Here is a 269,913-nt window from a genome sequence, read left to right as displayed (position 1 = left end):
GTGAGCTGGACTTTTGAAACTGTTGATCTGGAATTGTAAGTGTGGTCAACTTTTGACAGTTCTTCCAGTCTTGCTTTTCTTCTGTAAGAATCCTCAACATCGACGACAATGTATGATTGAAACATTCAACCTGTCCATTACCCTCTGGATGATATGGAGTTGTATGAGAATTCTGCAGTATTTTCCAAGTCTTGCAAATAACTGATTCTCAAATTCTCTCCCCAGATAATGGTGTAATTTTGTTGGAAAGCCAAACTTTAGACTCATTAAATATTTTGTCTGCTGCCATCTTACCAGACTTGTTTGTGGTAGCATATGCCTGTGCAAATCTTGTAAAATGTTCCATTACAACAAGGATGTACTCATATATCATCCTCTGCACTTTTCCAGATGCAAAAAATCTATGGATACCAGTTCAAAAGGATAAGTGAAGACAATGTTGTTCAATGGTGCTCTAGTTGGTTTATTGGAATGTTTATCTTTTTAACACCTGCGTTCTCTAACATAGTGCTCAATATCCTGCAGGTATGGCCAGAAGAAGCATTCTCTGAATAAGGCAGTTAAAGGTGGTGCTTCTGTTTTTCTCTCCTTCTTAGATGGAAATTATTTTGATGTTTGTAGTGTAGCAGTCTCCCAATGATCTTGTCTTCTTGTGCTTTTTTGATTCTTTTGGGAGCTGGTTAACACTTGATATGGGGCTTTGTTTAGCTTCCCCAGCTGCACTTTTTTCTAGGGTTGTTTTAATACCAAAATTTTGATTCGGTTTCGATACCATAAAGTATTGCGATACTCAAGACCATTTGATACCACTTGAAAAAAAAAATATAAATGCCAAGGAAACCCTTGTGCATTCCGCATTTTATGGAACATCCGGCCCATAACCGAACAGTCCTATCCTATATTTTTTTTTTTTTTTTTTTTTTGGGGGGGGGGGGGGGGAGGTGACTAAGTCAAATGGCGAATTGCTCAGTTTTTCTTTTTCTATTGTTTCTTTTACAGATTTTACTGCATAGGAGATTTTTTTTCATATTTTAATAGTTTGGGCTTTTTGGATGTGGCGATTTTAGATGTTTTATACATAAAATTGGGAAAGGGGGTGATTTATATTTAATATACTTTTCCTGACGCCTCCACAACGGCACTACGTGGAGGATTACCCCGCCTTCTCCAGGGACAGGAAACAGCTTTTGAGCCCAGCCAATAAAGGGCCCCCTCCCTCTTACCTTGCCAGTTGTTTCCTGTCCCTCAGAAGGATCGGGATCTCGAGCACCAGCGTTACTCGCGCGGCCTTTGGTTTGTTGTCCCGGCGCTGCCGGAGGGCCGTCGCAGGGGAGAGGGTCGCGGGACCGGGTATCTTGGTCCTTCCTCCCCTTGGTGAAACGCCAGCTGCACTGGTCACCCCGGGCTGTTTGTCCACGTTCTGTGAGAACCGGCGTCTCTGTGCGGCTTGAGGGGGTGTGCCTGGGCAGGGGCACGCCCCCATTTTCCTCCCATAGCGCTGGACCCTATGAAGGGGCCGGCGTGACGCATGGGAGTGGGCGGAGCTCATGCATAAGGCGGAAGTAGAGGCAGTCGGCGGCGTTCTAACCAGAGGTCCTGCAGTTGGAGTGCTTCACTGTCTACCTGAAGACCGAACCGACGATGCATGCCGGAGAGAACTCCCCCAAAAGGCCCACAGATTCCTCCAGGCCTTCTAGCCCGGTAAGCCTCCTCCCTACTCAATGTATGAAGGTGTTCTTTTGTCCATGCACCCGTATTTACTTGCACTGGGTTTTTTCTTCTGGTGGTGGTTCCTAAAAAGCAAAGAAAGGGAGATAGATAAAACTATTCTTTCTGTTGTGTCTCCTAGGGAAGAGAATCTTCTAAAAAGAAGCCATCCATCAGAAGAAAATGTGCTATGTGCAAAAAAACGCTGTCTGGCTCTCATAAAAAATCTTTATGCCGAAAATGCTGTGACAAAGTGGTCTCAGAAGAAACCCCTTCCTTGGTGGAGACTCTGAGAAATATCATTAAAGAAGTTGGATCAGCAGTAGAAGCAAAGCTATCCACCATACAGCCCAGACCCTCTACCTCTAACGCCTCCGTTATGGAGCAAGTTTCCGACCTGGATGAAGGAGAAATTTCATCGGGTCCAGACTGACATTTCGGTAGAAACCTATGGTCGACCCATGTGTTCGGTAGAAGAGACAGAAGTCTTGCTAAAAAATATCAGAGCTACAATTAACCTGGAAGAAGCGAACGAGCCACTATCTGTACAAGATCAGATGTTCCCAGCTCTTGGGGACAAGAAAAAACGTGTTTTTCCTGTCCACGTTAATATTAAATCCTTAATCCAAAACGAATGGAAAGACCCTGAAAAGAGGCAGTCCGCCTCTAAAATTTTCAGAAGGAAATATCCATTTGGAGAAGAGGACTCGGCCACCTGGGATAAAACTCCTAAGGTGGATGCCCCCGTGGCAAGGATTTCTAAAAAAATCTGCCCTACCCTTTGAAGACCTGGGACTTCTCAAAGATCCCATGGATAAAAAATGTGAAAGTCTCCTAAAAAAGACCTGGGAATCCTCCACCGCGGTATTGAGACCAGGTATTGCTGCCACCTACACCGCCAGAACCCTGTCTCTGTGGTTGGGACAGTTAGAGCAGCATATTGGATCCGGCACGCCCAGGGAAGACTTCCTGGCTTCAATCCCAATACTGAAGCAAGCTGCAAATTTTATCGCCGATGCCTCAGCCGATATAGTAAAGTTGTCGGCCAGAACAGCCGCCCTGTCCAATGCTTCACGAAGAGCTATTTGGTTGCGTACGTTGTCAGGTGATACAGCGTCAAAGAATAAGCTTTGTTCTCTACCATGTGAAGGTGACAGAGTTTTTGGCACCGCTCTAGACGACATCCTGGAAAAAGCCTCCGATACAAAAAAGGGCTTTCCTACTGAATCAAATTTTTTTTTTTTTTTTACAAAAGACGTTTCTTTCGTCCCCAAAAGCGGGGGAGATTTGACCAAAAAAAGAAGGATTCAGGGCAGTCTTGGCAGTCTACCCGAGGGAAGGGAAGGGGGTTTTTGTTTAACCCCGACAAGTCCGCCCGCACATCCTCCCAATGACACCAGAGGGGCTGTAGGGGGAAGACTCAGGTTTTTCCACTCTGCCTGGGAGAACATTCGAGCTTGCCCCTGGGTACTAGAGGGGATAAAAAATGGATTCAGTCTGGAATTCAATCATTATCCCCCAAACCGATATATGGAGAACATAAAACTAAAAGTGGAAAATCAAGAGGCTATGGACCTACAGATATCACTCCTGCTGGAAAAAAGAGCCATCGTTCCTGTACCAGTGGAGAAACAAAAGGAAGGGTTTTATTCACCGATTTTCCTAATAAAGAAACCGAATGGCTCCTTCAGAGCAATTATAAACTTGAAAGCCCTGAACAAGTACATTGTGTACAAAAGGTTCAAGATGGAGTCAATAAAGTCCGTGACCAACCTCCTTCAGAAAGACTGTTTCATGGTAAAATTAGACCTGGCGGACGCCTATTACCATGTTCCAATCCGAAAGAAAGACCAAAAGTTTTTGAGGACGGCAGTATGGTTCAAAGGATCCCTATGTCACTACCAGTTCCAGGTTCTTCCATTTGGCCTCAGTTCAGCTCCAAGACTGTTCACGAAGGTCATGACGGAAGTAGCAAAACATTTTCATCTGGCAGGGATCCTATTGATCCCATACTTGGACTATTTTTTTATTGCAGCTCCATCGGAAGACCTCTTGTTTTGTCATCTGCATGTTATACAGAACACCCTGACCAATCTAGGATGGATGATCAACAGAGAAAAATCATGTCTACTACCCTCAAAAAGAATGACATTTTTGGGAGTTCTTCTGGACTCAATACTAATGTATTCCTTTCTTCCAGAGCAAAAACAAGACACCTTGATTTCCATCAAAAATTTCCGGAGACAGGAACGTCCCTCCCTCCGGAAGATAATGACAATCCTCGGTCTTATGACTTCAACGATTTCATCAGTACAGTGGGCCCAGCACCATACAAGAGAACTCCAGTCCTTTCTGTTGGAGAGCTGGGACAAAAAACAAACTTCCTTTAAACAAAAGAGTGAAAATTCCATCCCGTGTAAAGATATCCTTGTCTTGGTGGATGAATTGATCAAATCTTTCCCGAGGAGTGGCCTGGAAGCCGACAAAAATCAAGTAGTCATCACTACGGATGCCAGCCAACACGGGTGGGGAGCCCACATGGGAAAACAGTTGCAGCAGGGCCTATGGGATTCTCACCTTCGACAAGCCTGGTCAAATTTGAGAGAGTTGACCGCAGTATGGGAAGCCCTAAAAGCCTTTGCCCCTTTCGTCCTCCTGAAGAATGTAAAGATTCTATCCGACAATTCGACAACTGTAGCCTGCCTGAACAAGCAGGGGGGAACAAGGAGTCGCTCCCTTTCCTTAGTGACAGCGAAAATCCTAAGATGGGCAGAGAAAAACATACGGTCTCTATCCGCAACCCATGTGAGGGGAAAAGAAAATCGGGTGGCGGACTTCCTCAGCAGAGACCGGCTAAAGGCAGGAGAATGGACATTGAACAGACAAGTCTTCAAGCAAATCTGTTCCAGATGGGGCACTCCAAGTGTCGGCCTGTTTGCCACAAGAAAAAACACACAGGTCAGGGACTTTTTCTCCCTCTCAGTCCTAGATTGCCCCTTGAGTGTGGACGCCTTGTCAACTCCTGGGCCCCAACAACTTCTCTATGCCTTTCCCCCCTTTCCCCTGATACAAAGGGTACTGCGCAAGATCATGGAGGAAAATGCCCAGATCATTCTGATAACGCCGTTCTGGCCCAGAAGATCGTCGTTCCCAGTCCTAAGCAACCTGGCAGGGAAAGACTTTTGGATCCTCCCTCCTCAGCCGGATCTATTGTCTCAGGGCCCAGTTGTTCATCCCAAAGTCACCCAGCTTCGCTTAACAGCCTGGAGGCTGAAAGGAGTATACTGAGAGGAAAAGGATTTTCAGAGGCAGTAATATCCACCCTTTTGCAAAGTAGGAAAAATGTTACGTCAAGGATATATCTGAGAGCTTGGGAAGCCTTTCTGAGGTTTAGTGGCGATTTAAATATGACCCTTCCAGGGGAACTTCGGGTGGCGCTAATCTTGGACTTCCTTCAAGCGGGACTAGATAAGGGACTGTCTGTAAGTACCTTAAAAGTCCAGGTAGCAGCTTTAAGTGCGTTCTTAAATACCAAGCTATCAGACATAAATGTCATCAAAAGGTTCCTTTAGGGGGGCAATTAGAATCCGCCCAAGATTAAGATCTTCTGTTCCGCCCTGGGATTTGAATCTGGTACTATCCAGATTAATGTATCCACCCTTTCAGCCTATAGCGGAAATCCCCTTGAGAACATTGACCCTCAAGACAACCTTTTTGTTGGCCATCACCACAGCAAGAAGAGTAGGAGAGATTCAGGCCTTTTCCATCCTACCTCCTTATCTCAGGATTCTAGAGGATAGAATCATATTGAAACATGCTCCTGAATTTCTACCTAAAGTTGTAACAAAGTTCCACTGTCAACAGGAAGTTACTCTCCCCTCCTTCTGTTCCCAGGCGTCCTCGGAGATGGAAAGGCTATTTCATAACCTAGATGTTAGAAGATGCATCCTGCAATATATGGAGGCTACAAAAAAATCTAAGTAAGTCGAACCAGCTACTTGTGCAGTATCTGGGACTACATCGTGGACAGGCAGCCAGCAAGACTTCCGTCTCAAGATGGATTAAAGCCTGCATTGTCCTAGCCTATGAAACAGAGGGGCTAGCCCCTCTACCCTTGTTGAGAGCCCACTCCACCAGGGCATTGGCCACATCCTGGGCTGAAGGGGCCTCGGCCTCGATAGAAGAAATATGTCGGGCAGCCACATGGTCCAGTCCAGATACCTTTTTTAAACATTACAAATTGGACGTCTCTGCGAATAGAGATGTCTTTTGGACGCAAAGTCCTGTCGGCAGTTGTCCCACCCTAATCATGTTTTCTATATTATTCCTCCACGTAGTGCCGTTGTGGAGGCGTCAGGAAAAGAAATAATTACTCTTACAGGTAATTGGATTTTCCTTTAGCCTCCACAACAGCACGAGGAATTCTTCCCCCCCCCCCCCCAAAAAAAAAGGGGATAATTTTGAATGTTTATCGTTTTTCATTTCTATTACGCTCAGGAGAATTAATCCTGACCTTGTATGGTTAACGATATTGTTATTTGATATTATTTACTTCATTAAATTTGAATTGTTGCATCTATCTTTGAGTACTAGGTTACTAACTGGCAAGGTAAGAGGGAGGGGGCCCTTTATTGGCTGGGCTTGAAAGCTATTTCCTGTCCCTGGAGAAGGCGGGGTAATCCTCCACATAGTGCCGTTGTGGAGGCTAAAGGAAAATCCAATTACCGGTAAGAGTAATTATTTCTTTGTGCTCATGGCAGCAGGGAGATTACCATGGCAGCCAGGGCTTCAGTAGCGTCCTGGCTACCATGGTAACCGGACCACCAGGATTACACTGCTGGGGCTCCAATCAGAAGCTGCCACTGCTCCACCAATGAGAGAAAGTGAGGGGACTCTGTGGCCACCACCACCAATGTTTTTAATATTGTGTGGGAGGGTGCACTGCGCCACCAATGTTTTTAATATTGGGGAGAGGGGGCAGGGCGTACTGCACCACCAATGATAATTAACGTTTTAATATACAAATACACCCGGCGGCAGAAACACACTGCCGGCAGCGCCCTGTTAGAGGCAGGGTGCTGGCAATGTTTCTGCTGCCTGCATTTGCAATTTATTAAACATTAGTTATCATTGGTGGCACAGTGGCCACAGCCCCACCCCTCTGCGCTCTCATTGGAGACACCAGCACAGGGGGGGAGAGGGAGAGACTGCGTCCTTCTTCCCTGTGCTGCTGAGGGAACATGGCGCATGCTGAGAGCAGTGCGATCCATATTCTCTGATGCTGGGCTGTGCAGTAGCACAGCCTAGTATCGATAAAGGGCAAATGCCGGTATTGTATCGATACTGGGACAAAAGTATTGACTGGGTATCGAAAATTCGATATCCGAAGCAACCCTACGTTCTACAGTTACAGGACACCACCATGGCACATGTTCCTCCTCTTGTATTTGAACTGCGTGCACAGTGCTACCAATAGCTTTCATGCTGATTTATTCGGAACATTACTTCATGTACTGGTCAGGATCTAGTGGCATTCTAGACAATCCATCAGCATCTGCATTTGCTTTCCCTGGACGATATTTAATGCTTTAATGCAGGGATGTCAAACTCGTGGCTCTCCAGTTGTTGCAAAACTACAACTCCCATCATGCCTGGGCATACTACAGCTATCAGGGAATGATGGGTGTTGTAGTTTTGCAACATCTGGAGGGCCATGAGTTTGATATCCATGCTTTAATGCTTAAAGTCTGCAAGTTCGGACACCCACCTATGGCCAGTAATTTTGCTGTCGTCAGAACATAGGTAAGTGGATTGTTGACTGTATATACCATAAATGATGGACTATAGTACAAGTAGTCTCTAAAACAGTCACATATTGCCCATTTCATTGCCAAAAACAAGTTTCCCAGAGTGCAAATGGTAGATATTTTTTTTTCTCTGCTGAAGTAACAGTTCTTGAGCCATAACGATAACTCTCAACTTGCCATTTTGCCTTTGATATAAGACAGCACCAAGTCCTTCCTGAGATGCATCACTGTGCACTATAAATGGGTTGTTAAATTCTGGATACCCAATCACTGGTGGCTTAATTAACAAATTAGTCTCTAGTATTTATTGATGATGGGCTGATGTGCAGGAAGTTGACTTTTGCCCTTCTGTTTAGACCTATCTTTTTGCTTTCTTTTCTGTGGTTGATAATGAACTTGGCCCTGCAGACAGTAGATCAGACAGTGGAGTGGCAATCTGGGAGAAATTCTGAATATATGTCTGTTAGTAGGACAGAAAACCTACGGTAGTCTTTTTTTCTAAGCTCTCCCACTGTAGATGGTTTGTTTTTCAAAGTAATTACTGGAGCAATTTCTGCTGGATCCATACTATAGCTATCACCAGAAACAATTTTACCTAGGAAGCGGTCTTTTGAACAGCTCACATTTCTTTGGTTTTAGCTTGATTTCATGCTGTTGATAGCGCCAAAGCACAGTCCGTACATGTTCCACATGTTCAGTGAAAGACTTCCTTTGAACCAGGTTGTCATCAAGATAGGGTTGACAGATAATATCTCTCAGTCCTTCTAAGTATTCTTCCATGCTTCTCTGAAATTCTGCATAAACTGAGCTGAGCCTATTCATATAATCCCCAAGGTGTTATAAAGGTTGTCAAAGGCCTACTGGATTATTCCATAAATCCTTGGTGATAGGCTTTTCCCACTTCCCACTACATCATATGGAATAATAATAAAAAAAAAAATTTAACTCGCAGCATGCTCTAGGCTTTTTTTTTTCGTCCATATGTGGTCACCATAAACTTCTGTATAGGAGAACAAATATGAAAAAAAACAACAGAAATACACATGACAAAAAAAAACACCATGCCAACTAAAGATTGTAAGAATGTGTGAATTTTAAGGCATTTTAGTAAAAATATTTTTTTTTTTATAAAGAATCCCCCCCCAAGAAAAAATACAAAAATCTTATTTTAAAATAGTTTATAAAGTTCCATTTGGGGGGCTTGCTATTAAAGCTTGTAATCGTAATCTTTGAGGATATCCTAACTAAAATATCCCTGCCATGCTCAGGCCCCGTTGGCCAGAATGCAGCCACGCAGCAACATCCGTCTCGCGCCATGCATATGTATTTATGGAATGTGTTGACATTGACCTTTTTCCCCTCAGGTTTGGAAAGCAAATGAACCAGCAACTGATGGATATGAACACTGAACGTCAAACAAGTTTGTATTAAACAAGTTTTGCATACAATATACAAGTTTGTGTTTTTAATTTTGCCAAATTCTTTAGATCTTGTAGTTTTGTGCAGCTTGTAATATAGTGTTCTGTTATTGGAAACAGTCAACAAGTTTGTTGTCTAACCGATCCAGAATGGGTTAGCTGAGTGACTTTTATATACATATTATAGAGCTGTAGGCTGCGTGCCGCTGTACAGCACTGAACTCATTACTAAGGGCTGATACCTGTGGAGGGCGCTGGACTGTTAGGGTCCATTCACACGTCCGTTTTTTCTTTCCTGATCTGTTCCGTTTTTTCAGGAACAGATCAGGACCAGATCTGGACCCATTCATTTTCAATGGGTCCTGGAAAAAATCGGACAGCACAATGTGTGCTGTTCGTTTCCGTTGTTCCGTTCCGCATGTCCGTTTAAGGGTCCATTCACACGTCCTGTTTTTTTTTTCATCCTGAAAAACGGTCCGTTTTTTGCGGATCCGTTGTTCCTGAAAATGTTTCCGTATGTCATCCGTTTTTTGCGGATCCGCAAAAAACGGGAGCATGTATACATTTCAATAATCAAATAAAGTTGTTTGGATTTCTTTGAAAAAAAATTGAAAAAAAAAAAAATAATAATAATTGTTATGTGTTTCCAGGAACGGAATCCGCAAAAAACGGATGACATACGGAATGACATCCGAATGTCATCCGTTTTTTGCGGATCCATTGACTTTGTATTGTACCAGGATCCGATTTTTCAGGACAAGAATAGGACATGTTTTATATTTAAACATTCCGTATGTCATCCGTTTTTTGCGGATTCCGTTCCTGGAAACACATAACAATTATTATTATTTTTTTTTTTTTCAATTTTTTTTCAAAGAAATCCAAACAACTTTATTTGATTATTGAAATGTATACATGCTCCCGTTTTTTGCGGATCCGCAAAAAACGGATGACATACGGAAACATTTTCAGGAACAACGGATCCGCAAAAAACGGACCGTTTTTCAGGATGAAAAAAAAAACAGGACGTGTGAATGGACCCTTACAGCTTTGGTAAAACTTGAGAAAAGCCTCTGTATAGGTTATCCCATGAAAAGTATGACTATGCAGTGAACAGGTTGTTTAAAATGAAGTATTACAATATACGGGTAATACAATATTTCTTTAGTTTGGTTCTTTTATGTATACTACATTGTTCTCACTGGTAGTGCCCCCTGCTGTTTATCCTCCTGGTCCAACTTCACCTGTATTCAGTGGTGGACCAACATGCTCAGTAACATCCACTAAAGCACAGCATGGCGTGAAGCAGTTTGTACTGTAATGTGCATTCATGCCCTCAGCAGAAAACTTTTAAAGGGGTTTTCCAAGCCTTTTATACTGATGACCTATCCTCTGGATAGAAAAGTGCAGACGGTATCAGCAGCATCTCACATCGACTTTTGTATGGACTTCAAAGCAATAATACAAATGGCAACGTTTCGGCTGGTACACAGCCTTTGTCAGGCCTTGACAAAGGCTGTGTACCAGCCAAAATGTTGCCATTTGTATTATTGCTTTGAAGTCCAAACAAAAGTCGATGATGTGAGATGCTGCTGATACAGTCTGCACTTTTCTATATATTTCGGCCCTTGGATCCAAGGCCATTGGTGAGGCTGTTGCATCTATTTGGATACATCAATAAGGACAGAGTGGTGCTGCTTCTACATTTTGTTTATTGCGATCCTCTGGATAGGTCATCAGTATCTGATCAGTAGGAGTCAGACACCCGGGACTACCACTGATCAGCTGTGCTAATGTATCACCGCGGCCTTTTTTTCAGCTTGCCAAGCACAGCACCGTACATTGTATATCAGCTGTGATCGGAATCGTGCTCAACCCTGTAAACTTCAATAGGGTTGAGCGACTTCTAGGTCATGTCACTGATGAACATGACGTCCCATGGCTTAGGCAAAGTTGAGAGAAGGCTGGAGCTCTACTGCTGGCGCCGGTGCCTTCTTATACAGCTGATTGGCGGGGGTGCAATGTGTTGGACACCCACTGATCAAATACAGATGACCTATCCTGAGGATAGGTCATCAGTATAAAAGTCTCGGAAAACGCCTTTAATGAATACCTATTACAACTGTTTTTTATTTGTATGTGTAATGCAATAAAAGAATTCTGAGTAGTGTTGATCGAGCACCAAAGTGCTCAGGTGCTCTGGCTGAACACATCAGGATGCTCGGGTGCTCTACCGAGCACCCGAGTATAATGGAAGTCAATGGGAGAACCCGAACATTAAGAAGGGTACCACCTGCTCTGAAGAGGGGAGGGTGCCTGGTTCATAGGAAAAGGTCAGTATATGATGTAAACACCACCTAAATGGTTCGGGAACAGCATGGGTGGATGTCTGGATGCATCTTGGACTCACAGGTTGCTGCTGGAAACGATGCTGTCCTAGTAGTACGCCACTTTTACAGACTGACAATAATATGCACTAAATTGAAGATTAAATCGATTTTAGAGGAAAAATTGTTAGGAAACATTCTTTCCTGTATATATACGTGTGTGTGTGTGTGTGTATAGAAGTGCAAGTGCTGCCAAAAATTACAAGGAAGAGGCACTCCGATACAACCTGTATATCACATAAAGGAGGGCCTCATCCACATTGTGGTACAATAGTTCATGTAGTGGGACTCCTACACTTATAAAGCCTATGCACTAAGTAAAAGGGCTGCCAAAAATTACTTGGAATCGGCATTACAATACACCCTTTATTACACAGAGGGCATCATACGCAGCCTTGAAAAATTAGTATTGATGGCCTGCTGGTGACCCTCAAAAGCATTTGGAGCAAGGGCCTGCTGATTTGACCATCTAAAACATTATGGGCGAGGGCCTGCTGCCGCTTTGGTGACTCTAGATAACCTAGGGCTGATCGCACTTCCCCGTGACTGCGACAATCCATTCGGATGTCTGCCCGATCAACTTTTGATGGTATTTTCAGCCGAAACCATGTAGACCATGGGTAACGATGGAATCATGGTTTGATTCCGGAGATGGAGCCTGAGAAACGGCTACCACATCCAAGCAAGGCAGCATGCGCGCAAATTACCTATTGGGTATAATTAGGTGAAGGCCTGCAGATGAGCTGACCCTCTTAAACATTATATGCAACGGCCTTCAGGTGATCTGACCCTGTAAAAGATTATATGCGAGGGCCTGCTGGTTAGCTGACCCTCTAAAAAATTATATGCGGGGGCCTGCTGGTTAGCTGACCCTGTAAAACATTATATGCGAAGGGCATATATGCAAGAGCATTATATGCAACGAATAAGCATGTTGATATGATGGAAGAGGAGAAGGAAGATGAGCAAAGTAAGATTCAACCATATATCCTTGTTTGTGGTGGAAGAGGTTCATAGGAATACAGTGTATTTAGTACATTATAAACACATTTTAAAGTGCCTTTGTTTATCAGCTTTCCTCTGGAGTTGAGAAGTCATGGTCAATCCAGACCTTGTTCATTTTTATAATGGTGAAACTGTCAGCATTTTCAGTTGACAGGCAGATACGCTTATCTGTAGGGATGAGCGAACTCGAACTGTATAGTTCGGGTTCGTACCGAATTTTGGGGTGTCCGTGACACGGACCCGAACCCGGACATTTTCGTAAAAGTTCGGGTTCGGTGTTCGTCGCTTTCTTGGCGCTTTTTGACGCTTTCTTGGCGCTTTTTGAAAGGCTGCACTCACTCTGCTCTGATTAGCGTAGGGAGAGGTTGCGGCTGCGACAGTAGGGCGAGATTAGGCAGATTAACTCCTCCAAAGGACTTGATTATTGATCGATCTGCAGCTGTGGGTCATTGAGCTGCTGATACTCAATTGCTCACTGTTTTTAGGCTGCCCAGACCGTTTGTCAGTCACTTTTTTCTGGGGTGATCGGCGGCCATTTTGTGTCTTGTGGTGCACAAGCTGCGACCAAGTGCATTTAACCCTCAATGGTGTGGTTGTTTTTTGGCTAAAGCCGACATCAGGGTGAAGCTGTCACACCAAGTGCATTTAACCAGCAATAGTCTGTTTATTTTTTGGCCATATACTACATCAGGGGCAAGCTGCGCCCGTCACCAAGTGCATTTAACCCTCAGTAGTGTGGTTGGTCAAGCTGTCACACCAAGTGCATTTAACCAGCAATAGTCTGTTCATTTTTTGGCCATATACTACATCAGGGGCAAGCTGCGGCTGTCACCAAGTGCATTTAACCCTCAGTAGTGTGGTTGGTCAAGCTGTCACACCAAGTGCATTTAACCAGCAATAGTGTGGTTATTTTTTGGCCATATCCCAGTCTAATTCTGTCAGTAAATCTATACCTGTCACCCAGCGCCTAAATACTAGGCCTCAAATTTATATCCCGCTAAATCTGTCGTTACTCCTGTACTGTTGTGGCTGGGCAAGTCATTTAGTTTCCGTCAAAGCACATTTTTTGTTCTGGGTTGAAATACAATTCCCAATTTAGCAATTTCCTAATTTAGTGGTTTCTGCTGTATCAGAGCTATTTGAAATCTATCCCTAAAAGGGTATATAATATTCAAGGTGCACATAGGGTCATTCAGAATAACTTCACACACACGCTACTGTGCATTTCCAAGTCTAATTCTGTCAGTAAATCTATACCTGTCACCCAGCGCCAAAATACTAGGCCTCAAATTTATATTCAGCTGAATTTGAATACAATACATTGGGCCAAATAATATTTTTGTTGTTGTGGTGAACGATAACAATGAGGAAAACATCTAGTAAGGGACGCGGACGTGGACATGGTCGTGGTGGTGTTAGTGGACCCTCTGGTGCTGGGAGAGGACGTGGCCGTTCTGCCACATCCACACGTCCTAGTGTACCAACTACCTCAGGTCCCAGTAGCCGCCAGAATTTACAGCGATATATGGTGGGGCCCAATGCCGTTCTAAGGATGGTAAGGCCTGAGCAGGTACAGGCATTAGTCAATTGGGTGGCCGACAGTGGATCCAGCACGTTCACATTATCAGTGTTCTGCAGAAAGCGCCTGAAAACCAACCCCATCAGTCTGTCACATCACCCCCATGCATATCAGGGAAACTGTCTGAGCCTCAAGTTATGCAGCAGTCTCTTATGCTGTTTGAAGACTCTGCTGGCAGGGTTTCCCAAGGGCATCCACCTAGCCCTTCCCCAGCGGTGGAAGACATAGACTGCACTGACGCACAACCACTTATGTTTCCTGATGATGAGGACATGGGAATACCACCTCAGCATGTCTCTGATGACGAAACACAGGTGCCAACTGCTGCGTCTTTCTGCAGTGTGCAGACTGAACAGGAGGTCAGGGATCAAGACTGGGTGGAAGACGATGCAGGGGACGATGAGGTCCTAGACCCCACATGGAATGAAGGTCGTGCCACTGACTTTCACAGTTCGGAGGAAGAGGCAGTGGTGAGACCGAGCCAACAGCGTAGCAAAAGAGGGAGCAGTGGGCAAAAGCAGAACACCCGCCGCCAAGAGACTCCGCCTGCTACTGACCGCCGCCATCTTAGACCGAGCACCCCAAAGGCAGCTTCAAGGAGTTCCCTGGCATGGCACTTCTTCAAACAATGTGCTGACGACAAGACCCGAGTGGTTTGCACGCTGTGCCATCAGAGCCTGAAGCGAAGCATTAACGTTCTGAACCTTAGCACAACCTGCATGACCAGGAACCTGCATGCAAAGCATGAACTGCAGTGGAGTAAACACCTTAAAAACAAGGAAGTCACTCAGGCTCCCCCTGCTGCCTCTTCTGCTGCTGCCGCCTCGGCCTCTTCTGCTGCTGCCGCCTCGGCCTCTTCCTCTGGAGGAACGTTGGCACCTGCCGCCCAGCAAACAGGGGATGTACCACCAACACCACCACCACCTCCGTCACCAAGCGTCTCAACCATGTCACACGGCAGCGTTCAGCTCTCCATCTCACAAACATTTGAGAGAAAGCGTAAATTCCCACCTAGCCACCCTCGATCCCTGGCCCTGAATGCCAGCATTTCTAAACTACTGGCCTATGAAATGCTGTCATTTAGGCTGGTGGACATAGACAGCTTCAAACAGCTCATGTCGCTTGCTGTCCCACAGTATGTTGTTCCCAGCCGCCACTACTTCTCCAAGAGAGCCGTGCCTTCCCTGCACAACTAAGTATCCGATAAAATCAAGTGTGCACTGCGCAACGCCATCTGTAGCAAGGTCCACCTAACCACAGATACGTGGACCAGTAAGCACGGCCAGGGACGCTATATCTCCCTAACTGCACACTGGGTAAATGTAGTGGCAGCTGGGCCCCAGGCAGAGAGCTGTTTGGCGCACGTCCTTCCGCCGCCAAGGATCGCAGGGCAACATTCTTTGCCTCCTGTTGCCACCTCCTCCTCTTCTTCCACCTGCTCATCCAGTCAGCCACACACCTTCACCACCAACTTCAGCACAGCCCGGGGTAAACGTCAGCAGGCCATTCTGAAACTCATATGTTTGGGGGACAGGCCCCACACCGCACAGGAGTTGTGGCGGGGTATAGAACAACAGACCGACGAGTGGTTGCTGCCGGTGAGCCTCAAGCCCGGCCTGGTGGTGTGCGATAATGGGTGAAATCTCGTTGCAGCTCTGGGACTAGCCGGTTTGACGCACATCCCTTGCCTGGCGCATGTGCTGAATTTGGTGGTGCAGAAGTTCATTCACAACTACCCCGACATGTCAGAGCTGCTGCATAAAGTGCAGGCTGTCTGTTCACGCTTCCGGCGTTCACATCCTGCCGCTGCTCGCCTGTATGCGCTACAGCGTAACTTCGGCCTTCCCGCTCACCGCCTCATATGCGACGTGCCCACCAGGTGGAACTCCACCTTGCACATGCTGGACAGACTGTGCGAGCAGCAGCAGGCCATAGTGGAGTTTCAGCTGCAGCACGCACGGGTCAGTCGCACTGCAGAACAGCACCACTTCACCACCAATGACTGGGCCTCCATGCGAGACCTTTGTGCCCTGTTGCGCTGTTTCGAGTACTCCACCAACATGGCCAGTGGCGATGACGCCGTTATCAGCGTTACAATACCACTTCTATGTCTCCTTGAGAAAACACTTAGGGCGATGATGGAAGAGGAGGTGGCCCAGGAGGAGAGGGAGGAGGAAGAGGGGTCATTTTTAGCACTTTCACGCCAGTCTCTTCAAAGTGACTCAGAGGGAGGTTTTTTGCAACAACAGAGGCCAGGTACAAATGTGGCCAGCCAGGGCCCACTACTGGAGGACGAGGAGGATGAGGATGAGGAGGAAGTGGAGGAGGATGAGGATGAAGCATGGTCACAGCGGGGTGGCACCTAACGCAGCTCGGGCCCATCACTGGTGCGTGGCTGGGGGGGAAAGGCAGGACGATGACGATACGCCTCCCACAGAGGACAGCTTGTCCTTACCCCTGGGCAGCCTGGCACACATGAGCGACTACATGCTGCAGTGGCTGCGCAACGACAGCAGAGTTGCCCACATTTTAACGTGTGCGGACTACTGGGTTGCCACCCTGCTGGATCCACGCTACAAAGAACATTTGTGCCCACCTTACTTCCTGCACTGGAGCGTGATAGGAAGATGCGCGAGTACAAGCGCACGTTGGTAGACGCGCTACTTAGAGCATTCCCAAATGTCACAGGGGAACAAGTGGAAGGCCAAGGCAGAGGAGGAGCAAGAGGTCGCCAAGGCAGCTGTGTCACGGCCAGCTCCTCTGAGGGCAGAGTTAGCATGGCAGAGATGTGGAAAAGTTTTGTCAACACGCCACAGCTAACTGCACCACCACCTGATACGCAACGTGTTAGCAGGAGGCAACATTTCACTAACATGGTGGAACAGTATGTGTGCACACCCCTCCACGTACTGACTGATGGTTCGGCCCCATTCAACTTCTGGGTCTCTAAATTGTCCACGTGGCCAGAGCTAGCCTTTTATGCCTTGGAGGTGCTGGCCTGCCCGGCGGCCAGCGTTTTGTCTGAATGTGTATTCAGCACGGCAGGGGGCGTCATTACAGACAAACGCAGCCGCCTGTCTACAGCCAATGTGGACAAGCTGACGTTCATAAAAATGAACCAGGCATGGATCCCACAGGATCTGTCCGTCCCTTGTCCAGATTAGACATTAACTACCTCCCCTTAACCATATATTATTGGACTCCAGGGCACTTCCTCATTCAATCCTATTTTTATTTTCATTTTACCATTATATTGCGAGGCTACCCAAAGTTGAATGAACCTCTCCTCTGTCTGGGTGCTGGGCCTAAATTTATGAAAATGGACTGTTGCAGTGGTGGGTGACGTGAAGCCTGATTCTCTGCTATGATATGAAGACTGATTCTCTGCTGACATGAAGCCAGATTGTCTGTTACGGGACCTCTCTCCTCTGCTTGGGTGCCGGGGCCTAAATATCTGAGAATGGACTTTTCCAGTGGTGGGTGACGTGAAGCCAGATTCTCTGCTATGGGACCTCTCTCCAATTGATTTTGGTTCATTTTTATTTATTTAATTTTTATTTTAATTCATTTCCCTATCCACATTTGTTTGCAGGGGATTTACCTACATGTTGCTGCCTTTTGCAGCCCTCTAGCCCTTTCCTGGGCTGTTTTACAGCCTTTAGTGCCGAAAAGTTCGGGTCCCCATTGACTTCAATGGGGTTTGGGTTCGGGACGAAGTTCGGATTTAACTCTACTTATCTGTTATAATGCCGCCAGCAGCACTAAATACCCGCTCTGAAAAAACGCTGGCAGCAGGGCAGGCCAGCACCTCCAAGGTGTAGAGTGCCAGTTCGTGACACGTGTCCAGCTTGGACACCCAGTAGTTGTAAGGCACTGAGGGATCATTGAGGACGCTGACAGTCTATGTACTCCTTCACCATCTTCCAACATTTTTCCCTCCTTGTGACAGTAGGCCGCGCATCAGGGTGAGGGGGCTGGTGGGGTGTCATAAAACTGTCCCAGGCTTTGGAGAGTGTTGCCCTGCCTCTGTTGGAACTGCTGTGTGTCCCCCTTGTCTCCCCTCATCGTTTGGCCAAGGAATTACGGACTCTGCCGCCAGCGTTGTCAGATGGAAATTTTTGGAGCAATTTTTCAACAAGTTTCTTCTGGTATTGCACTGTTTTGCTCGTTCTCTCCACCAGAGGAATGAGAGATGAGAAGTTCTTTAGTTCTTTGTAACAGGGGTCGAGAAGGGTGAACAACCAGTAATCCGTGTTGTCTAAAATGCGTATAACGCGCAGGTCGCGGGAAAGGCAGCCTAACATGAAGTCAGCCTTGCGTGCCAGAGTACCAACAGGCAAGACTTCGCTGTTGTCATCAGGAGGATCACTCTCAAGCTCCTCATCCTCCTCTTCCTCTTCCTCCTCATTGTCTAATTCGTGCTAAGAAGATGAACTGAGGATGGTCTCGCTATCACCCTGTGTAATGTCTTCCCCCATTTCCACCTCTTCCACATGCAAAGCATCATCCTTAATTATGAGCAGCGAGTGTTTGAGTAGACACCGAAGTGGGATGGTTACGCTGATGATAGTGTTATCACCGCTCACCACCTGTGTTGATTCCTCAAAGTTTCTTAAAACCTCAGAGGTCAGACATCCATGCCCACTCCTCGCTTGCGAATAGCGGAAGCTGACTGGAAATGAGACCATGTTGCAGCTGGTATTCCACTACTGCCCTCTGCTGCTCACAAAGCCTAGCCAACATGAGGAACGTGGAGTTCCACCGCATGCTCATGTCGCACAACAGCTGGTGAGCTGGCAATTTCAAGCGCTGCTGCAGCGTTGACAGACCGGCTAAAGCTGTCAATTACTTTTGGAAATGTGCATACATGCGGCGCACCTTCACCAGTAGCTCAGGAAAATTGGGGTAGGTTTTGATAAACTGCAGAACCACAAGGTTGAACACATGGGCTAGGCATGGGATGTGTGTGAGCTTGCCGAGCTCCAAAGCTGCTACCAAGTTACGGCCATTATCGGACACAACCATGCCTGGTTGTAGGTTGAGTGGCGAGAGCCACAGCTCAGTCTGGTCTCTTATCCCCTGCCACAGCTCTGTGGTGGTGTGCTGTTTTTCCCCTAAGCATATCTGCTTCAGCGTGGCCTGTTTCCGCTTCCCCACTGCAGTGCTACCCTGCTTCCAGCTACTGACTGATGACTGACTGGTGCTGCATGCAGATAATTCAGAGGTGGAAGTGGAGGAGGAGAAGTGGGGTTTAAAGCCACTAATATAGGTGTTGGCAGAAACCCTGATCGACGTAGGGTCTGCAAACCTTGGCGTCGGTAGCACCTGTGCCATCCCAGGGTACAACTTGCTCCCGGCCTCCAACATTCACCCAGTGTGCCGTCAGGGAAATGTAGCATCCCTCGCCAAATGCACTTGTCCATGTGGACCTTCCCAGTAACTGCGTTGGTCAGGGCACGTGTGATGTTACGGGACACATGTTGGTATAAGGCGGGCACGGCACACTTAAAAAAATTGGGGCGGCTGGGACTGCATAACGCGGGACGGCCACCGACATCAGGGTCATTTCCAGGGCCAGTAATTTTGAAAGCTACGCTGGCCTGTGGGTGGGTGGCTGGGTATTTTCGCTTGCGTTCAAAGGCCTGGGGTAAGGACATTTGAAAGCTGCGCTGGGATACGGAAGTGGATGTGGTCGCTGATGGTGCTTGCGAAGGTCTAGGTGAAGGGCGGGAGGCATCCGGGCCTGCACCTTCAACAGGGGATTGGCCAGCACCCAACATAGGGGAAGAGGAGGCAGTGGTGTGACCCGCAGACAGATTGTGGACCCAGGCGTTCGTCCCACTTATTGCGGTGCTTGGATTCCATGTGGCGGATCATGCTGATGGTGAGGTTGCTAGTGTTCACGTCCCGGCTCATTTTCGTATGGCGCAGGTTGCAAACTACTATTTTGTCGTCTGCACTTTCCTCAAAAAAGTGCCATACTGCGGAACATCTACCCCTTGACAAAGGAGATTTCCGCAAGGGGGTGCTCCGTGGAACAGTTGCGGGCCTGTTTAGTGTGGTCCACCTTCTCCCTTTTTGCACCCCATTGCCTCTTCCAGCCTGGTGCGGTGCTGCAGATCCCTTCCCCTCTGTACTGCTATCCTCGCTCTGCTTTCCAACTTCCCATGTTGGGTCAGTGACCTAATCGTCGACCATCTTCTCTTCCACTTCCTCACTCTGATCATCCTCCTGATTTGTTGACCTAACCACAACCTCACTGACAACTGTCTCTCATCCTCTTCTTCAACCTGTTGAGACAGTAATTTCGGTTAACTCATTATCAACTGTGTCTCATAATCATCCAACTCATTAAACACTAATTGTCGTTCCCCACCGTCATGTTCTTATGACTGTGGATGCTCAAGAGGTTTGGAATCGGGGCACAAGATCTCATGTCCCTCTTTAAGCGTGCTTGGCGAGAGGGCCAAATCAAGTAATGACTATGAAAAGAGGTCCTTGCAATATCAGAGTGTGGGATCACTTGTTTGGCCAGACTGTACATGGTGGGAGGAAGAAGGATCAGGGTGAGGATTGTGTTGACCAGACTCCTGGCTACTGAGACTGGACTTGGTGGAAGACAGGGTGGTGCTAAACCGACTGGAAGCATTATCTGCTGCAATCCAACCAGCCACCTGCTCGCACTGGGCTGACTTCGAGTGCTGTCCTGCGCCGCCCTGCAAACTGGGACATTAAGCTAGGTATTGTGGATGATTGTTTGTTTGTTTGTTTTTCTTGGCAGCAGGCACAGTTTCTCCGCGCCCAGGGCCACAGCCTCTGCGTGCACCATCAGCATCACAGGCACTTCCCCATTCCTTACTGCTCGCCTTCTTAATTTTAAATGTGATATATGCTTGAAAGTATGTCACATGTACAGTGGCGTAGGATTTTGGAAGTGTATGCGCAAAAATTTTTACAAAGGTATTTGTGATAAGGAAACATTATACAGGACAGGTACCACAGGTAATGTCATTGTTCAGTGTCTACGGAAAAAGTACACTGGATGTCACTGATATATTAGGCATGTGCACACTTTACACAGGATATGTGGCGCCGACTATTTAACTGTCCGCAGAGGCCTATTACACGGTATTTAGCGCAGAATGCGCTAAAAATATATATTGCTGCTGTCGCACACAATAGTCCTTTAAAAGGACTTTTAGGTCTCTGAAAAAATGGGCGGCCCATTGTAGAAATGCCTATTCTTGTCCGCAAAACGGACAAGAATAGGACATGCTATATTTTTTTTGCAGCCCCATTGAAGTGAATGGGTCCACACCCGAGCCGCAAAAAATGCGGCTCGGATGCGGACCACAAAAACGGTTGTGTGCATGAGGCCTAACACTGAGCAATTTAGCGCAGGTTGCACTACAAACATATATATTGCTGCTGTCACCCACAATAGTCCTTACAAGGACTCTTGGGTCTCTGAAACATTTTTGTACAAAACAAATATTCCATTGCACTCCCTAGACTGTCGCTTCCTATGCTTAGCTCTCCCTGACTACGAATAAGCCAAACATGTGTCATCGGGTGCTATATAGCACCCGATGATGCATTCCGGCCAGCCAATCACTGTAATGCCAGTAGCCAACATGGCTACTGGCATTACAGTGAGGGCAGTACTTGCCTGCACGTTTATTGGCTGCTATGCAGCCAAGAAACGTTTGGGGAGGAGACTCTAGCATGGCGCTCGAGCACATGCGGTACTCGGATGAGTACCGCCATGTACCGAGCATCGAGATGATCGAGCCGAACAGGAGTTCGGCCGAGCATCGAGATCAACACTAACTGTTGTATTGTTTTGTCTTTTATGTATTCTTTCTAGGAAGCCTCTCCAAAGATGATGTTGATGCGTCTTTAAATGTGAGGTAGGTTTGTTTCCGTAGTCATAATGCATGCTGGGGCTACATGGTAATATGTATTGTGTGACCTGAAGATTGTGATGTTGCATTGCAACGTCACATCTAATAATTGTCAATAGGGTTTCATTGTGACACACGACATGTCGCTACAGCAACATGGCAGTCGCAGAAATCTAACACTGTTGGATTTTTTGTCACATATCACAGGAGACTTTGCCATCATGATCCACAAAGCAAGTTGCATGCAACTACGATTTGCCTGCAACCTTTCTGCAATTCGCCAAATCGCAGCTCCAATATGGTCGTGCGACAGCAAGTTACAAGACAAGTCGCACAGCTGCTTTTTGGTGGCATGACCCTTCCTGTGACGCGACCTCCATTGATGCCCCAGCCTCACTTGGTATATTAGGCCAGTACTATTACACATAAAAGGCCATCCATGTATTTGGAAAAGACATGCGACTTTCTTCAAAAACCCCGGCATGTGTTTTGTGTGTGGTGTGTTTTTTTTTTTTTTAATACTTTTTTACTGCATTGTGTGCATGGCATTTCAAGAAATATTATTCACCACAAAGTAATATGACAGTGGCAGTAAATTGCTACAGTGACCAGACCACAGCAAAAAGGCTGGATGTAAACTATATATTTCACGTTGCATGGAAAACCCTGTCCCCTCACCGAAACAGCCATGTCCCACATTTCTCTCTTCTCTCTTCTCTCTTTCTTTTTCTTTCTTTCTCTTTCTTTTTCTCTTTCTTTTTCTTTCTTTCTCTTTCTTTCTTTCTTTCTCTTTCTTTTTCTTTTTCTCTTTCTTTCTTTCTCTTTCTTTCTCTTTCTTTCTTTCTTTTTCTTTCTCTCTTTTTCTTTCTCTCTTTCTCTTTCTTTCTCTCTTTTTCTTTCTCTCTTTCTCTTTCTTTCTTTCTCTCTTTCTCTTTCTTTCTTTCTCTCTTTCTTTCTTCTTTCTTTCTTTCTTTCTCTTTCTTTCTCTCTTTCTCTCTATGCTTCATTGTGTGGTTGTTACTTTTAAAAGAATATAAATATATTTTTTTAGAGGTTGTCCCATTACAGCAAATTCTCTAGCTGCAGGACATAAATTAAGTGCAACCTCTTGAGACTCTAGCCGCAGGACATAAATTAAGTGCAATTGTAGGGGGTATGATTGGCAGAGAGCCCAACAATCGCTAGACCCGCATTCCCCTGTTTTAATGGAGTGGAGGACATGCATGCTCCATTCAACTATATGGAGCTGCCAGAGATAGCTGAGCACTTGTACTCTGCTCCATTCAAATGGGGGAACTCAGACCCCTGTTCTAGTGATTGGCAGGGGCTCCAGCAGCTGTAGTATTTTTATTTTTTCAATTCCAGCCGTGCAAACTATCTAAGGGCTCTTTCACACGAGCGGATGCCGTGCGTGGAATCCACTGTGTGAAAGAGAGCCAAGCCCCGTTCCGGACAGCAGAGACACGGAGAATTAACATGATGGATAATGCTCTTTGTCTCTCTGTGATCTTTTTACTACAAAATCACAGTGAGATAAAAAGAGCAGTGGGGCAAAGAGCATTATCCATCATGTTAATGCTCCGTGTCTCTGCTGTCCGGAACGGGGCTTGGCACTCTTTCACACAGTGGATTCCATGCAAGGGATCTGCTCGTGTGAAAGAGCCCTAACACTATGTATTGACTTTTTGTTTGTTCCTTAGCCTGAGCATTGCTCGTGTGCCCTTAGAAAATGAGATTTGGTCTGTGAGAAACAAGGAGCTTGCCCTTATGAGGTGAGTAGCTTTTACGCAGCTAAGAAAATGGCATGGAGTCACTACTTCTACCTGGCATGTTGTGAACTGTGCCATTGCTTTGTATGATGTGCTGAACGTTTTCTCTGTCGAACATCTTCCTTTAGCATTGTGCTTGCCCATCGTAATATTCCTATGGTAGAAAAGATTTGAGCCATTAGTCCAAATGTACATTAAATGCGGTGCAATCTGCAGGCAGCATGTTATAGAACAGGAGGAGCTGAGCAGATTGATATAGTTTTGTGGGAAAAGATTCAGTAAACAATGCAATTTATACATTTAAATAAACGCTCATTCTAACCTCTGTTGTGCACAGGGACAGGGTTTTCATTGATCGATAGCATTGTCTGTATAAGGGCTCATGCACACGAACATGTATTGCATTCTATAGATGATCACATGTTAAATTTCCCCTTGTGGGAGTTAAAATAAGTGTAAAAAAAAGCAAAAACAAACTTTAAATCTATTTAAAAAAATAAATAAAATTCAAATCACCTCCCTCCTTTTCTCCATATTAAAAATAAATCAAATTAATGACCATTTGCACGACCATGTTCCAAAACACTGTTAAACTCTAAAAATATTTATCCTGTATGGTGAACAGCGTAACAGGGTGGAAGTGGGGGGCATGGGAATCAAAATAGCGGATTCACCATTTTGTCATTTCACCTCCCCCCAAAAAATGTAATTGTCCTCCACACGCCAACATAGTATAAATAAAAACGAAAACCCCACACAGCATTGTAGACCTAAATATAAAAACGTTCTGGGGGGCAAAATATGGTGATAAAAAAAATAAACTTTAGAAAATCAATTTTTATTTGTAAATGGTAAAACACAAGAAAAATTTATATAAATGTGGTATCGCTCCAATCGTACTGACCCAAAGAAAGAAGTTTACTTGTCAGATTTACTGCATAGGGAACTCTGTAGAAATGAAATCCATAAAACTGTCAAATTATGTTGTTGTTTTTTTCCCAATTCCACCCCATTTGGAACTTTTTTTTTTTTCAGCTTCCCACTACGTCATGTGCACTACTAAATGGAAATGGTACCAATAGAAAAAAGTTAAACTTGTCCCACAAAAAAACAAGCCCTCGTACGACTATGTGAACAGAAAAGTTTAAAAGTTATAGCTCCAGGAAGGCAGGGAGTAAAAATGAAAATGAAAAAATTGAAAATCACTGCTGTAGTTAGAGGTTAAAGAGGTTGTCTCACCATGGACAATGGGGGCATATCGCTAGGATATGCCCAATTGTCTTATAGGTGCGGGTCCCACCGCTGGGACCCACACCTATTTCGAGAACTGAGCCCTGCAAGTGAAGGAGGGCGCACTGCGCATGCGCAGCCACCCTCCATTCATTTTCTATGGGGCTGGTGAAAATAGCCGAGCGCTGGCTTGGCTATTTCCGTTGGCCCTATAGAAATGAATAGGAGTGGGGGCTGCGCATGCGCGGTCCGCTACCATTCACTTCTATGGGGAGCCGGCTTGGTGGTGGCCGGACCGGAGTCCTCCAGCCACCACTTTGCAGGACTCCGTTCTCTATATAGCTTTGGGTCCCAGAGGTGGGACCCGCACCTATAAGACAATGGGGGCATATCATAGCGATATGCGCCCATTGTCTGATGAGACAACCCCTTTAAGTATATTTGTAGTAAAGTAAATGCATGGAGTACTTGACTTAATCTGTTTACCCCTTTTGGTACATACTCATCCATATGTAACCTTGTAAATAGTGTCGTAGTTTTAATGCAGCATGACTGGTCTAAGCAGGATCCAAGCATTTATATCATATATGATGTCTGTTTAGGATGCAGACTTTTGACGCCTTGCTGAATGTCTTGCAGAAAGATGCCACCCAATGTGGGTAAGTGAAATAATGTTATATAGTCTAGGAATATTAAATGGTTAATTTCTTACTATAGAGAATTGGTAAATGTAACTAGTGTCCTAATACCTGAAAACCCCAGAAAAGTTGCCAGAGACTTTGGTAAGATTTCCTAAAAAATAAATAAAATAAAAACACCAACTGGAAATGGTGATATTTTATTAGAGATGGTTGTCTTTACTCATTTTAATTTTCTGTTTCTTGATATCCATTTTTTTTTTTAAGCCCAATAATGGGAGTGATGAATCATTCTCGAGATCTTTGTAAGCAGATTATGGTGCTGAAGCAGGTAAGCAGTTACTTCATATAATATTAAAGGGACACTGACAGGCCCAATAAGCATATTTAGCTATATTTATGACTGCACAGGTCTTCTAAAGTGTATTAAAATCATAAGTATAATTTCTGTCCACCTTTATAAATAAAGTGATTTTTTTATAACCTGGTAGAATCGTCTTCATTCTGCCCAAGGGGCGGCGTTTCATCTCCACTTGGGCCCAGCCAGCCTCAGCCCAACCGCCGTTTTGAAGCGCCGCCCAGCTCATCAATATTCACTTTGCTGGGCGGCTTCTGCTGTCCCCGCTCTGAAGCGCTGCTCTGAAGAGTGCCCGGTGCAGGCGCAGAACGCAGAGGCTGAAGCGGCCTCTAAGAAGCAGAGGGGACGCAGGCGCGATGTGATCCTGGCCAGTGAGGGTGCCGGGCGCATGCGCTGAAGATGAAATGGATTCCGATGCCCATAGCTTTGTACTGGGCATGCGCTGGATCTTGTAAAGTCGGGGACAGCAGAAGCCGCCCAGCGAAGTGAATATTGAGCTGGGCGGTGCTTCAAAACGGCGTTGGGGGGCGGCTGGCTGGGCGCAAGTGAAGCTGAAACGCCGCCCCTTGGGCAGAAAGAAGACGATTCTACTAGGTTATAAAACATGAGTTTACTGTATTTATAAGGTGGACAGGGGGTATACTTATATGATTTTAATACACTTTAGAAGACCTGTACAGTCATATACGGTATATAGCTAAATATGCTTATTGGGCCTGTCAGTGTCCCTTTAAATATTTATTTTAGTCACTAGACATTAGGCCTCATGCACATGACTGTATTTTGGGTCTGCATCTTTTCACAGATTATAGAACATGGCCTATTATTGTACGTTTTGCAGACCTGAATAGGCATTTCTATGATGGGGGACAGAGGAAAATGTGGGATGCAAAAGGTCGGTATCTGTATTTTGCAGATTACAGAACGCAAAATGCGTACAGGCGTGTGCATGTAGCTACGGAATCCACCCGTGTTACCTTCCGCAATTTTCGGAAGGCAATATAAATGCCTATTCTTGTCCACAAAGCGCGGACAAGAATAGGACATGTTATATATATTTTTTTTTTTTTTGCGGGGCCGCGGAACGGAGCCATGGATGCGGACAGCACATTGAGTGCTGTCCGCATCTTTTGCGGCCCCATTGAAGTGAATGGGTCCGCATCAGAGCTGCCAAAACTCGCGGACCCAAACAGATGCTGTGGACCCAAACAACGGTCATGTGCATGAGGCCTTAGGATAATATTCACTTACTATAGGACCAGGAGTGTAGTTAAAGGCTCATGGGCCCTGGTGCAAGAGTTCAGCTTGGGGGAGGGGGGGGGCCCCCTTCACTTTGTGTTGGTGCACCTAGCTTTTCCGATGCCCGAGGCAAATATTGAAACGCTCTTTAAAGAGAGGGCAGCGCTCATATGAGAGCTGCTTTCGCTGTTCTGTTCACCTGCTCGCCGTAGCGCAGAAATAGTCCCCCTGAAAATACTGGTACCACACAGATGGTGCATCAGTACAAAAACACTCCTTTATATTGTGTGTTAGTACAAAAAATCCCCCCTTCCTTTCAGATCAGACCTCCATATAGAACCCTAAATGGGATTCCCCCACCCCCCCAATCTCAGACCAAGCCCCCTTTAGATTTCTATGTCAGACCCCATATAAGACCCCAGTTTTAAACCTCAGACCAGACCTCCATTAGACCTCTCCAGACCAGACCTCCATTAGACCTCTCCAGACCAGACCTCCATTAGACCTCTCCAGACCAGACCTCCATTAGACCTCTCCAGACCAGACCTCCATTAGACCTCTCCAGACCAGACCTCCATTAGACCTCTCCAGACCAGTCAGGACACAGCAGCGCGGGCCCTGAAAAGAGTGCGCTCACTAGTATTCCCATTATAAGATGCACTTCATCTTATAAAGGGAAAAGTACAGTACCACTGGCAAGGGGGCCCCCCTGGGACCGCTGCAACTCCTATAGTTACGCCAGTGTATAGGACCTTGCTCTTCTCTATGTAAGACACTGGTTCTTCATTAAAGTCTTTTTCACACGAGCAAATTTGCTGATCGATTTAAAGGAGTTGTGCCAAGTTTTAAAGTTAATCCCTATCCAGGGGCTAGGTGATAAGTGTCTAATCGGTTGGGGTCTGACTGCTGTGGCTCCCCCTCCCCCAATCCCCAAGGGTTGAGCATGCATGCTGCACTCTATTCGTTTCTGTGGAAATGCTGGAGGTTGCCGAGCACTGTACTTGGCTTTTCTTCGGCAGTCTCGTAGAGATGAATGGAGGAGCAGAATGCATCCTCAACTGCTGCTCCATTCATCCCCATTTTTGTGATTGGTGGGGGTCCCAGCGGTCAGACACCCCCCCCCCCCCCCCCCCCCCCCGCCTTCCCATCAGACTTACACCTATATTGTGATTATTGCATATAAACATGATTATTTTTTTCTGTTTTTTTTTTATTAAAAATATTGAGCCTCTTTTTCTTTACATAGCTGAGATGCTCTAGAAGATCCTCTGTATTTTCTTTCTTTTCCCATCAGTTGGGGAGCTGACTGGCTCCTTATCTCTGCTCTCTGACATAAACACTCATAGTTCTTATCTTACTGATAAGAATGTGGCTTAAATAAGTGTTTATGACCTCTCAGTAGTTTAGAGATGGTTTATTAGATGAGGCACAAAATGAAAGTACCAGTCACACAGTTAAATAAGTTAAACCTATGTGACAGAGCAGCTTAATATTTTTAATAAAGGCCAATAGAGAAAATATGATTTTTAGCTAAAAATTAGTCAAATACAATCGTAAACAAACAAATTACCGCCGAAGGTGTATATAGCCCTTAAATCTCGTCATAAACCCATGAACAGTAGTTGATTGGCAGGGGCGTTACTAGAGTCTGAAAACATCCGGGGCACAAGCTCACTGTGCACATTTAAAGGCATGCTTAAAGGGGTGTTCTGGTTTACGCAAATGAAGTGCAGTACTGCAGACTGCAGTCACTTATATAATACAACATTCGGTAACTTTGGGCCCTTTAATATTGATTGGAAGTGGACCCTGGGCAACCTCACAGATCTTTCCCCCACCCCCTTGTACTTGATCCGCTACTTGCGGGCTGCGCGGGCATGAGTTCAGTCCCTCCCGCGGCGGGTCTCGCGGGATCACTCGCCGCGGGATCACTGAACTCATGCCCGCAAGTAGCGGAACAAGTACAAGGGGGGTGGGGGTATGATCTGTGGTGGGTTGCCCAGGTCCAATCAATATTAAAGGGCCCTGGAATAGCCAAATAAAAAAAATAATTAAATTTTTTTAAAATACCAGGCCAGCATAACATTCGGGGCACTGGACAAACATTTGGGGCTCAAGCCCCAAATGTTTTGACCTAACGATGCCCCTGTTGATTGGCCTTTTTTCATGGTTTTAAAATTACTGTATGCGCAGAACTTTGCTATTCTGAGATGACTTTACCCCTCTTATAACCTAGAGCAACAGTCTTTTGGAAAAGCAGCTGGTTGCAATACGTAGGCACAGAATAGGTAAGTGTTCAGTTTGTCTGAGTAAATATAGACTGTGTACACAAATGGTTAAGTGCAGTAGTGTAACTATAAATAACTGGGCCCCACAGCAAATTTTAGAACAGGGCCCCCCAGGCAACTTCGCAGGCCCCTCCTCCCATGGAACCACCACTCCTGTGGCAAGTCGAGTTAGCTCTCTCAGGCCAGGCCAGGCTTGGCAGCCGCTCCATCCTTTTCCTACAGCGTCTCTGTATATCCCCCCTTCTGAGTTCAGGCCCCAAAGCAGTGTATTTTGTCCATATAATAATTTTTATGCATATTTTCCAACTCCAAGTTGTATAAACTTGAATTTTTACTGGATCGAAGTATATCAGATGATGTGCATTTGTGTAATGAGGGAGAGTGTGGCCTAAGAAGATCAAGGCCCTATATCATAATTATTAGGCAGCTGAAATGTCCGCCCTTTTGCTAAGCTATTGGGATATGATCACAGAACCATCAAACTTTTTGTTTCAAATGGTCAACAGGGTCGCAAGAAACGCGTTGAGAAAAAGATGCAAATTAACTGCCAATAATTTGATAAAAATCAAACATGAAGCAACCAGGAACCCATTATCCTCCAGTGCTGTCATATTCCAGGACAGCAACCTACCTGGAGTACCCAGAAGTACAAGGTGTTCAGTGCTCAGACATGGCCAAGGTATGGAAGCCTAAAACCCAACCACCACTGAACAAGACACATAAGTTGAAACGTCAAGATTGGGCCAAGAAATATCTGAAGACTTTTTTTTTTTTTTTTTTTTTTTTTTTTTTTAAGGTTTTATGGGCCAATGAGTGTCTCTTGACAGAGCAGATGAATGGGCTAATGGCTGGATCAGTAACTGGCACAGAGCTCCACTTCAACCCAATAAGGTAGAGGTGGGATACTGCTATTGGCTGGTATTAAAGATTAGCTAGTTTGTCCAGTTTCTAGAAGACTTTCTTCAAGCAGTGGTACAGGAAAAAGTCTGCATCTTTAAAGAAAAGCAGACAATCCTCAATCGCAAGCATAGAAGTACTCCACTGTATGGCTAGCCAGTAAAGACCTTAAAGAGGTTTTCTGAGCTTATATCAGGCAGTCGGGGAGACAGACGCAGTCTCGCCGGAAGAATGTCACCACGCGAAGACATGTCTCTCATTCTCCGAGGGGGTCTCTGGCCCTCCGGCGAGACATCCCTCAGCCCTCTCTGGCCATGAGGGGTGGGGTGTCTCCTCCGGAGGGCAGAGCTAGTAAAGGTTTGCGCTTTATGCGCGCACGTCACGTGCTGCTGGGAGACCGGACACCGCCATTCCCAGTGAGGATGCTGGTCAGGAGTCCCGGAACCCCTAGCGTCAGCTGTTGCCAGGGAACCTGGTGCCTCCTGAATTAGGGCTCCTTCACACAAGCGGATCCAATGCGTGGAATCCACTGCGTGAAAGAGCCAAGCCCCATTCTGGACAGCAGAGACATGGAGCATTAACATGATTGATGCTCGTTGCCTCTCTGTGACCTTTTTACTACAAAATCAGTGACCACTTTATCTCACTGTGATTTTGTAGTAAAAAGATCAGAGAGGCATCATGTTAATGCTCAGTGTCTCTGCTGTCCGGAATGGGGCTTGGCTCTCTTTCACGCAGCAGATTACCCGCACTGCATCCGCTCTTGTGAAAGAGCCCTTAGACATGTTGTGGGAGATTCCTTCCTCTGCGCGCACTCAGATCTCATCTGTGCTTCCCTGGTCTGAGGGCGGATATTGGGTGTGACCTCAGCCGTGTCAGGTGGTCTGTGAAGGGATATTTAAACCTAGTCTTTCCTCCCCACTCAGTGCAGATTTTTCAGTTGCTTTCCTGGCTCTAGATCTTAACCTATCTGGGTGGTTTCTCTGGTTATTGACTCTGGCTTTGGTTGTCTTCTGGTTCTTGTGCCCTGGCTTACATTTACTGACCAGTCTCGAGTTTCCCTATTCACCAGTGCATAGTGTCATGGTATTTACTTAGTTTTTTTTTGGCCCAACTGTGGCCGGTGTGCCAAGCCACCAGCCGCCCTGCTAGTTGACCCCTGGGAAGGGCTCTGCCAAAGTCCCCCTTCATGCTGGAGGTGGGTGAAGAGTACCCCAGCCCTCAAGTTTGTGTTCAGAGTGTGACTGCTTGTGCAAAGTGTCTGGTAAGCCACATTTAGTGGAGGTAAGATGCACCCAAGTGTCATGTCGGACAATTCAAAACTGCTTAAATCGGCATGGTCTGCGTGCTAGATGACCTGCAAGGGTACCTGACCACGCCACCAGACACAGACGTCATTGTCTTGCATAGGCCAGGGAGCCTCAGTGCTGTTCACTGATGGAGGTTAATTCACGCTGAGCAAAATGTGTCCAACATCGTTGATGGCCATTGTCTAGGAGAGCAATATGCTACAGCCACTGTTGTCACGAGACGAGCCTTTGGTGGTGGTGGTATTACAGTGTGGGCAGGTGTGTGTAGTCAATACAGAACTGTCCTACACTTTGTGAATGGTACAGTGACAAGCCCATACTACTTGAATAACATCATTAATCCAGTCATTGTGCCTCTGCATGAACAACACAGGCCTAATTTCATCTTCATGGATGACAATGCACCAGCTCATCAAGGTTGCATGATTACAGAACGGCGACTGGGCTACCTCAAATGGAGTGGCCTGCACTTTCTCTGGTCCTGAATCCCATCGAAAAACCTAAGGGATCAGCTGAGTTGCCGTGTAGAGGCCTGTAAATCTGTACCCCAGAACCTTAATGACCTGAGGACAGTCCTTCAAGAAGAGTAGGATGCCATGCCTCAGCAGACCATACGTCTTGTGAACAGCATGAGATGTCGTTGTCAAGCTGTAATTGGAGGGAAAGTCCAGCTCACCGACCCTGCTACTGGGATGCACTGACATGCACTTTGACGGTCAATAAACATGAAAGACCAAAGTCCAGCATCCACAGAATAAAATAAAGAACTTTATTACAGTATATCATCATAAAAACCAAAAGTTGTAGAACTACACCTCCTACAGTCCTCTTACTCATGGCATGTTGGTTTTATGACTAAGATACATATGTAAATAATATCCAGCATCCAATCACATTAACGAGCCCAGGTCATGTGGTGAAATCGGGGGACAATCCCTGAGACCTGGACCTGTTCACATCATACTTGTAGAATAGAAAAAAAAACACATGGTTAATAATTACAAAATGCCAAAATCACACTAGAACAATTTTTATAAATATCTAGTACTGCTGAATGAAATCATACTCGCGATTCATTCCATGGGGAACATGTGTCAAACTGAAACATCCCAAATCTTTCCCTGTTTAAGTTTTTTCTTTTTGGGCCGCCCGCTCTTAAAAAGACAGTAACCTACTAATACCTTGAACCACAAATTGAGAATTGTCTTTATTAAAAACAGATATAAAGTGGCTGCTGAAACGTACTATATCTAATCTTAACATGTGGAATGTCTAATACATGTTTTATGACCCTAGTTTTAATCTTAATTTTTAATGGCACTGATACTGGGTGCATGATATAACATACGTGACTGCTTGTGTGGTATTACAGTTTATACTGAACATTTTATCTACAGCATTGAAGTGATTAATGGTGAACACGTTTATATTTCTGTCTAGGGAAGTGAATTGAGTTTAGCATCCCTGGCAATGGTGGATGATAATGGGGTGACTTAGGGTGGCAGCCGCGGGCCTGAAACCCCTGGGCTTCCAATGGCCACCAAAACCACACAATAACAGTCGCTTGGGTTACTGGTTACTGTTACGGGCCCCCACCAATCAGTAGTAGCTCGTGAGTCCTGACGTAAGGCTGCCCACCCTCTGTCCTTCAGTGTATGAATCTTTGAGGCAAGATTTCCCCCATCTCAGGGTGTCTCCCTGGCACCCAGGTTGTGCCCTCACTCATTGGGCATTGCTGCATGGCATTGCTGGGAGGGATCCAGGGACAAATGCAGATTAGTGAGGCTGTCTGAGCTGAGCACCTCGTGTTATTACAGGATTGCCCTGCATTATTAATAGAGGCTCCCGGGTGATGGTCTTCAATAGCCAAGCATGTGTCCTGTGTGCACTTCTAGGCAGGAGGATATGCTCTGCTGCTACCATACAGTGTCATGGAGACTAGAGTTAAATGTGTGACATTCTTGGAGTAACAGATGTGTGGTCAGCATGAGGGGCTTGTCTGTGTTGCATTCCAGGAGATGTGGGAAACCCCAGATATTGAGGCCTGTCAATAAATAGTGATTGTCATAATGTTCTACAGTTATGGAGATGCTAATATGTGCTGTTTGCATCCAGATCGCTATGGACATGGTCACATGCACCGCTCCAGCCAATGACTGGTTTCAGCGGTGACGTGCTGCTTGTGGCCACATCACTACTAAAACCAGACATTGGCTGGAGCGGCAAATGTGACCATGTCCATAGCGATCTGGATGTAAACAGTGCTGGGACTGGTAGATGCAGCACAGACTACCGGAGCAGCTAGGAGCCGGTTAGTATGGGGCTGCAGGAACTTGTTAAAAAAAAAAAAATCAGTTTTACTGAAAAACCCTTTGACAACTATATGGAAAATATTGTTGTCAAAGGGGTTTTCCAGTAAAAAAATGTATTTATTGTTTTAACAAGTTCCTGCAGCCCCATACTAACCGGCTCCATGCTGCTCTGCGCTGCATCTACCAGTTCACTGTCGGGAGGGTCATTGCTGGAGGGCTCAATATCAAGGAGCTCCCTGGGTAACATAGTACGTTAAGAAATTGCCCAGTTTGCCAACTGGCAACTAAAAAACTGTGTTTTTCACGGGAGGCGCATGGATGTCTGCAAGCATCAGACGTCTGGAACAATATCAGAATTTTCTGCAACAAATCTGCCACGTGTGCATATATTAACCGTCTGCTTCATGCCATCCAAATCCCAGCTCCACGTCTATACATGTTGGAATTGTTTTATATGCTCGATAACCATGTTAAATAATGTTTTACCCCAGAAACGCGCATTAAACAGCAGGAACTCTTCCAGAAACTGAAATATTCTGAAAAAACAAACCGTAAACTTCAAGACCTGGAAACAAAGATCCAGGATAAAGGAAGAGAAACCCTGCAAAGTGTTACCCACAAAATCATCATAATTCAAGAGGTTTTTCAGGTACGCTAACTGTAAATCATGACATGTGATTCTGAATAGTATAACACCATTGCAGAGAAAATTGTCTGCAGCTGATATTAAAGGGGTTATCCAAACCCTCGCATGGCCGGGCCCCTCGCACAGGTTGAACTTACCTTGTATCCGCGTCGCTTCTGATGCTCACACGGCCGCTGCTGCATCTCCCTGTTGTGCAGATCAAAACATCCTCTCCTGACAGGTCTGTTTTAGTAAGTACTTGCATTCCCCATGTAATATTCCTGGTGTATCTATTCTTATGACTGTCTCACCATTCTTCTATTATTCCTGCTAGTTATGAATGGATTGCTAGTAGTTTGTAATGAAGGTCCAGATGGGTGTTACCAGTGTTGATTCCATCAGAGGATGAACAATGGGATTTCAGCAGGCCTGATCCTATTTATTTATTTTTTCTTGGAAAAACACCGCTTTCTTCCATTCTCCATGTAATAACCATTCTGGATAATCTGTTCTTATGACTCTGTAATGTGCCATTCCTTTATTTCTTCTAGAGTTATAAATGAATTAGTAGATGTTTGCAATGAATGGGTGTTACCAGTTGACAGTGTGATAGTGGCAGGCTGTGAAGCAACAACCCCTCCCTCCCCCCCCCTCCCTTCCCAACTGGTAACACCAATCTGGACCTTCATTGCCAACCTCTAGCAATTCATTACTTCTAGCAGGAATAATAAAGAAATGGCACAACATAGTCAGAGTAGATGCTCCAGAATTAATACATGGGGAAAGCAAGATGTTGCTCAAACAGACATGTTAGGCTAGTTTCACACTAACTGCAAGGAACGCCAACAGGCTGCATCGGCGGGTAAACAGCCTGTCTGATCCGTGCTGCAGTTAGTGCACGTGTGCCCCCGGACTACCGCTCCGGCCCCATTGACTGTAATGGGAGTGGACCGGAGTTCCGGCGGCTGCACGGCAGCGCATGCTGAGAGGTGGCTGGAATAAAACTGACATGTCGTAGGCCGCCTCTCTGCATGTGCTGCTGCCGGAACAGGTACTCTTTAAATACAGGGAACACACCTGTAAGAGAGGGTTTGTAATATACTGTACTAACCTTTCCAAAGTTGCATTGATGGGCCTGAACTGTCACGTCACTCTTCAGAAAATTCTGCTTTCTGTGACGCCACATCCTTTACCAGGTTTCCAGCCTGGGCTATGGATGGGATGTTCCTGCCATTGTGGATGCGCAGACGAGGTGGATCCAGGAGTTTGTGCATCTCACAGGGAGAGGAATGGTTCTGGACTGTCCATAGCCCAGGCTGGAAACCCGGTAATGGACGCGATGTCGGCAGAAACTAGATTTTTAGAAGAGGAACCTGATGTGACTGGGTTCCCCAGCAGTGGATCCACGTAACCTTGGAAGAGTAAGTCTATTACAAACTTTATGGAACTCACCGAGTCCTGGATAACTCCTTTCAGCAAAAAATTGCCAGAATAACCACAAGTTTTTTTGGCCACCTGCATTTAAAAAACAAAACAAAAAACAACAACTTTTTTTTAGGCATGCTTTGCAAACAGTGAGTGTAAAGGAAATTGGTTTAGTTATCAACCAATCGGATGTATCTTTTCATTCTCCCAAGGAGCTTTTGAAAAATAAAAGGTGGAATCTGATTGGTATGGGCAAGTAAGCCAGTTTTTCTTTACCACTCTTCAAAAATCTCCCCCGGTGTGTTTGACCATTAACGTTTTATAATGGCGTACTTCCCTGACAGATAATTCAAAAACCTGAGAAGAGCTACAGCATACTGCATTTTTAAAAAGCCGGAAAGACAAAAAAGCCACCCTAATTAAGGCTACTTTCACACTAGCGTTCGGGTGTCCGCTTGTGAGCTCCGTTTGAAGGGGCTCACAAGCGGCCCCGAACGCATCCGTCCAGCCCTGATGCATTCTGAGTGGACACGGATCCGCTCAGAATGCATCAGTTTGGCACCGTTTGGCCTCCGCTCCGCTCAGCAGGCGGACACCTGAACGCTGCTTGCAGCGTTCGGGTGTCCTCCTGGCCGTGCGGAGGCAAGCTGATCCGTCCAAACTTACAATGTAAGTCAATGGGGACGGATCCGTTTGAAGATGACACAGTATGGCTCAATCTTCAAACTGATCCGTCCCCCATTGACTTTCAATGTAAAGTCTGGACTGACCCGTCTGAGGCTACTTTCACACTTAGAAATTTCTTAAGAATATAATGCAGACGGATCCGTTCTGAACGGAACCACCGTCTGCATTATATGAGCGGATCCGTCTCAGACGGATCCGCTCTGAAAGCAAGTGTGAAAGTAGCCTAACAAAAAAAGCTTGTGCGTCCTGCGTTTGATATTTCCCATAGATCTTCAGTTAACATCTGGAGCTAGTGTTTTTACCACAAAAAATGGACCAGGAAATGCAGTTGCAAAAAAAAAAAACACTGTGTAAAATTCTGGAAAAACGGCCCAAAAAAAACGTATGTAGGTCAAGGAGGAAATGAACCAGGTCCACGGAGCGCTGAGGTCAGCAGAATTTATTAAAATAACAAAATTTAGAGCAATAAAAGAATGGGTAACAAACTGTGCGATGCAGGCCGACACCTTCGTCGCACACCAATAAAATTAAAGCAGTAACTAAAGTTTTATTTTCTTTTGAAGTATTGCCATTATTCAGTTCTCTTGGCCTAGTTGTTTTGGCAAGTGACACTAGGACGTGCAGAGACACCGGTTTTCACTTTTAATGGGAATCTGCCACCGCCCTAGACCATAACTATTTGTTTCTTTTATTTCCCCAAAAAACATGTTTATATAACTATGCTAATCAGGTTGAAAAGAGCAGGTGCATGTCCCTTTCTGTGTGCACCGGCGCGGTCTGTAATCTGCTGGCAGCGGCTTCATTAACTTAAAGGGGTATTCCTATCTCGGACAATGGGAGCATGTCGATGGGATATGCCCCCATTGTCTTATAGGTACGGGCCCCACCGCTGAAGATTGTGGAGGGCACACTGCGCATGTGCAGCCGCCCTCCATTTATTTCTATGGGGCCGCCCTAAATAGAGTGATTTCGTTTAAAATGGGTACAATGGAATAATGTGTCCTGGTTATTTTATTTTTCTGACCGTTTTCCCCTATATAAGACTTGTACGTAACTTTCAATTTAAAATGCATGTTTGATGAAGGTGAAATTTTGCACTAGCCATCATATCTCACGACATCAGGAAAATTGGAAATGTTGCATCTAACAAACTGCTTTTTTTTTTTTTTTTTTTTTTTTCTTTTGTGATGTCAGAGGCTCATCTTGAGTTCCCAAGTAAACTGGGCTGAAGACCCCCATTTAAAGAATCTGGTGTTAAAAATGAGAGATCCTTTATCCTAACAAGCTGTCATTGTTCTGAGCAGTCTGTTCACCAAGTAGGGAGACTGTGATTTTATCAGACATGTCATAATTTATTCTATTTTCTATATTTTATCACCTTTTTGTAATCTGTGTATAATAAATATCATTCATCTGTCATTATTCTAGTCTTTTGTTGATTGGACAGTATTGGTTGCACTTTTATTGTCGTTTTTTTCAGCCAAATATGTGCACGTTAAAAGAAATCTGTCACCCCGATGTTGGACTTTTTACATAAATACAGTACATAAGCAGTACTTCAGATTAGGAGTCCAGATCAATCCCCCAGTAGGAAAAAAAAAGTATAACCGGTAATCCATTCTCGCATGCGAGTAGTGTGTATAATCTGAATCTGTGGGCTGTAGTAGTCACCAAGGGTCTATCAGATCTAAGTGATCTATGAGCGTTTTGCATAGTGTTGGTAACAGTGGTGGGAGAAGATATATACGCTGGTGAGATCTAGCAACGTATCATGAACATCATTAAAGCCCCCTCCAACTATGACATTGTTTACATCCCAGGTGGCAATAGCTGTCAGCAGCGATGCAAAGAAGGCTCCACTGGAGGCATTAGGAGCATATATGTTTACCAGACAGATTGTACCTTCAATAATAACCTTTGCCAGGAGATACCTGCCCGCCGAGTCCTCAACAGTCTCCAATATTTCGTGTTGGATCAACGTACTAAAGCCTCATGCACACGTCTGTGGAACACGGACCGTGTGATACTGGCCTGGATTTCTTCTGAGTGCAGGAGCGCACGGAGTCATTGGTTGCTATGACGCCCTGCGCTTCCTGCTGCTGCCGCCGCAGTACAGTAATTCACTGGTATAGATCATACCAGTGTATTACTGTACTGCGCAAGCAGGAGGCGCTCTGCGTCAGAGCAACCACTGATGCCCCTGCACTCAGAAGAAATCTATGCCGGTATCGCACGGTCCGTGTTCCACAGACGTGTGCATGAGGCTTAAGCAAGATGGCTACTCCCCTCATTTTCCTAGAAAAAGAAGCTTCAATACAGGTTGGGAACCTTTTGTTATGTAAAGGAGGATGATTCCCCTTGACCCAGTGGGTTTCCTGTAGAAATACAATGTGTGATTTAATAGTGGTAGGTTGTGGTGGGTCACTAGCAAGTAGTTAAGGTATGGTGCTGCAAGCTCATATAGAGGGAATCGCCCCACACTCTGTTAAAAGGCAAATGTAGTAAGAGTAATGAGCGATATTAAATCCCCATAAAATACAAGTAATACAATTTATAAGAACAATGTAGCAATGATATACAACATTACAGTCACATATATTATGGTAGATATGATCGACACTATATTTATATGACTCAATAGTGTCGATAAATTCAATAATATATATCACACCAAAAAACTTCAAGTATATGCTGTTATTTGGGAAGAGGGGGTATTATCTTCTAGCACTCTATCCCAATTTGGAAAACTGAATGTCACTGAAAATGTTGTAGGTGTATTCACTGGGAGCGCAACATGTTCATAAAGTGTCCACAGGAATCCTGATAATGTGAAAAGTCTCTTATAGCATATCCTTTTAAAGTCTTTGAATTGAAGAAAACTTTGAATCGATATTTGACTTGCCGTCTAGTGTCTGCTGTCTCCCTATTGCTTCAATGGAGCTTTAAATATTTGCCGGCTTATTCAGTCGCTCCATACAGCAAGCTGGTTTAAATTTCACGGGAGTTCCAAAGATCGCAGGAGTTGCCACTCTGTTCCGCAATTTCCTTTGGTGCAGCTTTCGACGATAAGAATAGTTGATCCTTTACTGTAGAAATTTTCTTCTGTATGGCCATACAGTATTATCGGAGGCTTTTCAATGCAGGTACATCACTTGTTTCACCATACGCGTTACGGGTAGATTCACTCTCCCTTCCTCAGTGGTCCCCTCCATATGAACGTAATATGGAGAGGAGAAAACCCGTCCCAGCGAGCAGGTTTCCCCCTCCCCAGTCCCCCAAAGTAGTGCGCACAGGATTTCCCTTTATATGAACAATCAAAAAAATAACATTACCGCCATGCTGCCCCTCAACCCATGAGAGCAGCACCATGGAAACAATAAACTAAACATACAGTAATGCAAACATTATGACTTGAGTTCAGATTAGGCAAGCTAACCTAAACAAACAGAATATTAACTTAACACCAAAAGTCACATGCGACTCCGCATTCAAATAGGTGCAGTAGGAGATGTGGGCGAGGCTCGACCTGAGGAATGAAGGTGGGCTAGAGCCTGCTGGGGGTTTGTTAAAACACCCACATTCTGTCGCCCATGGAGAAACTGAGGATGGCAGGATATTGAAGATTAAATCGTATTGATTTGTCCAGTAGAAGCTTACAGACAGGGTTGAAGGCTCTGTGTTTTTCCGCCACTGATAACTCACAAGTCCGGCGATGCACAGGTAAGTCCTTGCCTGTGCGCGTGCGCGAGCCGGTCTGAAACAAATGCGGTCACTGGGAGCAGGCAGTTCCAAGAACAGCCATCGGGGGGCCTTCATCTGGCTGTTCTCGGAACTGCCTGCTCCCAGTGACCGCATTTGTTTCAGACCGGCTCCCGGCACAGGCACAGGTAAGCACTTAGTGTTCGCTGGCGAACACTGAGAACTGGCCATCACTGGAGAAGTCCTGGAATAGTAGGAGTTTGAAATTATCGTAGTTTACTGCTGAAGCTTGGCGAAAGGTTGTCACGGTTCAGATTTTATCTTGGTAGTTGAGGATCCGAAAAATAACCAGTCTCGGTTTGGAGGAGTTGTCTGCATGTGGGCTCGTTCCACCGGAATTTTATGAGGAGTCCCCCAACTTTAATTCCTGAGGTAGCCATTCAGATGTGAACCATATGAGTTCATTGGGATGGACAGATTCAGGAACTCCAATAATATTTAAGTTATTACGCTGAGATAGATTTTTCTAAGTTGTCTACTTTGTTTTGCAAAGTGACAAGCAATTACTCCTTTTCTTCCATTTGTTTGCGGCATGTGTTTACCATGTTCTCTAGATCAGAAACTCTCTGCTAGACTTCAGTCGTGTATTGTGAGACGTTACTTGAGAAACGATGAGATCCAATGAGGACTGAAAGGCTGCCAGCCAGGTATCAATTGTTGGCATTAACAAATCCGAGAGCCTGGGCTGTCGCTTTTGAGGTATAAATAACCGAATCTGGAGGCGTATGTATCAGAGAAGATGGAGTTTGACTGCAGGTTTGGGTCCGAGGACCCTTAGTAGTAGCTGTATTTTTCCCCACAAACTTGTCCATATTGTTACAAAATGGCGGGTATGCGCTGTATAGGTCGAACTTCAATGTAAGGATAGCAGCCGAGTCACTGTATCAGTTGTATTACATGAAGACTCGAACAAAAGTACCCAGGGTAAAAAACCAGGTTGTAGGATATATAACGCTTATAGCAGATGTGAAAGAAGTCCTTCATATGAAGATCCAGTAGTGGGCAATGTAATGTGACCAGAGGGATCTCTTGCAGCTTTACGCAGTCAAATGGGATACAATTCTAGTGCAGGCTTTGATAATTTAGTGTCCTTATAAAGAGGGCAACAGGCAACTTGTGGCTTCAGAGTAAAAACAAAGAATATATCAGACCAGTTCCGCAGCACGCTGCAACTACAGGTCCTTCTAAAAAAATTAGCATATTGTGATAAAGTTCATTATTTTCTGTAATGTACTGATAAACATTAGACTTTCATATATTTTAGATTCATTACACACCAACTGAAGTAGTTCAAGCCTTTTATTGTTTTAATGATGATTTTGGCATACAGCTCATGAAAACCCAAATTTCCTATCTAAAAAAATTTGCATATTTCATCCAACCAATAAAAGAAAAGTGTTTTTAATACAAAAAAGTCAACCTTCAAATAATTATGTTCAGTTATGCACTCAATACTTGGTCGGGAATCCTTTTGCAGAAATGACTGCTTCAATGCGGCGTGGCATGGAGGCAATCAGCCTGTGGCACTGCTGAGGTGTTATGGAGGCCCAGGATGCTTCGATAGCGGCCTTAAGCTCATCCAGAGTGTTGGGTCTTGCGTCTCTCAACTTTCTCTTCCCAATATCCCACAGATTCTCTATGGGGTTCAGGTCAGGAGAGTTGGCAGGCCAATTGAGCCCAGTAATACCATGGTCAGTAAACCATTTACCAGTGGTTTTGGCACTGTGAGCAGGTGCCAGGTCGTGCTGAAAAATGAAATCTTCATCTCCATAAAGCTTTTCAGCAGATGGAAGCATGAAGTGCTCCAAAATCTCCTGATGGCTAGCTGCATTGACCCTGCCCTTGATAAAACACAGTGGGCCAACACCAGCAGCTGACATGGCACCCCAGACCATCACTGACTGTGGGTACTTGACACTGGACTTCAGGCATTTTGGTATTTCCCTCTCCCCAGTCTTCCTCCAGACTCTGGCACCTTGATTTCCGAATGACATGCAAAATTTGCTTTCATCCGAAAAAAGTACTTTGGACCACTGAGCAACAGTCCAGTGCTGCTTCTCTGTAGCCCAGGTCAGGCGCTTCTGCCGCTGTTTCTGGTTCAAAAGTGGCTTGACCTGGGGAACACGGTACCTGTAGCCCATTTCCTGCACACGCCTGTACACGGTGGCTCTGGATGTTTCTACTCCAGACTCAGTCCACTGCTTCCGCAGGTCCCCCAAGGTCTGGAATCGGTCCTTCTCCACAATCTTCCTCAGGGTCCGGTCACCTCTTCTCGTTGTGCAGCGTTTTCTGCCACACTTTTTCCTTCCCACAGACTTCCCACTGAGGTGCCTTGATACCGCACTCTGGGAACAGCCTATTCGTTCAGAAATTTCTTTCTGTGTCTTACCCTCTTGCTTGAGGGTGCCAATGATGGCCTTCTGGACAGCAGTCAGGTCGGCAGTCTTACCCATGATTGCGGTTTTGAGTAATGAACCAGGCTGGGAGTTTTTAAAAGCCTCAGGAATCTTTTGCAGGTGTTTAGAGTTAATTAGTTGATTCAGATGATTAGGTTAATAGCTCGTTTAGAGAACCTTTTCATGATATGCTAATTTTTGGAGATAGGAATTTTGGGTTTTCATGAGCTGTATGCCAAAATCATCAATATTAAAACAATAAAAGGCTTGAACTACTTCAGTTGGTGTGTAATGAATCTAAAATATATGAAAGTCTAATGTTTATCAGTACATTACAGAAAATAATGAACTTTATCACAATATGCTAATTCTTTTTAGAAGGGCCTGTATATTCCTCCCAGACTGCACCTAGGTATGAATGGTGCAAAGGTGATGGTGCGCCTTCTAGTATGTCCTTTTAAGCAGTCAGGGGTTATGGGCCCCTGAAACACCCTTCAACCCTTCATCTTGTTATATAGCCTGAGGGAGGCTGCAACCTTATTGTGTGGAGCGCACTGCTGCGCTAGTTAACAAGGGCGGTGACCGATTTAAACTGCTGCTGCTGAGCGCTGCCGCCACGAGGTAATGGCGGGTGGATCAGTGCGAGCCACAGTTATAAAAATGGTCTCTGGGGCTTCCAGGGACTTAGGAGAGCTGGGCTGGGTGTAACTACCCTTGTCCTACCCCTATCCCGTCCTTGGCTGTCTTCAGTACTCTATCGGGAGTACTCGTCGGAGCCACCTCTGAGCGATGATACCGGGGCCCAGTTAAGATGCGGCCATTGCAGAGCGCCGCCTCGCAGCAGTCCTACACCCACTTCTTAACAGCTCTCAGCCAGAGGGGTCGGGCCTGCCCACACCTGGCAATCATCTAAGGCCATGTTATTAACTATCTCCTCCATATACACAACCTGTGGGATACAAAGTGCAACTTATTCTCTATAGCAGAGAAACGTGGGTCCTGTGAAGCACTGGAGCTGGAACCCAGCAGGGGTCAGGTAAGTAGGAGGCCCACTGCAGATCTGGCCTAGCTGGGGTGAACAACCCCTTTAAATGCTCATATGCATGTGGATTAAAAGTACTTTTTCACTTGGCTTAACAGTGAATTTCCTAGTGACTAAAAAGTAGTCAAATTTTATAAAACTATCAACTTAGAATTCCTGTAATCATACTGACCCACAGAATTAGGTTCTCATTTCATTTTTAGCACATAGTAATGCCATAAAAACACGCTCTAAAAACCAACACTGGTGGAATGGCAAGTTTTCAGTATAATAAATTGGTAAATAAGCCAATTAAAGGGCTTCTGTCAGCCCACTAAACCTTTTTTTTGTTTTGTTAATAATAATCCCTACACCGCGAGCTCCCTATACATACGCTAAATAATTATTTTGGTTCTGTAGATTTTGTTAAAAAGCTATTTTTATAATATGTAAATTACCTTGCTACCAGCAAGTAGGGCGGCTACTTGCTGGTAGCAGTCGCATCCTCCTCTCATAATGACGCCCCCTCCGCTGTGTGATTGACAGGGCCAGGGAACGGGATCATTCTCTGCTGGCCCTGTTTGAATTCAAAATATTGCGCCTGCGCCGTACCTGTCTTTAATCGGCGCAGGCGCACTGAGAGGCGGCCGCTCCATCCTCAATGCGCCTGCGCCGGGTGTAGATGTGACGTCATCGGCGCAGGCGCATTGAGGATGGAGCGGTCGAGAGAGCGGCCGCCTCTCAGTGCGCCTGCGCCGATTAAAGCCAGGTACGGCACAGGCGCGATATTCAGCAAGTAGCTGTCAATCACACAGCGGAGGGGGCGTCATTATGAGAGGAGGATGCGGCTGCTACCAGCAAGTAGCTGCCCTACTTGCTGGTAGCAAGGTAATTTACATATTATAAAAATAGCTTTTTAACAAAATCTACAGAACCAAAATAAATATTTAGCTTATGTATAGGGAGCTCGCAGTGTAGGGATTATTATTAACCAAAAAAAACAAAAACTGTTTAGTGGGCTGACAGAAGCCCTTTAAATGTCACCATTAAAATTACAACTTGGCCATAGAAAGACGTGTGTGTTTTTTTTTTTTTTTTTGCAGGATGTGAATGGACAAGTGAAGTTATGGCAATTAAAAGGCAGCGACGAAAAAATATATTTCTCGATCCATCCTCATAATCTAAATCGCTTGAATATTTTTCATTGGTAAGATGTCATTCCCAATTGTATTTTCTGTACTTCTATTTAATTCGTATTCAACATTGTAGTTAGTCCATGGCTGAAACTGCAATAAATTAAATTAGGAGTAAAAAGAAAAAATTGGCATGGTTAATCGCAGTCTATGGCAGACTTCTAATTGTAAGCATTCAGGTGCATGTATCTGGACATGTTTGGGGGGATAGTTTTAAACAGTCCTGTGGAACTTTAACACTGTTAAAGGGGTTTTCCGGGCATGACTTAAAATGCCCTGCTAAGGTGTCTGTTGGTTTGATGGACGAAGAATATCACTACTTGTAGCCCTCTGTTCAATCAAAAATCAGACTTGACTAATGTTCAGTGTTGGATTCATATTCTGATAAGCACATACACATTAAACCAAGGCCTGGTACAGAATTGAATCCTCACTAAAGATGCAGTTGCCACAAATGTTTACCATAGGATTTCATTCCTTTAAATGAGTGCAATATGCATGGGTAAAAATGGCTTGAACATTATCACTGTATACACCAATTAGCTGTTAGTACCTGTGCGTTTATAAAAAAAAAAAAGGGGGGGGGGGACCCTAAGCTGGGTAAAGGTATTTGTATACACATAGGTCTATGCCATTCTTGGCATTAATATACACTCGCCTAAAGAATTATTAGGAACACCTGTTCTATTTCTCATTAATGCGATTATCTAGTCAACACAATCACATGGCAGTTGCTTCAATGCATGTAGGGTTGTGGTCCTGGTCAAGACAATCTCCTGAACTCCAAACTGAATGTCAGAATGGGAAAGAAAGGTGAATTAAGCAATTTTGAGCGTGGCATGGTTGTTGGTGCCAGACGGGCCGCTCTGAGTATTTCACAATCTGCTCAGTTACTTGGATTTTCACGCACAACCATTTCTAGGGTTTACAAAGAATGGTGTGAAAAGGGAAAAACATCCAGTATGCGGCAGTCCTGTGGGCGAAAATGCCTTGTTGATGCTAGAGGTCAGAGGAGAATGGATGAGCCCCCCCAGAGCGTTTAGCTTGGGGGATACATGGGGGCACATACACATAAGGGGTTAATTGTAGCTATAGGGGTATTTGGCGCCTTTTCTCTCCCCCCCCCCCCCCCCCTTTCTTATTTCCTCAGGTGAATTTTACCTCAGGTTAAGCTTACCTGGAAACCGGTTTTGGCAGGTTGGACAAGTTGGCCAGATGTCTCCTGATTGGCTACGGCGGTTGCTGGGGGAGAAATCCATCACTCTGATTTGACAGAGAGAAAAACGGCGGGAAGCTGGCACCTTTATATTGCGGTGTTCTGCTGTATTGAGGTGCCAGTTTAAGAAGATTGTGACCTGCGCTGGACCTGCGGACTGAAGACGGCATGGAGGAGCTACTGCGGCAGCTGATCCTGAAAGCGGAGTCGGCCGGCGGTGAAGAATGGCTCAGGAGCTGTTTGAGCCAAGCGCCGCCTGAAGAGAAGGAGCCGGAAGAGGAGAGCCCAGCAGTGCCGGTGTCAGCAGCGGAGGAGGCGGCAGTCTGTCAGCTGATGGAGGGGGAGGCTTCAGCGCTTCCCTGCAAAAGAGCTAAGAAATCAGGGAGCGCTGTTTCTCCTCCTCCTGAGGCGGGACGCCGTAGCAGCAGAGCGCAGAGCACAGAGCACAGCCGGAAGCAAGAAGACGCGGCACCAGCCTTCCAGGAGGAGTTCGTCCGGAGCTGTGAGCGGTCTGCCTGCTGTGAGAAGAAGAGAGGACGTCGCAGAGGAGCGCAGGCCAGGGGGCGGAGCTACAAGATCATGTGACAGGTCGGCTCACATGAGCATCTATGAGAGGAACAGTGCGGGAAATTCAAATATGAGCAGCATTGTGGGGCAGCTTGTTGAGGAGCTCCCTCTTTCTGAGGTTGAGGTACCTCCAAGCCCCCATGGAAGAAAGAAGACAGCCTCTGGTGTGGTCCAGGAGGAGCAAGCGGATGGTGAGAAATTCAATGTGCAGTCTGTGTCTGAGTCCACGCTGTTGTCTGGGCTGGTTAAGCTGCTAGCAGAGTTTGCTAGCAGGCAGGTGCCCCACACAGCGTCTGACGTTTGGGTCAAGAACACAAAGCAGGTTGCTACTAGTAACGCTGCAGGCAGTTCTAGGCCAGTGCTGGAGAAAGGCTTTGGTGTTAATGAAATGTGTATGAAGGAAGCAATGGTTTGTGAGGTATCGCCTCTGGGTTATCATCTGGCAGCTGGTATTAAAGAGAAAATTTGGAGGTTAGAATTTGTGGAAATCATGTCCCTGTTGCCTTCTGCTAGGGAGCATGTGGTACGTGAGAAGAAGGATGATAGGAATGATGATGAGAGAAAGCGTACGATGCCAAGGTCTTTCAACAATTGGCTGCAGGCATTTTTTATATATGCTGCGGTCCTTGGTGAAAAGCATCCTGAGTTTTGTAGTGGCCTTTTCCAGCATTTGGACATTATTTTGGAAGCGTACAGAAATTTTAGTGGCATGGCATGGTACCAATATGATGAGGTGTTCCGCCAGAAGTTGGCGGTACACCCATCGCTTAAATGGGGAGTTAAGGACATAGGTCTTTGGGTTAATTTAATGTTACCTCAAAAATCTTTTACACCCAAAACATTGAATACGCCTCAGCCTAGTTTGAGGAAAGGGGTATGCTTCGCCTTCAATGAAGCAACTTGTAAGTGGGCGTCTAATTGCCGCTATAAACACGAGTGCTCTTTCTGCGGTGGTACTCATCCTATGCTGAGGTGTTTTAAAAGGGGTTCGCAATCCAGTCAGCAGCAGCCTTCCACAAGGGAGCAAGTTTCTAAAAGCACCGACCCCAGTGAAGCTTTTAGAAATGCTTCCATGGTTAAGGCAGTACCCTAATCAGACGGCAGCGAAGTTATTAATTGAAGGTTTTCAATACGGTTTTTTGGTTCCTGAGTTTACAGGAGAGGGCTGCTGCTGGGTAGACAATATGAAATCCGCCAGTTTATTAAGAGACGTAGTGAGAAGTAAGTTGTTTAAAGAATTAGATTTAGGTAGAATAGCGGGGCCTTTTGTTAACCCTCCTTTTGTAAATTTCCGTATTTCACCCTTAGGAGTTGTTCCCAAAAAGGCTGCAGGGGAGTTTAGACTTATACACCATTTGTCATTTCCTGATGAATTTTCACTTAATGATGAGGTGGATAAGTCTGAATCCTCTGTTTTTTATGCGTCATTTCATGACGCTTTGACTTTGGTAAGACATTTTGGGATGGGGGCCTTGCTGGCTAAGGCGGATGTGAAATCAGCCTTTCGCTTGTTGCCAGTTAGGCCTTCGGGTTTTAATTCGTTAGGATTTCAGTTTGATGGTAGTTACTATTTTGATAAATGCATGCCTATGGGGTTTTCGTTATCTTGTTTTTATTTTGAAGCATTTGCAACATTTATTAATTGGGTTTTACAGTCGTTAGTTCCAGAAGGGGGTTTATTACACTATTTAGATGATTTTTTTGTTTGTTGGTGATTGCAGTTCTAGTTTGTGTTCAGAATTGTTATTTAAATTTTTAAAGGTTTGCGAGGGTTTTGGGATCCCTGTAGCGGAAGAAAAGACGGTATTTCCTTGTACTTGTTTAGAATTCTTGGGCATAGTAATAGATACAGCTAATATGGAATTCCGTTTGTCATCTGAAAAGTTAGTTAAAATTAAATTGTTGTTGGTGTCATTATTGGGGAAGGAAAAATGCACTTTAAAAGAAATGCAGTCTTTGCTAGGGTCATTAAATTTTGCTTGCAGAATTATTCCTATGGGAAGGGTTTTTTCTAAACGTCTTTACTTTGCTACGCGGGGCCTTAAATCTCCTCGCTCTCATATCAGGCTAACTAGGAGTCTGAAAGAGGATATGTCAATGTGGTTAGAATTTCTAGAAAATTTTAATGGAGCAAACTGCTGGCAGGAGGAGTTCGTGGAATCAGATGCCTTGGGTTTATTCACAGATGCAGCGGGTAGCTGTGGTTATGGGGCTTATTGGGATGGCAAGTGGTCGGCGGAGGCCTGGCCATCTGTTTGGATAGGCAATGGAGTGACTCGTAATATCGTCTTATTAGAATTTTTTCCGGTGGTAGTGTCAATTGTTTTATGGGGTAGTCATTTTAAGAATAGAAGGATTTTGGTCAATACGGATAATAAAGGTGTAGTTTTTGCAATCAATACTCTTTCTTCTAAGTGTGTTTTAGTAGTTAAATTGCTACGGCATTTTGTGCTTTGTTGTTTGAAGCTTAATATTTGGGTTAAGGCGAAGTATGTTCAAGGTAAATGTAATAATTTGGCGGACTCTCTGTCTCGTTTTCAGTTTGCCAGATTTCGGGAGCTAGCGCCAGAAGCGGAGTTGGAGGGATTGCCATGCCCTCAACATCTTTGGGACCTGTTATGGGAGTGATTTCAGAATCAATCAGACAGTCAGTGGCTAATAAAACATGGGCCGCGTACGCAGCCGCATGGAGGGACTGGGTTTTATTCTCTAATGCGTTGCCCAATGATGTGGATGACCTTGCTTGTGGTATGTTATTTGTAGCAAGCTTATTTAATAGGAACTTGTCATTTTCGTCAGTCGCTAGAACAATAGCAGGGATTTCATTTTTTCTTAAGATGGCAGGCAAGAAGCCGTTAGCAGCTTATTTTCCAATTAAACAGATGATGAAAGGTTACCGTAAGAAATTCTCGGGTATTGATACTAGGAGGCCAATTTCAGTGGAGTTATTAGGGAGTTTATATGATATTTTGCCGGCAGTTTGTTTTGATGGTTTTGAAGTTTTACTTTTTAGGACAAGCTTTATTTTAGCATTTTTTGCAGCATTAAGGATAAGTGAATTGGTATCTGCTAGCCGCTTAGTATGTTCTGGTTTGAAAATGGAGGAGGTTGTGTTAAATACCGGTTTTGTTGAAATTTTGTTGAGACGGTCAAAGACGGATCAATATGGGAGGGGTAGAATTATAAGGTTGAATGAGTGGGCGGGTTCTTCATTGTGTCCAGTTGGTATAGTTCGTGCTTGGCTTGGAACTCGCCCGTCTGGTCACCCTTCCTTTTTAATTCATAAGGATGGTTCCCCCTTAACTAAATTTCAATTTAGTGCTGTACTTAAAAAATGCATGGCTGCACTTGGGCTGAGTTCTTTAAAAATTACTTCACATTCCTTTAGAATAGGGGCAGCAACTGAGGCGGCCAGATTTGGCTTAGATGAGGCCGTCATCAAAAGGATAGGTCGTTGGGATTCGGATAGAGCTAGATTGTATGTCAGGCCCGAGTTATTATGACCAGACTAAATTATTTTCTATTTTTTCAGGGAGTCAGATAATTGTTTGGATTTTGGGCCATTCGTATATATTCTGGGCCCAGAAGAGAGCAGAAAGGAGAACGTACACTGAGAACTTATTTTTTGATGGCTCATCCTTGCAGGTTTTGTGGCAGGGTATTAGAGGAATGGGATGGAGCAGTGTTTTACGGGAGATTCAAAAGCTACGCAATAATCTCCCTCATCCTAATATTTTAATCATTCATGCGGGTGGGAATGATTTGGGCAAAACGAAGACGTGTACGTTATTATGGGAAATGAAGAGGGATTTGTCACTGTTGAAATACATATTGCCAGACACTGTTTTTTGTTTTTTTCTGAAATAGTGCCTCGCTTAGTCTGGTCTTTTAAAGAACAGTCATTCTGCGAGAAGATTCGTAAAAGAGTCAATAGAGCCATGTGCAAATTCATGCCCCTGCTGGGTGGTTTCTCTTACAGGCATATTGATCTGGAAGGATGGGAGATAGGTCTGTTTAGGTCAGACAATGTGCACCTATCCGAAATTGGGATTGATATCTTTAATTTAGGTTTGCAGGGCGCTATTGAGAAAGGGCTGCAATGCTTGTGGGGGGCCTCGCCTTGTTGAGGCGTGGCATGTGGGATTTATCGCTCAGCTACAGCTGAGTGGATTGTGGTTTTAATGATTATTGGACGGAATTTTAATGGTTAAATTATTTATTTATTTATGCTAATTTATTGAGTAATAATTTATGGTAATTTTTGGTAACCCATAATAAAGCATTGCGGCCTTTTCATCCAACTTTTGTGTTTGTGTGTTTTATTTATGTTAGGTATTGTTAGTTTATATTGGGGACTATTGTGTGTAGTGTGCCTCCATGGATGAGCCCCCCCAGAGCGTTTAGCTTGGGGGATACATGGGGGCACATACACATAAGGGGTTAATTGTAGCTATAGGGGTATTTGGCGCCTTTTCTCTCCCCCCCCCCCCCCCCCTTTCTTATTTCCTCAGGTGAATTTTACCTCAGGTTAAGCTTACCTGGAAACCGGTTTTGGCAGGTTGGACAAGTTGGCCAGATGTCTCCTGATTGGCTACGGCGGTTGCTGGGGGAGAAATCCATCACTCTGATTTGACAGAGAGAAAAACGGCGGGAAGCTGGCACCTTTATATTGCGGTGTTCTGCTGTATTGAGGTGCCAGTTTAAGAAGATTGTGACCTGCGCCCGCCCTCCCTCCCTTTAAATTATTGTTCCCTGTTTATGTCGCGTGCTTTATTAGTGGGATTTATCGCTCAGCTACAGCTGAGTGGATTGTGGTTTTAATGATTATTGGACGGAATTTTAATGGTTAAATTATTTATTTATTTATTTATGCTAATTTATTGAGTAATAATTTATGGTAATTTTTGGTAACCCATAATAAAGCATTGCGGCCTTTTCATCCAACTTTTGTGTTTGTGTGTTTTATTTATGTTAGGTATTGTTAGTTTATATTGGGGACTATTGTGTGTAGTGTGCCTCCATGGGCCGACTGATTCAAGCTGATAGAAGAGCAACGTTGACTGAAATAACCACTCGTTACAACCGAGGTATGCAGCAAAGCATTTGTGAAGCCACAACACGCACAACCTTGAGGCGGATGGGCTACAACAGCAGAAGACCCCACTGGGTACCACTCATCTCCACTACAAATAGGAAAAAGAGGCTACAATTTGCACAAGCTCACCAAAATTGGACTGTGGAAGACTTGAAAAATGTTGCCTGGTCTGATGAGTCTCGATTTCTGTTGTGACATTCAAATCGTAGAGTCCGAATTTGGCGTAAACAGAATGAGAACATGTATCCATCATGCCTTGTTACCACTGTGCAGGCTGGTGGTGGTGTAATGGTGTGGGGGATGTTTACTGGGCACACCTTAGGCCCCTTAGTGCCAATTGGCCATCGTTTAAATGCCACGGGCTACCTGAGCATTGTTTCTGACCATGTCCATCCCTTCATGACCACCATGTACCTATCCTCTGGCTACTTCCAGCAGGATAATGCACCATGTCACAAAGCTTGAATCATTTCAAATTGGTTTCTTGAACATGACAACGAGTTCACCGTACTAAAATGGCCCCCACAGTCACCAGATCTCAACCCAATAAAGCATCTTTGGGATGTGGTGGAACGGGAGCTTCGTTCCCTGGATGTGCATCCCTCAAATCTCCATCAACTGCAAGATGCTATCCTATCAATATGGGCCAACATTTCTAAAGAATGCTATCAGCACCTTGTTGAATCAATGCCACATAGAATTAAGGCAGTTCTGAAGGCAAAAGGGGTCCAACACCGTATTAGTATGGTGTTCCTAATAATTCTTTAGGTGAGTGTATATCTTGACCCAGGTATAAAGTGTGTATTAAAACTTCACTTTTAATTCGACATAACAATAAAACTGCTGTGAACCATAACAAACAATTAAAACACTGTTTCCACCCCAAATGGTTGACGACTTAGTTGCTGCCAGGGTGAGGGAGATGTGCACTATCTCCTATTCACCACAACTATATCTGCATTGCTTGAACATGGTGGGGGGAATGTGTGGATAGACTAATGTAAGCAAACTACCTGTAGTTGCCTGCAAAAACTGATTAAATGGAATGGGTAACTGTGCTCCTATACACAACCGTTCATAGCAGCGTGTGTAAATGTGTCTTGACAGCTACTGACAGTGTCAGACAAGTGTGCTGTGCTAAGCGCTCCACCTAGCTCAAAAAACCTTGCTATATTGAATGAAATGTCCTACACAAGGACTTCGAAGCTAATCAGCAACATTGGAGTGGACAACAAGTGTTTAAAACCATCAACTGCCCAACCGGATCGCTGAGGCTTTCAAAACCTTTTTTAAATCACTCTATAACATTGAAGTGCAATTAGCAGATATGCCGGTGACTGTGCTCGAAAACCAGATTAATTAATATGTACAAGACAGAGCTCTCCCGACTATTTCCCAAATGGCTACTAAATTAGACGGAGTTCTCGGACACTAAAATTGGGGAAGCCCTAAGTTAAAAGGAGGGAAAAGCCCTGGGCCGGATGGCTTCACTGCACCCTTTTTTGAGGAAAGTGTTTAACAGTATGGCCCCTTTCACACGGGCATTGCGGATTGGGGCCGGATGCGTTCAGTGAAACTCACATTATTTTGCAAACAAGTTCAATCAGTTTTGTCTGCGATTGCGTGCATTTTGATGTGTTTTTCATGCGCGTGATAAAAAAACAAAAGGTTTACAAACAACATTTCTTAGCAACCATCAGTGAAAAACGCATCGCACCCGCACTTGCTTGCGCATGCAATGCTTTTTTCACGCAGCCCCATTCACTTCTAGCCAGGGCTGCGTGAAAAACGCTGAATATAGAACATGCTGCGATTTTCACGCAATGCAGAACTGATGCGTGAAAAACAACGCTTATGTACACAGCCCCATTGAAATAAATGGGTCAGGATTCAGTGCGGGTGCAATGCGTTCACGTCACGCATTGCACCCGCGCAGAAAACTCGCTTGTGTGAAAGGGACCTATCTCTCCCACATGCCCCTTCCCTAAACAGGCTTTAGAAGCCCATATTGTATTGATTCCAAAACCCAACAAGGATGCATCGGCTTGCAGTAACTATCGCCCTATTTCATTAATTAATTGTGACATTAAACTATACTCCAAATTAATAGCTACACGCCTAAACACAGTTATCCCGGAGATTATCCATAGAGACCGGGTGGGTTTTATACCAGGGAGGCTAGAGATAACACCATTAGGACTATCAATCTGATAGCAACAGCGAGACTCCGAAAGATCCCCCTATGTCTTTTATCGGTTGACGCAGAAAAAGCTTTCGAGGTTTTATAATCGCTTCCCTGCAACAAGTTGGTTTGGGCCCCATCCTAGTTAATTGGATCTGCGCTCTCTACTCACATCCCTTTGCCAGGGTCAGGACTAACGGCATTCTTGCTCCGGCCTTTGAGATTCCGAAACGGCACCCGACAGCGTTGCCCTCTATCGCCATTGCTTTATGTCCTGGTTAAGGAGCATCTGGCCAATGCTCTGAGAAATAACCAGGATATTTTAGGGATAGATACGAAAGGACACCAACACAAATTAGCGTTATACACAGATTATTTACTTTTGTACACTTCAAATCGCCATGTTTCTCTCCCATCCATATTAAAAGAATTTCAACTATTTGGGCGCCTTAGTAACTTTAAGATTAAGCTCAATAAAAGTGAAATGCTGAACATCTCGTTCCTAGAACGCGAGGCCTTATTTATACAGTTTAACTTCTCTTTCAAATGGCAGACCACGAGCATTACATACCTGGGTCTACACATCCCGGCACAACTTAATCTCCTTTACCCACTTAACTATCTGACTCTTCAAAGTAGAATGGTAGCAGATCTGGGGAGGTATTCTCTTAAAACTCTATAGTGGTTTGGTAGAGTAAACGTGATTAAAATGGATATACTCCCAAGATTCCTTGATCTTTTCCAAACCGTTCCCATTTGCGTTCCTGGTAAATTTTTCATCACCCTGACCAAAGCTATGACACGCTTCATGTGGGGTTCTAGCAAGTCTAGATTGAGCAATCAGACAAAGACTAAAACCAAACACAGAGGAGGCATGGGCATGCTGGACCTCAAACTTTATCATGCATCGGCATTGTTCATGCAGATTCTGAATTGGGCTGAAGGGCCAGGTGCGAAGCTCTGGGTTCAATTAGAATTTGAGCTCTCTCCAATGGATCTAAAAACGGCGTCCAGGATAAAGGTTGTAGATAGACCTCTGATGGCGGCTTTTGACTCCCTCTTTCTCAAACCTGACACACATGACAAACTGCTTTCACAGCTCTACACAATTTTATTAAAAACAATGAAATGATGATTTACCGCCCTATTTCCAAAAATGGGAAAGGGATCTCCGAGTGTCCTTCTTGCCCGAAGAGGTTGGCAAAATGTGTACGTTCTCTCAAGGATTGTCCATATCGACTTCAGCCCAGGAAAAAAAAAACCTTCAAGATTCTTTCTAGATGGTATTACTGTCCATCGACCCTTCATAAAATGTTTCCTTCTGCTTCCAATTTATGTTGGAGGGGCAAGGCAGATGACTACAAATTTGGTGGGCATGCCCAATGATCAAAAACTTTTGGGACAAGGTGCTACGGGTCTATAAGAAGTTCTCTGGGAAGGAAGTTGAACACTGCCAAAATTACCCTTCTCTTGCTGGTGCCTGGTTCTTTGGCGCAAGTGAAGAAAAACACGCTTAGATTCTTCCTCACAGCAGCTCGCATGACAAGTCTGAGACATTGCAAATCTGTCAGAATACCCACTCTGTGTGAATGGGCTAAGAAACTTAGGCATTTATTCAGAATGGAAGAATTGATCGCTCTTTTGCATGAACAGGGCGAGAGATTCGAACGCAGGTGGCATCGTCTCTCCGATTTTCTTGGCTCCTCTGTGGCAATTGACGTTGGGGTGGATGCTGTCACTTAGCTCACATAACCTTCTCTAATTCTAGATGAAGATTACTGCTTTAACATTTGAGATTACTCAATTGAGACTTTGACCGTTCTTACAGACTACCCCCCTTATTATCTTCCCCACCCCCCCTTTTTTGTCAGTCTATGTGTTAATGTTCAAACACTACGACAGACCAGGTTGATTTAAAAAGTGATTTTATTACTGCTCGAAGTTCACAGCAATTCCCCTAGTGGTTTCAACTGCAGAAGCCTAAATTGTGGGGATCCTGCGTGCTCCTATAGTCTTATTTATACATTTTCAAGAGGCTGTCATGCTATTTTTGTCATTTTATGAAAATAATAAAAATCTGAGTAGACATAAATCAACTGCACCCCCCCCCCCCCCCCCAAACATGTTTCACCAGATCACTGGCTTCTTCAGGGGTTTGGGGAGAATTGTCTTGTCAGAATTCTGCCCAAACCCTTGACGAAGCCAGTGATCTGGTGGGCAGTTGATTGTTTAAAGGGAACCTGTCACCGGGATTTTGTGTATAGAGCTGAGGACATGGGTTGCTAGATGGCCGCTAGCACATCCGCAATACCCAGTCCCCATAGCTCTGTGTGCTTTTATTGTGTAAAAAAAACGATTTGATACATATGCAAATTAACCTGAGATGAGTCCTGTAGGTGAGATGAGTCAGGGACAGGACTCATCTCAGGTTAATTTGCATATGTATCAAATCAATTTTTTTACACAATAAAAGCACACAGAGCTATGGGGACTGGGTATTGTGGATGTGCTAGCGGCCATCTAGCAGCCCATGTCCTCAGCTCTATACCCTAAATCCCGGTGACAGGTTCCCTTTAAAAACAATCGTTGTCCACTCCAATCTTGCTTATTAGCGTAGAAGTCCTTGTGTAGGACATTTCATTCAATATAGCAAGGTTTTTTGAGCTAGGTGGAGCGCTTAGTGGCGTGTGTAAATGCGTCTTGACAGCTACTGATGTAGTGTCAGACAAGTGTGCTGTGAATGGTTGTGTATAGGAGCACAGTTACCTATTCCATTTAATCAGTTTTTGCAGGCAACTACAGGTAGTTTGCTTACATTAGTCTATCCACATTCCCCCCACCATGTTCAAGCTCTGCAGATATAGTTGTGGTGAATAGGAGATAGTTGCTGCCAGGGTGAGGGAGATGTGCACTAAGGGCTCTTTCACACCTGCGTTATTGTCTTCCGGCATAGAGTTCCGTCGTCGGGGCTCTATGCCGGAAGAATCCTGATCAGTTTTATCCTAATGCATTCTGAATAGAGTGAAATCCGTTCAGGATGCATCAGGATGTCTTCAGTTCCGGAACGGAACGTTTTTTGGCCGGAGAAAATACCGCAGCATGCTGCGTTTTTTGCTCCGGCCCAAAAAACGGAAGACTTGCCGCAAGGCCGGATCCGGAATGAATGCCCATTGAAAGGCATTGATCTGGATCCGGCCTTAAGCTAAACATCGTTTCGGCGCATTGCTGGATACGACGTTTAGCTTTTTTAGAGTGGTTACCATGGCTGCCGGGACGCTAAAGTCCTGGCAGCCATGGTAAAGTGTAGCGGGGAGCGGGGGAGCAGCATACTTACCATCCGTGCGGCTCCCGGGGCGCTCCAGAGTGACGTCAGGGCGCCCCAGGCGCATGAATGATGTGATCGCATGGCACGTTATCCATGCGCATGGGGCGCTCTGACGTCATTCTGGAGCGCCCCGGGAGCCACACGGACTAAGTATGCCGCTCCCCCGCTCCTACTATGGCAACCAGGACTTTAATAGCGTCCTGGCTGCCATAGTAACACTGAAAGCATTTTGAAGACGGATCCGTCTTCAAATGCTTTCAGTACACTTGTGTTTTTCCGGATCCGGCGTGTAATTCCGGCAAGTGGAGTACACGCCGGATCCAGACAACGCAAGTGTGAAAGAGGCCTAAGTTGTCAACCCTTTGGGGTGGAAACAGTGTTTAGTTTGTTATGGTTCACAGCAGTTTTATTATTACCATATGTCGAATTAAAAATGAAGTTTTAATACACACTTTATACCTGGGTCAAGATAGGTCTAGGCCATTCTTGGCATTAATATATGTGTGTAGTACCTGTGCGCAGACTTGATGTGGATGGAGATATGGAATGAATGTTAGAGATTTCAGCCATATAGAAACTTAGCCTTAGGGCTCAAGCACACGACAGTGTGCCGGCTGGGCCCATATTGCGGGTCTGCAAAATACGCGCCCTGGCCGTTCTTGCACCGCATCACAGATGTGGACCCACTTGAATGGGTCCACAATCTGGAAGGTCTGTGAGGCACGGAAGCACTACAGGGTGCTTCCGTGGAGTTTCTGTCTGTGCCTCCGCACCTCTAAATGCACAACTTTTTTTGCGGTGTGGATTGTGGACCACATTCAAGTGAATGGGTCCACCCTCTGCATACCCTGGCCCCACGGTCGGCACACAGTCGTGTGCATGAGCCCTAAGGCCTTGTGCACAGGACTGCATTTTTTTTTCATCTGATTGCTATCGGCACTTTTGCAGATCGCACACCCATTTATTTCTATGGGACCATGCACACGTGGATTTTTTTGCAGAACCCACTGATTATAGAACAGTAATTTCTATTGAAGAGTGTGCTTAAAACAGGGGGTCAGCAAGTTGGCTGGCACTCCAGCCGTTGTGAAACTGCTTCTCCCAAAATGCATACTTGTTCTGCTCTTCTCCAAACTCCCATAGAAATGAATGGAGTATGCTGGGAATTGTAGTTTCACAACAGCTGGAGTGTCGAAGGTTGCTGGCCCCAGGCTTAGGGTCCATTCACACGTCCGTAGCGTGTTTTGCGGATCCGAAAAACACGGACACTGGCATTGTGCGTTCCATATTTTGCGGACCACACACCGCTGGCACTAATAGAATATGACTATTCTTGTCTGCAATTGCGGACAAGAATAGGACATGTTCTTATTTTTTCGGGAACGGAATTGCGGACCCAGAAGTGCGGGTCCGCAATTCCGTATCCTGGCAGCACATCGTGTGGCCCCATAGAAATAAAAAGGTCTGCAATTCCGTTCCGCAAAATGCGGAACGAAATTGCGGAAGTGTAAATTTGGCCTTAAAATGTGGAAGGCATCATATAATAAAAATGGTAGTACTTCCAAGACTTTTAGACCCGTTTATGACCCAGTCCCAGTCCCCTCGGCAGATTTAAAGTTCCTACAGAGGGATGTCTTGAAGTTCACATGGACTAATAAAAGACCACAAGTCTACTATGTGTAAGCACAAGACCCAGAGGGGATTATCAGTCCCAGACTTCTTGAAATATTACAGAGCAGCAAGATTGGCCCAACTATTAACACGTTTAGATAGGAAAAAACAACCACTATGGGTCTCACTAGAGATGTCTAACATGGCACCCTATACCTGGACAGCTTTGATATGGATAGTTCCCTCATTACCATCGACCATCCGCACCACATCCCTTCTTTTTTTAAACTCGTTTTATTGAAGTTTAACAAGAAAGGCATGTTACATTATGACAAGCAGAGAAGTAGCAGATCCAGGTTCAATCCCGCGCAGGGGATATAGTACAAGCACAGCAGTACAAGACAGTATTGCGTTAGATCCGGTACAACAAGGAGGTGTACAAGTCAGGTGACGTTTATAGACCATGAGCTAGAAGAGGCAAGCGCCTCAATAGATATAAACATTATACTACACACCAGCAACTGAATACATACAAGCGTTGTGCACAGTCAAAGGGGACGCACACCATTCACCCCACACTTTGTCAAACTTTTGTGGGCACTTCCTGTGAATATAGACAACCTTTTCCATGCTTACAGCCTGATTGACCAGCGCTTTCCATTGACCCAGTGTAGGTGCTCTGTCATCCATCCATCTCAGGGCAACGGCTTTTCTGGCAAAGAATAGGGTTTCGCTCAGAAGAATCCTATGATGATGACCCCAAACCTCCTCATCTAGGATGCCGAGTAAGCAACTCTTAGGGCACAGCGGAACTGCATTTGGAACTATTGCAGATAGCACCCCCACCACAGCTTCCCAGAAGCCCCTTAAGTACGAGCAGTCCCACATGAGATGCCAGAAGTCTGCCCCGTCCTGATGACACCTGTGACACCTATTATGTGACAATCTGCCCATTTTATGCAATCGGACAGGTGTAAGATAGCTTCTATGCAAAATAAACAGTTGAATCAACCTGTTAGTGACTGACGGGGAGACCCGTGTTGGAGACAGCAGTGCTTCATTCCAATCATCCGCTGATAGGGAGGGGATGGAGTTTTTCCATTTCCCTTCAACAGCAAGGGGGTTCATCAGTGTCCGATTGTTAAGCAGGTGCGTATAGAGAGCAGAGATGATACCTCTCGGTCCCTGCGACCTAAGGACACCTATCAGGGGATAATTAGAAATTTTGCGACCTCCCGACCCAAACTGTGCCGCCAGCGCATGCCTTAATTGTAAATATCTAAAAAGGAAGGAGCGAGGCAATTCAAACTTTTCTTGCAGTTGAGAGGAGGAGCACAGGCTGCCGTTAGTGTATAAATCGCTCAACTTGTTGACACCCTGTACCTTCCACCATCTGGCTCCCTCCAAGTCTTTCAAATGAGCAAACATGGGATTGTCTCACAGGGGGATGTCATCCGGAATGTCTCTGAACGACCTCAACTTCGCAGCTGTCCACACCTGATGGGCCATTCTATGGATGGGGAGCAAGCGCATGGATATGAAACGTGGCCCTTCCAAAACCGGCCACAGAGAGGAAAGGCCCAAGTGCTCCCTGAGATAGTGTTCTGCATTGGGCAAGTCCAGCTGCTGAACCCAAGGAGTTAGGAATTTCAGCTGCCCGGCCAGGTAATAAAGGAAGAAATCAGGTAGAGCAGCGCCACCTTCTAGCTTGGGCCTCTGAAGAACCTGAAGAGACAGCTTCCGTCTGGACTCCCCCCACACAAATTTAGCCACTGACGAATGGATGCGAGCAAAAAAGCCCTGCGGTACCGGGGTGCACGCATGCGCCAGCAGATACAACCCTTTGGGCAAAAGTATCATCTTAACTAGATTCAATCTACCCATAATGGAGAGCGGTAAGGTCTGCCATGTCCTAAATTTATCCATAAACAGGGTCTCCAGAGGAGCAATATTCAGGGAGTACGCCAACTGGGGATCCTTGGTGGTAACAATTCCTAAATATTTGAAGGAATCCACAACTGGCAGATTACAATACTGAGGGGGCCACGTGTGCGACCACAAGGGCATGAGTGCCGATTTCGTCCAATTTATGTGCAAGCCCGAGAACCTTCCAAATTCGCCAATTATATCAATCGCTCTAGGGAGTGTCGTCTCGGGCTCGTCCATAAAAAGGAGGAGATCATCCGCATAAAGTCCAACCTTGTCCGTTCTGTCGCCCATAGAGATCCCTTTAAAGACCTGATCCTGCCGAGTTCTCAAAGCAAGGTGCTCAAGGGCTATGGCAAACAAAAGTGGTGACAGGGGGCAGCCCTGTCTGGTTCCCCTGTGGAGGCTAAAGGATTCAGACATCGACCCATTTACAAGTATATTAGCTTTGGGGAGGTGATACAGAATTTCTACCCATTCGATAAACCTAGGGCCAAAACCAAAGCAGCGTAGCACCTCTAAAAGGAACACCCACTCCACAGAGTCAAAGGCCTTGGCAGTGTCTAGAGATGCCATGGCCCAGTGCTTATCCCTCGCCACTCCTACCTGCGCCCTTCTGATATTATCAGACGTTGATCGTCCCGGTATGAACCCCAACTGGTCTCTGTGTATAACTGTGGCTATCACCTTGTTCAGTCTGGAGGCGATCAGTCTTGTAAGAATTTTATAATCCAAATTTAGGAGTGATATCGGCCTGTACGACCCACACACCAAGGGGTCCTTGTCCGGCTTCAGAATCACCACTATGGTGGCATCATACATCGAATCCGGTAGTCTACGCTTCTGCTGAGCCGCCTGATAAAGTTTAAGGAGCTCAATATATTTCCTGTAAACCTCCACTGGGATCCCGTCAGGGCCAGGTGCTTTCCCAGTAGGTAGCTCCGACATGGCTATCTGAATTTCCTCCAGCGATATGTCAGCCTCCAATAAAGTCCTATCCTCCTCACTAAGTTGCGGCTGCGCGACCTGATCCAGATAGGCCCTCAATTCTCGAGCGGAGTATTGAGCCGCTGAACTATAAAGATCCTGGTAGAAGCCCTTAAATCTGTTTAGAATATCCCCCACTGATTCCACCACCACCCCAGCTGCGTCCTTTATCCTAATAATCGGGGGAGACATGCTGTTATTACGTACAACATGAGCCAGTAGTTTGCCAGCTTGGCTACCCAGTTCAAAGTTCTGTTGCTTCAAGAAGAATAGCTTGCGCTCGCTCTTTTCCCTGAGATGCGTCATATACAGCCTGCCTTTCAACATCCAGTCCTGCCTATTCGCATCCGTGGGATCAGACCTGAAGGAGTTCTCAGCCGCCTTACAATTAGAGTGTAGCTCTAATTCCTTACGCGCAGAGTCCTTTTTAATATAAGAAATAGATGACTTAAGGCACCCTCTCAGATAGGCCTTCAGTGTCTCCCAGAGCAACAGTCCATCCGTCATCTCGTCCTGCATTGCAAGGAACACCTGGAGCTGATCAGGGACTCTATCATTAGAAGACAACAAAGAGAACCAAAAGGGGTGAACACGCATCTTTACACTCTGCCTAATGCCGTTGTATAGAGTAAATTGAGCTAAAACCGGGGCATGGTCCGAGGGTCCCTGTGCACCATATTCAATACTACCAAGATCCGTGTATACAGCAGCGCTTCCAAAAATATAGTCTATTCTGGATAGTGCGCCCCTGGCGGGGGTGAAGCAAGAGTACTCCCTCTGAAGGGGATTGCGCAGTCTCCACATATCTAGCCACCCAAGCTCGGATGCAATTCTAGCGATAGTGGTTTCTCCCTGAGTGTAGCTACCCACTCTGTCCCCAGAACGGAACCTGTCCCGATCTTCATGCATTACTAGGTTAAAATCGCCCATGCAGATAAATTTGGCATTGGGATATTGTGCCACAAAGCCCATCACCACCTGGAATATGGTTGTAGTAGCTGGGGGGGGGGGTTTGTAGATGTTAATTACAATGTATGGGGCGCAGTTAATGAAGGCATACACCAGGATGTATTGGCCTTCAGGATCCGCAACCGAGCGCTGAACCTCCCACCTGATGTTCCTGTGGACCAGCAAAGCGACCCCTCTAGAATGTGTAGACCCATACGCATTCATTGACCATTGAACCCAAGGTTTTTTAATCCTGTTGCCTGTCTCTGGGGTTAAATGAGTTTCTTGCAAGCCCAGAATATGAGGGCTGAACTGCCTGATATGGGAGAATACAGAAATTCTCTTCTTCGGATTACCCAGCCCCCTCACATTCCACGACATAACTTTGAGATCAGCCATGAAGATATAGTGATCTAGTCTCCATGCAATACATCCATCTTCCTGCACGTGAACCGTGGCTGCCCACCTCTGACCATCTCATGCACACCCCACGTGGTGCCACCTCATGCCTCACATACCATGCCTTTAACAGTATAAACCATTTACAACTTAATAACAAGATAACGACTGAATAAGTGACTCTGTAGTCGGTGACATCTCTGTCATCCCGTTTCATGGCTGATGTATCGGGGACCTGCATAGTGCATTAAGATGAAAAACCTATGCAGGTATCCGCTCAACCCCATATCAATGAGACATCTCTGGTTATAACAAATAGCACAAATCAAGACTAGAAGGGGGGAAGGGGACACAGGGAGGAGGGGGGAAACAGACATCAGGAGCATAACCAAGGGGATAGGGCGGACAACCACAGTCCCAGTAGCGTATGCATAAGAATGCCCTGCAGGCAACGTGTCCGCAGCTGAACTCAACATGGGGCAATTCCATAAACCAAGTTATGGCACCAGAGTCTTAGATGCCCATAGAAACACAACGTTACCGCTCAGAAGGGCTGTAGTTGTCCCAAAATATAGAGTCCTCAGCGCGGATCTGGACGGCTTGGCCTCTTGGAGATCCATTCTTCCGCCTCCTTAGGGTCCACAAAAAAGACCATTTTCTCGCCATCTACCACTCTGAGGCGCGCCGGGTAGGCCATGGAGTACTGCAGATTCATATCACGGAGGCGCCGCTTGATAGAGATGAAGGTGGCCCTCTTCTTTTGCAGCTCCGCTGAGAAATCAGGAAATAGTGATATATTCGCGCCTTCATGTTTAATATCCCGCTTGTTTCTTGCTTGCCCTAAGATCAGATCTCTGTCCTTCCAATTAAGCAGCCGCGCCAGCAGGGGCCTAGGGGGAGCCCCGGGTGGGGTGGGGGGGGAGGTCTGGCGGGAACCCGGTGAGCTCGCTCAACTGCGTAGGCGCCGGAGAATGGCGCACCAGGGAACTGTGCCTTGAACCAGAGCTCCAGGAAAGTAGCCGGGTCTGAGCCTTCCGCTCTCTCAGGTAGCCCCAGGATCCTGACGTTATTGCGCCTGGCCCTGTTTTCGAGGTCATCGCATTTTTGCTGCCATGGGCCAACAGACCTCTCCACAGCCTGCAGTCTGCCTGCTAGCGGCCTGGTAAAGTCCTCCAGAGCAGAGACCCTGTCCTCCGTGTGGCGCACCCGTTCTCTGAGCTGCTGCACGTCCTGTCTGAGAAGGCCCAGATCCACCTTTACCTCCTCAATCTTACAGGTAAGGGACGTCTGGCAGGTAGAAATCGCGGTGAGGAGCTGATGAGAAACAGTCTTAAGCGTCACCTCCGGCTCCTCCACTCCCTCCGCTTCCGTCTGCAGCGCTGCCTGACCTCTCGTCACCGCCGCCCGCGGCGTAGCAGGACCAGCGGCGCCATTTTGGGCCTCTTGCCGGACATATTCTTTCAGCTTTTCAGCCGCAGATTGTGCCTTGCTGGGACCCATGTCAGTCCTCCCAGGTCTTTTCTTCCTCCTCTGCACCTGCCACTCGTCCTTCTGTGCAGCCAGAATGTCAGGATGCTGAAGGATTTAGATCGGGGTACGGAGCAGAGCTCAAGTGCGTGCGCTCATGTCGGCAGTTAGCCACGCCCCACCACATCCCTTCTATCACATTACTCATTGATACTCTGGAGGTCAGTGCGTTTTAAATATAAGTTACAGTCCACACCATCTCCACTGACCCCGATTTTTTAGTAATCCACTGTTTTGCCCAGGTTTACATTACCCGCCCCTTCCAATGGTGGATTAGCAAGAACCTATGCTTTCTACATAAATTCCTGCGAGGGGGAACACTGGAATCCAAGAGCGACTTTATAGGGAAACACTCCCCTCCTGCGGGAGAACATTTCAATGTTAATAGGCTTTTCTCCTTTCTAAGTTCATTGGTTGGACCAACCCAAAAACTGGATTTTGCCCCTTTTGATAGAACGATCGCTTACTCCATATATAAGCAGGGACTATTATCCAGAATATATGGATTTCTTGATGTTCATCCAGAAGGGGTAAAGCTTCCTTATATGTTAGCATGGGAAAATGACTTTGGTACAGAATCTATCTCCACATAGTTCCAGCGCTCCCAAACGCTTACGAAGGGCTCCTGGCAGGTCACGCTGGCTGAGACCTCCATAAAAATTCTGCATAGGACATACATGGTACCGTCCAAGCTACACCATATGTACCCAGAGGTCTCTCCGAAATGCTTCAGAGGGTGTGATGCGAATGGTACGATGCTACACATTTGGTGGAGCTGCACAGTGGTGAAGCGCTTTTGGGATCAGATTTGTTCCCTTATTGCCACTACCCTAGGCTGTAATTATTCTGCTACAATCCCACACTGCTTATTAGGTGACAGGCCTTCAGGGCTATCCAAACCCAAATTCACAATACATTTTGCTAGCTGCGAGAATTCACGTTGCCTTCAAATGGCGCACACCTTCACTTAGCCTTCAAGTGGTCATAGATAGGGTTAACAAGTTGCTTCTTTGTGAGCGACTGACAGCAATCAGGTCTGACACGATAGCTAATTTTGAGAAGGTCTGGGAACCTTGGCTGTCATCCACATTTTCTGTGGACCTTAGATACACCTTCACACTATAATATGATAATTGTATACTGTACAATCACTCTGTATACTTGTCTGTCTTTGATGATAGATTGATCCGAGTTGTATTTATTGTTCTGTTTTTTCTGACAAAACCTACTGCTCTTGCCTATTATTGCAGTTTTGATGCATACTGTAATAACCTACTAAAGTATCTTTGAATCATATAATTTCAAATAAATGATTTTTGAAACTAAAATGTGGAAGGCATCAGTATTTTGCGGACAAAAATACAGACACAACCATGTGCATAAAGGGAAGATTTCACGACCCCTTTCTTTTTGGTTTACAAATTCTGATGTAAAATTGTGCTGTGTGAATGAGGGCTACCAGAGTCCTCCACAGGTTCTATCAGCATCTCAACCACCCTCCTGGGAGATCCACTGGAGATCCAAGTCACCAAGGATATTTCATACTTCTTGAAAACACCACTTATTTTCATTAATGGAATCCAGAATCTATGCAATACTTCTTTATTTCATTACAGTTCTTTGAGCTTCTCAGAAAATAACATTGCAGTAAAACACAAACTATTATCCACAATTACACATAAAATACATTGCCGTTACTATCAGATGTTTAACAGTCAGTTTTTTTGCATTGTTGGCATTTCATTTAATTGTGAATTGGTTTACAGCAAAGACAAATAAAGCTTATGAAACTGACTACAGGATGCTGCTGAGGGCATTACTTGAGAATGGTCCTTCTAGGGAATGTATGTTAATATCCAGCCTGTCTAAAACAGACTGTAAACTTAGACAGGCAGTGGAAAACGGTGTACAAAATGGCGCATCTTAAGCCACACCCCCATTGCAGCAAAAGCACAATGGAATCTTCTTTTCGGCTTATGTGCTTCATAAGTAAGCCTATGTTGAGATCTGCCAAATTGCTCTAAAAATGCAACACAGTTTGGCACAAAATACACCACACTTCAGGCTCGGCCACTGTATGTAGGCAGTTGGACGTAGCCTAATAAATCAGTGCTGTAATCCCTGGCACTGAATGACTATAGAACTTAAGGTGACCATACACATTAGAAAGTAGGTTGACCAATCATCTGGTGAACCAGCTTTCACAGACATGACCATACACATTTTAGATCATACTGCCCATACAAGTTCATTAAAACAGAGTGATGGATGAAAGATCGGGGAGCATTCTTTCAATAAAAGATCTTCATTGAATGAAAGATCCTGTGTCTGATTACCGGATGAAAATTTGAAACACAACTGACTTCTATTCAAAGAATAATGGTCTATCATCGGTCGGCTAAAACGATTGTTGGTAAAATCCAACAATCAACAAACGTGTTAGCTGAAATGATCAATTTTGATCAACTTTAGATGGTGTATGGCCTCTTTTACGCCCTTTTTGCCCACTATATGGATTCAGCTCAACTTTACCCAACTCAGTTTTTTTTTTGTTTGTTTGTCCACTGGGCCAAAGCTGAAAATAGTACCTGGTACTTAATCTGCGGAGTTTGCCAGCAAGCCAAGCCAGTAACGGTACTGTGGTACCAAAACGGAGTCAGTAGTAGGAAAAGTAGTGATTACAAAAAGGTGAGCAGATCCAAAGTGGAGTCCAATTAGCTTGATTTGCATCATCTGAACAAGTAAAAGGATGACACTATTGATTCTACTATTAAGGCCTCTTGCACACGACCGTATGCCCTCCGAGACATACGGTCTCGTGAGCGAGCCATATGTCCCGGAGTGGCATTGATCGTGCGCGCGTACACAGCATCATAGATTACCATGATGCTGTGCACGTCGGGCCACCTGTGGGGCTATTGTCCCGCACTTATATGATCTTATGAGTGCAGGACGAAAGCCCCAGGGGTGGCCTGACGTGCACAGCACCATTGTAATCTATGATGCTGTGTACTCCCACGCGCACGATCAATGCTGCTCTGGGACATATGGCCCGCTCACAGACCATATGCCTCGGAGGGCATAGGGTCGTGTGCAAGAGGCCTAAAATGTAGCCTTTAAGGGGAAATACATTCCTTGCCCAATTTATCATGTACGTATAGGAATTAGAGCAATATAAAGCTGTAACGTAAGAACTAAATCAGGGAAATTGAGCAAAACTGGTGTAAAGGGAAACTGACTTAGTTACCTATAACAACCAATCAGGTTTTACCTTTCATTTTTCAAAGCCTCTTTGGAAAATGAAAGGATCAATCTGATCGGTTGCTATGGGTAACTAAGTCAGTTTTCCTTTACACCAGTTTGGATAAATCTCCCCCTATGTGCCCTGAACATTTTAAATGCCACAGCTTTCCCAACTGAAGTCCATGCAAACATGGCATGGGTTAAAAAAAATAAAATAAAATAAAACCACAGGGAACTTGCACTGCAAAGTCCTCAACATTTTAAAGTGTCCCTCTACTTAAAGGAAACATTACTTCAGGGTTAAAAACACTCACTGTTCAACTTTTTTCCTTAAAGGGGGTTTTCTAGGATTTTTAAACTGATTGCCCATTTTCAGGAGAGCCCATCACTATCTGATAGATGGGGTCCAACACCCTGCACCCCATCAGCGTTTTCTGAGCAGCTCCATCGCTGAAACTACACAGCGGTGTCCACTGTGCAGGGGACAGAGCTGGTTATTACAGTGCTGTTCCTGTTCACTTCAATGACAGCAGCTCTGTAGTAACCAGTTCTGGCCACTACACAGTCGACGGAGCTACTTCCCAATAGTCCTGACCCTCACTGATCTGACACTGATAGCAGATCAATATAAAAATCCTGGAAAACCCCTTTGAAAGACCAGAGTAGTCTGTCTACAACCCTAAATCTGCTGGCAAAGAATCATTTAGATTGAAGGTCCTCTTCCGGGAAACTTTAGGTAAAAAAAAATGGCAGTACTACCAGGGCGCTAAGATTTAACCACACTTTATTTTAGTATAAAACTAGACATAAACAAAGTGATCGTTTATCTAAAGTTTAGCTAGCATTTTACCGATGCTCCGTCGGCTTCTTCAGGCTGACCTAGTCAGTACTGCCATTTTTTTACCTAAATTTACCTCTTATCGGGACCTACTCTGGATGCCCGCTGCAAAAGGGAGCTGCTTCGATAACGCACAAGCTATTCCACATACGCTTTCCAGTGTTGTGCATGGCGTGCAAAACCTGATCTGGTGAGTTACGATCCCTGAAAATTAGGGGCACTCTCCGAAAAACTGTTTACACACAGGGGGTGCATTTCTTTTCTATTCTCTTCTAATTCCCGGGAAACTGGAACTGAAACATTAATAAATGCAAAATAAAACTATAATATTACACAACTCCATCGATAAGCGACTTTCACCTTGGGTCTGAATTAGCTTGTAAAGAGTGAGGCTAGTCAAAAGTAAGATCTTGGTCCTCACATGGGAAATGAGAGGAATAAAACAGTTGGTCCAGAATATAGTGGAAAGATAGCAAATGGAAAGAGCAAGGAGTGCAGAAACAGATAGCATATCAGAAGCATAAAAACAAACAACAAAAATTCAAGAAATAAAACAAAGACATACATGCATAAAACATGGAAGGTCTGTTCACATTGATTACTTCCTAAGGAACTCCAAATAATATTAAATCCCAGATCCCTGCATTTAGCATGGTCAAATGGTGACCTTTGATGTTCCTGCAGGCATGAGTTTATCCTGAAATGAGGATAGAGAAGGATACAGGGCAAGGACAGCGTCGAGGCAATTTGTTACTATCGCATTTTACTCATTTTGGACTGCAAATATTTTTTTCTTCTATTGGTCTTTATTAAAGTTTTTCAGCAGTTGTTCTACAGGTTAAGTTTCAGCCTATTTGCAGAGTATCTTGCGTTCAGTTTCACAATGAATTGTCAGGTTGCTGCTCTGATGGCTCAAAGTATAGTGCTCATCTCATTAGCTGTCAGGAATTTAGACTATAGATTGAGCCGTCAGAGTAGCAACCTGACAGTTCAGTGTAAAACTGAACACAAAATACTCTGCAGAAAGACTGAGACTTAACCTTAACCCTGTAGAACAAAAACTGCTGAGAATTTTTAATTGAAAAATGATTTGTAGCCCACATTGAGTAAACTGCAATAATAAAAAAACACTGCCCGTACTTCTCTTATTTGGGAGGTAACTACCAAGGAGTTCTTGAAGGACACAGATAAAACAACAATATGGCTCAGATCATGTCAGTTTCTGTCAATGTATCCTTTTCGCAGCATCGGAAATATAGCTATCCAGTTCTGGAATGTTGGTCAGTCATCGAGTACCCATAAAATACCTTTAAATTTGCAACACAAGTCCTGCAGCGGAGATATTATCTCCTCCACCTGCAGTTTGGAATACTTCAGTACAGACCAAAACAGGTGCCAGACAGATCTCATAAGTCTCTTCTTCCCAACAAGACACTGGGCGACTTTCTTTGAAGGGTATCCTCTGACTGCCCACTTCACGGCTGACAGAGAAAGAGTCATCCATGATAAGTTTGGCCTTGCGTGTGTCAATCCGGGCAGATCCACACACATGCCTGTTGGCTGTCAGAGATGCCTTTGCTGTAGCAGACATTGTGTTCTTCCACATGGATCCTTTGGTCACCATCATAGCTTGAAAAGCCAAAGTGTGGACATGTAGTCGGGTCAGTGGCCTCTGACCCTTTTTTGGTTCTTGGGATCTGAGTAGCTGATAAAGCTCCCGCATTTGGTCCAGGATGGAGGCCACGCGAGGGTAAGGGTCTGATAACACTGTAATGTTTCCTCCTTTAATAAGACTTAGCAAATTGGGAAGCTCCTGTTCATTCATACCCAAGGAATCAGAGTAAGGAATGATGTACTCTAGCAAATCCTTCATCAGACCGTGTTCCACAAAAGAAGCCATCTCGAAGTGGCAACCAATCTTCTGATCCATAGACAATAGCATATCTTGAAGGGCTTTAAGCCGGGCTTCACGCTGACCTGTGCGAGGAAAAACAGAAATACAGGGAGTGCAGAATTATTAGGCAAATTAGTATTTTGACCACATCATCCTCTTTATGCATGTTGTCTTACTCCAAGCTGTATAGGCTTGAAAGCCTACTACCAATTAAGCATATTAGGTGATGTGCATCTCTGTAATGAGAAGGGGTGTGGTCTAATGACATCAACACCCTATATCAGGTGTGCATAATTATTAGGCAACTTCCTTTTCTTTGGCAAAATGGGTCAAAAGAAGGACTTGACAGGCTCAGAAAAGTCAAAAATAGTGAGATATCTTGCAGAGGGATGCAGCACTCTTAAAATGGCAAAGCTTCTGAAGTGTGATCATCGAACAATCAAGCGTTTCATTCAAAATAGTCAACAGGGTCGCAAGAAGCATGTGGAAAAACCAAGGCGCAAAATAACTGCCCATGAACTGAGAAAAGTCAAGTGTGCAGCTGCCAAGATGCTACTTGCCACCAGTTTGGCCATATTTCAGAGCTGCAACATCACTGGAGTGCCCAAAAGCACAAGGTGTGCAATACTCAGAGACATGGCCAAGGTAAGAAAGGCTGAAAGACGACCACCACTGAACAAGACACACAAGCTGAAACGTCAAGACTGGGCCAAGAAATATCTCAAGACTGATTTTTCTAAGGTTTTATGGACTGATGAAAGGAGAGCGAGTCTTGATGGGCCAGATGGATGGGCCCGTGGCTGGATTGGTAAAGGGCAGAGAGCTCCAGTCCGACTCAGACGCCAGCAAGGTGGAGGTGGAGTACTGGTTTGGGCTGGTATCATCAAAGATGAGCTTGTGGGGCCTTTTCGGGTTGAGGATGGAGTCAAGCTCAACTCCCAGTCCTACTGCCAGTTTCTGGAAGACACCTTCTTCAAGCAGTGGTACAGGAAGAAGTCTGCATCCTTCAAGAAAAACATGATTTTCATGCAGGACAATGCTTCATCACACGCGTCCAAGTACTCCACATTGTGGCTGGCAAGAAAGGGTATAAAATAAGAAAATCTAATGACATGGCCTCCTTGTTCACCTGATCTGAACCCCATTGAGAACCTGTGGTCCATCATCAAATGTGAGATTTACAAGGAGGGAAAACAGTCCACCTCTCTGAACAGTGTCTGGGAGGCTGTGGTTGCTGCTGCACGCAATGTTGATGGTGAACAGATCAAAACACTGACAGAATCCATGGATGGCAGGCTTTTGAGTGTCCTTTCAAAGAAAGGTGGCTATATTGGTCACCGATTTGTTTTTGAATGTCAGAAATGGATATTTGTGAATGTTGAGATGTTATATTGGTTTCACTGGTAAAAATAAATAATTGAAATGGGTATATATTTGTTTTTTGTTAAGTTGCCTAATAATTATGCACAGTAATAGTCACCTGCACACACAGATATCCCCCTAAAATAGCTAAAACTAAAAACAAACTAAAAACTACTTCCAAAAATATTCAGCTTTGATATTAATGAGTTTTTTGGGTTCATTGAGAACATGGTTGTTGTTCAATAATAAAATTAATCCTCAAAAATACAACTTGCCTAATAATTCTGCACTCCCTGTAGGTTATCTATAGATTTATAAAACAGACATTAGATATAGATGGATATAGAGAGCGATCTATTTATATATGTATATCTATCTAGACAAAGAAATACAAACAAACCACCCAAAAAAAAAAAAAAAAAAAAAGATTGCTATTCTGGGAACGAACTGCATAAGAAAATATATCACAATGTTGGAAAAGCACACACAGTATGTTTGTACAGCTATTTAAAAATATTGGCCTTTCCCCTTACTGCATTAAATTACCTGCTTAGTGGCACTATTGTTTTTTCTCACACTGTTAGGCCTCTTTCACACGGGCGTCAGTTTTTTTGCCCGGAAAAGAGCCGGGTGCGTTGCGGGAAAATGCGCGATTTTCCCGCGCGAGTGCAAAACATTGTCATGCGTTGCACTCGCGTGAGAAAAATCGCGCATGTTTGGTACCCAAACCCGAACTTCTTCATAGAAGTTCGGGCTTGGGATTGATGTTCTGAAGATTGTATTATTTTCCCTTATAACATGGTTATAAGGGAAAATAATAGCATTTTGAATACAGAATGCATAGTAAACCAGCGCTAGAGGGGTTAAAAATAAATAAATAAATAATTTAACTCACCTTAGTCCACTTGCTCGCGAAGCCCGGCATCTCCTTCTGTATCCTCTGCTGATGAACAGGACCTGGGGTGAGCTGCTCCATTAAATACAGGTTAAGGACCTTCGATGACGTCACTCCGGTCATCACATGGTACGTCACATGATCTTTTACCATGGTGATTCACCATGGTAAAAGACCATGTGATGACCGGAGTGGCGTCATCGAAGGTCCTTAAGCTCTATTTAATGGAGCAGCTCACCCCAGGTCCTGTTCATCAGCAGAGGATACAGAAGGAGATGCCGGGCTTCGCGAGCAAGTGGACTAAGGTGAGTTAAATTATTTATTTAATTTTTTTAACCCCTCTAGCGCTGGTTTACTATGCATTCTGTATTCAGAATGCTATTATTTTCCCTTATAACCATGTTATAAGGGAAAATAATAATGATCGGGTCTCCATCCCGATGGTCTCCTAGCAACCGTGCGTGCAACTCGCACGGCATCCATACTTGCTTGCGGATGCCATCCGATTTTCACGCACCCCATTCACTTCTATAGGGCCTGCGTCACGTCAAAAATCGGACAATATAGAGCATGCTGCGATTTCAACTGAACGCACAAGTGATGCGTTAAAAACATCGCTCATGTGCACAGCCCCATAGAAATGAATGGGTCAGGATTTAGTGCGGGTGCCATACGTTCGCCGCACGGATCGCAACGCACTGAAAACTCGCCCGTGTGAAAGGGGCCTTAGGGTCCATTCACACGTCTGTTGTTTCTTTCTTGATCTGTTCCGTTTTTTGCTGAACAGATCTGGACCAGATCTGGACCCATTCATTTTCAATGGGTCCTGAAAAAAAAATCTGACATTGTGCTGTTAGGACCCATTGAAAATGAATGGGTCCAGATCTGGTCCAGATCTGTTCAGCAAAAAATGGAACAGATCAGGAAACAAACAACAGACGTGTGAATGGACCCTTACATGGTGGCTGCAAGGGGTTCCTTATGCAGTACAAATGTTTTTTTAAGCAGCATGAATGGCTTGGAAATCCCCCCCCCCCCCCCAAAAAAAAAAAAAAAAAAAAAAAATGATGCCTCCCTGATATACCACCACTACCATCCTGACACTTTCTGGGTCCCCTAGTGGTCTCTACTTTCTCATCTCCCTCAACATGAAAATGTGACCGCTCAGCCAATGACTTTGTAAAACGTGTGTGTCCAGTGACTGGCTGAGTGGTCACATTTCAGGTGTCGAGATCAGCCAGGGACCCAGGAACCATCGGAACAGAAGGAGGCGACTGAAGAGTTGATTATTTTTAACCCATTCGAATACTCCCCCCCCCCCCCCCCTTCAAAATTTATCGGCTAGACATCCCCTTTAAAAAGGGAGTATGTGAGCAGTTTAGACCATGCTAAACTGCTGATAGCACTAGATAGGGGCTGGGGAGAGCAGCACAAACATACCATTTGTGGTGCTTTTCTCATCAGGAGCAGTGTACATGAAGTTTTATTCAGCTCTGAGCTGATTCACAGTCCCGCCCCTCTGCTTTACAGATGTCGTTTTCTGGTATGATGCTACAGCTGTTACTCAGAGCAGAGGGGAGGGGCTGTAAAGTAGTTCAATGCAGTTAGAACGTCATACTGAAGCTCCGCCTCCTGGGTACTTGCAAGAGCAATAAATTAGTATTCAGGCCCGCAGGAGAATTCCCCCAGTGGGCCTCTAGCCCCACACCCCCAGCACAAATGATACAGTAGACTGACTGCACTAGATAGGCTGGTTGACATGCTGTGCGCTGGCTAAGTTCATATAAAAAAAAAAACTTGGTAGATTATTTAGTGGACTACCCACTAAATATTATAAATGCATCTAATGGCTGAGATTACTTCTAAGTACAGAGTCAAGCCAGCCATTATCCTCTTTCCCCATGGGACCTGCCCTCTTGAAGTCACTGCAAGGGTCCTTGTCATCAATCATCTTGTAACGTCTTGATGCCACTGTGTTGGCCAGCAACAGTTGCATTTAGCTGCACAGTGGGACCCCAGAATTAATATTACTGGTGATCCCTAGGCACCCTAGTCCAAAACAGTTCATATTCACACTACTCCTGATGAGAAAAGCTCCACAAAAGATATGTTTGTCTTGCTCTTTTCAGCTCCTGCCTCGTCCTGTCAGCAGTTTTGCATGGTCAAAAGTGCTGACAGAGTCCCTTTAAATAAAACGCACAACACATCATTTTAAAAGAATAAATAAACTTTTATTCAACTTTTTTTTTGTCCCAAATGATTTAAAAATGTTTTTCTAATATACTTTATTAATTGATTTTGACTATTTACTAAAGAAATTTCCACTGCACTTCAAAGTCACTACTCTCGCACATACAGTGCGGACCATATCAATAGCTATGCAGAACTTTTAGCTTAGTGAAGCCGCCACAGGCAGGAGCCCGCTCAGATACAGAGTTACAGAGTACCCATGTGCTATGCCAGCATTTAGTAAACCTCGGGGGGCACAGATAGGAGCAGCAATGTGTGCTCCTGCCCATACTCTGTAGTCCCATTGATACAATGCAGAGTCTGTACTCCATACACTGCTGACAAGTCAATGATATGCAAATATGGTGAATTTTAAGAGCGGTTGAAATCAGGGCTTCAGGTGGAAATTTCTTTAGTAAAAAGTCAAACATCGATAAAGTACAATATATAAGAAAAAAAGTTTAGGGCATTTGGGACATTTAAAAAAAGTTAAACAAAAGTTCACTAGAACCAAACCTACAGCTACATGACAGCAAAAAAAGGGACAAAACACTGTATTTTTATCATGTGTTTGATTATTTATTCAATATACTGAGGATATGTTTATGATATTTTTGGGCATGGCGTCTTTGTGCTCCTTTACACTTTAAATAAACAAACCAGATTATTGTACATTATTACGTAATCCATCAGTTTCACAACCTGAGTGACCTCACCTGGTTTAAAGGGAAAACTGTCCATCATCTGTAACCCTCCAATCACAAGGACATCTGGCTTAAAATCTTCCAGTTGGTACTTAAAATCTTCCAGAGAATCAAGCATTGGGTTGTGTGAATCACTGTGCACTATGTACCTATGAAAAACAAATTATGACAAGTCAAATACCTGGATGGATTCAAATGCCTTCAATTTAATTCTTTATAGAGAATGTCCCTTTAGTGACTGTATCTGAACATGCCGCACAGTGATGGCTAACTTCCGGCACTCCAGCTGTGGTGAAACTACGACTCCCAGCATGCTCCATTCATTTCTATGGAGTTCTGAGAACAGCCAAGCAAGTGTACATCTTGGAGTTGTAGTTTTACCACAGCTGGAGTGCCGGAGGTTAGCCATCACAGTATCCACTGGGGTTACATAAGAATATCTGGATTTTAATAGGTCTGCTATAGTGTAAAAGTAGCCCAAGGCAAAAATTGAAAGCCCCCCCATGCCTAATTCTTGACCCAACCCCTCCCCTCCAGTCAGAGGGGTAAATTGACCAGCATGCACTTTCTATTATACAGTGTCTCATGCGACACAAGGGTCTTTGGGCCCCCCTCAGGCTCCTGGGCCCGGTAGCGACTGCTACCTCTACACCCCCTATAACTATGCACTGTTACTTCTACACCAATAGCAATTTTGTAGTTCGCATAAATGTGGCATGTGGTCACCTGTTGGCACGACGCGAGACGTGTTTTCCCCATTTAGATCCAGTTGGATATTCCATTATGAGATGAATGTCAGCCTCTGTTATAGGCTCACCAGCCACTGCAAATAAGAGAAGCAATTAACACCCAAAAGATGCCAAGACAGTTCACACATGGTATTTTTGTTGCCGATCCTGCACTGAGAACCCAAACCAAAGTACAGCAATAAAAATATTTCGGCACATGAGGAGGAAAAATATTTTAAAAATTACAGGGCACTATATTTTGCAGTGGACGTGTTGTTTTGAAGTATGCCCAATGAAATATAATGGGTGACATATGGTCTATTGCAACAGTAGAAGTGACATCAGGTCCCAGTCACACTTTGATTGTTGTGAAAACAGCAACGAAAAAGAAAACAATTCTTGCAACCGGCAGCTTGGTCATGTGACCAGTCTCGCAGCAAGGGCCCGAAGGAGGCAGCAGCAGTTACCATTGTATGGCCAGCCAAAAATATGTATCACAAGGATGAAGGTTGAACCTGTATATTTTAGAAGTTCCAGACGTCCATCTAACCACCACAGGGGTGTAGCGAGCAGCGACTCTACCACAAAGGAAGACGGTAGGGGAAAGATGGTTTGGGCATGTTTGAGTTCAACATGTCTGATCACTTTGTTCTTATAGGAGATAAGCCGGCAACACTGGTGTTTGGCAGCGACTTACTCCCATCTCCCTGCCGAGAGCACATGCACGTATGGGTGGCTTGGGAGAAAACCTTTTCAGTAAAACTACAGCAATCTAACGTGTATGACCAACTTTAGCCAGTAGCTAGAAAAAAAAAAAAAAACTTTAGAGTAAGGCCTCAGTCACACGACCGTTGTTCGGTTCCGCATCCAAGCCGCATTTTTTGCGTCTCGAATGCGGACACATTCACTTCAATGGGGCCACAGAAGATTCAGACAGCTCTCCATGTGCTGTCCGCATCCGTTGCTCCGTTCTATGGCCCTGCGAAAAAACAAAACCAAAAAACGCATCCGTGTTTTGCCGATCCCCACCACATCCACGAACTCGGCGTGGTCGTGTAGCCCAAAAATAAACTTTCATTGTCACACACTGTACTGTACTGAAACGTGGCCGGACATAACATAAAAAGACCCTGGCGCTAATTCCCATAGCCTGCTACTTTCCAATCACATCCCCCAACTGGTAACATAATGATGGGCCTTCACTGCAAACTCCTATTAATTCATGGCTAACTACTAGCAGGAATAATAAAGGAAGAGCACATCATAGAGTCATAAGAAAAGATGCTCCAGAATTGTTATTACATGGAGAATGCAAGAAAGCGGTTTATTTCCAAGAGGAAAAAAAGGATCAGGCCTGCTGAAGTCCCATGGTTCATCTTTGTTTCCCCTAATAGAAGACACAGTGTATGTAAGGATCCAGGTGCCACAGAATTATATATTCTAAAATTAATCAGTACAGAATTTTGGACCTAAATTTAAAAAATTGTGATGAAAGGTGAGCATTCTGGCTCCAGTCACATATTTGTCATATTTATCCATTTTTTAATAGGCCCAATATTCTATTCTGGACAATTATCACTGTGGGCTTATAACGCAGTGAATTATTAATTACCGGATGATCTTACCTGTGATGCGGTCCGACAACACGCTAATTTCTTCTGTACTCAGACGGCCCCCAAGAAGGACGTCACATCCTTCAGCAGCTAAGCGATTAGCCATAACTGGGGCATTCCCACCAAGGGCCCAGCGCATTTCTGAAAGTCTTTTTGACGCATCTAAAAGTTTCCTAAACAGGGTGCTGTTGGACACGTATCGTCTGTTCATGACAAGATAGAAACATAAAAAAAAAAAATACAGTTAGGACCTCAAAAATAGATTGTCAATAGAGATGAGCGAATTTCAGGTTATGAAATTCGTTCACGCTTCGTTTGGTGGTAAAAGCAGAATTACATTATGGATTCCGTTAAAACGGACCATAACGTAATTCTATGACGGAATGCCTTTAGAGGCAATTCATTTCGTCAGAATAGAAGTCTATGGGCTGCAAAACAGATCCGTCCCGTTTCCGTTATGCAGGGGATGACGTCATAGAACTGCGTTATGGTCGGTGGTAATGGAATCCATAACGCAATTCTGCTTTTACCACCAAACAAAGCGTGAACGAATTTCATAATCTGAAATTCACTCATTTCTCATTGTCACATGAACACAACCCTTTAGTAGGACCTTTCCCAGTGTTCTAAAGAGGTTATCTTTCCTCAAACATTGGTGGATATCCTAGCGATATGCCCCCAATGTCAGATTGGTTGGGTCCCAGCTTTGGGACCCGCACCTATGTCTAGAACACAGGGCCCAAAGTGAAGGAGAGGGCACGGCACAAACGTGAAAGCCTTCCATTAATGTCTATGGGAGTGTTGCCGAGCGGCATGCTTGGCTATTTTCAGAAGTCCCATAGAAAGGAAAGGAGGGCACACCGCTCCTTTCACTTCTATGGAACTGCCGGAAATAGCTAAGCCAGCGCATGCACAGTGCGCTCTTGTTCACTTTGGGAGCTCTGATCTAGAGATAGGTGTGGGTCCCGTATCCTAGCTATATGCCACCAATGTTTGAGGTGAGAAAACCCCTTTAGGTCTGGTGGATACAGCACACATATTTCTCCGTTATCCGTCCTTAATATTTAAGAACAGCCTGGCACTGTTACCACTGGCTGGACAATGCACCCAGTTGTCAATGTATTCACATATTTCTAGGAGAATTAATAGAGGAACAACACAATATAGATTTCGAAGAGAAGATATTCCAGAATTGTTATTTAGTGAAGAACACAAGTGTTTGCTGAAGTAGATAAAGTCAGAAGGGTTGACAGTCACTCTTTCAAAGACCAAGCAGCTTGTCTCCAGCCATTCACATTCCATAACCTGCATCCTTAAAGAGGACCTGTTGCCACAAAACGCAGTACAGGAGAAGCTGAGCAGAAAAGATTCAGTAAAATTTGTATTTTATACATTTACATCTCTGCTCTTTCTGAGCTCAGTAGCCCCAGTGGGAGGTGTTATCAGTGACTGATAATATTTGCTATTCAAGAGCCCTATCAGATATGGACAAATTGATGGTCCATTCATAGGTCTGTCCTGCAGCCCCACAAAAAACAGAGTAGGTCCTATTCTTGACCGTTTTGTGGACAAGAATAGGCATTTTTAACATCAGGCAGAATGTGCGAGAGCGCAAAACATGAGATGCACACAGCAGGTATCTGTGTATTGTGGATATGCAATCTGCGGACCACAAAATGGATATGGTCATGTGAATGGACCCTTAGACTGAGGGCTATATCAATCTGCTTAGCTCCTTCTGCTCTATAAACATATTGCCTACAGACTGCACTGAATCTTATGGTGGCAGGTACTCTTTAAGGCCTCGTGCACATGGCAGTTGCTCGGCCGTTCCATAATGTACTGGGCACTACCCAAGCGGCTGCCGCAATGGATCCAGACCCATTCAACTTGAATGCATCCGTGATCTGTCCACACCACAAAAAAATAAATAAAAAAATAGAACAAGTTCTATTTTTTTGTGGTGCAGGGGCACGGAGAGAGAGAGAGAGAACAAGTTCTATTTTTTTGTGGTGCAGGGGCACGGAGAGAGAGAGAGAGAGAGAGAGAACAAGTTCTATTTTTTGTGCCTCCGTTCTGCACCCCACCTTCTGGATTGCAGACCCATTCAAGTGAACGGGTGCGCATCCGTAATGCGGTGAGCACAAGGCAGATGCCCCCATATTACGGACCCGACCAGGCAACGGCTGTGTGCATGAGATCTAAAGGGGAAGTTCAGTATTTTTTCATTGATGGCTTATCTCTAGGAACGTTCACTAATATCTGATCGGCAGGGGTCCGATACCCCGCACCTCTGTTGCTCCAGAGTAACTGGCGTTGGAAGTACACAGCTCCATCCTTGATGCAATTGACGAAGCTCATTACTGCAGAAACATTGAAGTCAATGGGAGCAGCGCTGCACTATTCAGCTCTGTCCACTACACAATGGATGGACCTGTGTAGTTCCACTGCAGGCGCTACTTAGGATCAGCAGAAGGGTCGGCAAGTTGGAAGGCCGCCAGTCTGATACTGATATTGGCTCTCCTATCTTGTACTTACTCTGAAGCAGCGCCTGGAGGAAAAAAGTAGGCAAAGCTCTCTGCCAGCTGCACCTCGGTCTCTATAAAGTTGTGGTGGACGGGGTTGTAGCTTGGCTCTATGGCCGCCTCCTGCATTAACGCCACTCCATCTACTATTATATCGAGGCAACCTCCAAAACCTGCGCAAGAAGAAAAGAAAAAGCCGTTCAAGAACAGAAAGTGATTTATTAGGAATAAGCGGAGAAAACAAGATGATAAAGCCGACTGGTAAGTCATTTGGATAAGGTCACCTGACAGGGTTATAAAAGGATATGGAACTGTAATCTCATTGTACTGAGATAGAATGACAGCATTGTGTAATCCAGATATTCTAGAGCTACCGCTTCTGGTACACCCTGACAAATTGGCTTGCGACTGCACATGTAGGATTTTTTCTACAATGTAACTTTTTTCGCATGTACGAGACAAACAACCCCATACGACTCACTAACAATTATCCGTACATTGTAGTAAAAGCAGCAAAACTAGTCGATGAGGTCTAGTACACCAGATTAGCTATCACCAACCACCGGGCTGTGGATCATTAACTTCTGTGCCCCACTGTTCAGCCTCATAGGCTGCTAGGGGCATTGTATGTGAAGAAGGCAATTCTGGGAGCAATATTAGGCTAGTTTCACACTAGCAGCAAGGAACTCCAGGAGGCTGTTCCGGCGGTGAACAGCCTGTTGGATCCATGCTGCCGCTAGTGCACGAGTGCCCCCGGACTACCGCTCCGACCCCATTGACTATAATAGGGGCAGGCCAGAGTTCCAGCGGCAGCGCATTTCGAGAGGTGGCCAGAATAAAAGTACGACATGACGTAGTTTTATTCCGGCCGCCTCTCGGCATGCGCTGCTGTGCTTCCGCCGGATCTCCAAGTCAATGGGGACACTCCTGCACTAGCTGCAGCACGGATCCTACAGGCTGTTCACCCGCCGGAACAGCCTGCCGGAGTTCCTTGCCGCTAGTGTGAAACTAGCCTAAGTAAAACAGGCCATGTGGGGATATAGATGGCAAACTAATTTGTAGATTTCAGAGGAGAACCCCCAACCCCCCCCCTACCATTCTTATGACTGGCTATTAAATCAGGGCTGCATGAACAACTTAACTCAGAATATATATTACCCCATCACAGCAAGTGAGATGTCCTCAAAGCCATAGTCCTAGAGGAGCCAGTCAAAAGGTCAGGTAGAGGATACCATGACTTGCAGTAGGGGTCATGTATCAAAAACCATACAGATAAAGATTAATCAAAGAAATACTGGACCTAATTTATAACTTGGCCATGTGCTGCTCAGGATAGGAACCAGGCCATCCACAGGCATCACCTGTGTGAACGTCACCTCAATGAGGGCTCTGCAAGAGGGGGTACTTAAAGAATGCACCCTGTACTTTCTCTAACCCCTCCATGCAGAACATTATAAGGGCTCTTTCACACCTGCATTCTTGTCTTCCGGCATAGAGTTCCGTCGTCGGGGCTCTATGCCGGAAGAATCCTGATCAGGATTATCCTAATGCATTCTGAATGGAGTGAAATCCGTTCAGGATGTATCAGGATGTCTTCAGTTCCGGAACGGAACGTTTTTTGGCCGGAGAAAATACCGCAGCATGCTGCGCTTTTTGCTCCGGCCAAAAAAACTGAAGACTTGCCGCAAGGCCGGATCCGGAATGAATGCCCATTGAAAGGCAATCCGGATCCGGCCTTAAGCTAAACGTCGTTTCGGCGCATTGCCGGATCCGACGTTTAGCTTTTTTAGAGTGGTTACCATGGCTGCCGGGACGCTAAAGTCCTGGCAGCTATGGTAAAGTGTAGCGGGGAGCGGGGGAGCAGCATACTTACCATCCGTGCAGCTCCCGGGGCGCTCCAGAGTGACATCAGGGCGCACCAGGCGCATGGATGACGTGATCGCATGGCACGTCATCCATGCGCATGGGGTGCTCTGACATCATTCTGGAGCGCCCCGGGAGCCGCACGGATGGTAAGTATACCGCTCCTCCGCTCCTACTATGGCAACCAGGACTTTAATAGCGTCCTGCTGCCATAGTAACACTGAAAGCATTTTGAAGACGGATCAGTCTTCAAATGCTTTCAGTACACTTGCGTTTTTCCGGATCCGGCGTGTAATTCCGGCAAGTGGAGTACCAGCTTGATGAACTGGCTGAATCTTCTGCTACCCCGGGCAACCGGACTTCTACCGCCTCATAGCGTATTAACTTTCATTTTTATCCCTTTTATTTTCCAAACTCTTCTTTTACATTACCGGTATATGTATTTGCCTGTATATTTTATGTTGTATTTTTTGTATGCACTGTCATTTTTTTATATTAAAACTTGACTTAAATAGGAGCCTTCTTGTGTTCTAACAAAGCCATGACCTTAGAACAGAGGTGGGGAACCTCCGGCCCGTGGGACCTTTTTTATGTGGCCCCCTGCCAGAAAATGCTAATGACCGCTTCTATTATGGAAGCTATCTTTAGCATGCGGGAGGCACAGGAAGGTTAGAACAGTGCTGCACTGGCTCTACTCTTCTTCCAGCCCCACGCTGTGTCCCGACCCGTACAGTGTCAGGACGTGGTACACGAAGATGCGCACTACGACTTGACGCTGTGCGCAGTCAGGTCACAGTACAGCGCGGCAGGAAGACGACCAAGAAGGGTAAGTGAATCTGCCAAGTGGCAGTGCCGTCCGGAGCTGGAGAGGCAAGTTTATTTATTTATTTTAAATGTCTGATCTGAGGTCTGATTGGGCTCCCATCTGAGGCTAGGGAAGGTCTGATTGGGCTCCCATCTGAGGCTAGGGAAGGTCTGATTGGGCTCCCATCTGAGGCTAGGGAAGGTCTGATTGGGCTCCCATCTGAGGCTAGGGAAGGTCTGATTGGGCTCCCATCTGAGGCTAGGGAAGGTCTGATTGGGCTCCCATCTGAGGCTAGGGAAGGTCTGATTGGGCTCCCATCTGAGGCTAGGGAAGGTCTGATTGGGCTCCCATCTGAGGCTAGGGAAGGTCTGATTGGGCTCCCATCTGAGGCTAGGGAAGGTCTGATTGGGCTCCCATCTGAGGCTAGGGAAGGTCTGATTGGGCTCCCATCTGAGGCTAGGGAAGGTCTGATTGGGCTCCCATCTGAGGCTAGGGAAGGTCTGATTGGGCTCCCATCTGAGGCTAGGGAAGGTCTGATTGGGCTCCCATCTGAGGCTAGGGAAGGTCTGATTGGGCTCCCATCTGAGGCTAGGGAAGGTCTGATTGGGCTCCCATCTGAGGCTAGGGAAGGTCTGATTGGGCTCCCATCTGAGGCTAGGGAAGGTCTGATTGGGCTCCCATCTGAGGCTAGGGAAGGTCTGATTGGGCTCCCATCTGAGGCTAGGGAAGGTCTGATTGGGCTCCCATCTGAGGCTAGGGAAGGTCTGATTGGGCTCCCATCTGAGGCTAGGGAAGGTCTGATTGGGCTCCCATCTGAGGCTAGGGAAGGTCTGATTGGGCTCCCATCTGAGGCTAGGGAAGGTCTGATTGGGCTCCCATCTGAGGCTAGGGAAGGTCTGATTGGGCTCCCATCTGAGGCTAGGGAAGGTCTGATTGGGCTCCCATCTGAGGCTAGGGAAGGTCTGATTGGGCTCCCATCTGAGGCTAGGGAAGGTCTGATTGGGCTCCCATCTGAGGCTAGGGAAGGTCTGATTGGGCTCCCATCTGAGGCTAGGGAAGGTCTGATTGGGCTCCCATCTGAGGCTAGGGAAGGTCTGATTGGGCTCCCATCTGAGGCTAGGGAAGGTCTGATTGGGCTCCCATCTGAGGCTAGGGAAGGTCTGATTGGGCTCCCATCTGAGGCTAGGGAAGGTCTGATTGGGCTCCCATCTGAGGCTAGGGAAGGTCTGATTGGGCTCCCATCTGAGGCTAGGGAAGGTCTGATTGGGCTCCCATCTGAGGCTAGGGAAGGTCTGATTGGGCTCCCATCTGAGGCTAGGGAAGGTCTGATTGGGCTCCCATCTGAGGCTAGGGAAGGTCTGATTGGGCTCCCATCTGAGGCTAGGGAAGGTCTGATTGGGCTCCCATCTGAGGCTAGGGAAGGTCTGATTGGGCTCCCATCTGAGGCTAGGGAAGGTCTGATTGGGCTCCCATCTGAGGCTAGGGAAGGTCTGATTGGGCTCCCATCTGAGGCTAGGGAAGGTCTGATTGGGCTCCCATCTGAGGCTAGGGAAGGTCTGATTGGGCTCCCATCTGAGGCTAGGGAAGGTCTGATTGGGCTCCCATCTGAGGCTAGGGAAGGTCTGATTGGGCTCCCATCTGAGGCTAGGGAAGGTCTGATTGGGCTCCCATCTGAGGCTAGGGAAGGTCTGATTGGGCTCCCATCTGAGGCTAGGGAAGGTCTGATTGGGCTCCCATCTGAGGCTAGGGAAGGTCTGATTGGGCTCCCATCTGAGGCTAGGGAAGGTCTGATTGGGCTCCCATCTGAGGCTAGGGAAGGTCTGATTGGGCTCCCATCTGAGGCTAGGGAAGGTCTGATTGGGCTCCCATCTGAGGCTAGGGAAGGTCTGATTGGGCTCCCATCTGAGGCTAGGGAAGGTCTGATTGGGCTCCCATCTGAGGCTAGGGAAGGTCTGATTGGGCTCCCATCTGAGGCTAGGGAAGGTCTGATTGGGCTCCCATCTGAGGCTAGGGAAGGTCTGGTGGGCTCCCATCTGAGGCTAGGGAAGGTCTGGTGGGCTCCCATCTGAGGCTAGGGAAGGTCTGGTGGGCTCCCATCTGAGGCTAGGGAAGGTCTGGTGGGCTCCCATCTGAGGCTAGGGAAGGTCTGGTGGGCTCCCATCTGAGGCTAGGGAAGGTCTGGTGGGCTCCCATCTGAGGCTAGGGAAGTCTGGTGGGCTCCCATCTGAGGCTAGGGAAGGTCTGGTGGGCTCCCATCTGAGGCTAGGGAAGGTCTGGTGGGCTCCCATCTGAGGCTAGGGAAGGTCTGGTGGGCTCCCATCTGCGGCTAGGGAAGGTCTGGTGGGCTCCCATCTGCGGCTAGGGAAGGTCTGGTGGGCTCCCATCTGAGGCTAGGGAAGGTCTGGTGGGCTCCCATCTGAGGCTAGGGAAGGTCTGGTGGGCTCCCATCTGAGGCTAGGGAAGGTCTGGTGGGCTCCCATCTGAGGCTAGGGAAGGTCTGGTGGGCTCCCATCTAAGGCTAGGGAAGGTCTGGTGGGCTCCCATCTGAGGCTAGGGAAGGTCTGGTGGGCTCCCATCTGAGGCTAGGGAAGGTCTGGTGGGCTCCCATCTGAGGCTAGGGAAGGTCTGGTGGGCTCCCATCTGAGGCTAGGGAAGGTCTGGTGGGCTCCCATCTGAGGCTAGGGAAGGTCTGGTGGGGGCTGCCATTAATGCCAAAGAACTGACTATATAGCATTCTCAACTTAAATATTAGACTGCCATGTGTGGTCAAAATGGTGCCTGTACCATTTGTAATATATAGTGCAAGTGCAATTTTGTGCTGCAAAAATACAGCGCTCTTTTTTTTTTTTTTTTTTTTTATTGAAGCACAATTTCTGTAACTTACCCCTAAATCAGTTATATGTTTGACCAATTTTGTATGGCCCCGGAACAATGTTACAAATATCTAAATGCCCCTCGGCAGCAAAAAGGTTCCCCACCCCTGCCTTAGAAGAGGCATCACCTATATTGGTGTATTAAACCCAGGGAACACTAGAGAGCACAGCGAGTCTTAGGGCTCATGCACATGGCCGTATGTATTTTGCGGTCTGCAAAAAACGGATCCACAAAAAATATAAATGATGTCCGTGTGCATTTCGTATTTTGCAGAACTGAACAGTTGGCCCCTTATAAAACAGTGCTATACTTATCCGTAATGGGGACAATAATAGGATAGGACATGTTCTATTTTTATTTTTTTTACGGAACGGACATACGGAAATGGAAAGCACACAGAGTAACTTTCGTATTTTTTTTTTTTGCGGACCCACTGAAATAAATGGTTCCGCATACGGCCTGCAAAAAAATAATAAAATAAATGGACCGGACATGGAAAGAAAATACTTTTGTGTGCATGAGCCCTTAGAGTGTACTTGTGTGGTGTCTAATGCAAGGTGTCTCGTCAGCCTGATAGGGCGAGTTGCGGCAGCTAAAATCGCTTAGATTTGGATAACGGAGAGCAGACAGAGGAAGGGGTGCAGGGGTGACCCTGCAAGCTCCCATCTCCCGACAGGCTAACCAGGGAATATTATATGTAAAGAAGATACTACTGGGGGACATTAGATTGTCCCCAGCAATGCCATATAAGTACAGATGGTGCAACTGGTGGACATTATATGTAGAGATGGCACTCCAGTGGGGGCATTGTATGTACACAGGGGTAATTATATCTAGCGAGGCGCAAGTGGAAATTACTACTGGGACTGGGGCCTAAATAGGGATTATTAGGGTATAAAAAGGAGGCATTAATACTAAATAGGCATGTTCAATTATGCAGAAACAAGTTATGGTCAGGAGACATAATCATAGTAATCTGTGCAGGAAGAGAATGACTGCAGTCGGGTCCCTTTCAGACGAGCGAGTTCCGCACATCAGATTCTTAGCGCGAGTATGCGGCAGCTCCCGCCCTGGCCTTCCCAGCACTGATGGACGCATAGCATTATACTGATTTATGATGCTATGTAACCCTTACATAATGCTGTCACTGTTATACAATACATCCCAGAACTTTGAGGGTTACATAGTATCATAAATCAATATAATGCTATGCAACCCCTAGGGTTAGGGAGGTTGCTTCCGCATACTCACACTAAGGCTAGGTCTACACAATGACATTTGTCACGCGACAATTTTTATAATGACAGTCTATGGTGTGGCACTGCGACGCGACAGTAGCAAAAAATCCATTTGAAATGGATTTTTCTGCAACTGTCGCATAGCAGCATGTCGCAGTACGACACCATAGACTATCATTCTAAAAATTGCAGCGCGACATTGGTGCGACACACATGCAGTGTAGTTGCGACACATGTCGCCGTGTAGACCTAGCCTAAGAGTCTGATGTGTGGAACTTGCTCGTCTGAAAGGGACCTCACAGGAAACCTCACCTGTAAGTCACTCAGTGGAGGCCTAAACAGGATTATTAATGACTGGGACCTACAAAAGCATGGTCATGGTGAAGCGGTATTATTTGGCCTTTATATAGTGTTATTATTGGTAATGTTGGCAACTGATTCTGTAATACGCACTTTATTGTATTTTGTTATGCGCTTGATTAAACCCCAACCTTTTTTGCACCATGGACCGTTGGAGACCACTGCCCTAGCTGACAGGACTGAGTAAACATATTCCAGCCAGCCAGTTTGGAAACAAATCCATAAAGCAACAAAGCACTGAATGAATGGATCTTCCAGCAACAGAAAAGTAGTCATGTAGACACTGTCTGTACAGATCCCACTGTCCTCGCCCAGCCTCAGCATTTGTAACATCTTGATGTCTAGCACTTCATTGTACACGGCCACGACCCCCGATACTTTCACACTTGTGTTATTCTTTTCTGGCATAGAGTTCCGTCAAAAGGGCTCTATGCAGCAAAAGAACTGATCAGGCATATCCCAATGCATTCTGAATGGATAGAAATCCGTTCAGTTTGCATCAGTATGCCTTCCGTTCAGTCACTGTCAGGCGCTTCGGCCGGACATAATACCGCAGCATATTATGTCTGTCCAAAATGCCTGATCAGTCGAGGGAATGCCGGATCCTGCATTAATTCCCATTGACTTGCATTAGTGCCAGATCCAGCATTGCAAAACAACTGAAGGATGGATCCGTCCTTTCGGTCTGCACATGCACAGACCGGGAAAACTGTGAAAAAGACTGCAAAAAACGTATCCGTCCATCCGCATGACAAGCGGAGAGGCGGATCCGTTCTTGTAATGCATTTGTAGACTGATCCGCTGTCAGTTGTCACACTGATCGGCGTATCCGGCAGGCAGCTCTGACAACAGAACTGCCTGCCGGATCACACTAACGCTAGTTAGTAGCGTAAGGAATAATATATCCCATAATGTCACTTATGTGTGAGCTAAATGTAAATGTGTCCACAACAGCTGTATAGGATGACGGTTAGGCTGGCACTATTTTGGGGGGGGGCATACGACTTTTTGACCGCTTGCTATACACTTTTTGTGAGGTAAGGTGACAAATGGCTTTTTTTACACCGTTTTTATTTTTTATGGTGTTCACCTCAGGGTTTAGATCATGTGTTTTTTTTATAGAGCAGGTTCTTAAAGACGCGGCAATATCTAATATGTCAAGAATTTTTGAAAGAAACAAAACAAAAAAAATAATAATCAATCATGTTTTAGTCTGAGAGCCATAGTTTATTTTTATTTTTTGGGCCATTGCCTCATGTAGGGGCAAATTTTTTGCGGGATGAGGTAACAGTTTGATTGGTACTATTTTGGCGTACATAGGATTTTTTTATGACTTATTACCTTTTTTGGGAAGTAAGGTGGGTTTTTATATGGCCTTCACCGTGCAGGGAAAGTAACATGACCGTTTTATAGATCAGGTCGTTACGGACACTGCGATATCAAACATGTGTAGGAATTTTTTTTTGTTTTTCTTTTTTTTTTACCCAGACCCATTTGGTTCTTGAAGATCCAGTGGGTCTGATGTCTGTATAATACAGTACACTATATAGTGTACTGTATTTTCACTTTACTTAGTCTGATCAGCACCATGGACAGCCGAAAACCTGTGAAGGCGTCCGGTTGCCATGGTAACCATCACTCGCTGCCACAACAGAGCAGCGGGTGATGGGGAGGGAGGGGGTCCCGTCAAGAATCGAGGGCTGAAAAGGCACAGCAGCCCCCGATGGGAGAGGGAGGGAACTCCCTCCCTGTTAACCTTTTCCATACAGCGGTCCCTACGGACCACGGCATGGAAGGGGTTAAAACAGCTGACATCTGTGTGATGATGTCAGACGTTTCAAGCAGAGTGTCAGCAATGTGCTGACACTGCTTTACAAGCTCGGCCATCCTGAGAAAGGGGGCGGGTGGATGGATGATCGCACGCCTGCCCCCCCGCACATCACAAAGGGGGTTGCAACATAAAAAATAAATAAATAAAAAAGCATTTTGAAGTTTCTGACCGCGGGGATCATAAACTTCTGAAAGCGCTGCAAACCGCATGTCTGACTTGACCTGCGGATTGCAGGGATCGCCGATATGGTGGGGGGGAGGGGTCACAGGACCCCCATCGGCATTGACCCAGGGTGCCTGCTGATTGATTTCAGCAAGCACCCAGTTCCTATCACCGCCCTCCCTCCCCAGTTTTTAATTCATTGGTGGCCAGTGTGGACCCCCCTCCCTCCCCTGTATTAAATTCATTGGTGGCCAGTGCGCCCCCCCCCCCCCCCCCCCCATCATTGGTGGCAGTGGAGAGTTCCAGTTTAATCGCTGGGGCTCCGATCGGTAACCATGGCAACCAGGACGCTACTGCAGTTCTGATTTTCATGGTTACTTAGCAATTTTAGAAGCATTTTATTTACCTGCGCTGTGACTGGCCGGGCGCTCCTCCTACTGGTAAGTGACAGGTCTGTGCTATAAGCAATGCGCCGCACAGACCTTTCACTTACCAGTAGGAGGAGCGCCCGGTCGATCACAAACAGCGCAGGTAAATATAATGCTTCTAAAATTGCTAAGTAACCATGGCAGCAAGAATTGCAGTAGCATCCTGGTTGCCATGGTTACCGATCAGAGCCCCAGCGATTAAACTGGGACTCCGATCGGAAGTCTCCGCTGCCACCAATGATTTAATACAGGGAAGGAAGGGAGGGAGGGAGGGAGGGGGGGGGGGCCCGCACTGGCCACCAAGGGGTTAATTGTGCGGATCACAGCCCCCTGTAAGAGATCGGATGCTGCCAGGCAGCAGTCATGTACACAGTTCTTAGTATATTCTAACTTGAAGCATCCCCATCACCATGGGAACGCCTCTGTGTTAGAATATACTGTCGGATCAGAGTTTTCACAATGTAACTCAAATCCGATGGTATATTCTAACAGAGGCGTTCCCATGGTGATAGGAACGCTTCAAGTTAAAATATACCATCGGATTGGAGAAAACTCTGATAGGGACTCCTGACTTTACATTTAAAGTCAATGGGGGACGGATCCGTTTGCAATTGCACCATATTGTGTCAACGGAAAATGGATCAGTCCCCATTGACTTGCATTGTAAGTCAGGATGGATCCGTTTGGCTCCGCACGGCCAGGCGGACACCAAAACGACTTTTTTTTTTTACTTTCCTTCATGTCTGGTGATCCTCCAAAAATGACGGAAGAAAAAACAGATACGGATCAATGGAACCCCGTTTTGCGGACTGCAAAAAGATACTGTCGTGTGCATGAGGCCTTACTGAGAGCTATGTACATATGTATACACACTTAGGCCTCATGCACAAACGTATTTTCGGTTTGTATTTTTTACAGATCAACTGCAAACCCATTCATTTCTATGGGGCTGCAAAAACAGACTGCACAGGGATGTTATGTGTGTGCTGTCCGCATCCATTTGTCATGTAGAGAAAGTTAATACAAGCCACTTACTAATGTATTGTCATTGTCCATATTACCTCCTTTGCTGGCTTGGTTCATTTTTCTATCACGTTATACATTGCTCGTTTCCATGGTTACAACTAGTGTTGAGCAAACTTGAGTTAAGTTTTGCATCCAAAATTGGACGCCGAACTTAAAAAAAAAAAAAAAAACAAGTCCGCTCAACACTAGTTACAAGCACCCTGTAATCCAGCAGTGGTGGCTGTGCTTGCACATTATAGGAAAAAGCACCGCACTCTCTGGTGACCAGGACCGTGGGAGCTCACGTAAGCTGGAACTCTTTTCTATAGTGTTCAAGCACAGCCACTGCTGCTGGCCTGCAGGGTGGTCGTAACCATGGAAACTGTCTCTGCATAATAAATGCTATTTGCTGAAGTGGCAAAACCCCTTTAATGACCAAAAGTCTCCTACAGATGAGAAGCATTCGGATCCATCCCAAACAGAGCAAATCTAGAACGCCCGATTTTAGTGTTTCTGGCAGCGGACACAATGTGAATAGCTGAGCACTGAGGGCCGGGTGTCGGATGTGAATAAAGGAGCACCACACTCAAGCAAGAACTGAGGAGGCTTACCGATACTGGCACAGTGGAAATGATGTCCACTATGAAATACTCCTTTTCCTTTTAAATTTTTCATTTATATATTTTTTAAAATATTTTAACCCATATATTTTCATACCACAATTGACATCATCTTATAGTTTTATTACCGGACTATAAGCCACATACAGTGACATAAATGGCTGCTCTGAGAAAAGCTGCAGGTGGCCGAGTTTCTGCCATGTTCCTGAGGCTCAGTTCACACCAGAATGTATGGATCCCGAAATTATATAGAGGGATCCGCATGGGATTATAATCATCCCATTAGCTTTTATTAGTTTGTGGCGGGAAAATTTCCCGCCTAAAAAGTGTGTTAGGTGAGCTAAAAATAGCTGGTTACTGGGGGTCTGGGGCAGATGTCAATCATTGGGTCAGTAAGTGACCTATGAAGTAGTGTTGCTGGGCAGAGTGGCCTGAGATGCCCAGCAACAGTGGGTCATTGGTGGGACAGTTTCAAGGCCCCCCATAGTTAGGGCTATATAGTTGCGGTAGCGGTCAGTGTTAGGCTGTCATTTCAACAGCATCTGGAGGAGGTGCTGCCCCCGCCCGCCCTTCCCTGTTGAAAGTTTGTTTTCATTGTCACGGCTGCTTTATTAGAAGGAGGGTGTAAAGTCGCTCACTGTAATGGTGAGCGGACGAGTTAAGTCTGAAGTTTAGGCCGAGCTTATGGCTGGTCTAATTATTGTTTATGAAGTTATTGGTATATATTGATACAGTTTAATTTTGGATTAAGCTAATCTTTAATAAAGCTGGCCGTGGCCTAATTTATTCCACCAAAAAACATTTGTGTCCACGTGTTTTATTACTTATTTATAGAGTTGAAGATGTGTAAGTAATGTTATGGTACATTCATATGATTTATAATCCCATGAAGTGCGAATATGAATAGGTCTCTGATCATTTGGAATCCATTGGGTCTGATAAACTTCTCCTGACCTTTGTATGAGGTGAATATTTGTCTTAACTGTTGGTGCGAGACCTTGTCCATTTCTATCAGATGGTGTGGAAATGTTTGTGGAAGGCTTTATTCATTCTACCTGACAGACAGAACAAAGAAGACAGGCCTGACATGTGCACCAGGTGTGGTCTCATTTATCAGGTGCCCTCTGAAGGAACAAGGCCTCAGTTGTAAATGTGTGTACAAGAGAGTTAGCATTGTCTGCAGTTTGTCTGGTTTATTGTGGATCTGAGAACTGTCCACTCCAAGGGCCGAAATAATAACAGAAAAACAAGATATGTGACCATCATGGATTGCATCATCTCGTTACATTCCATTAGGGGGTGAAGGCTACTTTCACTCTGGCGTTTCGGTTTCCGTTTCTGAGATCCGTTCAGGACTCTCACAAGCGGTCCATAACAAATCATTTGCCCTAATGCATTCTGAATGGATAAGGATCCGCTCAGAAGGCATCAGTTCAGTCTCCATTCCGCAGCGTTTTAGTGTCCGTCTGACAAAACTGAGCCAAACTGATCCGTTCTGACACACACTGTAAGTCAATGGGGACGGATTTCTATGACACAATAGAAAATGGATCCCTCCTCTTTTGACTTTCAATGGTGTTCAAGATGGATCAGTCTTGGCTATGTTAAAGATAATACAAACGGATCCGTTCTGAACGGATCTGTCTGTGCAGATCCATGATGGATCCGCACCAAATGCGAGTGTGAAAGTAGCCTAATATATAGTATAAAAGCTGAACCTTTTCAGTTAAAAATTCACAGTTCATCTATGAGATAGGCGTATCTGCGTAGAAAAATGTTGTTTCCAATCAAGTCTCTTACATTCGCTGAAACGGACTCCCCAGCTTGTGTGTTGCTGTCAGATGATGCTAACTCAACCGGTGATGTAAGTACCTTCATTCTGGATGTAGTCAGGAGTCTAGATGAAGTGTGGTTGTAATTATGTAATTAGCAGTTGTGTTTTGTCTAATCTTTATGTTTTGTAGGTTTTCTATATGGTGTTGGTGTATTTACCTCATTTTGCTTAACCCCTTCCCGGCATATGACGTAATAGTACGTCATGGCAGCAAGTGACTTGCCGCATTTTGACGTACTATTACGTCATGGTGATCGGGCGGGCACCAGCTGCATAGAAGGTGCATGCGGCGGGTGAGGGAGCCCATCAGGTCCCCGCGTTGCTGTGGCGAGGACCCGATGGGCGAGTGACAAGGCAGCCCAATGCCATGCACAGCTCCAAGTAAAAAAAGAAAAACACCCCTTTCCCCTGATTTTATAATATATATATATATATATATATATATATATATATATATATATATATATATATATATATATATATATATAAAAAAAACACATACTAGGTATTGCCATGTCTGTAACAACCTGCTAAAAAAAAAAAAAAAAGTCACATGACCTAACCTCTCAGATGAATGCTGTAAAAAAAACAAAAACAAACACTGTGCCAAAACCAATTTTTGGGTCACCTTGACCCATAAAGTGTAATAATGAATGATACAAAAAAAAAAAAAAAAAAAAAAAAAAAAAAAAAAATCATATGTACCCAAAAATGGTACCAATAAAAAGATCAACTCTTCCTGCAAAAAACAAGCCTCTGCAAAAGACGATCGGCAGAAAAATAAAAATAAAGGCGTTCAGAAAATGGACACAAAAACATTTTTTTTTCTCAAAAATGCTTTATTATGTAAAAACAAGGAAAGTAGACATATTTGATATAATTGCATCCGTAACAACCTGCTCTATAAAAATAGCACATAATCTACCCTGTCATAAGAATGTTGTAAAAAATAAAAACTGTGAAAACCTTGCCTCACAAAAAACATAATATAGTAATTAAAAATCATATGTACCCCATAATAGTACCACCTCATCCCGTAGTTTCCAAAATGGGGTAACTTTTTGGAAGTTTCTACTGTAAGGGTGCATCAGGGGGGCTTCAAATGGGACATGGCATCTATAAACTAGTCCAGCAAAATCTGCCTTCTAAAAACCATATGGCGCGCCTTGCTGTGTGCCCTTACATTAGTTTACGACCACATGTAGGGTGTTTCTGTAAACCGCAGAACCAGGGTAATAAATATTGGAGTTTTGTTTGGCTGTTAACCCTTGATGTGTTAAAGAAAAAAAAAAAAAAAGTAAAATTTTGAAATTTCATCTCCATTTTACTTAAATTCTCAGTTTTGAGTAACTTGAGGGGTGTCGTTTCTACAATGGGGTCATTTATGGGGAGTTTCATCTATGTAAGCCTCATAAAGTGACTTCAGACCTGAACTGGTCCTTAAAAAGTGGGTTTTGGAAATTTTCTTAGAATTTTAGAAGCCATTCTTAAAATTTTTAAGCCTTCTAACGTCCTAAAAAAATTAAATGACATTTACAAAATGATGCCGACATAAAGTAGACATATGGGGAATAAATATTTTATGAGGTATCACACATTTTTGGTAAATTTGGGGATTCTTTCAAAAAATAAAGAGGTGATTGACTCAAATTTATGACTGCCATGAAGTACAATGTGTCACGAGAAAACAATGACACAAGGACATACATTTGTGATCTTTTTACTACAAAATCACATCAATCATGTTAATGCTCCGTGTCTCTGCTTTCCGGAGCGGGGCTTGGCATTCTTTCACACAGCGGATTCCACGCACGGCATCCGCTAGTGTGAAAGAGCCCTTAGGCTACTTTCTCACTAGCGTTTCTATTTTCCGGTGTTGAGATCCGTCATAGGGCCTCAATACTGGAAAAAAACGCTTTAGTTTTGTCCCCATTCATTGTCATCCGTTCTCATACCGGAGAGGAAACCTCAGCACTGTGCAGTTTGCTTTCCGTCAGTTTGTTTTTCTCTGACAATAGAAAACTGATCCGTCCCCCATTGACTTTCAATGGAGTTCATGACGGATCCTTCTTGGGTAAAGAAGACATAATACAACCGGATGCATTCTGAATGGATGCAGATGTATTATCAGTAGGGATCGACCGATATAGATTTTTTTTTAGGACCGATAATCTGAACTTTCAGGCTGATAGACGATAATTTATACTGATATTCTGTGAATTTTCATTTTTGAAAAAAAAAAACAACAACATTCCTACACAAATTTTCTGATAATGAATATGTTTATTGTTAACGTGTAGTTTTTTCTGTTGTAAATCTTTCTTTTTCATTTATAATTAATATTTTGGTGTGTTGTCCGACTATGGCAGCCAGGGCTTCAACAGTGTCCTGGCTGCCATGGTAACCGATCAGAGCCCCAGGCTTACACTGCTGGGGCTCTGATCAGAGGTTGCCACTGCCACCAATCATTAATAATGGGGGGCTTGGGTGTGTGGGGGGGGGGGGGTGCACTGCACCCCCAATGATTAATACTGGGGTTGGGGAGGGGGGGGCTCACTGCACCACCAATGATTAATACCGGGTTGGGGGGGCTCACTGCACCCCCAATGATTAATACTGGGGTTGGGGGGGGGGGGGGGCGGCACACTGCACCCCCCCAATGATTAATACTGGGGTTGGGGGGGGCGCACTGCACCACCAATGATTAATACTGGGGTTGGGGGGGGGGGGCGGCACACTGCACCCCCCCAATGATTAATACTGGGGTTGGGGGGGGGGCGCACTGCACCACCAATGATTAATACTGGGGTTTGGGGGGGGGGGGGGGCTCACTGCACCACCAATGCGGCACCTGAGGGGTTAACTACCGCAGGTCGCAGCTAACGCTCATAGAGGTCGGGAGCCAGCTATGTCATTCTGCAGCCAGCTCCCGCCTCCTGTATATGAATTAATGAGAGAGTTATCTTCATTGGTGGCACAGCGACCACAGCCCCGCCCCTCCTCTTCTCCACCCTCCTCTCATTGGTGGCAGAGGCGGCACAAGGGGGAGGGAGACACTGCTTCCTTCTCCCCTGTGCTGCTGAGGGAACACGGAGAGCGTTGAGAGCAGTGCGATCTGTGTTCCCGATTAGTTATCGGAATATCGGCAAAATAGATGCCGCTAGCGTTCAAAATCTTGAATATCGGTAAAACCAATAATCGGTCAATCCCTAATTATCAGTAACGGAAGCGTTTTTGCTGAACCCTGCCGAATCCAGTAAAAACGCTAGTTATCCTTATTCCTTTAATAAACTTACTTCTTTTACTATTCTTATGTGGTGTGTGTAGTCTCTCTTTAAAGAGTACCTGAACCTGAAATGGCGTATTGGTTAGCGATACACAGACGTATTTGCGGAATGTATATTCCCACCATATAAACTGTATGGCATAAACAGTGCAGTATACATTTATCTTGAAAGTTCTGAAGACGCACACTACCCAGATGTATAGCCAAGGGGACGCACTTTAGGTGCACATTAGGCCTATAGGAGTCTATTGATAATTTGTTGTATAAGTCACAAGCAAAAACAGAACAGAAATGGTGTAACTTTGCTCTCTCATGTTTGATAGGCGAGGGTCCAACTACTGGAGCACCAACAGAGCCTAAGAACGGGGTACCCCAGACCCCATTTCTGTTGGAGAAGTGGAAATACACTCAAGTGAAATCTATAGATTGGAAAAAAGTGACATGTGCATCTTGCAGCCCATTCCCCCCCACCCTCCCCCAGGGCAATTAGGTGCAACAGCATAAATGCAGATGTTGACAGTGGGAGAGCCCAGCGAGATAGCCAAGGCATGGGAGTGAAAGAGCCGGGACCCAGCGCTGGTTTACAGGTACACTTTACAGGTTTGCCAACCCCCCCACAAAAAGGTGGCCTACGCCTTTAAGGCTTAAGTGCATTGAGGGCAGGCCGTAGCCACTCACTGCACCTTAGGTCTCCACATAGCATTGCTCAGGGTAAGGCCTCAGCAGCCTCTCCGCGCCTGGCACAATACACCCTCGAGGAATGAGCAGTAGATCCGAGTCACCATGGCTCGCTGCACAGAGGATTACTGCACATGCGCCGAGCGAGTGCTCTGTGTTGCAGGCATGAGATGACATGGGCAGCTGAGATGATGCTGCCTGGCCCAGATTAAATTAAGCGGTCCAATGGTGCAGAGGCGCTCAGGTGCACCGAGCGGCTATTGTTCACGCTCCGTGCACTAATGTGTATAATCTTTAAAACAAGCATTGCTCAATAACAGCAACGGATCGCCTTCATAAAAAGGTATGGTTGTAATCAGCAGAGTCAGCCCTGCCAGGCACTAGGCCTAGGGTTGACCCTGCTGACAGATGCTCTTTAAAAAAATAAAATAAAAATTATGTTACAGAATATAAAATGCCACCAAAAAGGCTTGTTAAAAAAAAAAAAAAAAAAAGCCATGAAACATAAACTGTATGTAGCAAAAGATTAAAAAAAGCAGAGAAAAATAAAAATAAGAGTGTGTACAGCAGGCATCCAGCACCCTGTAGGCTCGGACTGGCCCACAGGGGAACAGGTGAATCCCCTGGTGGGCCCATAGTCCCCTACCCACCACTCAAGTGACACATGGCACAGCAGACTGACATAATACGGCTGAGATGCTATACAGTACAGTATATGCATGTAGCTTAATAGTGGCCCCCAAGAATGAATTTTACTGGTGGGCCCTAGGTACTGTACAGGTGTATAGAGGCAAGGGTTACTCATGCTGTTCTCAGATACCCTAAGATTTCAAGGACCCATCACCAGTCTGTTTACCAGTTACAAGGTGGGGGAAGGGTCACCTCACTGTCTGCCATTACCCAATCCCTGCAGCCAGCACCCCCATCTCCTTCTCAAATTGCTAGTAACTTATTCATAACTTCTAGCAGGAATAATAAAGGACACAACACAGTCATAAGAATAGATGATCCAGAATTATTAGGGGGGCACATGTCAGGAGATAGGAGAGGTCTAGACTGGTACCCAGAAGTGCATGAATAGCAATTGCCCCTTAGCTGTGTCCTAGCCATAGAGCACTATCTGCTGGAATGAATACAAATATATACTGTGCTCTCTCCACTGTTTTATATTATATTGCTGCATAATGATAGGTAAGGACTACTCCCATTAGGGACCACTACTCCCATCAGTCAGCCCCATGCACCGACTGCACTTACCAATGGCTACACGAGGGGGGCGCTCCACGTCCAAACCAACTTTCTGTTCCGCCTGCAGCAGAGATGACAGCACGGTGTCTAACCGGTCCTGCGGGGTATCCTTCTCCACATGGCGGAACCAGTAGGCAAGCAGCAGGGCGAGCAGGGGGAGGCACAGCAGCTTGGGGGCAGCCATGAGGGAGTGCTGCGGAGTCAGCGCATACAATAGTACTACTACTCCTGTCAGCGCCGCGGACGCTACACTAGTGCTCAGCACTCAGGGACGCTACTGCTGGCGCAGACGCAGAGTGCAGTTCTGTGTATCACGCAGCGCCTCCTGCTGGACATCAGGCGCACTGTCCTAGGAGGTGCGTCCTCCTGTCTATGGCGGCTGCAGGTGAGAGCAGTCACCTCCCTCCAGTCCGCACACGGCTGCTCCCCGGCCCGGGCCTCTTCCTCTGACACACACACGGAAGCGACACACGGATTCCTGCTCCATCCTATAGCCAGGGCTGAGGAGGGTGTGTCCTCCATGTCTTCTCCTCCCTGCCTCCGGGCATGTTGGTGGAGGAGGAGTAGTCTATCCAGTGAGAGTTATCAGCATGATGCAGCTCAAAAACCGACAACGTGTAGTCTCAGCTGCTGCAGCACCTCTTCAAGGAGCACTAAGCCTGTGTATATGTTTCTGGAGGAGGTTCTCAGGCTCCCTTCACACAGGGGTGGATTTCTTTGCGTTTCTGAAACAAATGTGCGCCAAAGTCCTCGTGTGTTACTTGCAGATTTTAATGCGATTTTGCCCTGATCTCACCCCATGGCAGAAACCTTTTTTCTGCGCTGTGCTGCGGTTTCTGCCGTGGGTTTTCATGCGGACCTGCTCTAGATTTAGCACAAGAAGGCCTCCGCTTGCGAGAAGTCCGCACGGTAACTAAGGCCCCTTTCACACGGGCGACAATTCCGTGCGGGTACAATGCGCGAGGTGAACGCATTGCACCCGCACTGAATCCGGACCCATTCACTTAAATGGGGCTGTTCAGATGAGCGGTGATTTTCACGCATCACTTGTGCGTTGCGTGAAAATCACAGCATGTTCTATATTCTGCGTTTTTCACTCAACGCAGGCCCCATAGAAGTGAATGGGGATGAAAATCGCATAGCATCCGTAAGCAAGTGCAGATGCGGTGCAATTTTCACGCATGGTTGCTAGGAGATGATAGGGATGAGCAACCCTGGACCCCATTAAAGTGTATTCCCTGTATTATTTTCCCTTATAACATGGTTATAAGGGAAAATAATAGCATTCCTAATACAGAATGCTTACTAAAATGTGGATTGAGGGGTTAAAAAATAAAATTAACTTGCCTTATCCACTTGATCGCGCAGCAGGCATCGTCTTCTTTCTTCTTCTTTCAGGACCTGCAAAAGGACCTTTGATGACGTAATCGAGCTCACCGACGTCAGCGCAGGTCCTGCTGAATGAAGATAGAAGCTTACGTCATCAAAGGTCCTTTTGCAGGTCCTGAAAGAAGAAAGAAGACGATGGCGGCTGCGCGAACAACAGGATGACATGAGTTAATTTTTTTTTAACCCCTCAATCCACATTTTAGTAAGCATTCTGTATTAAAGGGACTCTCTCACCAGTTTCTGACCCCCCACTTTTAAAAATATGGTTCTGTCCATGGAGCCCTTGTGATTACTATTGTGGTGTTATAAGCTAAATCTGCTGGCTCGTTTTGTTAAAAAACGTTTTATCTAACCTGTCAAGTCATATTGTTAAGGTGCCCAGGGCGTTTCTCATGGCCTGAAGATGCCGCCTGCCGCCGTTGGTGCCCAGCTCCTCCTCTGCTCTCGTCAGCGCCGCCTGAAAATACTGAGATACGCCTCCGGCTCTCCCTCACTCCCCCCTCCTTCTTTTCTAAGATCCCCCGCGTGCGGCAGTGTTCGCGTTATCGGGAGGTTGAGCGAAGTGCCCGCGCATGCGCACTTCGCTCAATGAGGCTGAACGGAAAAGTCCGCACGGGCGCATCAGGCACAGGCCTGTGCGCACGCGCGGGATCTTAGAAGAGAAGGAGGGGGGAGTGAGGGAGAGCCGGAGGCGTATCTCAGTATTTTCAGGCGGCGCTGACGAGAGCAGAGGAGGAGCTGGGCACCAACGGCGGCAGGCGGCATCTTCAGGCCATGAGAAACGCCCTGGGCACCTTAACAATATGACTTGACAGGTTAGATAAAACGTTTTTTAACAAAACGAGCCAGCAGATTTAGCTTATAACACCACAATAGTAATCACAAGGGCTCCATGGACAGAACCATATTTTTAAAAGTGGGGGTCAGAAACTGGTGACAGTCCCTTTAAGCTATAACGATGATATAAGGAAAAATAATAAAATGAATAGAACATCAAACCCAAACTTCAGTGAAGAAGTCCGGGTTCGGGTCTGGGTACCACATTCAGTCTTTTCTCAAGCGCGTGCAAAATGCATTGCACTTGCGCGGAAAAAAACTGAACATCCGAACACAATCGCAGGAAAAACTGACTGCAATTGCGTGGTTTTCCCACAATGCACACGCAACGCAGCCGGAGCAAATCTGGGACGCCCGTGTGAAAGAGGCCTAAGAGTGTCTTGCCGCGGTCTAAAAAGCCGTACAGCAAAGACCCTCGGCCGCGTGAACTGCACCACAGCCTACCATTGAAAACGGTGGGAGGAGGTTGCAGCTCAGATTCGGCATGGCTTCCAGCACTGAATCTGTGCCGAAAACCCTCTGTGTGAACCTACTCCAAAATCTGTGCATTAGGGCTCATTCACACCACCCTATTTATGTGTCCGCATCCGTTTTGTGGATGGGATCCGGACTCATTAATTCCAATGGGGCCACAATAGCTGATAAAAATGAATAGGTCCTGTGCAGCGTCTGCTGCGGTGGGACTACAAGTCTCAGGAAAGTAGTCCTGAGCCGATGACACACACTGCTGGAGGAGCTCCGCACACGTGGCATGTACTCTGGGATTATGTGTGAAAGCAATGAGTAATGCCTTATTTACATGGCGGTGATTCCGATCAGTGGTTGTGAGCCAAAAGCAGGTGCGGCTCTAAACACAGAACAGGTGCAGATCTTTCCCTCTTACACACAAACATTGTGCATTGGGGACGGTGATTTGTGGTCCCCAATGCACGGTGGCTAGGACGAGACCCATTCAACTTGCATCGGTCCGTGATCCGTCCGCACCGTAAAAAAATACAAGTTCTACGGACAGAAACACCACGGAAGCACTCCCGTTCCGCATCTCCATGATTGCGGACCTGGTTTAAGTGAATGGGTCCGCATCCCTGATGTGGAGTGCACATGGGCCGGTGCCCGTTTATTGCGGACCCGCCGCAATACGGGAACACAACGGCCGTGTGCAAGAGGCCTTAGACCTTATGGGCCAGATATATCATTAGGCAAAGTCACTTTTGTGGAGTGGAAAAGTCGCAAAAAAGTCCCAAAGGCTAAAACTGCGCACAAATTTGCGACTTTTTTCTGCTCTGCACTATGCTCGCCAGTTTTCTGAAAGTGGGCGTGTTTTCGTATGTAAATTAATCTCTAGACAGATTTACTATTGGGACTTTTTTTAAAAGTCGCAACTTCACTCCAGTGAGGACCATGCTTATCTTATGAGACTTTTTAATAGAACATGCGACTTTTTCATAAAGATGGGCGACTTTTGTAAAGCTGCTTACTGACGGATAAACTGCTCCCGTCAAACCACATTTATTACAGTCTTAAAGGGGCAATCATAAATCTGACTTGGCTAAAACTGACTTTAGCCATATGTGAAAGTGATAAATCTGGCCCTATGTCTGTGGAGGCTCCAATCCTGGTTTTGGCCACAATCACTGATGTGTGAATGAGGCCTAACAGAGGATCAGCACTTTGCACAGCACCAGAGAGCCAGGCTAATGTTTCTCCACCACAGACGGACAGTTTTTCATACTTTCTACAGTTTACTTTAATGTGATGATGATTATGGATATTTATGTCAGATCGATAATCATTCACTACATGAAAATGCATTCGGAGAAATAGCAGAATGTCTCCTGGCTTTATGGGGATGTCCAAGTTCCTGATATTGATGCCCTTTCCTCAGGAGAGATCATTAATATCCAGTTGGTGAGGGAGCGACACCCCAAACCCCCACCGATCAGCTGTTCCTGACGCTGGAGCAAGCACTGTGAATGAAGAAGTGTAGTGGCCTTGTTGCTTTACTGTAGCTCCCCTTCGCTTCAATGTGAGCTGCAGTAACATAGCACGGCCACTACACTTTGAATGGCGCTGTTCTACGTGATCCACTCAGTGCTAATCCTACCATCAGAGGCTGCAGGTAGAGATGAGTGAAGCGAGCCCCAGATGCTATATCCAAAGCCGCTTCGCTAAAATTTTTTGTTATAATGCTGTACAGAAATCTTTCTTCGTACAGCATTAGTATGTACCACCTCCGATGAGGCAAAGTCCGTTATTCACTAAGTTACGTGAGATTCGTTGAATAACTTTGGTAATTATTACAGTAAAAAACCACTTCAAAACTGTACCACTCGGAACTGAAGTGGAGTTCGGTTCCAAGGTTGGTCACTGTAATAATTACCATGTGAACAGAGCTTAGCCGTGCCCAGGCCAGTTGATACAGCCGATTGGTGGGGGTCCCGGGTGTCGGACCCGCCGGTCAGATGCAGATGATCTATCAAGAGGATAGATCATCAGTTAAAACAAACTGTAGAACCCCTTTAAAGGGGTTGTCAAAGCAATTTTTATTGGATGACCTATCCTCAGGATCAGGTCATCAATATCAGATCGGCACCAGGCACCCCCGCCGATCAACTGGTTGACAAAAAGGCAGCGCACCATGCCAGTACCGCCTTCCCGTCATTATTTACCTGCTCACCATTACAAGAAGCTGTCCCATTCACTTTAATGGGACGGGTCCTTCCTATTCAAGGTGTAAATACACCTGCTCACCACTACCATTGCGATGGCGAGCAGGTAAACAATAAGGCCTCATGCACACGACCGTTGTGTGCATCCGTGGCCGTTGTGCCGTTTTCCGTTTTTTTTCGCGGACCCATTGACTTTCAATGGGTCCGTGGAAAAATCGGAAAATGCACCGTTTTGCAGCCGAGGCCGTGATCCGTGTATCCTGTCCGTCAAAAAAATATGACCTGTCCGTCAAAAAAATATGACCTGTCCTATTTTTTTGACGGACAACGGTTCACAGACCCATTCAAGTCAATGGGTCCGTGAAAGAACACGGATGCACACAAGATTGGCATCCGTGGCCGTGATCCGTGGCCGTAGGTTGCTTTCATACAGACGGATCCGAAGATCCGTCTGCATAAAAGCTTTTTCAGAGGTGAGTTTTCACTTCGTGAAAACTCAGATCCGACAGTATATTCTAACACAGAGGCGTTCCCATGGTGATGGGGACGCTTCAGGTTAGAATATACTGAAAAACTGTGTACATGACTGCCCCCTGCGGCCCCCCCCCCCCCCCCCTCCCTCCCCTGTAGTTAACTTCTTGGTAGCCAGCCCCCCCTCCCTCCCCTGTAGTTAACTAATTGGTGTCCAGTGGGCCCCCCCTCCGTCCGCTATAGATAACTCATTGGTGGCCAGTGGGCCCTCTCCCCTCCCACCCCCTCCTAATTAAAATCGCCCCCCTATCATTGGTGGCAGTGGTGAGTACCGATCGGAGTCCCAGTGTAATCGCTGGGGCTCCGATCGGTAACCATGGCAACCGGGACGCTACTGCAGTCCCGGTTGCCATGGTAGCTTAGCAATTTGTAGAAGCTTTATACTTACCTGAAGAGCAGCGATGTCTGTGACCGGCCGGGAGCTCCTCCTACTGGTAAGTGACAGGTCTGTGCTATAAGCAATGCGCCGCACAGACCTTTCACTTACCAGTAGGAGGAGCTCCCGGCCGGTCACAGACATCGCAGCTCTTCAGGTAAGTATGAAGCTTCTACAAATTGCTAAGCTACCATGGCAACCGGGACTGCAGTAGCGTCCCGGTTGCCATGGTTACCGATCGGAGCCCCAGCGATTACACTGGGACTCCGATCGGTACTCACCACTGCCACCAATGATAGGGGGGCGATTTTAATTAGGAGGGGGAGGGAGGGGAGAGGGCCCACTGGCCACCAACGAGTTAACTACAGGGGAGGGAGGGGGGGCCCACTGGACACCAACGAGTTTACTACAGGGGAGGGAGGGGGGGGGGGGGGCGGCCGCACAGGGGAGGGAGGGGGGGGGGGCGGCCGCACTGGCCACCAATGAGTTAACTACAGGGGAGGGAGGGGGGGCGGCCGCACTGGCCACCAATGAGTTAAAAACAGGGGGGGGGGGGTCTGCCCCCTGCTGCCTGGCAGCACCTGCCAGGCAGCAGGGGGCAGTCATGTACACAGTTTTTCAGTATATTCTAACCTGAAGCGTCCCCATCACCATGGGAACGCCTCTGTGTTAGAATATACTGTCGGATCTGAGTTTCACGATGTAGCTCATATACGACAGTATATTCTAACATAGAGGCGTTCCCATGGTGATGGGGACGCTTCAAGTTAAAATATACCATCGGATTGGAGAAAACTCCAATCCGATGGTATAAAAGAACTCCAGACTTTACATTGAAAGTCAATGGGGACGGATCCGTTTGAAATGGCACCATATTGTGTCAACATCAAACGGATCCGTCCCCATTGACTTGCATTGTAATTCAGGACGGATCCGTTTGGCTCCGCACGGCCAGGCGGACGCCAAAACGACTTTTTTTTCATGTCCGTGGATCCTCCAAAAATCAAGGAAGACCCACGGACGAAAAAACGGTCACGGATCACGGACCCACGGACCCCGTTTTTGCGGGCCGTGAAAAAAAACTGTCGTGTGCATGAGGCCTAAAGAGAAGGCAGCACTGGGACGGCGCGCGGCCTTCTTGTCAACCAGCTGATTTTGGGGGAGGGGGGGGGGGGGGTTGGTTTGGTCTTCAATAAAAATTGCTTGGACAACCCCTTTAAGTACAAGTATGTAAACATTTGTCTTTTATTTTTAAGGTGGATATGACTTCATAAGATGTGGGAAACGTTTGGACTTTGTTACCTTACTATAAAGACTCCAGATATATTCACACATATAAAAAGACAACACATCTCCACATTTATTCAATGTACTATCAGTTCAACTGATGCGACACATGAAGGCATTTACATAGTATCAGGGAAATATACACAGAAGTGGATGCTCTATGACAATTATGGCACATACGATGCATTTATGACAGAACATAACGTATGAAGATAGGCCGTCCCATGGAATTCTAGAGGTAGCACAAATAGTGCTGATGTCCTTGGATCTCATTGTGTCCTGTTCTTTTCATGTATGGGTCTGTGGTGCGGCATATTGCAGGTTTTTTACTTTGTTTTAGAGCAAGTGAGGAGTGGGTGTGTGTATATGTGGCGGTGGGACAGATTCTCCACAAGGCAGTGTTCACATCTGCATCAGACGTGACACGGATCCGTCACTTTCCTTTTGTTCTCATGACCAGTGTCAGACTGGGGTTCCAAGGCCCACCAACATAAACATATCAATAAAGTCAGAAAGGTTTTTAAGCCTTTCAGACCCAGAGTTTTTTCTTTTCATTCCCTGCTTTTCCAGTACCATAACTTTTTTATTTTTCCATTCACATGAGGGCTTATTTTTTGTGGGACAAGTTGCACTTTCTAATTCCACCATTTAATATTGCAGGGCTGTTTAACCTGCCGCTCTTCAGCTGTTGTAAAAACTCCCACGATGCCCTGCTGTAGGCTGATAGCTGTAGGCAGACTAGGCATGCTGGGAGTTGTAGTTTTGCAACAGTTTGAGAGCCATCCCTGTAATACGGCATACAGTGAGAGCTGAAAAAAATTCCAAACAGGGTAAAATTGGAAAACCAAAAATGCAATTCCGCCACAGTTATGGGTTTTGTTTTTACGGCGTTCTTTTTGTGTGGTAAAACTGACCGGTTACTTTTTATTATCCAGTCAGTACGATTACAACAGTATCACATATGCAAAAGTTTTTCTTGTGTCTTAATACTGAAAAAAAAATATATTTTTTTTTTCATCGCCATAATCTGACCCCTATAGCTTTTTTTTGTAGTTATGTGTACGGAGCTGTGTTAGGGCCAATTTTTTTCCGGGGCGATCTGCACTTTTCATTGATACCAGTTTGGGGTGTGTATGGCTTTTTGATCACTTTCTCTTTAATTTTTTTCTGGGAAGTGAAGCAAAAAAACAGGCAAATTGGTCATTTTGACTTTTTTTTTTCTCCCCGTTACGCCATTTGGGATAAATATTTTTTTATATTTAGTAGTACGGCCACTTTCACATGTGGCGATGCCCGTGATGTTTATTTTTCAAACAATTGTTTATGTATTTTTATTTTGGGGAACGGAGGGGAATTTGAATATATATAGTCAGGTCCATAAATATTGGGACATGGACACAATTCTAACATTTTTGGCTCTATACACCACCACAATGGATTTGAACTGAAACGAACAAGATGTGCTTTAACTGCAGACTGTCAGCTTTAATTTGAGGGTATTTACATCCAAATCAGGTGAATTCCAACAGTTTGCATATGTGCCTCCCACTTGTTAAGGGACCTAAAGTAATGGGACAGAATAATAATCATAGGTCAAACTTTAACTTTTTAATACTTGGTTGCAAATCCTTTGCAGTCAATTACAGCCTGAAGTCTGGAACGCATAGACATCACCAGACGCTGGGTTTCATCCCTGGTGATGCTCTGCCAGGCCTCTACTGCAACTGTCTTCAGTTCCTGCTTGTTCTTGGGGCATTTTCCCTTCAGTTTTGTCTTCAGCAAGTGAAATGCATGCTCAATCGGATTCAGGTCAGGTGATTGACTTGGCCATTGCATAACATTCCTTTTCTTTCCCTTAAAAAAACTCTTTGGTTGCTTTTGCAGTATGCTTTGGGTCATTGTCCATCTGCACTGTGAAGTGCCGTCCAATGAGTTCTGAAGCATTTGGCTGAATATGAGCAGATAATATTGCCCGAAACACTTCAGAATTCATCCTGCTGCTTTTGTCAGCAGTCACATCATCAATAAATACAAGAGAACCAGTTCCATTGGCAGCCATACATGCCCACGCCATGACACTATCACCACCATGCTTTACTGATGAGGTGGCATGCTTAGGATCATGAGCAGTTCCTTTTCTTCTCCATACTCTTCTCTTCCCATCACTCTGGTACAAGTTGGTCTTGGTCTCATCTGTCCATAGGATGTTGTTCCAGAACTGTGATGGCTTTTTTAGATGTCGTTTGGTAAACTCTAATCTGGCCTTCCTGTTTTTGAGGCTCACCAATGGTTTACATCTTGTGGTGAACCCTCTGTATTCACTCTGGTGAAGTCTTCTCTTGATTGTTGACTTTGACACACATACACCTACCTCCTGGAGCTCACTGGTGCTTCCCATTTTTTTTTAAGAATGTTCCAAACCGTTGTTTTAGCCATGCCTAATGTTTTTTCTATCTCTCTGATGGGTTTGTTTTGTTTTTTCAGCCTAATGAGGGCTTGCTTCACTGATAGTGACAGCTCTTTGGATCTCATCTTGAGAGTTGACAGCAACAGATTCCAAATGCAAATAGCACACTTGGAATTAACTCTGGACCTTTTATCTGCTCATTGTAATTGGGATAATGAGGGAATAACACACACCTGGCCATGGAACAGCCGACAAGCCAATTGTCCCATTACTTTTGGTCCCTTAACAAGTGGGAGGCACATATGCAAACAGTTGTAATTCCTACACCGTTCACCTGATTTGGATGTAAATACGCTCAAATTAAAGCTGACAGTCTGCAGGTAAAGCACATCTTGTTCGTTTCATTTCAAATACATTGCGGTGGTGTATAGAGCCAAAAATGTTAGAATTGTGGCAGTGTCCCAATATTTATGGACCTGATTGTATATTCACACTCCGGATCCCCCGATCCTCATTAGGGGGGTAAAAGTATGCGATTGACATTATTGCTGACCACATACATTAGTCCCTGGTGTCTGCTCGACATAACATATTTTTTTTGCTATTGGAGTTTTGGGGCCCACTATGGTTAGAGCCTGTACCCCCGGAGGATCCTTTGGTACTCTGGTGGGCCATCTGACAAACCAGAACAACACGTGAACAATGCAGATGTGAACAGAGCCAAAAGATAAACCCACAGATGTTTCCTTCCTTATATTTCCTCTTGGCTGAGATATGACCAGCTTTGAAAAATCTCAATCCAAGAGAAAAGGAAAAGTCTGTATGAGCAGTGCCCTATAAATAAGCGACTTCTCCTCCAGCTTATAGAGGTGTCCCAGGCCTGGACATATGGAGAGGCACAGCCACATAATTCCCATGTCCTGAACAGAAGTATGGTAGATTTATGTGTGTATTACATTACACGATGCCCAGAAACAATTATTCCAAATACTGTCAAAACCAAATCACTATCTTCATGAAATATGATTCCATTCAAAGTGACTATTTTTAATTGTATATCATCTATATAGCTTTTCCTAGAAGCTTTTAATACTGATCACATACTACAAGAACAGAAGGTTCCTAAAATCGGGACAGATAAAGTCACCGCCTGCATGGCTCTCATACACTTATAACTAATGAAATTGTCCCGATAAACCCTAAAATCATCTGTAGTGGGTGTAACTGGAATATCGAGCAGGTACGTGGTAACAGAACGGCTGCATATTAGGAACTACAGATAGAGTTTCAAATATACAGATGGCAATAGAGCAGAGCCCGTTAGTGGCCATTCATAATAACCAAGATTAACCAATCCACAGGCCGCATTGTACAGCGTTGTAATAGAGGTCCGAGGCCTCTACTCTACCCCCATCGGGAGGCCTTTCCTGCTTGGAGAAAAAATATTGGCGTGCTCCATCAGACTCCATATGTTAGGGCAACTTTCTCCCCTAAAAGCAATGCTCCCCGGAGAGATGAGCTTCACACCCGTGGACTCTGGAGGTATCGGTATGGCTCTGTGCATAATCTTTAAGGGCTAGCATTCAGCTGATTTTTCTAATTCAGTAACATTAAATCCTTGTTAAAATTGGTCGTAAAAGAGGTTTATGCTGGCAATACACCGAAACAGCTAATGTGTATTGGATGTTCAGTTGTTGGCGAGGAGAAAGGGGACTGTTCATGTTAAATTCCAACATGTCTGATGCTTTTTGTTTCCTCAAAGGAGACAAGACAGGGTTGTCAAACAGCAGCTTTCTCCCCTCTCCCCTTCCAGAATACATGCACACTTAGCTGAACAGAGCAATCATATGTATGGGGAGGCTGGGAGGATTTCCGCCAACAGCTATTAAATGTGTATGGCCAAGACCAGTGGCTTCGGGTTGGAAGGAAAGTCTTATATACACACCCACATAGCAGCCTATATGATGCAATAGTTATCATACGTTGGGGGGGGGGGGGGGGGTTTATCAGTAGTGTCATGGGATGCAGGATCGGTGAAACTGTTCTCTCTATTCATTCTTTGGATCACATCCACAATTGGTTTATGTAAACCAGCAGTGCTACTCCCCAGGAATTCTATGTATTACCAATTACAGATGTAGCAGGGTTAACACTCAAACTCTTAACTCAAATTTCTTAACTCATCGTGTTATCTTGAAACAAAAGCCATTGAAAAGCAATTGAAGGTGTTTGCTTAACGCATTTAGTTTAGATGAGTCAGCTCATAAAGCATGAGTGTTAACTCTACTACATCTGTATGTAACCTATTCCTTCCGGTCTCCCAACAGTGACATGTCCAAAACCCCAATTACCAGCTGGGATATAAATTTCATATTTAATACAGACTAAATCTGTACATTGCATCCTAACATTAAAATAGGTTAGTCTTTAAAATACAGACCTGGAATTGTAAGGTCAGGGAGGTGACAAACAGGCCTGGAAAGATACTGCATTTTTGGCATTCACTAAAAATGACGCTTATAATTATAAAAACAAATCAATGTTAAATAATATTAGAAACATGTAGTGCTGCTTAAAACACCCAATAAGATGTAACCATTGCAAGGCATTGATGATCATGCAGAGTATAAAACGGAACGGGTGCTCGGGGTCCTCTGAGACAAAGGCTTCACAGGTGAGAGGAGGTGGAGAAACACAATTTCAATGTGTAAGGATTGGAGCCATCTATGGAAAGAAAAAAATATATGAGACATTTTAGCAGCAACTCATTTGATCAATAGGCTATAAACCCCTTTCGGACCTAAAAATCATTTTTCAATTGGTCTTTATTGTATCTGCAGACTATCTTGCTTTCTGTCAGGCAGCTGCTCTGACTGTTGTATGTGAAGCCCTTATCTCTGAACTCTTAACAGCTCAAACACTTATTTGAGCTAAATTCTTATGAAACTGATAAGAATAAAATGTAAAGATAAGAAAATGCCCCCAAAGCGGCTTTTTTTTTTTAAATGCCATCAAAAAATACATGTCCTACTTTTGGCCGTTTTCACGGCTAAACGGGCTTAAACGGCCACATAGACAGGAGTGCACCCGTCTACTGGCCATTAAAAACATGTACAATAGGACAATGTGACCTTTTAGGGGTTAAGAAAAGTACTCGCCTAATGCAATTGCACGCGCAGAAGCAGTTGCTCCTCTCTTGATTTAAAAGGAGCTGCTAAAGAACCTGCTGGGAGGTCTTTTTCAATCGAGAGAGGAGCGATGTGATTTTTTTTTATTTCTTGCTAAATCAAAACATTACAGCTGGGGGACACTATGGGGAGCAATATGGGTCACTATGGGAGACAATATAACGGCTGGGGACACTATGGGAGACAATATAACGGCTGGGGACACTATGGGGAGCATTATGGGTCACTATGGGAGACAATATAACGGCTGGGGACACTATGGGGAGCATTATGGGTCACTATGGGAGACAATATAACGGCTGGGGACACTATGGGGAACATTATGGGTCACTATGGGAGACAATATAACGGCTGGGGACACTATGGGGAGCATTATGGGTCACTATGGGAGACAATATAACGGCTGGGGACACTATGGGAGACAATATAACGGCTGGGGACACTATGGGGAGCATTATGGGTCACTATGGGAGACAATATAACGGCTGGGGACACTATGGGAGACAATATAACGGCTGGGGACACTATGGGGAGCATTATGGGTCACTATGGGAGACAATATAACGGCTGGGGACACTATGGGGAGCATTATGGGTCACTATGGGAGACAATATAACGGCTGGGGACACTGGGAGACAATATAACGGCTGGGGACACTATGGGGAACATTATGGGTCACTATGGGAGACAATATAACGGCTGGGGACACTATGGGAGACAATATAACGGCTGGGGGACACTATGGGGAACATTATGGGTCACTATGGGAGACAATATAACGGCTGGGGACACCATGGGGAACATTATGGGTCACTATGGGAGACGATATAACGGCTGGGGGACACTATGGGAGAATTTACTAATGCTGGGGGCCACTATGGGAGAGATTATTACAGCTGCGGACCACTATGGGGGACATTATAACTGCTGGGGCCACTATAGGGGACATTACTAATGCTGGGGACTACTATGGGAGACATTACTAATGATGGGTGGCACTACGGGAGACATTATTACTGCTGGGGGCCACTATGGGAAACATTATTACTGCTGGAGCCACTATAGGGGACATTATTAATGCTGGGGGCCATTATAAAAAATAAATAAATAAAAAAGCCAATTAAATTCCTCAGTTTTTCATGGCCATTTTTAACGGCCTGATAAAAACGTCCGTTAAAAATGGACAGTCATGTGCATGTAGCCTAAGAGTGAAAAATACTGTAGGGTTGTAAAGCTGTTGCCCCACCCCAAATGAAATAGCGCCACTCTTATTCATAGGCTGTGTCTGATATTGCAGCTCATCCATAGCCAACTGAATGCTTTTTCCTTAATCGCCACCATTTTTCTTTTTTATAAAAAGCTATCAAAAAGTGTTATGTACCCCAAAAATATACCAATGAAAACTACAAGTCATCCTGCAACAATTAAGCCTTCACACAGTGCTGTAGAAAGAAAAATAAAAAAGTTATGGGTCTTGGGATGTACATGTATTTGGTATTGCTGTAATCGTACTGACCTAATGAGTAGTAATGAATAGATGAAAAAAAAAAAGTCCTAGCTCTTGGAGTGAGACGATAAAAAAAACAAAAATTGCTTGGTCAGTAAGGCCAAAAACAGGCTGGTCAGTAAGGGGTAATCTAGGGGTGTTGTGGATCGCATGCGGACCCATTATTTTCCATGGCGCTGCATAAAATGCGGACACGAATGGTATTAAGTGTGCTGTCCGCATCTGTGTGGCAAATTATAGAACATGTCCTGTTCTTGTCCGTTTGAGGGCAAAAATAGGCATTTTGACAGTGGGTTCCGCAAAAATTGCAGGATGCACATGGCCAGGGTCCGCAAAACAGATACGGTTGTGTGAATGTAGCCTTACCCTAATATTTTTATATTCTTTTTTAAATTATTTTATATACCATTTGACAACTGTCTGACCATGCTCCACCGTTGTACATCCACAAACACCAACATCCTGCAATCATAACGTGTAGATTTATGGAAAACTCAGGAAAATTCTTTCAGTAGCCTAAAGCCAGCACTTCTCACGGCCAGACCTTCATTTTTAGGGCAGTTTTCCTGGCTAGAAGAGGACAAGGACCTGCAGTGCTCCTATACCCAACAAGTAGTTCTGATGGAACCCACTGGCGTACAATTGATCTATGGGGTTCCTGACGCGGTGTCTGTCATTTTGAAGGAACAAATAGGGTGCCAGGCTGCACTATGTTCCTGTCAAATATGTTGGGATTTGAAGGAAATATGAACAGAGCCAAACTTTGTTTTCTGCATTGTACATATGCCCTATGCAGAATGACACAGGTCCTGTCACCCGCGCCGTTTGATGTGCTTGTCTTTTCAGTACTGGTTGATCAGACAATCACAGACTGAATTTGACAGAGTATAACCAAGGTTCGGGCGAGCACACAATACTTGTACCACAAGGTTTGATAATGCGTAAAATTTAATTAAATCACAATCAATTACACGTGTCCAATAAAAACCACAATTTGCATGCTTTAAAATACAGATAAAATATAATAAGATCAATAGTTGAATGTCCACATAAACTGAATTTCTGAATGGGATGAGTCCCTATATCAACCGCTGTATGTACGTGTCTGCACCTTTAAAGATTATTGTGCAGTAGCTTAACTTTTGTGTCCAGTAGCATATATAACCATGGAGGTTGATGTACCAACTTCTGGTTTCTGCACAGTATTCACGTGCACTGTGTTAGCCGCAGATTCCAATCTGTACAGTGTAGTTTCACCCAGCTACACTCCTGCTCATAAGATGTTCAGTCCTCAATGGCGTTTAGCAGAGTGTGTGTGGTAGGGTTATTTATGTTTGGTTATTATCTCCTGCCCCTTACATAAGGTTTTACAGGTAGTTTTACAAGTGAGGGCTTCTTACCTCCTGTCAGTTAGTGTCCCGTAAGCCTCTATGAGGACGTGCGCGTTGATGGCGATGCAGAGTCAAAGCAAGCGGCGCGGGGCACTGCCGGCGTCTCGCTCTTACTTCCGATAGTCTTCTTACCCGAAGTCTCGCGGGATTTGGAGCGTGATCTGTATTCAATCAGTGAAGAGCCGTGAATGTCCAACCCTACCAAATAACCCGTTTACTCTGCTAAACGCCATTGAGGACTGAACATCTTATGAGCAGGAGTGTAGCTGGGTGAAACTACACTGTACAGATTGGAATCTGAATACTGTGCAGAAACCAGAAGTTGGTACATCAACCTCCATGGTTATATATACTACTGGACACAAAAGTTAAGCTACTGCACAATAATCTTTAAAGGTGCAGACACGTACATACAGCGGTTGATATAGGGACTCATCCCATTCAGAAATTCAGTTTATGTGGACATTCAACTATTGATCTTATTATATTTTATCTGTATTTTAAAGCATGCAAATTGTGGTTTTTATTGGACACGTGTAATTGATTGTGATTTAATTAAATTTTACGCATTATCAAACCTTGTGGTACAAGTATTGTGTGCTCGCCCGAACCTTGGTTATACTTTGATTATTCACTTTTAGAGGGTGGGTGTCCCTCTACCGGGCTAGCAGCACCTTATCCAGAACTCTGCCTGAAGTGAGCCACCATTTTGAGCTTGAATTTGACAGAACTTGTATAAAAGTAGCTGCACTTACTAGGTACTCTGATCTGGTAGTGGTTTAATACAGTGAGCGCTTCCACTGCGTCAGTCTTTGATTCCCATTCCAGCAGACCGGACAACGTTTTTGAAGATGCTGTAGAAGACATACACAGTTCAAATAGGGAATAAAGGTTATCACCAGGATAAGGAGTAATATTAAAAATATAATTTTACTGAAAGTGCAATACTGGGTACTTCACTAGAACATACATTAGACTGGGCTTACACAAGAGACTATTATTATTGTTCCATAGGAGCCACTGCTCATTATCAGCTCTTCACTCAGATCCATATGGGGAGAGGGGGCTGTTACCAAGTAGGCTTATGGGGACCCCTTATGTGCAATACTATTCATGTATTACTGCAGACTATAGTCCAGAATTGTGGTCACTGTACTACTCTCTGATAAGGCTGTGTTCACATCAGGTTTATTATATACACTTGAATGGATGCCTCAGACGGATGCCACACAATGGCACGTCACCGTAGGGTTCCAGATTGAAAAGAAAGTATCCATTTAACATATATATTATATATTTTTTTCTGCTCTCTGCTGGATGGAAATGTGTAGTGCATAATTTTTTCTGCCAAATATAATGTGGGAAAAAAATGTCATGTGAACACAGGCTACTTTCACACTCGCGTTTTGGGCGGATCCGTCATGGATCTGCAAAAACGAATCAATTACAATAATGCAACCGCATGCATCCGTCATGAACGGATCCGGTTGTATTATCTGTAACATTGCCAAGACGGATCAGTCATGAACTCCATTGAAAGTCAATGGGGGACGGATCCGTTTTCTATTGTGCCAGATTGTGTCAGAGAAAACAGATCCGTCCCCATTGACTTGCATCCGTTTGGCTCAGTTTCAACAAGCGGACAGCAAAACTCTGCAGGCAGCGTTTTGGTGTCCGCCTCCAGAGCGGAATGGTTACTTAACCTCCTCAGGACCGCCGTACGGAGGATTGCGTCCTGGCGGCGGCCCTGCTATTCTGGGTGGACGCCTATACGCGTCCTCTCGCGAGAGGCGAGATTTCCTGTGAACGCACACACACAGACGCACGCGTTCACAGGATCGGAAGGTAAGCGAGTGAATCTCCAGCCTGCCAGCGGCGATCGTTCGCTGGCAGGCTGGAGATGCGATTTTTTTTTTAACCCTTAACAGGTATATTAGACGCTGTTTTGATAACAGTGTCTAATATACCTGCTACCTGGTCCTCTGGTGGTCCCTTTTGTTTGGATCGACCACCAGAGGACACAGGTAGATGTGTAAAGTAGCACCAACCACCACTACACTACACCCCCCCCCCCCCCTGTCACTTATTCACCCCTGATCACCTCATATAGACTCCCTGATCACCCCCCTGTAAGGCTCCATTCAGACGTCCGTATGATTTTTACGGATACATGGATCGGATCGCAAAACACATACGGACGTCTCAATGGAGCCTTACAGGGGGGTGATCACCCATATAGACTCCCTGATCACCCCCCTGTCATTGATCACCCCCCTGTAAGGCTCCATTCAGACGTCCGTATGTTTTTTACGGATACATGGATCGGATCCGCAAAACACATACGGACGTCTGAATGGAGCCTTACAGGGGGGTGATCACCTCATATACACTCCCTGATCACCCCCTGTCATTGATCAACCCCCTGTAAGGCTCCATTCAGACGTCTGTATGTGTTTTGCGGATCTGATCCATGTATCCGTTGATCCGTAAAAATCACACGGACGTCTGAATGGAGCCTTATAGGGGGGTGATCAGGGAGTCTATATGGGTGATCACCCCCCTGTCATTGATCACCCCCCTGTAAGGCTCCATTCAGACATTTTTTTGGCCCAAGTTAGCGGAAATTGTTTTTTTTTTGTTTTTTTTTTTTCTTACAAAGTCTCATATTCCACTAACTTGTGTCAAAAAATAAAATCTCACATGAACTCACCATACCCCTCACGGAATCCAAATGCGTAAAATTTTTTTAGACATTTATATTCCAGACTTCTTCTCACGCTTTAGGGCCCCTAAAAAGCCAGGGCAGTATAAATACCCCACATGTGACCCCATTTCGGAAAGAAGACACCCCAAGGTATTCCGTGAGGGGCATATTGAGTCCATGAAAGATTGAAATTTTTGTCCCAAGTTAGCGGAAAGGAGACTTTGTGAGAAAATACAAAAAAGAAAAATCCATTTCCGCTAACTTGTGCCAACAAAAAAAATCAATGAACTCGCCATGCCCCTCATTGAATACCTTGGGGTGTCTTCTTTCCAAAGTGGGGTCACATGTGGGGTATTTATACTGCCCTGGCATTTTAGGGGCCCGAAAGCGTGAGAAGAAGTCTGGGATCCAAATGTCTAAAAATGCCCTCCTAAAAGGAATTTGGGCCGCTTTGCGCATCTAGGCTGCAAAAAAGTGTCACACATGTGGTATCGCCGTACTCAGGAGAAGTTGGGGAATGTGTTTTGTGGTGTCATTTTACATATACCCATGCTGGGTGAGAGAAATATCTTGGTCAAATGCCAACTTTGTATAAAAAAATGGGAAAAGTTGTCTTTTGCCGAGATATTTCTCTCACCCAGCATGGGTATATGTAAAATGACACCCCAAAACACATTCCCCAACTTCTCCTGAGTACGGCGATACCACATGTGTGACAATTTTTTGCCGCCTACGTGGGCAAAGGGGCACACATTCCAAAGAGCACCTTTCGGATTTCACTGGTCATTTTTTAAACATTTTGCCCCTAGAATGCCAGGGCAGTATAACAGTGCTCCAGACTAAAAAAAAATCCTGGTAGCCATTGGCTCCTGAACTGAAAAATGTAGGAGCCAAATCAAATTTTTAGTCGCCAAATCGAAACAGAATCAAAATTTTGGTATCGTGACAACACTACTCCGATCAGATCGGCATAGGGTTGTTTTGATACCCAAATTTTGATTCGCTTTCATCACCATAAAAAAGTATTGCGATACGCAATACCGCGCAAAAAAAAAAAAAAAAAAAAAAAACACCAAAAAAAGCCGCGTGCATCTTGCATTTTATGAAATGTTCGGCCCATAATAGAACAGTCCTATCCTATTTTTTTGGGGTGACAAGGTGACTAAAAAATGGTGAATGCTCACCGCATAGGAGATATTTTTTTAATAATTTAATAGTTTGGACAACGCTATGTAATATGTTTATTTATTCTTTATATATTTTATATGTAAACTTAATATTTTAGGGTACTTTCACACTAGTGTTTTTCTTTTCCGGCATAGAGTTCCGTCCTAGGGGCTCAATACCGGAAAGGAACTGATCAGTTTCATCCCCATGCATTCTGAATGGAGAGCGATCCGTTCAGGATGCATCAGGAGGTCTTCAGTTCAGTCATTTTGACTGATCAGGCAAAAGATAAAACCGCAGCATGCTACGGTTTTATCTCTGGTGAATAATACTGAAGATTTGCCTGAATGCCGGATCCAGCATTTTTTCCCATAGGAATGTATTAGTGCCGGATCTGGCATTCAAAATACCGGAATGCACCCGCACTAAATCCGGACCCATTCACTTCTATGGGGCTGTGCACATGAGGGGTGATTTTCACACATCACTTGTGCGCTGTGTGAAAATCGCAGCATGCTCTATGTTGTGCGTTTTTCACGCAACGCAGGCCCCATAGAAGCTAATGGGGCTGCGTGAAAATCGCAAGCATCCGCAAGCAAGTGCGGATGCGGTGCGATTTTCACTCATGGTTGCTAGGATGAAAGTCTATTCACTGTATTATTTTCCCTTATAACATGGTTCTAAGGGAAAATAATAGCATTCTTTAATACAGAATGCATAGTAGAAGGTCAATATAATTAACATTGGTGGCGCAGTGCGCCCCCCCATCACCCCAGTATGATAAACATTGGTGGCGCAGTGTGCTCCCCCAATATAAGAAACATTGGTGGCGCAGTGCGCACCCCCCCCAACACCCCAGTATAATAAACATTGGGGGGCGCAGTGTGCCCCCTCAATATAATAAACATTGGTGGCGCAGTGGGCAGTGCCAATGAGGGTTAAAAAAAATAATAATATTAACTCACCTCCTCCAATTGATCGTCTCCTGTTCTTATACTGGGGTGTTGGGGGGGGGGCACACTGTGCCACCAATGTTTCTTATACTGGGGTGTTGGGGGGGGGGGGGCACACTGTGCCACCAATGTTTCTCATACTGGGGTGTTAGGGGGGGGCACACTGTGCCACCAATGTTTCTTATATTGGGGTGTTGGGGGGGGGGGGCACGCTGTGCCACCAATGTTTCTTATACTGGGGTGTTGGGGGGGGGGGGGGGCACGCTGTGCCACCAATGTTTCTTATACTGGGGTTTTGGGGGGGCGGCACACTGTACAGGGAGTCTAAGAAAGAATCGAATGAGTCACTAACTAAGTCGGATCTTTAGTTCTTTTCACCTATGACTCATTCGATTCTTTCTCCCCGTACTTGTCAGTGACTCAGAGCTGCTAGTGCTTGCCTTGCCTCAGCTCTGATTGGTTGGTGGGAGGGGAGGGGCTGGCAGAAGCAGCTTCCACTCTAGGATCAGATTACACTCCTCCCGAGCCCCTCCCCTACCTGCTGCCAGCGGCTCTGCTGTTGTCTGTGTGCTGTGACCGAGCTGACTGAGACTGAGAAGAACGGGGCAGAGAACTATCAGCTCCTGTGCCCGCCGCTGTTCTACTGCAGAGCTGCCGCGGATGGTCTAGTCGCAAATGGCGACAAGACTAAAAAGTCTTGTCGCCATTTGTAAATTCTAAGTCGCATTGGCGACCATTTTGGTCGCCATCTGGAGCCCTGTATAACTACCCCACAAGTGACCCCATTTTGGAAAGAAGATACCCCAAAGTATTCCGTGAGGGGCATGGCGAGTTCCTAGAATTTTTTATTTTTTGTCACAAGTTAGCGGAAAATGATGATTTTTAAAAAAAAATTTTCTAACAAAGTCTCATATTCCACTAACTTGTGACAAAAAATAAAAAATTCTAGGAACTCGCCATGCCCCTCACGGAATACTTTGGGGTGTCTTCTTTCCAAAATGGGGTCACTTGTGGGGTAGTTATACTGCCCTGGCAATTTAGGGGCCCTAATGTGTGCGAAGTAGTTTGAAATCAAAATCTGTAAAAAATGGCCGGTGAAATCCGAAAGGTGCTCTTTGGAATGTGGGCCTCTTTGCCCACCTAGGCTGCAAAAAAGTGTCACACATGTGGTATCGCCATACTCAGGAGAAGTTGGGCAATGTGTTTTGGGGTGTCATTTTACATATACCCATGCTGGGTGAGAAAAATATCTTGGTCAAATGCCAACTTTGTATAAAAAAATGGGAAAAGTTGTCTTTTGCCAAGATATTTCTCTTACCCAGCATGGGTATATGTAAAATGACACCCCAAAACACATTGCCCAACTTCTCCTGAGTACGGCGATACCAGATGTGTGACACTTTTTTGCAGCCTAGGTGGGCAAAGGGGCACACATTCCAAAGAGCACCTTTCGGATTTCACCCGTCATTTTTTACAGATTTTGATTTCAAACTACTTTGCACGCATTTGGGCCCCTAAAATGCCAGGGCAGTATAACTACCCCACAAGTGACCCCATTTTGGAAAGAAGACACCCCAAGGTATTTCCTAATGGGCATAGTGAGTTCATGGAAGTTTTTATTTTTTGTCACAAGTTAGTGGAATATGAGACTTTGTAAGGAAAAAAAAAAAAAAAAAAAACATCATTTTCCGCTAACTTGTGACAAAAAATAAAAAATTCTATGAACTCACTATGCCCATCAGTGAATACCTTAGGGTGTCAACTTTCCGAAATGGGGTCATTTGTGGGGTGTTTGTACTGTCTGGCCATTGTAGAACCTCAGGAAACATGACAGGTGCTCAGTAAGTCAGAGCTGCTTCAAAAAGCGGAAATTCACATTTTTGTACCATAGTTTGTAAACGCTATAACTTTTACCCAAACATTTTTTTTTTTTTTATCAAAGACATGTAGAACAATAAATTTAGCGAAAAATTTATATATGGATGTTGTTTTTTTTTTGCAAAATTTTACAACTGAAAGTGAAAAATTTCATTTTCTTGCCAAAAAATCGTTAAATTTCGATGTCAGCAGCAATGAAATACCACCAAATGAAAGCTCTATTAGTGAGAAGAAAAGGAGGTAAAATTCATTTGGGTGGTAAGTTGCATGACCGAGCAATAAACTGTGAAAGTAGTGTAGTGCAGAAGTGTAAAAAGTGGCCTGGTCATTAACCACCTCCGGACCGCCTAACGCAGATGTGCGGTCCGGAGGCGGCAGCCCTGCGCTCAACGACGCATATACGCGTCATCTCGCGAGGGCCGGGATTTCCTGTGAACGCGCGCACACAGGCGCGCGCGCTCACAGGAACGGAAGGTAAGCGAGTGGATCTCCAGCATGCCAGCGGCGATCGCTCGCTGGCAGGCTGGAGATCCGAATTTTTTAACCCCTAACAGGTATATTAGACGCTGTTTTGATAACAGCGTCTAATATACCTCCTACCTGGTCCTCTGGTGGTCCCTTTTGTTAGGATCGACCACCAGAGGACTCAGGTAGCTCAGTACAGTCGCACCAAACACCACACTACACTACACCCCCCCGTCACTTATTAACCCCTTATAAACCCATGATCACCCCATATAAACTCCCTGATCACCCCCCTGTCATTGATCACCCCCCTGTCATTGATCACCCCCCTGTCATTGATCACCCCCCTGTCAGGCTCCGTTCAGACGTCCGTATGATTTTTACGGATCCACGGATACATGGATCGGATCCGCAAAATGCATACAGACGTCTGAATGGAGCCTTACAGGGGGGTGATCAATGGCAGGCGGGTGATCACCCATATACACTCCCTGATCACCCCCTGTCATTGATCACCCCCCTGTCATTGATCACCCCCCTGTAAGGCTCCATGGATCCGCAAAACACATGCGGACGTCTGAATGGAGCCTTACAGGGGGTGATCAATGACAGGCGGGTGATCACCCATATACACTCCCTGATCACCCCCCTGTCATTGATCACCCCCCTGTAAGGCTCCATTCAGACGTCCGCATGTGTTTTGTGGATCCGATCCATGTATCCATGGATCCGTAAAAATCATGCGGACGTCTGAATGGAGCCTTACAGGGGGGTGATCAATGACAGGCGGGTGATCACCCATATACACTCCCTGATCACCCCCTGTCATTGATCACCCCCCTGTCATTGATCACCCCCCTGTAAGGCTCCATTCAGACGTCCGCATGATTTTTACGGATCCATGGATAGGATCCACAAAACACATGCGGACGTCTGAATGGAGCCTTACAGGGGGTGATCAATGACAGGCGGGTGATCACCCATATACACTCCCTGATCACCCCTCTGTCATTGATCACCCCCCTGTCATTGATCACCCCCCTGTAAGGCTCCATTCAGACGTCCGCATGTGTTTTGTGGATCCGATCCATGGATCCGTAAAAATCATGCGGACGTCTGAATGGAGCCTTACAGGGGGGTTATCAATGACAGGCGGGTGATCACCCATATACACTCCCTGATCACCCCCTGTCATTGATCACCCCCCTGTCATTGATCACCCCCCTGTAAGGCTCCATTCAGACGTCCGCATGATTTTTACGGATCCATGGATACATGGATCGGATCCGCAAAACACATGCGGACGTCTGAATGGAGCCTTACAGGGGGTGATCAATGACAGGCGGGTGATCACCCATATACACTCCCTGATCACCCCCCAGTCATTGATCACCCCCCTGTAAGGCTCCATTCAGACGTCCGCATGTGTTTTGTGGATCCGATCCATGTATCCATGGATCCGTAAAAATCATGCGGACGTCTGAATGGAGCCTTACAGGGGGGGTGATCAGTGACAGGGGGGTGATCACCCTGATCACCCCCTGTCATTGATAACCCCCCTGTAAGGCTCCATTCACACGTCCGCATGTGTTTTGTGGATCCGATCCATGTATCCATAAAAATCATGCGGAAGTCTGAATGGAGCCTTACAGGGGGGGTGATCAGTGACAGGGGGGTGATCACCCTGATCACCCCCTGTCATTGATAACCCCCCTGTAAGGCTCCATTCACACGTCCGCATGTGTTTTGTGGATCCGATCCATGTATCCATAAAAATCATGCGGAAGTCTGAATGGAGCCTTACAGGGGGGGTGATCAGTGACAGGGGGGTGATCACCCTGATCACCCCCTGTCATTGATAACCCCCCTGTAAGGCTCCATTCAGACGTCCGCATGTGTTTTGCGGATCCGATCCATGGATCCGTAAAAATTATACGGACGTCTGAATGGAGCCTTACCAGGGGGGTGATCAATGACAGGGGGGTGATCAGGGAGTCTATATGGGTGATCACCCCCCTGTCATTGATCACCCCCCTGTCATTGATCACCCCCCTGTAAGGCTCCATTCAGACGTCCGCATGTGTTTTGCGGATCCGATCCATGGATCCGTAAAAATTATACGGACGTCTGAATGGAGCCTTACCAGGGGGGTGATCAATGACAGGGGGGTGATCAGGGAGTCTATATGGGTGATCACCCCCCTGTCATTGATCACCCCCCTGTCATTGATCACCCCCCTGTAAGGCTCCATTCAGACATTTTTTTTGGCACAAGTTAGCGGAAATTTTTTGTTTGTTTTTGTTTTTTCTTACTAAGTCTCATATTCCACTAACTTGTGTCAAAAAATAAAATCTCCCATGAACTCACCATACCCCTCACGGAATCCAAATGCGTAAACATTTTTAGACATTTATATTCCAGACTTCTTCTCACGCTTTAGGGCCCCTAAAAAGCCAGGGCAGTATAAATACCCCACATGTGACCCCATTTCGGAAAGAAGACACCCCAAGGTATTCCGTGAGGGGCATATTGAGTCCATGAAAGATTGAAATTTTTGTCCTAAGTTAGCGGAAAGTGAGACTTTGTGAGAAAAAAACAAAAAAAATCAATATCCGCTAACTTATGCAAAAAAAAAAAAAAATTCTAGGAACTCGCCAGGCCCCTCATTGAATACCTTGGGGTGTCTTCTTTCCAAAGTGGGGTCACATGTGGGGTATTTATACTGCCCTGGCTTTTTAGGGGCCCGAAAGTGTGAGAAGAAGTCTGGGATCCAAATGTCTAAAAATGCCCTCCTAAAAGGAATTTGGGCCCCTTTGCGCATCTAGGCTGCAAAAAAGTGTCACACATGTGGTATCGCCGTACTCAGGAGAAGTTGGGCAATGTGTCATTTTACATATACCCATGCTGGGTGAGAAAAATATCTTGGTCAAATGCCAACTTTGTATAAAAAAATTGGAAAAGTTGTCTTTTGCCAAGATATTTCTCTCACCCAGCATGGGTATATGTAAAATGACACCCCAAAACACATTCCCCAACTTCTCCTGAGTACGGCGATACCAGATGTGTGACACTTTTTTGCAGCCAAGGTGGGCAAAGGGGCACATATTCCAAAGTGCACCTTTCGGATTTCACCGGTCATTTTTTACACATTTCGATTGCAAAGTTCTTCTCACACATTTGGGCCCCTAAATTGCCAGGGCAGTATAACTACCCCACAAGTGACCCCATTTTGGAAAGAAGACACCCCAAGGTATTCCGTGAGGGGCATGGCGAGTTCCTAGAATTTTTTATTTTTTGTCGCAAGTTAGTGGAATATGAGACTTTGTAAGAAAAAAATAAAAATAAAAAATCATCATCATTTTCCGCTAACTTGTGACAAAAAATAAAAAGTTCTATGAACTCACTATGCCCATCAGCGAATACCTTAGGGTGTCTACTTTCCGAAATGGGGTCATTTGTGGGGGTTTTCTACTGTTTGGGCATTGTAGAACCTCAGGAATCATGACAGGTGCTGAGAAAGTCAGAGCTGCTTCAAAAAGCGGAAATTCACATTTTTGTACCATAGTTTGTAAACGCTATAACTTTTACCCAAACCATTTTTTTTTTTTTGCCCAAACATTTTTTTTTATCAAAGACATGTAGAACTATAAATTTAGTGAAAAATTTATATATGGATGTCGTTTTTTTTGCAAAATTTTACAGCTGAAAGTGAAAAATTTCATTTTTTTTGCAAAAAAATAGTTACATTTAGATTAATAACAAAAAAAGTAAAAATGTCAGCAGCAATAAAATACCACCAAATGAAAGCTCCATTAGTGAGAAGAAAAGGAGGTAAAATTCATTTGGGTGGTAAGTTGCATGACCGAGCGATAAACGGTGAAAGGAGTGTAGTGCCGAAGTGTAAAAAGTGCTCTGGTCATGAAGGGGGTTTCAGCTAGCGGGGCTGAGGTGGTTAAGGGTGTTTAAGCTAGGGGGGCTGAAGTGGTTAACTGATGCATTCTGAGCGGATCCCTTTCCATTCAGAATGCATTAGGGCAAAACTGATCCGCTTTGGACCGCTTCTGAGAGCCCATAACTGATCTCACAAACGGAAACTGAAACGCCAGTGTGAAAGTAGACTTAGATGCTAAATATTTTTCTTATATTCAACTGTACTGTTGAAATATGTAAAGTTTGTTGAAATGACAGGGACTACAAACATTTTACTGAATTTACTGTAACATTAGCAATATTGGATTTTACTAACGTTTGGCATCAAATATTTTGTACTTGATGAATTTTGGAACTTGGTGATCCTCACAGAGCTGCAATAAATGAAGAAAATAATGATAAAATGTTACAAAATAGGAAAAATTATTAAAGGACATAAGTATAACAACTAATGATGCATGTATTATTAGTGACTAGCCTATATTTTGGTACACCATCTCAAAATACTATCATTTTAACTATTCTAGTTTAAGTATTCTCTGTTACAAAGATAGGTGCTCGTAGTCCTGCTCTCATGCCATATGCTACCCTGCCTTAAAGGGAGTCTGTCAAAGTTTCACCTTTTTAACCCTTCCTATAGCTTTCTAGCAGCCTTACAGTTAATACAAACGTTACCTTTATGAGCAATCCTGGACTTTACAACCGTCAAAAAACAACTTAGTAGCATATGCAAATGAGGGCTCGCAAGTGCCCAGGGGGGGCGCATTCGCATTAAATACTGTGATGCTGTACAAGGAACGGGCATTGCAGTGCGCATGCGCCGGCCGAGGGACTGAGTGCGCAGGCGCGGGATCTCGGCGAAACAAGAAGTAAGTAGATGGGCGGTCAGAGGGAAAGAATGGGCGGGGGGAAGCGACGATGAGGCTGAGCTAACTGGGCACCTACGAGGGTAATGCTGCCCCTGGGCACTTGCGAGACCTCATTTGCATATGCTACTAAGTTGTTTTTTGCCAGTTTTATAAGTCCAGGATTGCTCATAAAGGTAACGTTTTTATTAACTGTAAGGCTGCTAGAAAGCTATGGGAAGGGTTAAAAAGGTGAAACTTTGATGACAGACTCCCTTTAAAAATTAGGAAGCTGGGCTGGGAAAATATTGAAAATCTAACTTACCTTTTGGAAGATACTTTCTTCCATGCATAATGGAACGTTATAGTAGTGCAGAACACAAGATGGCGGTTGGATTATGTTTTTCGAAGCTTGGCCAGCACTAGTAAATCTATTATTCTTGCTCATTGCAAAATCTTTATAGCTACTTGTACCATCTTCAAGTTCAAATATCTGACTTGGAACAACGGAGTGCTGTTTTGACACACTAAAAAAAAAAAAAAGAAAGGATATAAGCATTAGTTGAGATTTTTTGATGGGCCTCATCACTAAAGCCCGAAAATGGTGACTATAACTATTTAGGCACAGCAAATGTTCTACTTCACCATTGATGCTACAGCAGGAATAGGTTTAATCCTGTACCCCATGCAATATGTTGGATCAGGTGTTCATATTCACATTACTCCTGATGAGAAAAGGTCCACAAAAGGTATGTTTGTCATGCTCTCCCCAACCCCTACCTAGTGATGTAAGTTTAGAATGGTCAGAAATGCTGAGACTCAGTTTAACCCCTTTAAGATAAAGCCCATTTTCGTTTTTGCATTTTATTTTTTCCTTCCCACATTCCAAGAGCCATAACTTTTTTATTTTCCGTTCACATGGCAATGAGGGGCAAGTTGTATTTTTCATAGCCCCATTTAATTTGCGATGTCTTGTATTGGAAAACGGGAAAAAATTCTTTGTGGGGTGAAATTTAAGAAAAAAATCACAATCCTACCAAAGTTTTTGGGGCTTTGATATTACAGCATTCACTGTGTACTAAAAATAAGCTTATTCTGCGGGTCAATAGAATTATAGGGATACCAGATTTGTATAGTTTAAAAAAAATAAAAACATTTGAAAAAAATCTAAAATTTTCTTCTGCATAGTCTGACAATGTTATTCAATTTTCTTGGAGGGACAAGGTGACAAAAAAATGGTGAATCGTTTTTACACTTTTTTTTTTTTATTACTGCGTACACCGCACAGGAAATATATTTTTATAATTTAATAGGTCAGACATTTTCTAACATGGCGATACCTGTTATGCTTATTTTTTTAACTGTTTATTTTCATATGCAAAATTGTGAAAGGCGGCTGATTTGAATCCCCCCCCCCCACCTTTTTTTTATTACTTTCTACAAAATAACTTTTAGCCTCTTTCGGGGGCTACAATCTGTGATCTTCTGATAGAGACCTATCATGGTGAATGGCATTCTACCTGCTGAGCCATGACTCATGCACGGCTTTTCAGGCCGTTTACCATGACAGCCCGGAACCTTCAGCAGGCCCCAGGCTGTCATGGTAACCGATCGGAGCCCTGCGATTTCACTGCGGGGTCTTCAATCCGAAGGCAAAGGAAGCCATTGATCGCGGCCTCTGAGGGGTTAAATGTCAGGTTTTGGCATCACTGCAGTTTCCCGTCATTGTGGCAGGGTGCCTGCTGTATTATACAGCCTGCCCCCGCCATGTATGGAGTGGGCTCAGCACAGCAGCCCGCTCCATACAACGGCTTACAAATTATCACGTACATGTATAGCGGAGAAAATAAGTATTTGATACACTGGCGATTTTGCAAGTTTTCCCACCTACAAAGAATGGAGAGGTCTATAATTTTTATTGTAGGTACACTTTAACTGTGAGAGAAAGAATCTAAAAAAAAAATCCAGAAACCACATTGTATGATATTTAAATAATTAATTAGTATTTTATTGCATGAAATAAGTATTTGCTCACCTACCAACCAGCAAGAATTCTGGCTCTCACAGACCTGTTCGTTTTTCTTTAAGAAGCCCTCCTACTCTGCACCTGTTTGGGTCCGGTCAGTTGCTATTCACTGTGTAGGCTCTTGTTGCTCACTTACAGCCCGTGACATTATAATCCGACCTGGGATCAAAAATGTGAAGGCTGATGCTCTCTCTCGCTGTTTTCCGGGAGGAGGAAACTCCGAGGACCCGGGTCCCATTTTGGCGAAGGGGGTGGTTGTTTCTGCTCTGTATTCTGATTTGGAGGCCGAGGTCCAGGCTGCCCAGACTGAGGTACCTGCCCGTTGTCCTCCTGGGAAGTTGTTTGTGCCTCCTGAGTTACGTCACAAACTCTTCAAGGAGCATCATGATACGGTTCCTGATGGTCACCCCGGGAGTAGAGCCACGGTAGATCTCATTGCTCGGAGATTTTGGTGGTCGGCTCTTCGTAAGTCGGTGGAGGGTTTTGTGGCTGCTTGTGAGACGTGCGCTCGCGCTAAGGTCCCTCGTTCACGGCCTTCAGGTCCCCTTCTCCCGTTACCCATACCTTCCCGTCCTTGGACACACCTCTCCATGGACTTTATCACGGATCTTCCTCGTTCCTCAGGGAAGTCGGTGATCCTGGTGGTGGTGGACCGTTTTAGCAAGACGGCTCTTTTCGTTCCCTTCCCTGGTTTACCCAGTGCTAAAACGTTGGCGCAAGCTTTTGTCGACCATATTGTTAAATTGCATGGCAATCCCTCGGATATTGTTTCCGATAGAGGCACGCAGTTTGTGTCCAGATTCTGGAAGGCTTTCTGTTCTCGCCTGGGGGTTCGGCTGTCCTTCTCTTCTGCTTTTCACCCGCAGTCGAATGGTCAGACTGAACGTGTCAACCAGAATCTGGAGACATATTTGCGCCGTTTTGTGGCAGAGAACCAGGAGGATTGGTGTTCATTTCTCCCTCTTGCTGAGTTTGCTCTGAACAACCGTCGTCAGGAATCTTCTGATAAGTCACCATTCTTTGGTGCATATGGGTTCCATCCGCAGTTTGGGACATTCTCGGAAGGGGCTCCCTCTGGTTTGCCTGAGGAGGAGAGATTTTCCTCGTCTTTGTCTACCATTTGGCAAAAGATTCAGAGTAATCTTAGAAAGATGAGTGAGAAATATAAGCGTGTGGCCGATAAGAGACGTATGCCTGGTCCGGACCTGAATGTGGGTGATCTGGTGTGGTTGTCTACAAGAAATATTAAACTGAAGGTTCCCTCCTGGAAATTGGGTCCCAAGTTTATTGGGCCTTATAAAATCTTGTCAGTCGTCAATCCTGTTGCCTTCCGTCTTGATCTTCCACGGGTTTGGAAGATACATAATGTATTTCACAGGGCTCTTTTAAAACCATATGTCCAGCCCACGGTACCCTCCTCCTCCGATTTTGGTTGATGGCAATCTGGAGTTTGAGGTTTCCAGAATTGTGGACTCTCGCATTGTCCGCGGTTCTCTTCAGTACCTCGTTCATTGGAAGGGTTATGGTCCTGAGGAGAGGATGTGGGTTCCGATGTCGGACATTAAAGCCACTCGCCTCATCAGGGCATTTCATAAGGCTCATCCTGAGAAAGTGGGTCCTGGGTGTCCGGAGTCCACCCGTAGAGGGAGGGGGGGGGGTACTGTCACTACCAGAGCTTTGAGACGTTCTCACAGCTCTGTTTCTCCACCCCTGTGATGATGTCACTACTAGAGCTTGGAGGAGTTCCCTCTGCCCTGTTTCTCCGCCCCTGTGATGAGGTCTTTACTTTCTGTTTCCTTCCTCCCAGCTGTCCCTCCTGTGTTTGATTTCGCTGCCTTTAAATCACCCCTCCTCCTTTGTAGAGGTGCGGATTATACTTTTCATTTGAGCTGTATCTCTCGCTTGAGTATCTTCACCTGTGTGATATCTTTTCACTGGATCTGTGTTCTGCTGAAGCAAGTACTTCGGATATTGTCTGCTGACTTTGGATCTGTTTTCACTGCAGCCGCAGCTCCTTCAGTTAAGTGTTCTGACATTGTGTGTTTCTGTTTCTTTGCTGACTGGATCCGAGGCGACCCCGGTTCCGTCCATATACTGAGCAGGGCACCAGTGGCCGTGCCCCTTCCACTATTGTAGGGGTTTCAGTGGTCATCAGCCTTAGGTACGCGGGCATTTCTCGATCCACCATCCGGATCTGGACATGTGCTTAGCAGCTTAGGGAGAGCTTTTAGGGTCTGAAAGGGGTCACCCTTTATCCTCCCTAGTTTGGGTCCGGTCAGTTGCTATTCACTGTGTAGGCTCTTGTTGCTCACTTACAGCCCGTGACAGTGGGCCAAGGATTATTCTGAGAAAGGTCAGGAATCAACCCAGTACTACACAGGAGGACCTGGTCAATGACCCGAAGAGAGCTGGGGGGACCACTGTCTAAAAGATTACTGTTAGTAACACACTACGTCGTCATGGATTAAAATCCTGCAGAGCACGCAAGGTCACCCTGCTCATGCCAGCATATGTCCACTCCCGATTGAAGTTTGCCAATGACTATCGGGATGATCCAGAGGAGGCATGGGAGAAGGTCATGTGGTTAGATGAGACCAAAATAGAACTTTTTGGTATCAACTCCACTCGCTGTGTTTGGCGGAAGAAAAAGGATGAGTACAACCCCAAGAACATTGTCCCAAACGTGAAGCATGAGGGTGGAAACATCATACTTTGGGGGTGCTGTTCTGCAAAGGGGACAGGACGACTGCACCGTATTAAAGGGAGAATGGATGGGGTCATGTATCGTGAAATTTTGGCCAACAACCTCCTTCCCTCAATAAGAGCATTGAAGATGGGTCATTGCTGGGTCTTCCAGCATGACAATGTAATTTTCTTGATTTTTTATTTCGATCCTGTCTCACAGTTGATGTGTCTTTTAAATGAGAAGAAAGAAATAGCGTTGCGGCACTCACCAGGATAAAACTCAGTAGCCTTTATTGTGACTTCCTTGGAAGAGGATACATGTGGGTCCTCACAGTTGATGTGTACCTACAATATAAATTACAGACCTCCATTTTTTTGTAGGTGGGAAAACTTGCAAAATCGCCAGCGTTTCAAATACTTATGTTCCCCATTGTATGTGATAATGTGTGAAGGGGTTAAAATGATCTCTAATCTATGAGATACCCAAACTGAAACAAGCCAGTGGTTGGTGTGTTAATTTCTTTCAACCACTTAACGCCACATGACATACCTGTATGTCATAAGCATTAAGGGGAAGGATAGAGTAGGCTCAGGCACTGAGCTCCCTCCATGCGCAGCGGGTGCCAGCTGTATAAAATAGCTCACACCCACTGACAGTAAACAGAAAGCAGATGCTGCTATCAATAGTGAACATGGCACTCAGGGACTGGAGAAGTTTTCAATCTAGGTGCACGGACTGCTGGAGGATGCGCCTAATTTATGAAATCAGATTAATGATAAACACAGGCATGAAAAAAAATATGTCACAACTCAAATCAGTATAGAAACAAAGCAAGCATTTTATATACTGTAGACTAGGGTTGTTTCACGTATCGAACTTTCGATACCCAAACGATACTTTTAGCCCAGTATCGTATCGATAACGGGATTTGTCTTTTATCGATACTAGGCTGTGCGCCATGTTCCCTTAGCAGCACAGGGAAGAAGGAAGCAGTCTCTCACTCCCCCCCTTTGCTGCTGCTGCCACCAATGAGAGATGAGAGGGGAGGTGGAGGGCTGGGGCTCTGGCCACTGCACCACAAATGATAATTAACGTTTAATACATTACAAATGCAGGCGGCAGAAACACACTTTGCCGGAACCTTGCCTCTGACAGGGCGCAGCGTTCCGCGGCAATTAACCAAGGTGTTTGGTATTTTTTTTTGTTTTTTACAGTTTATTTAATAACTATTTCCCCTCTTAGGGGCTAGAACATGGAATATTTTAATCCCTTGTCCTACTAACCCTAATAGACCTCTATTAGGGTGACTAGGACTTCACCACACTCTCCCTGCTGCCCTGTGCATAGTACACATAGCAGCAGGGAGATTACCATAGCAGCCAGGGCTGCAGTAGCGTCCTGGCTGCCATGGTAACCGATCAGAGCCCCAAGATTACACTGCTGGGGCTCCGATCAGAAGTTGCCACTGCCGCCAATGAAGAGGAGGGAGGGGACCCTGTGGCCACTGCGTTGCCAATGTTTGTTTTTAATACTGGGGAGGACGTACTGCACCACCAATGATAATTAACGTTTAATACAGGAGGCGGATTTGTCAGCGCAGAATCACATAGCCGGCACCCTGCCTCTGACAGGGAGCTGCGATCAGCGGCAGCAGTTAACCCCTCAGGCGCGGCACATTGGCAGCGCAGCACAGGAGGGAGGGAGAGAGTGACTCCTTCTCCCCGTGCTGCTGAGGGAACATGAGCGCACTGACAGCAGAGCGTTCATGTTCTGTGATAGTGCACTGAACGCATTATCGGCAAGGTTAGATGCCAATAACTTTAAAAATCATGACTGTCGGCTGATCATATCGGTAACGCCGATAATCGGTAGATCCCCAATTTAAAATGCTTCCATTTTCAGTGTCTGATGTGTATTCTCTCGTTCCGAGTATATTTAGTTCAGCCACGGACAAATACAACAGTAACAATGGGAATACCTGTAGTTCTTGTTTTACTGAATTACGCACAATCAGAAGTCAGCACTCCAAGAAATGTTTTTCCTTTCAACTAATAAAAAAACGGTCACTTCGGCAAATAGCATTTATTATGTAGAGAAAATAATACAAGTCACTTACTAATATAGTGTTATTGTCCATATTGCCTCCTTTGCTGGCTGGATCCGTTTTTTATGGATCCATTGTTCCGTTTTTTGTTTCAGTTTCCTTTCCGTTTTTCCGTATGCCATATACATTATACAGTAATTACATAAAAAAAATTGGGCTCGGCATAACATTTTCAATAGATGTTTCCGCAAAATTGGAACAGATACGGAAGACATACGGATGCATTTCCGTATGTGTTCCGTTTTTTTGCGGACCCATTGACTTGAATGGAGCCAAGCACCGTGATTTGCGGACAAGAATAGGACATGCTCTATCTTTTCACGGTACGGAAATACTGAAATGGAATGCAGAGACAGTTTTTTGCTGAACCATTGAAATGAATGGTTCAGTATATGTACCGCATACTGAACTCAAATACTGTCATGTGCATGAGCCCTAAAGAATAAAGCACTAGCCTATGTGCACTCCTATGGTAATGGCCACCAAAGAGACTGGTGCTTTTTCCTATAGTGTGCAAGCACGACCACCGCTGCTGGATTACAAGGTGGTCATAACCATGGAAACGAGCAGTGTATAATGTGATGGAAAAATGAATCAAGCCAGCAAGGGAGGCAGTATGGATAACAACAATACATTAGTTAAGTGGCTTGTATTAACTTTCTCTACATGAGAAAAGCTATTTGCTGAAGTGTGACAACCTCTTTAAAGAATCTTGTAATTAAACTCCAAACAAGAATATGCTGGATTTATATCTCAAATGAATTTCAATTAGTTACAGATATGCGTACAATAAGGGATACATAATACACGTACATGAATGTTACACAGCCACGTCTGTCTTACCAAACATTAAGTCTCTTTCCAAAAACCTTCACGTTATTGAGATGAGTAACTGCTCTTTCCACAGCATACTCGTCACCCATCTCCACAAGGGCCGTGCCTGGAATAGTCTTCATGAACTTTACCTGCAATTCAAGAAAATGCTAATAATATACCAAAGTCTGGATCATCACCCCGTCATTGGTTTTAAAATGCTGGATAAATGTATCTCTGTGAACATGACAATGAAGACAATTTGATACAAGCTGCACGTTTTGCCATACATTACAGCTATTAATCAGTAATAAACCTTATCTTTCTGAAGACTTATTCTCTCACCAGTGGTATTCTACAGGGTGGCCCACAAAAAAGTAGTCCGCCTCCAATATCTCCAAATCAAAATGCCTAATAGTAATCAGTTTTACTTGTCCATAGCAACCAATCAGAGCTCAGCTTTCAGTTCCTACAGGGCTCTGAAAAAATGAAATATGAGCTCTGATTGTTTGCTAGAGACAACTAAGACTGATTTACTATTAGGCATTTTGATTTGGAGATATGGAGGCGTGCTACTTTTTCGTGGGCCACCCTTTACATTTCGTAGCAATGCCCATTGTGGCCCCTCCAGGGTAGCAATGCCCATTGTGGCCCCTCCGTATAAAAAAAAACAAAAAAAAACACAGTAACTACTCCCCTTGTCCCGTTCCTGAAGCTCACAGTCCTCTCTCCTCCTGCAGACACAGATGTCTCTGTAGCACGGTGTGGGCAGAGCTTATGCAGATTTTCGGCTGCAGGATCCTCCCACACAAGCTCGAAGTGCGATCTGTGCTTGCAGGCTGAATAGTGTAGCAGGGAGAAGTGCGCCGCCGGCTTGAAGGAGGAGGAGGAGTGTGGGGAGCTTAGCGGGAAGTGACAGGGCCCAGCTCCCTGCGCTCCAGCAATGAGCGCTTCCATCTGCATTGATGGAAGCGCTCATAGCTTCTGGACTCTGGCACCCCCTGAGAGCCGGCACCCGGGTTGGATCGCCCCCCCACCCCTCCCCTTAGAATGCCACTGCCCATCAGAAAATTCTCAGCACTGCTGACCTGTGGAAACTCATAAGATAAGGCTTCATGAACATGACCACATTTGGGTTCCTCAGATGCTCTTCCAATTCATTTCTAAGGGGCCCAAAAAAAAAAAAAAAAAAAGAAAAAAAAAAAAAAAAAAAACCACAGAACGTGGATGTCATCCATGTCTTGTCTGTTTTGTGTACAAGAATAGTCATTTCTAGTGATGGGAGTGAGAAATCACCATGGTGATGGCTCATGTGAATGACCATATGATGAGCGTAGTGACGTCATCAAAGGTCCTTTTTCTCACAGATGAAGACAGAAGAGATGCCAGCTGGGCGAACAAGTGGATAAGGGGAGTAAATATATATATTTTTTTTAACCCCTCCAGCCCTATTTTACTATGCATTCTGTATTCAGAATGCTATTATTTTCCCTTATAACCATGTTATAAGGGAAAATAATACAATCTAGACCACCTTGAACCCAAACCTGAACCTGAACTTCTGTGAAGAAGTTCGGGTCTGGGTACCACAGTCGTTTTTTTTTATCACGCGCGTGCAAAACACATTGCGCCCGCGCGATAAAAACTGAAAAAACGGAACGCAATCGCAGTCAAAACTGACTGCAATTGCGTACCTGCGCGCGCGGGTTTGCCACAATGCACCGGGACGCATCCAGACACGCTCGTGCGAAAGAGGCCTTAGAGAGAGAGCCTGCAGAAGAGAAAATTGCTAAAAATGCCAGATGCACACTTAGTCCTCATGCACATACTGTGGATCCGCAAAATACAGATACCAGCTCTGTGCATCCTGCACTTTCCTCAGTACATATTGTAGAAATGCCTATTCTTGACCGAAAAACACACAAGAGTAGGACATATTCAATAATTTGAGGAACAGCCGCACAGATGTGGACGGCACACTGATGATTTTTTGCAGTCCCATAGAAATGAATGGGCCCGCACGTGATCCGCAAAAAATGCGGATAGGATGCAGGCCCAAAATACAATTTCCAATTGTCTTAGCTGTATTACTAGACCATCACATGCAGGTTTTTAGGAATTTTGGGCTGCAGCATACACATAATGGGTAATTGCATCATGCACATGGTTGTGGACATATTTCAGTCTGCAAAATACAGATACCTTCTGTGTGTATTCCATATTTTTCTACTTCCATCAACCGAAAGTCTGATTCTCATTCACAATATAGACAAGAATATAACCAGCTTTATAACTTGCAGAACAGCCACACAGATCCATAAAATACATGGATGTGTGCATGGCTCCATACAAATGAATAGGCCATTGTGCTAGCTGCATCAGAATATGGATAGCGGACAGATGAAAAATACATTCGAGTGCATGAGCCCTAGTCTACAAATCCTTACTGTAAGAAAGGAAAGCTGCACACAGCTCCTCAGCCCGACCTTACCTTTTCAATGTTTCCATATAAGCAGAACAAGTTAAACACCCGAGAACAGTTCATCTTTTCTTGGTGGAGGCCACTAACCATGGCTACTGAACCAAGCGGAGGTCCACCATAGATGTATGAAGATGTCTGAGGCAAAGGATAAGAAACCAGCTCTGGGGTATCTCTAGATCCCATTCTGTAGCGGTTTGGCAATGGTAACAATGGGCCATGATTTCCTAGAAAGATACAGAGTTCCTGATTACTGAAAAATGCTTAGTGCACAATGTAGTCTACAACAAATCACAAGTGAAATCAACATAATTGTGCAAACACAGTTTTTTATGTTATCAGCTGGCCAAACATACACAAAAATTGTTGCAGAATGCCCATTCAGCCAACCACTATTTTACCCAAGTCCACTATGAACATGCTCCTCCGGTGAGGTGTACATGTCTAGTTCAGTGAGAGTGGAACAAGCAACTTCCAGATGAACGGACAAGCTTGTTGATGCTACTGCTAAGCACTTGAATGGGAGCGGTGCTGCGGAAACCTGGCACGGCTGCTGCACATTGGACAGAGCTGTGCTTCCGGCTCTGTTCTTGTGTTAGTTCCAGAGTCGATAGCTGCTGGCAGCAGATCATTGGGGTGCCAGGTGTTGGAACCCCACCAATCTCCAAAAGGATCGATATCTATGACCTGGAAACCCCCATTAACACTTATCTAATAAGATATAACAGCACAATTTCTAATATTTCTCCAACCTGTCCCCTCCCTACATCTCTGAGCTAATTTTCCGATACATCCCCACATGCAATCTCCGATCCTCACAAGACCTCCTTCTCTCCTCTCATCTTATCACCTGCTCCCATAATCGCCTCCAAGATTTCTCCAGTGCATCCCCCATACTCTGGAACTTGCTACCCCAACATATCAGACTCTCACCTACAGTGGAATCCTTCAAAAAAAAAAAAAAAAAAAAACCACCTCTTCAGACAAGCCTACAACGAGTGACCCTGCTGCCTGTATACCGCCATGACCAAGTTCACCCGCACCTACTGTGTCCTTCTCCCATACCATGTAGATTGTAGGCCCTCTCTCCTTCTGTACCAGTTTGTAACTCGTCTTGTTCATGCATAGTGCAATTGTCAGTATTATGTATGTTTACCCCTTTTTATATGGTCAGCGCTATGGAATGAATGGCACTTTAATAATAATAATTATAAAAATTTCCATCACTCACTGTCCCCAATGGAGCTCACAATCTAAGTTCCCCATCAGTATGTCTATGGAGTGTGGGAGGAAACCAGAGTACCTGGAGGAAACCCACGCAAACACAGGGACTCCATGAAGATGTTGTCCTCAGTCAGATTTAAACCCAGGACCCCAGCGCTGCAAGTCACCTCTGCTAACCACTGAGCCACCATGCTGCCTATCTGCTCATCTAAATGAGTTTGGTTTGGCAGCAATCACATGGATTTCTGCAAGCCCCATTCAAATGAACGGAACCGATTCTGCAACAAAATCTTCCACACGTGAAGGCACCCCTTATAGATAAACAAAATCTAATACCACACAAACAATTGTCTTTAATTGAGCAACCATTCACAGTGCAGGGAAGAGAAAGCAATACCCCCCTTTAGCAGAAGATTTCTCCACAAAATTACTCCTGTAGATGCAAATAAATGTTGTACAACATTGAGAAGGAATTTTAGATCATTCTTTCCATGCAAAAGCTCAGCTTGGCTTTTGAAATGTGTAGAGATCTCCTATACCCTCTACATACTCCAAGTCAAGTACAGCTGACAGAAGCAAAGCTCATTGAGCAGCGCTGATGTCCTTTTGCCTTTTTATAGTTCATTTTCCCAGGAGCATCCAGTTGCTCTTGGCCAAACTTGAGATTGGCCACAGTTTTTTTTTTTTTTGGAAAGCAGTGGCTTTCTTCTTAGTGTCCTTGTTGTTCAGTGTTTTTCTAATAATGGAAGACTGAACAAAGGTTTTTGTACGGTCTTTTTAGGTTAGGATTGCTCCAAGAGCACAACAGGCAATTCTTAAAGAGGTGAGCAAACTAACAAGACACCCGCTTCTAAGGGCTCTTTCACACTTACGTTGTTCTTTTCCGGCATAGAGTTCAGTCGTCGGGGCTCTATGCCAGAAAAAGCAGTAATCAAAGCAAAAGGTGGCTACTTTGAAGAACCTAGAATATGACATATTTTCAGTTGTTTCACACTTTTTTGTTATGTATATAATTCCACATGTGTTAATTCATAGTTTTGATGCCTACAGTGGGAATCTACAATTTTCATAGTCTGGAAAATAAAGAAAACTCTTTGAATGAGAAGGTGTGTCCAAACTTTTGGTCTGTACTGTATGTATTTCTATTAATAAAATGTCATTACATTATATGTGCGTTGGTGATTGGTGATTCCTTGCATGGTGTCGCACATATTCAGTTAGTTTTAAATTTGTTTGTATTGGATGTTCTAACATTCTCTTTCACCCCCTACCAACCCACCAAAAGATGACCCTAGTAGGACGTCTCATCACACCACTCACTGCAATGATTAGATAAGGATCTTAAAGTAGCATACCATATCCATCATATCTGTAGGATGACGGATGGTCGCCCAGAATGGCTTGTCTCTGGCGCCCCTTGCCCCGGTCTGAAAGAGAGCAAAATAAGTTATGCATAAATCAACAACCTGGTTCTTTCCTCCCTTTTTAATGATAATCTCAATCATTAGGGGATAACATAGGCTAAACTAACAGACCAGTGGACTAGACATGAAGGAATACGGGTCACTATGGAGAAGTGTAAAATAGTCGCATTTTTACACCAAGACAAGGGATGAGGGCAGAGCGGGGGGGGGTCTGTTGTGTCAAGAGCCGTGGCCCGGCAGATTTACAACTCTACAAAAAAAAGTAGATGAAAAACTACTATATTTTCAACTTTGCCTTGCACTGAACTCCCTGAATGCTTAGAGGGGATGTTCAGCTTGGAACTCTGATCATACAGTAGATTCCCAAAAAAAAACAACTGCAGGAAGCCCGCCATATGACAGGAGGATACACAAACTATACAACCCCTATAATACAGCCATCCGTGCATTCGTTTTCAGATTCATAACATACAAAGCAAATAGTGCCATCCATTGCAGAAAGATTACAAATTAGATACACAGGATGCTGAAGAAATTTGGATCTAACAATGCCACTGAATATGGAATAGATACGGATGAATTTAAGGCACAGAGATATACATAACAGGAATACATTGTTCTCACATATTTTCTATAGTCACAAGTGCATGAAGATGTAGTTTCCTTCATGGCGGACACATAACAGACTGGTGGGTGAGAATCAAATACACTTCAAAAATTAAATGTATACAGAACACGTAAATAAAGGGGGTGTGCCGCCCTATACCATCAGTACCATGTCACTCTAAAGTGGACCTGCCAGCTTTTTTGACATGTCAAATTTAGTAAATACTTGTCCTTTGATAATATAAGATTGTGATTTTTCTCTTTTATTTCTCCTAGAAATAAATGAATACGCCGACAGTGGCTGTCCATTTTCGCACAGAGCTCTGAAGTGTAGTGTGCCAGCTTCACCCCAGATCCACCTCTGACCATTAGCCATTCCGGTCAGCCGCAGTGTGGCCATGCTAATCTCTACACTGCTCGGTACTTCCATTATAATCAGTCATAAATAGCACTGTATGACATTGTGCCTGTTGGCCAGGCCACCCTCACCCAGTTTCTGTCCTAATTGCCCCCGAAAGACCTCCCACCCTAGCTAGGCCCTGAGAATTTACTAAAGCGGACACGTCAGGAGAGCCGACATTTACACTAGTACTGTATAACATTTCATATTAGCAACATAACATTTCAGGAATGGTAATATAACAAATCACATGCTTCAAACAGTACCTTCTTCCTACTACAAGCTTCACCATTTCCAAAGCAGACTCCTTTCAAGAGGTCTCAGCATAATCCAATAATAACCTGTATTACATGGTTTCACAATTAACAATCCGCAGTTAACAATATAAAAGGTCAATGCTGAACAGAAACAGGAAAATATACATAGTTTTTTTTTTTCTTCTAAAAATCAACCCAATAAACAATTTAAAACTGAACAGGATTACAAACAATGATAAGAGACGTAAGCAGAGGTCATATCCATTGACCAGTCCGGACACATTGGTAAGGACGGGTCATAGAGTATAAACTTCAGACTTGGCACAGTACCATCATTTTCTCGTCTGGATCTGACCCCCTTTGCTGAGATATGGCCCTCAATATTGAGAGGTGTGCTGTATGCAAACAAATCGTGGTTTGCCAGTGGCAACCACTGCATCCCATGGCCGGTGAGACCACTGCTGTGTGTACAAGTCCTTGTTGCCATTAGATGGATGAGACATCGGAGACTGAAGACAAGGCAGCAGGAACCAGAGCAAAGTGTAGTGGTGACGGCAGCAAGGACCTGTCTCATGACACCAGCCAGATCCTGCGAGATCACGCTGTACCCTCCATCAGGGCCCAGTAGAAAACTCTACCTCTGGAGAGATGCAGCGGTTACCGCCCCCATGGCGAACCGCTGTGTATTTGCTTCTAGCGCACCTCAGCAGATGGGGGTCGGGTTCAGACAGAACAAGAAGGAAAATGCTCTGGGGGCCTCTGGCAATATGGTACTGTGCAGAATTTAAAGTTTATGTGACAGGTCCCCCTTAAAGGGGTTCTCATAATCAGCCTGTATCACCCATCCACAGGTTCAGTTATTAGTAAATTATCATCTGTCATGTGGATAGGCGATAAATGTTGAGTGTGGAAAAAACTGTTTGCATAAAAACAGTGTTTTTGTTTTTCATATCACACCCAGGTAATCTAGGTTGCAATAAGAACTGCAGACTTGCATTGCTTCATTATATCATTGTGTTTTGCCCTGATCTGTTGCTGCTGCTCTACACAACAATTACAGAAACACGGGCTATGTGGATGCCATATACAGGTCCTTCTAAAAAAATTAGCATATTATGATAAAGTTCATTATTTTCTGTAATGTACTGATAAACATTAGACTTTCATATATTTTAGATTCATTACACACCAACTGAAGTAGTTAAAGCCTTTTATTGTTTTAACCACTTCAGCCCCGCTAGGTGAAACCCCCTTCATGACCAGGCCACTTTTTACACTTCGGCACTACACTCCTTTCACCGTTTATCGCTCTGTCATGCAACTTACCACCCAAATGAATTTTACCTCCTTTTCTTCTCACTAATGGAGCTTTCATTTGGTGGTATTTTATTGCTGCTGACATTTTTACTTTTTTTGTTATTAATCAAAATGTAACGATTTTTTTGCAAAAAAATGACATTTTTCACTTTCAGCTGTGAAATTTTGCAAAAAAAACGACATCCATATATAAATTTTTCGCTAAATTTATAGTTCTACATGTCTTTGATAAAAAAAAAATGTTTGGGCAAAAAAAAAATGGTTTGGGTAAAAGTTATAGCATTTACAAACTATGGTACAAAAATGTGAATTTCCGCTTTTTGAAACGGCTCTGATTTTCTGAGCACCTGTCATGTTTCCTGAGGTTCTACAATGCCCAAACAGTATAACTACCCCACAAATGACCCCATTTCGGAAAGTAGACACCCTAAGGTATTCGCTGATGGGCATAGTGAGTTCATAGAACTTTTTATTTTTTGTCACAAGTTAGCGGAAAATGATGATGATTTTTTATTTTTATTTTTTTCTTACAAAGTCTCATATTCCACTAACTTGCGACAAAAAATAAAAAATTCTAGGAACTCACCATGCCCCTCACAGAATACCTTGGGGTGTCTTCTTTCCAAAATGGGGTCACTTGTGGCGTAGTTATACTGCCCTGGCAATTTAGGGGCCCAAATGTGTGAGAAGAACTTTGCAATCAAAATGTGTAAGAAATGACCGGTGAAATCCGAAAGGTGCACTTTGGAATATGCGCCCCTTTGCCCACCTTGGCAGCAAAAAAGTGTCACACATGTGGTATCGCCGTACTCAGGAGAAGTTGGGGAATGTGTTTTGGGGTGTCATTTTACATATACCCATGCTGGGTGAGAGAAATATCTTGGCAAACGACAACTTTTCCCATTTTTTTATACAAAGTTGGCATTTGACCAAGATATTTTTCTCACCCAGCATGGGTATATGTAAAATGACACCCCAAAACACATTCCCCAACTTCTCCTGAGTACGACGATACCAGATGTGTCACACTTTTTTGCTGCCAAGGTGGGCAAAGGGGCACATATTCCAAAGTGCACCTTTCGGATTTTGCAGGGCATTTTTTACACATTTTGATTGCAAGGTACTTCTCACACATTTGGGCCCCTAAATTGCCAGGGCAGTATAACTACGCCACAAGTGACCCCATTTTGGAAAGAAGACACCCTAAGGTATTCCGTGAGGGGCACTGCGAGTTCCTAGAATTTTTTATTTTTTGTCACAAGTTAGCAGAAAATGATGATTTTTTTTTTTTCTCTTTTTTCCTTACAAAGTCTCATATTCCACTAACTTGCGACAAAAAATAAAAAATTCTAGGAACTCGCCATGCCCCTCACGGAATACCTTGGGGTGTCTTCTTTCCAAAATGGGGTCACTTGTGGCGTAGTTATACTGCCCTGGCAATTTAGGGGCCCATATGTGTGAGAAGTACTTTGCAATCAAAATCTGTAAAAAATGACCGGTGAAATCCGAAAGGTGCACTTTGGAATATGCGCCCCTTTGCCCACCTTGGCATCAAAAAAGTGTGACACATCTGGTATCGCCGTACTCAGGAGAAGTTGGGGAATGTGTTTTGGGGTGTCATTTTACATATACCCATGCTGGGTGAGAGAAATATGTTGGCAAAAGACAACTTTTCCCATTTTTTTATACAAAGTTGGCATTTGACCAAGATATTTATCTCACCCAGCATGGGTATATGTAAAATGACACCCCAAAACACATTCCCCAACTTCTTCTGAGTACGGCGATACCAGATGTGTCACACTTTTTTGCAGCCTAGATGCGCAAAGGGGCCCAAATTCCTTTTAGGAGGGCATTTTTAGACATTTGGATCCCAGACTTCTTCTCACGCTTTAGGGCCCCTAAAAAGCCAGGGCAGTATAAATACCCCACATGTGACCCCACTTTGGAAAGAAGACACCCCAAGGTATCCAATGAGGGGCCTGGCAAGTTCAAAGAAATTTTTTTTTTTTCGCATAAGTTAGCGGAAATTGATTTTTTTTTGTTTTTTCTCACAAAGTCTCACTTTCCGCTAACTTAGGACAAAAATTTCAATCTTTCATGGACTCAATATGCCCCTCAGCAAATACCTTGGGGTGTCTTCTTTCCAAAATGGGGTCAGTTGTGGGGTGTTTGTACTGCCCTGGCATTTGAGGGTCTCCGCAATCATTACATGTATGGCCAGCATTAGGAGTTTCTGCTATTCTTCCTTATATTGAGCATACAGGTAATGAGATTTTTTTTTCCGTTCAGCCTCTGGGCTGAAAGAAAAAAATGAACGGCACAGATTTCTTCATTCGCATCGATCAATGTGGATGAAAAAATCTCTGCCAAAAAAAAAAAATGGAGGGGAAAGGCGTCTGCCAGGACATAGGAGCTCCGCCCTACATCCATACCCACTTAGCTCGTATGCCCTGGCAAACCAGATTTCTCCATTCGCATCAATCGATGTGGATGAATAAATCATTGCCGGGATTTTTTTTTTATATATATATATATATATATATATATATATATATATATATATATATATATATATGTACACAAAGTGCTTGCCAAAGCATAGGAACGCCGCCTCCTCCTCAGCTCGTATGCCTTGGCAAACGTATCTGTCACTGCAGAGGAGAAAATCCCGTCTTGCAGCGCCGCATACACCGACTTGCGTGTAATCTGACAGCAGCGCAATGCTTCTGTCAGAATGCACATCGGTGCTGCAGCTAGTAGATCGGTTGGTCCACCTGGAAGGTAAAAAGACAAAAAAAAAAAAAAAGAAAAAAACAGGCCACAACGCAATAATTTTATTAACTTTGGAACAGAACATGTAACTTTAACTTTTGGAACTAAACATTAACCTGTTTGCTTACCTGTTTTTTTTTTTTTTTTACCTTTATAGAACAAACCTCTCCTTCCCCATGGGTCAATGTGCAAAGCGCAAATCGCCCAAAGATGTGGCGAAGTGCGTTATGCACTTTGTCCCATGTGAAAGGAGACGTTTGCAGCAGCAGTGAGTGAATGGGCCCTAATAGCCCTGTGTGCCTGTCCTGGTGAGATGATCCCTATGCTAATAGTGTACCTGTGAGTGGTACTTCCGGAAACACTCTCCAAAGCATAGGGCAGGGTGGTCCGGACAGTCAGGACAGAAATAGCGGGTGTCACGCCTTATTCCACTCCTGCTACAGACACGACATCTTTTTCGGGGTGACGGTTGGGTTGAGGTACCAGGAACGACATTGGGGAAATGTCGCTCGTGTAGACGGCTAACTACACTGGTGGTTGGGGCCACGGAACCTCCTGGATACAGGAGGTTCTCGATGATCTCTTCCTGAAATTTGAGGAAGGATCCAGTTCTCCCAGCCTTACTGTAGAGAACAAAACTATTGTACAGAGCCAATTGAATTAAATATACAGACACCTTCTTATACCAGCGTCTGGTGCGTCGGGAAACTAAATACGGAGACAACATCTGGTCATTGAAGTCGACCCCTCCCATGTGGAGGTTATAGTCGTGGACTGAGAGGGGCTTTTCAATGACACGGGTTGCTCGCTCAATTTGTATTGTCGTGTCTGCGTGAATGGAGGAGAGCATGTAAACGTCACGCTTGTCTCTCCATTTCACCGCGAGCAGTTCTTCGTTACACAGTGCGGCCCTCTGCCCCCTTGCAAGACGGGTGGTAACGAGCCGTTGGGGGAAGCCCGCGCGACTAGTTCGCGCGGTACCACAGGCGCCAATCCATTCTAGAAACAAATGCCTAAAGAGGGCCACACTTGTGTAAAAATTGTCCACATAAAGATGGTACCCCTTGCCGAATAAGGGTGACACCAAGTCCCAAACTGTCTTCCCACTGCTCCCCAGGTAGTCAGGGCAACCGACCGGCTCCAGGGTCTGATCTTTTCCCTCATAGACCCGAAATTTGTGGGTATAGCCTGTGGCCCTTTCACAGAGCTTATACAATTTGACCCCATACCGGGCGCGCTTGCTTGGGATGTATTGTTTGAAGCCAAGGCGCCCGGTAAAATGTATCAGGGACTCGTCTATGCAGATGTTTTGCTCTGGGGTATAAATATCTGCAAATTTCTGGTTGAAATGGTCTATGAGGGGCCGAATTTTGTGGAGCCGGTCAAAAGCAGGGTGGCCCCTGGGACGGGAGGCGGTGTTGTCACTAAAGTGCAGGAACCGCAGGATGGCCTCAAAACGTGCCCTGGACATGGCAGCAGAGAACATGGGCATGTGATGAATCGGGTTCGTGGACCAATATGACCTCAATTCATGCTTTTTTGTCAGGCCCATGTTGAGGAGGAGGCCCAGAAAAGTTTTAAGTTCGGAAACTTGGACTGGTTTCCACCGGAAAGGCTGGGCATAAAAGCTTCCCGGGTTAGCGGTGATAAATTGTGTGGCATACCTGTTTGTTTCGGCCACAACTATGTCTAAAAGCTCCGCAGTCAAGAACAGCTCAAAAAATCCCAGGGCCGAACCGATCTGAGCCGTCTCAACCCGAACTCCAGACTGGGCAGTGAAAGGGAAAACTACAGGTGCGGCTGAAGTTGGGGACTGCCAATCAGGGTTTGCCAGCACCTCTGGGATTCTAGGGGCTCTACGGGCACGTCTTTGCGGTGGCTGCGACGGGGTCACTACTGCACGTGCCACCGTACCAGCTTCAACTGCCCTTCTGGTGCTCGCTACTTCACCAGGTTGTACGGCAGTGCTGGTACTAGGTCCAGGGAGGGCTGGGCTGCTGGTGTATGCCTCACCACGTAATCCGACAGCACCAGCCCCACTCTGCTGCTCTTGAAGCGGATCCTGCGCAACCTGCGGTCTAGCGACACGGGGCCGGGTACGCCTGGTGGTATCAGGGACCTCAGCCTCCTCGTCCGAACTTTGGGTCAGAGAGCCACTGCTTTCTACAGGTTCGTATTCTGACCCGCTGGATTCATCAGATGAGGGTTCCCACTCCTCATCCGACTGGGTCAGAAGCCTGTAGGCCTCTTCAGAGGAATACCCCCTGTTTGACATGTGGGCAACTAAATTTAGGGGTATTCCCTGAGACTACCCAAGAAAAAAAAAAGCAAGCCTGTCTTACAAAGGGGAGGCTAGCGAAGTACCGGAGGCCGCTGCGGTTGATAAAAAATATCAAAACTGATTTTTTTATCGCCGCAGTGCGTGTAAAGTGAATGTGCAGTGATCAAAAAAAATTTTTTTTTTTGTCACTGCGGTGGGGCGGGTGTGGGAGACCGATCAGGCCTGATCGGGCAAACACTGCGTTTTGGGTGGAGGGCGAACTAAAGTGACACTAGTACTATTATAGATCTGACCGTGATCAGTTTTGATCACTTCCAGATACTATAAAAGTACAAATGCTGATTAGCGATACGCTAATCAGCGAATAACGGACTGCGGTGCGGTGGGCTGGGCGCTAACTGATCGCTAACTACCTAACCAAGGGACCTAAACTATACCTAAAACCTAACGGTCAATAACAGTGAAAAAAAAAAAGTGACAGTTTGCACTGATCACTTTTTTCTTTTCACTTGTGATTGACAGGGGTGATCAAAGGGTTAATAGGGGTTCAGGGGGGTGATCAGGGGCTATAGTGTAGTGTTTGGTGTACTCACTGTGAAGCCTGCTCCTCTGCTGGATCCAACCGACGAAAAGAACCAGCAGAGGAGCAGGCAGCCATATAACAGATCATATTTACAAATATGATCTGCTATCTGGCACTTTGATTGGATTTTTTAAAAATCAGCAACCTGCCAGCCACGATCATTGGCTGGCAGGTTGCTGACGAAATACCTCTCGATGAAATGCCGCCGCGAACTGCGCACGCGCGGGCGCATACTCGCGTCTCGCGAGATGACGCGTATATGCGTGACTGTGCGCCAGCCTGCCACCTCCGGAACGCACATGTGCGTTAGGCGGTCCGGAGGTGGTTAATATTGATGATTTTGGCATACAGCTCATGAAAACCCCAAATTCCTATCTAAAAAAATTAGCATATCATGAAAAGGTTCTCTAAACGAGCTATTAACCTAATCATCTGAATCAACTAATTAACTCTAAACACCTGCAAAAGATTCCTGAGGCTTTTAAAAACTCCCAGCCTGGTTTATTACTCAAAACCGCAATCATGGGTAAGACTGCCGACCTGACTGCTGTCCAGAAGGCCATCATTGACACCCTCAAGCAAGAGGGTAAGACACAGAAAGAAATTTCTGAAGGAATAGGCTGTTCCCAGAGTGCTGTATCAAGGCACCTCAGTGGGAAGTCTGTGGGAAGGAAAAAGTGTGGCAGAAAACGCTGCACAACGAGAAGAGGTGACCGGACCCTGAGGAAGATTGCGGAGAAGGACCGATTCCAGACCTTGGGGGACCTGCGGAAGCAGTGGACTGAGTCTGGAGTAGAAACATCCAGGGCCACCGTGTACAGGCGTGTGCAGGGAATGGGCTACAGGTGCCGCATTCCCCAGGTCAAGCCACTTTTGAACCAGAAACAGCGGCAGAAGCGCCTGACCTGGACTACAGAGAAGCAGCACTGGACTGTTGCATGTCATTAGGAAATCAAGGTGCCAGAGTCTGGAGGAAGACTGGGGAGAGGGAAATGCCAAAATGCCTGAAGTCTAGTGTCAAGTACCCACAGTCAGTGATGGTCTGGGGTGCCATGTCAGCTGCTGGTGTTGGTCCACTGTGTTTTATCAAGGGCAGGGTCAATGCAGCTAGCTATCAGGAGATTTTGGAGCACTTCATGCTTCCATCTGCTGAAAAGCTTTATGGAGATGAAGATTTCATTTTTCAGCACGACCTGGCACCTGCTCACAGTGCCAAAACCACTGGTAAATGGTTTACTGACCATGGTATTACTGTGCTCAATTGGCCTGCCAACTCTCCTGACCTGAACCCCATAGAGAATCTGTGGGATATTGGGAAGAGAAAGTTGAGAGACGCAAGACCCAACACTCTGGATGAGCTTAAGGCCGCTATCGAAGCATCCTGGGCCTCCATAACACCTCAGTGGTGCCACAGGCTGATTGCCTCCATGCCACGCCGCATTGAAGCAGTCATTTCTGCAAAAGGATTCCCGACCAAGTATTGAGTGCATAACTGAACATAATTATTTGAAGGTTGACTTTTTTTTGTATTAAAAACACTTTTCTTTTATTGGTCGGATGAAATATGCTAATTTTTTTAGATAGGAAATTTGGGTTTTCATGAGCTGTATGCCAAAATCATCAATATTAAAACAATAAAAGGCTTGAACTACTTCAGTTGGTGTGTAATGAATCTAAAATATATGAAAGTCTAATGTTTATCAGTACATTACAGAAAATAATGAACTTTATCACAATATGCTAATTTTTTTTAGAAGGACCTGTAGATAGCACTACGAGGAGGAGGCCAGACAATACAAAGACACTAGGAACACTGGCTAGTTTATGCTGCACCCAGTTCAACTGGAAATGGTCAGATGTCTGAATGCTTGCTATGTGTTTCATCATACACAGACGCAGGGCTTGTTACAGTGTGATCATCACATGCCTAAAACAGCATAAAGATTCCCATTCAATGACTAGAAGCAGAGATTGTGTAAACGGTAAAGAGTTACATGTCACGACACTGCGATGAGCACGTGTGCGGCATGCGAGCGCTGCATTTTGTAAACAATGCAAACAGCCAGCAGCAGCAGGACGACTGGACAAGCAATGCATTGGAGGAGGGTTGAGTAGACACAATTTTGGTATTTTATACTATTAAAGGGCTTGTCTGAAATGTTTAATAAACTCTGACAACCCCATTAATGAGGCATACCCGAGGACCAGTAAGTTACTCACTTCTCTGGTCTCCAGTGTTTCACTAATACTCAGATTTTTTTTCTTTTGGAATATGCTCACATCATTTAAAAAAAGGGTTTTCTGGGAATTAAGTATCCTCATTATAGGTTTTCACTATCTGTTGGCAGTCTGACTCCCACTGATCAGCATGCCAAGCTCAGGGCTGTACACTGTATAGCGGCTTTGCTTGGTATTGCATCTCTCAATCCCATTCACTTGAATGGGACGGAGTTCCAGAAAGGTCACAGAAAGGGACCGACGTTACATTACCAGTCAGATATTGATGAACTACCCTGAAGATAAGTCAAGATTTAACTGTTTGAAAAACCTTTGAAGGGTTCGACTACGCAGCTTACATGTTTTTGGTCGCGCCAAAGTTTCGCAGTGGGAAGTCACTGTAGTGGGGCTTGCCTAGAAATGAATGGGGTCACAGTGCAACTCACACGTTTGCCTCAACAGCGACCCCAGATGCGCAAAAAATTAAACACTTCTGGCTGCTACACTAAGATCCCACTGCAATCCGACGGGTGGAGTGTGACTAAGATCGCAGTGTAGCCAAATCCTAAGGGATACGGAGTCATTGAAGAAAATGCAGGGAACCGTGATATGGCACACCTATCCATCCTCCATTTAAAATTGAACATGAGTTGCTGGGCACGTACAAGATTAGTTTTTTTTGTAATTGTTGTGTTATATTTATTCTTTAGTCTTTGAAACTAAACTCAAATGGAGATTTGCAAGTCATGTAAACCACAAAGGAATAGGGATCTTGAGAAATGCATTTCACAACAAACCTAAAAGAGGTATTCCGGTTTTAATGATTACATTTATTTACTTAGCAATTTGGATGATGAGCAATTTTCTAATATACATCTATTTAAATTTTGCTTGCAGACTTTTATTTATATCCATACAGTAGCCTCTCCCTAAAGAAAAAAATGGTATGGCCCATTTTAGACCTGCAATATGCAGCCATAGAGAGATGATAGGACTTAAAACTGTGTCAGGCATGTGACTAAACATGTGACCCTCACAAGTATCATGTGACCTGGCTTTTAGTTAACTGCCCAGTATCTAACATGTGAATAGTAGCATATTAGGGAGCAGAATATATTTAGTATTACAACCTGCAGCAGCACCTCAACAACATGTGTCAGTGTCTATGTAGCAGCAGATCTGTGTCTTGTGTTTTTTTCACATTAAACTGTATTAATGACATGACATCACCTAGATACAGGCAGCCATTTTTTAAACATCACAGCCATGTACATACACACAGTAATGTAGTTAAAGTAATACCCATTATAAAAATCAGGATTCCACCACTAGTCCTATTTACTGATCACATGCATGTGTCCTGTGTGCTGACCCAGCACATGTATATTATGTAACACTGCTGCTTAATAAATGTCACAGATTATATGATGTAAAGAGTGTCACATGACAGGTGCCATGTTTCAGTTGGGCCATGGATACATTACATAACTGATGCATGGGCTATGCCATTCTACTGCACATAGGGGTCAAATGCCTGATATAAGAAAGGTATGTAAGCAGCAGAATATTAAATACATGTATATTTGAAAATGTTTTGATTTCCTATTATATAAACAAAACAAAAAATTACAAACTAGAATACTCTTTAAAGGGCCACTAGACTTACATACAAAATTTTAATTACATTCATATGTATGTTACATGTGCCAGTCTGTATTGAAATAACTGGACAAAATTATGCCAAGTCCCTGAAACTTATATGTATTTGTGAAGGCTACTGGTTCCATGGGAAAAACTATGCAAATTAACTCATGTCACTCAAACAGAGACTCATCTGTAGACAGATGTTCAGTGGTTCTTGCCACTTGTCAGTACAGAGCAGGGTACTAGATGAGATTCCTTAGAAGCGGTCCAGGGGTACTGAAAACCCAGCAGGTGTATGGAGACTTATTCACAGGAAATTCTCCATGGGAAAAAGTATGCAAATGTGCTCACGTCAGAAGTCCTCCAAAAGGAAAAGAGTATCTGTACAGAACTGTTTTGGGCTTCTTGCTCCTCATCACAAGAACCCCTAACAAGCTGTCTACAGATGAGTCCCTCTTCCTTTTGGAGGCATCTCTAGCTTGGCTGATGTTTCTCCCATTGAGCATTTCTTGTGAATAAGTCTACATAGACTCGCTGGGTCTCTTCGATGGAAGCCAGTACTACCTGAGCTGCTTCTAAGGAATCTCACCTAGCCAACCAACCCTACTGTGTACTACAAGGGGTAAAAATGTTAACAAAACAGATGGGTCCCTCTTCTTTTTGGAGGAGTTTCTGGTGTGTCTGACATGAACTAATTTGAAGGCTACAAAAAATGTTGGCAAAAATACCATGTATCATTAAACATGCGCTCACATCTCCCATGAAGTCCAACTAAACAATGACAGAGTGAACATCTTTACTAATAACGCAACATTGTAGAAAATATAGAGCAGAAAACGACAGTACAAAATGTTCCCTCGTTTATGTCCTATCTACCTGGACTGCTTTTCTCAATGTTGCTAGAATTATACACCATAAACTTTTAGAAACCAGATGACTGTGCAGCTGACAGTCACATACAATGTGAAGATATACCATTCCTCTAAAGTCCTGAAAATGTTGATTTGCTCTCACATTACTTAAGTCAATGTGCATCCAGGTGACAGCTTTCATCGAGCAATGACACCGTAATTCAATCCATGCAAGTATGCAGAGGGCTGTCAAAGGTCCATCTCTGGGAGCCTGTGGTGGTGATGATGCATGCAGAATGCAGTCAAAGTGAGTTGCAAGTCTGTGGTTTTAAGAAGGACATTTTCAGAGAGCGGATACCGATGTGGTGCATGGTAGAGTCAGCCTGCTGGAGGATCCTCCGCTAAACTTCTGAATGCCTTGTCCAGCTTGGGGGGGAAAAGAAAGTCTTGTCCGTTGAGATGCAGCGTGCAAGTATATCGATTGAGAATACATTCCTTCCCTCAGCATACGTGAGAGGAGAAAACGGGGAATGAGCTGTTCAGAGAAACGGTACTGCAGGCAGGTCTGCGTGTGGGGGCTTCTCTTGGTATCTGAAAGGTTCACCACAGAGACCGCTACTAAACCACACCCTACAGGGCAGCTACCCTGGACCTTAACCAGATTGAAACCATACATTTACCCACATATGAAGCCAAAATTCTGAAGCTCCTACCTCGTCTGTTCAAGTAGGGTTTGCTGTAATCCCAGCTATCATTGTCGTTCCGAATAACATTGAGGCGCGTGGGCTGTGTACAATGAAACAAGTAGTTAATGTCACCGCAGCTGCGGAAACGGAAAGGATGTAGACGGAGTAAACATGGCTTACCCTGGCATATTCTATCTTTAGTGTGCAGCATCCAGCATAAATGTCTGCTCCGTTCAGTGCAGCTTTGGCCTTCTGGGCACTAAGCACAGTCTCAAACGTGCAGTGGCGTTAAGGAACATGGATGCAGATAAAAGCATAATCTTACAATAAACGGCAAGCTACAATTCATGAGCACGGCAAACTGCAATGTAATCAATCCTCACTAATTTGAAGGGAGAGTAAAAGTAGACAATCTGAGAACGCATCAACTTTATCACAGGGGCTGATGCTGGATGATAAATCTGGTGTCTCTCTATACTGTCTAGTCGGGTTTATACCACATATTGGCGGTCATTTATTATCCCCTTCAGGACCCTGCCATTTTTCACCTTTAGGACCAGTCCATTTTTTGCAAATCTGTCACTTTATGTGGTAATAACTTTAAAACGCTTTTACTTATCCAGGCCATTCTGAGACTGTTTTCTCGTCACATATTGTTCTTCATGAAAGTGGTAAAATAGAGTCAAAATATTTCATTTTTATTCATGAAAAAAAAATACAAAATTTACAAAAAAAATACAAAATTTGTAAATTTCCAAACCTTAATTTCTCTACTTTTATAATAGATAGTAATATGTCCAACAATAGTTATTACTTTACATTCCCCATATGTCTACTTTATGTTTGGATCATTTTGAAAATTAAATTATTTTTTTGGGGACGTTAGAAGGCTTAGAAGTTTTGAAGCAAATCTTAAAATTTTTTAGAAAATTTCCAAAACCCAATTTTTTAAGGACCAGTTCAGTTATGAAGTCAATTTCTGGGGCTTACATATTAGAAATCACCCAGAAATGGCCCCATATTAGAAACTACACCCCTCAAGGTATTCAAAACTGATTTTACAAACTTTGTTAACCCTTTAGGTGCCCCACGAGAATTAAAGGAAAATGGGCATGAAATGTCACATTTTTTTTTAGCAGATTTTAAATTTTAATCTATTACCCTGAATCTGAAATTTACATAAACACCCCATATGTGCTCAAAAACTGATGTATGGGCGCACAGCAGGCTTCAGAGTGGAAGGAGCATCATATGGCTTTTGGAGAACGGATTTAGCTGGAATGGTAATTGGGAGCTATGTCGCATATGAAGACACCTTGAGGTGGCCCCTACAATGGAAACATCCAAAAGTGACCCCATTTTGAAAACTACATCTCTCAAGGAATCTTTCAAGGTGTGTAGCGAACACTTTGACCTCAAAGTTGTTTCTTAGAATTAGGAAACACTTGGCAGTGAAAATGAAAAATTGCATGTATGGGCGCACAGAAGGGCTCTAGAGTCAAATAGCAAAATATGGATTTTGCCGACCTGAATTGGCAGACATTGATTTTAGCTGCCATGTCGCATTTAAAAGATTGCTGAGGTCCCCAGAAATTAAAACCCCCAAAAAGTGACCCATTTTGGAAAGAGCACCTCCGTACGAACATTTTAAGTGGTGGAAAGGGCACTTTTGACCTAACAGGTGTTTCACAGAAATGAATATGCAGTGGTTGATGAAAAGTGGATCTCTAGGCTGTGCGTACTAAATCAGAGATATAAGGTGGTAAAACTATCATCATGGATGAAATTAAATTAATACTCCATGGATGAGTGGTAAATTTTAAAACACTCCTGCATGCACAGGCCAGGTTTTGCAGTAGTAAATGGTGTCTTTCCTTATCCCCCTTTTGGAACACATCCTGCATCTTTTTTTGGGTCCTTCCCTTCCTTGCTGTCTGGGGGACTTGACCTGGAAAATGTTGCCCTGGTACAACACGGCCACCATGACTTCTTGAAGTACTGGGACCCTCCCCGGCCTGGCTTTAGGGCCTTGATAACCACCTCTTAGAACTGAAGGAAAATTCCTGTGTGGCCTGCAGATTGAAATAGGACGTATGTATTGCACATTGCCATCTGTACAATGTGTACGTCCAGCTTTTTGTACCACACTTTAATTTTTTCGTGTGGCACTGTAGGGCTTCAGAAGTTGATCTGAAAGATCCACCCCTCCCATGTGCCTGTTGTAGTCCAGGATACAAACTAGTTTGGGGGTAGTGGTTGTGGTACCTCGTAAAGGAGCAGGGGAGCTAGTGTTAGTGTGAATGGTGGACAGTACAAGGACGTCCCTCTTGTCCTTGTACTAAACCACCAGCATGTTCTCATGGAGGAGAGCCCTACTTTCACCCATTCTCAGTGGTTGCCCTACCATGGATCTAGGGAGGCCTCTCTGATTTTTGCGCACTGGGCCGCAAGGCACAGTACCTCTGGCAGTTAGGGACATGAATAGGGGTATGCTAGTATAATAGTTATCCACATAGAGGTGGCAACCCTTATCCAGCAGTAGATGCAGTAAGTCCCACACAATCTTCCCACAAACTCCTAGGATGGGGGGGGCATTCTAGGTTCTATCCGGGAATCTTTTCCTTCGTAAATGCGGAACTTGTGGGTGTACCCAGAGCTATTCTCACAAAGTTTGTATATCTTTATGCCATACCTTGCCCGTTTGCTAGGCAGGTACTGGTGGAATCTAATCCTCCCTTTGAAAAGTAATAGGGACTCATCTACACAGATATTTTTATCTGGGTTGTGCACCTCAGCAAACCTGGTGCACCTCAAAAAGTGGTCAATGGCAGGCCTAATCTTGAACAGACGGTCAAATGTCGGGTCGTTTTGGGGTGGGCACTGTGCATTGTCGTTGTAGTATAGGAATTTCCAAATTGACTCAAATCGTTTCCGGGTTATGGTGTGACTGTAAATTGAAGTCTAGTAGAAAATGACCGAACTCCAATATTGTCTAATGTTTGGCTTCTTTACAACGCCCATATGCAGCACGAGTCCCCAAAACTTCAGCATCTCTGATGCACTTACTTGGGTCCAACTTAGCGGTTTAGCATATGCCGATGTAGGGTTCTGATGAATGAATTGTTGGGCGTATAAATTGGCTTGGGCGAACATTACATTTACAAATGTAAAATTAAAAAAAAAAATCTAGTTCAGTGAAGCCTGCACAGTTTATCTGTATTCCGGAGCTGCCCCCAAAATCCGGAATTTGGGGCTGATAATTGTCAGGGGGTGGGGTCCATAAGGGTTCACTCTGCTACCCTGGGGCGCCTTCTAGAGGGTCCCTCATCTGCGGATGATGATGATGATGATGATGAGGGGGTAGAGGAGTAGAGGAAAGTGGCATCCTCTTCTCCCTCACTGGCAGACTCAGTATCGGAGGCAAGCATGGCGTATGCCTCTTCAGCTGAGTATACTCGTTAGGATGGACGGGCCATTTTTTTTTTTTATAGGGGTGTGACGTGTTAAATGTGTAAACCTCTATTTAGTGTGAAGGGTGTGTATGTTGTGTTTTTACACGTGAAGGGGCTTGTAATAAATTAGAAATTCAATTTAGAAGAAAAAAATTAATAAAAGGAGGGGAAAAAATTTTAAAAAAAACTTTTCTGCACAAAAAAAAAAATTGCAGTGCAAACTAACTACCACTAACTGCAGGTCATTTTTCACACAAAAAAAAGTAAAACAAAATAAAAAAAATGTGCAGATGTAAATGAGCACACTACTGATCTGTGTTCTGCAACATGCACGCACACAGATGGTGCGTTCGTGAAAAATTCTAAACTGACACTAACGTAAATATATATATATATCTTTATCTCTATATCTATCTCTCTATATAAATATATATGTAAAATGCAAGTCTTTTTTTTTTACACAAAAAAATGTGAAAATAAATAAAAATGTGCAGATGTAAATGAGCACACTACTGATCTGTGTTGTGACTATTTTTTCGATTCAAATAGTCGCAAGTCTCTTAACCCCTTACGGACCTGCGCCGTACACGTTTTATATATATATAAAATGCAAGTCTTTTTTTACACAAAAAAAATGTGGAAAAAATAAATAAAAATGTGCAGATGTAAATGAGCACACTATTGATCTGTGCTCTGCAGCAGGCATGCACACAGATCGTGCGAGCATGCAAAAACTGTAGTATAAAAATTCATTGCAGTGTTAAAAAAAATTGAACACTGGCTAAAAATGTAATATATATATATATATATATATATATATTTATTATGTATTTATATAAAGTCCTAACTACAATTTCTTCTTTTTGAACCCAAAAAATTGAAAAATTGGCAAAAAAATAATAATCAACACAAATGTAAATAAAAAAAAATGCAAAAAATAATCCCCAGAAGCTGATTAGGCAGATATGCACTGAACAGCTGTTGGTGGTCACAACTCACATGCAGAAAAAGTGGTGCAGAGCTGGAAAATTGTAAAAGAAAAAAAAAAGAAAACGACCAAAAAAAGCGCACGGACCAAATGGCGTCCGTAAAAAAAAAGGACGGGTGGGGGCTGGGGGTGAGAAAGGGGACAGGGACGGAGGGTGGTTTAGGGATCTGGAACAGCTGCAAATGAAGAAAAATCAATGCAGCAATTCCAGATGTTCTTCTTTTCTTCTTTCTTCAGGAAAAGTTTAAATCACAGTGGTGGTGCACCAAAAGTCCCAGCAAGCCAACAAGCAGCACAGAACCTCTCTGCATGCAGTCACCAGGTAGAATGGCTGCATGCAGGGAGGTTCAGCCCTTTCCTGTGCAGCTATAGCGTTGCCATTGGCTGGAGCGTTGTTCCAGCCAATCGCAGTGCTGGCAGGAGATGCCAAACACTGGTGTCCCCTGCCTCTCCTCAGAGTTGACCGGTTCAGCACCGGTCACCTCCCCCTTACCGCCCCCTCCTCGCAGCTTCATACTGCTTCCGGAGATGTGATTTGCCGAACTTCATTGACTGGCCAATCGCAGCGCTTGGAGCTGCAGGGGGGCCTGAAAGACACCATGCTGCCCTTACCCGGCATGGATGCCTGCCGGTAAGAGCAGCCATGGTGCCCAGATTCCCCCGCGATCCTGCCCTAGCACACGGCAGACCTTGCACCGTACGTGTACGGCGCAGGTCCGTAAGGGGTTAAGAGACTTGCGACTATTTGAATCGAAAAAATAGTCACAAGTTCCTTTTTTTTAATCAGCTGCACAGTAATATCTAGTCACACGGCTGGTTTTACACCATGTTTGGCAGTTTGGTGGGACGGGGGTGGAGCAGGGGCATGGTAGTCGCGGCCCTGGCAAATTTACTAACATTACACCCAGAAACAGGGGCTGGAGCAGTTTCTCTCTCCAAGAAATTTTCGTTCACTAAAGGATGTTTGACCGCTTATCCCTTCAAACAGGTTACAGGCAGCCTAAGAGAAAAGCTGAGATGATGTGCGTTATTAGCATTAGTGAACAGTATGAAAATACCGTAATATATCCAACCAAACTCCCTATGTATCTGCTGTCACATATTAATGTCCTTTTTTCCTTCCATATATTTCAGAGAGTGTGTTTAAATGTAGCGCTGGAAGTAATGCAACATTTAGGGGGACATTTTTACAGCTATAATTTAGTAGTCGAGGCGATACACTGAACATCAAACTTAATTAACCTTCAAACAAATATGTTTTTTCACAATTACATTTAGTGGCTCCAGCATGACATAATTTATGCCAACCATTTCAAAGCAACTGGTTATAAAGTAGTAATATCCAACCCTGTCCCAAAGGGCTACCTACTGTATGTCCCTTGTGTGCTTGCTCTGTAACCTGGGCCCCAGGGGAACACAGGTTAATGATCAGGCAGGAGCCTTACCTGTGACAACAAGTCTGTTCTCATCTGTGATCTGGGGGCACTTTGGTATCTTGATGGTAGGTTATATATGTATACAGTGGCAGTGCTCCAGACTAAAAAAAATACCTAGTAGCCATTGGCTCCCGAACTGAAAAATTTAGTCGCCAAATCGAAACCAAATCAAAATTTTGGTATCGTGACAACGCTACGCCGATCAGATCGGCATAGGGTTGCTTTGGTACCAAAATTTTGATTCGCTTTCGTCACCATAAAAAAGTATTGCGATACTCAATACCGCGCAAAAAAAAAAAAAAAAAAAAAAAAAAAAACACACACAAAAAAAAGCTGCGTGCATTTCGCATTTTATGAAACATTCGGCCCATAATAGACAAGGTGACAAAAAAATGGCGAATGCTCACCGCATAGGAGATATTTTTTTATAATTTAATAGTTTGAACAGCGCTATGTAATATGTTTATTTATTTATTGTTTATATATTTTGCATGTAAAATTAGGAAAGGGGGGGATTCAAACTTAATATTTTAGGGTACTTTCACACTAGCGTTTTTCTTTTCCGGCATAGAGTTCCGTCACAGGGGCTCTATACCAGAAAAGAACTGATCAGGCATATCCCCATGCATTCTGAATGGAGAGTAATCCGTCCAGGATGCATCAGGATGTCTTCAGTTCAGTCTACGCAGCATGCTACGGTTTTATCTCCGGCGAAAAAAACGGAAGATTTGCCTGAATGCCGGAATGCACCCGCACTAAATCCGGACCCATTCACTTCTATGGGGCTGTGCACATGAGCGGTGATTTTCACACATCAATTGTGCGTTGTGAAAATCGCAGCATGCTCTATGTTGTGCGTTTTTCACGCAACGCAGGCCCCATAGAAGCTAATGGGGCTGCGTGAAAATCGCAAGCATCCGCAAGCAAGTGCGGATGCGTGTGCGATTTTCACTCATGGTTGCTAGGTGACAGTCTATTCACTGTATTATTTTCCCTTATAACACGGTTCTAAGGGAAAATAATAGCATTCTTTAATACAGAATGCATAGTAGAAGGTCAATATAATAAACATTGGTGGCGCAGTGCGCCCCCCCATCACCCCAGTATGATAAACATTGGTGGCGCAGTGTGCTGCCCCAATATAAGAAACATTGGTGGCGCAGTGCGCACCCCGCCCCCCCAACACCCCAGTATAATAAACATTGGGGGGCGCAGTGCGCCCCCCCCCAATATAATAAACATTGGTGGCGTAGTGCGCCCCCCCCAACACCCCAGTATGATAAACATTGGTGGCGCAGTGTGCCCCCCCTCAATATAATAAACATTGGTGGCGCAGTGCGCAACCCTCCCCCTCCAACTCCCCAGTATAATAAACATTGCGGGGCGCAGTGTGCCCCCCCTCAATATAATAAACATTGGTGGCGCAGTGTGCACCCCCCCCCCCCCCAACACCCCAGTATAATAAACATTCATTGGTGGCACAGTGTGCCCCCCTCAATATAATAAACATTGGTGGCGCAGTGCACCCCCTCCCCCCCTCAATATAATGAACATTGGTGGCGCAGTGGGCAGTGCCAATGAGGGTTAAAAAATAAAACAAAACATTAACTCACCTCCTCCAACTGATCGTCTCCTGTTCTTTCTTCAGGACCATGTGATGAGCTCAGTGACGCCACCACAGGTCCTGAAGAAAGAACAGGAGACCGGCAGCTACGCGATCAACTGGAGGAGGTGAGTTAATTTTTTAAAATTATTTTTTAACCCTCATTGGCACTTCCCACTGAGCCACCAATGTTTCTTATACTGGGGTGTTGGGGGGAGGGCGCACTGTGCCACCAATGTTTCTTATACTGGGTGTTGGGGGGGGGCACACTGTGCCACCAATGTTTCTTATACTGGGGTGTTGGGGGGGCACACTGTGCCACCAATGTTTCTTATACTGGGGTGTTGGGGGGCGGCACACTGTACAGGGAGTCTAAGAAAGAATCAAATGAGTCACTAAGTCGGATCTTTAGATTCTTTTCACCTGTGACTCATTCGATTCTTTCTTAGACTCCCTCCTGTACTGTGTGTGACTCAGACTCAGAGCTGCTAGTGCTTGCCTTGCCTCAGCTCTGATTGGTTGGTGGGCAGGGAGGGGCGGGGCTGGCAGAAGCAGCTTCCACTCTAGGATTAGATTACACTCCTCCCGAGCCCCTCCCCTCCCTGCTGCCAGCGGCTCTGCTATTGTGTGCTGTGACGGAGCTGACTCAGACTGAGGAGAACATCGGTGGCGGCGGGGCAGAGAACTATCAGCTCCTGTGCCCGTCGCTGTTCAACTGCAGAGCTGCCGCGGAGGGTCTAGTCGCAAATGGCGACAAGACTAAAAAGTCTTGTCGCCATTTGTAAATTCTAAGTCGCATTGGCGACCATTTTGGTCGCCATCTGGAGCCCTGAGTGGGATGCGAAAGTGTGGGCAACCTTGTTAATCGTCATGATTTTCCTGTATAAATCGTTGGTTGTTACGATAAAAAATGTCAGTTAAATATATCATATAGGAGATACACACAGTGATATTTGAGAAGTGAAATGAAGTTTATTGGATTTACAGAAAGTGTGCTATAATTGTTTAAACAAAATTAGGCAGGTGCATACATTTGGGCACTGTTGTCATTTTATTGATTCCAAAACCTTTAGAACTAATTATTGGGACTCAAATTGGCTTGTTAAGCTCAGTGACCCCTGACCTACATACACAGGTGAATCCAATTATGAGAAAGAGTATTTAAGGGGGTCAATTGTAAGTTTCCCAACTCTTTTACTTTTCTCTGAAGAGTAGCAACATGGGGGTCTCAAAACAACTCTCAAATGACCTGAAGACAAAGATTGTTCACCATCATGGTTTAGGGGAAGGATACAGAAAGCTGTCTCAGAGATTTCAGCTGTCTGTTTCCACAGTTAGGAACATATTGAGGAAATGGAAGACCGCAGGCTCAGTTCAAGTTAAGGCTCGAAGTGGCAGACCAAGAAAAATCTCAGACAGAAGCGACGAATGGTGAGAACAGTCAGAGTCAACCCACAAACCAGCACCAAAGACCTACAACATCATCTTGCTGCAGATGGAGTCACTGTGCATCGTTCAACTATTCGGCGCACTTTACACAAGGAGATGCTGTATGCGAGAGTGATGCAGAGGAAGCCTTTTCTCCGCCCACAGCACAAAAAGTGCCGCTTGAGGTGGGCTAAAGCGCATTTGGACAAGCCAGCTTCATTTTGGAATAAGGTGCTGTGGACTGATGAAACTAAAATTGAGATATTTGGCCATAACAAGGGGCGTTATGCATGGAGGAAAAAGAACACAGCATTCCAAGAAAAACACCTGCTACCTACAGTAAAATATGGTGGTGGTTCCATCATGCTGTGGGGCTGTGTGGCCAGTGCAGGGACTGGGAATCTTGTCAAAGTTGAGGGACGCATGGATTCCACTCAGTATCAGCAGATTCTGGAGACCAATGTCCAGGAATCAGTGACAAAGCTGAAGTTGCGCCGGGGCTGGATCTTTCAACAAGACAACGACCCTAAACACTGCTCAAAATCCACTAAGGCATTTATGCAGAGGAACAAGTACAACGTTCTGGAATGGCCATCTCAGTCCCCAGACCTGAATATAATTGAAAATCTGTGGTGTGACTTAAAGAGAGCTGTCCATGCTCGGAAGCCATCAAACCTGAATGAACTAAGGATGTTTTGTAAAGAGGAATGGTCCAAAATACCTTCAACCAGAATCCAGACTCTCATTGGAACCTACAGGAAGCGTTTAGAGGCTGTAATTTCTGCAAAAGGAGGATCTACTAAATATTGATTTCATTTCTTTTTTGTGGTGGCCAAATTTATACACCTGCCTAATTTTGTTTAAACAATTATATCACACTTTCTGTAAATCCAATAAACTTCATTTCACTTCTCAAATATCACTGTGTGTGTCTCCTATATGGTATATTTAACTGACATTTTTTATCGTAACAACCAACGATTTATACAGGAAAATCATGACGATTAACAAGGTTGCCCAAACTTTTGCATCCCACTGTATATACTGTACATATGGGCTTGTAATATCTGTGACTTGTGTCCTCCTCATAGATATTTTTCAAAAAACAAGAACATATCCAGGGGTGGACTAGGAACTTAAAGTGGCTCTGGAAAAAATACTAAAAGTGGCCCCTTTTTGTAGTCGGGTCCAAATTGATAGAAGGCAGGGCCAGTAATACCATATTGGGGCACATTATACCACCCCAACAGAGCCAAATACCACAGTCCATCAGAAAATACTGCCAGCAGCACAAAATACATCCCCAAAAACTTCCACTGGCTGGCCGTGAGGAGGGCCCTTGTGGCCCCCTGGGCATCGGAACACTGGGAAATTTCCCTGTAAGGTCTATGGCCAATCCGCCCCTGAACACATCTCACAACTAGTTTTATAAAAAAAAAAGTTGTATTCTCTTTTGATAGGGCTTTTGTAGTTAAAAAGAGACCACAAATTATGCTGTGTATGCAGGTCATATGTGAATGTAGACCTACCCTTTGTCACATGGGTACATCCGAGGCCCCCATTAAATTTTAGGCCATAAAGGATTGACAACAACTTCTATAAAGGATATTCCACCATGGCTTGAATTCCATTTCTCTTAAAAATGACTATGCGTTCCACTTTTCCTACAGGGTTGCAGACAGAATAAAGGACATCCTATGGAAGAAAAAGATTAAAAATTGTATAAAATGTTTTATATATATTTATTTATTTGCTGCTCAGATCTAAGCCTGGAGGTCTGCTGGCGTGTGATTATTTTACAGCCACTGTTTTGTAGTTGGCACAATGTTAATTCTGCGTGTGTCTTATTGCTATACTGACACTACTATTTGGACAACCCTCCTACTATAGGCACTGTGTAGGACAAATCAGGCGTGTTAAGTGTGATACATGATCTGGACACTCAGATAACACAATTTTGTCTTGAGATTTGGTTTAAAGGTCCGGCTACATGGCGACATTTGTTGCATAATGCATTTCAATGGTGTCGCAATGCGACATGCTACATGATTTGACAGTCGCAAAAATCCACCTAAGTCAGATTTCTCTGCAACTGTCGCAACATATCGCAACACCTTTGAAATACCGTACCGTATAATCACGTTGCCATGCAGCCGGACCCTAAATGTGTCGCAAGTGTAATAAAGGGTGGGCCATTATCTAAAAAAATCTAATGCAGTTTCATCATTAAAAGGGTTGTCCAGTTTCAGGACGAAACTTTTATCAAGCTTGTGTTTTTTTAGACTGCGATTAGACTGGAATAGTGGATTCGCCTGTCAGGATTTTGCTGGATATTTAAAAGCTGCACAGCAGGTGATGAATCAGGCGAGGCGCCTTTGTATTAGGCATCATGCACACGACCGTTGTTTGGGTCCACATCTGAGCCGCATCTGAACCAATTCACTTCAATGGGGCCGCAAAAGATGCACACAGAACTCTGTGTGCTGTTCACATTCGTTGCTCCGTTCGTGGCCCAGCAAAAAAATAAAAAATAAATAGAACATGTCCTATACTTGTCCGTTTTGTGGACAAGAATAGACATTTCTATAATGGGTGGCCTGTTCCGTTCTGCAAATTGTGGTATGCACACGGCCGGCATCCGTGTTTTTCAGATCCACAATTTGTGGACCACAAAACACAGCACGGTCGTGTGCATGTAGCCTTGGCCAGGTCTATGGTGGTTGAATTTCAATTAGAAGGGTCTAATTAACATAATTACCCAAAATTCGGTCGTCTACACGAGATTGTGACTTTTAATGCAAAAATAGTCGCACTTCACCATTCAAAACAGACGAATAAAAATAAGCCTGCAGTGGAGTAAAGATTAGATTGCACACATTTCAGTCATAACAAAAGGCGCACCTACATAAATAGATTGAAAAAAGTCGCAAAAATTAGACAACTGCAGAATTAGTCTAAATCTTCAAAATTGCCAAACGAGGTGCAAATGCCTCCAAAACAGGAGAACGCTCTGTAGTAAATGTGCCAAAAAAAAAAAATAGCCTGACTAAAACAACATTTTAAAAGTGCCCCTTTATGTAATGGATCATAACTTACCTGGCAGATCCCACCCTGACATTTTGGTTCTCCAGACCAGATTCTGTTTCCCTGGCTGCAGCGGTAAAATACATGACCACTGCAACCAATCAATGGCTTCAGAGGTTAGTGATTGGCTGCAGCAGTCACATACTGACGACTTGACATCACTGCTGCAGCCTGAAAAACTGATCCCAGCTGGGAGAACCACAGCAGCTGCGCCAGATCTGCCAGGTAAGTAATGATCACTTCTTTATTGCAGGGGGATGTTCTGTGTCATCCCCCTAGCCCTTTACGAGAGCAAACATTCATATCAACGGTCAAACTTGGTAAATGGCTCATTTGTAGGGTGATGCAGTTGTTTATATGGCACATAAAACCAGGTGTAAACAGGGGCGTGCTGCTGACAAACAATGAAACTTGTATGGGGATGAACGACCGTAGAAACTATTGTTTATCATCATACAAAGGGGATTGTTGATTGATGACTGCTGAATGTAAATGCAGCCGATGAGTGGAAATGATCAGGAATGACTTCCTGTTCATTGCCCTTTGTATCAGCCCATGTAAACTGTCCCTATGACTGTGAAATGGCAGCGAGCCCATAGTGCATTTGATTTCCCAGAAAGCGGTTAGTGCACCCCACCTGTTTGATGGTATAATACAGGGATGAGCAACCTCCGGCACTCCAGCTGTTCAGAAACTACAACTCCCAGAATGCTTCATTCACCCCTACGGGGGTTAGCAGAGCAGCTGAGCATGTTTGCCGAAGGTTGCCGATTGATCCCTGGTACTGTATAGCACATGTACTTCTCAGACTCACCACTGTAATTGGATAGAGGGGATTCTGGATGGAAAGAAGAAGGACTTTGTTGCCACCAGATGGGTCTTCAGTATTTGCTGGTCTGGTAATCCGTTTGCTTGTGGAGTAGTTGAAAAATGCCTGTTGTCCTGCGATGTAGACTGGTTCTTTGCTAGCAAAAGTCACGCATTTCTTTGAAAATTCAGTATCCTCAAATTCAACCAGAGCTTGGCGCTTAAAGGGCATCATCATCACATAACTAAACAAGGCAAAAAAATAAAATAAAACATTAATACGATTATTAAGAATCTTTGGTTTAGTTTTTATACTGGATCATTTGTTCCATTATGGTTGCTAACTTGGACTGACTTTCTACATATTCCATATTTATGCCACCCAACACACTGCCATTCTCTATTACAATTAGGCGACTTGCACAGGAAAATGGGCATTAAAAACGGACACATACATTTTTTTCATGGCCAATTTTCAACCATGTGTGCATCCATTTTCTGTCAGTCTGTCTGTTTTTAATAGCCGATTTGCATGGCCATTTAAAAAAAAAAAAATCCCAACCTCTACAGTGCTCTCAGTATACATAATGTCCCCCATAGTGGTCCTAGCATTAATAATGTCCCCCATAGTGGCCCTCAGCAGGAATACTGTCCCCCATAGTGACCCCCAGCAGTAATAATGTCCCGCATGATGGCCCCTAATATCTCCCATAGTGGTCCTCAGGTGTCATGTTGCTTTTCAGCAAAAAAATAAATCACTCACCTCATCCACTTGCACGCACAGAGGAAGTCGCTCCTCTCTTGATTGTGAAGGACCTGCGTTAAGTATGATGATGTCACCACGTGCTCCCAGCATGATTGCATGGTGACGTCATTACACTGAGCACAGGTCCTTAGGCAGGTTCTTCACAATAAAGAGAGGAGCAGCTACCTCGGTGCGTACAAGCGATTGAGGTGATTTTTTATTTTTAATCCCTTAAAGGCCACGTTGCACTAGGACGTCCTGTTTTTTGATGGCCTCTATTCACTGGACTTTAAAAAAAAAATGTCATGTGAATAGTCCCATTGATTGCAATGGTTCTGAAAACAGCTGTGGCAAATTTTTCACTGTTGTGTGCATGTAGCCTTAAAAAGGTATTCCAGTAAAGTAACTTAATTTTTGAAAAACTGCATTAAGGCTGCGAGCTGTGACCCAATGAGAACCCATACATATACATATAACCAGAGCTTTAATTTACCTTCCAATCCATTTGTCCAGCTCCTGTGTGAGCCTGCAACACACTGAGTATCATGGCGCCTGATCTTCCCTCACAAAACTACAATCCCCACAATCCCTAGCTTTCCTGCTGTGAGTGTTGGTGTTTACTGATTGGCTGCCTGATATACAGTCCGGTCACGCCCCCTTTTCTCAGCAATGAGCAGCACACTGACAAGACATTTACGGGAGAATTCATAGCAACACACTGAGCATGCTCGACCTAACAAAGGCTCAGAACTACAGGTCGATGCCATGGTCATTTATGAGGAAGCACAGCGGGTAGCAGAGGAAGAAAACTAATGAGCGGTAAATATGTGATACTTACATTATATTGGGTAATTATTGATGATAAATTAGTCTAAAACATAAGTTATATTTATGGTAACTGGAATACCCCTTTATTATTTATTACAATATTGTTGAAGCTTGCACTGCAGTTCTACAGTGGATCTGCTAGGAGAAGGCTTCATGCTGCAATGCACTTTGATACTTATTCACACCCTGCTGCACTGGGGAGATGGTTAGATCTTGGCCACATGACCAAACTGCGGATGGATGGGGGGGGGTAAAACAAGGGTAAAGCAAAAGGAAAAATTATTTACATAACGGTGGGGGTATTAGAAGATTAAAGAAAACACATGGGGGCAAATTTATCATAGACCTGGTTTTACGCTGGTCCATGATATGCCCTGCCGGAGGCTCTCCATCTCATTTACAACGAGGCTTGTCGTCATAAATTAGGTGCGACCCCAGCAGTCCATGCGCCTAAAACGAAATCTATGTCAGCCCCCAGTTGAAGTACGTAGATTTCAGTCATCTTTTACGCCAGTTATCCAATGTAAAAGATGAATGTGCTAAAAGTTCTTGAAACGCCTCCCTTTTTGGGAAAGCGGCGAGGGTGGCGGCAAAGTGCCAATTGCAAGGAAGGCATAAAACTGGCGTGGGGGAATGATAAATTTCCCCCATTAAGCGAGTCTGTAAAAAGAGGCCCGGACAGCTCTCCTGTTTAAAAAAAATACTTGTATTCCCCTTAAAATAGTAATGTCGGGGCAACTTTTCTTAAAAGTTTGCACTCTGTCACTCCTTCGTCATTTTTCTTGGTCATATATATAAACAACTAGGTGCTACTATTCCCAGCGGCGTGACTGGACAGTGTCAGTGTGTGGGGACACCCCAAACAACAGGTATTTTACAACGGGCCAACCATGTAATGCTCGGACACAATGGTGGCTGTTTGCAGCAGCTCGCCGTTCTGCCAAAAATGGGAATAGCACAAACAACCATTTCACAGTTACCATTACTGACGTAATCCTGATTGGTCGTGGGCCAACCTACGCTAAATAAATTAGTGTAGGGGTTCTGCAGTTTTTTTTAATGATGATTTATAGATCATCAGGATCTGATCCTGGAGGTCCGACACCCAGGTCCTCCCGCCTATCAGCTGTTTAAGAAGGCAGCGGTGCTGGCAGTAGCGCTGCAGCCTTCTCGCTGTTTCCAGCAGGCCTAGTGACGTCATGACTAGTAGCACTGGCCTGGGCACGGCTAAGCCCCATACATTTGGATACTAGTCGTGTTGTCACTGGGCCTAAGGTAAACCGCGAGAAGGCCATAGCACCAACTGCCAGCACCGCTGCCTTCTCAAACAGCTGAATATCAGTTTAAAAAAGCTGCAGAACCCCTTAAAAGTCATGGCTAAATACCTTCCTTGCCATCCCTAGCAATCTGCACAGGATGCGGAGATGTGTGGTTCTGCTCTGCAGGGGTCTTGCATACTGGCTGCACAACTAACAAGTAGTATAGATGTGAGATTGATCATAATTATTTCTCTATGTCCTTTACATGGAACACATGAAACTACCAAAAGTTTTTTTTAACAAACTATCATCATTAAAGGTCACTATTGAAAAATATGAATTAAAGGGGTTGTGCCAAGTTTGCAAGTTATCCCCCCTATTCATTCTCTATGGGAAATAGAGTATGGCGCTGAGGTATTTCCAGCTGATCCCATAAAAGAAATTAACAGTGCGTCAGGGCACATGCTCAACCTACCGATCCATCAGATGTGAGGAACAGGACCCTATTCGTGGGATTGTGGGGGTCCCACTGTCTTGTGGGTAGGGGATAACTTACAAACTTGCCACAACCCCTTTAAAATCAAAATTAGAACACTATTTTTCAGTGATATTTAAGACAAATAAGAATCCTACCATATGGTGCCAAATTTAGAAAGCGCCTCCACCAGGTCAGCCTCCACCACAGACTCACACAGCCCTCGAACATGCACTACTGGAGAGACTGACACCTTGTGATGGTTCCCACCTCCGTCCTGCAAACAAAAAGGGAATTATTATTATTTGTGTGTATATGTGTGTAACAGGTCTGCCAACCAGAAAGATGGAGTCTACATCTCTCTTGCATATGTAAACCAACAAAACAACAAGAAATGCAATCAAATGCTAAATTTATAGGGATTCGGTCACCAGGATTATGCCTATAGAGATGTTCATATGTGCAGTTAGGTCTCCTTCATCAAGTTTTAAATATACTTGTGTTTCTGCCATCAATCGGTTGTATTCATATGCTAATTACCTTCCTAAGGAGCCCAAGGGGCTGTCCCTATCGCCGTTGAAGCCCAGCTGAACCCCTTCTCCTGGAGCCCAGCAATGCCCCACATCCAATAATGCCCTCCTTCCAGCCCTGACGTCACTGCCCAGAAGCACCGTAATCCCGCCCATGCTGCCAGCACAGGGAAAGAAGACCACACAGGCACTTACATGCCATGTCCTTGCGCATGCGGGGCTGAAGGAGGGCATTACTGGATGTGTGGGCAGCAAACTCTGCAGAGATGAAACGTGGTCTGGAGAAGACAACTTTAATGGCCTGAATTGAATGGAAAGAGAAGAACTCTAGAGGAGACGTCACCTGTAAGTCACTAAACGTAAATGATTATTCTGCCACTGACTGTCTGGTCAGCGCTGTAGTCACTCATATGGTCTACAGCGTGATGATGGGTGACAGCATTCTCTTTTGTGAAACAACTCCCAGCATACTGCTACACCTATTCAGGACATACTGGGAGCTGTAGTTTCTCACTGTACAGTGCTAGATTCTGGTGCTGTAGTCATGTAATGAGCTCGGTTCTGGTGCTGTAGTCATGTAATGAGCTTGGTCTTCTGTACTGTATTCATGTAATGAGCTTGGTTCTGGTGCTGTATTTATGTAATGAGCTCGGTTCTGGTTCTGTAGTCATGTAATGAGCTCGGTTCTGGTGCTGTAGTCATGTAATGAGCTTGGTCTTCTGTACTGTAGTCATGTAATGAGCTTGGTTCTGGTGCTGTATTTATGTAATGAGCTCGGTTCTGGTGCTGTAGTCATGTAATGAGCTCGGTTCTGGTGCTGTAGTCATGTAATGAGCTTGGTCTTCTGTACTGTATTCAAGTAATGAGCTTGGTTCTGGTGCTGTATTTATGTAATGAGCTCGGTTCTGGTGCTGTAGTCATGTAATGAGCTCGGTTCTGGTGCTGTAGTCATGTAATGATCTTGGTTCTGGTGCTGTATTCACGTAATGAGCTTGGTCTTCTGTACTGTATTCATGTAATGAGCTCGGTTCTGGTGCTGTATTTATGTAATGAGCTCGGTTCTGGTTCTGTAGTCATGTAATGAGCTCGGTTCTGGTGCTGTAGTCATGTAATGAGCTCGGTTCTGGTGCTGTAGTCATGTAATGAGCTCGGTTCTGGTGCTGTAGTCATGTAATGAGCTCAGTTCTGGTTCTGTAGTCATGTAATGAGCTCGGTTCTGGTGCTGTAGTCATGTAATGAGCTCGGTTCTGGTGCTGTAGTCATGTAATGAGCTTGGTCTTCTGTACTGTAGTCATGTAATGAGCTTGGTTCTGGTGCTGTAGTCATGTAATGAGCTCGGTTCTGGTGCTGTATTTATGTAATGAGCTCGGTTCTGGTGCTGTATTTATGTAATGAGCTCGGTTCTGGTGCTGTATTTATGTAATGAGCTCGGTTCTGGTGCTGTATTTATGTAATGAGCTCGGTTCTGGTGCTGTATTTATGTAATGAGCTTGGTCTTCTGTACTGTATTTATGTAATGAGCTCGGTTCTGGTGCTGTATTTATGCAATGATCTTGGTTCTGGTGCTGTATTTATGTAATGAGCTTGGTCTTCTGTACTGTATTTATGTAATGAGCTCGGTTCTGGTACTGTAGTCATGTAATGAGCTTGGTTCTGGTGCCTTATTTATGTAATGAGCTTGGTCTTCTGTACTGTAGTCATGTAATGAGCTCGGTTCTGGTGCTGTATTCATGTAATGAGCTCGGTTCTGGTGCTGTAGTCATGTAATGAGCTCAGTTCTGGTGCTGTAGTCATGTAATGAGCTCGGTTCTGGTGCTGTAGTCATGTAATGAGCTCGGTTCTGGTGCTGTATTCATGTAATGAGCTCGGTTCTGGTGCTGTAGTCATGTAATGAGCTCGGTTCTGGTGCTGTATTCATGTAATGAGCTCGGTTCTGGTGCTGTATTCATGTAATGAGCTTGGTCTTCTGTGCTGTAGTCATGTAATGAGCTTGGTCTTCTGTACTATAGTCATGTAATGAGCTTGGTCTTCTGTACTGTAGTCATGTAACGAGCTTGGTCTTCTGTACTATAGTCATGTAATGAGCTTGGTCTTCTGTACTATAGTCATGTAATGAGCTTGGTCTTCTGTACTGTAGTCATGTAACGAGCTTGGTCTTCTGTACTATAGTCATGTAACGAGCTTGGTCTTCTGTACTATAGTCATGTAACGAGCTTGGTCTTCTGTACTGTAGTCATGTAATGAGCTTGGTCTTCTGTACTGTAGTCATGTAATGAGCTTGGTCTTCTGTACTATAGTCATGTAATGAGCTTGGTCTTCTGTACTATAGTCATGTAATGAGCTTGGTCTTCTGTACTGTAGTCATGTAACGAGCTTGGTCTTCTGTACTATAGTCATGTAATGAGCTTGGTCTTCTGTACTATAGTCATGTAACGAGCTTGGTCTTCTGTACTATAGTCATGTAATGAGCTTGGTCTTCTGTACTGTAGTCATGTAATGAGCTTGGTCTTCTGTACTGTAGTCATGTAATGAGCTTGGTCTTCTGTACTATAGTCATGTAACGAGCTTGGTCTTCTGTACTATAGTCATGTAATGAGCTTGGTCTTCTGTACTATAGTCATGTAATGAGCTTGGTCTTCTGTACTGTAGTCATGTAATGAGCTTGGTATGGCACCACTACTACTGTATATTAAATAGCACACTGCACATGCACTTCTTCCTCTGCATTTACTGTAGTGGGACTTCAAATCAGAAAGTAGGATTCCATCATGGGACATAAGAGAAAACTGCAAATAAGGTAAATAAAAAAAAAAGTAGGAATGGGAGCTATAGTAATTAATGAAAATAAACTTTAGCGTTAAAAATTGTTTATAGCACAGTGGTGTTGGGGGTTTCCGTGTGAGCAAATTGTGACAGTGCCTGTGAGACAGAGTACAGACTGCCAAAAACATGAGATGAAAATGCTTGCCCTATGCTTGTTGAGGGTTTGCTTCAGATGCAAGCCAAATAAATTAGCAAATGGCTTGTCATTCAATTCCCTGATCTGGAGTTTAAATTTGGCTCTGAACTAGAACGTCACCGAGGGAAAGTACTTATGTACCGTAAGTGAATGTATTACCAGATATAAAATCAACTAATAGTTAAAGGGGTGTTTTTTCCCATCACAGCCAACTACAGACATTACATGCTATACATGTTTGAACAATTTCACAGCAAATATATTTTTTCTCTTCTTTAATTACATTTAGATAAAATGAGTTACACATAGGTATTCCCGGAGACAGCGTCTTTACATAACGATCGTCTCTGAGTGCTAGAAAGCTGGAATCTGTAGCTTTGATTGAGATGCCAACAATATTAAGTGCTCTGCAAATATAAAGAACAAACTAAATCTACAATCTGAACTTCATCCTCGACACGTAGCGCTGCTGTATCCTGGTCATTTACTTCCAAACACTGGTAACAACTGGCTTGCCACGTTTGCTGCTTGCAGTAATACCTCGTAAAAGCCAGAAGTGTAGTATGGGGGTTACCTTTTTATAATTATTTTATAATTGTATAAGGCCCCTTTCACACGGGCGGGTATTCCGCAAGGATGCGATGCGCGAGTTGAACACATTGCACCCGCACTGAATACCGACCTATTCACTTCTATGGGGCTGTTCACATGAGCGGTGATTTTCACTCGTGAAAATCGCAGCATGCTCTATATTCTGCGCTTTTCACGTAACGCAGGCCCTATAGAAATGAATAGGGTTGCGTGAAAATCGCAAGCATCCGCAAGCAAGTGCGGATGCGGTGCGATTTTCACGCACGGTTGCTAGGAGACGATCAGGATGGAGACCCAATCATTATTATTTTCCCTTATAACATGGTTATAAGGGAAAATAATAGCATTCTGAATACAGAATGCATAGAACAATAGCGCTGGAGGGGTTAAAAAATAAAAAAATTTAACTCACCTTAATCCACTTGATCGCGAAGCCCGGCATCTCCTTCTGTCTTCATCTTAGCTCTGTGCAGCAACAGGACCTGTGGTGACGTCACTCCGGTCATCACATGATCCATCACCATGGTAAAAGATCATGTGATGGACAATGTGATGACCAGAGTGACGTCACCACAGGTCCTGTTGCTGCACAGAGCTAAGATGAAGACAGAAGGAGATGCCGGCTACGCGATCAAGTCGAGTAAAAAATTTTTTTATTTTTTTTAACCCCTCCAGTGCTATTTTACTATGCATTCTGTATTCAGAATGCTATTATTTTCCCTTATAACTATGTTATAAGGGAAAATAATACAATCTACAGAACACCGATCCCAAGCCCGAACTGTGAAGAAGTTCAGGTACCAAACATGCGCAATTTTTCTCATGCGAGTGCAAAATGCATTACAATGTTTTACACTCGCGCAGAGAAATCATGCGTGTTCCTGCAACGCCCGTGTGAAAGAGGCCTAAGAGTGCTGAGACCCTCACCAGTCACTGGAACGAGGAGAGAGAAGCACTCACTGCAGGAGATGGACTCCAGAAGAACTCATAGGGGGAGATTTATCATTTCCCTAAAAAGTCGTATCCTATGTGTTTGCGACTTTTTAAAAAATTGTCGCATCTCTTTCATTTTACACCGCCCTCACTACTTTCCCTAAAGGGACATGGCAAGAGAGGGGGCATGGCCAGCCGCCCAACACATTTACCTTAAAGGGAACCTGTCACCTGGATTTTGTGTATAGAGCTGAGGACATGGATTGCTAGATGGCCGCTAGCACATCCGCAATACCCAGTCCCCATAGCTCTGTGTGCTTTTGTGTATAAAAACCGATTTGATACATATGCAAATTAACCTGAGATGAGTCAGAGCTTGAAAATATGACTCTTCTCTGGTCACACAAGTAAGATATGACTCTTTTATGTTAATTTGCATATGTATCAAATCTGGGTTTTTTACACAATAAAAGCACAGAGAGCTATGGGGACTGGGTATTGCGGATGTGCTAGCGGCCATCTAGCAACCCATGTCCTTAGCTCTATACCCAAAATCCAGGTGACAGGTTCCCTTTAATTTACACCAGTTTTATGGTGCAAATGAAGCCAGAAATACACAGCAGCTCTGAGCTGTCGAAGATTTCTGTGTAGGAGCACGGACTGCAGGAGAATGCTCTTAATCTATAATCTTGTCATAAATTAGGTGCCTCCTCCGGTGGCGCAGGGGATATCAAGCACAGAAAGCACTGGTCTTGATAAATCTCCCCCATAGAGTTTCTGTTGAGCGCCTATGTGAGCGTTCCCTCTTCTCATTCCAGCGATTGGTCGGGGTTTAAGCACTCAGAACATCACCGATCAAAACCTTTTTATATGTTGCTATGTGAGATCAACATTTTTTTGAAAGTTTAGTGACACTTTACGTTGTTATTTTTATAGTTGTGTTGATACAAATGTGGCAACATCAATTACTTGTACTTTTTCTATTGTCCATAATGAAACACATACAATTTATTTTTATTTCATTCTGTAAACTTTATTGGTATGTTTTTGTTTTAATTTTTATTTTTGTCTTGCTGCTTTGACTGCTTAGGATAGCATCTAACTGATGCACCGATTGCATGCACCAATTTTTGTCTGTCTGAAACCCGGCACTCATTACGGGGTCGGGGGGTGAATAGCAGTACCTGGCTAGGCTGGATCCAATGACGTTCGGCAGGCTGTGCTCTGCAGGAATGGTGTGTACCTACTAGGGTTGCACCAGGTATCGAATTATCAATACCCAGTCGATACTTTTGTACCGGTATCGATTCGATACCAGGATTTGCATTTTACCGATAATAGGCTGCACTACTGCGCCATGTTTCCTCAGCAGCACAGGGGAGAAGGAAGCAGTCTCTCCCTCCCCCTTGTGCCGCTTCCACCAATGAGAGGAGAGAGGGGAGGGAGGGGCACACTGCTCCACCAATGAAAATAACTAACGCTTAATACAGATACAGGAGGCGGGTGCCGGTGGCAGAATCACATAGCCGGCACCCAACCTCAAACGTTAGTTACTTTCATTGGTGGCGCAGTGCGTCCCCCAGTGTTAAAAACATTGGTGGTGCAGTGCGCCCCCCCCCAGTATTATAATCATTGGTGGCAGTGGCCACAGGATCCCCTCCCCTCCTCCTCATTGGTGGTGCAGTGGCAGTTCTGATCGGAGCCCTAACAGTGTAATCGGTTACCATGGCAGCCAGGACACTACTGAAGCCCTGGCTGCCATGGTAAGCTCCCTGCTGCAGTGAGCACAAAGCACCGAGCAGCAGGGACAGTGTGAAGTCCTATTCACCCTAATAGAGCTTTTAGGGTGAATAGGACAAGGGATTAAAAGATCCCAGGTTCTAGCCCCTAAGGAGGAAAATATTTATTTAAAAAAAAGTAAAAAAATAAATAAAAAGTTGAAAAAAGCCACCTAAATATTAGGTGTAAATCGGCCCGTTTCCCAATTTTACATTTAAAATATATAAACAATAAATAAACATATTACATATCGCCACATCCGAAAAGTTAAAACTATCTCCTATGTGGTTTTTTAGTCACCTTGTCCCCCCCAAAAATAGGATAGGACTGTTCGATTATGAGCCAGACGTTCCATAAAATGCGGAATGTACGCAGATTTTTTGGTGTTTTATTTTTTTCGCGTGGTATCGAGTATCGCAATACTTTTTTTATGGTATCGAAATCGAATCAAAATTTTGGTATCGTGACAACCCTATGTGGGACAACCTCTTTAACCACTTCAACCCCGCTAGCTGAAACCCCCTTCATGACTAGGCCACTTTTTACACTACACTACTTTCACCGTTTATCGCTCGGTCATGCAACTTACCACCCAAATGAATTTTACCTCCTTTTCTTCTCACTAATAGAGCATTTGGTGGTATTTCATTGCTGCTGACATTTTTACTTTTTTTTGTTATTAATCGAAATTTAACGTTTTTTTTGCAAAAAAATGAAATTTTTCACTTTCAGCTGTAAAATTTTGCAAAAAAAACGACATCCATATATAAATTTTTCGCTAAATTTATTGTTCTACATGTCTTTGATAAAAAAAAATGTTTGGGCAAAAAAATAATGGTTTGGGTAAAAGTTATAGCGTTTACAAACTATGGTACAAAAATGTGAATTTCCGCTTTTTGAAGCAGCTCTGACTTTCTCAGCACCTGTCATGTTTCCTGAGGTTCTACAATCCCCAAACAGTAGAAAAACCCCACAAATGACCCCATTTCGGAATGTAGACACCCTAAGGTATTCGCTGATGGGCATAGTGAGTTCATAGAACTTTTTATTTTTTGTCACAAGTTAGCGGAAAATGATATTTTTTTTTTTCTTACAAAGTCTCATATTCCACTAACTTGCGACAAAAAATAAAAAATTCTAGGAACTCGCCATGCCCCTCACGGAATACCTTGGGGTGTCTTCTTTCCAAAATGGGGTCACTTGTGGGGGTAGTTATACTGCCCTGGCATTCTAGGGGCCCAAATGTGTGAGAAGTACTTTGCAATCAAAATGTGTAAAAAATGGCCTGCGAAATCCGAAAGATGCACTTTGGAATATGTGCCCCTTTGCCCACCTTGGCTGCAAAAAAGTGTCACACATCTGGTATCGCCGTACTCAGAAGAAGTTGGGGAATGTGTTTTGGGGTGTCATTTTACATATAACCATGCTGGGTGAGAGAAATATCTTGGCAAAAGACAACTTTTCCAATTTTTTTTATACAAAGTTGGCATTTGACCAAGATATTTCTCTCACCCAGCATGGGTATATGTAAAATGACACCCCAAAACACATTCCCCAACTTCTCCTGAGAACGGCGATACCAGATGTGTGACACTTTTTTGCATGGGGTGATCAGTGGTTCATAAAGGGTTAATAAGTGACGGGGGGGGGGGGGGGTGTAGTGTAGTGTAGTGTAGTGGTGTTTGGTGCTACTTTAGTGAGCTGCCTGAGTCCTCTGGTGGTCGATCCAAACAAAAGAGACCACCAGAGGACCAGGTAGCAGGTATATTAGATGCTGTTATCAAAACAGCGTCTAATATACCTGTTAGGGGTTAAAAAAAATCACATCTCCAGCCTGCCAGCGAGCGATCGCCGCTGGCAGGCTGGAAATCCACTCTCTTACCTTCTGTTCCTGTGAGCGCGCGCGCGCCTGTGTGCGCGCGTTCACAGGAGATCTCGGCTCTCGCGGGAGGACGCGTATATGCGTCCACCCAGAAGAGCAGGGCCGCCGGCAGGACGCAATCCTGCGTACGGCGGTCCTGGAGTGGTTAAGGTGCCTGCACACGGGCCAATTGGGGACCCTGTGGCCACTGCCACCAATGATTAATACTGGGGAGGGTTTGAGTTACCAGAGGGGGCTGATAAGAGGGAGAGGCTGGAATCAGGGGCTGGGGGGCGGGTCAGAGGCTGGGGGGCACATGAGAGGCTGGCTGCCATGGTCAGCTCCCTGCTGTTGTGTGCACAAAGCACAGGGCAACAGGGAGAGTGTAAAGTCCTATTCACCCTAATAGAGCTAGGGTGAATATGACAAGGGTTCTAGTCCTTAAGGAGGCTAATAGTTATTAACCCCTTAAGGACACAGGGCGTACAGGTACGCCCTTGTGCCCTGGTACTTAAGGACACAGGGCGTACATGTACGCCCTGTGCATTTTCAATCACCGCCGCGCGGCCGGCGGCGATCGGAACCCCGTGCCTGCTCAAATCATTGAGCAGGCACTTGGGGCAAATGCGTCGGGGGGTCCGGTGACCCCCCCATGTATGCGATCGCAAAAAACCGCAGGTCAATTCAGACCGGCGGTTTTCTGCGTTTCCGGGTTATTCGGGTCTCTGAAGACCCGATAACCCGGAACAGGATGGTGATGGTGGTGTGATTTCACTCCACCAATCACCATCCAGCGATCCTGAGTGGTGATGGTGACATCACCACTCAGGATCGCTTTCTGATTGGTCAGGGGGCGGTGCGGCGGCAGATTCAAAAGAGGCAGGCGCCCCTCTCCTCCTCCTTTTGTGTTCCAGCGCCGGAGGAGAGAGGAGCTGCCTGCTTGTGTCCACCATCGCTGCCAGCACCCCTGATCTGTGCCCCCAGGACCCGATCTGTGCCCCAGCACCCCATCAGGTACATAGGGACAGCTAGGGAAAGTTTGGGATAGGCAGGGAAAAAAAAGGGAAAGTTAGTTTTTTTTTACTTTTTATTGCATCACCCTAGTTAGGGTGTCTGGGGTCCACAGCACAGCTGTGTGACCCTAGACCCCCCAGGGGTGCTGCCACTTGCCCCCCTCCCCCTGCCACTTGCGCCCCCCCCCCCCCCCACCTTTTTTGGGGTGCTTTTTTTTTTTTTTTTTTTTTTTTTGAGTTCGCTGACTGTGACCGGCACTTAGCGTCCGGCCACTGTAAGCGCATCGCACACCCCACCGCTGATCAACTTCGGACGGTTGATCAGCAGTTTTGAATTTTTTTTCCTCACTTTTTTGCCCTTTTTTTTAGTTAGTTTTATTTATTTTTTTCTGTTAGTTTTAGGGTGAGTTCGTGAACACCCGTGCCCCCTCACACACGCACACCAAATAAAGAGTTACACACACGCACATATACACGCAGACACACACTCCCCTATGGCCCGCCGGACGTTCTCGGCCGAGGAGGCATACGCCCAGCTTGCCTCCGAGTCCGAGAGTCCCAGTGAGGATGAGGATGACCCCACATTCCTGTTGTCATCCGCATCCTCCTCATCATCTAGCGATGATGATGAGCCCCCAAGGCGGCGGAGACGCCGCCAGGAGGAGCAAGGGGACCGCCATGTTAGGGACCCTGTGGCCCACACTAGTACGAGCAGCTCTGGGGCTCGTACTGGTTTCCCGGCCCACCAGTTAAATCCACCGGAGCACCCTGCCGGTGAACTTGTCTGGTGTAGCCCAGAGCGATACGAGCCCGTGATTCCTGATTTTGTAGGCCAATCAGGAATCCAGATTTCCACAGTGGGCTACACTGAATATGACTTTTTTTGTCATTTTTTCAGTGACTCACTGGTAAATCTGATGGTGGAGCAGACGAATCTGTACGCCCAACAGTTCGTCGCTCAACACCCGGGCTCCTTTTTGGCCAGGCCCGGTGGCTGGACGCCGGTCAGTGCAGCCGAAATGAGGACATTTTGGGGCCTCGTGCTGCATATGGGCCTGGTCAAGAAACCCAGTGCCAGGCTGTACTGGAGTGGGGACGTCCTATATCAGACCCCACTTTACAGTACGGTTATGACACGCTCCCGGTTTGAGGCCATCAGGAAATGTCTGCATTATTCCGATAATGCAGCATGTCCACCCCGAGGTGATCCTGCCCATGACCGTCTGTACAAGATACGGCCGGTCATCGATCACTTTGGGGCCAAATTCATGGAGGCCTATGTACCTGGAAGGGAGGTCGTGGTTGATGAGTCTCTCATTGCATTCAAGGGGAGACTCATTTTCCGCCAGTATGTGCCTTCCAAGCGGGCGAGGTATGGCGTGAAGCTATACAAAATTTGTGAGAGTACCTCAGGGTACACTTACAAATTTCGTGTGTACGAGGGGCGAGATTCCCGGATTCAACCACCAGAATGTCCCCCCACTCTGGGTGTTACCGGGAAACTCGTGTGGGACCTTATGTACCCACTGCTGGATAAGGGTTACCACTTGTACGTGGATAACTTTTATACCAGTATCCCCTTGTTCCAGTCCCTTGCCGCCAGATCCACGTCCGCTTGTGGGACCGTGCGGAAAAATCAACGCGGCCTCCCTGCCCACCCCCTCCAGGTACCCATCCCCAGGGGTGAGACCCGTGCCCTTACCACTGGAAACCTGTTGCTGGTCAGGTATAAGGACAAGAGGGATGTCCTTATGCTGTCCACAATTCATGGTAACGGCATCACCCCTGTCCCTGTGCGAGGTACCGCGGCAACGGTCCTCAAGCCCGATTGTATCGTCGCCTACAATCGGTATATGGGAGGAGTTGATCTCTCGGATCAAGTCCTCAAGCCATATAACGCCATGCGCAAAACCCGGGCATGGTACAAAAAAGTTGCGGTCTACTTGGTGCAGGTTGCCATGTACAACTCTTTTGTACTATCCCGAAGCGCTGGCAGCACAGGGACATTCCTCCAGTTCTATGAGGCAGTCCTCAAGGCCCTGATCTTTTCGGACCGGGAAAGAGCAGGCCGGAGTACCTCGGGAACTGTAGGCGCCCGGATCGTCCCTGGCCAACACTTTCCAGGTGTGGTCCCCCATACTGGAAAGAAGGGACGAACCCAAAAAAAGTGCAGAGTGTGTCGCAGGAGGGGGATACGGAAGGACACGACTACTCAGTGCGACACATGCCCCGATCATCCGGGCCTCTGCATTGACGGTTGCTTCAGGGAGTATCACACTTCCATGGAGTACTAAATTTATATCCCAATTTAGGACTGACATGGGATAAAAAAAAAAAAATGGTTCTCAGACTTGAGACACCCAAAAAAACTAAAATAATTTATTAAAAGTAGACATAGGTATTGCCGCGTCTGTAATAATCTCCTCTATAAAAATGCCCCATGACCTAACCCCCCAGATTAAGGCTGCTTTCACACTAGCGTTCGGTATTCCGTTCGTGAGCTCCGTTTGAAGGAGCTCACGAGCGGACCCGAACGCAGCCGTCCAGCCCTGATGCAGTCTGAATGGAGGCGGATCCGCTCAGACTGCATCAGTCTGGCGGCGTTCAGCCTCCGCTCCGCTCGCCTCCGCACGGACAGGCGGACAGCTGAACGCTGCTTGCAGCGTTCGGGTGTCCGCCTGGCCGTGCGGAGGCGTGCGGATCCGTACGGATCCGTCCAGACTTTCAATGTAAGTCAATGGGGACGGATCCGTTTGAAGATGCCACAATGTGGCTCAATCTTCAAGCGGATCCGTCCCCCATTGACTTTACATTGAAAGTCTGGACGGATCCGTACTAGGCTATTTTCACACTTAGCTTTTTTTTGCTAAAATAATGCAGACGGATCCGTACTGAACGGAGCCTCCGTCTGCATTATTATGGGCGGATCCGTTCTGAACGGATCCGCCCGAACGCTAGTGTGAAAGTAGCCTAACACGGTCCAGAAAAAAAAAAAAGGTGCAAAAAAAGTTTTTTTTTGTCACCTTACATAATAAAAAGCAAGCGATCAAAAAGTCATATAGCCCCCAAATTAGTGCCAATACAACCGTCATCTCATCCCGCAAAAAATGAGCCCCCACATAAGATAATCAGATAAAAAAAAAAATTGAAAATGACTCTTAGACTTTAGAGATACAAATTTTTTTTTAGGGAATCAAAAAGGATAATATAGTCTAAAACCTAAATTATTGTAAAAAAAAAGTTGACTTATTAGGTATCGCCACGTCCGTAAGAATCTCCTCTATAAAAATACCCCATGACCCAACCCCCCAGATTAACACAGTAAAAAAAAAAAAAAAAAAATAGGTGCAAAAATTTTTTTTTTGTCACCTTACATAACAAAAAGTTTCATAGCAAGCGATCAAAAAGTCATATAGCCCCCAAAATAGTGCCAATAAAACCGTCCGCTCATCCCGCAAAAAATGAGCCCCCACATAAGATAATTGGCTAAAAGAAAATTAAAAAAATTACACTTAGACTTTAGAGATACCCAAAAAAAAAAGTTGTATCAAAAAAGATAATATAGTCAAAAACCTAAATAATTGTAAAAAAAAGTAGACTTATTAGATATTGCCGCGTCCGTAAGAATCTCCTCTATAACAATATCCCATGACCTAACTACCCAGATTAACACGGTTAAAAAAAAAACAAAAAAACGGTGCCAAAACCGCTATTTTTGGCACTTTTCCATTTCAGTCCGTTTTTTCCGGTAAGAAAACAAGGGTTAACAACCAAACAAAAGTTAAAATTTATTACCCTGATACTGCAGTTTACAGAAACGCCACATTTGTGGTCGTAAACTGCTGTATCCGTAAAAGGGAGGCTGCAAAAGGAAAGGACCGACATGGTTTCTGGAAGGCCGATTTTGATGGCCTTTTTTATTGACACCATATCCCTTTTGAAGCCCCCCTGATGCCCCCCTAGAGTAAAAACTCCCTAAAATTGACCCCATCTAAGAAACTACACCCCTCAAGGTATTCAAAAATGATTATACAAACTTTATTAACCCTTTAGGTGTTCCTCAACAGTTAATGGCAAATGGAGATGAAATATCAGAATTTCAATTTTTGGTAACCTTACCTCACAAAAATGTAATATAGAGCAACCAAAAATTATATTTACCCTAAAAATACTCCCCCAAAAAATGCCACCTTATCCCGTAGTTTCCAAAATGGGGTCACTTTTAGGGAGTTTCGACTCCAGGGGTGCATCAGGGGGGTTGAAACAGGACACGGTGTAAATAAACCGGTCCATAAAAATCAGCCCTCCAAAAACCAAACGGCGCACCTTTCACTCTACGCCCCGCTGTGTGGCCGTACAGTAGTGTACGGCCACATATTGGGTATTTCTGTAAACGGCAGAGTCAGGGTAATAAAGATACAGTCTTGTTTGGCTGTTAACCCTTGCTTTGTTAGTAGAAAACATGGGTTAAAATGGAAAATAAGGCAAAAAAATGAAATTTTCCAATTTCATCCCCATTTGCCAATAACTCTTGCGCAACACCTAAAGGGTTAACGACGAATGTAAAATCAGTTTTGAATACCTTGAGGGGTGTAGTTTCTTAGATGGGGTCACTTTTAGGGAGTTTCTACTCTAGGGGTGCATCAGGGGTCTTCAAATGGGACATGGTGTAAATAAACCAGTCCATAAAAATCAGCCCTCCAAAAACCAAACGGCGCACCTTTCACTCTATGCCCCGCTGTGTGGCCGTACAGTAGTTTACGGCCACATATTGGGTGTTTCTGTAAACGGCAGAGTCAGGGTAATAAAGATACAGTCTTGTTTGGCTGTTAACCCTTGATTTGTTAGTGGAAAAAATGGGTTAAAATGGAAAATTAGACAAAAAAATGAAATTTGCAAATTTCATCCCCATTTGCCAATAACTCTTGCGCAACACCTAAAGGGTTAACGACGAATGTAAAATCAGTTTTGAATACCTTGAGGGGTGTAGTTTCTTAGATGGGGTCACTTTTAGGGAGTTTCTACTCTAGGGGTGCATCAGGGGTCTTCAAATGGGACATGGTGTAAATAAACCAGTCCATAAAAATCAGCCCTCCAAAAACCAAACGGCGCACCTTTCACTCTACGCCCCGCTGTGTGGCCGTACAGTAGTGTACGGCCACATATTGGGTATTTCTGTAAACGGCAGAGTCAGGGTAATAAAGATACAGTCTTGTTTGGCTGTTAACCCTTGCTTTGTTAGTAGAAAACATGGGTTAAAATGGAAAATAAGGCAAAAAAATGAAATTTTCCAATTTCATCCCCATTTGCCAATAACTCTTGCGCAACACCTAAAGGGTTAACGACGAATGTAAAATCAGTTTTGAATACCTTGAGGGGTGTAGTTTCTTAGATGGGGTCACTTTTAGGGAGTTTCTACTCTAGGGGTGCATCAGGGGTCTTCAAATGGGACATGGTGTAAATAAACCAGTCCATAAAAATCAGCCCTCCAAAAACCAAACGGCGCACCTTTCACTCTATGCCCCGCTGTGTGGCCGTACAGTAGTTTACGGCCACATATTGGGTGTTTCTGTAAACGGCAGAGTCAGGGTAATAAAGATACAGTCTTGTTTGGCTGTTAACCCTTGATTTGTTAGTGGAAAAAATGGGTTAAAATGGAAAATTAGACAAAAAAATGAAATTTTCCAATTTCATCCCCATTTGCCAATAACTCTTGCGCAACACCTAAAAGGTTAACGACGAATGTAAAATCAGTTTTGAATACCTTGAGGGGTGTAGTTTCTTAGATGGGGTCACTTTTAGGGAGTTTCTACTCTAGGGGTGCATCAGGGGTCTTCAAATGGGACATGGTGTAAATAAACCAGTCCATAAAAATCAGCCCTCCAAAAACCAAACGGCGCACCTTTCACTCTACGCCCCGCTGTGTGGCCGTACAGTAGTTTACGGCCACATATTGGGTGTTTCTGTAAACGGCAGAGTCAGGGTAATAAAGATACAGTCTTGTTTGGCTGTTAACCCTTGCTTTGTTAGTGGAAAAAATGGGTTAAAATAAAAAATTTGACAAAAAAAAGAAATTCTCAAATTTCATCCCCATTTGCCAATAACTCTTGTGCAACACCTAAAGGGTTAACAACGTATGTAAAATCAGTTTTGAATACCTTGAGGGGTGTAGTTTCTTAGATGGGGTCATTTTTGGGTGGTTTCTATTATGTAAGCCTCGCAAAGTGACTTCAGACCTGAACTGGTCCCTAAAAATGTCGTTTTTGTAAATTGCTGAAAAATTTCAAGATTTGCTTCTAAACTTCTAAGCCTTATAACATCCCCAAAAAATAAAATATCATTCCCAAAACAATTCAAACATAAAGTAGACATATGGGGAATGTAAAGTCATCACAATTTTTGGGGGTATTACTATGTATTACAGAAGTAGAGAAACTGAAACTTTGAAATTTGCTAATTTTTCCAAAAATTTGTTAAATTAGGTATTTTTTGGTGCAAAAAAAAATATTTTTTTGACTTCATTTCACCAGTGTCATGAAGTACAATATGTGACGAAAAAACAATCTCAGAACGGCCTGGATAAGTCAAAGCGTTTTAAAGTTATGAGCACTTAAAGTGACACTGGTCAGATTTGCAAAAAATGGCCTGGTCCTAAGGTGTAAAAAGGCTGTGTCCCTAAGGGGTTAAATAAAAAGTAAAAAAAAAAAAAAAAGGTTTAACCCCCCCCAATATAGAAAACAATATATTGCGATATATCGCACATGCTTAAAATTATATCGCAATATAGATTTTAGGCCATATCGCCCACGCCTAATTGGGAACAAACATTAGTACAAACGCTAGTTTCCAAAAAATGGCCCCCGATTACATGATGAACGATCAAATGCTCGTTTATCAAGTGACATGCATATAACACAATGCACTGTTTCTGGACAGTCCTATGTAAACACGAATGTGCTGCTGACAAACCATGGTTCTGTACCCGACTGCTAACCCCCATACAGAGGAGATGGTTGCTACAAATAAATGCAGTTCTCACTTCCTGTGACAAGCAAGTACTTTGTAAGTCGGCCCATGTAAAGAGGCCTTCATCACCTCTGCACACTCTCACCTACAAGACTTCTTCTCTTGTCCCTCACCTCCCTTATGGAGCTCCCCCATCATTTCATCTGAAGCTCTGCCTTAGAATATATACCGTATTTTTCGCCGTATAAGACGCACCTAGGTTTTTGGGGAGGAAAATAAGAAAAAAAAATTTTTAACCAAAAGGTGTGCTGTGGGTTTGGAACTAGGTGGTCTGTGGATGGCACTATTACTGGGGATCTGTGGATGACGGACACTGTTATGGGGGGGATCTGTGGATGACGGACACTGTTATGGGGGGGATCTGTGGATGACGGACACTGTTATGGGGGGGATCTGTGGATGACGGACACTGTTATGGGGGGGATCTGTGGATGACGGACACTGTTATGGGGGGGATCTGTGGATGACGGACACTGTTATGGGGGGGATCTGTGGATGACGGACACTGTTATGGGGGGGATCTGTGGATGACGGACACTGTTATGGGGGGGATCTGTGGATGACGGACACTGTTATGGGGGGATCTGTGGATGACGGACACTGTTATGGGGGCAACTGTGGATGACGGACACTGTTATGGGGGAACTGTGGATGACAGACACTGTTATGGGGGAACTGTGGATGACAGACACTGTTATGGGGGGATCTGTGGCTGGCACTGTTACAGGGGGGGGGAATCTGTGGATGGCACTGTTATACATGTGTCATCCACAGACCCTCCCAGCCCATAACTGTGCCATCCACAGATCCCCCGCCGCTCCAGTATACTAATATAATATGTCTGATTTAATTAATGGTTATTAAATATGCATCTTTATTCCTAATAGTACCTTAAATCCTAAGCGCTTCAGTACAATGCCGGCAGGCCGGGCAGCCGGCAGGCCGGGCAGCCGGCGCGGCGCGTCACTCACTGACGTCACTTGCCTGCGCCGCCTGATTCATTCATAAAGTAGGCGGCGCAGGCACGTGACATCAGGGAGTTACGCTGCCGCCCGCCCGGCCTGCATTGTACGGATGCGCTTAGGATTTAAGGTACTATTAGGCATAAAGCGGCATATTTAATAACCATTAATTGAATATGACATATTTTATTAGTACACCGGAGCGGCGGGGCGGGCCTTTAGTACAGTGACTGCACCGCCCCGCCGCTATTGCTGGCCCCAGCTCCTCCTCCCAGTCCCTCCCAGAGTCCCCGCTCGCTTTACATCGCTGCCAGCGATGTAAAACTTACTGCATTCGCCGTATAAGACGCAGGGGCATTTTCCCCCCATTTTGGGGGAAGAAAAAGTGCGTCTTATACGGCGAAAAATACGGTACATAGAGACAGAATGTGCTATACAGTATAATTAGAAAACCGTGCACCTCCAGCAGTGTAATTAGGGGTGTGCGATATGGCCTAAAATCTATATTGCGATATAATTTTAAGCATGTGCGATATGCGATATATATCGTGATATATTGTTTTCTATATTTTCTATATTTGCTGTAAGCATTAGCAATGCGCCGCACAGACAGAAGAAGGAGCGACCGGCGGCCACGGCGCACGTGAGTATAATGCTGCTCACTAACATACCATGGCAGCCAGGACTACAGTAGTGTGAGTCCTGGTTGCCAATTGGTACCCGATCTTTACTACCGCTCCGTGGTCATATCGCGGTCCGGCGATATAGGCGATATGCACAAAATCCATATCGTGGCACAAATTTATATCGCCTATAAATAAAATGTGTAATATTTTCTCTCTTATGGTGGGGAATGGATTATAAAAACAATTCTTCAATATGACAGTAGAGCTGGAGCTTCTGGGCATCAGGCACACAGACTTCATCTAAATTGTACCTCGTGTTGCAGAGGCAACTGGCATAACACTACTCTGGGAAAAATAGCTCCAACGCCTTAGATGTCGGGTGATCGTATACCCAACAGAAAGCATGGCCTGTATGTAGTCTGTGTAATGAACGACTAGGAAAACTTAAAATATTGTAACTTGAGGTACTAATGTCTTAGGAAAAAATAAAAAAAACGGACCAGCATTGTAAATTAAACTACTGAGGATAGGACTGGCTCTGTGTGTACGATTTCTTGCCACCTACCTTCCTGATTTCTGGTAAACTCATGTGTGGGTTTTAGACTTATTTAGTTTACTCGGGACATTGAGGTGGCACAAAAATACATTTATTATACTGATATATATGTATATATACATTATATATCCTTGTGTTATACCACATGGCATCAATTAAACACTAATAAAGGGAACCAGTCAGCAGTTTTGAGAGCAAACATAACATTTGCCGACATTTTATAAACAGGAGAAGAGAAATTATATTCTGCCAGATTCTGCTCCTGTAAGTGCCCTGGAGCGGGAGCTTCTGGCCATGTAGGAAACTGAATGGAATTTTCAACATTTTGACAGAAGGACTTATATTTACAAAAGATTTTAGGCAGAAAATACCCTTGTCCTATTATGACTAAGTGTGGCTTATTAATGGTACAACACAATGAAACTGACATTTCTATACTGGCCTTGATGTCCCCCTGCGCCGCCAATGGATGCACTGAATTTATGACCAGGCCTCATCATTTAAGTGTATCCTCCAACAGTCCATGTTCGCATAGATTTCAAACATCATTTAGGCTAGAGCTACTCAGTGACACGTGTTGCGTGACAATAAGTCATGTGACAAAAAGGGTACAACTACATTGGGACATGAGTCGCGTGACATTCATGTCGCACCAATGTCGTGCAACATGTTTTGTAATGATAGTCAATGGTGTCGCACTGCAACATATGACATGCTGTGACTGCGACATGACAGTGGCACAATAGTCCAACTTGGATGGTTTTTCGACTGTTGTGTCACAGTTGCAGAATTTCACAGTACAACACCATTGACTATCATTATAAAAAAATGTTGCGCTACTTTTCTGCAACAAATTTCTCTCTGTATCCCTAGCCTTACAGCAGTAACTTGGCATAAATGATGGTAATGTGCCGCCGCCGTACCCCTTTTTTGGAAAGTGGTCAGGACGGTGTAGAAACGCCACTTGCTCCTAGTTTTAGGCTACTTTCACACTAGCGTTAGGTTTGTCCAGCAGGGAAATAGCCTGCCAGATCCTTACTAATGCTTGCACAAGTGTGCTGCCGGAAGTCCAATGGGGCCGGGCCGGGGGTCCGGCCGCAGCACAGCAAACATGCCGAGAGGCGGCCGTACAAAAACCACAGTATGTTCTATATTGTGCTTTTTTTTTTCCATAGAAATGAATGGGCTTGCATGAAAAACGGAAGACATCCATATGCAATGTGGTTTTCACTGATGGTTGCTTCGACATGTTGAGTGTTGTTCTTCAGTTTTTCTTCACTCCCTTGAAAAACGTATCAAAATCTGATTGCATCCACATGGAAAAACTGAAACACTGAACGCAATCGCAGACAAAACTGATGAACCATTCATTTTTTCCCTGAACAGATCCTGACTCATTCCGTATCGCTCGTGTGAATGAGGTCCTACTGAGCTGGTTTATGACCTTAAAAATGTGCATCACTTGCTTTTATCTATGAGTGGAAAGGAAGTGGTGGAACTCTACAGCGATGAAACTAGTGGTGGGGACCAACAACCACCGACAGGTTAAGAAGCCATTTTCTGAGCCTATTCAGTGCACCGGATCATTAGATCCTGCACTCAATCTAGCAGATAGACTTTGTCGTGCATGTTTTAGCTATGACGGTGGTGGATGCTTGCACAGTACAAGCGAATGCCTCATCTCCTCATCTGAAATGATGGCTTCTCTAGCCCTTTATAGTCACCACCCTCAGTGCTAGCCACGTCGTGACAAGGATAATATACATGTACACAGTATAAGGCTACTTTCACACTAGCGTTCGGAGCGGGTCCGTCTGATGTTTCATCAGACGGATCTGCTCCTATAATGCAGACGTTTGCATCCGTTCAGAACGGATCCGTCTGCATTATAACTTAGAAAAATTTCTAAGTGTGAAAGTAGCCTGAGCGGATCCGTTCAGACTTTACATTGAAAGTCAATGGGGGACGGATCCGCTTGAAGATTAAGCCATATGGTGTCATCTTCAAGCGGATCCGTCCCCACTGACTTCCATTATAAGTCTGGACGCATCCGCTCGCCTCCGCACGGCCAGGCGGACACCCAAACGCTGCAAGCAGCGTTCAGCTGTCCGCTCACTGAGCGGAGCGGAGGCTGAGCGCTGGCAGGCGGATGCATTCTCAGTGGATCCGCCTCCACTGAGAATGCATTAGGGCCAGACGGCTGTGTTCAGGGCCGCTTGTGAGCCCCTTCAAACGAAGCTCACGAGCGGACACCTGAACGCAGGTGTGAAAGTAGCCTAAGCCGGGCAGTGATATTCTATCATACTCTGCCACAGACAAGCACAAAACAAATATACAAAGTCAGCACTTTTTATCTTTTGTTTCTCCCTCATCGCCTCATGGATTGCAAGCTCTTGTGAGCAGGGCCCTCATTCCTGGTTTCAATTCTTCATTTGTGCGTTGCTGAGTTATTTATGACTCTGTTTGTAAAATGCTACAGAATATGTTGTCTTTATATAAAGATTGATTATTTTAGAATTTTTAAGCTCATAGTTAAAAAAAAATCATTTTTTTTTCAATTTTTTTTGTTTGATATCTTACATTACCAGTTTAAAGTACGGTAATCAAGTCTTGGCTACTAGAACAACAACATTTAGCATGGGAATGTCTCGTGGGGGGAGTTATTTATTTTGTGTATTTTTCTATTTCTTTTTACTTTTATTTTGCCATTTTTTGGCCTGTCCCTCAAAGGTCAGAAACGATCGACGCTGGACTTTTTTAACACTATACTCTGGCACTTCTACTGTTACTGGGGCTCCACTGTGCTAGGTCTAACGAAGCCCAGCATCAGCCCCCTACTACTAGGAGCCCAGTCACATGACCACCAAGACGATCAGACTCAGCATTAAACACAAAAGACAGGGCTGCCAGTTAAAAGTCCATCTCATGAATATGATATGGGGTAGGGTTAGGGACCTAGACATATATTTACAGTGGGCCAGTGACTGGCTGCAGCAGTCAAGTGACCACAGATGGGACATGTCACTACTGGTCCAGCAAGTACCAGAAGCGGTGGGGACAAGAGCTGTGGTGCTAGGAAGACAGGACTTTCAAATATTGATTGCTTGGGGTTTGTATTTCACCATTTCCTGCCTGTCAATCATTTTGCGTTTAGGTCTTAATCTTACTACTCTGCGGCATCCTACCTTTTCTTGTCCCGTTTCAGTACAGTAATAGCTTATAAGACACTAGCTTCTTTCCCCATAAGATGCAAACAGCCAAAACTATTCAAGCCAAAATGACCTAAAAAGTTAAACGCAGTAAAAAAATAAAAATAAATATATACTTAATTGTCCATGTTTCTCTCCATAAAATCACTGAAGCCTATATCATGTCACCTCTGCCAAATCCCAGCCTTATGCAGAGCTCCGAATGTAACTGGGAACACACCCAACCTGCTTAGCACACCCAAAGGGAAATGTTGTGCAATAAGCCAACAACTTCTGTAGCCTGAATAAAAACAACTAGATACAGCAAAAAAATAAAAAAATATTTTTGCATTAACAGTTCAGCAGAGATGGGTGATCTTTGAGACACAGACCAACTGAAATATTACTGAAGGGTCCAGGCCACATGGCTACTTGAAGTTAGCAACCTGACCCGTATGTGATCTTTTTATTACCGCAGACACAAAGATAACTCCTATAATTACTATTGTCATTAATGGTCTCAGCTGTTTCTGTAAATCCCATGGGAATGGCATGGAGCGGCAGGATGCCTATGGTGGCCATGGCCACTGGAGGCCTAAGGCTAGTTTCACACTAGCAGTAAATTTTTCCGACAGGCTGCAGATAAACAGCCTGTTGAAGACATTGTATCCAGCATAGCCGGACAAGGCCAGGGCACCGCCAGGCCCCATTGACTGTAAAAGGACTTGTTGGGGATCCGGCCTGTTTCCAGTATTTGCCTCAGGATTCAGCCGCATAGATATTTTTGTCTGGCAAAATCCCAGCACTACTGCCGGAGAAAAGCCAAATCCCTGCCGAGTCCCATTATAGTCAATGGGCTCTGGAGGGATCAGATATGATGTCTTCCGGTGGGCTGTTCCTCTGCCAAATCAGCCTTCTGGAAGAGTTTACTGCTAGTGTGAAACCAGCCTAACAAAGGCCTTCAGGGTTTGCCACATACAAAGCCTATTAAGCTCTGTCAGAGGCAGGCAAACAGTGAGCCTAAGGGCTCTTGCACATGACCGTATGTATTTTGCGGTCCAGAAAAATTACGGATGACATCCGTGTGCATTCCGTATTTTGCAGAACGGAACAGCTGGTCCCAAATAGAACAGTCCTATCCTTGTCCGTAATGTGGACAATAATACGACATGTTCAATTTTTTTGCAGAACGGAAATAAGGACATACGGAAATGGAATGCACACGGAGTAACTTCAGTTTTTTTTTGAGGACCCATTGAAGTAAAAGGTTCCGCATACGGTCAGCAAAAAACCCGGAACGGAAACGGAAAGAAAATACGTTTGTGAGCAAGAAGCCCAATACTGACAGGTAAAATACATTGGAAGCTCAGGAACCCTAATGGGACTCAAAGGGGTTGTCTAGCTTTGGCAGCCTGACTGGCTGTCCCTTCCCCACACCAGACCTGCAGAGGGACGCATACTTACCTGCTCCCCACCTCTGGATTCCTGCTCCTTCAATCCACAGCTGACTGTCTTGGCATTCCAGTTCCTACTTGTCATCTTCTGGAGTGGACAGGGGTCATGTGTAACACAGCAGCTAATGACTAGCTGCAGCAGTGATGTGTCCCCCAAGTGGCACGTCATTGAGTCATTGGCTGCTTGGGAGACACGTCACCACTACGGCCAGTCATTGGCTGCAGCAGCACACATGAACCCTGTCCACTCTGGAAATTGATAAGCTGTTACCGTAGCACCAAGACCAAAGCGGTGGACTGAAGGAGCCAGAACCCAGCAGTGGGGAGCAGATCAGTATCCCTCCGGTGGTGGTGTTGTGGTAGCCAGAAAGGTTGCCAAAGATGGACAACCCGTTATCAAAAAGTTAGAAAGTAAAAAACAAATATTTGCAAAAAAATTAAAAGTAAAAATTTTGAGTTTGAAAAATATTACCCAGTCCTTTGTTAAGGGAACAAATACGAAAAGATAAAATATACTACAAATAATATCACATTACTTATTCTGCATTGTAAAAAGAATAAATAAAACAAATTGCTGGTTTTGATCAAAACACTTCCCAAAAATGGTATAAAAAGCGATAAAAAAGTTGAATGTACCACTAAAATTGTATCAGTAAAAATAACAGCTCATCCTGGAAAAAGCAAGCCCTCATCAAAATTGCATCAACAGAGAAATTATGGGTGTTATTAATTTGGTATCGTCATAATTGCATCAACCTACAGAATAAAGTTATCATATAATTTACCCTGTATGGTGGGCCCCATAAAAAAAAAAAAAAAAACATTGATAGAACTGCTATTATTTGGCCACCTTGCCTCCCAGAAAATGGACTAAAAATCATATGTACCCTAATATGGCAACAATGGAAATTACAACTTGTTCCACAAAAATAGCCCTCATACATTTCAGGAAACAAAAAAATAATCAGGTAATTTCAACAAAATCCATGTTTCAAACTCCAAATGGCACTCCTTCCCTTCTGAGACTTGCCATGTCCCCAAACAAAAGGTTATGACCAGCGGCCTGACAACAGAGTAGGGTACTTTCACCCTAGCGTTTTTTCTTTTCCGGCACTGAGTTCCGTCAAAAGGGTTCAATGCCGAGAAAGAACTGATCGGGTATATCCCCATGCATTCTGAATGGAGAGTAATCCGTTCAGTTTGCATCAGGATGTCTTCAGTTCAGTCTTTTTGACTGATCAGGCAAAAGATAAAACCGTAGCATGCTGTGGTTTTATCTCTGGCGGAAAAAAACTGAAAACTTGCCTGAATGCCGGAACCGGCCTTTTTTCCATAGGACTGTATTAATGCTGGATCCGGCATTCAAAATACCGGAAAGCCGGATCCGTCCTTTGCGCAGACCAAAAAAAATAAATGCCGGATCCGTTTTGCCGGGTGACACTGGAAAGACGGATGCAGCATTTCAATGCATTTTTCTGACTGATAAGGCACTTTTAAAGGGCTTCTGTCACCTCCCAAAAGTTATTTTTCGTTTTTGGGCTACTTAAAATCATTATACTGCGATTTTGCATATATAATGCTCTTACCCTTTTTCGTTCTCTAGTTTCTATAAAAACCGCACTTTTATAATATGTAAACTACCTCTCTACCAGCAAGTAGGGGGGTTACTTGCTGGTAGCAGCCGCATCATCCTTTAAAAAAAAAAAAAACGCCCCTCCTCCTGTTGATTGACAGGGCCAGCGAGCGCTCTCGTCCCCTGGCTGCCCCTGTCTTCGTTCTACCGGTACCGGTCTTCAGTCGGCGCAGGCACACAGAGGAGGACGCTTGCTCGCCCGCTCCTTCCTCAGTGCGCCTGCGCCGATGACGTCACATCTACACCAGGCGCACTGAGGAAGGAGCGGCCGAGCGAGCATCCTCCTCTCAGTGCGCCTGCGCCGACTGAAGACCGGTACGGCTGGCCCTGTCTGCGTTCTAAATCTCGCGCCTGCGCCTTACCGGTCTTCAGGGGACAGGGCCAGCCAGGGGACGAGAACACTCGCTGGCCCTGTCAATCAACAGGAGGAGAGGCGTTTTTTTGAAAGGATGATGCGTCTGCTACCAGCAAGTAACCGCCCTACTTGCTGGTAGAGAGGTAATTTACATATGATAAAAGTGTAGTTTTTAAAGAAACTAGAGAACGAAAAAGGGTAAGAGCACTATATATTGAAAAATCGCAGTATAAGGATTTTAAGTAGCCCAAAAACAAAAAATGACTTTTGGGGGGTGACAGAAGCTCTTCAGGATCCTAAACAGGCTTACTAATGCCATCAGTTGGCATACGTTTTGCCGGATCACTCTGCCGCAAGTGTGAAAGTAGCTGACCACAGTATCTACAAACAACAGGTCAGAAGGTTGGCCGACTTTTTTTAAGCCTGAACCCTGCGTCAGTAGTTTCTGACCAGACATGGGGTATTACCTTACCTGAGAGAAACTACGTAACAAATAACAGGGTACTTTTTCCTCTTTTTGAAAATGAAACTTTTAGGGTGAAAGCAACCTACTAATGGAAAAAATATTTTTCATTTTTACACCCAATGTTAATGAATTCTATGAAAAACCTGTGGGGCCAAAATGGCCACTACACCCCTACATGAATTACTTGAGGGGTGTAGTTTCCAAAATGAGATCTTTTGAGCATGGTTTCTTATGTTTTGTTCCCTCAAGACCTCTACAAACGGTCTGGAAATCACCCTAGCAAAAAGAAGGTTTGAAATTCAAGAGGTGCTCCTTCATTTTTGAATCAATTAGCAAGAGACAGAATAAGGGCAATAAATATAGAATTTTGTTTCTCCGTTATATAGGATTTAAAAACTGCAAAGAAAATAAGACTTTTAAAATTCCACCTCCATTTTGCTTAATTCCTCTGAAGAGCCTAAAGGGGTAAGACACTTCCTAAATGTGGTTCTGAATACTTTGATGAGTATAGTTCTTACAGTGTGGGAAATTTTGTGTGTGTGTGGGGGGGGGGGGGGTTGTAATATACAGTCATATTAAAGTCCCTTCAGACCTCAACTGTTCCTAAAAAAAATAAAAAATAGTTTTGGAAAACATCTTGAAAATTTGGAAAATAACTGTTAAACCTTTAACCTTATTAACTTGCATATTATGACTGTCTTACAAGGAGCTAAATTACATTTTTGAAAATTCATAATTATTTTTCATACATAAATGCAAAACTTTTCCACCAAAAGCTTACCACTAACATGATGTATAATGTGCCACAAAACACCTCTCAGAATCACATGGATAGGACAAAAAAGCTCCAAAGTTACCACCTAAGTGTCGTCAGATTTGAAAAATGGGGCCGTCACATGAAGGCAAAAATTTGTGTGGTTTAAGAGCCTTTTCCCTAAATAATATTTATCACTTATTCAGGGGTGAAAAATCTGACTGTTGGGATCCTCACTGCTCTTATAGGGTGAGCAAATAATGGGCGATGTATGGAGCAGTGGCCGAGAATTGTGTAGCCTACTCCAAGCAAGTCTACAGGACACATGGAAATTGCACCATGACAAATACGGATGACCCAGCTCTGGGCATGTTTCTGTAAATAGTAATGACGATGACAGTTTTTTAATATGATGTGACACTGTTCCTGGCAAATGATACACGGCTGAAGTATCCTGCTCTGATTGTGCCTGGAACTGGCAAGTGTCCATGGACACAGAGTGAAAGCCTGCACCCTCAGTATCATTCCATCTAGAAAACCTTATAAAGACATGTTAACATGGACAGGTAGTGACGCCCCACTACTGTCATTAGAGCAACACCCCTCCATGTGTTAGCACACGAAGTTTAAAAAAAAAAAGACACGCTCAGCAAGAAGCGAATGTAAAAAACAAAAGCGCGCTGCTTACTTCATTAAAAAGTAATTTTTTTAAAATTACTATAACAAATAAAATAGAGGCTAGCTACGTGTTTTAGTGGCAGGCTGCCACCTTCATCAGGCAGATGAAGGCGGTGGCCTACCACTGAAACGCGTAGCCAGCATCTCAAAACCTCATCTGAGGCCTCCAGCTAACAAGCGCAGAAGCCTGGTGACTCCCCCGGCTGGGACAAACGTCGCTATTATCTAGTGTTGTGCGTGGTTTGCACAACACTTTATGTAAAGGTACCTCAAACTCTAGTCCCGTTTGGGGTCTTTATAGTATTTCAGAACATGTAGTTTTGTCATGGCATCAGCATTAGTAAACTTTAAAGAATTAGTCCTAAGAAACTCCTTAGGCGTTCCTGGATCACTTTGCTGCCTAATTTCCACACTTCCTGTCCTCAGAATTACTCACACGCCTGAACATTTACTCCATTACAAATTTATGCTGACAACTTACAACTCTGCCCTCCACCTTGCCAAACTGACCTATTTCACGACCCTGATCTCCTCGCTATCCAATAATCCAAAAAACCTATTTGACACTTTTCATTCCCTTCTTAGTCCAAAAGTGCAGGTACCCATGAAGGACCCCCGAACTGAAGGTCTGGCCATCTACTTCAAAGAGAAAATGAAGAACAAGAGAAATTCGCTCCCAGACATGTCATCAATCAACTTCCTCTCTGTATCTCCCCTGGTTTAGGGTACTTTCACTTGCGGCAGAGGACTGCCTGCCGGGTCCGTCAAAAAGTATGCAAACTGATGGCATTTGTCAGACAGATCAGGATCCTGATCCGTATGACAAATGTCACTACTCACTTCAACCTCTCTCTCTTCTGGCACCTTGTCCTCCTCTTTAAAACATTCTGTCATAACCCCATTATTGAAAAAAAACTTTTCTTGACCTGTCCTGCACTACTAACTACAGCCCAGTCTCCAATCTCACCTTCATCTCTAAACTCCTGGAGCATCTGGTCAACTCTCACCTCATCTGCTCTCTGTTAACTCTCTCCTTGATCCATTACAATCTGGTTTCTGCACTCTACAAATTTACAGAAACTGCCCTCAAAGTGACCTCCTGACAGCCAAATGCAACAGTGAATACTCTCTATCAATTCTTCTGCATCTGTCTGCAGCATTTGTTACTGTAGACCACCGTCTCCTACTCAGAATGTTTTACTATATCAGACTTAAAGACACTGTCTAAAGACACTTAACCAGATATCTATTGATAGGTTACACGTAGGAAATAGGTCAGAAGAAAATTGAGAATTGACGTGCTTAATTAGGAAACTTGATACCTTTATTAATGAGTGGGTATGAGCAAGAGTGATCAATATACTCAGATGCTCTGATATAAAAAAAGGGCAAACGACGAACCTCCTATTATAGATAGGTGGTACAATAATAAATCACTGTAGGAACGGGGATGGTTGTGGGTAAGTCTGTGGGAAAAATTCTCTCCCTAGACGACCCTACGGAACTATGTCCTGAAGCACAGGGATGTCCCCTAATGGTGGAGACACCCTGCCCCCGTACTTAAGCCTAGATGTGGCCCTAGTGATGAAGACACTGTCCTCTCTTGGTTTTCTTCCTATCTCTCTGGCTGCCCTTTCAATCTATCATTTTATGGTTCCACTTCCCCTCCTCTTCCTGTTGGAGTTCCTCAGGGTTCAGTCCTATGTCCTCTGCTCTTTTCTCTCTACACAGCCCCTACTGGGCAGACTATCAGCAGATTGGGTTTTTGGTACCATCTCTATGCTGATGACAGCCAACTATATACTTCAACCCGTGACATCACCCCTGCCGTACTTTAGAACGCCAGTGACTGTCCGCTGTCTCTACCATCATGTCCTCCCTCTATCTAAAACTGACTCATTCAAAAAACTGAACCTCTTGTGTTCTCTCCATCAACTAACCTACTTAAACCTGATATCTCCATCTCAGTGTGTGGCACCATCATCACACTTCTTTGCCCCCTATATTCAATCGCTTGCCCGCTCATGCCGCCTTAACCTCACCTCAAAAACATCTCTAGAATCCACCCTTTTATTACTGTGGAAACAACAAAAACTCTCATTGTTGCACTGCTACAGTAATAATGAGGAGAATGGAAGTGATTACCAATTGATATTCCCCTCACCACACTTACCCCTCTTCAATCTATCCTGAACGCAGCAGCCAGACTCGTCTATCTGTCTAACTTCTATTCTGATGCCTCCACCCTGTGTCGGTCATTACACAGGTTGCCCATACAGTACAGGGTTCCATTTAAATAGCTCATTCTCACCTACAAAGCTCTCCACGGTTCTGCACTGACCCCCACTTCCCACACACCTATACCTCCTCCATCATTTCTGTCTACCACCCTACTCGTGCTTTACTCTCTGCAAAGGACTTAGGCCCCATTGCACCCGCACCCATTCACTTCAATGGGGCTGCGCAGATAAACAGTGATTTTCACGCATCATTTGTGCGTTGCGTGAAAATCTCAGCATGTTCTATATTTTGCGTTTTTCACGCAACGCAGGCCCCATAGAAATTAATGGGGCTGTGTGAAAATTGCAAGCATCCGCAAGCAAGTGCGGTGCGATTTTCACGCATGGTTGCTAGGAGATAATAGGGATGAGCAAACCCGGACCCCATTAAAGTAAATTCACGGTATTATTTTCCCTTATAACATGGTCATAAGGGAAAATAATAGCATTCCTAATACAGAATGCTTAGTAAAATGTCGAGGGGTTAAAAAAAAAAAAAAAAAAAATTGAACTCGCCTCATCCACTTGATCACGCCGCCGGCATAGTCTTCTTTCAGGACCTGTGAAAAGACCTTTGATGACGTAATCTTTTATCTTCATTCAGCAGGACCTGCGCTGATGTAACCGCGCTCACCACATGGTGAGCTCGATTACGTCATCAAAGGTCCTTTTGCAGGTCCTGAAAGAAGAAGAAAGAAGACTATGCCGGCTGCGCAATCAAGTGGATAAGGTTAGTAATATTTTTTTAATTTTTTAACCCCTCAATCGACATTTTAGTAGGCATTCTGTATTAAGAATGCTATTATTTTTCCTTATAACCATGTTATAAAGGGAAAATAATAAAATCTAGAGAACACCGATCCCAAGCCCGAACTTCTGTGAAGAAATCCGGGTTCGGGTCTGGGTACCACATTCAGTTTTTTATCACGGGCATGCAAAACACATTGCACGCACGCGATAAAAACTGAACACCACAACACAATCGCAGTCAAAACTGACTGAAATTGCATACGCAGTTGCGCTGGTTTCCCGCAATGCACACGCGAGCATACGGAGCAAATCCGGGACACCCGTGTGAAAGAGGTCTTACAACTAACATCCACCATAATCCGAACCTCTCACTCCCATCTTCAAGACTCCTCCTGAGCTGTACTAGTTCTTTGGAGCGCCCTACCCCAAGAAATCAGGTAAATGTACAACTTTCACAGTTTAAGGCGCTCAAAAAAAAAAAATAAACACATCTTTTTAGGGTGGTCTATCACGTCCCCAAATATAACTCTTCTCCATTCACCATCATTCTTCTGAACCTGATCCCTCATTAAACACTATCCACCACACCCCATTAGCTCTACAGATACCGGCTGGTGACGGCTCATGCAGCCATATATCTGCTCCCCTATTGTGTTAATATGGCCGGACCATTGTACAAATCACGCACCTTTACCTTCTGTGTCACCCCTATCTCCTCACAGATTGTAAGTTCTTGTGAGCAGGGCCCTCATTCCTCTTGTTTGAATTGTCGACCTGTTTGCTGCTGTGTTATTTATGACTCTGTACATGAACCCCTCGTTTGTAAAGCGCTGCGGAATATGTGGCGTCATATAAATACAGATTATTATTATATGTTCACATGAACGCATTCAAAATCATTTGTGTTGTGTCTGAAGCACACGGCAGTGGGTCTGTATGTCTGCTTCAGACATGGACCAGAATAATGCATCTGTGCTGGGAATTGCACCGTACCCTTCTTTAGGTCAGGGCGCATCCCGTTGTACACTCGGACAACACATGGATGGAAATTACATTCGCGTGAAAAGGCCTTAGGCTTCATGCACTTGGCCGTGCCCGGATTTCACTCCCCAGTGCAGATACCTTCAGGGTGCATTCTGTATTAACAGACAGGGCTACTCTCATCCACAATATGGAAAAGAACAGGACATGTTCTATAGGCAAACCGGAAAGACAGATCCGCAGAAAACACGATCTGTGCGTGGCCCCATAAAAAAAAAAAAAAAAAGGGACAGTGTGGTGTCCGAAAAAAATGTGGCTCGCACATGGATGAAAAATACGGTCATGTGCAGGAAGCCTGCGGCCGGACACACTGCAGTCTCATGGGAATGTATAATTCCTTCTTTATATTTCCCATTCCTTGCCGTCCTTTGCCATAGATTGGTTGCTATGGGCAATTAAGCCAGTATTCCTTTAAACCAGTTTGCTACATCGCCCCTAATGTGTCCACTCACACGGGTCATATAGAGCTGGAGGATAGTATATACACATTAGGCTATGTTCACATCTCTTTCAGGGCCTCCTTCGCAGATTCCATCAAAAAAGGACTATTTTGTCCCTAAGTTAATGGGGGTCCACCTGGCGTTGTCAGGTTCTGTTACGTGCCGGATTGGACACTTCCATTATTAATATCACTAGTGTGAAAGAAGTCCAAGCTACATCCACCTAATAACACAAAGATGTTGATGAAGACACGTGACCACCTCTCCAGCCCTCGCTCTGGAGACGCTTAGGCCTCATGCACACGTACGTGTGCCGGCTGGGCCCTTATTGCGACCTGCAAACAGCGGGTCCGCGATATACGGACCCCAGCCATTTGTGCACCGCATCATGGACGCGGAGCCATTCATTTGAATGGGTCCGCAATCCGGAAGGTCCGGTGCAGAACAGAGGCACAGAACTTTCCGGGCGCTCCCGTGGGGTTTCTCTCTGTGCCTCCGCACCACAATTTTTTTTTAACATGTTCAATTTTTTTGTAGTGCGGACGGATCACGGACCCATTCAAGTTGAATCCGTCTGCGGAAACCACACAGATGTTGCCCGTGCGTTGGGGAATGAACGTAACGGCCGTGTGCATGAGCCCTTATGGCGATCTACACTCGGCCGAGAACTGCGGTTATGGAGACGATAATATGGAAACAAGAGACGCGGCCTTGTTAGAAATATTTTATGTCGCTTTCCCGTTAAAACTGCATAGAGGAGTGAAAACTGACACGAAGGTCAGGCCTCCATGAAGATAAATCACGTAGAATAATCCCCCCTAATATCACGGTGTTAGATCACATGTAACATGTTCCTCCAGGGCTTCATACGTGAAATGTCACGAGACTGCGATGAAACGCACATGGCAATCAATTCATTACAATACATGTCTTACCGTGGACGCCGTGTGACACTGAGGTTTAACCCCTTGAATGATATCACACTGAAATGTAAAGAAGCACGCATAATATTGTAGCACAATCTAATGCGAGATCACATTAGGTGCGATCAGTCACTCTGGAGGCCATCCTAGCATGGACTTCATGTTAAATACCTGGCAATTATGTCACCTAAACTACCGCAGGTGGGTATGTCACCTAAACTACCGCAGGTGGGTATGTCACCTAAACTACCGCAGGTGGGTATGTCACCTAAACTACCGCAGGTGGGTATGTCACCTAAACTACCGCAGGTGGGTATGTCACCTAAACTACCGCAGGTGGGTATGTCACCTAAACTGAGACAATACTGGAAATCTGTTCCTAACAGCACAAAACAGACCCGCCACACAGGACCTGGGACTATTATTGGTAAGCACACACCGGCCTGCAGCCATACGAGGGATCATGTTCAGCTTCTATACATATCGAATAATAAATTATTACTTTCCTGTGATTAGAACTCTGATGCTGCTACAATGTAGCTATAGCGGGTAGCACCCATCATGTGCCAGCTACGGGCACCTATACACAGTGTATAGTCCACCGGGGCATACAGGAGCTCAGTTATAATATATATATCACAGGAGTACAAAGCCCAATACATTGTCTATATACATAATACTGCATGGCTGTGTGATGTGCAGACAATGAATGATGAGCACATACAGGGCATGCACGTAGCACAGCACACACAGGGCATGCACGTAGCACAGCACACACAGGGCATGCACGTAGCACAGCACACACAGGGCATGCACGTAGCACAGCACACACAGGGCATGCACGTAGCACAGCACACACAGGGCATGCACGTAGCACAGCACACACAGGGCATGCACGTAGCACAGCACACAGGGCATGCAGTAGCACAGCACCCACAGGGCATGCACGTAGCACAGCACACACAGGGCATGCACGTAGCACAGCACACACAGGGCATGCACGTAGCACAGCACACACAGGGCATGCACGTAGCACAGCACACACAGGGCATGCACGTAGCACAGCACACACAGGGCATGCACGTAGCACAGCACACACAGGGCATGCATGTACAGGACACACAGTACATGTGTACATGTATCCCTCACCCCATGGCCGGCTGCGCCCCGAGCACTGCTCTCTGTAGCGGAATAGGACTCCTCATGCTCCTCCGAGTCATAGTCCAGCTCCCCGTCCTCCTGATTGCTTTTCAGTCTCTTGGGCTGACTCTCGTATTCGCCCTCTTCGTACTGCTCGGAGGATGAGGACGACGACATGTCTGCGGCTCCTTTGTCCCGCACTGACTGACACTACACACTCAATGTCCATCCAAGCGGGAGCGGAGGACGGGCTCGCTCGAGTGGGCGTGGCCCGTCAGCCGCTCTCTGGAATCGAACACGCGCATGTCGCTTTGGTAAACCTTACGCCTGCAGTCACAAGGGGCAGAGCTGGAAGCCAGAGCCACGCCCCCTTACTGGCTGCTTTCTACCAGTGGAATGTGTGTTGCCATGGCGACCGTGTTTTCTGCTCGCCGCTAGGTGTAATGGCGGCTGAGTCCTGACAGAAGTCGCTTATTGATGGAGTAGTCAGAGAAGCGCACAGTGCTGCTACCTGCATATTACATGAAGAACACACTCCAATAGGAATTATCTCTTACATAGTATTATTTTAATTTTTTTTTTATTGACCTGGTCTTTTTTTTTTTTTATGAATACAGAGAAGACTGGTAGTTAAATACTGTGTGAAAGTAGTATACATTCAAGAGCAAGACAGAATGGGCTTAAAGGGATTGTCTGACCTAGGAGCTGACACCAATGCTCCTAAACTGTACCCCTTGGGGGGGGGGGGGGACACCTGTCCACTCCTGCTGCGCTACCTTCACTGCCCCCATTCCCACTGGTTTCCACAAAACAAGGACATGGCTTGTTCCCATGACTGTTGCAGCCCCTTTAACCCAACCAGGACTGCTGCCGTACACGTAGAGCAGAGATCCGAGGTTTAAAAATTGCACCTACACCCTATGTACATTTAACCCCCCAGATGTCTTGGTCAATTGCTTTCCCCAGGAGCACTGCGCTCCCAGGACCTGAACTGCTTCCCTGAACTAAGGAGATTGAGGAAGCCGTTCCTTTACTGTAATAGCCTGGGTCTCTCCGAAGGAACCCAGGCTATTACAGCTGTAGTTCCCATGGAAGCTTGCAGGGGCAGAGCCCCATAGGAAAATAATTGATCTCCCATACACTAGAAGTATACACTAGGAGTAAACAGGGTGTTTACTCTTCCCTTCAGAGGCTTTCGTGGGTGCACGTCACCTGGGTTGGTCTCCCTCCACCAGAAGGCCTGTATATCGTTTATACTGTGTATAGTAGGAGACAGCACGCCAAAAGGTTTGTATAATTTCTTTTATTTAAACCATTAAATCCAACACCAGTGGTAAAAGGTACATTTCAATGCAGCATATTGTCACGGATGGTGTTACAGAAAGCTGGAACTTATAAATAAACATCCGACTGGCTTGATCCCAAACTAAGGAGCATATGGGTGAGCCCTATAAAACCCCTAGAGCTCTCCCTGAATGCTATGCCCATGCAAAGGTCTTTATGGTAGACGATTGCCTGCCCACGTACTTAATACTATGTGTCACCTGAAAACCCTATAATAGGGGACACGACCACCGACTCCCTGCACTTAATACGGACGGAGTCAGGGTCACCTAGAACCAAGCCAGCAAGGAAACACAAATAAAGGAAACAGACTTATCTGAGGAATCAGCAGAAGCAGCATCCAGAAGTGAATAACTCATCCAAGAAGAGGTATAAACCGCAAAGTGAAGCAGTATGGGAGGGAATATAAAGGGAGACAATTAGTGTAAAAAGGTGACAGCTGGGAGAAGGAAAGGAGATGACAAAGTGAAACCAAAACAAAGAGCGTCATGCAAGAGGTAGCGAAGAAAGTCTAACAGACCTTCTCACAGAACTGGCGGTGACAGTACCCCTCCCTCTACGGGTGGACTCCGGACACTCAGAGCCCACCTTCTCAGGATGAGACGAGTGGCCTTAATGTCCACCACTGGGACCCACATCCTCTCCTCAGGACCATAACCCTCCCAATGAACGAGGTACTGGAGAGAACCACGGATAATGCAAGAATCCACAATCCTAGAGACCTGAAATTCAAGATTACCATCAACAACAATCTGAGGAGGAGGCAAAGAGGAGGGTACAGTGGGTTGGACATAAGGTTTTAATAGGGTCCTGTGAAAAACATTATGGATCTTCCAAGTCTGAGGAAGATCAAGCCGTAAGGCAACGGGATTGATGACGGACAAGATCTTGTAAGGCCCAATAAACTTAGGACCCAACTTCCAGGAGGGAACCTTCAGTTTGATATTCTTTGTAGACAACCACACCAGATCACCTACATTCAGGTCCGGACCAGGCACACGTCTTTTATCCGCCACGCGCTTATATCTCTCACTCATCCTCTTCAGATTACCCTGAATCTTTTGCCAAACAAATGACAAAGACGAGGAAAATCTCTCCTCATCAGGTAAACCAGAAGACCCCTCTCCAGAGAATGTCCCAAACTGCGGGTGAAACCCATATGCACCAATGCTGACCTCTTTGTTACGTATTTCTTGTTGGAAAACAATAAAACCAATTTTAAAACAAACAAAAAATGGTGACTTATCAGAGGACTCCTGGCGACGGTTATTTAAAGCAAACTCAGCAAGGGACAAAAAAGAACACCAATCCTCCTGATTCTCCGCCACAAAACAGCTCAGATATGTCTCCAGATTCTGATTTACGCTTTCGGTCTGACCATTCGACTGCGGGTGAAAAGCAGAAGAGAACGACAACCGAACCTCCAAGCGAGAACAGAAGGCCTTCCAGAATCTGGAAACAAATTGTGTGCCCCTATCAGAAACGATGTCTGAAGGAATGCCATGCAATTATACAATGTGATCAACAAACACTTGCGCCAGCGTCTTAGCATTGGGTAACCCAGGAAAGGGAATGAAATGTGCCATTTTGCTAAAACAGTCCACTACTACCAGAACCACAGTCTTCCCCGAGGAACGAGGCAGGTCCGTAATTAAGTCCATGGACAGATGCGTCCAAGGACGGGAAGGAATGGGTAACGGGAGGAGAGAACCCGATGGCCATGAATGAGGGAGCTTGGCACGAGCGCAGGTCTCGCAGGCTGCCACAAAACCCTCAACCATCTTACGAAGAGCCGGCCACCAGAATCTCCGAGCAATGAGATCCACTGTGGCTCTGCTCCCCGGGTGCCCAGCAAGGACAGTATCGTGGTGCTCCTTAAAAACCTTGTGTCGTAAAGCGAGAGGCACAAACAACCTCCCAGGGGGACAAAGATCAGGAGCCTCTGCCTGGGCTGCCTGAACCTCTGCCTCCAAATCAGGATAAAGAGCAGAGACGACCACCCCTTCAGCCAAAATGGGACCCGGTCTTCAAAGTTCCCCCCTCCCGGAAAGCAACGTGACAGGGCATCCGCCTTCACATTTTTAACCCCAGGGCGGAACGTAACGACAAAATTAAACCTAGAAAAGTACAAAGACCATCTCGGGTTCAGACGCTTGGCCGATTCCAAGTAGGCCAGATTCTTATGGTCTGTAAACACGGTAATAGGGTGTCTGGCTCCCTCTAATTAATGCCATTACCATTCCTCAAAAGCTAATTTAATGGCCAACAACTCCCTATCTCCCACATCGTAATTTCTCTCTTCAGAGCAGAGTTTCCTTGAGAAAAAGGCACACGGTCGCCATTTGGCAGGAAAGGGACCCTGAGATAAGACTGCACCCACGCCCACCTCAGAAGCGTCCACCTTAACAGTAAAAGGTAGAGAGACATCAGGTTCTACCAAAATGGGAGCGGAAGCAAAACTGAAACAAAATGAACTTTCTGTAATAATTGGCAAAACCCAAAAACCACATCAGCGCCTTCTGATTCTCAGGAAGCTCCCAATCAAGCACAGCGCGGACCTTCTCAGGGTCCATGCGAAAACCAGAAGCGGAGAGAAGAAAACCAAGAAATTTAATCTCCGGAGCCGCAAACACACATTTTTCCAGTTTAGCGTACAATTTATTATCCTGCAGAATCAACAAGACCTGACGTAGGTGGTCTTGATGAGTCTTTAAATCAGGAGAAAAAATCAAAATGTCATCCAGATACACCAGTACAAATTTCCCCATTAAATGATGAAAAATGCTGTTCACAAAATGTTGGAAGAAGGCCGGAGCATTCATCAAACCAAAGGGCATAGCTAAATTCTCGAAATGACCCTCAGGGGTATTGAAGGCCGTCTTCCATTCGTCCCCTTCCCTGACCCTGACTAGGTTGTATGCCCCTCTTAAATCCAACTTAGAAAAAACCTTAGCCCCAACAATCTGGTTAAACAGGTCCGGGATCAGAGGAAACGGATATGGGTCACGAATCGTGATATGGTTCAGCTCCCTGAAATCCAGACAAGGTCTTAAAGAGGACCTTTCACAGATTATGACAATGTGAACTAAGTATACAGACATATAGAGCGGCGCCCGGGGATCTCACTGCACTTACTATTATCCCAGGCTGTGAGCTCTGCACTGCGATTGGCCAGCGCTACAGCAGAACAAGGGCAGACTCCGCCTACTATAACTTAGTGAGCGAAGATACCGGAGGGCATAGCGGGAGAACGGAGCGGCGCCCAGGGATAATAGTAAGTGCAGTGAGATCCCCGGGCGCCGCTCTATATGTCTGTATACTTAGTTCACATTGTCATAATCGGTGAAAGGTCCTCTTTAAAGAACCATCTTTTTTCTTAACAAAAAAAAAAAGCTGCGGCAACAGGTGACTTCGAGGGTCGAATGTGTCCCTTTCTCAGACTCTCAGAGATATAAGTACGCATAGCAACTCTTTCAGGTTGTGAGAGATTGTATAAACGTGATTTTGGCAGTTTGGCACCTGGGATGAGATTAATAGGGCAGTCGTACTCCCGGTGCGGGGGCAACTCCTGGATACCACTCTCGGAAAACACATCCGAAAATTCAGAAAGAAAAGATGGCACAGTCTTGGTAAAAACCTCTGAAAGAGATGCCGTGAGGCAATTCTCTCTGCAAAACTCACTCCAACCATTTATTTGCCTTGCTTGCCTATCAATGGTGGGCTTATGTTTAGTGAGCCAGGGTAGCCCCAACACTAGAGGAGTAGGTAATCCGCTTAAGACGAAACATGACATATCCCCAACATGAGCGTCACCCACAGTCAAACGGATATTGTGAACTATGCCCTTTAACGATTTTTGAGAAAGTAGAGCGGAATCGATAGCAAAAACAGGTATATACTTTTCCAAAGTGCATACCTGGAAACCATGCGTTATTGCAAATTGATTATCAATGAGATTGACAGCTGCTCCACTATCTACAAAAATCTCACAATGTTCTTGCTGTCTAGCGCCACCCTAGCAGGTAGGAGAAAACGGGAACTACAAGTAAATGGCAAACCTTCAATTTCCGCATCAACCTTGCCAATAGTAGCAAATGGAAAGTTTAAATAGGTTTTTTTTCTTTTTGTTTTTCTTTTATTACCCTCAGAAAACTCCATGAATCTCCTAAAGGGGCAAACATTAGCCAAATGATTTATACCCCCACAACAGAAACAAACCCTCCTCTGAGAGCTGAATCCTCTACTATCAGAGGCAAGCAAACCCAGCTGCATGGCCTCCTCCTCAGAGGGGATTGAGAGAGACTGAGACCCCTGCGCACTGAATGAGACAGCCCCACTGTCCTTGGACTGTCCTAGAGACATGGCAGACTCTAACAAGGCTAGTCTCTCATGAAAAGCAAATCCATCTTTCAATCTTTCCAAAAGAGCATGGCAAAATTGACTTCGGAGTGCAGCATCATTCCAACCAGTATCAGCTGCCCATCTCCGAAATTCTGAACAATATATCTCTGCGGACTGTTTACCCTGGCATAAAAGACGCAGTTTAGATTCAGCCAGAGCAATACAATCCGGGTCATCATATATCTGCCCCAGGGCTACAAAAATTAATCCACCGATCGGAGAGGCCGTGCCCCGACCGGCAGCGAAAAGACCCAAGACTGAGCGTTATCCCTGAGCAGCGAGATGATGATCCCCACCCTCTGCTCCTCATCACCAAAGGAATGGGGAAGTAAGTGAAAATGGAGTTTGCAAGCCTCTCTAAAGCAAACAAAATTCTCACTACCCCTAACGTATCCGGAAGCGAGATCTTAGGCTCGGAACAAACTCCATGAATGCCAGCATAACTGGTCACCTGAAACTGAGACACGGTTTTACGGAGATCTGCTACCTCTAGCGAAAGACCTTGCATGCGGTCAATCAAGGCTGAAACCGGATCCATGCTTAAGACGGTTATGGTGGTTTATAATGTCACGGATGGTGTTGCAGAAAGCTGGAACTTATAAATAAACATCCGACTGGCTTGATCCCAAACTAAAGAGCATATGGGTGAGCCCTATAAAACCCCTAGAGCTCTCCCTGACTGCTACGCCCATGCAAAGGTCTTTATGGTAGACGATTGCATGCCCACGTACCTAATACTATGCGACACCTGAAAACCCTATAATAGTGAGGGGACACAACCACCGACTCCCTGCACTTAATACGGACGGAGTCAGGGTCACCTAGAATCAAGCCAGCAAGGAAACACAAATAAAGGAAACAGACTTATCTGAGGAATCAGCAGAAGCAGCATCCAGCAGTGAACAACTCATCCAGGAAGAGGTATAAAACGCAAAGTGAGGCAGTATGGGAGGGAATATAAAGGGAGACAATTAGTGTAAATAGGTGACAGCTGGGAGAAGGAAAGGAGATGACAAAGTGAAACCAAAACAAAGAACATCATGCAAGAGGTAGTGAAGAACGTCTAACAGACCTTCTCACAGAACTGGCGGTGACACATATTCATCAGTGCAACGCTTCGGGCCCTTTAGTGGGTGCCTTTTTCAAGCTGATCTGATGCTCGGCCATGTGCATATGAGGCGTTCCTGATTATCTCCAATACACTGCAATAGTAATTCATTGCAGTGTAAGGAAAAAGCGATTTGAAGATCACATATTCAAGTCCCCATAGGGGACTAAATAAAGGAGTAACAATATCAAAAATTCACCCCCTTTTCCTATAATAAAAATAAACAATAAAATAAAAATCACAGGCATTGCCGTGTCCTTTTCTATTAAAATATAAACATATTTATCCTGTACAAAGGATGATTTGCAATTGTTTTGTCGCTTCACATCCCAAAAAAGTTAAATAAAGAGTGATCAAAAAGTCATAAACACTGCAAAATGGTACTATTAAAAATACAGATTGCCCTGCAAAAATATAAGCCCTCATACAGCTCCGTAGACATGAAAAGAAAAAAGTTATGTAGGTCAGAATATGGCGATGCAAGAAAAAAAACAATTCCAACGTTTTTATTTTCCAGAAAAACTATACAAAGCTGGCATCGCTGTTATCGTAATGACCCAGAGGATAAAGGGCATGAGTCACTTTTACCGAATAGCGAAAGCCATAAAAACGAAACCTGTAAAACTATCGAAGAATTGCATTTTTCTCCCAATTCCACCCATTGGGAATTTTTTTCCAGCTTGCCACTACTTTGTATCCAACGTTAAATTGTGCCATTAGAAAGTACAACTTGTTCTGCAAAAAACAAGCTCTCATACGGCTATGTGAATGGAAAAATTAAAAAGTTATGGCTCCGGGAACGCCAGGTGTGAAAAGCGGAAATGCTAAAACAAAAAATGGCCTGGTCCTGAAAGGGTTAATAATTTTACTGTCAGAGACGCCTTTGCAAGCACAGTATAGGGGTCCTTGATTTCCAAGTGCAACAGTGATGGCACAGATTGTATAAGCCCTGGAGCTTACATTAGTTCTCATGTTGCCAGCAGCAGCCTACCTACCTGACAATAGTTGTGAAGTCACAGCAGCCTACCTACCAGACAATAGCTGTGATATCACAATAATTTACCTGACTGACACTAGTTGTGATGTCACAATAACTTACCTGACAATATTTCTGATGTCACAATAATTTACTACTAGTTGTGATGTCACAGCGGCTTACCTGACTGAAACTAAGGCCTCATGCACATGGAAGTTTTTTTTTGCGGTCCACAAAAACGGTTTCCGTTGTTCCGTGATCCGTGTCCGTTTTTTCTTCCGTGGGTCTTCCTTGATTTTTGGAGGATCCACGGACATGAAAAATGAAAAAAAAAATCTAAGTCAAGTTTGCCTTTGAAATGATAGGAAATAACGGACACGGATCACGGACACGGATCACGGACGCGGATGACAATCTTGTGTGCAGCCGTGATTTTTCACGGACCCATTGACTTTAATGGGTCCGTGAACCGTTGTCCGTGAAAAAAGGACAGGTCATATTTTTTTCACGGTCTGGAAACACGGATCACGGACGCGGATGCCAAACGGAGCATTTTCCGATTTTTCCACGAACCCATTGAAAGTCAATGGGTCTGTGGAAAAAAAAAGGAAAACGGAACAACGGCCGCGGATGCACACAACGGTCGTGTGCATGAGGCCTAATTGTGGTGTCACAATAACTTACTAGACAATAGCTGTGATATCACAATAATTTACCTTACTGACTCTAGTTGTCATGTCACAATAACTTACCGGACAATATTTCTGATGTCACAATAATTTACCTGACTGCCACGAGTTGTGATGTCACAGCAGCCCACCTGACTGATAGTAGCTATGATGTCATAGCAGCTTACCTGACTGACAATAGTTGTGATGTCACAAAAGCTTACCTGACTGACACTAGTTGTGATTTCACCTAGTTTACCTTACTGACTCTAGTTGTGATGTCACAGCAGTTTACCCGACTGACACTAGTTGTGATGTCACAAAAATTTACCTGACTGACAGTAGTTGTGATGTCACAAAAATTTACCTGTCTGACACTAGTTGTGATGTCCCAACAATTTACCTGACTGACACTAGTTGTGATGTCACAGCAGCTTACCTGACTGACACTAGTTGTGATGTCACAGCAGCTTACCTGACTGACACTAGTTGTGATGTCACAGCAGCTTACCTGACTGACACTAGTTGTGATGTCACAGCAGCTTACCTGACTGACACTAGTTGTGATGTCACAGCAGCCCACCTGACTGATAGTAGCTATGATGTCATAGCAGCTTACCTGACTGACAATAGTTGTGATGTCACAAAAGCTTACCTGACTGACACTAGTTGTGATTTCACCTAGTTTACCTTACTGACTCTAGTTGTGATGTCACAGCAGTTTACCCGACTGACACTAGTTGTGATGTCACAAAAATTTACCTGACTGACAGTAGTTGTGATGTCACAAAAATTTACCTGTCTGACACTAGTTGTGATGTCCCAACAATTTACCTGACTGACACTAGTTGTGATGTCACAGCAGCTTACCTGACTGACACTAGTTGTGATGTCACAGCAGCTTACCTGACTGACACTAGTTGTGATGTCACAGCAGCTTACCTGACTGACACTAGTTGTGATGTCACAGCAGCTTACCTGACTGACACTAGTTGTGATGTCACAGCAGCTTACCTGACTGACACTAGTTGTGATGTCACAGCAGCTTACCTGACTGACACTAGTTGTGATGTCACAGCAGCTTACCTGACAGACACTAGTTGTGATGTCACAGCAGCTTACCTGACTGACACTAGTTGTGATGTCACAGCAGCTTACCTGACTGACACTAGTTGTGATGTCACAGCAGCTTACCTGACAGACACTAGTTGTGATGTCACAGCAGCTTACCTGACAGACACTAGTTGTGATGTCACAGCAGCTTACCTGACTGACACTAGTTGTGATGTCACAGCAGCTTACCTGACTGACACTAGTTGTGATGTCACAGCAGCTTACCTGACAGACACTAGTTGTGATGTCACAGCAGCTTACCTGACAGACACTAGTTGTGATGTCACAGCAGCTTACCTGACTGACACTAGTTGTGATGTCACAGCAGCTTACCTGACAGACACTAGTTGTGATGTCACAGCAGCTTACCTGACTGACACTAGTTGTGCTGTCACAGCAGCTTACCTGACTGACACTAGTTGTGCTGTCACAGCAGCTTACCTGACTGACACTAGTTGTGATGTCACAGCAGCTTACCTGACAGACACTAGTTGTGATGTCACAGCAGCTTACCTGACTGACACTAGTTGTGATGTCACAGCAGCTTACCTGACAGACACTAGTTGTGATGTCACAGCAGCTTACCTGACTGACACTAGTTGTGATGTCACAGCAGCTTACCTGACTGACACTAGTTGTGATGTCACAGCAGCTTACCTGACAGACACTAGTTGTGATGTCACAGCAGCTTACCTGACTGACACTAGTTGTGCTGTCACAGCAGCTTACCTGACTGACACTAGTTGTGATGTCACAGCAGCTTACCTGACTGACACTAGTTGTGATGTCACAGCAGCTTACCTGACAGACACTAGTTGTGATGTCACAGCAGCTTACCTGACTGACACTAGTTGTGCTGTCACAGCAGCTTACCTGACTGACACTAGTTGTGCTGTCACAGCAGCTTACCTGACTGACACTAGTTGTGATGTCACAGCAGCTTACCTGACAGACACTAGTTGTGATGTCACAGCAGCTTACCTGACTGACACTAGTTGTGATGTCACAGCAGCTTACCTGACAGACACTAGTTGTGATGTCACAGCAGCTTACCTGACTGACACTAGTTGTGATGTCACAGCAGCTTACCTGACTGACACTAGTTGTGATGTCACAGCAGCTTACCTGACTGACACTAGTTGTGATGTCACAGCAGCTTACCTGACTGACACTAGTTGTGATGTCACAGCAGCTTACCTGACTGACACTAGTTGTGATGTCACAGCAGCTTACCTGACTGACACTAGTTGTGATGTCACAGCAGCTTACCTGACTGACACTAGTTGTGATGTCACAGCAGCTTACCTGACAGACACTAGTTGTGATGTCACAGCAGCTTACCTGACAGACACTAGTTGTGATGTCACAGCAGCTTACCTGACTGACACTAGTTGTGATGTCACAGCAGCTTACCTGACAGACACTAGTTGTGATGTCACAGCAGCTTACCTGACTGACACTAGTTGTGATGTCACAGCAGCTTACCTGACTGACACTAGTTGTGATGTCACAGCAGCTTACCTGACTGACACTAGTTGTGATGTCACAGCAGCTTACCTGACAGACACTAGTTGTGATGTCACAGCAGCTTACCTGACAGACACTAGTTGTGATGTCACAGCAGCTTACCTGACTGTCACTAGTTGTGATGTCACAGCAGCTTACCTGACTGACACTAGTTGTGATGTCACAGCAGCTTACCTGACTGACACTAGTTGTGATGTCACAGCAGCTTACCTGAATGACTCTAGTTGTGATGTCACAGCAGCTTACCTGAATGACTCTAGTTGTGATGTCATAGTAAATTACTGAACTGACTGAATTATTTTTTCTTTCAGGGAAGAACAGAAAACATGTTTTTCTGTTTGTTTTTTCTACACCATTCATTGTGCAGCATTATTAGCAGTGCCAAGTAATACTGTGATACTTTGAGTTGGTGTTGGTGCTGTGCCTATGGGCAGGGGTGTATCTATCACAAGGCAAACAAGGCATTTGCCTAGGGCGGCACTTGAAAAGGGGGCGGCAAAATGCCTTGTTTACTTAGTGATAGTTACACAATATGCTAAATATATTTTTTGCCCCTTGTCCGATCCTTCATTATGCAAGCGGCATTGCCGGCACCACATAGTGAAGGAGTTGAAAAACTTACTTCCTCCCCCTCCTGACTTTCTCTCGACCTCCCCTGCCTTTTGCGTTCTCACGTTGCCGTCGTGACGCCACACGGAGGTGAACACTGAGGCCAGTCCCCGGCCACCAATGCACTGATCCCTGAGCCTGCTGTCTTCAAAAACTGTAAGTACTTAAATTACAGTAATTCACAAAAAATCAATTACTAAGGCTACTTTCACACTAGCGTTCGTCGGTCCGCTCGTGAGCTCCGTTTGAAGGGGCTCACGAGCGGACCCGAACGCAGCCGTCCAGCCCTGATGCAGTCTGAATGGAGCGGATCCGCTCAGACTGCATCAGTCTGGCGGCGTTCAGCCTCCGCTCCGCTCGCCTCCGCACGGACAGGCGGACAGCTGAACGCTGCTTGCAGCGTTCGGGTGTCCGCCTGGCCGTGCGGAGGCGTGCGGATCCGTCCAGACTTACAATGTAAGTCAATGGGGACGGATCCGTTTGAAGATGCCACAAGATGGCTCAATCTTCAGCCGGATCCGTCCCCCATTGACTGTACATTGAAAGTCTGGCCGGATCCGTACGAGGCTATTTTTACACTTAGCTGTTATATGCTAAAATAATGCAGACGGATCCGTTCTGAACGGAGCCTCCGTCTGCATTATTATGATCGGATCCGTTCAGAACGGATCCGATCGAACGCTAGTGTGAAAGTAGCCTTAGTTGTTTTATGGGGTAAGGGGGTTGGGACCCGTTGGGTGGTTAGAGGGGGGAGAATTAGGGAGGGATTAATACTGTACTAACTCTAGCTGCACATTGTTTTTTAACAAGGAAGGGGTGGGTCAAATTTATATTAGGGGGGTGCCCGAGTTTAGTCTCGCCTAGGGCAGCACAAAACCAAGATACACCACTGCCTATGGGGCGATATTGCCCAGATCCACGAGGGGGGTTTGTCTGGCAGGGAGGCTCCCGTTTGGCAGCTGGGCTGCCCCCATCCGCCTGCAATCCCCCTGGAGAAGTTTCTGTGCTGCTGCGTCAGCAGTTTCTAAGCTTTGCTGCACCTTATAGGCCCCTTTCACACGGGCGAGTTTTCCGCGTGGGTACAATGCGTGAGGTGAACGCATTGCACCCGCAGTGAATCTGGACCTATTCACTTCAATGGGGCTGTGCAGATGAGCAGTTATTTTCATGCATCACTTGTGCGTTGCGTAAAAATCATAGCATGTTCTATAGTCTGCGTTTTTCACGCAACGCAATGAATGGGGCTGCGTATTAAGAATGCTATTATTTTCCCTTATAACCATGTTATACGGGAAAATAATAAAAACTACAGAACACCGAACCCAAACCCGAACTTCTGTGAAGAAGTCCGGGTTCGGGTCTGTGTACCACATTCAGTTTTTTAGCACACTCGTGCAAAACGCATTGCACCCGCGTGATAAAAACTGAATAACGCAATGCAATCTCAGTCAAAACTGACTGAAATTGCGTGCACACTTGCGTGGGTTTCCCGCAATGCACACGCGACGCATCCGGAGCAAATCCGGGACGCCCGTATGAAAGAGGCCATAGAGTAAGGAACTACTTGGGAATCTATCAAAAGGTTTCTGCTGCCCTATCTATAAAGCGGACCTCCTGATCATATCTGCATATTCCGTGTGCTTCGCCTCTACAGATAGGACATGTCCCATACTTTGCCACAACATGCAGAGTATGGACCCATTACAATGGGTCCGCAACATGATGCAGCGTGCTCACAGCCAGTATCCGTGTTTTATGGATCCACGGATTGTGGACCACAAAACACAGCCGTGTGAATGTAACCTAACTGCCTTTCATTTGTGAAAACCCTTCACAGGAGGAAAAAAGTGTCAGTGAACTACGGCAAGTCGTTTTTTTACACCTCATAGAGTTGCATGTTATTGCATTTTTTGATTTTGCAGCTACTTCATTATTATTCAGACAGGAAAGAGCCGCCTAGTGCTGGGTTTTTACCTTGTGTGAACATTATGCTGTTCATCCAGATTAGATAATCATACCAAAATCTGTGACTAAGGGTCCATTCACACATCCGTAGAATGGGTCCGCATCCGTTCCGCAATTCTGCAATTAGCTCTTTCTGTCGAAGGGAGTAAGAAAAATACGGAATGCACACAGAAGGTATCCGTTTTTTACTAATGCGTTGTTTGCATACCAAAATACAGACACGGCCGTGTACACGAAGCCGAAATCCATATGCATTACACGTAGATTTCAATGCAGATTTAGCCACAAATTTTGCCCATTGCATCAGGTTTTGCCCATTGCATCACGTCGGCCACAGCCGTCTAGAATCTGCAGCGGGTATTTTTATACAGTAGGTGAATGGCCCACATTTACTAATGTGAGTGCACCTAGATATTGGAACAAATTTGGCGTAAATTTAGTGATGCAATTTGACACATCTAGGTTTAGAAAAATGATCTGCACCTACCCCAAAAGGGGACGTGGCTTAGATTTTTTTGATTTTTTTTATGGACATGGCCAAGATCATTTTGCACCAAAATTGTGCCTCAATTCTGTCTTAAAATTCTCTTGCAAAGTAAGCCAACCAGATTTATCATCCATCCTGAGCCACTGTGGTAAATCTGTTGCATGTCTAGACTGCCTGTATACAGGGAGTGCAGAATTATTAGGCAAGTTGTATTTTTGAGGATTAATTTTATTATTGAACAACAACCATGTTCTCAATGAACCCAAAAAACTCATTAATATCAAAGCTGAATATTTTTGGAAGTAGTTTTTAGTTTGTTTTTAGTTTTAGCTATTTTAGGGGGATATCTGTGTGTGCAGGTGACTATTACTGTGCATAATTATTAGGCAACTTAACAAAAAACAAATATATACCCATTTCAATTATTTATTTTTACCAGTGAAACCAATATAACATCTCAACATTCACAAATATACATTTCTGACATTCAAAAACAAAACAAAAACAAATCAGTGACCAATATAGCCACCTATCTTTGCAAGGACACTCAAAAGCCTGCCATCCATGGATTCTGTCAGTGTTTTGATCTGTTCACCATCAACATTGCGTGCAGCAGCAACCACAGCCTCCCAGACACTGTTCAGAGAGGTGTACTGTTTTCCCTCCTTGTAAATCTCACATTTGATGATGGACCACAGGTTCTCAATGGGATTCAGATCAGGTGAACAAGGAGGCCATGTCATTATTTTCTTCTTTTATACCCTTTCTTGCCAGCCACGCTGTGGAGTACTTGGACGCGTGTGATGGAGCATTGTCCTGCATGAAAATCATGTTTTTCTTGAAGGATGCAGACTTCTTCCTGTACCACTGCTTGAAGAAGGTGTCTTCCAGAAACTGGCAGTAGGACTGGGAGTTGAGCTTGACTCCATCCTCAACCCGAAAAGGCCTCACAAGCTCATCTTTGATGATACCAGCCCAAACCAGTACTCCACCTCCACCTTGCTGGCGTCTGAGTCGGACTGGAGCTCTCTGCCCTTTACCAATCCAGCCACGGGCCCATCCATCTGGCCCATCAAGACTCACTCTCATTTCATCAGTCCATAAAACCTTAGAAAAATCAGTCTTGAGATATTTCTTGGCCCAGTCTTGACGTTTCAGCTTGTGTGTCTTGTTCAGTGGTGGTCGTCTTTCAGCCTTTCTTACCTTGGCCATGTCTCTGAGTATTGCACACCTTGTGCTTTTGGGCACTCCAGTGATGTTGCAGCTCTGAAATATGGCCAAACTGGTGGCAAGTGGCATCTTGGCAGCTGCACGCTTGACTTTTCTCAGTTCATGGGCAGTTATTTTGCGCCTTGGTTTTTCCACACGCTTCTTGCGACCCTGTTGACTATTTTGAATGAAACGCTTGATTGTTCGATGATCACGCTCAGAAGCTTTGCAATTTTAAAAGTGCTGCATCCCTCTGCAAGATATCTCACTATTTTTGACTTTTCTGAGCCTGTCAAGTCCTTCTTTTGACCCATTTTGCCAAAGGAAAGGAAGTTGCCTAATAATTATGCACACCTGATATAGGGTGTTGATGTCATTAGACCACACCCCTTCTCATTACAGAGATGCACATCATCTAATATGCTTAATTGGTAGTAGGCTTTCGAGCCTATACAGCTTGGAGTAAGACAACATGCATAAAGAGGATGATGTGGTCAAAATACTCATTTGCCTAATAATTCTGCACTCCCTGTAATGGTGGATTTACACCAGACAGTTGTCTGATTATCAGGAACGAACGTTAGTATGAACCAGTGGCATAACTCGAACTAACTGCGCACCAAAAAAGGTATCTGTCAGCAGGTTTGTACCTATGACACTGGCTGACCTGTTACATGTGCACTTGGCAGCTGAAGGCATCTGTGTTGGTCCCATGTTCATATGTAATTGCATTGCTGATAAAAATGAAGTTTTAATATATACAAATGAGTCTCTAGGAGCAACGGGGGCTTTGCTTTTACTCCTAGAAGCTCCGCTCTTTGCAACAGCTGCACCCCCTGCACATTGATTAACAGGACCAGGCAATTAAAAACTCACCACACCCTGTGAATCAAAGTGCAGAGAAAGCTGTGCCTCTAGGGGTACTGGTAACACCCCTGTTGCTCCTAGAGGCTAATTTGCATATATTAAAACACTTTATTATTCTCAGCAGTGCAGGCACATATGAACACTGGACCAACACAGATGCCTTCAGCTGCCAAGTGAACATGTAACAGGTCAGGCTACTTTCACATCTGCGCTTTCCCTTTCCGCTATTGAGATCTATTTTGTCCCCATTCATTGTCAGTATGGACAAAACTGAACTGAAAGGAACGGAGTGCACCGGAATGCATTACGTTCCGTTTGCTTGCGTCCCCATCGCGGACAGGATAGCGCTGCAAACAATGAATTTGTATGAGGATGAGTGATTGCAGTAGCTGTTGATCTGAAGATGATTGCTGCATGTACTGTAAATGCAGCTCCACTGATGAGCAGGCAGTTAATGGGAAGCAATGGTTCCCGTTCTGATAATTGCTTGCTCAGTTGGTGCATGTAAATGTGCCTATCATTTAAACCATCTATAGGGTTAGTAAAGCTGCCCAATGAGTTTTGTTAAAGTCAGTGGGAATTCCCTGATAAATACGCTGTGTGATCACTGCCCAACAACCACCAGACGTCCATCTACTGAAGATTGGATCAGCAAAGATATATAAAATGTGCAGTTTAGTTTCGCTTGCTCTGAGTTGCAGTAAGGGCACTCTATACTTCACCCACCTATTGCCAGGTCTATAGTGCGCACACCACCCATGCGCTTGCCACCCAATTCTCACTCTAGGCAGGCCATAGAGAAAACAACTCACTTGTAGGCTGACTACTTGTCATGCCATAAGTGTTTCTCGCCATAACTTGTCATACTACAAATGCAGTATCCTACTGAGGGACAACCCAAGTTGCAATACAGAACATGGACAATTAGACTAGGACTACAAGGCAACTTGTTGTCATGCAACAGAAGTTCTAGTATCATATTGAAGTGAGATGTTTTCTCATCGAACAATCAATCTTTGTGTTTGAGCACAAAATATTCCACCAGCTCAGGTGAGTGGCTATGGGTAGTCCCTGTGCCCCTATCTACGTTAATCTCTACCTGGGTTGGTTGGAGAGGGATGCTGTGTTCAATGAAAATATGGCCGAATGGACATCATCAATTTTACTTTGGATAAAATAATTGATGATGTCTTGGTTCTCTAGAATGGAAACAAGGAGAAATTAGTGTTCAGTCCTGATTACAAATAAACTGAGATTATAGTTTATCTTTGAAATTACCTAATGAGGCTTACATCACGATCTCGCTATCAGTCTTGACCGGTCCAGGAAGATGGTAACTAGGATGTTTCATAATAGCACGGCCACCAATAACTTATTACTATGGGATAGCTCTGAAAGAAGATATTCTGGAGGGCCAATCTCTCAAGATAGCAGCAAATGAACTAAGAAATAGGTTCATATGTTGTGGCTACCCAAAGGATATCCTGAAAAAGGCTTATCAACACTCCGTCAGCTGTAACCGTGACGGTCTGTTGTGCACAAAGAAGCACACAACAGACAATGATGTGATCAGTATAATTGGGACATATGATGCAGCCAGTAAGGAAATTAAGAGCCTCCAAAAACCTACCGGTAAATTTGTAGGAGAATAACCTAAGGGATGAGTTGGTCCACAGCCAGTCTCCAACCAATCAACGTGGTTGGTTTATACACAGGGCCTGCATTGCGCTTTAAAACACAGAAATCATTTATCAGCATGAGGACAGTCATTCCTACCACATGAGATCATTCTTTAACTGTAAAGCTGTCAGGATTCGAACCCATGACCAGCCATGTCCCAGGCGGTAGCTCTAGCTACTAGACTACCAACCCTTCTGGACTTATCCTTCTACTGAACTCTTTGATCTACCTTGTTCCAGCCTTGCCTTGTTAATCTCTGTGATTCCTTGCACCTGCTACTTCCTCTTTTTTAAGCCCAGCCTCTTGCACCAGATCCCTGCTGGTTATTATTCTTCTGGACTTGATCCTGCTGCATCTACTGCTGTTCCTCTGTTGCTACTGCTACCAACTCGACTGCTGCCGACCTCGGAATTGTCCCCGACTACTCTTCTGCTTGTCCCTACCAACTGAACTGCTACCACCGTACCCGATCCGGATTGTCTGACCACGCTCACTGCCGCCTGCCCTGACCCACCGCCTGCCAACCGATTACGCCTCTGCCTGACTTCCTGCAACTACAACCTGCCTGCGGTCCTTGCCACTGGGCTCCCACCTCCAGCCAGCTGTCCTCTGACTCAGGTGAGCCTGTAGGATTGTAACAGAATAACCAGCCTAAAAATGGAGTCCGCGATGGCCACCCTGCGCAAGCAAGTCTCCGAACTTCAGGAGTTTGGCACCTCTGCCCAAAAGGAAATGGCTCAACTTCAAGGCGCAATCCAGAGCCAACAGAGGGAAATTATTGACTTGCAGCGTCAACTACTGGACGTACGCGGCGCGGTCATAGACACCCGCATGCCTCTCCCGTCAAAGTTTAACGGCGATCGGCGCCAGTTTCGGGGGTTCCTCAACCAGTGCCGTATCTACTTTCAGATGCAGCCGGGCTCCTTTTCCTCAGACAGAAAAAAGATCCTGTTCATCATTAACCTTCTAACTGACGAGGCCCTGGCATGGGCATCCCCATATGTGGAATCCCACAGTCCCTTATTAAATAACCTAGACAACTTCACTGCAGCCATGAGCCAAGCCTTCGACGACCCTAACCGCTGCGCGACTGCCGAGGCTAGGCTGCACAGTCTACGGCAGGGAAGACGCTCTGTAGCCGAGTATACCTCCGAGTTCCGCCGCTGGGTCACGGATACCACCTGGATCCCCGCTGCTCAGAAAAGTCAGTTTCGCCGTGGACTCTTCGAACTTATAAAGGATGAGCTCGCCAGGGTAGACGCCCCAGACGATCTGGATGACTTCGTCCAACTGTGCATCCGAATTGACCGGAGACTTGCGGAAAGAAGGAGAGAAAGACTCTGGTCCTTAGATAACAGGCCCGCGTACCCTTTCACTCCAACGACTCAGCCGGCTCACCAACCCTCCAACCGATGCAGGTCGACACACTGCGCAAGACTAAGTGCCCCAATAAGACTCGCCGAACTATCGCTGTCACTAAATTACGGGAATTACAACAAGCCACAATCTCACCCTTGGCCTCTGAAACCATGGACATTACAGGTACCGGGTCCCACTTCATAGTACCCATCCTTATCACCATTGGGGAACGACAGCTTCCCTGCTCTGCAATGCTTGACTCGGGGGCCGGCGGAAATTTCATGGACTTGACCTTCACCCATGAGAACAACATACCACTGGTAACCAGGGCAGCCCCCATCGATCTGGAAACCGTCGATGGGACCCCGCTCTCTTCTGGGCCGGTTACGCACCAAACCGCTGATCTTCAACTCCTCGTCAAACCCGATCATCAGGAAACCATTCACTTCTCCCTGATCACCTCCCCTAAGTTTCCGGTGATCCTAGGCATCCCTTGGTTGGAAACCCACAACCCCTTGGTGGACTGGGACACCCGCTGCATACGGTTTCGCTCGGACTTTTGTTCTCAGAACTGTTTACGTGAATCCGTCCCTCCTCCGCCCGAAGAACCTACCATATTCGGACTATCCACCAAGGAGCTTTTACCCCCTCAATATCGGGAGTTCCAGGATGTCTGTGACAAAAGAAATGCAGACAAACTGCCCCCGCATCGGCCTTATGACTGCCCGATTGAGCTGCTACCTGGAGCCGAAATACCCTTCGGCAGTATATACTCCCTCTCCGAGCCGGAACTCAAGGCCCTGAAGGAGTACTTAGACGAAAATCTAAAAAAAGGTTTTATCCGACCTTCCACATCTCCTGCAGGCGCCCCTTTCTTATTCGTGGAGAAAAAAGACTCTTCTCTACGCCCTTGCATAGATTATCGAAAGCTCAACAACGTTACTGTGAAGAACCGGTACCCTCTCCCCCTGATTGCTGAACTCCTTGAGAGACTTCGGGCGGCAAAAGTCTTCACTAAGCTCGATCTCCGAGGAGCCTACAACCTGGTCTGAATTCGCCCGGGGGACGAGTGGAAAACCGCCTTCCGAACCCGCTACGGTCACTTCGAGTATCTGGTCATGCCTTTCGGCCTCTGCAATGCCCCTGCTACCTTCCAACATTTTATCAACGACGTCCTCAGGGACATGCTTGACCAATTTGTGGTAGCATATCTGGACGATATTTTAATTTTCTAAGAAGACCCTGAACAACATTGTGGACATGTCCGCAGGGTTCTACAGAAACTCCGTGAACAGTCTCTCTATATTAAACTGGAGAAGTGTGAATTTGAACAGACTTCCACCCAATTCCTCGGCTATATTATTTCCCCGGAAGATCCAGGCCGTGACTGAGTGGCCCGCCCCGAAGAACGAAAAGGAGGTCCAGAGATTTGTAGGTTTCGCAAACTTTTATCGGAAATTCATCAGGAAATTTTCAAAAATCATCGCCCCAATCACTCAACTAACAAAAAAGACTGTCCCCTTCATGTGGACTCCGGAGGCACAGGAGGCCTTTGCTAAACTGAAGTCCCTCTTCACCTCTGCCCCGATCCTGGCCCACCCAAACCCTGAATTACCATTTACGGTCGAGGTGGACGCCTCCGACACTGCGGTGGGCGCAATTCTGTCTCAATGTTCAGGGGAAAAGATGCTCCTACACCCTTGCGCTTTCTTCTCCCGCCAGATGTCCCCCGCTGAACGGAATTACGACATCGGGAATAAGGAACTGCTGCAATCAAGGACGCTTTCACCGAGTGGAGACACTTGCTGGAGGGGGCCCACAATCCCATCTCTGTATACACCGACCACCGGAACCTAGAGTTTATCCGCAGCGCCAAGAGACTCCCTGCCAGACAGGCCAGGTGGAGTCTGGTTTTCTCCAGATTCAATTTTATTATCTCCTATCGCCCTGGGTCAAAGAACGGCAAAGCGGATGCTCTTTCAAGGATGTTCTCTGAACCCTCTCAGATCAATGAGGCTCCGGCCGGTATCCTTCCCGACAGAAGCATCCTAGGAGCCACCTACTTGAGGGAACTCCTGGGTTCCCTCAAGGAAGGGTATGAGAACGATCACCTCCTCACCTACCCACCTGGAGCTGTAAACCTTACTCTCAAGGGTGTCTACTGGTTGTACCGGGATCAGCAGTTGTACGTACCAGAATCTGCACGACTTGACGTACTTAAACTCAACCACGATTCCAAACCAGCCGGCCATCTGGGTATCAGAAGGACCCAGGTCCTTTTTCTTCTGGTGGCCAACTTACAGAAAAGATACCAAGGGGTTTGTCTCCTCATGCACGACGTGTGCCCGCAACAAGACCCCCCACTCCTCCCCCGTGGGCTTGCTATGTCCACTCCTGGTTCCCTCCCGCCCCTGGGGTTTAATCTCCATGGACTTTATTGTGGACCTTCCTCCCTCCAAGGGTATGAACACCGTTCTGGTCGTCGTCGACCGTCTCACCGAAATGGCCCACTTCATCCCCTGCAAGGGCCTACCTACCGCCAAACAGACGGCCGATCTGGTACTCCGAGAGGTTTTTAGGCTACATGGGGCCCCGGACGATGTAGTTTTGGATCGGGGAGTACAGTTCACTTCCAGGTTCTGGAGAAACTTCTGTCAAGCCCTTGGGATCAAGGTGAACCTGTCTTCTGCGTTCCATCCCCAATCCAATGGGCAGACCAAGAAAACAAATCAAATCCTCGAGCAGTATTTGCGCTGTTTTGTCACCCATCTGCAGGACGACTGGCTGGACCACCTCTTCACGGCCGAGTTCGCCTAAAACAATGCAGAGTACAGTTCTACCCAATACAGCCCGTTCTACGCTAACACCGGCCTACACCCAACCTTCATCACTCATTTGCCCATTTCCACCACAGTCCCAGCTGTGGCTGAACGTCTTGCAAGTCTACAACAGGCACAGGAAAATATTCGGGACAATTTACATCGAGCCCAGAACGCTTCAAGCAGGCAGCGGATAAACACCGCAAACCTGCTCCGGAATTCCAGGTAGGAGACAAGGTGTGGCTCTCCACCAGAAACCTAAGCCCAAAGGTTCCCTCCCGGAAGTTGGGCCAAAAATACATGGGTCCTTTCCAGATCACGCTCGAATCAACGAAGTCACCTTCCGACTCGACATTCCCGACTCCATCCGAGTGCAACCGGTTTTCCACTGCTCTCTCCTGAAACCACATGTTGAGAACACTTTCCCAGGCCGCCACCCCCCTCCTCCTCCTCCGGTAAGAGTACAAGACCAGGAGGAATACATTGTGGCCAAGATCCTTGACTCCAGACTCCACCGTGGAAGGCTGCAGTATCTAGTTGGGTGGAAGGGCTATTCCCCCGAGGATAACTCCTGGGAGCCGGAGGAAAATGTCCATGCCCCCAGACTGGTAAAAGCTTTCCACCAAAGACATCCCGATAAACCATCATCTGCGGTGCCCAGATGTCACCTTGGAGGGGAGGGGGGGGGAGTACTGTCAGGATTAAAACCCATGACCAGCCATGTCACAGGCGGTAGCTCTAGCCACTAGACTACCAACCCTTCTGGACTTTTCCTTCTACTGAACTCTTTGATCTACCTTGTTCCAGCCTTGCCTTGTTAATCTCTGTGATTCCTTGCATCTGCTACTTCCTCTTTATAAGCCCAGCCTCTTGCACCAGATCCCTGCTGGTTATTGTTCTTCTGGACTTGATCCTGCTGCATCTACTGCTGTTCCTCTGTTGCTACTGCTACCAACTCGACTGCTGCCGACCTCGGAATTGTCCCCGACTACTCTTCTGCTTGTCCCTACCAACTGAACTGCTACCACCGTACCCGATCCGGATTGTCTGACCACGCTCACTGCCGCCTGCCCTGACCCACCCCTGCCAACCGATTATGCCTCTGCCTGACTTCCTGCAACTACAACCTGCCTGCGGTCCTTGCCACTGGGCTCCCACCTCCAGCCAGCTGTGCACTGACTCAAGTGAGCCTGTAGGATTGTAACAAAAGCAGTGGGAGTATTATATGTGATGACCTGTGCTTACACAATCCAATATGTGGGAAGAACCAAGAGAGAGTTTAAAAGACATTTAGATGATCACCTAGGGGACATAAGAAGAGGAGGTGATACCCCAAAATCATGTCACGTGTCAGAAGAGCATGATGAAGATGCCTCATTGGTCAGGTTCCAGGGGATCAAACATATGTGGAGACTACCAAGGAGAGACAATGTTGACAAAATGTTACTGTAGAAATATGCATGATGGACGTTTACTTCACAAATTGTCAAACTACTGGACCTCAATTATTCAATATCATTTGCATGTTTCTTATGAGGACCGTTATCCAACGTTATAAGAATACACAGGCCTTATTCCATAGTTAGGCTTTACACTTGACCATTTATTAACACCTTTAATCTTTGATGCCAATATATTACATTTAGGCATTAAAATGTGAATCTGGACTTCCGGTTCCGGCGTCAGCATGAGCGGACACGCAGATTAGAGCTCCTCTCCACGGTCCTGCAAAAATCCTGGAATCGGACGACTCAACAAGCAGCATACCTGAAGTTTAGGGTCCACCGAACTCCCCACAACTACCGAAACATATGGACCGGTACATCGAACACATGGGGAGCAGAACAAGGCAGGGCAACAAACACAAGACAACCAGCGCGCCAGCCGTACATAGTAAGATGGCGGTTCCCACCTCCTCGAGAGCAGCAGGAGAGAGAGGCACAAAAGCCGGTATGCTACCAGGAGGACGGGGAAGCCTCTAATGATACAAGTGTTGATTACAAACGTTTGGCCCTGGAAGTAGCGTCTAGAATACTGCCTGACCTCCAGGAATCGTTGTCCAGCACTGTGGTGGAATCGCTATCACACCTGCAGAGAGACATAGCAGACCACAGTCAACGTATCTGTGAGGTGGAAGACAGAGTCTCCAAAATGGAAGAAGAGCAGAGCCGGCTACGTAGTGCCAATGATGACCTATGGAAAGATAACAAGAGACTGAATGAGAAGGTGAAAGACCTCGAAAACCGCTCGCGTTGGAATAACTTGAGGCTGGTCGGGGTTCCAGAATCATTCTCAGTACAGGACTTATTCGCATTATGCGAAAAAGATCTACCCGAGGCGCTCAACCTCCCAACGAAATGCAAAGTGGAAAGAGCCCACAGAGATGGGCCCCCACTACCAGCGCAGAGGGAGAGGGAGAACCCAGAACATCCAGCACTGAAACAGCACCCCAGACAAGTAATCACCAGATACCTGGACTTTTCAGACAAGGCGGCGATTATCAAGGCTTACAAAAGTCGCAAAGGCCCGCTGGAACTCAGGGGGCACAGAGTGATGATTTTTGAGGACTTTTCGGCATCCGTGGCGAAAAAGAGGAAGGAATTCTCAACCATCTGTTCGGAATTATATCACTCTCAAACCAAATTTGCCTTGTTGTTCCCTGCCATATTGCGGATATATTCCTCAGATGGATCCTACACTACATTCTACTCACTGAAAGAAGCCAGATCGGTGTTTCAAGATTGCGAGCTGAAAGAAGACACCTTGCGACCATAAGGGCCTGGACGTCGAAAACTGCGGGAAACGTAGCAGCTCCGAGACCCGAGTTAATTAGTACAGAGGACTAACAGAACATCAGATGTGGCGGCAGAGGACTGTAATTACTTTGAGAGGGAAACGGTTTAATTGGTTTAATGTTGTTTGAAGTGAATAGTCTATGCAATGGGGGAAAGGGTGGAGCAGTAGAAAGAGCAAGATGAGTGAGACCAGATGATTTAAAGCAAAAGAACTGGTAGAATGTAATACTATAGGTGAAGAGGAGGTGAGGATATACATAAGATATTAATTAAGGGGGAAAAAAACAACAAAAACTCTTCTAGGAAGTCTGAAATCTGCCAGCTCTGAGTCATAACGTTGAGTCATAACTTAGATTTTTTTATAAGCAGGACAAGGGGAGCTTGATTTAGAGGTATGTCCGAAAGGGAGAGGAGAGGCTTCATGCTGGGAAGAGGAGAAGTCAGTGATACTCACCTAAAAAAAGAAGGTCAATGGTTTATAAAACAGTTAACATTAACATGTTTAATAAGTTGGGGAATAAAGGTCCATGCTACGTATGAAAAGTCAGGAAAGACAGACACTAAGAAATGTAGATCCACAGATAACATAAGAATGATTTATAATGCCTAGATTTATCACATGGAATGTTAAGGGGCTGAAGTCCCCACAGAAACGACTGATGGTGTGTCAAGGAACCATGAACCAGACGTACAACAAGAGATAAGTGGAAATAAGAAGGCTTTATTGAAAATCAAGCTGTCAGGCAAAAGTCCAAACGGATGGCTAAACCGAAGCAGGGTCTTGCGAAGCCAGAGGTCAGGAACCAGAAGGGTAGTCAGACAAAGCCTGGATAAGGAACCAGCAGGGTAGTCAGACGAAGCCAGGATCAGGAACCAGCAGGGTAGTCAGACGAAGCCAGGATCAGGAACCAGAAGCAGCAGCAGTCTTAGAAGCATGTGAACACAGGAGGACCAAGCAAGGAACTGAAGCCACAGACCTCCTATATATATGAGCTAGGCATCCAGCTCCTCCCAGTGGGAAGGAGAAGCCGCAGGGTGGGAGGCTACAAGAAACCCAGAAACCAAGATGGCCGCCAGCACATGTCAAACGAAGGAGAACAGCAAGAAGGTAAGACCATGACAGTACCTCCCCCTCAAGGGCCCCTCCTCCGCGGAGTAAAGAACGGTTTCTGAGGGAAGCGTGCGTGGAAGGCTCGGAGCAAGGCAGGAGCATGGACATCTGCGGAGGGAACCCAGGAACGCTCCTCTGGACCATAACCACGCCAATGGACCAAAAACTGCACCCGACCGCGGACCAGGCGTGAGTCCAGGATATTGCTCACCTCATACTCCTCACGATTGCCCACTTGGACCGGGCGAGGCCGAGGAACCGAGGAAGTGAAACGATTACACACCAGTGGCTTCAACAGGGAGACATGAAACACGTTGGAGATCCGCATGCCAGGAGGAAGCGCAAGGGCATAGGCTACCGGGTTTACCCTGCGAAGCACTCGGAAGGGACCAACAAAGCGAGGCGCCAGCTTGGGAGTGGGCACTCGAAGGTTGAGGTTGCGGGTGGACAACCATACACGGTCTCCGACCTGGTAGGAAGGAGCGGGCGCTCGTCTGCGATCAGCCTGGAGTCTCTGGCGCCGCGCAGAGACCTCAAGGGACCTCTGGATCTGTACCCAAGAAGCACGTAGGACGGAAAGGTGATCCTCCACAGCCGGAATATCCTGGGGAGAGAATACCTCCGGTAACACGGCAGGTTGGAACCCATAATTGGCCATGAAGGGAGACGTCCCAGAGGAAGAGTTCACCGCCGTGTTCCTGGCAAACTCAGCCCAAGGCAGGAGGTCAACCCAATTGTCTTGGTGATCGGAGACATAGCAACGAAGGAATTGCTCCAAGGCCTGATTGGATCGTTCTGCGGCCCCATTGGACTGAGGGTGGTAGGCCGAGGAGAAAGAGAGATGAATCCCCAACTGGGAGCAAAAGGCGCGCCAGAACCTGGACACAAACTGACTCCCCTGATCCGACACAATCTCCTTGGGCAAACCGTGCAACCGGAAGACCTCCCTGGCAAAAATCGTGGCCAACTCTTGTGCAGAGGGTAACTTCTTGAGAGGAACACAGTGGCACATTTTGGAAAACCGATCCACAATCATGAGAATGACCGTATGGCCTCGGGATGCAGGGAGGTCCACAAAGAAATCCATCCCCAGGTGTGACCATGGACGCTCCCCGGTGGCTATGGGTTGCAAAAGACCAAACGGAAGGTGCCGAGGGGACTTACTCTGGGCACAAACGGAGCATGCCGCTACATATGCGGCGATGTCGGAACGTAGAGAAGGCCACCAGAACAGACGTGAAACAGCCCAGGACAGCTGATTCTTTCCAGGATGCCCCGCGGCCTTGGAGTTATGGTAGGTTCGCAACAACTGAGTGCGCAACTCCTCAGGCACAAAACATCTGCCGTTGGGTCTCCCAGAGGGAGCACCAGATTGAGCCGCCAAAATCTGCTCACCCAGGGGAGAGGTCAGGCTGGTGCGAATGGCGGCCAGGATCTGATTCGGAGGTATGACCGAAGTCGGAATCGACTCCTCCCCGGACAGCTCGGAGTACTGCCGTGATAAGGCATCCGCTCTGATGTTCTTGGAACCGGGTAGGTAGGAGACCACGTAATTAAAACGTGACAAGAACAGAGCCCATCTGGCCTGACGTGGTGTCAATCTCTTGGCCTCAGAGAGGTAGGTCAGATTCTTGTGGTCCGTCAGGATGAGAACCGGAACCACCGAGCCCTCGAGCAAGTGCCTCCATTCTTTAAGGGCCTGCACGATGGCCAATAACTCCCTGTCACCAATCTGATAGTTGCACTCCGCGGAAGACAGTTTCCGGGAGTAAAACCCACAAGGAAGCAGAGGACCCTCTGGTGTTCTACGCTGAGACAGAAGGGCGCCTACTCCCGTCTCTGACGCGTCCACCTCGAGGACAAAAGGCAACCCAGGGTTGGGATGCGACAGAATCGGAGCCGACACAAAGGCGGACTTTAGAGCCTCAAAAGCTCGGATGGCCTCGAGCGGCCAGACCTGGGGATTACTGCCCTTCCTGGTCAGATCCGTGAGAGGCTTGGCTAGCATAGAAAAGTCCCTGATGAACTTCCGATAATAATTGGCGAAGCCCAAAAAGCGCTGCAGGGCACGAAGACCACTGGGCTGGGGCCACTGTAAGACAGCCGAAACCTTCTCAGGATCCATGGAGAACCCCTCAGCGGAAATGATGTAACCTAAGAAGGTTACCTGGGATCGGTGAAATTCGCATTTCTCAAGCTTACCGAACAGCTTGTTCTCTCGTAACCGTTGCAACACTCGTCTGACATCCAGAATGTGGGCCTCCATGGATTCAGAATATACCAAGATGTCATCCAAATAGACCACCACACACTGCTGCAACAGGTCACGGAAAACATCGTTGATGAATTCCTGGAAGACTGCGGGCGCATTGCACAACCCAAAGGGCATAACCAAGGATTCATAATGACCGGTCCTGGTGTTAAACGCGGTCTTCCACTCATCGCCCGCCTTGATCCTTACCAGGTTATATGCCGCCCTCAGGTCGAGTTTGGTAAAGACCGTGGCCCCTTTGAGGCGATCGAACAGCTCGGAAATCAAGGGTATCGGGTAAGCGTTCTTGATCGTGATGCGATTGAGACCCCTGTAATCGATGCAAGGCCTCAACTCACCGCCCTTCTTTTTCACAAAGAAAAATCCAGCCCCTGCCGGGGACGAGGATTTGAGAATGTGTCCGCGTGAAAGCGCCTCCCTCACGTACTCCTCCATGGCCTCATTCTCCGCTACCGACAGTGGATAGACCTTGCCACGAGGAGGAACGGCACCAGATTGTAACTCTATGGCACAATCGTATGGGCGGTGCGGAGGTAGGGCAACCGCACGCACCTTATCGAATACATCCCGGTACTCCTCGTATTCAGGAGGCAACAGAGAGTCCGAGGAAGTACACAGCAACTTGACAGACCCATGGATGCAACTAGCCCCACACTGCGGTGACCACGAGAGGATCTCGGCCGATCTCCAATCGAAAGTCGGATTATGCTTCTGGAGCCAGGGGTACCCCAAGACCACCGAGTAGTGTGGAGACGAAATAACCTGGAGACAGACCGACTCTCTGTGAACGGCACCAATGGCCATCCCCACTAGAAAGGGTCTCATGAGTCACGTGTGGCGGCAGAAGGGGTCTGCCGTCTATCGCCTCAAGAGCCAGTGGGGAACCTCGAGGCTGCAGAGGAATGGAATTGGCGTCACCGAGCCCCCGACCCAGGAGAGGACAACAGTAATCAGTGGTTTGTCAACACGGGAAACCGGGGACGAGGAGACTCCACCCAAGATCTGCCCCCGACAGGATCTCAGGTGCGAGCGTTTCCCGGACGGTTCGGGCATGCCAACCGAAAATGCCCACCGAGACCACAGTACATGCATCGGCCCTTGCGTCTCCGGAGTACCCTCTCCCCCTCGGACAGGCGAGCAAACCCCAGCTGCATGGGTTCACCCCCAGACAAGTCATCCCCAGGAGGCGTGGGAGGAGAGGGAGGCACGGGTGGGACAGCAAACGTAGGCGCCAATCTGTTAGAAGACCTCCGCAGGCTCTCCTTAAAGGAAGGTCTCTCCCTGAGTCTGGTGTCAATCAAAATCAGGAAAGAAATAAGAGACTCGAGCTCCACTGGTAGGTCCTTAGCTGCAACCTCATCCTTCAAGGCATCCGAGAGACCATGAGAGAAAGCAGCGACCAGAGCCTCATTATTCCAGCCCACCTCTGCTGCCAGGGTACGAAACTCAATGGCGTATTCAGCTACGGATCGTGAACCCTGTCTGATGGACATAAGGAGCTTCGCAGCAGAGGCAGCACGAGCCGGCACATCGAATACCTTCCGAAGAGAAGCAACAAAACCGGAAAACTCGGCAACCACCGGATTGTTGTTCTCCCATAAAGGGCTGGCCCAGGCCAAGGCCTTGTCCGAGAGCAGCGAGATCAAGAAGCCCACCTTTGATCTCTCAGTAGGAAAGGCATGTGGCAGCAACTCAAAATAAATGCCCACCTGGTTAAGGAAACCTCGGCACTGAGTTGGCTCTCCCCCAAAGCGCTGTGGAAGGGGGGCAGAACCGGTCATACCCCGAAACACCGCAGGCGCAGCAACAGGTGTCGGGGTAGACTCTGGCGCAACAACCGGAGCGGCAGTAGGAGCGGGCCCAGGAGCGACAACCGACCCATCGGCAACGGAAGCTAAATGAGCCGTGCGTTCAAGCAGGGTTTGCAACGCCACAGCGAACCGACCCAACAGGTGATCCTGCTGATCAAGTCTGGCAACCAGCGTAGGTAGCGAGGATGGCCCTGTACCGTCAGAATTCATGGCTTGGTCCTAATGTCAAGGAACCATGAACCAGACGTACAACAAGAGATAAGTGGAAATAAGAAGGCTTTATTGAAAATCAAGCTGTCAGGCAAAAGTCCAAACGGATGGCTAAACCGAAGCAGGGTCTTGCGAAGCCAGAGGTCAGGAACCAGAAGGGTAGTCAGACGAAGCCTGGATCAGGAACCAGCAGGGTAGTCAGACGAAGCCAGGATCAGGAACCAGCAGGGTAGTCAGACGAAGCCAGGATCAGGAACCAGAAGCAGCAGCAGTCTTAGAAGCATGTGAACACAGGAGGACCAAGCAAGGAACTGAAGCCACAGACCTCCTATATATATGAGCTAGGCATCCAGCTCCTCCCAGTGGGAAGGAGAAGCCGCAGGGTGGGAGGCTACAAGAAACCCAGAAACCAAGATGGCCACCAGCACATGTCAAACGAAGGAGAACAGCAAGAAGGTAAGACCATGACATGGTGTTAAGAGATCTAAAAAGGTTGGGCACAGATATCGTCTTATTACAAGAAACACATCTCTAGGAATCAGATTATAACCGCATGCAAAGATTGTGGGTAGCCCGGGTAGTAGGCGCACCAGCAGCAGGGAGAAAAGGTGGTGTTTTGATCTTAATTCACAAAAAACTGGCGCACATGAAGATTCAATGTCTAGAAAATAGGGAAGGTAGTATAGCGCATATTTGTATGAGCTCACCGTTAGACACGTGGAGCATATACAACATATATGGACCTAATGATAACAACACCAAGTTTTTTAGAGAACTAAGTGAGATGCTGGTAAAAGACACTGTCTCTACCAAAATAGTGGCAGGAGACATGAATGCAGTAATGTCACATATAGAAGATAGAAAATCGCATAAGGAACAGGCAGTGATCCCCAGACACAGAGATAAGACATTGCAACGGGTAATGCCGAATATGAACCTAACTGACGTTGGGCGCTGCTTTTATCCAGAAGGGAGAGAATTCACGCACTTTTCTGCAGTCCATAACTCTTGGTCAAGACTAGATTATTTTTTTGTATCTGGAAATGTACTGCAGAAAACGACGTCAGTAGAGATAGGTGACCTTGTCATATCGGATCACTCCCCGATCATATTGGACATGTTAGATATGGTCCCAAGAGGTAGTGATTACGTGTGGAGATTCCCCTCAGATCTAGCTAAAAATGAACAATTTGCGGAAAAGCTTGCACATTGGTGGATCGAATATTGGGACACAAACTCGGGCATGTGGGGACCCTCACCTGATATGGAGAGCGGGCAAGGCAGTTATGCGAGGTCAAATTATGACCTTCACCAGGGAGTTAAGAAAAAACATCCAAGCATTACATTCAGGCATTACGGGCAAGTTACACACAATTTCAGGCAAACCCATCTCCACTAAACAGACAACAATGGATGGCAACCAAAACAACCTATGGAAAATGGCTAAAACAGAAAGAAGAATACTATGGCCTAAAAAGAGAGGCTCATTTATTTAAATTCGGGAACAAATCGGGTAAACTCTTGGTGAACCTGGCTAAAGGTCAAAGATACACATCCACAATACCCATTCTAAAAAATTCAAAAGGGGCAATGTGTCACAACTCCAAAGAGATAGTAGGGATTTTATGCGATTCTTACAAAACCCTATATGCAAGCACTGAATGACCAAGAAATTCATAGAGATGATGCGCACGAATATCTCTCACTGTTAACGGAAATATCGAAAGAGGACATGACGAAACTTAACCAATCGGTTACAGAGATGGAAGTCTTAAATGTCATACGCTCATCTAAAAATGGTAAAGCCCCAGGCCCAGATGGCTATACCAATGAATTTTATAAAATATTGGCCCCTATAATAGCCCCCACACTCACAATTCTATATAACCAAATATTTAAAGGGCTCCCAATACCGGCGGATATGAACACAGCATATATAAAGGTATTACCGAAACCAGGTAGAGACAGGACTCTGCCGTCTTCATACCGTCCGATCTCGCTAATTGACAACGACATAAAATACTTATCGAAAATAATGTCGGACAGGCTGTCAATGATCATGCCTATGTTGGTGTCAAGCCATCAAACAGGGTTTATAGCGGGAAGATCAGCAGTATACAATATAAGAAAAGTATTAGCAATATTAGATGCCATAAAGATATCACCAAATATGTACACAGCCCCAGCGTTATTAGCAATAGACGCTGAAAAAGCTTTCGACAATGTGGGTCCATTCAGAACTTATATCTCGTCCCTGTATAAAGAGCTAACAGCTAGAATACATATACCTGGGCACTTATCACAGTCATTCCAACTGCAGAAAGGTACAAGGCAAGGCTGCCCGCTATCACCGCTGCTTTTCAACCTAGCCCTAGAACCACTTTCCAGGAAGCTAGCAAAACCCAGAGTTATCTCATGGATCAAAATAGGAGAGATCGTGCTGACGCATGCATTATACGCTGATGATTTACTACTATTTTTATCCCAACCCCGAGTGGACTTACCCAAGGTCTTTGACCTTTTAACACAGTTCGGTAAGCTTTCAGGTTTTAAAATAAACCCGACCAAATGTGAATTACTAGACTTATGCCCAACTAAAAACAGCAATGATCTCTCATTAGAGGTTTGTCCAGTGATTGTGGCACCACTTTCAATAAAATACCTGGGAATCCGAATAGGGAAAACCCTGGATCAATTTTACTCCTTAAATTATCCCCCACTATTCAGTAAGAATATAGCTGAATTTAGGATGTGGAAAACCCTACCTTTATTTTTGGGCCGCTGCCACCTTATAAAAATGATGAGTTTTAGCAAATTATTATATCCAATGCAAACACTACCAATCCTAATTAAACATGCAGATATGCAGAACCTCAACAGAGAATTTAGAAGATTCATATGGCAAGGAAAAAAAGCGAGAATATCATTTAGCAAGTTAACTAGGACAAGAAGCAATGGGGGAGTTGGAATGCCAGATATTAGGAAGTACAATTTAGCGGGATTGATGAGACATAGTATAGACTTGCTAAAGGACACATCACACTATTCAGTACTATCCATTGAGGCAGAAATGGTCAAACCCTGGAGTCTGAATGCCATATTACACACGAAATACTCAGAAATTCCAAGAGCGGTCAAACTAAGTATATTGCTGAGAGATACCATTGCTGAATGGAAAGCGGTTAGACAATTATTTCACCTACCGGTAATTTTATCCAAATACATGAAAATATGGACTCACCCAGAACTTAGTGCGTTCGCAATAAACAAGCGATTTATTAGATGGAGGAATATAGGGATAAGAGAAGTAAAAGACCTATGGCACAAAGTAGAAAACAGATATATGAGTTTTGAGGAAATCCAGACACTATATAATATCCCAAGCGCTCATTTTTTAGCTTTTCACCAACTGCTATTTTTTTTTAAATCCAGAGTGCAAGACATTTCAAAAGAAAAGAAAACCAACCCTTTTGACTCCTTAGTGGGATCAAATTACTCGACATCTTCCCTAGCCCAAATATATGGGGCGATGAACGAGGTAATATCCCAGAGCCTCCCGGGCCGGAGGGAAGACGTGGCACTGTTCCAGGGTTGGCTTCGCGAGTTTCCAGAGCTAGACCTTCCCGGAGACATAGTGGAAGGATGGGGAAAAGTGTGCAAATGGATAGGTAACGAAATATGGAGAGAGACTCAGTATAAAATAATGCATAAGGCAATATATGGTTTCCATACCCCTAGAGATACAATGAAAATAACAGCGGGCAGGATCACACGCTGTCCAAAATGTCAGCTGTCAAATGCGGATGTTCTGCATGGTCTGTGGTCTTGCCCGAAGGTGAAGGTATTTTGGGAGAGTTTTTCACATGAAATCAAACACAAAATGGGGGTGACACTCCCTTTAGATCCAACATTAGTTTTATTTCACAAACAAACAGAAACACCTATGGCAAAATTTCCCCCAGTGTTGCATGTGGTAATTTTAGCCAAGAGAAGCCTTCTGAGGCACTGGCTGATGGGCAACATCCCCCCGGTATCAGAAACTTTTCAAAATGCCTAAACTTGGAGAAAATTGAGACAGAATACCAAAAATCCAAACTAACAAAACCTTTTTTGGGGAAATGGAGACCATACATTTCGGCTTTTTTCTCGTTGGAGGAAAGACGGGAAGTGGTACGACCGTTCCTACATACGGAGTGGTTTTTGAAACTGAACCCATCAGATCCCTGGCACTCTTTGTTCTTACAATAAGAATACCATTAGTTTACTTAGAAGTCCCTTGAAACTTAAATTATGTGGACCTCAAAATGTCCTGGTGTAAAGAGCGTGATATATACATATACTGAAGAGGGAGGAAGGGTAGCATAGATGGGGAGGGAGGGGGGGGGGACAGTTTATGGAAAAGTTCACCAAAATGTTTATTAAAATATTCATTAAAAGGTACGTTTCAGCTAATCAGTAATGTATACACAGATGTTACATCATGATATGTACTAAAAGATCAACCCTGCACTGTAACATTTATGTAATTTACATTGATGTGAGAAAAATGTAATGAGCTAATGTGATGTACTCTTGAAATGGTTTAAAAAAAAAAAAAAAAAGTGAATCTGTAAACACAGTAATAGACCTGTTATTCTCACAAGTGATGGCAGTGGCTAATTTCACATATAAAGTGCCTTTAGATATGTATTATTGCATGCTAAATACAGCCATGAGTGCTGTCCATGAGCGCATATCCGACATAAGTATCTTTTCATTGGCCTTATACCACTGGAAGCCATGGCCCTTGGGTGACAGATTCCCTTTCAGGTGTGGAACTGAAAATTATGCATAATAGAACATAATAGAACACTATATACACTTTAAGGCCTCATCAACATGACCATATGTATTGTGTTGCATCCTTTTTTTTTTTTTTGCAGACCTATTGACTTTAATGGATTCATGGTCCACATTTTGCAACCAAGAATAAGATATGCTCTATCCTTTGTGTAACGGTCATACGAATGTGAAAAGGACTCGGATCCTGCGTGTGCTTTCCGCATCCCTATGTCTGTTCTGAGTCTCGACACATAATACGAAACATAGCATGTTGGGACTGGTGTGAGGGACATTTGTAGGGTGTAGGGCCGTTTTGAGGGCTAGGATCCGGACTGGGTCGCCCTATTCAGGGAGGGTACTCTGCATAGGGCACAATAGGGTTCACTCTACTCAGTGTTTAGGGTTATGTAGGAACAGTAATATTGCCTATTGTCATTCATTTTTATAGCAATACCCAGTGCGTGACCCAATTCCGGACCGCACATCCACATGTGACCTTCAAGTAACTGTTTTGGTCTGCTTAAGGGTCCATTCACACGTCCGCAAAAAATGGGTCCGCATCCTATTCGCAATTTTGCGGAACAGGTGCGGACCCATTCATTTTCAATGGGGCCGGAATGTGCTGTCCGCATCCACATTTGCGGATCCGCACTTCCAGATCCTCACTTCTATTCCGCAAAAAAATACAACATGTCCTATTCTTGTCCGCAATTGTGGACAAGAAAAGGCATTTTCTATGAGAGTGCCGGCGATGTGCGGTCCGCAAAACACATACGGACGTGTGAATGGACCCTTACAAGTTTAACTGGTAGGACCAACCCTGGTTTGTGATTGATTACCCTCCAGTATCTTAAGTATTATCATTAAGAGTTATATTTTCACAATTCCACCCTCCTTTGTTATTGGTCTCTAAAACAATCAAAAACTTAATAGATCTAATACGAAAAGTGTTTGAGATAAGAGTGGAGGCAGATGCCAGATTATGTGTATTAGGCTGTACTGAGTCTGTGCAACTAGCTGCTGAGTAGAAATTAGCGGTAACCTGCATACTGTATCAAGCGAGAAAGGTGATTGCCATTACCATTGGGTGGATCATGATCCTCCGGAGGTGGGGGAACTTGTTCGTAGGGATCATACATCGTTACATATGGACTGTTTTGTTTGTCTTATAAAATGCTTTGAAAATCTCAATAAAAATAATCTGATTTAAAAAAAAAAAAACAAGCAAAAACTCATTGAAAAAAAAAATCATAAAAAATATAACTGGTTCTACAGGTGAAACATAATAAAAATGTGTTTCACCATGTAAAAATTGCATGGGCAAAACCGCGGCAATCACACATTCACCATAAGGAAATATCTCTGTTGTGGTGCAGCAAGTACTCAGCACCCATGATGTATATAGCCTCCATACAATGGAAATGGCTTCTTATAATGATGAATAGATAATTAATTTTGGTATTACAAAGAATAAGTGGTTGAAAATACAAACATTTTTATTGTAAGCAAGTAGTTACGAACTTAGTTATGACAAATTCATTCAGTCGGAGAAGTATAAATCCATCTTTAGGAAGCTGTGCATATGGATATGGAGGATATGGAGCGCTGTGATAGAAGAAGTTCTTACGTCCATATGGCGGTATGATGAAATGAATTTGTATTTTGGACTTAAAAGTGAAATCATGTTGCATCTGTCTACACAAATCTGGCATCCTCAGGACTGTGGATGTACCAGATTATGGAAAATTCTTGGCTCTCTAAATTTCAAGGAAATTATTCTGTTTCACTCTTCCTCGCTGCTGTCAGCATACCATGGGTTTCATGCAGAAAAGATAGAAGCTAACCTAGATTTAATTGTAAACAAAATAAAATGAATGTATTCCTTTTTGTGCTGCCTCCCTTCGTATGGTTCTGGCATGTGGCTAAGACATAAGTGTCAGCAAACATGTAACCCTTACCACAAACTTAACTTCAATTACGTGTACCAGACCGCTTCTTCCCTTGCATCCTGTATTACACATCATCCCTTTCCCTGCTCCTCTCTAGTTCCTCAATTTGGAATACCAGTCAAACCTTAAAAGTTATGTCTGACTTGCCAACCTACCTTCATTTTTATTGCTCAAACAATGAAGCAACTATGTGGACCTATTTGCCTCCATGGTAACAGACTACAAACAAACCCTGTGTAGTCTGAATCTTCTCCAACCAACCTTCATATTTTATTGCTAAAAAATAAAGCAACTACAGTATGTGGACCTATTTGTCTCCATGGTAACAGACTACAAACAAACCCTGTGTAGTCTGAACCTGCAATATTACTCCCTTGCATCTGTCCTTTACCTTCCTAGAGTATTTTGGAAAGAAGTAGAGGACAGATGGGAGTATGACTGTAGGATCTGGCTACACAGGAGTGTACACAGAGTTTGTGGTCTGTTACCATGGAGATAAATATGTCTGCATTGGTGCAGATATTTAGATGCATAGGAGCAATAGAAAAGTTTTATAGTGAGGGATTGATTGGTATTCTACAATGAAAAATTGTCATGTGCTCCAAATTATGATCTCCTGAATCATACAAGTAACATAATTTACGCTCTCAGTGACCACAATGTCTAGTCATCTTCGATTTTACACAAAAAGCACTCTGCAGTGAGCAAAAAGCAAACATGTAATTTAGTCATTGCAACATACAATCCCACACAGGAAGAAGCTCTAACATGGCTAACTATTAAAGCAGATGTCAGAATGTACAATGAGGGCAAAAAAGTAACAACTTAGAAGGGTGTATCACAGTGGAAAATGTTAAAGAAGTTTTCCGGTTCACATTAGTATCCTTTAAAATAATCATTTATGAATGTCACGAACCAGCGGGTGTGAACCCACTGTGCCACATGTCCTACCTCCTCTAAGGGCGTTGTCTAATTGAACCCCTCGATCTTCACAGTACCCCTGATGGTGGGGATAGACTTTCCTCTTGAGGAGGATACGCACACGAGGCAGCTAGTCCAGGCAGACCAGGAGGTACCTGAGAAAGATACCAGAGGTATAGGCGTTGTCAGCAGGCAGAGTCGTAACCAGGAGCAACAGTGCAGGACCGAAGGATAAGGCAGAGGCAAAGTCAAACAGGCAATAGGTCAGGGCAGGCCGCACAGGTACAGGTCAGTCAATCCAGGTTGGCAAGAGATAGTTAAGGCAAGCAGGCAGGGATCAAACAGGTAGTAGAGTCCAGGAATACAAGTACAAGTCAGAAACACAGGAACACAAGTGGATATCAGGAACCTTAGCAGGACACAAGGACCTTGACACTGAGGAATCTGGGAAGGTGGCTGAGCCACTTATATATGTGCAGGACGGCTAGGATTGGTTGGCGAGGTCACATGATCCAACCCGTAAAACGCAGGAAGTGACGCGCAGCGGCCCTTAACCCCTTAAGGACCGAGGACGTACCGGTACGCCCTATTTCCCGAGTCCTTAAGGACCGAGGACGTACCGGTACGTCCTGACTTAAAATCTGAATTCCGGCGCCGCGGGGGTTAATCGAAACGGGATTTCGGCTGAAATCATTCAGCCGGCATCCCGTAACAACGCAGGGGGGGGTCATTGGACCCCCCCGTATCGGCGATCGCAGAAAACCGCAGGTCAATTCAGACCTGCGGTTTTCTGCGTTTCCGGTCCATTCGGGTGTCCTGTGACCCGATGAACCGGAAAAAGACTGCGATCGGTGGCGTAATTTTACACCACCAATCGCAGTCCGAGGATTTGCAGAGGCGGAGCTGGCCCTGGTGCTGAACGCCGCTGTCCAGGGTGCTGATTGGTGCAGGGGAGAGAGGCGCGAGATTCAAACTTCCTGCGCTCCTCTCTCCCCTCCTCTTCCTGTCCAGCACCCTGACCGTGCAGCATCGTCCAGCACCAGCTCCTGTGTCCCCCTAAATCGGCATCCATCACCCTCCTGCACCCATCGCCACCCAGGTAGGTTAGGGTCAGTGAGGGAGAGGCACCTTTAGGCAGGGATAGAAGGGAAAAGTTAAAAAAAAAAAAAAAAGCACATTTATTCCAAACTTTTTTTTTTCAACTTTCAGACCCCAGACCCCCCCTGCCACTTGCCCCCCCCCCGCATCCCCCCCACCACCAGCCCCCCCCCCCCACCAACCCCCTCCCCCCACCACCAGACCCTTCCCCCACCACCACTTTTTTTTTTTTTCTGCGTGCGCTGACTGGCCGGCACTTTTTAGCGTCCGTCCACTGTTAGCGCATCGCCCGCCCCACCACCCCACCGACCGCTGATCAGCGTTGAACCGCAGATCAGCAAGTTTGAACTTTTTTTTTTTTTTTTTTCCTAACACTTTTTTTTGCCTGGACTTTTTAGTACGTGAACACCCGTGCCCCCACACACACGCACATAGAATAAAGGTTTACACGCACGCACATACACACGCACACACACACACCCATGGCCCGCCGGGTGTTCTCGGCCGAGGAGGCATATGCCCAGATTGCCTCCGACTCTGAGAGCCCCAGTGAGGATGAGGATGACCCCACGTTCCTTTTGTCATCCGCATCCTCCTCATCATCATCGGATGACGATGAGCCACCAAGGCAGCGGAGACGCCGCCAGGCGGAGCCAGGGGCCACAAATGCTAGGGATCCTGTGGCCCACCCTAGTACGAGCCACCCTGGGGTTCGTACTGGTTTCCCGGCCCACCAAATAAGTTCACCGGAGCCCCCTGCCGATGAACTTAGCTGGTGTCCCCCAGTGGACTTTGAGCCTGAGATTCCGGATTTCGCTGGCAATCCTGGAATCCAGATTCCCACAGTGGGGTTTACTGAAATAGACTTTTTTAGTTTTTTTTTCAGTAACCCACTGGTGAATTTGATGGTGAAGCAGACAAATCTGTACGCCCAACAGTTCGTCGCTCAAAACCCAGGCTCAGTTTTGGCTAGACCCGGTGGCTGGACGCCGGTCAGTGCAGCCGAAATGAGGACATTTTGGGGTCTCGTGCTGCATATGGGTCTAGTCCAAAAACCCAGTGTCAGGCAATACTGGAGTGGGGACGTCCTGTACCAGACCCCACTGTACAGTATGGTCATGATACGTCACCGGTTTGAGGCCATCCGGAAATGTCTGCATTATTCCGATAATGCAGCATGTCCACCCCGAGGTGATCCTGCCTATGACCGGCTGTACAAGATACGGCCGGTCATCGATCACTTTGGGGCCACATTTCAGCAGGCCTACGTACCTGGAAGGGAGGTCGCGGTTGATGAGTCTCTCGTTGCGTTCAAGGGGAGACTCAGTTTCCGCCAATACATTCCCACAAAGCGGGCGAGGTATGGCGTGAAGCTATACAAAATTTGTGAGAGTACCTCAGGGTACACTTACAAATTTCGTGTGTACGAGGGGCGAGATTCCCGGATTCAACCACCAGAATGTCCCCCCACTCTGGGTGTTACCGGGAAACTCGTGTGGGACCTTATGTACCCACTGCTGGATAAGGGTTACCACTTGTACGTGGACAACTTTTATACCAGCATTCCCTTGTTCAGGTCCCTTGCCGCCAGATCCACGTTCGCTTGTGGGACCGTGCGGAAAAATCAACGCGGCCTCCCTGCCTACCCCCTCCAGGTACCTATCCCCAGGGGTGAGACCCGTGCACTTACCAGTGGAAACCTGTTGCTGGTCAGGTATAAGGACAAGAGGGATGTCCTTATGCTGTCCACAATCCACGGTAACAGCACCACCCCAGTCCCTGTGAGAGGTACCGCGGCAACGGTCCTCAAGCCCGATTGTATCGTCGACTACAATCGGTATATGGGAGGAGTTGATCTCTCTGATCAAGTCCTCACGCCATATAACGCCATGCGCAAAACCCGGGCATGGTACAAAAAAGTTGCGGTCTACATGGTGCAGGTTGCCATGTACAACTCTTTTGTACTATCCCGAAGCGCTGGCAGCACAGGGACATTCCTCCAATTCTATGAGGCAGTCCTCAAAGACCTGATCTTTTCGGACCGGGAAAGAGCAGGCCGGAGTACCTCGGGAACTGGAGGCGCCCGGATCGTCCCTGGCCAACACTTTCCAGGTGTGGTCCCCCATACTGGAAAGAAGGGACGAACCCAAAAAAAGTGCAGAGTGTGTCACAAGAGGGGGATACGGAAGGACACCACAACTCAATGTGACACGTGCCCCGATCATCCGGGCCTCTGCATTATCGATTGCTTCAGGGAGTATCACACTTCCATGGAGTACTAAATTTTTATAATCCCCAACAGTTCACTAGAGAACATAAAACACTATGGCTCTCAGACTTTGGAGACACGAAAACAATTTTTCTTTCCCCAAAAAATATTAGTTTTAGTGCAGGCATCCTCAAACTGCGGCCCTCCAGATGTTGTAAAACTATAACTCCCAGCATGCCCAGACAACCTACAGCCATCATCAGGGCATGGTGGGAATTGTAGTTTTACAACATCTGGAGGGCCGCAGTTTTAGGATGCCTGCTTAGTGTCTCCAAAGTCTGAGAGCCATACATATTGGGCATCGTCGCGTGCGTAAAAGTCGTCGCTATAAAAATAACTTTTTACCAAACGCCTCGGATGAACGGTGTTAAAAATATAAAATAAAAACGGTGCCAAAACACCTATTTTTGGGCAAAATTTAAATTTAAATCCATTTTGCCGGTAATAAAGCAAGGGTTAACAGCCAAACAAAACTAAACATTTATTGCCCCAATTCTGTAGTTTGCAGAAACACCCCATATGTGGTTGTAAATGGCTATATAGCCGCACGGCAGGGCATAGAACGAAGGGAACTCCATACGGTTTCTGGAAGGCAGATTTTGATGGACAGTTTTTTTTTTTACACCATGTCCCATTAGAAGCCCCCCCTGATGTAGCCTAGACTAGAAACTCCAAAAAAGTGACCCCATCTAAGAAACTACACCCCTCAAGGTATTCAAAAATTACTTTACAAACTATGTTAACCCTTTAGGTGTTCCACAAAACTAAATAGCGAATGTAGAAACAATTTTAGAATTAAATTTTTTTGTTACATTGCCTCACAAAAGAGTAATATAGAGCAACCAAAAATCTAATTTACCCCAAAAATTGTCCCAAAACAACAACCACCTTATCCCGTAGTTTCCTAGATGGGGTCACTTTTATGGAGTTTCTACTCTAGGGGTGCATCAGGGGGCTTGAAAGGGTACATGGTGTAAATAAACCAGTCCAGCAAAATCTGCCTTCCAAAAACCGTATGGCGTTCCCCTTCTTCTATGTCCTGCCGTTTAGCCAAACAGTAGTTTACGACCACATTTGGGGTGTTTTTGCAAACTACAGAATCAGGGCAACCCATTTTGAGTTTTGTTTGGCAGTTAACCCTTGTTTTACTCCTGGAAAAAACTGATTATATTGGAAAATTTTCCAAAAAATAGAAATTTCTAAATTGTTTCTCCATCTGCCATTAACTCTTGTGGAACACCTAAAGGGTTAACAAAGTTTGTAAACCCAGTTTTGAATACCTTGAGGGGTGTACTTTCTTAGATGGAGTCACTTTTTTGAAATTTCTATTCTAGGGGTGCAACAGGGGGCTTCAAATGGGACATGGTATAAACAAAACCAGTCCTGCAAAATCTGCCTTCCAAAACCCATATGGTGTTCCCCTCCTTCTATGTGCTACCGTTCGGCCAAACAGTAGTTTACGACCACATATGGGGTGTTTTTGCAAACTACAGAATCAGGGCAACCCATTTTGAGTGTTGTTTGGCAGTTAACCCTTGTTTTACTCCTGGAAAAAATTGATTATATTGGAAAATTTTCCAAAAAATAGAAATTTCAAAATTGTTTCTCCATCTGCCATTAACTCTTGTGGAACACCTAAAGGGTTAACAAAGTTTGTAAACCCAGTTTTGAATACCTTGAGGGGTGTACTTTCTTAGATGGAGTCACTTTTTTGAAATTTCTATTCTAGGGGTGCAACAGTGGGCTTCAAATGGGACATGGTATAAACAAAACCAGTCCTGCAAAATCTGCCTTCCAAAACCCATATGGTGTTCCCCTCCTTCTATGTGCTACCGTTCGGACAAACAGTAGTTTACGACCACATATGGGGTGTTTTTGCAAACTACAGAATCAGGGCAACCCATTTTGAGTGTTGTTTGGCAGTTAACCCTTGTTTTACTCCTGGAAAAAATTGATTATATTGGAAAATTTTCCAAAAAATAGAAATTTCAAAATTGTTTCTCCATCTGCCATTAACTCTTGTGGAACACCTAAAGGGTTAACAAAGTTTGTAAACCCAGTTTTGAATACCTTGAGGGGTGTACTTTCTTAGATGGAGTCACTTTTTTGAAATTTCTATTCTAGGGGTGCAACAGGGGGCTTCAAATGGGACATGGTATAAACAAAACCAGTCCAGCAAAATCTGCCTTCCAAAACCCATATGGTGTTCCCCTCCTTCTATGTGCTCCCGTTCGGCCAAATAGTAGTTTACGACCACATATGGGGTGTTTCTGTAAACTACAGAATCAGGGCAACCCATTTTGAGTGTTGTTTGGCAGTTAACCCTTGTTTTACTCCTGGAAAAAATTGATTATATTGGAAAATGTTCCAAAAAATAGAAATTTCAAAATTGTTTCTCCATCTGCCATTAACTCTTGTGGAACACCTAAAGGGTTAACAAAGTTTGTAAACCCAGTTTTGAATACCTTGAGGGGTGTACTTTCTTAGATGGAGTCACTTTTTTGAAATTTCTATTCTAGGGGTGCAACAGGGGGCTTCAAATGGGACATGGTATAAACAAAACCAGTCCTGCAAAATCTGCCTTCCAAAACCCATATGGTGTTCCCCTCCTTCTATGTGCTACCGTTCGGCCAAACAGTAGTTTACGACCACATATGGGGTGTTTCTGCAAACTACAGAATCAGGGCAACCCATTTTGAGTGTTGTTTGGCAGTTAACCCTTGTTTTACTCCTGGAAAAAATTGATTATATTGGAAAATTTTCCAAAAAATAGAAATTTCAAAATTGTTTCTCCATCTGCCATCAACTCTTGTGGAAGACCTAAAGGGTTAATAAAGTTTGAAAAAACAGTTTTGAATACCTTGAGGGGTGTAGTTTCTAGAATGGGGTCATTTTTGGGAGGTTTCTATTATCTAAGCCTCACAATATGACTGCAAACCTGAACTGGTCCATAAAAAGTGGGATTTTGAAGATTTCTCAAAAATTTCAAAATTTGCTTCTAAACTTCTAAGCCTTGTAACATCCCCAAAAAATAAAATATCATTCCCAAAATGCTACAAACATGAAGTAGACATATGGGGAATGTAAAGTCATCACAATTTTTGGGGGTATTACTATGTATTACAGAAGTAGAGAAACTGAAACTTTGAAATTTGCTAATTTTTCAAAATTTTTGGTAAAAAATGTATTTTTTTATGCAAAAAAATTAACTTTTTTGACCCAATTTTAGCAGTGTCATGAAGTACAATATGTGACGAAAAAACAATCTCAGAACGGCCTGGGTAAGTCGAAGCGTTTTAAAGTTATGAGCACTTAAAGTGACACTGGTCAGATTTGCAAAAAATGGCCTGGTCCTTAAGGTGAAAATGAGCCTGGTCCTTAAGGGGTTAAAGGGAACCTGTCACCAGTTTTATGGTGTCCTAACTAAGGGCAACATAAATAAGTGACTGATTCGCTTAGCAAAATGCTGGGTCACTTTCTTTAATTGACCCAGTCAATCTGCCAACATCTTGTATTGAAAAGCTCCAGCTGATAATGATGAGTCATGAATATCCATGAGCTCCTGACTCTCCCCGCCCACCTGCTGCTGATTGACAGTTTGTTTCCATAGGAATCAGCAGCAGGTGGGCAGGGGAGTGGCTATAGCTCTGAATTAAATATACGCTGGACTCCATGACATCACGCCGGACTCGAATCAACTCATTAGCATGCGGCATCTTTGTGTGTATATTATGAGGTAACCATCTGTCACACCAGTAAGTGAATACATCTAAGGTACTTTTTAGTAGTTAATGATTGTATATAATTAGTTAGATTATAATCAAATATCCACATGACAGGTTCCCTTTAAGGAAATGCTGCAGGAAACAAGCAGCAAGCATGCTGTGGCCAGGGCTAAAAGGAAACACTGGCAGCAGATCACCGCAGAGAAAGGAGAGGTGCATCATGGGTTTGGTTGGCTACAGCAACAGAAAGTGCTACATACAGGATGGACACAACCAGAGGGATTTGTTTACATGGTGAAGACGGGTCAGGAGAGTCCAAATTGAAAAAAAAAAAAGCATGGGAAAATGTATAGGAGGTAAGCAAATACATGAACATATCTGTTAAAACCACAGTATTCATGGAAAATCCATCCATTGTTGTCATGTTCGTTGTGGTGTGTATTTGGAGTTTTCCCTTCCCCTTAACCTGTGACAAAATATTCAATAAATTAGCTCAGCTGTCTAAATATGACAAATAATAAAGTTCTTGTGAATCATTTTTGTGTCTGGTTGCATCCTACTTAAAGAGAACCTGTTACCATCCCCCATATGTTAACAATTCTGTCACATCTATGACTCTATGTTGTGACATTCCTTTTTTTATTCCTGCTACAAGTTATTTAGCAATGAAGGTCCAGAGGGATGTTACCAATTGGAGGGGGGGGGGGGGGATGATTGGAAAGTTCAAAATTTTGCAGGGACACGCCCCCCAAACTGGTAACACCTGAGCTGGCCCCATTCATTGCAGACTGCTTGCAATTCATAACTTCGACCAGGAATAATAAAGGAATGGCACATCATAGAGTCAAAAGAATAGATGATCCAGAATTGTTATTACATGGGGGATCCAATCACTAAAACATGTCAGGAGAGGTGACAAGTAAGGCTAATTTCACACCAGCGTTTTTCCTTTCCTCTATTGAGATCCATCATAGGATCTCAATAGTGGATGAAACGCTTCAGTTTTGTTTCCATTCATTGCCAATGGGGACAAAACTGGACTGAAGGGAATGGAGTGCATCAGAATGCATTCTGTGCTGTTTCATTGCGTTCCAATGACGCAGCAAGCAGTGTTTTTGAGTGCATCCTGGGAATGCAGAGCAAGACGGATCCGTCATGACTCACAATGTAAGTCAATGCTGATAGATCCGTTTTCTCTGACACAAAAGAAAACGGATCCGTCCCCCATTGACTTGACAATGGTTTTAGAGTTAAATGCGTCATGGCTATTTTAATACAACAGGATCCGTTCATAACGGATGCAGACGGTTGTATTATCATGACGGAAGCGTTTTTGCTGATCCAGAAAAAATGCTGGTGTCAAACTAGCCTAAATTTTTTATATAAAATTGATAAAAGAAAAAAAGTATCATTTAACCACCAACATTTTTTGTAAATGCACTAAGTGCTATAAAAGAATGAAAGAAGACTACTTACCTATATGATACTCCCACCATCCCAGCACTGATACTGCAGTGCTCTTCGCCGGTCTTTGTTTCCAGTGATGCAGTGATGACATACATGACTGTTTATGTGATCACTGCAGACAATCAATGGTATCAGCGGTCATGTGGAGTAACAGTAATGTCATCACTGCAGAGAAACTGGTGCTGCAGCGATGATGTCCCTGACTACCCCATGTGATTCCTAAGGTTGGTGATTTACTAAAATGATAACGTGGAGTAGTCTGGAGCATCAATGATGCATTGCCTGAAACAAAGACTGTCGGGGAGCACCAGAGGGGCAGTACTAGAACAGGTGAGGATTGTACATGTGATTAATACTCCCTTTACTATTTTATAGAACTCCCTGTTTTTACCCCAAAAAATTACTATCTCAGAAAATCCCTTGAACAGGATGCAAAAACATGGTGTGAACCCAGACTTATAGATTATTCTCATCTTAAATTTATATCACTGGAACTTTAAGGCGAGACCCAGATGAGCGAGTTCAGAGTGAGAAACTCAAAGTGTGTGGCAGTGTGAGTTCCCGTTCTGAACTCTGCTCCTCTGACAGGATCGCACAACATTATAATGATTTATACTGCTATGTGACCCCGGGAGTCCTGGAATCTACTGAATTATATTGACAGCATTATAATGGTGTGTGATCCGGTCATCAGAATGGGGGTTCCCACTGCCACACACAGCGAGTTTCTTGCGCTGAACTCTGTGTTTATGGCCTAAAGAGTCAGTGAGTTTTCATAAAACGTTTGATATGTCTTAGAGGAGTGGTCTCGCACCGGTGGCTCGGGAGCCACATGTGGCTGGCAACACGCTGCTGTGTGGCTCACCATGGGTATGAGTTGACATTGTTGCCGACCTATCCTAGGTTTACCACCAAATGATGCCCAATTTGGATGGTATAATACTAATGTTAAATGTTACCCTGAAATATTTAAATGTTTGCATTTTCATTTTTTTTGTATTTCTGTATTCCAAATTTCTCTCTTCTGTTTTGAATTGCCTGTTGCTCCCAACCATCACTGAAAGTTGAATGTGGCTCACGACATACAAAAGGTTGGGGAGCTCCGTCTTAGAGACATATCAAAAGTTTCTATTGGTGAGGGTCTAAAGGTCCCTTTACATGGGACGATAATATAGCAGATTGCCGGGAAGGAAGCGTTCCTTCCTGACAATCTACTGATCATTAGCAGAGGAGATCGCTGCATGTATGCAGAGTATAGGGAGGAGTGATCGATAATGCCATTGCTCTTCCCCATAAGGATTTATTGTTTTTTGTCTTTTGCGTGTGCACAAACAATCAGATTACGTTTTGCTCGTTCATCGGGAAATCGGCTATAGATTTACACTGCCCGATCATCGCTAACAAGTGTTACTATGAATGTTCATTAGCGATAATCTGTGTGTTTCTCAGCCCGTGTAAAGGGCCCTTACGTGCTGAGACCCCCAAGAGAGAAGCAGAAAAGACATCAAGTCATTCTTTCTCCTCATTCTAGCGATTGGTGGGAGTCTCAAACGTTTTATGAAAAAACTCAGAGACCCTTTAATACTAATCTTTCCATTAGTACAAATGTATGCCAACTCCCTAATCCTTTTCCTCATATCAGGGGAATGGGTCTCAGAATACATGTTTGCCTTTCTGTTACAGAATGCTCATCTAGGAGAGGATAGAAGAGCCGAAAACTGAATCCAGGAGTTCCAAGTAGCCTTGTCTGTGTAAAAGTGTATTACAGAAATGGTCCAGTCACATAGATCTGAGTAGACCACATTAAAGTTATCTACAGTGACTTAGCTTATTAGGCTATGTTCAAATCTGCATCATGGTTGTCATCATAAAAGGAAACCACAAAGCAGTACCAGATGTTAGCCTAGCACTCCGTACCTGAGCTGCTGGTCCTACACGACACGAACACCAGGCTCCCTCATTCCCTCCTGCTGCTATGCGCCGTGCTGACAAGCGCGGTGTCACCGACATTCCCGCGACAGGTGGTAGGAGATCGGTGAGACTGGCAACATGTGGTTTGATCTGACATGTTTTCCGTTTGGATCAAATGACGTCTGTGTTGTTTCTGGTGCTTGCCACACCATTTTTCCCCAGGTGTGGCTATTATGGTCATTTAACCTTCTCTATTTATTGTTGTTTCTCCCACTATGCTACGCTGTTTATAACTTCTGTTGTGGATAGCTGGTGTGTGTATTTCGGCTGAGTTCCTGGTGCTGCCATAGCCACTTGAAGTTAAGTGTTTTCTTCACCCGAAGTGTCAGAGGAGGATGATACATCATGTGATAGTACGTCCTGAGAGTGGGGGTCCCTAGATCTCTCTCTCTGGAGTCTATCAATGCATACTGCAAGAGACGTAGCGGCTTCCAGAGACTCAGGATTCTCATGAAAGGCCAAAGCGTCCTTCAGCCTCTGATAATCCCTGACAAAACTGACTGCGGAGAGCCGGATCATTCCACTCAGTATCTGTAGCCCACCTCCTAAACTCAGAGCAATAGATCTCAGCAGAACACTCTCCCTGACGAAGGCCACGTAGATTGGTCTTGGCCAAGGAGATCCGATCCGGGTCATTATAGATGAGACCCAGAGCTTTGAAAAATTCATCCACTGACCGGAGAGACTACGATCCGGTCGGCAGAGAAAAAGCCCATGACTAACCGCCCCCTTTAAGCAACGAAATAACTAACTCTCTGAATCTCATCCCCAGATGAGTGTGGACGTAGCCTAAAATACAATTTGCATGCCTCCCTAAACAAAATGAAATTATTACTTCCCCTAGAAAATCTGTCCGGGAGGGCAACTTTAGGCTCGAGACAGGCCTGGGAGTAGATCCACTGATTATGGTGGCCGGGGTTGCGTAAGTGTGTTGAGGACTATGTGTTGGCCTGTAGTATCTGTACACGACCTTCTGGATCTCTACTTCCATTGCCCATACCGTCCAGACCATGGACTCACTTGTCTATGGATTTTATTACTGATCTGCCTAATTCATCTGGAAAGACAGTTGTTCTGGTGGTAGTTGATCGTTTTACTAAGATGGTGCACATTATAGCATTGGCTGGCCTACCTAATGCTAAAACACTTGCGCAAGTGTTTGTTGACAACATTGTGAAACTTCATGGCATTCTATCTGACATGGTCTCGGATCGGGGGATTCAGTTTGTGCCCAGATTCTGAAAGGCGTGCTGTACTTGGCTGTCTTTTTCTTCTGCTTTTCATCCTCAGATGAATGGACAGATGAAGCGCGCTAATCAGAGTCTGGAGAATTACTTAAGATGTTTTGTCTCTGAGAACCAGGAGGAATGGTCCTCGTTTTTGTCTTTGGCAGAGTTTGCCATAAACAATCGGAGACAGGAGTCCACTGGTAAGTCGCAGTTTTTTGGGGGCATATGGGTTTCACCCACAGTTTGGCACATTCTTTGGTTCAGATACTTCCGGCATGCCTGAGGAGGAACGTTTTTCGCCAGCATTGTCGTCTATATGGTGGAAAATTCAATATAACTTGATGAATATGGGCAACAAGTATAAACGTGTGGCTGGCAGGAAACATATGAATGGTCCAGACCTAAGTGTGGGTGATTTTGTGTGGCTGTCCACAAGAAATATTAAGTTAAAGGTTCCTTCTTGGGGTCCAAGGTTTATTGGTCCATATAAGATCACTGTCATTATTAATCCTGTAGATTTTAGTCTTGAACTTCCTTGGGGTCGGAAAATTCATAAGGTGTTTCACAAATCATTGTTGAAGAGATTTGTTGAACCTTTGGAGTCGTCCCCCTTGCCACCCACTCCTGTCATTGTGGGTGGCAGTTTGGAATTCAAAATTGCCAAGATTATTGACTCTCGAGTTCTCCGTAGATCTCTTCAGTATCTTGTTCACTGGAAGGGTTATGGACCAAAGGAGAGGATGTGGGTATCGGCATCTGATGTGAATGCCAGTCATTTGGTGAAAGCCTTTTAAAGGTCTCATCTGGGTAAGGTTGGTCCTAGGTGCCCGGAGGTCACCTGTAGAAGGGGGAATACTGTCACGGACGTTCCCGCAAGAGGTGGAAGGAGATCAGTGAGACTGGCAACACGTGGTTTGATCTGACATGTTTTCCATTTGGATCAAATGACATCTATGTTGTTTCTGGTGCTTGCCACACATTCTTTCCCCAAGTGTGGCTATTATGGCCATTTAACCTTCTCGTGTTGTTGTTTCTCCCACTATGCTATGCGGTTTATAGCTTCTGTTGGAGTTATGGATAGCTGGTGTGGATCTCGGCTGAGTTCCTGGTGCTGCCATAGCCACTTGAAGTTCAGTGTTTTCTTTCCCTTTTGTATTTGTTTGGGTTATTTTGTGTGTTACATTTCCCTGTCATTTGTATTAAGGCCCGAGGGAGACTCCTGTTCGTCCTTCCTTTTGGAGGAACAGGTTGTCTCAGTTCTGACATTAGCACCAGGGTCCTATAGGGTGAGTTAGGACACTAGGTATTCCGGTGTATGAACTCACCTACCTCCGGGGTCTAGTCATACTGGTAGTTAGTCAGGACTTTGATTAGGGTTTTACTAGGAAGTGTCCATCTCCTTTCCCTAGTTTCCAGGCCTTATTCCCTCACCCCTTTCCCTCCTATGTTCAGTGTGGTGTTTCCCTCCCACACCTGAACATGACATGCGGGCAGCAGGCAGCTTAACTGTTGTATCTGTGCTCCGTGCCAGAGTTTACTTCCTGCTTGAATCCTGAACTGTTGTTAGGGCGTGCACAGGCGTGTCTCTCCTCCCTTGTGAGGCAGCATGTACATGCCCTTTATCTCCCCAGCCTAGGGCTGGGTTGCAGGAAGGCACATGAGCAATCTTGGTCACTAGCGTGTCTAGTTACTAGTGTGAAGATGTTTTGGAAGTTTCTGCTTTTCTCTGTACTGGACCCTGCTTCTTGACCTTGGACTTCGATCATGGACTTTGCTTGATTGCTGCCTGCTCTGACTCCAGACTTCCTCACCACGTCCTTCCCCTTGGTTCTTGCATCGGTATCTCTGACCCCATGATAAGCCTATCCTCACCATCAGAGGCTCTAGTGAAGACCAGGTAGTTACTTAGTCACGCCCCTCCAGGGTATAGGCGGTCAGTGGCGCAGTGGGTCCACACCCACTTGAATAACACCATATCCATCTCATAAAGGACTTTGGAATCTGTGATGGAGAATCCTAATGGAGCCTTCAACGCAGATGTAAACTGAGTCTTATGTGTGGTTGTAGAGGTTAAATCACAATAAAGGAATAGCAATGTATACTTGGGGTGTCAGGTTTCACACTTAGTCCTCCCTTGTACTATGACCATTGTGGGTTTATTTTTATAACACCACTGAATTATTAATGATTGTTTGATAAAAGCTAAATTTACAGCTCCTGCATCTTGTGGGAGAGAAATAGTACAGTGCGTCATCTAGGAGAAATAATTATTTCTGTGGCTGACAAAGTTCATAGACTGTCCTTGTTGTTACTGTGTGATCATTGTCTGTCAGGCTTTTTGAACCATATGAAATGACTTTAGTTGTGTGAAGTGAAGCAAATGGACTTACTACCAGTGTTCCCTCTAAGCTTTGGCAGTTGCTGAGCGGGGTCGGCTTAGAGATGGGCAATGCTTAGTCAAACTTGGGCGATAGGACAATCAAACAAGAGATCATCGCCGACATATTGGCAAAACAATAAATCTAGCCTACTAAGTAAGACCAGATAAAACAGTTACTGGAGTGGACGAACAGTGTGACAGAACCGCACACAAAATGTCTCCTGCGCAGTGAAGAAAGACCTTGCTAAGTGCTAACCTGACACTGGCTAGGACGTCTAACTTATACATCTTCTTGTATATAGTGATATGGACCATGTTGGTAAAACTCGAGTATCTCCTGTATATAATTAGATATGTACAGCTGGTATAAGTAATACATCTTCTTGTATACAGTGATATGGAACATGCTGGTATAACCTGGGCATTTTCTGTATATAATTATATATGTACAGCTGGTATAAGTTATATATCTTCCTGTATATAGTGATATGCAACATGCTGGTATAACCTGGGTATCTCCTGTATATAATTATATATGTACAGCTGGTATAAGTTATATATCTTCCTGTATATAGTGATATGCAACATGCTGGTATAACCTGGGTATCTCCTGTATATAATTATATATGTACAGCTGGTATAAGTTATACATCTTCTTGTATACAGTGATATGGAACATGCTGGTATAACCCAGGCCTCTCCTGTTGTATATAGTTATATACAGTCATGTGAAAAAATTAGGACACCCTTTGAAAGCATGTGGTTTTTTGTAACATTTTTAATAAAAGGTTATTTCATCTCCGTTTCAACAATACAGAGAGATTAAAGTAATCCAACTAAACAAAGAAAACTGAAGAAAAGTCTTTTCAAGATCTTCTGTAAATGTCATTCTACAAAAATGCCTATTCTAACTGAGGAAAAAGATAGGACACCCTCACATGTATTCCCTCTTAAATTGGCTCAGATCTCACACAGGTATATCACACCAGGTGCACATAATTAGTAGATCGTTACTCTGCATGTTGAATGAGGCTTGCCCTATTTAAACCTCAGACATTTAGTTTGGTGTGCTCCTGACTGTTGAAGTGAGAGTGAGCACCATGGTGAGAGCAAAAGAGCTGTCAGAGGACTTCAGAAAAAAGATTGTAGCAGCCTATGAGTCTGGGAAGGGATTTAAAAAGATCTCAAAAGATTTTGAAATCAGCCATTCCACTGTCCGGAAGATAGTCTACAAGTGGAGGGCTTTCAAAACAACTGCCAACATGCCCAGGACTGGTCGCCTCAGCAAGTTCACCCCAAGAGCAGACCGCAAGATGCTAAAAGAGGTCTCCAAAAACCCTAAAGTGTCATCTCGAGAACTACAGCAGGCTCTGGCTACTGTTGATGTAGAAGTACATGCCTCTACAATCAGAAAGAGACTGTACAAGTTTAACTTGCATGGGAGGTGTGCAAGGAGGAAACCTTTGCTTTCCAAGATAAACATCGAGGCCAGACTGACATTTGCCAGAGATAAAGTTGACAAAGACCAGGACTTCTGGAATAATGTTCTTTGGACAGATGAGTCCAAAATTGAATTATTTGGACACAACAGCAGAGGACATGTTTGGCGTAAACCAAACACAGCATTCCAAGAAAAGAACCTCATACCAACTGTGAAGCATGGAGGTGGAAGTGTCATGGTTTGGGGCTGCTTTGCTGCAGCAGGACCTGGTCAGCTCACCATCATAGAATCCACGATGAATTCTACTGTGTATCAGAAGGTGCTTGAAGAACATGTGAGACCATCAGTTAGAAAATTAAAGCTGAAGCGGAACTGGACCATGCAACATGACAATGACCCAAAACATACTAGTAAATCAACCAAAGATTGGCTGAAAAAGAAGAAATGGAGAGTCCTGGAATGGCCAAGTCAAAGTCCAGATTTGAATCCCATTGAGATGCTGTGGGGTGACTTGAAAAGGGCTGTACGTGCAAGAAACCCCTCAAACATCTCACAGCTGAAAAAGTTCTGCATTGAGGAGTGGGGTAAAATTTCCTCAGACCGATGTCGAAGACTGGTAGATGGCTACAAGAACCGTCTCACTGCAGTTATTTCAGCCAAAGGAGGTAACACTCGCTATTAGGGGCAAGGGTGTCCTATCTTTTTCCTCAGTTAGAATAGGCATTTTTGTAGAATGACATTTAAAGAAGATCTTGAAAAGACTTTTCTTCAGTTTTCTTTGTTTAGTTGGATTACTTTAATCTCTCTGTATTGTTGAAACGGAGATGAAATAACCTTTTATTAAAAATGTTACAAAAAACCACATGCTTTCAAAGGGTGTCCTAATTTTTTCACATGACTGTATGTTACTTTTTCCCCCATTTTCCTTGGCTGAGACAAGCAACATTGCCAATGCAAAACCTGAAGGGAATGCAATGCTGTTCCAGGGAGACTCTAGCCTCTCTAAGATGGCGGCGCCAACCAGCATTCCCTTGTTTTGCATTGGCTAGTCTGCTGTGATAAAACCTCCGATACAGTACATGCTGTTTTCATTGCTTTCTTAGGTAACACAGACACAGCTCCTGCTGCCCACATGAAGGACTTATTACTATCAGGCTAGGCTAGAGAGACTCATTCACTTCACTCACTCTAGCCTATAGGATTAAAAATGACTAAGATTGTTTAGTGTTCTCCCCTACTACTGACATTCTACCGTCATTGATTGCTGAACTGGTCTCTCCTGGTATTTCTAGAGTGTTAACTTGTGACAAGAAGTGGAGAACAGCGGGGACAATAGTGGCACTAGTAGACTACTAGTGCCACTATTGTCCCCCGCTGTTCTCCACTTCTTATCACAAGTTAACACTCTAGAAATACCAGGAGAGACCAGTTCAGCAATCAATGACGGTTTCTAGGATTTTATTTATTGTAGGTAGCCCATAAGATAAACTCACTCTAGCGTGTGCCTCTGGCCTGGCTCTAAGATGGCACCGCCGCCACTACCGCACCTTACTGCCTGCTGCTGCTCAGTCCTCCTCTTCCTGCAAAAAGAAGGCGGAGGCAGAAGTAGCGCTGCAATACGTGGTAGTTGGTAGGCGGGGCCCCGCTGTGCTGAGCCGCACAGGACTACGAGGAGGACGTCAGCGCCGTCACGCAGATGAGTCTGACAACAAGTGCTGGCATTTTGCCAGCAGCGATAACGAACCTTGCGGTGCGCTGTAGGCTGAGTGAGCGGGCATTATAAACTTGTGAGCGGGGCCACAATAATTGCTGCGCGGCCGCCCACCCACGCAGCTTAGAGGGAACACTGCTTACTACATATTCTGAGGTTTTTTATGCAAGTAGAAATGTCAGCCTCAGTCTTTATAAGGTGTTTTATGTAAGTAACAGCTTAAATATAAAGGCTATTTAGTAAGACCACCATTTCACACGCTGGAATAAGATCCAACCAATTTATTAAGAGGAGCAGGCCTTTTAATAAATTTGTCATATCTTCTGGTGTCCGAGCGCCAGAACTGAAATCTACTCCAACCAAGAGCTGGAGGAGGTTTTTGGTGTAATGTGCACCAGTTTTCTGGCACATATGTTAAATCGGTTCTCCTCCTGTCCACTTTTTGGAAAAAAGATGAGGGTGTTTAAAAAAAAAAGCTAAAAAGTGGCAAATTGTGTCACAAAACCGCACTTGACATGATGGGCCTCTTGTGGGATTTATTAAATGCATTTATTAAAAAGTAGCGAACTGGGGATAAGAAACTGTAAGAATGTATTTTTCTTTATTTAATAGCTGATGAGCGGAACAAAATAAATCAGTTCTTTATAATCCCTGATTTGATCGATGGGATTAATAGATAACTGAGAATAATACTCCGAATCAGACCTTATGCGATATGATTCGTGAATATATGATTGACGATCTCATCGGCGGGGTATATTACGATCTGGTCAATATTTTTTAGGGAGGTTATAGCTAATCTCTCAGATCTAGAGATTGTCAGATTTCGAGGTGACAAAAGACATACTATTCAATGTAAGGAATTCATCCAATACTGCTGATAATTAGCCACAAAATATCTCCTGTGGTGGATAGGATAAAAATTAGCTGTTTCAAGGGTATCTGTCAGCAGGTTTGTACCTATGACACTGGCTGACCTGTTGCATGTGCGCTTGGCAGCTGAAGGCATCTGTGTTGGTCCCATGGTCATATGTGTCCGCATTGCTGAGAAAAATGATGTTTTAATATATGCAAATGAGCCTCTAGGAGCACAGGGATGGCCACCCTGAGGCTCTCCAGCTGTTGCAAAACTATAACTCCCATCATGCCCGGACAGTCTACAGCTATCAGCCTACAGCAGGGCATGGTGGGAGTTGTAGTTTTGCAACAGCTGGAGAGCCGCAGGTTGGCCATGCCTGCTCTAGGAGTAATGACGGCATTGTCATTACACCTAGAGGCTCAGCTCTTTCTGCAACTGTCGCACCCTCTGGACTCTGATTGACAGGGTCAGGCAGTGTAAACATCATCACATCTGGCCCAGACTTCTTCTAAAGTCAGTCAAAGTGCAGAGAGTGCGGCAGTTGCAGAGAGATCAGAGCCTCTAGGTGTAATATTAAAACATCATTATTCTCAGCAATGCGGGCACATATGAACATGGGACCAACACAGATGTCTTCAGCTACCAAGCGCACATGTAACAGGTCAGCCAGTATCATAGGTACAAAGCTGCTGACAGAAGCCCTTTTATTGTCCAATAATTGGACACTAGTGTTTCATCTGGATTGGATCTCAATTCTTGTTTTTTTTCCAAAATGCTAAAATGTCTTTTAAGCAGGCCTGGCTCCAGGTTCATGTGGGCCCTTGGGAGATAAAGTCTCAGTGGGCCCCCTTACACAGTGATAACTCTCTGAGTACAGATAATATAGTAGATCGCCCGCAGTCCTATGTAACAGCACAGATATTGTGCGGATACGTCATGGACGGATCCATTCAGATAATACAACCGTCTGCATCCATTCAGAATGGATCCGTTTGTATTATCTTTAACATAGCCAAGACGGATCCATCTTGAACACCATTGAAAGTCAATGGAGGATGGATCCGTTTTCTATTGTGCCAAATTGTGTCAGTGAAAACGGATCCGTCCCCATTGACTTACATTGTGTGCCAGGATGGATTTTGCGGAATGGATGCGGACAATTTTGCAGAATGGATGCGGACAGCACACAGTGTGCTGTCTGCATCCGCAATTGCGGAGCGCATCCCCGATCTTCGGGTCCGCAGCTCCGCAAAAGATAGAACATGTCCTATTCTTGTCCGCAGCTTGCGGACAAGATTAGGCATTTCTATGGGGGTGCCGGGCTGGTGTATTGCGGACCCGCAATTTGCGGGCCCGCAACACATCACGGACGTGTGAATGGAGCCTTAAGGAAGGCAATACCCTTAGAAGAGTAGTCATGAAATACAATCATAAATAATGTGCAAACCCAAAAAACTGTCATGTTAGCATTTAATAACTAACTAAAACCCAATCACAGCAGGTCTACACTAGCACACGCAAGTAAATGTACAAAAACTAAGTAACATATAAAACCAGATTCAAAGCATAGATGGCAAGGCTCATATGGAAGAATGCAGGGAATGCTTCCAAACCGACTGAATTTGGAGAAACCAATGATGCACACCTCTTGCCTGATAAAGTGCTTTGTGATACAGGAGAATGGCATTAACCAACCAGATCCAGTGTTTCTCAGTCTGGACCAACAGCTGAATCCAGAATTTGGTATAGAGCTTTCATGCAATGTTTAGGGATACAAGGAGGAACACCCTAGTACTTTTGCTAGTGATGGTTTCAGGGATAATGTTTACAAGACAAATCTTGGGATCTACTGAAATGGGACAGCCCATAGGATTGTGCAGGAAGGGCATTATTTGAGACCACTATGTACTGGCCTCAGGACAGGGCCACATGATATAGAAAAATGAAACTCTCTCTAAAACACATTTAGGGCAAAGGTCCGATTAACCTTGGCGGTATTTAGCGAGAAGTACCAGAGTGAGAAGCTCTATGGTGGGTGTAAAGGGCAAGAAGCCCATCCCACAAGTGTGGCGAGACCTGGACCACAGCAGAGAGGGTACTCTCCCACTCCTCATCATCCAGCGGACCAACCTCCCTCTCCCAAGTACATTTTTTTAACGTAGGTAGCACCAGGCAGCATAATAGCAGAACATAATACTGAGATCATTTTTTTTAGGGGAAAGACCAGTGAGGATATTGAGTATCACAGACTCTGAAATGACATGGCGGAATGGTTGAATATTGTGATCTAAGGGCGTGTGACAATTGCATATGGACTGAGGGAGGGCATATTCTGAGGCCAGGGTTGCAAATAGAATAATAGAACCAGAGTCAAGTATCTGCTATAGGAACAAGTCCCTTATTAATCCAAAACCGAGCACAGTGCAAGTTACAAAGGTCTGGCATACTTAAATCCCACAAAGGTGTAGATTTCAGAAGGCCACTGGTATCAAGTAGTCTGTGTGTTATATCCCAGATTTGTAGAAATTGCCTATGTTACTATTTTGAATAACAAAAGCATGTCTTATTTTTCTGACAAATATGATAAGGGCTCTTTCACACCTGCGTACTTTTCTTCCGGCATAGAGTTCCGTCGTCGGGGCTCTATGCCGGAAGAATCCTGATCAGTTTTATCCTAATGCATTCTGAATGGAGTGAAATCCGTTCAGGATGCATCAGGATGTCTTCAGTTCCGGAACGGAATGTTTTTTGGCCGGAGAAAATACCGCAGCATGCTGCGCTTTTTGCTCCAGCCAAAAATCCTGAACACTTGCTGCAAGGCCGGATCCGGAATGAATGCCCATTGAAAGGCATTAATCCGGATCCGGCCTTAAGCTAAACGTCGTTTCGGCGCATTGCCGGATACGACGTTTAGCTTTTTCTGAATGGTTACCATGGCTGCCGAGACGCTAAAGTCCTGGCAGCCATGGTAAAGTGTAGTGGGGGAGCAGCATACTTACCGTCCGTGCGGCTAACGGGGCGCTCCAAAGTGACGTCAGGGCGCCCCAAGCGCATGGATGACGTGATCGCATGGCACATCATCCATGCACATGGCGCGCTCTGACGTCATTCTGGAGCGCCCCAGGAGCCGCACGGACTGTAAGTATACTGCTCCCCCGCTCCCCGCTACTACTATGGCAACCAGGACTTTAATAGCGTCCTGGCTGCCATAGTAACACTGAAAGCATTTTGAAGACGGATCCGTCTTCAAATGCTTTCAGTACACTTGCGTTTTTTTCCGGCAAGTGGAGTACACGCCGGATCCGGACAACGCAAGTGTGAAAGAGGCCTTACTATGATCAGTCTACTAAAGAATAAAGTAAACGGCTACAGAAAAACATCCATTGCTGTCTTTTGTAACACAGAAGATACACAGTCAAAAATGGGGGGGCACTAATAATTTTCACCAGTGAATCATACTACTGAAAAAAGCAAAATAAGTATACATAAATAAGATAAAATATGAGAGTATTGCGGTATGCAGAGATACCTTTTTATTCATTTATTTATTTATTTTATTCATACACCATGTTGTACAGTATATACAGGATGTACAGGGTTATAATATATGCTGTACAGCATGGTGTATGAACTATACTGTATATTGTATGACATAGTGCAAGGATTACTGTATACTGTACATAAAATGTATGGAGGTTACACCATGCCGGACAATATAACCCCTGCGCCATGCTGTACAATAAACAGTATAACCCCTACACAGTGTAGAGGTATACTGTATATTGTGTGGCACAGTGTAGCGGTATACTGTATATTGTGTGGCACAGTGTAGAGGTATACTGTATATTGTGGGGCACAGCACAGTGACGTGTAAGAACATGCGCCCACTGGGCAGTATGGTTTTTTGGTTCTTCCTCTTCGAAATCTGTACATGAGGTAACAAGGGGTAATATAACTAAGGGGTATCAGGGTACATTATTATACAGGGGTAATATAACTGAGGAGGGCTATCAGGGGACATTATACATGGGTAATATAAGTTATATTACCCTTGTATAATGTCCCCTGATAGGCCTCCTGAGTTATATTGCCCCTGTATAATAATGTACCTGATACCACTTAGTTATATTACCCCGCCCTGTATAATTTACCCAGATACCCCTCAGTTATATTATACAACTGAGTGGTATCAGTTATACAGGGGTAATAATACTGAGGAGGGCTATCAGGGGACATTTTACATGGGTAATATAAGTTATATTACCCTGTATAATGTCCCCTGATAGCCATCCTGAGTTATATTACCCCTGTATAATTACCCCACTGGGGTAATATAACTAAGGGGTATCAGGGTACATTATTATACAGGGGTAATATAACTCAGGACTAGGCCTATCAGACATTATACAGTTAGAATGACACCCACAGCAGCCTCCATTCTAAATAATGTCCATAGTGATCATTATTAAAAATAATGTCCCCCACAGTGGCCCCCATTTTCATGTCCCACTGTCTCCACAGTGGCCCCCATTTTCATGTCCCCCACAGTGGCACCCATTTTCATGTCCCCCGCATCAGCCCCCGCCCCCCATTGTAAAAAATGTGTAACCACATTGCACGGTCACAGTGACGCACCCACTGTCCAGGTCTGTCCCACAGACTCAGGCTCTCACAGCAGGCTTCTTTCTTAGCACTGCTCCGGGCGGGTGGTAACAGGCAGGCAGTGCAGGCTCACTCACTGTACATCACGCGCCTGCGCCGCCTAGTGGGAGGAGCAGGCGCGTGACCTCAGTGAGCGCCGCCCGCACGTACCGGAGCTGAGTGACTATTGAGGTACGGACATGGTAATTAAGAGAGGAGCGCAGGTAGCAGGGCTGGAGAGATCTGAGAGAGGGAGCCAGGGCACAGGCGAGTCACAGAGGAACGGCGCCCCCAGCAACAAGAGGGCGCTCTACGCGGTGGCCCTGCCGGCGCCCCCTTCTGACAGCGCCCCGGCCCGTCCGGTCCAAGAAACAGCCATGATTCTGAGCGGATCCTTTTCCATTCAGAGTGCACCGTTTTGGACCGCTTGTGAGAGCCCTGAACGGATCTCGCAAACGGAAACCAAAAAGCGAGTGTGAAAGTAGACTAAATCTGAGTACAGAAAATGTAGTAGTGTTCCATGCAGTCCTATGTAAAACCATACATGACACTAGTGCTAATAATGTGTTGGTGTTATCTGCAGTCCTATGTAAAACCACAGATGACACTAGTGCTCATAATGTGTTAGTGTTACCTGCAGTCCTATGTAAAACCACTGATAAAACTAGTGCTGATAATGTGGTAGTGTTACCTGCAGTCCTATGTAAAACCACAGATGACACTAGTGCTAATAATGTGGTAGTGTTACCTGCAGTCCTATGTAAAACCACAGATGACACTAGTGCTCATAATGTGTTAGTGTTACCTGCAGTCCTATGTAAAACCACAGATGACACTAGTGCTCATAATGTGTTAGTGTTACCTGCAGTCCTATGTAAAACCACAGATAAAACTAGTGCTGATAATGTGGTAGTGTTGCAATGATAAATGAAGTTCCAGCACTGCAAAGTAATTGTTGTGTCGCTTGTCTCTTTATTCATGGTAGCAAAATTACAGCATGCGGATCAAACCTCACACTCCAACACCAGTTTACGCGTTTCAGACACTTAGTAATAGCTGAGTCAGTTATGACTAAGGACTAAGTGTCTGAAACACGTAAACTGGTGTTGGAGTGTGAGGTTTGATCCGCATGCTGTAATTTTGCTACCATGAATAAAGAGACAAGCGACACAACAATTACTTTGCAGTGCTGGAACTTCATTTATCATTGTTTTGCTACCAAAGGACTTACTTGCCTGTTCCGTGCACCAGGGGCTGATTAAATCTACTAAAGGTGAGCTGGAATTTTACTATGCATGTGGTAGTGTTACCTGCAGTCCTATGTAAAACCACAGATGAAACTAGGTAATGTTACCTGCAGTCCTATGTAAAACCACAGATGACACTAGTGATAATAATGTAGTAGTGTTACCTGCAGTCCTATGTAAAACCACAGATGACACTAGGTAATGTTACCTGCAGTCCTATGTAAAACCACAGATGACACTAGTGATAATAATGTAGTAGTGTTACCTGCAGTCCTATGTAAAACCACAGATGAAACTTGTGCTAATAATGTGGTAGTGTTACCTGTAGTTCTATGTAAAACCACAGATAACACTAGTGTAGGTCATGTGGTAGCGTTACCTGCGTCCTTAGTGTGCCTCCCTTTGTCTCTCCCACAGACTCCATTTTTGTGGAGCTGCCTTCCATCTTCTTCTTCTTGCTCCGCACAGAATGTCCTGATACAGTTGCGTCAAGGCATAGGAACACTGTGGGCATGGTGATGGTGACACACAGGGAGAGAGACACACATGGACACAGAGACAGACACACACACAGGGACAGACACACACATACACACAAGGACACACACTCTGGGACAGTCAAATACACACAGGGACACACACACAGACACACACACACACACACGGATGGACACACACAGGGACAGACACACACATACACACAAGGACACACACTGGGACAGACACACACATACACACAAGGACACACACTGGGACAGTCAAATACACACACACACACTCACACACAGGGATGGACACACATAGGGACAGACACACACACACACAGGGATGGACACACATAGGGACAGACACACACACACAGGGATGGACACACATAGGGACAGACACACACATACACACAAGGACACACACACTGGGACAGTCAAATACACACAGGGACACACACACACACAGGGACACACACACACACACACAGGGATGGACACACACAGGGACAGACACACACATACACACAAGGACACACACTGGGACAGTCAAATACACACAGGGACACACACACACACAGGGATGGACACACACACAGGGGTGGACACACATTGGGACAGACACACACACAGGGACAGACACACACATACACACAAGGACACACACTGGGACAGTCAAATACACACAGGGACACACACACAGAGACACACATACACACACACAGGGACAGACACTTATTCGACGGTGAGATCAGAGATCGTCAACCTACGTCTATCTAAGGCTACTTTCACACCAGCGTTTTCAATTCTGCTATTGAGATCCGTCATATGATCTCAATAGCGGAAGAAAATGCTTCAGTTTTGTACCCATTCATTGTCAATGGGGGAAAAAAACTAACTGAACAAAACGGAGTGCACCAGAATGCATTCCATTCCATTTGGTTGCGTCCCCATTGCGGACAGAATAACGCTGCAAGCAGCGTTTTTCTGTCCGCGATGTGGTACGGAGCAAGACGGATCCTTCCTGACACACAATGTAAGTCAATGGGTATGGATCTATTTTCTCTTACACAAATAGAAAACGGATCCATCCACCATTGACTTTCAATGGAGCTCATGACAGATCTGTCATGGCTATATAAGACACAATACGACCGGAACCGTTCATGACGGATGCAGACGGTTGTATTATTGTAACAGAAGCATTTTTGCAGATCCATCACAGATCCGCAAAAACTGCTAGTGTGTAGTAGCCTAATGTGCGTGGCCACCTTTAGGGGACATTAAAAGGGAATTCCACCTTTTAGTTATGTTAATTTGCATATGTATCAAATAATTTTTTTTACACAATAAAAGCACACAGAGCTATGGGGACTGGGTATTGCGGATGTGCTAGCGGCCATCTAGCAACCCATGTCCTCAGCTCTATACACAAAATCCCGGTGACAGGTTCCCTTTAAGAGTAAGTTTTGTAATAAAATTGTCTAGATCCAAAAACAATTGGAAATTACTGGGACTAGACGAGGGCCAGAATGATAACCACTTTTCTAATAATCGGATTTTATTTTATTTTAAGATAGTTTTCTTTTACATTTTTACTGCTCGGCCTGATTTACATTCACTTTTGTATCACTTCTCTATGTGTTGGGAATCTCTGTTCTGTTCCCATTTTAATTGATTGTTGGCTAAGGTATCAATATAATTTGACAATATAAGTTATGATTATTTTTGCCATACTATTATGTCACTTCCTGTTCTACAGCACTTACTGGGTTAACATTTTGTGTTTAAATCACTATTCTTGCTAATTGTGTGTTTTCTCTCCCTTCTTTGTGGTCTCCACCTTACTAGTATTGGTTTAAATATATCTAAACATGAATAATAATTGTTATGATCTTCCCAAAATCGTATTGTATTGAATGTATGTACTTCCTTTGTCGTGAGTATAAATTGAGCACCAAACAATGATTGTTTTTGAGTCTGAGGAAGAAGGGAGATCCCCTTAAAATGCTTGACCCGGTATATTATTGTTTTCATTGCCTAGTAAAACACTATTAGTCTTATTAGTGATCTGCAATCGCTTTTTGTTCTTATTATTTTATCATTTTTATGCTGAGCTCCGGAATCAGAGTTCCAGTGGGAGGCAGTGGCAATTGAAGTTGCTATCAAGTCACCATTGACAAACTAAGCAAAAATCACAGAAAAAAAGATAAAAAACAAAAACAAAGATAAAAACATCTTGAACAATATGATAAATACATATGCGGATGTCCATGGCTACATTTATGAAAACCATTTGGTTTTCATAAATGGTAAGCAGCCTTAAATTGGAAAGCAGCCTCCATAACTTACTGGTTTCATATGTTGTTGTGCCCTCTGCAGATGTCGTGCCTCTGGTGACAGCTGTCACATCCAACTAGGTAACCACTACGACCGTCACTCAGAGCAGAGGTGAGGGATTGTGTAGCAGCTCAATGCAGACAGCACTTCACAATGAAGCCCCAATATGGAATGTGTCAAAGTATGAAGGATGTCTTAGCAATGTCCCTCACACTGTAGTAAAGCCTTTATCGGCCTTTAACAGCGAATACCTTACTGACTAACTCCAATGATTGGCCACAGAGATTCTGGACCCTCCTTCCTGGATGTTTATTTTTTCTCTTTTCCTGGAGTACTGTGAAGTAGAGATGGTTTTCTCTCTGTGTGAATCTCTCAGAGATAGTGGTTATCATAAGTTCAGGCCTAGTACTCTGAGAAGTGAGCATATATGTAGCTTCCTCTCACTTTCTCAGCTAGAATGACTGATGGTGTGAATTCGGGGTGGACCTAAGTCTAACACCTAGCCTCCCATAAAGGCAGAGTCAGTATTATTAGCCTTAACTAATCCATACAAAACTATAGTGGTGCATCACAATACATTAGAACATTACATAACAGAAAAACTATTTGCATGTACCTTATTTTGGGGTACTACTACACAGATCCTTAGAGGAAAACTGATTTGCTGTCCATAGCGATTAATGGGAACTTGTCATGGTCTTACCTTCTTGCTGTTCTCCTTCGTTTGACATGTGCTGGCGGCCATCTTGGTTTCTGGGTTTCTTGTAGCCTCCCACCCTGCGGCTTCTCCTCCCAGTGGGAGGAGCTGGATGCCTAGCTCATATATATAGGAGGTCTGTGGCTTCAGTTCCTTGCTTGGTCCTCCTGTGTTCACGTGCTTCTAAGACTGCTGCTGCTTCTGGTTCCTGATCCTGGCTTCGTCTGACTACCCTGCTGGTTCCTGATCCAGGCTTCGTCTGACTACCCTGCTGGTTCCTGATCCAGGCTTCGTCTGACTACCCTTCTGGTTCCTGACCTCTGGCTTTGCAAGACCCTGCTTCGGTTTAGCCATCCGTTTGGACTTTTGCCTTACAGCTTGATTTTCAATAAAGCCTTCTTATTTCCACTTATCTCTTGTTGTACGTCTGGTTCATGGTTCCTTGACATTAGGACCAAGCCATGAATTCTGACGGTACAGGGCCATCCTCGCTACCTACGCTGGTTGCCAGACTTGATCAGCAGGATCACCTGTTGGGTCGGTTCGCTGTGGCGTTGCAAACCCTGCTTGAACGCACGGCTCATTTAGCTTCCGTTGCCGATGGGTCGGTTGTCGCTCCTGGGCCCGCTCCTACTGCCGCTCCGGTTGTTGCGCCAGAGTCTACCCCGACACCTGTTGCTGCGCCTGCTGTGTTTCGGGGTATGACCGGTTCTGCCCCCCTTCCACAGCGCTTTGGGGGAGAGCCAACTCAGTGCCGAGGTTTCCTTAACCAGGTGGGCATTTATTTTGAGTTGCTGCCACATGCCTTTCCTACTGAGAGATCAAAGGTGGGCTTCTTGATCTCGCTGCTCTCGGACAAGGCCTTGGCCTAGGCCAGCCCTTTATGGGAGAACAACAATCCGGTGGTTGCCGAGTTTTCCGGTTTTGTTGCTTCTCTTCGGAAGGTATTCGATGTGCCGGCTCGTGCTGCCTCTGCTGCGAAGCTCCTTATGTCCATCAGACAGGGTTCACGATCCGTAGCTGAATACGCCATTGAGTTTCGTACCCTGGCAGCAGAGGTGGGCTGGAATAATGAGGCTCTGGTCGCTGCTTTCTCTCATGGTCTCTCGGATGCCTTGAAGGATGAGGTTGCAGCTAAGGACCTACCAGTGGAGCTCGAGTCTCTTATTTCTTTCCTGATTTTGATTGACACCAGACTCAGGGAGAGACCTTCCTTTAAGGAGAGCCTGCGGAGGTCTTCTAACAGATTGGCGCCTACGTTTGCTGTCCCACCCGTGCCTCCCTCTCCTCCCACGCCTCCTGGGGATGACTTGTCTGGGGGTGAACCCATGCAGCTGGGGTTTGCTCGCCTGTCCGAGGGGGAGAGGGTACTCCGGAGACGCGAGGGCCGAT

At 45.0% G+C, this 269,913-nt stretch overlaps 2 protein-coding genes across 3 annotated transcripts; both read right to left on the bottom strand.

The window, feature by feature from the left end:
* Nucleotides 1-68,889: 68,889 nt before the first annotated feature.
* On the bottom strand, nt 68,890-99,454 carry LOC122934462 (ADP-dependent glucokinase-like). The gene is made up of 6 exons (XM_044289944.1): nt 99,010-99,454; nt 80,782-80,941; nt 78,256-78,446; nt 76,629-76,725; nt 75,915-76,051; nt 68,890-70,795 (listed from the first exon to the last, which is right to left on the bottom strand). The coding sequence occupies exons 1-6, from the start codon at nt 99,182-99,184 to the stop codon at nt 70,128-70,130; spliced, it is 1,428 nt and encodes a 475-aa protein (XP_044145879.1). The 5' UTR covers nt 99,185-99,454; the 3' UTR covers nt 68,890-70,127.
* A 9,482-nt stretch (nt 99,455-108,936) lies between these two features.
* HNRNPLL (heterogeneous nuclear ribonucleoprotein L like) lies at nt 108,937-203,205 on the bottom strand. Of its 2 annotated transcripts, none has more exons than XM_044291343.1 (13): nt 202,949-203,205; nt 169,161-169,279; nt 165,703-165,940; nt 163,414-163,499; nt 153,078-153,174; nt 152,925-152,997; nt 139,212-139,283; nt 136,645-136,859; nt 134,184-134,305; nt 126,850-127,051; nt 125,996-126,053; nt 115,338-115,436; nt 108,937-111,220 (listed from the first exon to the last, which is right to left on the bottom strand). In XM_044291343.1, the coding sequence occupies exons 1-13, from the start codon at nt 203,114-203,116 to the stop codon at nt 111,165-111,167; spliced, it is 1,605 nt and encodes a 534-aa protein (XP_044147278.1). In that variant the 5' UTR covers nt 203,117-203,205; the 3' UTR covers nt 108,937-111,164. The 2 variants fall into 2 exon arrangements, with proteins under 2 accessions (XP_044147278.1, XP_044147279.1); XM_044291344.1 differs by lacking the exon at nt 202,949-203,205 and adding an exon at nt 191,164-191,244.
* Nucleotides 203,206-269,913: the final 66,708 nt, after the last annotated feature.

Source organism: Bufo gargarizans, chromosome 4, assembly GCF_014858855.1.
Source record: "Bufo gargarizans isolate SCDJY-AF-19 chromosome 4, ASM1485885v1, whole genome shotgun sequence".
Classification (NCBI taxonomy): Eukaryota; Metazoa; Chordata; class Amphibia; order Anura; family Bufonidae; genus Bufo; species Bufo gargarizans.
Note: the sequence above shows the minus strand (reverse complement) of the source record. Positions and strands in the feature narration are given on the sequence as shown.

Bases quoted from the DNA above. Each gene is read 5' to 3' on its own strand.
- LOC122934462 (XM_044289944.1), bottom strand. From the start codon at position 99,184: ATGGCTGCCCCCAAGCTGCTGTGCCTCCCCCTGCTCGCCCTGCTGCTT. The intron at 76,726-78,255 runs GTAAGATCATCC...TCTTATTTGCAG, and splicing joins GTTGTCGGACCGCATCACAG to TGGCTGGTGAGCCTATAACA. The intron at 70,796-75,914 runs GTGAGGTCACTC...TTCCTCGCACAG, and splicing joins CAGTTTTCCCTTTAAACCAG to GTCAGCGTGAAGCCCGGCTT.
- HNRNPLL (XM_044291343.1), bottom strand. From the start codon at position 203,116: ATGTCGTCGTCCTCATCCTCCGAGCAGTACGAAGAGGGCGAATACGAG. The intron at 127,052-134,183 runs GTAAGACAGACG...TTTTTTTTTTAG, and splicing joins GGAAAGAGACTTAATGTTTG to TGTGTCAAAACAGCACTCCG. The intron at 126,054-126,849 runs GTAAGTTAGATT...CATTTATTGCAG, and splicing joins AAGAAAGTATCTTCCAAAAG to CTCTGTGAGGATCACCAAGT.